The sequence below is a fragment of the Camelina sativa genome, chromosome 12 (assembly GCF_030686135.1).
Source record: "Camelina sativa cultivar CO46 ecotype springtype chromosome 12, ASM3068613v1".
Classification (NCBI taxonomy): domain Eukaryota; kingdom Viridiplantae; phylum Streptophyta; class Magnoliopsida; order Brassicales; family Brassicaceae; genus Camelina; species Camelina sativa.
In genome coordinates, this window is record NC_141891.1 from 20749942 (window position 1) to 21036680 (window position 286739).

General features: G+C 34.4%; 23 protein-coding genes, 8 long non-coding RNA genes and 7 pseudogenes across 42 annotated transcripts; 22 read left to right on the plus strand and 16 right to left on the minus strand.

The window, feature by feature from the left end:
* Window positions 1-955: 955 nt before the first annotated feature.
* On the plus strand, window positions 956-3077 carry LOC104732345 (uncharacterized). Its single transcript, XM_019233818.2, has one exon. It carries the CDS (start codon window positions 1122-1124, stop codon window positions 2184-2186), a length of 1065 nt encoding a protein of 354 aa, XP_019089363.1. The 5' UTR covers window positions 956-1121; the 3' UTR covers window positions 2187-3077.
* Window positions 3078-4040: 963 nt separating this feature from the next.
* LOC104733703 (pentatricopeptide repeat-containing protein At4g13650-like) lies at window positions 4041-7341 on the plus strand (annotated as a pseudogene). Its single transcript, XR_015573630.1, has 2 exons — window positions 4041-4153; window positions 4242-7341. The product of XR_015573630.1 is annotated as a pentatricopeptide repeat-containing protein At4g13650-like (transcript).
* Window positions 7342-9766: 2425 nt separating this feature from the next.
* LOC104733704 (uncharacterized) lies at window positions 9767-10957 on the plus strand. The gene has a single exon (XM_010453263.2). The coding sequence runs from the start codon at window positions 9816-9818 to the stop codon at window positions 10788-10790; it is 975 nt and encodes a 324-aa protein (XP_010451565.1). The 5' UTR covers window positions 9767-9815; the 3' UTR covers window positions 10791-10957.
* Window positions 10958-17912: 6955 nt separating this feature from the next.
* LOC147930825 (uncharacterized) lies at window positions 17913-20240 on the plus strand. Its single transcript, XR_015573928.1, has 2 exons — window positions 17913-18138; window positions 19575-20240. It is a non-coding gene; the product is annotated as an uncharacterized LOC147930825 (long non-coding RNA).
* Window positions 20241-31026: 10786 nt separating this feature from the next.
* On the plus strand, window positions 31027-32344 carry LOC147930826 (uncharacterized). Its single transcript, XM_087477047.1, has 6 exons — window positions 31027-31161; window positions 31248-31512; window positions 31717-31792; window positions 31881-32023; window positions 32103-32187; window positions 32275-32344. Exons 1-6 carry the CDS (start codon window positions 31027-31029, stop codon window positions 32342-32344), a joined length of 774 nt encoding a protein of 257 aa, XP_087333173.1.
* A 4236-nt stretch (window positions 32345-36580) lies between these two features.
* Window positions 36581-38868, plus strand: LOC104732348 (protein PHR1-LIKE 3). 2 transcript variants are annotated; one of them, XM_010451881.3, is made up of 6 exons: window positions 36581-36989; window positions 37273-37349; window positions 37466-37520; window positions 37684-37762; window positions 37858-37927; window positions 38298-38868. In XM_010451881.3, exons 1-6 carry the CDS (start codon window positions 36806-36808, stop codon window positions 38718-38720), a joined length of 888 nt encoding a protein of 295 aa, XP_010450183.1. In that variant the 5' UTR covers window positions 36581-36805; the 3' UTR covers window positions 38721-38868. The 2 variants fall into 2 exon arrangements, with proteins under 2 accessions (XP_010450183.1, XP_010450182.1); XM_010451880.3 differs by having other exon boundaries at window positions 36621-36989; window positions 38289-38868.
* A 4415-nt stretch (window positions 38869-43283) lies between these two features.
* On the plus strand, window positions 43284-46157 carry LOC104732349 (uncharacterized). Its single transcript, XM_010451882.3, has 4 exons — window positions 43284-43608; window positions 43737-44354; window positions 44469-45751; window positions 45922-46157. The coding sequence occupies exons 2-4, from the start codon at window positions 43748-43750 to the stop codon at window positions 45961-45963; spliced, it is 1932 nt and encodes a 643-aa protein (XP_010450184.1). The 5' UTR covers window positions 43284-43608; window positions 43737-43747; the 3' UTR covers window positions 45964-46157.
* Window positions 46158-46556: 399 nt separating this feature from the next.
* Window positions 46557-47859, minus strand: LOC104733709 (ethylene-responsive transcription factor ERF062 pseudogene; annotated as a pseudogene). Its single transcript, XR_015575370.1, has one exon. The product of XR_015575370.1 is annotated as an ethylene-responsive transcription factor ERF062 pseudogene (transcript).
* A 9269-nt stretch (window positions 47860-57128) lies between these two features.
* Window positions 57129-57986, minus strand: LOC104732350 (uncharacterized). The gene is made up of 3 exons (XR_758774.3): window positions 57895-57986; window positions 57527-57629; window positions 57129-57435 (listed from the first exon to the last, which is right to left on the minus strand). It is a non-coding gene; the product is annotated as an uncharacterized LOC104732350 (long non-coding RNA).
* Window positions 57987-62210: 4224 nt separating this feature from the next.
* Window positions 62211-63015, minus strand: LOC147930827 (uncharacterized; annotated as a pseudogene).
* Window positions 63016-64000: 985 nt separating this feature from the next.
* Window positions 64001-65123, minus strand: LOC104733710 (uncharacterized). The gene has a single exon (XM_019233623.2). The coding sequence runs from the start codon at window positions 64832-64834 to the stop codon at window positions 64001-64003; it is 834 nt and encodes a 277-aa protein (XP_019089168.2). The 5' UTR covers window positions 64835-65123.
* A 9728-nt stretch (window positions 65124-74851) lies between these two features.
* Window positions 74852-80266, minus strand: LOC147930828 (uncharacterized). The gene is made up of 3 exons (XM_087477048.1): window positions 78970-80266; window positions 75519-77741; window positions 74852-75435 (listed from the first exon to the last, which is right to left on the minus strand). Exons 1-3 carry the CDS (start codon window positions 80264-80266, stop codon window positions 74852-74854), a joined length of 4104 nt encoding a protein of 1367 aa, XP_087333174.1.
* A 3629-nt stretch (window positions 80267-83895) lies between these two features.
* On the minus strand, window positions 83896-86279 carry LOC109127976 (uncharacterized). Its single transcript, XM_087477049.1, has 10 exons — window positions 86100-86279; window positions 85688-85961; window positions 85520-85610; window positions 85304-85432; window positions 84938-85049; window positions 84699-84859; window positions 84500-84614; window positions 84258-84428; window positions 84069-84184; window positions 83896-83983 (listed from the first exon to the last, which is right to left on the minus strand). Exons 1-10 carry the CDS (start codon window positions 86277-86279, stop codon window positions 83896-83898), a joined length of 1437 nt encoding a protein of 478 aa, XP_087333175.1.
* A 133-nt stretch (window positions 86280-86412) lies between these two features.
* Window positions 86413-103104, plus strand: LOC147930829 (zinc finger BED domain-containing protein RICESLEEPER 2-like; annotated as a pseudogene).
* Window positions 103105-104306: 1202 nt separating this feature from the next.
* LOC104732351 (DNA (cytosine-5)-methyltransferase 4-like) lies at window positions 104307-110421 on the minus strand. The gene is made up of 12 exons (XM_010451884.2): window positions 110172-110421; window positions 108656-110022; window positions 107079-108519; window positions 106800-106964; window positions 106497-106695; window positions 106290-106401; window positions 106048-106189; window positions 105760-105957; window positions 105369-105647; window positions 105109-105276; window positions 104802-105020; window positions 104307-104664 (listed from the first exon to the last, which is right to left on the minus strand). The coding sequence occupies exons 2-12, from the start codon at window positions 110011-110013 to the stop codon at window positions 104515-104517; spliced, it is 4431 nt and encodes a 1476-aa protein (XP_010450186.1). The 5' UTR covers window positions 110014-110022; window positions 110172-110421; the 3' UTR covers window positions 104307-104514.
* Window positions 110422-122499: 12078 nt separating this feature from the next.
* LOC147930830 (small nucleolar RNA R71) lies at window positions 122500-122600 on the plus strand (annotated as a pseudogene).
* Window positions 122601-125114: 2514 nt separating this feature from the next.
* LOC104732352 (PLASMODESMATA CALLOSE-BINDING PROTEIN 2-like) lies at window positions 125115-126894 on the plus strand. The gene is made up of 3 exons (XM_087478107.1): window positions 125115-125481; window positions 125698-125731; window positions 126558-126894. The coding sequence occupies exons 1-3, from the start codon at window positions 125184-125186 to the stop codon at window positions 126805-126807; spliced, it is 582 nt and encodes a 193-aa protein (XP_087334233.1). The 5' UTR covers window positions 125115-125183; the 3' UTR covers window positions 126808-126894.
* A 5479-nt stretch (window positions 126895-132373) lies between these two features.
* Window positions 132374-135047, plus strand: LOC104732354 (protein PAM71-homolog, chloroplastic). Its single transcript, XM_010451886.2, has 9 exons — window positions 132374-132741; window positions 132908-133064; window positions 133462-133645; window positions 133817-133864; window positions 133969-134065; window positions 134171-134400; window positions 134491-134541; window positions 134629-134733; window positions 134820-135047. The coding sequence occupies exons 1-9, from the start codon at window positions 132603-132605 to the stop codon at window positions 134883-134885; spliced, it is 1077 nt and encodes a 358-aa protein (XP_010450188.1). The 5' UTR covers window positions 132374-132602; the 3' UTR covers window positions 134886-135047.
* Window positions 134968-135885, minus strand: LOC104732353 (dirigent protein 18 pseudogene; annotated as a pseudogene). The gene has a single exon (XR_015574541.1). The product of XR_015574541.1 is annotated as a dirigent protein 18 pseudogene (transcript).
* A 1189-nt stretch (window positions 135886-137074) lies between these two features.
* Window positions 137075-139188, minus strand: LOC104732355 (berberine bridge enzyme-like 8). The gene is made up of 2 exons (XM_010451887.3): window positions 138446-139188; window positions 137075-138130 (listed from the first exon to the last, which is right to left on the minus strand). Exons 1-2 carry the CDS (start codon window positions 139068-139070, stop codon window positions 137163-137165), a joined length of 1593 nt encoding a protein of 530 aa, XP_010450189.2. The 5' UTR covers window positions 139071-139188; the 3' UTR covers window positions 137075-137162.
* Window positions 139189-142933: 3745 nt separating this feature from the next.
* LOC104732356 (uncharacterized) lies at window positions 142934-144971 on the plus strand. 3 transcript variants are annotated; one of them, XR_015574480.1, is made up of 6 exons: window positions 142934-143280; window positions 143565-143640; window positions 144298-144355; window positions 144440-144528; window positions 144624-144657; window positions 144723-144971. It is a non-coding gene; the product is annotated as an uncharacterized LOC104732356 (long non-coding RNA). The 3 variants fall into 3 exon arrangements; XR_015574481.1 differs by having other exon boundaries at window positions 142936-143280; window positions 144466-144528; XR_015574482.1 differs by having other exon boundaries at window positions 142944-143088.
* A 1128-nt stretch (window positions 144972-146099) lies between these two features.
* LOC147930831 (uncharacterized) lies at window positions 146100-154323 on the plus strand. 3 transcript variants are annotated; one of them, XR_015575120.1, is made up of 8 exons: window positions 146100-146657; window positions 146937-147020; window positions 151980-152040; window positions 152140-152401; window positions 152486-152537; window positions 152641-152708; window positions 152899-152989; window positions 153107-154323. It is a non-coding gene; the product is annotated as an uncharacterized LOC147930831 (long non-coding RNA). The 3 variants fall into 3 exon arrangements; XR_015575119.1 differs by lacking the exons at window positions 146100-146657; window positions 146937-147020 and having other exon boundaries at window positions 151955-152040; XR_015575121.1 differs by lacking the exons at window positions 146100-146657; window positions 146937-147020; window positions 152899-152989 and having other exon boundaries at window positions 151955-152040; window positions 153107-153370.
* Window positions 154324-155262: 939 nt separating this feature from the next.
* Window positions 155263-156652, minus strand: LOC104732358 (putative transcription factor At1g44810). The gene has a single exon (XM_010451889.2). The coding sequence runs from the start codon at window positions 156559-156561 to the stop codon at window positions 155524-155526; it is 1038 nt and encodes a 345-aa protein (XP_010450191.1). The 5' UTR covers window positions 156562-156652; the 3' UTR covers window positions 155263-155523.
* Window positions 156653-159632: 2980 nt separating this feature from the next.
* LOC104732359 (uncharacterized) lies at window positions 159633-160502 on the plus strand. The gene is made up of 3 exons (XM_010451890.3): window positions 159633-159791; window positions 159922-160122; window positions 160197-160502. Exons 1-3 carry the CDS (start codon window positions 159744-159746, stop codon window positions 160275-160277), a joined length of 330 nt encoding a protein of 109 aa, XP_010450192.1. The 5' UTR covers window positions 159633-159743; the 3' UTR covers window positions 160278-160502.
* A 2386-nt stretch (window positions 160503-162888) lies between these two features.
* Window positions 162889-166774, plus strand: LOC147930832 (uncharacterized). The gene is made up of 3 exons (XM_087477050.1): window positions 162889-163077; window positions 165791-166364; window positions 166422-166774. Exons 1-3 carry the CDS (start codon window positions 162889-162891, stop codon window positions 166772-166774), a joined length of 1116 nt encoding a protein of 371 aa, XP_087333176.1.
* A 5467-nt stretch (window positions 166775-172241) lies between these two features.
* On the plus strand, window positions 172242-178305 carry LOC104732360 (uncharacterized). 4 transcript variants are annotated; one of them, XM_010451891.3, is made up of 18 exons: window positions 172242-172657; window positions 172742-172800; window positions 172893-172974; window positions 173051-173118; window positions 173516-173585; window positions 173699-173780; window positions 174216-174280; window positions 174512-175594; window positions 175723-175785; window positions 175862-175908; window positions 176031-176076; window positions 176152-176231; window positions 176506-176619; window positions 176715-176796; window positions 176878-176991; window positions 177158-177238; window positions 177640-177765; window positions 177982-178305. In XM_010451891.3, exons 1-18 carry the CDS (start codon window positions 172382-172384, stop codon window positions 178060-178062), a joined length of 2619 nt encoding a protein of 872 aa, XP_010450193.2. In that variant the 5' UTR covers window positions 172242-172381; the 3' UTR covers window positions 178063-178305. The 4 variants fall into 4 exon arrangements, with proteins under 4 accessions (XP_010450193.2, XP_010450194.2, XP_087333922.1 ...); XM_010451892.3 differs by having other exon boundaries at window positions 176878-176988; XM_087477796.1 differs by lacking the exon at window positions 172893-172974 and having other exon boundaries at window positions 172266-172657.
* Window positions 178306-178655: 350 nt separating this feature from the next.
* Window positions 178656-179707, minus strand: LOC104732362 (uncharacterized). Its single transcript, XM_010451895.3, has 2 exons — window positions 179184-179707; window positions 178656-179098 (listed from the first exon to the last, which is right to left on the minus strand). The coding sequence occupies exons 1-2, from the start codon at window positions 179545-179547 to the stop codon at window positions 178827-178829; spliced, it is 636 nt and encodes a 211-aa protein (XP_010450197.1). The 5' UTR covers window positions 179548-179707; the 3' UTR covers window positions 178656-178826.
* LOC104732363 (uncharacterized) lies at window positions 178862-179861 on the plus strand. The gene is made up of 2 exons (XR_758779.2): window positions 178862-178939; window positions 179648-179861. It is a non-coding gene; the product is annotated as an uncharacterized LOC104732363 (long non-coding RNA).
* Window positions 179862-180791: 930 nt separating this feature from the next.
* On the minus strand, window positions 180792-183009 carry LOC104732364 (uncharacterized). Its single transcript, XM_010451896.3, has 2 exons — window positions 181958-183009; window positions 180792-181096 (listed from the first exon to the last, which is right to left on the minus strand). Exons 1-2 carry the CDS (start codon window positions 182660-182662, stop codon window positions 180971-180973), a joined length of 831 nt encoding a protein of 276 aa, XP_010450198.1. The 5' UTR covers window positions 182663-183009; the 3' UTR covers window positions 180792-180970.
* A 23302-nt stretch (window positions 183010-206311) lies between these two features.
* Window positions 206312-207052, plus strand: LOC147930833 (uncharacterized). The gene is made up of 3 exons (XR_015574348.1): window positions 206312-206452; window positions 206551-206626; window positions 206829-207052. It is a non-coding gene; the product is annotated as an uncharacterized LOC147930833 (long non-coding RNA).
* Window positions 207053-214115: 7063 nt separating this feature from the next.
* Window positions 214116-214555, minus strand: LOC109128059 (small acidic protein 1). Its single transcript, XM_019233764.2, has one exon. The coding sequence runs from the start codon at window positions 214469-214471 to the stop codon at window positions 214283-214285; it is 189 nt and encodes a 62-aa protein (XP_019089309.1). The 5' UTR covers window positions 214472-214555; the 3' UTR covers window positions 214116-214282.
* Window positions 214556-225767: 11212 nt separating this feature from the next.
* Window positions 225768-227894, plus strand: LOC147930834 (uncharacterized). Its single transcript, XM_087477051.1, has 5 exons — window positions 225768-226301; window positions 226842-227016; window positions 227067-227128; window positions 227214-227339; window positions 227439-227894. The coding sequence occupies exons 1-5, from the start codon at window positions 225768-225770 to the stop codon at window positions 227892-227894; spliced, it is 1353 nt and encodes a 450-aa protein (XP_087333177.1).
* A 2-nt stretch (window positions 227895-227896) lies between these two features.
* Window positions 227897-271203, plus strand: LOC147930835 (uncharacterized; annotated as a pseudogene).
* Window positions 245199-247146, minus strand: LOC104732365 (ammonium transporter 1 member 1). Its single transcript, XM_010451897.3, has one exon. It carries the CDS (start codon window positions 246875-246877, stop codon window positions 245360-245362), a length of 1518 nt encoding a protein of 505 aa, XP_010450199.1. The 5' UTR covers window positions 246878-247146; the 3' UTR covers window positions 245199-245359.
* Window positions 247254-248636, plus strand: LOC104732366 (uncharacterized). The gene is made up of 2 exons (XR_758782.3): window positions 247254-247654; window positions 248335-248636. It is a non-coding gene; the product is annotated as an uncharacterized LOC104732366 (long non-coding RNA).
* Window positions 249079-250385, minus strand: LOC104732367 (uncharacterized). The gene is made up of 3 exons (XR_758783.3): window positions 249959-250385; window positions 249660-249865; window positions 249079-249472 (listed from the first exon to the last, which is right to left on the minus strand). It is a non-coding gene; the product is annotated as an uncharacterized LOC104732367 (long non-coding RNA).
* An 802-nt stretch (window positions 271204-272005) lies between the features above and the next one.
* On the plus strand, window positions 272006-273813 carry LOC147930836 (uncharacterized). The gene is made up of 3 exons (XM_087479493.1): window positions 272006-272283; window positions 272805-272968; window positions 273074-273813. The coding sequence occupies exons 1-3, from the start codon at window positions 272133-272135 to the stop codon at window positions 273539-273541; spliced, it is 783 nt and encodes a 260-aa protein (XP_087335619.1). The 5' UTR covers window positions 272006-272132; the 3' UTR covers window positions 273542-273813.
* A 2577-nt stretch (window positions 273814-276390) lies between these two features.
* Window positions 276391-277963, minus strand: LOC104732368 (uncharacterized). Its single transcript, XM_010451898.3, has 3 exons — window positions 277714-277963; window positions 277235-277364; window positions 276391-277157 (listed from the first exon to the last, which is right to left on the minus strand). The coding sequence occupies exons 1-3, from the start codon at window positions 277862-277864 to the stop codon at window positions 276614-276616; spliced, it is 825 nt and encodes a 274-aa protein (XP_010450200.1). The 5' UTR covers window positions 277865-277963; the 3' UTR covers window positions 276391-276613.
* Between the last annotated feature and the right edge of the window lie 8776 nt (window positions 277964-286739).

Sequence of the window (286739 nt, forward strand, 5' to 3'; positions counted from 1 at the left end):
CTATAATTGGTGAGATTAAATCAAGGGAGATTCTCAAAAATAGCAAAAAATAAGGGGGTGTATTGAAACAATGATTTTGGAGAATTTTATGGGATTTAGGAAATTTGGAATTTTGATAGATTTTTGGAAAGTTGATATGATTTATGGTAAAATTCTTTCAAATCCCACCTAAAACTACGAGATTTGGATTTCTGTATTTTTAACTAAACAAATCCTCTCAAATCCTCCATAATCCCTAAAACTTATTAAAATCCAAATCCATAGCCGGCCGATAGACCTAACCAATGAAGCATCAGCTTGCGATCTTATATATTATATTCAAAATTCGACCCTATATTCTTAGAAGTTTCTTTGGTTTAGTGACATTGGGAGTGTTAACGATGACTCATGCATCATGAGTTCGAGCCGCCTAAAGCTCATTTTCATTTATTATTATTTTTTTTAATAAACATAAAAATATATATTTATTATTGCATAAAAATTCAGCCCACAAAGTTTCAATAAAAAAATATTTTTAATAATAATAGGACAAGGTAATAGTTTTTGCCTAAAACTCTAATTTTCTTTGGGTCGTCGGGCTGATAGACGAGTCTGATTTTTAAACTATACTTTTAAACTTCATCAATAGTGTCTTCTTTATGTATGGTGTGTTTTGTTATAATATAATGATTTATAATTTAAGCAACAGTGTGATCATTTCCAAATATTCTAATATCAACTAGCTAGGTGCTCAACAACCACGTTTTGATAGTATTTTAGTTAATAAAAAAGGCTTATGGCCAAATTCTCAAATGCAACAAAACATTAAAAACTGATATTAATCTTCAAAGCATAATTAAAGTTTATTAGTTGAAATTAAAAAGTACAAATCAGTCCGACTACAGCTGGAACCAATTTGTCCTTCCTAGTATTCCAATGAACATAGATTATATAGAGCCAAGAAAAACGTTTAATATTCAAAACTTTTTACTTAGTCTCTCGTGAAACTTCATTTCTCCTACACAAATCCATGGAAACACCCGTATTATGATCGTCTAGAACCCTTATGTCGTCTGGCAAATCCGGCTCAACCTCACTCACTTGAAAGGCTGGAATATTCAGAGAGTCTCACTCCAAACTCTATGATCTGCCACACTTGCAAAGGAGAGATTTCGCAAAAGGTTGACTACTACTCTTGTTACTATTGTTGTATTTGCGATCTGAAATTTCATTTTGGTTGTGAGTTGTTGTTACCGGAGATTAGACACCCTTTTCATCCCTGTCACCCTCTTACCCTTATCTCACTAGATCTTGAAGTTCATAGTTCTAAGTTACCTCATTCACCGGGGACCGACGGATCCTCCGACTCAAGTATATTCAATGATGACGGTGACGATGATGAGAAGCATGAAAAATGCAAATGTTGTCGGAAACGTCTCGAAAACGTATACTATCATTGTTCTGTTTGCAAATTCAGCTTCAATGCTTCCTGTACAACATACCAACTACCTCTCACTATCATACCACCAAAGAGCCATGAGCATACCCTCACCCTCTTCCCTAAAAGGCTTCGTTTGCCCTGTGATGCTTGTGGTTTGTCTCTGGAAGATCACACCGATCACGTTTTTACATGTCATCCATGTAACTACATGGTTCATGGAACATGTATCTACTTACCCAGTGTCATTGAGATCACTCGTCACCCTCACCGCCTCTCTTTCACTCCCTCCCTTTCTCCTGGAGATTATCCTTGCGGGGTTTGTCGCAAATCTGTTGACATCAACTACGGGCAGTACTCTTGCACTAAAGGATGCCACTATGCTATCCATTCAAAATGTGCAACGAGGGAAGATGTATGGGATGGGAAAGATCTTGATGGAGTTCCCGAAGAAACTATTGAAGATGGAGATATTGAGCCATTCGTGAAGATTGATGAGAACACAATACAACATTTCAGTCATGACCATTATATGAGGTTCCACAAGAAAGGAAGTCTTGGAGATCAAGAAAGCAAGTTTTGTGATGCTTGCATTCTTCCAGTACTACCTTCAGATTGTTTCTACAGTTGTATGCAATGCAAATTCGTTCTCCATGAAACATGTGCATACCTTCCTCGCAAGAAAAGCCATCCGCTACACAAACACCCGCTTATCCTCCTCCCAACCCCTACTGAATTCTACTTATTCCCTCCAGATTTTTGTGTTTAAGACATGTTCACATGCAAAGGGTGCAAGCAATTAGGATGTGGTTTCGTGTATGAATGCCCTAAAAGTGATTGTGCATTTGTACTTGATGTAAGATGTGCTTCCCTTCCGGATCCTTTAATCCATGAATGCCATCCTCATCCCGTTTTCATGAACTTGACTAGAGGTGAATGTATGAGGTGTAAGTCAATCTCGAATTCCTCATTTTTCCTAGAATGTGTTAAATCCAATTCATTCTTGTGTCTCACGTGTGCTAATGTGCCTTCTGTGGTACATTACAAGTATGATAGCCATCCACTCACGCTTTGCTACGGACAAGAAGATAAAACAGATCTCAAATATTGGTGTGAGATATGTGAATCCAAATTGGATTCAAGGATATGGTTTTATACATGCGGCTATTGTAGGGTTACTCTCCATGTTACATGTTTATTGGGGCTAAACATGTACTTGAAGCCCCTAGTGACCATCAAAAATTACAATGATGTTGACGAGGAGATGGAAATTGCTCGCAACCTTAGTAGCTCTCGACCAGTTTGTGATCACTGTTCTCGTCGATGCCTAGATTCATTGGTATTTAAGTGCTCAAACTTAAAGTTTTGTACTTTAGATTGTATGCATGCTTCATGGATTGACGAGGCAGATGATTGATATGGAGATAAAATGAAAAGGCAGGAGAAGAGTAGATCATGATCTTGGTACTTTATTTTGATGTGTTTTTACTTTCCAGCTTCTTGTTTTGTTATGTATACACGTTTTACCAAAAATGTGTTTGTGCTTTCCTCTCCAAGATCTGTAATATTATTACGTGTGTCTTTGATCGGAAATTGTGTTTCATTTTTAATACTACTAATATAGTTGTTGCGTTTAACGCGATCAACATTGAAGTGTTAATTGTATGTCAGCCTATCCATAAATGATCGAACAAAGCCTTCTCATGAAGGTTCATATAGGTCACATAATGGCTTCTTCTCGAAATCTCCAACAAAATGTAATGATAGTTCCAAAGGCATCAACATAGTCTCCAGCTCAAATGGTACGAAAATTACCAATTTACCAATTGACCATGTCGATTAAATATGCACGTAAAGTAATACTGGTTGTGTAAAAAAAAACATTAATTAAAAAAAAAAGACAGGTTGCCATGTGATCATTAGTCATCATGTTGGCAAAAGAATCTGAGTCCTAGGTAACAACCTTGAAGTTGTATCTGTTCTTTCTCACATTGTCATAGGACCACTCTGACCAAAGGGCATTTTTATTAAGCAGGTGCGAAATCAATAGTAATTCTATTTATTTAGAAGAATCGGTTTTAAATATACTTTATCACAGATAAGAAAAAGAAAAAAAAATCATATATCTATGCGGCTATGCCTTATATGATCCTATTCAAAGGTTTTTTTCTCTCTATATGATTCTCATAAAAGAAATATTCTTTAATTTTTATGAATTTTATTTAACGATTAGTTTGGAGATATAAATATAGTTCCTTTTTTTCCTAGTCAGTTTTACTATTTATGTGTGCTCATATTGATTATTTGTTGAGTCCACTCAACATGCACGTAGTTGAGTTTGTATAAATATAGTTCCTTTCCTAGCATTCGAAGTATTCGACAACTTCAATTTGAGTAAAAATATGAATTTTCCTATTATTCTAAATTTTATTACTAAGAAAAAGAAAACAAAAAGATCCAAATATTAGAAACAAACAAAAATCTAAAAAAAACTTTAATTATTCCACAATTTTGCTCCAACTGGCTTTTACAACAAAAAAAAGAAAAAGAAAAATAGCATTTTTAATTTTAATTTCACAAATAATAGTTTCCACATGGATAATATAATATTTGGTTTGTTCGTCTTTATTGCATTTCTAATGAACTCAATTCATGTTTCTTCGTCCGGTGTCGTCTTCGTTTATCTTCCTTCATGGTGTTCCTCTAAAGCTCAAGACCAGAAGACATGTCCTTCGTGTAACGTTTTCTTCCTTTTTATCTCTAAACCTTCCCATTTGAAAACTCCATTGCTTTAATTTTTGTAATTCTGCTTTTCTTTTTGTAGAAGACTCTTTGTGAGGTCAGGAGAGCTAGTTATGCTGCTATATCTGTTTCTCTCTCATCTGAGGATGAGTCGTTCCAAGCAAAGGGAATTGATTTCGTGGAGAATCGTGGGATTAGACCTAATCATCAAACTTTGATATGGCTTCTTGAGGGATGTTTGAAGACGAATGGGTCTTTGGATGAAGGGAGGAAGCTACATTCGCAGATTCTGAAGCTGGGTTTTGATAACAATGCTTGCCTCTCTGAGAAGCTTCTTGATTTTTATCTTTTCAAAGGAGATTTAGATGGTGCTTTGAAAGTGTTTGATGAAATGCCTGAGAGAACGATTTTTAAAGGAGTTAGCTTTTCGAAATCTGAGTGGGAAAGTGTTTGGTCTTTTTGGGAGAATGGTTGATGAGAATGTTACTCCGAATGAAGGAACCTTCACTGGTATTCTGGAAGCATGCCGTGGTTGTGGTAGTGTTGCTTTTGATGTTGTTGAGCAGATTCATGTGAGGGTTATATATCAGGGTTTGGGTGGTAGTGCAATTGTGTGTAATCCTTTGATTGATTTGTACTCCAGAAACGGGTTTGTGGATTTAGCTAGAAGGGTTTTTGATGGGTTACATCTGAAGAATCAAAGTTCTTGGGTTGCAATGATATCTGGGCTGTCTAAAAATGAATGTGAAGCAGAAGCCATTAGATTGTTCTGCGGTATGTATGTTTTAGGTATCATGCCAACACCTTACGCCTTTTCAAGTGTTTTTAGCGCGTGTAAGAAGATAGAAAATCTTGAGACTGGCGAGCAACTTCATGGGCTCGTATTGAAGTTAGGGTTTTCCTCTGAAACTTATGTTTGCAATGCGCTTGTATCCTTGTACTTTCATTTGGGTAGTTTGATATCAGCAGAACACATCTTCAGCAACATGTCACAGAGAGATGCGGTTACTTATAACACTCTTATCAACGGGCTTTCTCAGTGTGGTTACGGTGAGAAAGCTATGGAATTGTTCAAAAGAATGCAGCTTGATTGGCTTGAACCAGACAGCAATACTCTTGCGAGCCTTGTGGTTGCAAGTTCAGCCGATGGAACTCTGTTTAGAGGACAACAGCTACATGCATACACAACTAAACTTGGTTTTGCTTCAAACAACAAGATTGAAGGTATGCAAAATGCTCTGATATTGAAACCGCCCTTGATTATTTTCTTGAGAGTGGGGTTGAAAATGTGGTTCTGTGGAATGTTATGCTAGTTGCTTATGGTCTATTAGACGATTCAAGAAATTCTTTTAGGATTTTCAGACAGATGCAGATAGAGGAAATTGTTCCAAATCAGTATACCTACCCGAGTATTTTGAAAACTTGCATAAGACTTGGGGATCTTGAGCTTGGAGAACAAATCCATAGTCAGATAATAAAAACTAGCTTTCAGCTCAATGCCTATGTTTGTAGTGTGCTCATTGATATGTATGCTAAATTAGGAAAGTTAGATACAGCCTGGGATATCCTTGTAAGGTTTGCTGGGAAAGATGTTGTGTCTTGGACAACAATGATTGCAGGTTACACGGAATACTGTTTCGACGACAAAGCTTTAGCAACTTTCAGGCAGATGTTGGATCGAGGGATCCGGTCTGATGAAGTTGGATTGACAAATGCAGTTTGTGCATGTGCTGGTCTTCAAGCCCTAAAGGAAGGACAGCAAATTCATGCTCAAGCTTGTGTATATGGTTTCTCATCCGACCTGCCATTTCAAAATGCATTGGTTACACTTTATTCTAGATGCGGAAAGATAGAGGAAGCATATCTAGCATTTGGACAAACTGAAGCTGGAGACAATATAGCATGGAATGCCTTGGTATCGGGATTTCAGCAGAGCGGAAACAATGAAGAAGCACTTCGTGTCTTTGCTCGAATGAATAGAGAAGAAATTGACAGTAATAATTTCACGTTTGGGTCTGCTGTAAAAGCTGCTTCGGAGACAGCAAACATGAAACAAGGGAAGCAGGTTCATGCTGTTATCACCAAAACCGGATATGATTCAGAAACAGAAGTTTGCAATGCTTTAATCTCTATGTATGCAAAATGTGGGAGCATTTCTGATGCAAAGAAGCAGTTCCTTGAAGTCTCCACAAAAAATGAAGTTTCTTGGAATGCGATAATTAATACTTACTCGAAACATGGATTTGGTTATGAAGCGCTAGATTCTTTTGACCAGATGATACAGTCTAATATAAGGCCTAATCATGTGACGTTTGTGGGAGTTCTATCAGCATGTAGCCACATAGGACTAGTGGGCAAGGGAGTTGAATACTTTGATTCCATGAACACAAAATATGGTTTATCTCCTAAACCGGAACACTATGTGTGTGTAGTGGATATGCTAACCCGAGCTGGTCTTTTGAGCCGGGCGAAAGATTTTATCCTGGAGATGCCTATAGAGCCAGATGCGTTGGTCTGGAGAACACTTTTGAGTGCTTGTGTGGTTCACAAGAACATAGAAATAGGAGAGTTTGCTGCACATCATCTCCTAGAGTTAGAACCTGAAGACTTGGCAACATATGTACTTCTGTCAAATCTGTATGCGGTGTGCAAGAAATGGGATTCTAGGGATCTTACAAGACAAAAGATGAAAGAGAAGGGTGTGAAGAAAGAACCAGGACAGAGTTGGATTGAAGTTAAAAACTCAATTCACTCTTTCTATGTCGGTGACCAGAATCACCCGTTGGCAGATGAAATACATGAATATTTCCAAGATCTTACCAAACGAGCATCTGAGATCGGGTATGTGCAAGACTGTTTCAGCCTATTGAGTGAACTGCAGCAAGAGCAAAAAGATCCAATGATTTTCATTCACAGCGAGAAACTAGCCATTTCATTTGGACTCCTTAGCTTGCCTACAACAATGCCTATAAATGTAATGAAAAACTTACGCGTTTGTAACGATTGCCATGCTTGGATAAAGTTTGTATCCAAGGTATCTAATCGAGAAATCATAGTGAGGGATGCGTATAGGTTTCATCATTTTGAAGGAGGTGCTTGTTCATGTAAAGATTACTGGTAAGAAGACCTAGAGCCTGGCAGCTCACTCGCCTCTTTTGGGAAGGTCAAGTCCCTGTTCCAAATTTTGAGCTTTAAAGTTATTCACATGCTCTGGTGTTCGCCCGAACAAGTAGGTCATGGACCAAAGCTTACGGGTAAGCTGAGTCCATAATGATGATGCGATACATACTTGAGCAATGTTCTCTTACTAAAACTTGCTTATTCAGTACTCATGTTCTCTTTCTGTGTATTATACAGGAGTCGATCCTATGCAATGGAGACCATAGATAACTGGAGAAGACGAATGACTCCTTTCTTTTTGGTAAAGTAATTCTCACTATTCTTCAAAGCCTATCTCTTTATCTTTTTGGTTTATATAAATGTATATATACGTGCATCTATGGCTATAGATTGATGAATTGTTGATTGAGCGAAAGTGTTTAAAATGATTGTAAAGCTCCTATGTTGTCAAGAAACAGAGTCTCTTCATTCAGATGATTGAATGATGTGCTTCTGAATTATAAATGAGTTATATGGGGTGATATTTGGTAATTCCAGGGGTTTTCAGCTGCTATTACACCAATAACTGGCTTATAAAAACAATGTTATGTTATGTGAAATGATATTATGACCATCTAAGCAAGATAGAGCTTTGAGCTAATTATTTGACGAACGAATTTGCTTTTTGGTTCAGTTTTTATTAACATGACTAGCCGATCATGTGTTCCTCTTTGTAAGATGATTTGTGTTCTCTATTAAGCCTGATCAGTTCCATAACAGTTTTCGTTATTGCAAGCTTACATACATAAAACACAAGAAGAATTGTACAAGTTAGACAAAATTGAACATGGAAGAATTTTATAATTTAAACATGGACGTGTCATTGACTGGTACGAAAGGAACAGTATAAATGGAGAACAAGTGAATGAATTGAATAAAAAAAGACGAACTGAAATGAATATGGAGGAACTCAATGAACAATTAAGAAGACAAAAATGCATAGAAAGAATATAATTAATCTGTGTTGCATGAAAACTAAAACGGATACGCGAAAACGGAAAACAAACGCTTTGGAAACGTATATACTAGAATACTAAACATCAACACCATTTTTGATATTTTAACTAAAAGATAAAGATTTCTATTTTATACAGTAATTGTATTAAGTTAATATTTTCATAACATTGTAAACTATTTTTACTAAACTTTGAAATGGTCATTTAACAATTAACCCGTGTGATACACGGGTTTTAGTCAAGTATAATATATATAATTGGTTAAAATAGCAAAAACAAATATCTAACAAATATTAATTTTCCTCAAAGCTCAAAAGTAAATGAGTTAATTAGACAAAAGTAAAATAACAAGAAAGGTATATTTGAGAACTATTGAAATATGAAAAAGCTTGAAAAGTTCAAATACAAACCAAAGCTAAGAAACATGATTGAGAAACAAAGAGAACACACACATTCTGACTCTAAAAGAACCACAACGACAATTAAAAAAAAAAGATAGATAAACAAAGAAAAAGAGAAGAGATTTCCACTATTTTAAAGTATATATCTTTATTTAAAATTAATGTTGTTTTACTCTGGATAAGAAAACAAATTTCATTACATAATCCTAATATAACATTTGATAAGAAAACATTGGGATTCTCTTTTAATTAATGTTTGGTTGACAAAAAAACAACATCTTAAAATTTTTAAACAAAAAAAAATAAGAGTCAAAATGTTTGTAAAAATATGGTAAAATAATTTAACTGAAAAATTATAATTAAAATGTTATAATGATGCTTATATAGAAGGAAATCTATAGTCAACATTTAATTTCTAGAATAATTTTCAAACACCACTAATTAGTATGATGTACAATACTGGAAATAATGTGGTCAATAAAATTATTAGTATTAAATAATAGTTAAATCATTAATTCAGTATATTGACCAAAACCACAAATTTTGAAAGAAATATAATTTTTGATGTGCAAATAGTTCAATTCCATGTAATAACACAACCACATAGAGATTTTAACATGTGGTGGTTTAATCTGGGTTTTAGTTTTGCTTTACTAATTTGGTTTTAAAAGAATAATCATTGTAAACCAAAACCAAATCTAGTATAGTTTGGTAGAATTTTAATTTTAGCTTTGAATTAATTCTTAATCAAATTAAGAAGTTATATTTACTATATAGATCTTTTTTTAATTATTCATTATCATTCAAAATCAGTTATGGTATTATTATATTTGAAAAGTAACTATTTATCCAAATCAAAGGAACATTTCAGCTTTTGGATTGATATTTTCAATTTAGTTTAGATTGAAAAGATTGGTTTATCTTAGTCAACCCAAGAAACATTCAACACTTTTTTTTAGTAAATAGTAATTAATTTTACATCTTACTAAAAATCTTATCATCCACCTTTGACTAGTATCAATTTCTAAAATCTTATCTCTTTCATTTCAAGTCTATTTAAATCAATTCGCGCATTTTTTCATCACATATCAAATAACAATTATACTTCAAAAAGAGAGAGATTGAAATCAAATAGTGACCATGTCAAAGCTAAAACTTGCATGGGTAGAGAATGACAAGGCAAGAGCAATAACTTTGAAGAGAAGGAGAGAAGGATTACTAAGAAAGGTGAAAGAGCTATCTATATTGTGTGATATATGGGTCTGTCTAATCATTTTCAGCCCTAACGAAGTCGAGCCAGTGGTGTGGCCATCTGCTGAGAGGGCTCGTGACCTCTTAAACGATTTCTTTGCCTTACCAAAGTTCGAGCAAAAGAAGAAAGAGACGAGTGTCGAATCATTTCTGAAGAAGAAGACAGAGGCCGTTCATAAACAATTGATGAAGAGTAATAAAAAGACGAAGGAGTATGTCACTGATGAGTTAATGTTACATTTACAACACGGTCGTGGAATTGAAGATCTTAACTTGACTGAGATCTATGCATTACTATCTTACTCAAAAGAGAAAATCATACTTTGTAGGAAGAAGTTCAATTTCATGCAGTTTTCTCCTCTTCGCGATCCACTGGTGCTTCCAATTGAGGTGCAAGTCAAGCAGTTGACGATCACAACAAATGATTCTTTTGTAGGAGGCGGTCAAGACGATGATAAAACTGAGTTCGATCCCAAACCACTTGAACATGTAAGTCATTGTCCATACCAAGGAAGTAGTAGCAATGGAAACGCTAGTTTGGAGATGGAGCCTATTTATCCCTTTGCGACGTGTTTTCATGGTTTGGTTGGGTCTGCCTCTCAACAATTACAACATCGTAACATGAACAATAATCCAATAATGGCTATGAATCAACCAAAACAATACCTTTTCGATTTCATGAATCGCGAGCAGGAAATAGAAGAGGAAAAAAACAACATTAACACACAAATTTACAGGGGCAACAACGGTATAGCGACCAATGATGATGTTCGCCAAGAGCCACCTCTTAGTGAAACAACCGTTAGAGAAGATAATGTTAATCTGATGTCGCTCGATATCGATAGGGATTGGCTGAGCTTATAATTATCATTTGTAGACTCATATAGTTGATATTATGTTTGATGAAAAAAAAAAACAAGTTGGTATTTGGTTCTAACTCTAAGTTTGGTATGAATTTATTTTTAAACTGTATTTTTTCTTTCCATTTATTTTAAGCAATTATGAACTTTTCTGATCTTTTTTCTTTGTTATTTTGAAATTGTGTTCGTTTATTTGTTTTTTTTCAGTTTAAATAGTTCTAATTATACAAATACTAGTATTGGGCTTGTACTACAAAAGTGTTATAAACTATAACTATAATACACCTATATTGTATATAATATTCTATAAAGTAAAACAAGAAATACTAAAGAGAGGGAGGAGAGGCTACGAGAGTGGAGGAGAGTAAAAAGCCTTGTATTATTATTGTCTCTCTTTCTCATGTTTGTACAACTCCTATTTATAAAGGAATAAAAAAGTTATGATTCATACCACTTATTAACTTGGTAATGACAGATGTAAAGGTGTGATGACATGTGTTAATGGATTAATCACACTTGTTTTACAACACTCCCCCTTGATTATCCATCATCATTTATGAATTACGTATTGCCTCATTAAAAACCTTATCATGGAAAACCCATTGGGATAAAAACCATGAAGATGAAAAAAGAATACAATGACGTAAACTCCCTCTCGAAAAGACTTTAACGATCTCGTAGATGACACATTCAAATATTGTGAATATCCTTTCTGAATGTTGAAGTAGAAAAGACCTTTGTTAACATGCTTTGTAGTTTCCAACGAATAGTGATGCAATCTCCCCCTTCATCATTGACATTCTCCATTGAGGTCGATATTTTGCGTGTTATTTGCTGTCTCGTTAAAAACCTTGTCATGGAAAAACTCAGCGGGATAAAAACCATGATAAGGAAAAAAGAGTGCAGCCACGTAAATCATCATATTATCTCCCTTTGTAAGTAACTCTGCAACATTGTTACTTGAGTTGATGGACTGTCTATCAACTTCTTTATCCTTCTCGAATTCTTGAGAGTAAGAGAGGAATATATCTTGTTTTGTCGTTCTTGGTGTAGCTTCCTTAGAATTGGGTGACATATGCAACAAAGTCGTCAAACAGAGTTGTTGCCTTTCGGTTGCTTCTTGTTAATGGGTCTCAACAAGCATTAACTAGTTGATGATGATCGAACCCTGAGTTCAAAGTTCTTCGCTAACATGTTACGAGGCTCCCGTCTTTGGCAGGTAACTATTGGTTGACGTTCGAGCATCATCTGATCCATTATAGATTCTTGATATGGCATATTTGGCATGACTTGAATAAGCGACAACCAAAGTATGTCACTAAAACGTCACAAAGTCGTTGTTTTGCAGTATATCTTTATATAGATCCAATATATATCTTCCATCTGCAAAAACAACTAAACCAAACTTGGGGTTTCTAAAATATATTAAACTCAAGTTAATCATACCTTTGCAATAGAAGATACGTTTTAACTCATCTCAAAATCTACTCATAGATAATGAATTATATGTTGTAAAGAGGTTAGTAGAAAATGCTATGCACAATTCATAAGATATATAGCATTTATGCATGATCTTATATGACTATATATATATATATATATTTGATTTCTATTAGAAGTGATTATTATAGCATCTATTTCGAAAGATGTTTACAAGATCTTTTATTCAAAATAACCCTTTAAGGGTTTTGATAATCATCAATAAGTTTTCGAGAACATAATTATGATATCATATATCTTTCGGGATAAGCTCTTCAAGCATCCTATGTGATGTATTTCAAGTCATCATATAACATCAATTTTCATTGATACAGGGTATTTTAACAAAACGTGGTGCGACATACCATTTTGTTATATATCATTATACCCTTTTGATGCTTGGACCACTAGTCAAAAAATTAACCGTCATTCATACAAGTTTAATATAGACTTGATTACCTCTTTATTGGCCAATAAATATATCTCTATATGCTCACAGAACGGAGATTTATGATCCTCATTAATCACATTATGCGATATAATATTTTTATTGTCGACATTATGTCTTTGGTTCCATATTTCCCATAATGACATGGTTAATCGAGATATCTTAAATCATTATATAAATGATTTTATTCAGGTACCTGATTTCGTTATTAACCATATCAATTGGTTTCTCTACTCCTCTTGAGGAGTATCTTGCTCCTCTTTAGGAGTCTATTTGCTCCTCTGTGGGAGTCTATTACCTCTTCTTAAAGAGTTCATTTTCTACTCTTTAGGAGTTCATTTGCTCCTCTTTTGAGAGTATAATCCTCTTTTTAATTTGCTCTTTTTTCTTTTCTAGGATTTTATTTATCGAATCAAAGTAGTCTATCAACTTTTATGTGTCATAGACTTAGTATGTCATCCGCCAGAGACATAATTTTATTGGAGCATTTTTAGCTAGGATGTGAGATTTCTTAGAACTTCAAGTTCATACTTATTTATGTGAGGATCAATAATTATATGAAATCTCATCCATCAGCTTTTTGCATTTGATTTGCAATATATGTTTTGAATAGTGATCGGTTGAACTTTTGAACTTTCAAGTTCATATTCATTATATTCTTTTGTTCAAGAATTCAAACTATTCAATGATTCTCCCATAATGACAGGGAACTTTTATCATCCAACTTGATGATATGCAAATCTTGCAATACGCACATCTCTCATAAGATGGCTCTATATTATTAGAGCGGAGACTCATCTCCCACATCTATATATTTCATCCTCTGTGGATGATATTTTTATGCGGTGTAGAAGAGCACTAATAATATATATCACACACACATAAGATTCAAAATGAGAAACATTTATTCTCCAACAATGAATATATAACATGGGAGAAATATTTCTTTATAAATTGTCGGTCTCATATACAATATTGACTACATGCAAAACTGCATGTTCCATGTTTTGACATGGAGATTAAATCACGAAGAACCGTTTTGCAATCTCTTGGGGTATGCTATGAACGATTCATTATAGCTCATTTCAAGAGTGAACATTATGGATGTTCCTCTTTATCACATGCGACATATATATGTGATAAACTAAAGGATATGACTTCACCAAAGTTATATCTCTCTGAAGTGTCAAATTCACCAAAGTTTATCGACTTATTGTCGATGTGGGATTCTTTGAATTCTCCTCCTCGAGATGATAACTCTGGGAGTTCATTCATCTTGTACTGATTCCCACATTAGGATCAACAACATACCGATTTCGGTTATGTCTATTATCTTAAATCCTTATAAGATGTGAGATTAGTATTACCCCATCTCAAGATGATGACTTTTACGTCCATTCACCTTTGACCGAATCTTATTTTTAGATTAGTTATATTTGGAGTTTAATTTGGGGATTTATTAAAGAAATCAAACCATCATATATATACAATGAGCTTGTTAATCCAAAAGGATGGTGAATGAGCCAACACTATATGATTCTGGAGGCATAGCCTGCTACAGAATTAAGGAGAAGTATATAACCATCGACTCCATAAACAATAAATAGAAATTTAAATGAATTTTAAATAAACTTAATAAATAAATTCAACGTTAATTAGATGTTACCTAAAATATGTATGAAGTGTAACGCTTATAACCTCATGGAGACATGCAATACTTTTAAAACAACTTTTGTTTCTCTAAACAAATTCACAATAATTTTTAATATCATTGATTGACCGGGATGGCTTGACCGGTAAAACTATGCTTGAAGCATTAGAGAATTTCATATTTCATATCATTTTGCCATATTTGTTTTTGCATGATATAACCATATACATACGTGTCTCCAATATGGTCGATCTTGCTATACCATATTTATTTATGGTCTTGTGACAACCCGTCCCACGGAACCCACTAGCCCCCCCCACTAGCTACCCTAACGGACCGTCTGTAGACCCTGCTAGCCCCCCGCTAGCCGTCTCAACTGACCCCAAGCTGGCCCTGCAGGGCATCGATCCTAACCCCTCACCATGGAATGAAACTATTCATCCAAATCCACCAGTAGGTTATTGGTGCGCCAGACGTTCCTCGAACCCTGGTCCCCACCCTTTAACGACCTTCCGACAGGACAAGTTGCCACCAATTGACCTGCAACTTGTCCACCAATTGGTGGCAACTTGTCCCGTGGACCCCACTAGTGGCAACGGGTTGTCACATAAACAGCTCAATTGGTGGCAACTTGTCCTGTGGGAAGGTTGTTAAAGGGTGGGGACCAGGGTTCGAGGAACGCCTGACGCACCAATAACCTACTGGTGGATTTGGATGAATAGTTCCTGTCCACGGTGAGGGGTTAGAATCGATGCCCTGCAGGACCAGCTTCGGGCATATGGGGGCAAGTTAGCGGTGGGCTATTGGGGTCAACTATAACTATAATACACCTATATGTGTATTGGGGTCAACTATAACTTTAATATGTTGTATTAGTTTATGTATATGAAGTAATTTCAACAATGTATATTCTACATTATGACTTGAATGTCATTATAAGATATAATTTTGTAAATTTAGTTTTTAAAAAGCAAGTTATTATATTATGAGTAATTTAATATATTGTTATACTTTTTGTTTTAATATACTTGGTTTCTTGAAATTCTTTCATATTATAGTGACATATTATTGACATTGCTATAACGAATCAAATTAGAGTGTTTATAGTTTCTAACTTTTATCTCAAGTGTCAATATTTTAAAAATATTTCAAAATAAATTATTTAAATTTTATTATATTATATAAAATTACACAATTCAACAAAAAAATATGAAATTGAATTTAAATATTAAAATTTTGACCCATTACTTAGTAAAACTTAATTAAATAGATATTATTTTTAAAGAATAATATTACTAAAGCTTGAATATCTTATTATATAAAGTTGGGTTTTGAAAGTTAGCCATTAACAAGATTTTGACATGTGTCAAATTATCAATCTGAGATTTTGACATATGTAAAAGTTAATATTTAATCGGAAGAATTTGATTACAAGAAAAAAAAATATTTGTTTTAAAAATATTAATAATATAAAAAGATAATTATCAAAAATTACAAAAATTAGAAAAAATTACAAATTTTTTAAATAATTGTAAGGAGATTATATATACATATATAAATATTTCATGAAATTCGAAATTATAATATTATTTACTTATTTTTAATTTTAAGTTATTAATTCTACAAAAAAATAGAAATAAGGATTAAGGAAAATATACTGTTAATTATTAATTCTAAATTTTGAAAATACTCACTTCTATATAAACATCAATCGTCTCATTTTTTTCATCTAACAAAATACTTTATTCAAAAAAAATGCTTTCAACTTTGTTTAATTGGAAATCTTTTTTAATGGGATGGTAAATTTTTCTTATTTTTTAAAACCAAAATTTTCTCCTACTTTCTCCTTTTTCAGTTGGGAATAGGTAAGATTAATATGTTGACCCAAAAAAAGATTAATATATGCGTCTTTTCCTAATACTATATTTTAAAATTTATTGTAGTATTTTTATATTGTTTTGTTTAATATATTTTTATCTTTGAATTATTTGGGATTCATATATTACCGTGCTTCTAATTTTCTATTATTTCTTTAATTATATCAAATTAATTTTCTTCTAATTTCTCAACATTGATTGGTTGGTCATAAACCCTTTTTTTTGCAAACATAATTGTTACCATTATTCATTTAATCCCAAAGAGAGATAACGAGTATAAGCTCACCAACCTAATAGATGGATAAAATAGGCAAATTAAACACAAGCTTACAACAAACATTGATCGTTAGATTAGAAAAAACATAAATTGTTGTTGATAGATCCATAGGAGTTCAAAGACTGTGAGACACTGGTTTGCAGAAAGATTTAAAAGAATTGATTTGGCCACCTATGTCAGCAAAATGCATTTATCTTTTCGTTCAAGGGTCCTTAGAGAACTTCAAGATGGGTGACCTTCCGGAAGTTGGACGCAAGGTTATCTCCCCAAGGGAGGAAGGCGGAGCCAAGGTTCTCTCCATGGTGGAGGAGGTTGGACGCAAGGTTCTCTCCATAAGGGAGGAGGGCGGAGCCGATGTTTTCTCTATGGTGATCATACATTATTGTGATGATACATCATTGATTAGTATACTATGTAATATATTTTTTATTCGAAATGTTTTTTGAGTTACATCATGGTGTGTCAAAGACACTTCCACGAATATATTGGAAAATTTAACATTAGTTACTATCAAAAGATTTTGTGACGTTAGAAAAGAATCTTTAGTTTCTTTGGTTGTCGGAGCAAACCATTTTGAGATAGCTAAAAGAAGTGAACATGTTCTCTCCACACATGAGGAGGGCATAGCCGAGGTTCTCTTTATGGTGGAGGAGGTTCGACGCAAGGTTATCACTCCAAGAGAGGAAGGTGGAGAAGGTTGGACGCAAGATTATCTCCCCAAGAGAGGAAGGTGGAGCCAAGGTTTTCTCCATGGTGGAGGAGGTTGGACGCAAGATTCTCTCCATAATGGAGGAAGGCAAAGCCGAGGTTCTTTCAATGGTTGGTCATACACTATTGTGATGATATATCATTGATTAGTATACTATGTAATCTATTTTTTTATTCGAAATGTTTTTTGAGCCGATAATTTTATTAATGAAAAAAACTATGCAAAAGTGAAAGTAAAAATACATAATAGTTGGCTTAATGTGTTTATACATACATTTTCTAGGTGGTGGTAAAGAATATATTTGTAACATATAGTATATTTAGGTGTAAAAAATACGCTTTTAATGGTAACATACATAAAAGATTTGTAAATGGATATAAATTAATATATTATAGCAAAAATAAAATTTATATATTATATACAACAAATTTTAATATATTTTTGTTAAATTTAATTTTATTTACAAAACTTTAAACCCGCACATCGGGCGGGTCCTTATCTAGTTTTATAGATTGAACAGTTTATATTTGTTTTAAAAAATTCAACTTATGGTATATCTGGAAATAAAACTATTTTTAATTGTAATAAATAATAGGGCAATTGACAAATATAGCACAAATATATGTTTTTTTTCCAAGTGTAGCACCACATATATAAAGTTCCACAAATAGCATCATTTAAATTTAATTAATTAATATAATTTAATTATCCTTTCTTCCCTAAAACAATAAAACACAATCCTTTTGCGTTCTTCCTTATTGTTCTCTTCGCCTTGCCAGATTTACGTCGTCGGTCTCTCGTCGCCGGTGTCTCGCCGAAGTAGAAAGAGAGATTTGTATGATTTAGTCGAAAACAAAGAAGAAAGAGAGATTTGAGAGCACACATCTTTGATCTTGATTCTAAAGCTCAAGGTAAGCTATTCTCTGATGCTCAGGATTCTGGTTTCTGGGGATTTTAATTTGTCTGATTGAAACTTAGGGTGTGATTGATATGTGGTAAAATTCTTACGGTGTGCCCTTTACTAAATTGGAGATTCAATATCTCCAAAATTGGGTGTTAATGTTGGGGGAAAAAGTTTTAATTGTTCATCATACGTTTTTTTTTGTAAGAACTAAGAACTCGACTTCAGTGATTTCTAGATTCATTTGATAGTTGTTGGATTGTGATTTTGGAGATCTCGGATCATAATTTTGGCTAATGTTATGCACTGTAATCGACATTTTACAATGTGATCTTCTGATTTTTTCTGACTTGAATTTTGTTTCTACTCTCGGTTTTAATAGCATGAGATCATTGTTGTGGTAATCAAATCATAGAAAATCACAATCGTGTACACCATCTTTAGTCATTCGAAATTAGGTTGCTTTAGTTTGGCCATTCTCTCTGATTATGGTTTCGTAGACTTGTCAATTTGTTTATTGTTTTTTTTTTTACATTTCTCTAGTTTTATTTGTATAAACTATTCAATTTTTTTCAGGTAATTGGTTAGAGAGGTTGTGAGAGCTTGAGTGTAAACATATAGAGAAGCTTGGTGTAAACATTCTTTGTGGTTTCTTTGTTTTTGCTGTTAGAAAAAAAAAAAAAAAAAAAAAGAGATTGCGGCAAAGAAGAGTTCCAAACGTATGTATTCATGTTGGTGGGATAGTATAAGAGTAATTTGGGATAGTATATTATAAGAGCAAAGAAGAGTTCCAAACATATATGAAACACATTTTTGGAGAAAACTAGTATAAGAGTAATTTGTGATAGAGATTGTAAAAACATTGATTTAAATTCAGGAAGTATTTCATTAAATTCATGAAGACTTTCATGAACATATTTACTAATTTCAATTTAAATTCAGGAAGTATTTCATGAAATTTATGAAGACTTTCATGAACATACATATTCAGGATGACATTCATATTCAGGATGACATTGATAATATTTAGGAAGGACACCTTATCATTCATGATAGCCTTCTTTAATATTTATGAAGATACAAAATCAAATAGTTAGTCTTATATATACATAAAATTTCAAGATGTGCACAAAAAAAAAATCAAATATCCACCACTAAATGATGTAATATGTGATACATTATGGTAAAACATAAATTCAAAGATTCAAAACCTCATTTTAAAAATTTAGGAAGGAATTCATAAATATTTAGGAAGATATAATCAAATTTTGGGAATGGTTTCCTAAATATTCAGAAACCAAAACCATAAGTTCAAGACCATTATATGTTCATGAACCTGAATTCAGCTTTGTTGTTTTTGTCTGAATTCAGTGTAGTGGCAAAATTTGGAAACAACTGTATAACTTTTTTTTTCCTTACTCTATGATTCTGTTGTGAAATATGCAGAGCCGACGTAAGCTTCACGCGCCATCGTGACGTAGAAAAAACCTGAAGAAGAAGAATAAGCGCAGCCATGGGATGTGCGGCATCCAAGCTCGATAACGAAGATTATGTACGGTAATGTAAGGATCACCGCCGTCTCATGAAAGAAGTTGTCTACGTTCGTCATCATCTCACCACCGCTCACACCGATTATTGTCGATCTCTTCGTTTCACTGGATCTGCTCTCTCTTCATTTGCCTGCCGGTGATTCTCTCCATTCCATCCTCCTTATCTTTGATTTGAAAAGAAACAAGGGAATGGATGCTTGCTTTCGTCTGTCCCACCAGATCTGAAGCACTTGAATTCATATTGGTCCAAATTCTGAGATTAATTGAACAATGGTGATGGTGAAATTGGGAATGCTCCGTTATGTAATCGATGATGTGGTTGTCCGAACAATCTCAATTTCATGATTCCGGTTCAGAAAGATTGTTCTTTGCCAGTGCTGATCTTTTTAATTCGCAGCATCCATGTCGTTTAGACGAAGAAGATGACAAATATGTTGAGAATAAAATTGCAAAAGGATGACTAATTTTTGCATTTTTTAATATAATTATGTCAAATAATAATAAATATGCTATTATTGGAATATATGAAAATGTGTGTTAATAAAGAAAATTATTATGGTAAGTTAGATAATATCAAATGGTTCTTTGAAATATTCTCTTTAAGATTTTTGGAAACAACATGTTCTAGTAATAAAATATTTCGAAAATAAATTAAAGTTGCACCTACTATTTAACTTGTAACCAATTAATCTATCAATTAATCTATAACCTATTTGTAACCAACTTATTAAAATTATATAGTATACAAAACAATGTTGTATATTTTTGTTTTATTATAAAGGGAATTACTTCAAATAACAACTAAAACCCTCGGACATTACTTGAGTTAAAGCAATTAAAATATTTAGGAATTGTTAGGATTTAGGAACTCTTGTGTACTAGTTTCAGTACTAACGGTTATATTTATAAATACAATATTACATAGAAAACTTCGATTTCTCACAAATCAGATATTTGTTTAGCTGTGCATTTTTTTGCCAACAAACCTAACAACAACATGAAGCAAGAAACACAATCCGAAGCAAACTGAATCATTGATAATGTGGAAAAAGATCCTCTACTAAAAAGATGATATTGGAATTGAGTAATATTTAAAGAGTTATTGATAACTCACTCATTGTCGATTGGTCCAAAATTAAACTTCCGTGATAAACCCAAATGTAACATGGTTACATAGCCAAACACATTCTAACACATTAATCTGGTTCAGAAAATGATTTGATTATCTCCACTAATTGATGGTACAAAGAAAAACTCAATTCCTTTCAGATAAGTAAAAAAAATTATTTCTATAAAGCATGGTAGATTATGTTGAGAAAGACAAAATTAAGATGTTTGACTAGGATTTATCACTATGTTATCATTCACTAAGATATATTTCATTATAAAATGTATCACTATGTTATCATTCATTATGAAGCTAATTTTATTTAGTTTTATTTAAGGGAAATTACCTAGAATATTGCATAAAAGTAGGTTTATTACTAGACTAACACGTTGAGATTTCTGCCTTACTAGAATAACACATAAAAGTTTGCAAATTACTTCTACATCTGAGTTGTGTGTTTTATTACGATTTATGCCATTCTCTTTTAAAACGAAGATCTTAAAAGGGGAAAATAAAAAGATCATAAACCTAAGTCGATCCCTTGAATCTTTGTGTTGTTTGTCTTACGATTGTTGGGTTGAGATCAGCTATTTTTAGATAGCTTGCGGCGTGAAAAGAATCTGTGTGGAGGACGTTTGGCTGGAGGACCACTGACGGCGAGTTGACGGCGAGGTGGTTTGAAGTAGAGGAGGAGGGAAATAAAGCGATTTGCTCAGAGGTAAATTTCTATATCGTGGTTTAGTCTCTATTGCTTACTGTTTTCTTATACCCGAGTATTACATAGTAGGCCTTGTATATTGTATGTTAGTTTTCTGTATGTTGTTGAGCTCTGTTTTTCGGAAGATATTTGTGTGACTTCATGTTGCTTCGTTGCTAATCTAAGCAACAAATGTTTTGTGATATTGAATTAATAACTAAACTAAAGCTTCTGTCGTAGATATGGGGTCAAGCAAGAGGTATCCAAGTAGGTTGTATGGGGTTGGTAATTTTCCACTGCCGATGAGAAGCATGCACCACGATTGTAGTTTGTCCAATCTTGGTGGTTTGAAAGGCTTTGTTGGTGATGAGGTGTATGACAAAATAAGAAAGAATTCGCAGCTGGGAGTTCTATTGGATCTAGCCGAATCTGACTACCTGTTTTGTGGGAAGATCATCCATTATCTATTGTCCAATCAATTGGCAATAAACATTCCTTCGGAGGTATGGTTTTTGGTTGGAGGAAAGCCGCTGAGGTTCTCTCTATATGAATATGAAGAAATTAGTGGTTTGAATTGTGAGAAGATTGATGAAACAGAGTTTGAAGTCGATCATACACCTTTATGGGCGGCTTTAAAGGTGAAAGCTTTTAATGGACCCAACTGGGAGGAGCTAGTTGAGGGTTTGAGAAGCTGCCATGGGTGGTCTGATGAAATGAAGACGCAGATAGCTCGGTTGTATCTTGTTCATGTTGGAGTGCTTGGTTTATCAAGGAACAGTCGGATTCCTCTGGAATACGCTAAAAGGGCGTTGAATGAAGAAGCATTTGAGAGTTTTCAATGGGGTAGGGTTGGATTCAAGAGTTTAGTTGATTCCATCAAAGTCTTTGGGTTACCTAACAATGCTTATACCCTCCATGGATGTGTCCATGTATTGCTGATATGGGCATTTGAGAGCGTGAAGGTGCTGGGGGCTAGCTACGGGAATGTAAGAGAAGGTGTAGATTTGCCTCTGTTAAGGTGGAGAGGAGGGAGGCCAAGGAAGGATATCGAAGCCTTCATATCCGGGAGCAAACTCCTTAATAATGGGGAGGTATGCCTTCAATTTACGTATACATTATTTGTCTGCATTTTTTCTTTGTGATAGATTATTAAAAGTTATGGTATCTGAAATGCAGCTTCAGGTGAAGCATTTAGTACCTAAACCTTTGGAGTTCATATATCCAGATTGGCCAGGACAGTATTGTGTGTATGGTGTAGGAGAAGGTTTGAAGAAGAAACTGGATAATCTGCTGTTAGACGTGATCAATGGCGAAGTGGATGAAAGAGAATGGGATTGTGTAAAAAAAGGAAGGGGGAACATACGAAGAAGAGGGAGAGGAGGCAACATGTTGCAGGGGTAAGTGACGATGATTTCCTTGAAACAGCCCCAACCAGCATCCGTAATGTCCCCAATAATGCGAAGGAGCAGAAAGAAAGTGTTGGGGACAAATGTTCAGCAGAGAAGGCGTCTGGAGATAAGCATTCAGGTGTGCAGGGTGAAGATGGTAGTGGAAGGTTATTTACTATGGTTGAAACACTAGGGGCGAAAATGGATAATATTCAGATATCGTTTTCTAGAGCAATAGCGGAAGTTGTGTTCAAACTTCAAGGTATGGAGAGTAGGATGGGTAACTTTGAGAGTGACGTTCAACTATTGAAGAAAGTTATTATCAACACAACGGATGGAGGAGCGTATATGCAAGGACCTCTTACATTAAGAAATGACGAACAAAAAATAGAGGAGGTATGATCTGCGTACCGTATTGATAAAATTGTTATTATATATCTATTGTTCAGTATGAAGTCTTTGTATTTATCTATTCGAGGAAACAATATCAATTTCAGTTTTGTGAAGTTGTATAATTTTGTAATTATTTTGATATATAATTTTTTTCGTACACACAATTTAGCAATTTGTATACTTTGTCTCTAGTTTAACAGCGTCATATTATATTTCAAATGTCTTGTATATAACGTCAAATACATGTCTTTTGTTTCAAGTCATGGCTATATCAGATAAAGCATTCGGACAAGGATGGTTATAAAGTTGCTAGTTGTGTTAGGAATTCGTTAGCCATTAAGGATAAGGTCATGTGGTCTGGGAGTATTAAAATCGAACCAGAGGACAGTGTAGAGCGAATTCCAAAGCAGATGGTAGACAGTGTACAGCGTGTCAAAAGAGTACAGAGTTGGGAGACAGAGGAAGGCGATAAAAGAGCAAAGTATAATGACAAAGTTGATGGAGCAGGTGCTCAACCCGTTCCTATTAATGTTATCCATCCGGTAAGTGGTGGTAACCCTGGCTCGTCGGATCGAAAGTGCGAATCAGTTGTGGATTTAACCAAGGGGACCAGCAGTCCTGCATCGTCTCATACAGTGAAAGATAAGGAGAAAGCCAGGTATTTTGCATATTTGTTACAAAAGGTGTTTCCTCCATCAAGAGAGCTTGATCTTCTATTAGTAGATCCAGTGGGCACCAACATAGGGTTAAACCCTAATGACGAATCAATGCGAGCTGCATTAATGACCCGACGTGAAAGCCACATTGTAGTCCTATCTCCCGCAGTGTACGATCCTTTTAGTGAGGCAAGTCCTGAGAAAATTGCAAAGCTGATGTCCTTCCTAACTAATGATTTGTAAGTCTTCATTTAGAGTTGTATATAATTAGTGTCTATATTCGGATTTGAGGACTACGATCTATAACTGATTTGTTAATTTTGGTATTCAGGGCTAAAGTACCTTGCACTGGAAATGCCGAATTTTATTTTCGCCTCCTGACCCCTAAACAATTGTGGCCAACTACAACATTCGGCTGGTTATGGGATGCGGTAAGCTTCGTAGCATAACATTTAACGCAGTTAACTATGGTATACTAATGCCTGATAGATGTCACTCGTGTTGCAGCACATGGTTACATGTATGCATATGTTCCGTATTAGGGGGACGCAAACGCCATCCCCATATAAAACAGATCGTATTGCTTTTCTCGATCCTTTGTTTGTTAGTATGTGGGCATTCGAATTCCCTAAAATGGAAGCCTCTAATCAATCGGTTTTTGGAGAAGGTTATTTTGAGACGTACGTGGGAAGGCTGCCAAAATACGGAATGACAAACAAGGTGTGGGTTGACGATGTAGACACCCTGCTCTTCCCATACAACCTCGATAACAACCATTGGGTAGCCATCGAAGCTGACTTAGTCCAGCGGAGGCTAAGAGTTTACGATAGCATAAACAGCGGTAGAACCGACGAGAGTCTACAAAAGAAGTGCAAACCGTTCGCAAAAATGATCCCACGCTTGATACAAGCATATAACCGGAGGTACAAAGATGAGCATATTGGGGCGGCGGCATTTAGTTACTACCGGGTGAAAATACTCCCACAGAACTATCAACAAGGTGACTGTGGTGTGTACACGTTGAAGTGCTTAGAGTGTATAGCTCTTGGAGTAAATTACACAGGCCTATGTGATGCGGCCATGCCTTCTATTAGGATGAAACTTGCTGCAGACGTGTTTGATGAGGTCCCAGACCGAGACTGCTTTCTCCAACTAGATGCTACGTCGGAGACAGTAGATTATCCAGAAGCTGAGTTCAACTCGGGATCAAAAAGTTGAAGAGGTTCCATGTACATTACCGGAGCAGTATGATTTTGCAAAATTGAAGATTGGTTTTACGCGTGTTGCTAATAGAAGATGCGTGTTTGGTCATTTTTTTGGTAACATGTGGGATTTGAGGATGTCGTTCTTAGATTTTCCGAGGTCTGGTCACTCACATAGCTCCTATCGGTTGTTTGTAAACCCTCTTCAGGTGTAGTGTTTTTTGTATATTGGAGGGTCTAGATATGTATCATTATGACGTCTTTCTAACCAGTATTAGTATATGTTAGGCCTTTATCAGATGTGTACGTACCATCAGCTAAGTAACGGCCTTATTATGGTCTGTGTACACACGTACGTATATTCATATGTGTACGTACCATCAACTAAGTAACGGCCTTATTATGGTCTATGTACACATGTACGTATATTCATATGTGTACGTACCATCAACTATGTAACGGCCTTATTATGGTCTGTGTACACACGTACGTATATTTATGGTCTGTGTACACACGTACGTATATTCATCATTGTACGTACAATCGATTTTCTAACATTATAGACTTGATTTTTAGGTCCATGGTTGGTGCTTAGTTTCTATCCATTTTGAGCACACTAACTTGTCCCTACTGGCAATCAATCCTATGATATGATGAGCGTGATGTGATTAAATTGTATTCAAATTCAGCGAACCATAATCATCCTAACAGACTGTTACGGATCATATGGACCACCTGCGTGAAAGTAATAAGTACAACCAGGAAGAATTTTTATTCGCTACTTAATTTATCGGACCAATAGCAGCTTCGTAGACATCCATCGCGAACTTCTTTCGGAAATTGTCAATATTGTTGTCGTTGATCTTCAAGCAATCAGTCATCGGTTTGCCTATGCTCAACAGTTCTAAAAACTTCATAGTAAAAGGTCCACAATCTCCCGTCCTCAAGTTTTGTCCTACTTGGCTAACCCTTTCAGTGGTAAATGGATCGAGAGGGTAATTGACATCGATAAAAGTAGAGGGATGTGACAACTGATACCCGCAAAAGTCGTATATGCGAAGACGTAGAAGAGTTGTTTAACAAGTAAGTAGAGGGATGTGATGTGTCTTGATGAGTACGTTTAATATGATGTATTTGTAATCATTACTAAGTTACGAAATCTGGTCACAGTGTGAACTAAATATGTTTCTGGTTAGCATTCTATATATATTCACACATGGTTTGTATGGAACAATGATTACTACGTATTTAGGCTATATTTGACCTCTCTCTATGTCGAATTATGTGCTGATTTGTAACTTGTATTAGTATTAAATAAAAAAGAAAAATCAAATTATTGCTTTGTTCAGTGCGGAATTTATTAAACCGCTGGGTAAATGGTAGTTGGGTAAAGTATATGCGGTTCATGGGTTAATTGATTGTTTTGGAAACCGCAACAGTAATTTTATTTTTTTTTAAAAATACAAAAACTACAGAATATTTCTTGATTGGTAACATAACGCGGATTAAAAAAAATAAAGCTTAAAAACCGCACTTATGCATGTCATCGTTCATTGCCATAAATTATTAAAAAACCTGCAACTCCCAACTACAACTCTCCCTTTATTTAGAGTACCTTCCACAAGTTGCAACACATACGAAACATTGTTTTAGAAAAAGCAAGTGAAAATGCCGCATGCAACTGGAAAAATGCCTGAGATACCCGATGAAATATTGATTAAAATCCTCGGCTTTCTCGCAGTTGATGGTTTGGAGTACCTTGCTCCAATACTGAAGGCAGGTCATCGAGGTGTAGAAACGGCGCTCTGTCCCCAAGTTTTAAAGGTTGCTAACATCTTCAGCTTATGCTGGCATCCGACGATGTTCCAAACACCACATCACCCAAATGGTAGAGTCCAAAATGAAGGGGTCCATAGGTATATTTTCGAAAAATGCCTAGATGCTGGCAACAAACAGGCAATTTTTTTCGAAGGTTTCCGGGTTGTTGCCGAGGTGGAAGACATTAAGCAAGGTATCGCACTTCTAACTCGTAACGTTCACGCGGAACCTATCTCGACACTAGCTTGTGGGTTTTTTTCAATGTTAGTTGGGAACTGCGAGATGGCTACTCATTTTCTTGAACTGTTTGATTCACATCACTACCCAATTAAATCGGAACGAGCAAGGTTTCTGGCTAAGGGGTTGTTTCGGTTGCTGTGTAGATATCAGACGGCGCGAGTAAACACATACGGGGACACATTCGTCTATCCTATTGCTCCCTTTATCCCTAAACCGGAATGTACTCGATTGTGTTTACGGGAACATGGTTTCTACTCTCTCCGGTATGAAGATTATGACATTGTCTGCACAAAATGCGGCCTCTGGTGGTTGGCGAGAGCTATATGCGAGATCCTGTAGGTATATTTTATCTTTCAGATGTTTCGCCCTTAACGTACTATCTGACGAATATCTTGTTATCAACACAGTTCTTAAATCTTCTACAATCCATGTAAGTACTATAAATCCGGCCTTTAGTTTAGAATGTCTCATGGTGTACTAAACTTGGTTCATGTAACACCTAATGTTGTATCCTTTATAAGAACGCGGTATCTATCGATACTTATTATGTTGTTTAATAATGGTAAGTGGTTGGGTGCGTAAAGGTGGCCAAGGCATCGGAGATGAACTATGAATATAGAACTATATAATTTGTTCTTCACTTTGCAAGACCACTTAAATATGATAGTAAGACGTACACAACCTGAAAGATGTTAGTGTAATAACAACGTTTAAAATTCCAGTGTACGTTCAAGAGTAAGTACGTATAGTGTACGTACAAAAGTTTATACTTTAAGACAAGATGGCGAGGTGACATCAAACCATTAATTATTAAGATTTTAAAACATCCACTAACAAAATAGGTGGAGTGTCGTTTTGAGAATATTAATGGGCCGTTAATATTTTAGGCCCATTTACATCATAACCATATATGATTCCCCACATCCCCTATTAGTATACACGTGTCATAACCATATTACGGATTTGAAGTCTACTAGTATAATCTACTATCTCAATCTCGATTATTCACTACCCGCTCAGCTTAACGTAGTGGCAGACATGACACCAGTTGGCAACTGCGATGTGACAACTGATACCCGCAAAAGTCGTATATGCGAAGACGTAGAAGAGTTGTTTAACAAGTAAGTAGAGGGATGTGATGTGTCTTGATGAGTACGTTTAATATGATGTATTTGTAATCATTACTAAGTTACGAAATCTGGTCACAGTGTGAACTAAATATGTTTCTGGTTAGCATTCTATATATATTCACACATGGTTTGTATGGAACAATGATTACTACGTATTTAGGCTATATTTGACCTCTCTCTATGTCGAATTATGTGCTGATTTTTAACTTGTATTAGTATTAAATAAAAAAGAAAAATCAATTTATTGCTTTGTTCAGTGCGGAATTTATTAAACCGCTGGGTAAATGGTAGTTGGGTAAATTATATGCGGTTCATGGGTTAATTGATTGTTCATGGACAACGTATGTATTCTATTTAGTCGTACCTTCCCATTGCAAAACCAATTAAATATAATACTAAGACGTACACAACCTGAAAGATGTTAGTGTAATAACAACGTTTAAAATTTCAGTGTACGTTCAAGAGTAAGTACGTTTAGTGTATGTACAAAGGTTTATACTTTAAGGCCTTGTACGTATTACAGTTTGCAAATTGCGTGTACGTAGAATGGGAAGGAATAGTTCGGGCATTATCTCCCTTCATGCAATTTTTATTATGCAAATTAAATATAAATAAAGGTTTCTGACGCAGATTCTTCTACTACGTATCTACGTGGCGCCACCATAATAACGGATGTCAAATGCGTTATACACTACTTTGACAATTATTTCTCTTAAATTCCGCTAGGCTCTACTTAGGGTACACATGACAGTAGTAGGTTGGACGAAGTGACAACTCCTACCCCCAAAGTCGTGTTACCATAAAAGTGATGTGATTTATTTCTCAGCGAGTTTTAATTAAACAGTAGTAAGTGACGTATGTCTCGGCACATTACAACAATGAACGGGTATGGTGTTAGCGAAATAAGTATCTCGTTAGCGTTCTATAAATTATAATTACCAGTCCCACTGAGTGCAACCTGAACTTTGAGTTCTTCAAACACCCTTCTGTACAAGTTGCAGTTCCTACTTAAAAACCACATCAAGCTGGCGTCTGCGTCTCAAAAAATGCCTCATCTACCAGATGAGATGTTGATTATCATCTTCGTGTTTCTCGCAGTAGATGGTTTGAACTACCTAGCTCCAATAGTCAAGGCAGGACCTCGGGGAGTCAAAACAGCACTTACGCCTCAAGTTCTCAAGGATGCTAACATCTCCAGCATTACTTGCCATCCTTCTTAGTTCCAAAAATTACATCATCGAAATCGTAGAATAAGAGAGGAAGGGATGCACCGGCGTATCTTCGAAAAATGCCTTGAAGCTGGGAACAAAAAGGCAATCTATTACGAAGGTCTCCGGGTTGTTGCCGAGGAAAGCGACATTGAGGGAGGTATTGCACTTCTAACTCGTAACGTACTCGCAGAAGATGATGCCACACTAGCATGTGGGTTTTTTTCTATGTTACATGGGAACCTCGACATGGCGGGTCATTATCTTTACCTGTTTTTTGCATACCACTACCAACTAAATACAACTCAAACAAGGATTTTGGGCAGGGAGTTGTTCATGTTGCTGGGTAGATATCAGACGGCGCGAGAAAACACGTACAGGGATACATTCGTCTATCCGATTGCCCCTTTGATCCCTTCTCCGGAATGTGCTAAATTGTGTTTATTGGAGCATGGTCTGTACTCTCTCAAGTATCGAGACTATGACATGGTGTGCAACAATTGCGGCCTTTGGTGGTTGGCGAAATCTATATCCGAGATCCTTTAGTGATATTATCTCTTTAGATGTTTCGCCCTAAACGTTTCATCTAAATGTCTTCTGTAATAAATGCCGTACTAATATCTACGTCATAGGGTTTACGCGCACTGAATCCGGCCTTTTGTTTCCATGGTTTTCGATTCTAGTTATTTTTAAGCATGTACCAATTGATGTTGGTTCCTTTCCTTTTTTAACTGTTCTATCTTGCAAAAGAACTATACACAATTGATATATCTGCCTATTGTGTATGTACAACAAAGTGTGTGTGGGTACATGGGTGCTTACGTTTGGTACGAGAAATGTATTGTTTTGTTACAACTGTGCATTCGGTTGGTGAAGTCGGATGTGTACACATCTCTATGATACATAGGTATCGGGCCTCAATTTTAGTAAGCCCATTCGGTATGGATTTGTTGTTTATTTTCTTAAAAATAAGGCCTCAATTTTAGAGTTTGAGTTGAGGCCCCATTTAAAAATTTAAAAATTACATTGGACTTACTGTGAAAAACAATTTAAAAGTAAACAATACTTGATCTTTTCGTATTGGGCCTCCAATGTTGCTGGCCCGGTAATTAAATTTTGGTTTGTTTAAACCAAATTGTGACTAGGATAACTCTACAATATCAACCATTGAATCAATTTTGTCGTAGTGGGTGGGCGCCATAACGTAATTAAGAAACCATTGGGGGGGGGGGAAAGCATACATCAACAATAAAAATAAAACAAAACCACGTACAAAACGTAAATTAGTTGTCTGTACGTACACTACGAATTAAAGTAAATTTGAAATATAAACCCGAAGAAAAACAAAGAAAGCGAAGAGTCGCGCTTATTAGAGTAGGAGAGAGGGGGAGTCGGTAGAAAGACGGAACTACTACTGGCGACGTTTTGTTTTATTTAAATAGCATCACCCTTTCTCCTTTCCAAACCCAGGGTAGAAACGAGTAACACGATATTATCAGAAAAAAACCATGGAGTTTAGAGTTGATGCCATCGCTGATCTTATACCAGGAAAAACGAATTGGATTATCCAAGCGAAGGTCTTGAATTCGTGGTATGTTACTGAGTTCTTTTGGAAGCGGGTTCTGCTCCTTGCTGATACACGGGTTAGTCTACTTTGCTTTGTAAAATATTTGCACGAAGTTGTTAACCAACGCAGTGGTCTTATACACAATTGATATGCAATTTGTAGGGTGACACAATCGAGGTGGCGTTTTTACCAGGGACCTATAAGAAAATGAGGAAGTATATCTATGATGGTGATTGGTATGAAATTAGGAATTTCAAGGTCATCCAGCCAACACTTAGGGAGAGGAATACACATCATCCTTTCCAAATCAAATTTAATGATGAGTCGACGATGGGCCTGCTCTCACCGGTGAATCAAAAACACTACTTCCGTTTCGAAGATTTGGGTGATATATCTCAAGGGAGAATTACCCATCCCATATCATTCGGTACGCTTATCTTCAATTTTCAATTACACAAATCGTTTGAAACAACGTTAACAAACGTTTGGTAATTGATATATTTGTGATTATCACTAGTTTTTAGGCCTGATACTAAATAAATAGGTTAGTAGACAATTTCATATCAAAATACATAGGTCGTAACATTTAAAGTATGTGTCTACCCCGAATCAGATGTCTGTGGGTGTGTAGTTGGGGTGGAAGACAGAAGATTGCTCGAGGGGGCAAATGCGGCCAATGAAGTTGTCCTCACCCTACTGAATGGGAGGTAAAGGAGATTTGTGCTACCTTTTCAATACATTTACATTTAAAGTTTTTTCGTATGCCCATTCAATATTAACATGAGAAAATCGTAGGAATGAAACCCTCAAGTGTCGTGCCCTAGATGATTATGCTGCTCACTTCATAAATGCTTGGGAAGCACTCGGGTGTCATCTTACTTTTACAACCGAACCCGTCTTTTGTATTTTGCGGTTCTGGAAGGTTGGAAGCTACGAAGGTATGTTCGATTTGATAGATCAGATAAGGAAACCAGCCTTGTGAAACCATATACAACTAATTTTGTAAATGTTCTGAAGGTGCTCCTTGCCTCGTCAACACAACCGCCTCTTCGCTGTTCTATATAAAACCAGATTTCGAGGGAATGGAACATCACAAGGAGATGTAAGCTCTTTGTTTTCCTACTAAAATATCTAATTGTATTTGTTGCTACTGTCAAATACGTTAATACACTTTCTATATTTACCGCAGATCTGAAATCGCTGGACGTTACTATATAGAACATATAATGGAGCACGTAGGGGAGAATGCAATACCTTGAGAATAAAGGAACTAGATGGGCGAAAGGGAGAACTCAGGGAGTTTAGCATATTTATTTAAAGAACCGGCACAGATCTATGCAATTTATTAACTTTTTTTTCCCCGGTGTTTTTGTACTTTTGAGTGAACCCAATGTTACGCTGATTATGGATAATATATGGTTATGTTTTGTCAACAAAATATAAAATTTAGTACTCCGCAATATATGTACGTACATAACAATAGTTATCTACGATAAGTGAACATGTCAACACTATCTAACCATCGCATTATGTCCTCTCTAATGGACCATATAAAGCCCACAAACAGATATATTTCGCTTTAAAAAGCTTCTTATTCAAACAGAAAACCGTTTGCTTGAGATTTCTAAAAAGCCCACACGAGTAATAGGCTCATCTAGGGCAGCCGGGAACAATTTCTCCAACAATTATAGTTAAACAAAAATGTAGGCTTAGAAATTAAAAAGGGCCATCATAAACATGTTACAAAAAGCTATGTTGGCACTTAGGAAAAAAGAGTATTACCCTCACGCCAAGAAAAGATAACACGTCTATTGTCGCCCATGCACTACGTATTAGCTGGATATGTTGTACGGTTGTCGCCAACCTGTTGACACTGAGAACAAGCATGCTGTTTGCGGGGCCGCTTCGTCTCCAACGCAACCTCGACAAAAGACTTCCTCCTCGTCATCTTTGGCTTTCCTGGAGGATTCCTAACAAAAGGCGGTTTACATCTAGACGGTGTAATATCAGTAGGAACGATGCAGGATGTATCTATAGGCATTATCGCCTCCGCATACCCACTGCAGAGGCTGTCTCTGCGAAAATATGGATGGTGCTGGTTTATAACTGATACGTTGGCCGTATATGCGGCTGCGATAGCATGTACGCATGGCATCCTCTCTAGATCAAAACGCATACATGAACACCTCTTATACCTAGATTGACAACATGCGTTGAGTTACCACCACTTAGTTCAAATCGATCTTCATCAATTTCTTGAACCTTTAGACGCCTTGACTGTTCAATACGTGCCTATGAGTAAATCAAAGCGTAAGTTCATATAACCAAAACAACACAACATATCCACTAACATTTTTCATGCCTTTCGTTAACATATATATCGATGGATATGTTAATGAATGTCACACCTGTAACAGGTTCTCCACTCCTTTGGTGAGTAAAGTTGGCATTGCGGCAGCTTGTTTTCTCCTTGTAGCAAACCAACGTGTCAACATATTCCGAACAGCTTCTAATAACTCTACAATGGGATAGGCTCTGGCAGGATTCAGTACTTTGTTTAGCGATTCTGCAATGTTGCTCGTGGTGAAGTTGTACCTATCACCAGGAAAGTGCGCCCTGCTCCACTTGGTTACATCTGCACGAACCAAGTAAGCATGCAGTTGCGGATTCGCTTCTTGAATTTGCTGGAAGATTTCTTCGAAATCAACTACACGGTACGCTGCAGCTGCTTTTTTTACCAACCGGAATGTTTCGCTCCCACTAAATCTCAGGATAATATTCTTATGAAGATGATAAGTGCAGATTCCTCTACTTGCCAGGGGGTACACTTTAGCGATAGCTTTACCAATAGATTTATGCCGGTCAGATATCAGTGCAAGCTCTTCATCATCAGGAATTACACTACTTAATTGAGTAAAGAACCATTCCCACGACACGTCGTTCTCTGTATCAACAACCGCATACGCCAGAGGGAAAATATTAAAATTCCCATCTTGTGTTGTCGCTATCAGAAGAGTCCCTTTGAATTCACCTTTCAAAAAGGTTCCATCTACAACTACAACTTTCCGCATATACCTGAAACCCTTAATGCATCCAGCAACCGCAATGAAAACATATTGAATCTGTCTTCTGCATCAACGACCAGTCTAGTAAGGGTCCCCGGATTAGAGGACCTCAGTCTGTATAAATATGCCGGTAATTCAGCGTATCCACTTTCAGGTGTACCCCTAACATACTCCCGCGCCTTTATAAGTGTACGATGTGCCTTCCAGTAGCCAAGCTATTATATGAAAATGGTCAGTAAAAGACATCAGCACTAAACAATATCAACTAGATCGAACTATATATATGTGCAGTGCAGGCCATAGAATCAACTAATTTCTGACAAACTCAACAAACTTAAGCTACGATCTGTTTGTACACCCTATAAACAAGTACACTCACAGAGCCAACCATAAAACAAACATATTAAAGTATTCCAGTAGCCAACCTGTACACCATATCGTAGGTTGAGCCCATCCCCAACAAGATTTGGCACAACAGAACTTCCCACACCACCAACATAATCCTTGTATAATTGACCTAGGATTGGTGGTTTAGCATTACGGCTACGGCCATATCGTTCCGTAACAGAGCAAGTATGTTCACGACAATATCTGCGAATATGAAACACCGGCGAATCACCCATGGTTGAAGCCTGTATTCTCCATTTACAACCTTTTACCCAACACTCAACGATTAACAAAATGGGCGTTGAATATCGAACATTGTAATCATATTTATCTAATACACTCAGCACCCTCAACCTTGCCACCAACGTTTCTTTGCTATCAAACTTATCCCCCACAGCAATATCACCACCTCCGTTTTCTATTTTGCGAACCTCCTTCTCAATTGCATCAGCTGCAGAGTTAGTCTTGCGGGTACGGTTATTTGATTCTGTGTTACACACATTTTCCTCTATACAAGACCCACCCCCAGGTCCGTCGTCCAATGATTCCTCTGCTTCATCCGGGGCAAAGTTGGAGTACAGCAGATAGTCTTCATCCCCTGAACTTGTACCATCGCTGTCGTCACAGTAATCAAATCTACTGTTGTCCTCGTCATCTACTTCATCTTCATCTAGATCATTTCCTACATTATCTTCACCGTCTTCCTTCCGACTCTCGTACTCATCATCTTTCTCTCCCATTTCCTCTGCCACGCCTACGAAATCATCTACAACAACTTCAGGGGTCTTGGGTGTTGGTTCTGGGGTTTTCGGTTTAACTTCCTCGAACAAGGTTTCACCAGATTTAGCTTCGATCTCAACGCATAGCCGGATGAGTTCACTCCTATGCTGTTTGAGAAAGTTTTGAAACTGCCGACCATTTGAAACAATCACCGGTGGTATATAACATCCGCTTTTTTATATCTATCTAACATATAGCTCAACTTTATCGCGGAAGTTCTTTCACCGAAACCAAAGTCATCGTACACCATAGCAGTAAAGTCTTCAAACTTTGTTTCTTTATCGGCAACTATAATCCTGCACCCTTTCTTAGTATCAACATCAAACAACCATCGCTTTTTGTCTACCCTCCACCTCCCACACGCCAATACGATATCTTGCTCTTCCATGGATGAACCGAGATCAAAGATTAAAGAAACTGAGTAGGAAAAAGACGTTTGCTCCGGCAGACAAACAGAACAGGATTGATGAATCTGCTACAAACTTTATTACATGAACACCATAGATCGGAAGAACAGTAAAGGTGTTTAGATCTTCTTCCAATAAGTCTATCGCAACGCTCGACTGTCTTTGCCAGCTCAAACAAATTCGTGTTATTCTGGTAAGACTTTACAGCTGTCAATCTTGCTAACTAAATCTACCACTGACAAGAAGCCTACCACAACACTACGAAAACTATTTCAAAAAACAAACAAAGTATACCAAAAATATCTGTAAGGAGAGAAGGCTGTCGCATAAATCTGTCGCAACAGGCCATTAGTCTACCATAAATATCTTCCCACCCTGTTACGTTTGCCGCTACACGCGCTTAAAACAAAAGTCTATCATCAAAGGGAAATTCCTCTACCAACTTAATCTAACGAATCGATTTCATGTACGTCGACCGATAAGTGTACCAACACTACAACTAAGTGTACCATCTACAGTGACCGATAAGTGTACCAAGACTACAACTAAGTGTACCAAAAATATCTGATGTACACCTTTAATCAGTCCACGTGTATAAATCTACCATCAAAGGATCGGTAGACTTAGTCCCAACTTCCAATGTTTTTTTTTTTTTTCTAATAGCATTAGCCGTAATTACGTTTTTTCTCAACACTAGTTTCAGGGGTAGTATAGGTACAATGTGTTAGTCTAGTAATTACAAACAATTGTATGTTACTTTTGTAATAAGGAAGCTTTTATGCAATATTCTAGTAATTCACCCTTTATTTAATTGTGTAGAAATATACGCAAAATAGTAAAATAATAAAATAATGTTAATAATGCACAAAAGAAAAAAGAAAAAAGAAAAAAAAGCACAGAAAATAGTATCGGAGTGTTGTCCCAATCAACTGATATCAACTCGTCTCTTCGCTGTCTTTGGATATCCAAAAATCTGCATATTCCTCCTCTGTGTCCCCTTACATTTCTCCTTCACTTTCCCGGGAAAATAGCCGAGAAAATTAAAATAAAATTTAGTGGTGGGGGTGGTAAAAGAAAGAGAATGTACTCGGCGATTCATTCTTCTCTTCCTCTAGATGGAAGCTTGGGAGACTACTCTGACGGAACTAATCTCCCCATCGATGCCTGTTTGGTCCTCACCACTGACCCCAAGCCCCGCCTTCGTTGGACCTCTGAGCTCCATGAAAGATTCGTTGACGCCGTCACTCAGCTCGGCGGACCCGACAGTGAGTGTCTCTTGCTTGAAATTTTATGGATCTTGGAAATTGAAATGTGGGTTTAGGTTTTGTTTTATGCGTTCTTCTTGGGTCTGTTTAGGTTTCGTTCCTTCCAGATTTGGAAAAATTGAGTCCCGAGATAGAAAAGGTTTCTTGGGTTAATAATATGTCACTCTGAACAATTTTAGGAATTACTCGAGAGTTATTGTGTGCTCTGCATAGGTCTCGTTATACCTTTTGATGTCTGTTGCCTTGTTTAGTTTATGAGTGCCTCTGTGTGTTTTGATTACAGAAGCAACGCCCAAAACTATAATGAGGACAATGGGAGTGAAGGGTCTCACTCTCTACCACCTCAAATCTCATCTTCAGGTCTGATGATACTACCAACAACAATATCAATGATGCCTAATTTATTACTCAGATTACTTTAAAAGAAACATTTTTCAGTGCTTTTGACTATATTTGTTTCCATGTTTTTGCGGTAGAAATTTCGTCTAGGGAGGCAATCCTGCAAAGAATCAATTGACAACTCCAAAGATGGTATTTTCATCGAATCCACCATTTTTTTGTTGTTTGCATCACCGGTATTATCAGTTGTTACAAAAGGGGGCATCTTATTGTGCATTGATATCTCTATGAAACACAAAAGGGGCATCTTGTTGTTGTTGTGCATTGATATCTCTTTCAACTTATATCTCTGCAGTTTCTTGTGTTGGGGAGAGTCAGGACACAGGCTCATCGTCAACATCATCGTTAAGAATGGCTGCTCAGGAACAGAACGAGTACGGTTTACAAGTGGTCTCTTTGTCCCCAAATTTCTGACTAGTGGTTGTGAATGTTTACTGTATGAACAGTCCTTGTGTTTTGTGTGAGCCAGGAGTTACCAGGTCACTGAAGCTTTGCGTGCCCAGATGGAAGTCCAAAGAAGACTACACGAGCAATTAGAGGTTTGTTTTCTTATTAGATCTACCAAAAAAACCAGAGAGATTTTGAATAATGAGAGACTCTCTACTCTACCAAATGTCCAACCAAACTAACGAGACATCCTTGTCCCTCACTAACTGCTCTTTAACACAACTAACAACAGATCTTATCTGTGACATTCAGTTCTAAGCTAGATACAGTAGACCTAGACCTAAGAGTTTGTGCCTTTGAACATACTTTTTCAAAGCTTATCGGAACAATACTACTTAGGACATCTGTTAATTAAACATTGAACCATATAGATACTGTCCATTTTAATGTTAGCTTGATATACAAATTCAACAACATTGAGCCATGGTTCCACATTTTAATGAGGTCCATCAGTATGCGCAGGTGCAAAGGCGACTCCAGCAAAGGATCGAGACGCAAGGAAAGTACTTGCAATCAATTCTAGAAAAAGCTTGCAAGGCTATAGAGGAGCAAGCTGTTGCGTTCGCTGGGCTAGAGGCGGCAAGAGAAGAGCTATCAGAGCTAGCCATAAAGGTCTCCATCTCCAATGGATGCCAAGGAGGAACAACAACAAACACCTTCGACACAACCAAAATAACAATCCCATCTTTATCCGAGCTTGCAGTAGCAATAGAGAACAAGAACAACTGTTCAGCAGAGAGCTCTCTGACTTCCAGCACCGTAGGAAGTCCAGTTTCAGCTGCGTTGATGAAGAAAAGACAACGAGGAGTGTTTGGAAACGGGGATTGTTTGGTTGTGGGTCATGATGAAGCTGGATGGGTTATACCGAGTAGTAGCGTTGGATAGAGAGAGAGCGAGAGAAAATTTTAGCTTAATTATTTGCTTTGTTGTTGTATTTAACTTTAAAACTTCGTAATCAAACCTCTCCGCAATGGGGAACACTTGGTGTGTTCTTAGCCCATTAAAATTATAAATATAATGAATAGTGGCATAAGAACATGTTGTCTAGTTCTTGATGTAGAACTGATCTAGGTTCAGTTCTAAGCTGACGTGGCAAGCTGTGATTAGATATAATTTTTTGCAAACAATTTTTCACAAATTAAAAGAGGATTTGATTTAAACTATGTATTAATTAAAGAAAATATTTGTTTGTTTTAATTAAGTAATATGTTTGTTTGTTTTTTTTTAATCTTTAATGTTTTTTTTGTTTCATAAAAATTTAGTATTGTATTTTGAATTTTAGTACAAGTTTTATAAGTTTGCAATTTAAATGTTATTTTTACAGTTTTTATAAATGTAATATGTTTAAGAATATTATATTATTAAATCTTATGATCTTAAACATGTTCTCCCAATAATTAACTTTTTAACAAAAGATCTTAACTACTGATCTTAGATTATTTCCCCCATTGCGGATGAGCTTCTTATGTATATAACGTACCTTGTCCTAAAAAATCTTGCGTAGCTTCGATCACTCTCTCATTAATCACCATGTCCCATCCCATTCTTGTCCGATTATTTTAAGATTGTAAGTAGAAAACAATTTTTTAAATCTTATTTACATATTTAGATTGAGATTTTTTGATGTTTTATGATAACTTATATTCAAAATTTTAATCAAAATCATAAAATTTTGTTTTAAAAATATGTTTTCATGGCTTCACTACAATTATAAAAACACCTATACAACAATTTTATATTTTATTTGGTACTTTTTTATTAACAGAAGTAAAATTATATATTAATTTTTCAAAAATACCCTTTTTCTATGTTACTTTTCAAAAATATACTTTTATGCTGTCCATTTTAAAAAATACCCCCTTTTAATATACAAAATAACTAAATCCTAAACACTAAACTCCAAATACTAAACCCTAACCCCTTAGAATTATATCCTAAATGTAAAATAGGGAACCCAAACCTAAAAAGAAAATTTTAATAATTAATTTAACATATTGTAATTGTGTCAAAGAGTGCAAAAATGAAAATGTTCCAAAAAGAGGTTTTTTGAAAAAGAGTATTTAAAAAATGACATTTCTAACAAATTCTCTATATTATTACTCAAATATTTTTCACTGAATATTAATACTATAATTTTATAATTTAACTCTAAATATCATATATCAGAAATTAATCTAAATTATAGCTTTTACATAAAAACACCAAAACTGTAACTTTATAATTTAACTCTAAATATCATATATAAGAGACTAATCTACATTATACCTTTTTTTACTAAATAAAATCAGATATTTTTATTAATGAAATAACTTTAATGTTAATCTGATAAGTGATTTGGGAAAAATCTACAAATCATATCTTATTCAATTATGGATTTTTAAAAGTTTAATTTAATCCAATGTTATTGAAGTAATGATTTAAAAATATACTTTTAAAACTAAAAATTAGACTTAAATATCCATTGTTATTGAAAAATGAAAACAGATTATAGATTTAATTTTTAATGATTTTGAAGGATTTAAGAAATTTTTTAAGGATTCTTAGTTAAACATAAAATCTAAATCTCATATTTTTAGCTGATTTGAAAAGATTTTACAATAAATTATATTAATTTTCTGTAATCATCAAAATCATATAGAACAACATAAAAACTAAAATAATTTAAAATTTTAGTTTGAATATATCCCAAGTGGTTTCATATTTTTCATATTTAACACATAAATGTATCAATTGTCAATTTACAAATACGTGTGTACAAAAAAAATCTATACTATTAAAAGGGAAGCATTATTTGTTTAGTAGAAAAAGAAAGGAAAAAATAGGACATGAAATACCCTTCATAATATATCAAACCATATAAAAAGAAAAGGATAGGCAGGTAATTTTATTGCCAAATGCATGTGGATCTTAATACAATCCAGTTTTAATCTGTTCGGATTGTGGTTTGTCTGCTTGGAATGAGGAAAGTTATCTCAGTTACCAAACTAATGTATCATTCGGCGTAAAAAAATTACAAGCCCATAAATTGGACGATCGGCCATTACATGGATATCTATATCTAATATATGTGTATTTATTGGTCTACTTACAAAATTCAAAAAACAAGCATTCTATAATTAACAAATATTAATTATAACGATCATTAGCTCTCTAAAATTATTAGGAATGTATCACTGAAAATCAATAATTTTAATGTCCCCCTAATCATGCAATTTACCTATTTTTGGAAAATTATCATATATTGCAAAACCAGTATAAAGGGATTTCGTGTAACGAAAACCATTTCCTAAAATTGACGAATTATATTAAATAAGGACACAAAATAAGGAATTATTCCAAATTTAACAAATTGCCAAAAAAACCGTTTATAATGTTTTACGGTTACCCTAAAGGTAACAATAGAAAATTACACGAAATTTCAAGAACTTACTATATTCCTATATGATCATTTACTCTGCAAAATATCTGCTAGGTCTATCCTTAATACGTACGTAGGTCTCAAACTATAAATAAATGGCTATGCGATTATCAGTATAGTTTACAACAATATATTGCATACACATTTGTAATCTAGAAAAAATGGCTGCAAATAATGGAATCACAAGCCTTGCCAACATTAAGCCTTTCAAGACGACTTAGAAGATTCAGGTGCGGATCATTCATTCGTGGAGGCAATATACAAATTTCACTGGAGAAACCTTAGAAATGATCTTAGCAGATGTCGAGGTGATATTATATTTGTCAACATTAATCCTTTATCTATATATTTATATTTTAAAAAAACATTGATGATTAGGATGATAGCATAGTAACTTGGATTTAGAGGGGGCATTGTATGGCATACTTATTTAGAGAGGGGGCATTCATATTTGTTATAATTTTCTATAATATTCTGTTTTCTGTTCTTTGATTAAATATTTTATTTTCAAATTATAAAGCAAATGAGAAGTTAAGACGATTAATATTACTCACCTATATGGCTATATTTGTATAAAATGGCATGAGCATGCATATGCTTATGTTTCTTTACTTCCTATTATGATTTACACCAATAAATCTTCACACTTATAAATTCTTTGTTAATATGTAAAAAAATAAAAAAAGATTTAGGGGATGTATAGGGATGCTATTGCAGGGAGGATTTGGGCAGATCACAACATATTGTGGTTTGATTGTGCAGGAAGATTTGGACAGAGAAGTATTGCAGAGATTGGATGTCAACCACAATAATAGTTGGTGATATGAATTTATACAAACAACTAAACATTCCTAAATTTTTATATTTTTTGCGAGTTTAGAATGTTAGAAAGTAATTTTTATGTCTTATTAATTTGTGTATTTTGTTTTTGTAGATGGAAAACTTTGGATCCATATATTTGACTTGGAAATCAAAGTCATGTTTTAGGCATAAATTAACATTAAGAACCTAATTATTTGGTCTTTGTTATGTTTTATTTAAATTTGCTAATAATTTATGCAGGTTAAAGGTCAACATAGTTGCGAAATCTACATAACTGTCTTCTAATTTCAGTTAATATATATTTAAAAAATATAATAGAAATTTTTCATTGGGTATTTAAATGGTTATCACAACCTTCTAAGTGCAAGTTATAAGTTTAAAGGTTATTGACACAACAATACAATAGATATCTTATGTTTTTGTGACAATTGGTTATTCATTTCCAATTTATTAGCCATTTAGTCATTTACATTTTTTATTTAAGTTATATTACTTTATTGTATAAATGGAGATTAAATAACTATTAAACCTGAAAATTATGTAGAAATCCAACTCAACATAAAATAAAGATTACAGAAGAAGCAAGTACAAACCATTTTAAAATAGCTTGGGTGCAGTCATCAAACTCACATAACCCCGAGTTTTAAAAGTATTTTATTTGCCAATCAGCCTTTTATCACTTTTTAAAATTTTTAAACAATCACATATTTTTAGGTTATTTGGAAATAAACAAAATATATAATTTTAAGATATATATTATATAATATTAATACAAGTTTAACTCATCACTAATCGGTTTAAATACATGCTATCGGGAGGGATTTGACCCGCTTGAGAAAATTTAGATCGGTCATTCGTTTTGGAAGTTTTAATCTTTTTAACAATTTTTTTAATCCAGTTTCATAGCTCACGAGTTTAATACAAATCTAACCAATCACTAATTCGTTTCACATTCTATTACGATCTATCGTCGTGTAAAATCTAATTTTATGTGAAACTGTTATTATTTCAAACATTAATAAATTAGATGAAACTAAACTAATATAAGTTTAAACTAAAAATACTATAACCAATAATTATATCAACAAATATAACATCACACATACATAATATATTATAAGGTTTTAAAAAAATTTAGTTTTGAAATCAAACCACGCACGTATCGTACGGGTCTGAATATAGTATATAGTAAAAGGAAAAAACAAAACACGAATCTCGAGATCGACTGATCGAGAGAGAGGGAGGATGGGGTCGGTGAGGAAACGGCGGCGTATCGATTCACTCGTTCGTGTGATTTGCAAATGAAGTTTTTAAAAACTAAAAAAACTTTAAAAAACAATTAGAAAGGTTTTGATTTTTGAACCAAAGAAAGAAAAAAAAAAAACGGCAGAGGAAGAGCCGTTTACGGATTTCTCAACTTCTCCTTCTTCTTCTTCTTCTTTGTATGAGTTATTATTGTTGTTAATTCTCTCTAATTTACGGAATTTAATCCAAATCCCAAGCAGTTTCTCTGGGCTCACGATTGATTCCTTGGTCAGTTACACTCTCCCCCAAATTTATGTATTTGTTAATTGATTTCAGATTGACGAACCAATTCATCAACTTGTTTGAATTTGCTTTGAATTTTGAATAAATTTGGTAGCGTTTGTCTCCTTTCGCAGGTGTTAAAAAAATGCGTTGCCGAGAGGTAAGATCATGGACATTTAAGGGTTTAGTGGCTGCGTTTGTTGATCTCTCTGTAGCCTTCTCTTTGCTTTGCGCTTCCTCTCTCGTTTATATATCCTCCAAGTTCCTCGGTTTGTTCGGTTTGGAACTCCCATGTCCTTGTGATGGCTTGTTCAGTAACCCAAATAAGAATAAGTGTTTTCAAGAGAGGTTAGTGAACTTTCCTGTGAAAAAGATCTCTTCTGTTCAGAGATCTGCTAAAAATAGAACACCTTTTGATTCAATTCTGTATAATAATGGTGGTGGTGGGCGTGTTGGAAAGAAGAGAAAAGGGGAGAGGAGACGTGTTGAGTTGGAAGAAGAGGTATCTAGTACTCCTTCTGTGAAGAGGGTTGATTCTTGGGTTGAGAATAATGCTTCAGGGTTGGATCTTTTAACCGCGCAGAGTTTGAAAAAGGCAAGTTTTAAAGTTAAGAGTAAGCGTCTTAGCTTCCATAGGTCTCCTTATGGTCTCAAGAACCATTTTCAAGGTAACTTTGGGTATAAGAACTTCCAGCAATCACCTTCAAGCGTCGATGTTGACGAAAACGATCCTCTTCTTGTGAACTCCCAAGGTCAGTAGCTTATTATGGCTGAGTGTTTCTTGTTTTCATATTTTGTTTCCTTTGTGTAAAGTTATTACTTTTGATAGTAAAGTTTGATTTTGGATACAAATTATGACTATGTAGATAGTGGAAAATGTTTAGAGGATGTGTCCATGAGGAAAAGTGTTTCACTAAGTTCAGTTGGGTGTGAAGCTGATGCTCAGAACAAACAGCCGGAAAGGACATTTTCATGGGCGGGTGAAGGTACATGCAGTTCCCCTGTGGATCTAACTTATAGTGGTATGACACAAAAGACTATTGAGATTCTAGAGCAAGTGCTTGCTGAAGAACGAGCTGCACGTTCTGCATTAGCTCTTGAACTCGAGAAAGAGAGAAATGCTGCTGCATCTGCTGCGGATGAGGCTTTGGGTATGATTTTGCGGTTACAAGAGGAGAAAGCGTCGATAGAGATGGAAGCTAGGCAGTATCAGCGGATGATAGAGGAAAAGTCTGTTTTTGATGCGGAAGAGATGAGCATTCTTAAAGAAATATTGCTGAGGAGGGAGAGGGAAAAACATTTTCTTGAGAAGGAAGTTGACACTTACAGGCAAATGTTTCTTGAGACTGAGCAACCTCTACCTAACGCGCCAGATTCGAAACCAGCTCAAGTCAGAAGGTCTCAAACGCCACAACAGATTACTGAACCATGGGAGGATGATATGGAGACTGCGGATGTCTCTTCTGGATTTGAGATCTTTACTAATCAGATGGACAGTCGTTTACTTGCTTTTGGAAACAAATCACTGCGTACAGGTGATTATGGTAATGGTGGAGGTTCTCCAAAGCCTGGGGAGGTTGACAATGGAGTAGACCAAAATCCTGAGTTTGATCAGTCAAGAAGTGAGCCATTTGATGTAGAACTGAAAGAAAGAGAAGAGTGTGGCACTTCATTTCCAGAACTAGTAACAAGAACTAGCGACATCGCTGATACTAAGCTTGGTGAGGACTCCCATTACACTGATTGCCGTGTACATGATATCCATGTAGTGACTGATGAAGATAACAAAGTGCAACTGAATGTTCCTTCTGACCATGCCACTAGAGATCTCAAACTCGACAGATCACGAAGTGTTTCAGATACAAGTTATGGACTTCCTCCGGCATTTCCACCAGGAAAAAGGAGCATGTCTCCAAACATGCGCAGAAATTCAATGTCGGCTGTGGACTATGAAAGACTGAAAATAGAGAGTGAAGTTGGTGTGCTGAGAGGAAGGTTAAGAGCTGTACAAAAGGGAAGAGAAAAGATTAGTTTCTCTACCAAAGAACAGAGCAAATCTCAAGTGCAGCGTGGTGGAGAGAAAACAAGCCGGTTTTGGGAGGCCAGAAGATCTGGACCTCTCGACTCTTCTAGCCCTTCATCCACAATGGTGAGTTTCATCGTTGTTTGATTTGATTCGTGGGGAAAAAAATTGCAAATAGTTCTCTCTTTGTATCACTTAGTAATGTATATAGTATGTATATACACAGTTCTTGCTAGTAATCTTTTTTTTATTAGCAAGTGGCTGATTCTATTTCGGTTTCAAATGTTCTTTTGCAGGTAAAGGCGAAGTCTATGACACTGGACCTTCATAGTGCTTGAACTGCAAGGTATGTACTTACTCGAATAAACCACGACACAAATATATATCTAGTGAATACATGAGCAACTGTAGTTTGTACAATCTCTCTGCCAAAACTCTAATGTTGAGGGTTTGAGATTTCTTTTCTTGTGCCTGTCACAAACACTGTACTCCAAACGGCGTCGTTTCGAAATAAAAGTGACGCTTTTGTGGATGGGTGTCTTTATTATACATTGGTCGGGTCAAAAAAGTTTTTGTTTCTCCTTTCTATTTCTCTGCTAACACCTAGATCTTTCTCTTTAATTGCCTATTCGGAAAATACCATTTAAAATAAAAATGACATTATTCTATATACAGTTTGATTTTTGTTGTTGTAAAAAATTCATATTCTATACAAAAAACAGAACTCCAAACTCATCATATTTGCCCTTTTAACACTTCTCTGCCCTACTATTCACAATCTCTATTGACCTTTGAGCTTAAGTCATTTATATAGAATAGGAAGCATTCTAAAATATTAGACTTTTGAAGTTGGAGTTGGTGCAACCGAATTATAATTTTTTCTCATTAAAAAAACAAACACTTTTTCTATTTTATGGTTACTAGTAACCGCAAAGTAAAAAACAATTAATTAGCAGACAAAAAAGAGAGAACCACTTGATTATGTGGTTGTAAAAAGGAATACAATGTGTTCAACTCCAAATGTGAATCAAAATATGAATTTCTTTCTTTTTATGGAAAATTAAAAATGACAAGAAGTAATAATTAAGCTTGTGACATTAACTTTGAAGTTAAGAAGAATGAGGAAGGGAGAGAGCATCCCAAATGAGATCCATATCCAAAGAAGGCATCCTACTCAATTGTACACCATCTCCTTCCATCACTTCCTTATGACTTTTTTGTTTCTTCATCATCACTACTTCTCCTGATGGCTCCATCTTTATGTGATTCTTCGGCTCCAATGATTCCACTGTTGTTGGAGGAGGAGGTGGAGAGTTACTTACTTGGGCGGCCGAAATCTGTTGAATCTTGGACTCCAAAAGCGAGGCGATCATGCATCGTAAGGAACCGGACTTGAGCTGGTGTTTAAGGTCAGGAAAGTTGAGGTTCGCGAATTCGCCTCGCAGGATATAAGCTGCTGTGTCGTAAGCCATCGCGGCTTGCTCAGCGGTTTCAAAAGTGCCTAACCAAACACGGGTTCTGTTCCTTGGTAGCCTAATCTCTGCGACCCATTTGCCCCAGTGTCTTTGTCTCACTCCTCTATACAGCTTTGTTGGTGTCGTCGTCTGAACAACCTTTCTTGTTTTTGACTTCATGGGCTGAGTCTTGGTGGTACTTAACCAATAGTTTCCAAACCCTTTTGAGGGATAGTTGGTTAGAGTTTTATTGATCTCTACCCACTCGTTTCTGGTTTGATCTGATTGATAAAGAGAGTTTGGGATGTATTTATGGTAAGGGATCATGTTGCTATCGGACTGAGAAAGTTCTAGAAGCTTTGGTTCTTTGAGGAACAAGGTAAGGTTTGGGGGTTTAGAAGGATGATCAGGACGTTGATCAAACTGAGGAAAAGATTCTAGAAAGTTCCAAGGAACAGAAGCTACCGGAGATTGATGACTAGAAGAAGTGAGCTCATCATGAGGCGATACAAAGTAACTCGGAGTCGAAGGAGGAGGAAGGAGAGGAGATTTCATACCTTCCAAGAATATTGGAACACCGAGAAGTTGCGGTGGCGTCGAAGAACTCAAGATCCCGTAGATTCCAGAGGACAAGAGCTTGTCGTGCATGAAGCTAGTTTCTATTTTGGGAAACTGATCTTCCATGTTCATTTTTGTTTTTATTTGTTTGTATGTTTTTTTTTTTTTTTGGTTTTGCACAGAGAACGAAGGTAGTTCTCTTAATTTTGAAGAAATGGGTGGAGAATAAATGTTTATATATATACGATAATTAAGGAGTGTTGTGTGTGTATTGGTGTGATGATCATGTGGAGATAATATTAGAAAATTTAGGGAACCTAACTTTATTGTCCGGAAGAAACATTATCGTCTGACTCAGATCTACGCTCTGCCAAGCTTAATTTGTTCATATGTAACAGAGTCTCACAAACACTTTTAATTAAACAATTATTATGTTAGTATTTTTTTGGTTACAAAATTATTTAATTGACCCTTTAATTTTTCTTATCTTGCGACTTGTTCGTGGCTCCCATTCTACGTTCGCTTTTTATTATCACTTATCAATCCAACGTGACAACTCAGCCCTAACACATTTAGGTGTCTTATAGCCATATATTGTTTTTTTTTTGGTAAAGGGTTCATAATTAAATTAGAACATACGAATGATGTTGTTGTTGTTGTTGGATACCAACGTTGTTTTCCTTTGGTTATCACTTAAAATATATAAATAAATAATATATATATATATATATATATATTTTGTTTTCCACATCACTTCAAATATATTCACGTATACGTAAATAATTTAGAATTAAATGATCGGTGCTAGTTTAGCTATATCTATATATATATGTATGTGCAAATATTTTAAATCATATATATATTGTTATGTATATACACAGAACACAGTATATATAGAGGGGGTATGTATTTACCATTTAACGTCTTGTTATAAAATCTGTAGTTTATTCAATGTGATACCAAAACAATTATTCAAAATATACTTTTAATTTAGTTGTCCTCGCTAAGATATATATATATATATATATATATATATATATATATAGTTCATGTAAGAACCTTTCATCTTCAAGCATCCCTTAATTAAGCCTCTTTACAATAAACAAATACTTCCCACTGTGTTTAATTTATTATCCTCGTCTATTTAGTTGTCCTTGGTGCTCTAAGGCGAAACCTAGGAATAAGACTTTGGACCACAACCACAAGGTATATATAAATGTGACTTTTCTTTTGCTAGGTTTCATCCCAATCTATAAAAAATACAGATGACACTTTCATGTTATATACAAATGTGTTTATTTAGTTGTGAATGCTAATCTTTCATATCCGATGTGTGATCTAACCACGTCAGAATGACTGGTCGGTCCATTAACCAAATTCTTACATTCGTAAGAAACGGGACTCGATCTCTGATGTGATGGTGCTATCTACAAATAGATTTATCTTTTGTCACTGCACTAAGGTCACTTCAGAGATTGTATATCTATTTCTTGCTTTAATTAAAATCATTTTATGAGGGTCATATTTGAAATCCAAATTACAACATATCGAGTTATCGACAAATATTGTATTATAATTATTAAACTTCTTAATTAGAGTTTTACAGTTGTATGGATCTAATAATTGGAACGATGTGATAACAAGAAAACATTATTGAACGATATTGATGATAACATATATATAATTGGAGAATAAAATTTTAGTTTAGTAACCACGTATAGTATAGAGCAGATAATCACCACAAATGCTTATAATTAGTGAGCCCATAATTATTAATATTATCATCAAAATACAATGATTAGCTTCAAGTTTTGGCCTCTAATTAAATCTTTAATTGAATCCAACTAATGCGGAAGTCATGGGTTGTCTTCTTTTCCTCTCTAAGAACATCATTTTATGTCGTCTGCCTCTTAATGATGATTTCACCCTCTTAGCCTTGTACATCAAATTATTCTCGTGCATGTAAAACATTAGTGACTATTACAATTGCTTGCAAGAACACTTTTTTTTCTTCTTACTACCGTCAATACTCAATATGTTTTGACTAAATTTAATTACTATTCAAGATATAAGTTTCTTAGTAATAAGATTTAATGACAGGAGTTCATTATGTTTAAAAACATGGGGTTGTGTTTTGAAACAAACTTGTGAGATATACTATAAGGGTCGATTCGGAAGTTTTGTTATTCTAATTTGAGAATTGAGATGATACGCATTTTGCCCTTTGAGATGACTATTGGGACGTTTATGAACAAAAATATTATTTTGATTTATGGAAACGAAATGTTTAAGACAATATAATATAAAATCGAAGAGGTAAGGCTTAATTAAGAAGGAAAAAGTAGTTGACCAAAAATACAAGACAAAAAGAGTATCTTAAAAAATCAAAATAAAATAATAAATCTTAAGAAAGGAAAAATAATTACCAATTTCTTTTACTTATTTGGTTTCATCTAAATTTATTTGATTTTACTTTACTTGATATTTGAAATCTATCATATTTTTATGATGCAAATAAACTAGACGTTACGTGCTAACTCCCAGGCGGAAAATATGGTTATAAATTTTGAACACTTAGTTTTTTATAAACAACTAAAAACTGTGTTTTGATAAATAATTCTAAATTTTGATTTTATAGACTATACTTTTTTTTTTCAGAAATTGGTAGCATCTAATTTTTTTCTTAGATCGTGACACCCAAACGAGACATAACAATTTATAGATAACATGTAACTCTCAAAGTATTTTTGTGTATGCATCTCGAAGTATAGGACCATCGGTAATCGGTTTCGCCAACTAACAAAAACATTGAATTACAATTTTGTAAAATACTAAAAGTGTTATTTGTCAAAGTATCGAATTTAATAAGTAAAGGTTACCGAGAAAAATTTTAACCATGTATAACTAAATTTGTTTTTAATTAAAAAGTTAGCTATTATATTAGAACTTCTCGAAAATAAAAACATTATTTGTCATTGTCTCATCATTTAAAAATTAATTGTCGATATCAAATAGCAAGTTGGCGCTAGCATACGCCATTCCTATACATCATGTCAAAAATTCATAATTTAAGAAGGGTTTAATCATCAAATAATATAGCTATTTTCTATCATTTGTATATGGATATAAAAGATCAAAAACATAATATAAGATGACGAGAACAGATACATTAACTTAACCTTCATATGACATTATCTAGTTATAATTAACTAATTTCATTTTACTATTTTTCATTATTGTTTTTGAAACATTCTCGATCTTAAAACATGTTATTTACAAAAAATCAGTTTCGTTAATAAAAATAAATAAACATGATGAATAAACAGAAATATGTTTGCAATTAATTTTCAATGAATTTGTTTTTAATAAAGAAATTACAAGATTTACTTTGCATAGTGTTGTTATATTCCAATAACTATATATATTTTTTATTTAACTCATAACATAATTTATATATATACTGCTACATGTTCTATTAGTTTTCATGATTTCTTCAGTTGTTTAAGCTTAGAACAGAAAATCAACTGATAGAGGAATTCACCTCCAAAAAATCCTTCGATAAAATAGCAACGAGGACCTAGTATATATACACATTGTAGTAATGAAATTAAATTCATATTAATTTATACAAAATGTGCTTGTTTAAAAATTATATTAGATTTATACTAAGTTTAAAAGTGTTGAAAATAAAAATAATTTGTTGATGGAAGAGGCATATATCCCTTTGAGCTCTATTTTAATTGCTGACTTTTCTTGGTTGTGTCTTTTTTTTCTTCTTAGTAGGTCATTATCGTATCTAATGCATTTTATTCACAAATTTGAGATATATTTCTTATAGGAATCTTGTAAGAAGAGTTTTCGTATATTTAGCTTTTTTGTTCTAATAGTTTTTAATCTAGCTAGCTAGCTTAACAAAGACTTTAAGGGCAAGTTGATTCACTAAAGATATATAATCTCTTTTGTACCTTAATTAGAATCTCTTTACCAACATATATCATGTGCCTTTCTATTTTTGAAAACGCTGATCGATTCCAATCATTTTACTATCTTAAAGTTGATAGCATATCAAAAATCTTAAGATTTTGAATGTTGCAAGTAAGATACTGAGTAAATAATTGCTTCTTACCAAATGAATTATCCCAAGATAGTCATCTCAAAAATCTTAAGAGTTCTATTGATTGTTTTATTTTGCAAGAAGAAAGTTTCGAACCTTAGGCATCGTCCGTTTATCGAGAAATTATGATCATTATTTAAGTTGATTTATTGAGATTATATATATATATATATATATTTGTAAAAATAATGTGTTTCACTATGTTTTTCATACTCAAATATTTCAAGTGCCTCAATTAGCGATAAAAAAAAAAAAATCATTTGTCGAAAAAGAAGATTATCATGTATACGTACTGAGACTCTTGTAGAATCTCGGCAAGCTTCGACACTACTCATGACTAAATGCATCTTTGTTATATTTTTAAATGATTTAGAAGAAATTAATTGATTATTAATTTTTTTTATATATATAATAAATTGACTTATTAGTTATTATTCATAAGAGAATTAATTTAAAAGATTATTGTTTTGGTTATAAATAAACTTATTTGAGGTTGCCATGTGAGTAAATGGATACTCTGAAATCTAATTTGGGATTCGAATATGAACTTTCTTGAACTCTTTAAATTAGGTGAACTATGCTCGATCGTAAGATTCTTCTCTATTAGTTTATTTAAATCTCCAAATATTCTTTTAACATTGCTTAAGACAACTACAGAACAAAACTTAAAATGCTTTTATTAGCTTTGTGAAATGACAAACACGTCATATTACCTATTTAGGGAATCATTCGTATTAGTTTGTTTTAGGATAAACATAAAGTTAAGAAAAAAGAAGTTGAATTAATAAGCAAAGGCAACTAAGTAAGTAACATGTGAGGCTGACTTCGAAAAGCAGTGCGAGTAGAGAGAGCCAGAAGGCAAATGTATTGTGGAATATCTCATCATGCACTGATGCACATGAGAATGAGCTAATTCATTATTTATTACTTTTGTTAACAATTAAATATAACCATGTTTATAAAGTTACATCTATACATGTTGTCTAACTCCTTGTCTAGATACAACGTATTTTGATTAATAATGTAAAAAAAAAACATCTTAATTATGTCTATCCTCATATTGTGTACTACAATATTATGGTGATTGTATATATATATATACAGTATTAAATTTTCTAGAGTCCGATACTGTATTATTCCGTAAATTTGTACGTATGTATCTATATATGTTTTCGTTGTTATATATGTCTATACGTTTTCGTTACTGTTAGAAGAACCGTTTTCGTTACTATATATGTTTTGTTAACGCTGTGTCTCCAGAATTTATGGTGAAACATGACATCTAGAGAGAGGTTTAAAACGAGAAGCTAACCACATGTACCATTTATAGTATTGAATTCATGAGGCATAAACATTTGCTTGTGAGCCCTTAGATTGTGTTCTTCTGATTTAGGTAAAATGCCTAGATTTGAGACAGCATTTCTGTAAAAGCAATTCGCTGAAACAAAGCACAAAGACGAAAGAGAATAGAACTATATCGATCGTCAAAAAAAAATAGAACTATATCATGTGCGCTATGCATCATGAACATCTGATTATTATATGTTAATTTTTATTTTTCCCCATAGAATAAAGAGTTTTCTTTTATTTAATTTCAGTGGCAGATAGAGAAGATGAGAGGATGTATAAGCCAAAATAACCAAAAAGCAAATTATTTTGGGAACAAAAAAGAAGACACACGTGTCTTTTGTCTTATGACCAACTTAATATTCTGGGGTTTTTTTTTTCTGCAATCATTTTAATTAAACATAAAACTTGCACTATACATATATAATATATAATATTCGTAATTGTATTTGATTTAGTGCTGTATAGTTCAGTTGGTTTATTTTCTTAATCTGTAAATGGAGTTCGTAATACGGTATTTTTCTAATCATACTAAAGTTAATTAAGTAGATAGCCAAATTGATTAGGTGAATTACTATTTTCTTTGGCTTAATCTCAAGAAAATTAAAATATGAACAATCAAAGGTTCTAGATAAGATTGCTGTGTTAGCGTCGCCCTAATTTTCTCTCTCTAAAAACAAACGCTCTCTCTTTTCTCTAAAAACAAGATCGCCGCTGCCGCCTAGGATTTCCGGTTCCGGTGGCTTTCTCAGCACCGGAACTGGATGTCTCTCTTTAGTTAGTTGGTTTTTTTTCCTTTTCGGCAAATCCATCTTAATTTTGTTTTCTACAGCTTCAGATCTCGATTTTCAGATCTAGATTTTTTTAACCTCAAACCTTTTCAACCATGGGTTCAAGCTACTTGTCTCTGTTTCTCACCGTCAAGATCAGCTTCAGATCTGGCCACCTTCAAGGTAGAGACAGTCTCCAACCGATTCTCCACTGCCTCAGATAAAGAAAATTCACCTCCGTAGATCTAGATTTCCTTCCTGATTCCAAAAGTCGCTCATCTTGAAAAGCCTCTAGGCTTTGTTTGTTGTCTCACCGTCTCTGGTAGCTCACCTATGGAGCAACATAAAGAAGCGCACGACACTTGCATTCGGTTTTAACTCTAGGTAAAGGAGAATCTTGTTTTGTAACCCGTTTGTGTGTTCTTTCTTGTCTCAGATATGTTTTTAATTTTCAAAGGTTAAGGTTTTATTTTTCTACTTTTGGATCTCTGTAATTTGTTCCGGAAAGTATTTGAATGGATGTTGTGTTCCTTAGTCTGGGTTGTTTCCCCTTAGTTTACCTTGTTTGGTATTAGTCTCCGGGAGTGTTCATGTACTCTCCGGCTTAAGTCTCTGGAAAGAATGTATTCCTTGCCGGCTGTTTGTATTTTACCTTGGACGTTTATCAATAAAATGAAATCCTTTAGACGGAAAAAAAAAAATTGCTGTGTTAGCACCTGAATTTGGTAGTATTTATCGACGAATGAATGGTTTAACAAAAAGAATAAGAGATTATTAGAATTCAGAATACAATTACAATCAATGCACTTTCCATATTCGTTTTAGAATAATTTCGATAGATAAAAACAAAATATTCTAAAGAAAAAAGTGTTAATAAAGAATTTAAAATAGAGTGGGACAGCATATTGTCAGACAGGAATCTAAAGACAACCAATAACGTAAACTGAAAGTGACACGTCTCTCCAGCAATACGGTACCACGTGTCATTCATATGCGGTTACTTCCTCTATGTTATTTAATGGTACCTCCTCTCTAGCATTCTAAAATTCTCACATAAATCTTTAATTAGCATATGATAGAAGACAAATTTAATAATAATTATTAAACAATATTTAATTTGTGAATTCTTAATTGTGATTAGATAGTACTAAACATTTTAAGTATCTATATTGGCTCTAATTGGTAACATTGTATGTTTAATGACATAAGTTGCAAAATAAAAGCTTACAGTATGAAAATTGCATAATAAAAAAACTTGCAGAATGAAAAGTCGCAGAATGAAAAATATGTCGATTGGATACATTTTGTGGAATAAAAAATATAGTATCATATGACCAATATATACTTATTTTTAATACACAAAATAATGTTTTAAATAATTTTTAGTATATATTTTAAGTAATATTTGATAATAAAATATAGAATTATTAAAAATATACTAAAATTGTTAAAAAGTTGTGAAAGTTTTAAAAAGGTATTCCAAAAATGGTAAAAATTTTATTGTAAACAATGATTTTCTTACTTTTACAATTGCTAATATTTTGTATGAGTAAAATAATAAACTCATTATCTCATTAACATCACAAATTATGTGTTATTATAGTGTTGATTGTTTAAAAAAAAATAATAATAAAAATCTTAAATCTTCCTTAGTGTTCATTATATTTTTTTTAGCTATTTCATCAACTAATTTTGGTATTTTGATTTCAAAATGCACCAAAAATCATGAAGAGCTCTAGAGATGATACTTCTTTCATATGTGTGACTAAAAGTATCCTAGAATCGGTTCACATTTCTTCATCACCATTCAAAATAATACTCACAATGTCTTATAAAGTTCAAAGTTATCAATATATGCATTAGCTTCTTTTCTACAAATTATTAAACAATGAACATTTGTATTATTGTAATACATGAGATCACTAATCATAAAGTTCATGACTAACGCTTCCACATGAATTTATCTAAATTTATGTAATCTTGCATTTATTCAATGAGTTTTGCACCTTTAGGACTCTAGATTGATCATATCTCTGAACTAACTTCACCTAAATCAATTTGTTCTCACTCATATTATTCAAATAACGTTAAGAAAGTGTTATCTTACTTCGTGGTAACTTCCTCTCTGGTGTTTGATGGTTTCATGGTACATTCTTCCCCAAAATTCTTAAGTACTTATAGAAAGAGTTGCATATAATACTCAATAACTTGGCAAATATTCAAACCTAGCTTTTTTTTTGGGGTTCCATATGAACCAATGTGAATATTCAATATTTAATTAAGATAGTACTAGAATACAACTGAACATGTGGTATAGCTGGAAATTCAGAATGATAGATCGGTCTATAAGCATTGGAAGTTGATGGTATTACGTGTTTATCGTGGAGTGATTGTAATTGCTTGGATGTTTTAGCTTCAAGTGATTGGTTGCGTGTTTGGGAACTTAGAATGCGGCGAGATTTATAATTGTGAGAACGTAAACTCATCAAGCAAGTAAACTTATGTAATACGAAAGCAAGGATTTGTAATTTAAAGGAGAGTTCCCTTCTTTTAAACCATTTCAGAAAAGACTCTGTATGAAACAACGTGTTTTAACACTTCTATTGTTGAAAGCTTAAAAACCAGTACCAAAATTGAGGTATGATACAAAGGTCAAGTAAAAGCAAACTCCTTGATTCATTAAGAAAACATGCATCAATCTTCGTCACTCAGACAACAGTTACCGGTAAACAAAACAGAGTTAAGCCGACAATGCTTCCTAGAACAGAATCTTGAATTTCGAGTTTTCTTGAGTAAAGTTTTCCTAAAACAATTAAGCGACCTACACTACTAAGCACACACACAATTGTTATGAAGATCAAAGACCACATAAGTAATGTACCACAAGCATCAAATTGCATTTTATATCAGAGACAGCATCACATCATTCAGACAGTCTAACTAAACGTCCGCGGAGTTAAACATCAGGTCAGAGTAACAAGAACTATAGTGTCCCCTAAAGATACCGTATAATTGCAAGCATACATCATATTAACAGATCAAAGACCAATTACGAGTAACACAAGAACTACAATATCTTCAAACGAGCAAAGTCCGTATACTTCATCCAAACATATCAAAGACCAAATAAGATTTCACCACAAACATGAAATTGCAATTTCGACATAGAAACAAGCATAACGTGATTCAGACACGAGTAAAGCTCAGTCTCCAACTAAATGGCCCGATTTCAAATATTCTAAGAAAAAGAGACGGTAGAGTTAGTGGCAAGTATACTTCATAATAACAGATCAAATAAAGATCAAATAAGATTTCACCATAAGCATCAAACTGCAATTTCAACACAGAGACAAAGCATAAATGGGAATTCAGACAAGAGTCAAAGATCAGATCTAAATGACCCAATTTTCAAACATAAAAAGGTCTACACTTCTTAGCTCAAAAGACAAACCAAAGGATTATAATCACTTCTTAGCAGCTCCTTTGCCTCCAGCAGCACCACCAGAACTCGCACCTGCAGCTTGAGCAGCTTTCTTAGCCGCCTTCTCTTGCAATGCTTTCCCATCTCTGAATCATTTTCATTACACAACACACAGATCAGAGCAACTCAACTAAACAAAAAAAACAACCCCATTCCTCACAGATTCATTATTATTACCTTTCACGACGTTGCTCCGGGGTCAGACCATCGTCAGCGTTCTTACCCTTACCTCCAGCACGAGCCGCGGCTCTTTCACGGTCACGCTCTCTCTGACTTCCACGTGACGATTCCGCATCAAAAGCTTGAATTAAAGAAAACAACAAAACTTTGCTCTAATCAAATTCAGAATCTTAATAAGACCCATAATCAAGATTTGAGGAAAGAGTCAACAAGATCTAGTCTTTATACAAAACAGAGAATCAAAAGGGGGCAATCTAGAAACCCTAAAATTGAGAACTTTTTTTTAACCCCTAACCCTACAAAAGATTGGTAGATCGAGCGAGAAACAGAGAAACTAAAAACAGATTGAGAAATCGAAAGGATATGAGTCATGCTTGAAACGGCGGCGATCCGGAGCGAGTTGTGAAATGGGTTCTCTGTAAAGTCAACAATGCCCGAAGAAACGCAAGGCAGAGGCAGAGAGGATTTGAGAAAAAAAGATTGGATTCTCTTTTATATATTGCGCGGACTTGTGTTAAAGTCGACTTTGTCGTGCGCCTCTCCTTTAACATATTCTCTAATTTCTCGATTATATAAATTCCTTTTTTTATATATATATTCTTCTCAAGTTATTTAATAAGTATAATAATTTTTTTACTAACTTGAGATTTTATAATTATAATTTTTTAATACAAATTTCTATTCTATTTTTAGTTTTTTTCTTTTAAATAGAATGTCAAATTACATTTCAAAGAAAAAAAATTATATTAGAGTTTTTTAGATTTTAAGGTGAAAGTAAAGTAAAAAGACAAAGCATACAAATTTAAAATGGAATTTAACTTTTAGATTTAATCGGGAATTTTATTAAAACTTTTATCTAATATCACTTTTGAAAAAAAAATTCTAAAATTTTATTAATAATATCACTAAAAATATGATATTACCCAATTATGTAAATAAAAATATTTTCTTGGAGTATTTTAATGTTTTGTTTAACAAAAAATATTACAATGTATTACGAGAACAAGAAACCAGCTTAACTAACCCTATTAGGAAGCGGCTATGTGAGGACAACTGTAACATCCGCGAACCGGAATCCTGGTTTAGGAAGTGTATCGATCGATACTAGTGATGTGTCGATTGATGCAAGGCCGGCTTGGTCGGGAAGCGAGTAAGTGAAACGTTGCGTTTTAGAAAACCCTTGAGTCGACTATAAAAGGGAGCTTTGTCGTTTGTGGCCGAGTTTAGCCACTTTTGGAGAGAAAAGAAAGAGAGAAAATAAGTTCTTGTTGTTCTTGAGGATTTTGGCAGATTTGAGGTTGTTCCTCTAGAGATCTATAGCTGGGATCGTTGTAGGAGCTTCCTAGGAGTGTAGATATTCTTTTTTGAGGTTCAGAATCTTCTTGGCAAAGGTGAGTGCATGACCATGGCTTATCTAAGCTTGAGATTTCTCTGATTTGCTTGTTTATGTGTTAATTGGCTTGTTAGTACGTTATTAGGACTTTGTGAAGCTTTCTTGTGGCTTGGGATCGAGTTTTTGATTGTTTAGGAACGAGGATCCGGCAAGAAGCTTTGGGAAAAACGATGCTCGGCATGTGCGTCGATCGATGCATCTTGTGTGTCGGTCGATGCAAATGCGAGGACAGCAGGATTTGACCTAAGAGCATCGGTTGATGCCATGTGGAGGCGTCGGTCGATGCAACTAGGGTTTTCGTGAAATGTTGAGCATGCATCGGTCGATGCAGCGTTAGTGTCGGTCGATACAGGCTAGTCTTGCATCGGTCGATGCAAGCTTGTGTTGGTCGATGCAACTCCTGTTGGTGTCGGTCGATGCATGGTTGGTGTCGTCGATGCAGTTCATGGTTTGTTTGTTGATTATTGTTTGATGGTTAGAGTATCTCAATTGCTTGTGTGTATAGCCCAGTAGATGGGAGGATTGCCTCACTGAGTGCTTATAAAATACTCATGCATCTCAGTTTATGTTTGTGGTGCAGGTAAAAGCAAAGTGTTATCGTGGAATCAAAGCCATGAAGAGGAGAATGTTCTAGTGGCTCGATTGGTTGTTGTCTGGCTTTTGTTAGGTTGCTAGAGTTGAGTCCTAGAATGTTGTTTAGGATTGCTGGTTCTTCGTTTTATGTTGATTGGATTATTAGTCTAGTTGTTATGAATTAATATTGGTTATTTATTGGTTTAATGGTATTAATTATTTTCTGCTGTTTGGTTTGATTGTGGTTAGATGGCTAGTGGATATGAGACAACTAGTTTAGATTATTTATTATTATTATTCTTTTTTTTTTAAACGGGTTTGGTCGTTTCAACAACTAGCCCTAGAAGAAGTGAATCGAGGTTGAAAGGCTTCCTCCTCCAAAACTGCAGCTATTTAAAATCCTACTAAGGTTTCTAAGGGCTTTACTCGTTTAAACGCAACGTTTGCGAGAGTTTACGAAAGCGGAAGGTTGCGGTTTTAAATATTATTAAGCGTTTTAAATGACTGGTTTAGCATTTTAAAATAAATATGTCTGCAAGAAGTTTTACGACTGATTGACCAACCGGTGCTATAGCGGTTAAAATATTAATGTTAAAAATAAATATAATATATAATTATACAAATATTTAAAAACACCAAAGACTTCATTAAACTTGATTAATATTAAAAATTCATAAACAAAGTACCAAAATAATTAGTTCTAAAACAAATAAATTTCATAGTGGAAAAGATGATGGAAAAGATGATGCTATGTATTTATTTTAAAGAGTTACACACGACGTTTAATGAATTAATAAAGAGATATGACATGTACGCTTCTTTCTTGATTTGTCTTAATTTTCATCAATTTGGATGGAAGCCATAATTTGGATGTTTGAGAGAACAGAACAACAAAAAGTTGATTAGGGTTTAAGAATGTGATACAAAAAAATAACTACTTTAATATATATAAAGATATAAGAATTTTTTTTATTTTCTTTGTTTATTTTTTTTTTAAATCATAATCACAATCACCGGCAACCACAAACAATTGCGGAAAACAGTTTTTAAAATCTTTTGAAAACTTTTCAATTTCGACCCCTGGCAAAATTTCTTTTTGGATCTGTAAAAACAAAAGATCAATTTTGCAAAATGTTGAACATCCAATAGACATATTCCACGTATCTTATGTGTATCTTTGTTCTAAAAAAAAAAGAATCATTTTTTTTATTTCCAATATAACATTGCCATGTCAAACATCAAAAGCTCACATTTGCTACTTTTACGGTGTTGATAAGTTACAACACCAAATTTACCAGATCAGATTTTCTTTTTTTCCAACAAACCACTACAACATTTACAATTGTTGTTATTCTTTTCCAACTATTGCAAAAATAACCGTTGTAATTAACCTAATAAGTCCATGTCTAAGACTACTTACAATGGTGTTATTTTCAACAGTTGAAACTCTATTATTGATAATGGCTGTAGATCTTTATTTGATATTAATCGTGACTAATAATATGTAATCACAAAATCATAAGCAAAAATAAAATGAAACTATGAAATAATAATGGTGGTAGAGTATAATGTTGAATGATGATGTGAAAGAAAGAGAAGATGATGTGGAGTGTGAAAAATAAAAAGGTGGATGTTTTAAGACTATCAACAATGGTTTTAAGATTCAACACCCTCCACATCATATCTCTCTCTTCCACATCCTCTTCTCTCTCTTTCATCTAATTATTCAACATCCACTAAAATTTTACACCCTACAATGATTTGTTTAATAAAATCCAACACCTTACCCCACCCCTTTTTATTTCATTATTTTTTAATTCTTTTATGTTTTAGGTTTTCCGATTACGTATTAATAACGACTATTGTTTAAATTTTAATTAACATAATTAAGAGTTATAAGTTTTTTCTTTTTAGTTTTATTTAAATTTTATGTTTTTAATTAAGAAAATGTAAATAGTAAAAACGAAAACAGAGAGAGTCATTATTAAAACAAATAAAATTACGAAAAACTTAAAATGCAATACAATACAATAAGAAGATCATAGTACAATACAACTAGGTAACTACCCGCACTATATGTGGAATAAATTTATGCAGATAAAATTAGTGTTATAAGTAAAGTTATTTTTGAGGATCTAAAATTTGTTTATGTAAAAACAAAATATATAACCCGTTAGAATATGTTTAGATCAAACTACTATGTATCAACTAAATATATATATCCGCTTTTTCTTTAATCTATGCAAGATTTTTTATTGTGTTTAATTTTTTTTGGTGTAAAAATATGTTTCACCCGTGAAATATTACCAATGACATTAAATAAGCTATATAATAATGATTATTGTGATAATTTTATTTTGGAAATTTTAAATATGTGAATAGTAATCAGTTTTTTTTAATAGGTGAATAAATTAGGGTTTTGAAAATGTTTTAGTTCTAGTAATGTTATAATAACTAAATATGTTATAAAAATGATTAAAATATATTTTAAAATTGAAATGTTTGATTTTTTAATTAATTGAAAAGAAATATTCCTTAATCATTCAATAGTAATTATGTGTAAATATCCATAAAAATGAGAGCAATAAATTCATTTGTGTCTCGAGCTCTGTAGCGACGACACATCAGCATTTTTTTTTGAAAATGCTTCTCTATTAATATATAGGGGATAAGAAGAACACAATACAACCAATAAAACTCACATAACTAGTACAATAGACTCAACTCAAAAATTTAAAATCATTTTAATCACGAGACATTCCGAACTTTGCCCATATGTGTTTGCCTAGATCTGCTTGCAATTCGCGATGCACACTTGAATCATGCAATTCGGATCTAGCACGTACATGATTTGCAAATGCAGGTAGCACCTCGGTCGAGAATGGCTGCGGTGTACTATACCCACTTGCCTCAGATTGATCATAATCGTTCCATCGTTGAATATATGTATCATGTTCATCCTCAACAATCATATTATGCAATATGATACATGATCTCATAATGATAGCCAGATCGTCTATGTCCCACATGCGAGCTGGTTAGCGAATGATTTTAAATCGAGCCTGCAATACTCCAAATGCATCCCTCTTGAATTTCTGCAACTAACTTGTCCAGCTCACTTTGAGGAAGCCTAATCGATTTGACAAAAGTAGGATAAGAAGGATAGACACCGTAAGCTAGATAGTATGCCATATACAGAAATTGATTCACCAAGAAGTTAACTGTTGGAGTATTTTCCTGTTCAACATCATCAAACACCGGTGAACAATCTAGAACGTTTATATCGTTCAATGTGCCTGGACATCCAAAAAAGGCATGCCAGATCCATAGATCATGTGATGCGACTGCTTCAAGAATAACAGTGGTTATTCCCTTATCACCCTGAGTAAATTGTCCTTTCCACGCTGTAGGACAATTTTTCCATTCCCAGTGCATGCAATCAATACTCCCAATCATCTCCGGGAACCCTCACATTTCACTAACATGCAAAATTCTCTAGAGGTCCTCTTGAGTTGGGACACTGAGATACTCTTGCTCGTACAATTGTATGATTCCCTTACAGAATCTATGCAAGCACTCCAGAGCTGTTGTACCTCCAATTTTAATGTACTCATCCACCGCATCGGCCGCCACACCATATGCTAGCATTCAGCATTCACATGGTCGTAGTACATTTTGCTAATGGAGATATACCTTCTTTATTGGCTGCGTCAAATTGTTGGGTGAAGTAGTCGTCACTAATTGATAGGTCCCCAACGATTCGAAGGAAAACATGTTTTCGCATTCGGAATCGCCGATGAAACATTGCATCGTCGTATGTCGGTTGATTGGAAAAGTAGTAGTCAACCAGTCTTTGATTTTCCGCTACATGATCTCTATTGAAGTATCTTCTCTTCATGCGAGGTGGAAAGTCTTCCTCTATTTTCTTACGACGCTCACTAAAATAGTTGAGGATATACATATCTTTAATTTCAGACTGCCTTTTGTAACCTTCGATATCAAAAGGAAATTTTGATGGATCTATTGAGATTTATTTAGTGAGATAAGATTTGTGATATTGGTACATAAATGGAAGAATGAGTCCCCATTTATAAGAAAAATGAGCCAACGGATTGAGTGGCTGGAGGATAAGATTTTGGCATTAAACGCCTAACTTCACGGATTACATTGACGAAAAAGTCTCGGGCACTCGATATCATTATTCAATCAAGTTGAGTGGATGGAGGATAAGATTCTTACATTAAAAACCGAAATTCACGGATTACATTGACGAAACAGTCATGGGCACTCGACAGCATTATTGAATCAAGTTTAGTGGATGGAGGATAAGATTCTGACATTAAAAGCCAAAATTCACGGATTACATTGACGAAATTATGAAAGCATAAACTTACAACAAACATTATTAAAGGAGAAAGCGACAAAAAAACATTATTAAAGCATGGAGTGACATGATAGAGACAAACATGGAGTGACATGATACAGATAGCCAGTTGTTACTACAGTTATTCTCCAAATAATTCGTAGCTCAACTTCTGCATCAGCTTTCTCTCCTTGTCACTGAGACAGTTCTTTTCACTTAGCTTCATCCACATCTTCATATTCATAGCCCTAGTCTTTTCTTTCATCACTATGTTTGACTCCTCTTGCTTTCGAATTGCCTCCTCTTTCATCATGGCTATATTGTCCAAGCGTTTCAACTCTTGCTCCTTGATCTTTTTGTATACATTAAACTCTTCGTTGACCACTTCCAAGACTGCGCCCTTACCTTTCTTTTTAGCTTTCTTAGCTGCATCCCTCCCCATTGGACGAGCATTGGATCCTACAGAGTTGGAGTCACTAGCATCACTGTCGTGAACTCTCTTAGATCCACTGCTTCCAAAGCTAGTATTTCCTCCTACCTGAACAGAGATCCATTCTTTCATTAAATTGAAATTACCGTTACCACCATATGAATATATTTCATGCGCTTTCGCCACTACATCTTGCTCCGACCACCCGCTTTGTTGCATACGCTTAGCGTTATCGTAAGCGCCAATCCAATTTCCCAGTTTTGTGTTCACGTAGTTGTAGCGATTTCTACATGTAGTTGCACATGTAGTTGCACTACGTGGAGGATCAAATGAGCAAAACTCATTAAAATACTCAACAATTTTACCCCAAAATGATTCGTTCTTTTGGTTTCTGCCAACAATGCTGTCGGTTCCATATTTGATCCACCCACTCAGTAGCACCAAGTTTTGCTCAGTGGTCCATTTGGGGCTTTTTCGGGGGCCAGATATCGAATGGTCGGCGCTCGGAGTGGGTTCATTAACACCACTTTTACCACCAAGAGCCATTTGCGTTGAAAATTTGGGAAATTCAGTTGCTCAGAGTCCGGATCAATTTCATTTCGTCGGAGTAGCAGAATAAGGGGGTGGTTGAGATGGATATGACATCCCTAACCATAGTATGTATGATAGTTTGGAACAGCCGACGGCATGAAGAAACTTGGTCGAAAACCATAATTTGGCATATTTGGGGGTTGGTTGGAATATTGATTATGATATGGATAATTGTTGGGATTTGGGTAGTTAAAAGGTAATTAGAAAAATTTTGAGTGTTAGAAGGGTTATTGTTTGGATCCATTTTTTCAGAGAAGACTGAAAAATATAAAATTAAGAATTTATGAAAGGTAAATAGAAAATTATTGTGAAGAAGATGGTTTTTTTTTTCTGTGCCAAATCTAATGAATCAAGTCTCTATTTATAGAATATGAAAATGATGATATTTGGTATAATTTTTTTTTTAAAGTAATATCATAACAACTATTATCTTCAATAATGTAGATGTAAAAAAAACCCAATAAATACACTCCATTATTTTCGGATGTATCTATACATATGTTGTTGCACAGATTTTTTGTTTGGTCCAGTAAACACATGGCACGTGTAAAGATTGCATCCTCTTTTTTTCAATCCGTTGAAATGATTCAACACTTGTGAATCCACATCATTTTTTTTCATTTCTCAACACCCTCATTGCATCAGTTAAGCAATTGAATTTTCTTTTCAACAACCCCATTGTAAACAATCGAAACGTCAAACCAATGTGGATAGTCTTAAGCTGTTGAATAATTTATTCAACAATTGAAGTAATGCAATGGTCTGTTGAAAAAAAAGAAAAGAGATGAGGTGGAGACAACTAAGTTGAAAACATTCAATGGAATTGAAGCGCAAAAGTGTTGGGTTATGCTCGTCACGTGTAAACTTTTGAATGGTTTATTTTTTTAATTGCATGATAATATTTAGATAAAAAAAAATGTGTTGTGTTTCTATTGGATGGTAAGATTTCAGATATTTTTTATCTAACCTAATTATTTGAGATCAATTATCTTATAGAATCCAAAAATTTTATTTTAATATTTTTATACCAAAATTCATCATTTTTTATTCTCTATTTTGGACATACAAAAAACCCATATTTTCTACTATATTTTTGCTATCAGCTTTAATAAGCTCTTGTTTATTGTTTTATCTATCTTTTTGTTTTTAAATGAATCCTATTAATAAACCTTTTAGCTCCCAAAATTCTTCTAATTACCCTTTTAACTACCCAAATCCCAACAATTATCAGTTTCAAAATAAATCTCCCAACCATCCCCATCATATACCAAACTATGGATATCCACCAAATTTCTTCATGCCATCAGCTGTTCCAAACTATCGTCCATATCATGGATCGATGATGTCATAATCATCTCAAACACCCTCTTAATCTTCTTCTCCAATGGGTAATGAAACTAATACGAATGTGGTAGGAGCTGAATTTCCTGAATTTTCTACACAAACGGCTCTTGGGATATGAGTGGTGTTTATGAAGCCATTCCAAATGAAGATGATTCAACTCCTGCTCATCAGAGAACCTCCAAATGGACTGTTGAGCAAAATTTGGCTACTAAGTGGGTGGATTAAATGTGGAAATATATAGCATCGTTGGCAGACACCAAAAAGGTGATTCATATTGGGGTAAAATTGCTTAGTACTGTAATGAGAATGGCTCATTTGATACTCTGTGTGATGGAGTTTCATGCAGAAATCAGTACTGTAATGAGCATGGCTCATTTACCCCATTATTTTTATTTCATATCTTTCTGAAACGACCGACCCATTTTTTATCAATAATAATAATCTAGTAATCTCATACTCACTAACGACCTAACCACATTCAAACCAAACAGCAGAATTAAACCAAACATTAAACCAATATCCAATAACCAATAACTAATAAATCAAAACAATAATAATTCAACCAACAGTCATAAAACATTAAACCAGCAACCTAGCAACATTCTAATGGCTCAACTATAGCAACCTAACAGAAGCAAGACAACACATCAACGAGCCACTAGAACATCCTCCTCTTCATCGCCTTGATTCCACGATCACACTTTGCCTTTACCTGCACCACAAACACAAATTGAGATGCATGAGTATTGTCGTAAACATTAAGTGCGGCAATCCTCCCATCTACTGGGCTATACACACAAGCAACTAAGATTCTAATGTTAAATAAGCAACAAAAAAACACAAACAAACCAGGAAAACAAGTATCAGCCGTTTTCTTAAAGGTTTGGTGTCGACCGACACCCTCTTGGTGTCGACCGACACCCTCATGGTATCGACTGACACCCTCCTGGTATCGATCGTTACCCTCCTGGTATCGACCGACACTGGCTCTTGGTGTAGACCGACACTGCCTCTCAGTGTCGAACGACACCACCTCTTGGTGTCGACCGACACCCCTCCTCGACTCGGATTGGTGTTAGAGTGGTTTAAGGGAATTTAATTGGTGGAATTATTTGTCTGTTGCTTGTTGCATGATGTTGTGAATGGTTGTTGTGTGATGGAAATTGATTATGAGTAGTTAGTCAATTTGAGTGAGTATGGAGTCCTAGTATCATCCTCTTCAAGCCTTCAATGAGATTCGACGGTAAGTTGTTTTATGTGTTGTTAGTTGTGTAGTGTTTTTAGCTTCTGTACGAGAGGTGCAGTTGGCTATTGACAAGTTGTTGGAAAATGGTGGATCACGCCGGTATCGGGAAATTCCGTTGGCGGCGATTTGTGAAAGTGGATGTGTTGGAAATAGATTTCCGAGAAGTTCTGATAGCGAATTATGATGGATTTTTCTTTTTGGGACTTGTGTGTCATGTGGAAAAAGGAAATAGCTCGGGAATTCTATAAATGGAAAGTTTCCATAAATAGAAGGTTTCTATATATGGAAAGTTTCCATAAATAGGAAGTTTTTAAAAATGGAAAGTTTTTTTTATGGGAGTTAGAGCTTTGCTATTTTTGGAAAGTGTATGGAAAATACCTTGAGTGTAGGGTATTCCAGTGTGACCGGGTGGTGGTATTTGGGAAGAAGTAGATGGTGGTTAGTATGACATTGCGTTGTCGTACGTGGACCACGGGAGTGTCGGGAAGTGCTTAGAAATGTCAAGAATTGTTTGCTCTAGGGACGGTGGGTTATGAACAACTCATAAGGAGATGGTGGTTCTCCTGAGGGGATGGTGGTTCCCCTGTATACCGATAGCTTGATGGGTGGTGGGCCCTGAAAGCGGCAGAGGAGATGGTGGTTCTCCTGGGAGATGGTGGTTCTCCTGAGGGGATGGTGGTTCCCCTGGTACCGAGATTTCGGGGGTGACGACCCAAAAGTGAGACAGTATGACTCGAGGACGGTGGTCTGAGAGTGAGATCGGTATGGCTCAAAGGTTTTGACCTGAGAGTGGATGAGTTGGGAGCAAATAATGTCTAGGACGTGTGAATAAGCATAGTGACCGAATGTAGATGTCGGGGCTGATGGTGGTTCAATCCCGGGTTTAGTGTTGACCAGTGGGGTCAGGACTTTGTTGATCGGTGGGGTCAGGATTGTGTGGACCGGTGGGGTCAGGATGGGTTGACCGGTGGGGTTAGGATGGGCTGACCAGTGGGGGTCAGGGAGTTCTAGACCGTTGGATCACATGGGTGTGCGGGTTGTGGCAGCAGTTGCACGGGAAGCATTGGTTGATGGTGTTCAGTCTAGTAGGAGGATGTGCGGCCCATGGAGACGGTTGCACAGAGGTCCTTGGCGGATGGATGGTGTTTTGAGATTCGAGAACGAATATTTTGTTAGAGGGGGAGAATTGTAACGCCCGTGTTCCAGAAAAATAATGAAATATTGGAGTTACTATGAGAAATTGGGTGGAATCGGTTTAGTATCGGTTTAGATAAATTCTGGTTTAATTTTATTAAACCAAGGAACCCTAGATTTCTCTATAATTCATGCTTCTCTACTCTCTTTTGGGGTTGTGGTCGTTCTTGTAGAGAGAAAAAAAGAGCTTGTTTGTGGAGAAGAGGTGTGAGGAAGGGGACGTTCGATTTTGGTGTGTTAGGCAAAAGAGCAGAATCGTTAAAGTTTGGGAGGAAACAGTTTCGACATATCAAATCGTACTCAAAGTTTTGTGAGACACGTTTTCTTAGAAGCGAGTTGGGACCATCGGGTATTGTCACTGAGATCGTGATCTCTTCTGGTTTCTGAGCGGTACAAGATTTTGTGGGAAGCTTCTTGACGTCTCAGGCTAGCTTTTCACCGGAGGGATTTGATAGTTAACGGGCGTTTCTTGGCTGTTGCAGACGTTAGGAGAGTCTCAACTAGTTGTATTCGTTGTTATAATCAGCTTGTTAAGGTGAGTGCGTGACCATGAGCTTATCTGAGCGATTGGGTTGTATGACTTGTTTTGTGTGATGATATGTAGGTGTGGTGAAAGTGTTATTGGGTGACCTGTTCAATGACTGGTTTGTTATGTTTTATTTGTGGTTGTACTCTTCATTTGCTTGTGTGTATAGCTCGTAGATGGGAGGATCGTCTCATTGGGTATTTCTGGTAATACTCACGCATCTCATTATGTTTGTGGTGCAGGTAATGAATTTGTAGCGTGGAATCATGGCGATGAGGAGGAGGATGATCTAGGGTCTCGTTTGTGTGTTGGTGGTCTTTGTTATATTGTTTATGTTGGAACCTTGGATAGAGTTATGCTAGGTTGCTGGATAAAATGGTTAGGAATGTTTATTGTATTGATGATATATTGGTTTTGTATTATTGGTATGTTTCCGCTGTGCATATTGGTTATTGCTGATTTATTGTATAGGTTATAATTAAATATTATGAGGTATTTAATTATATTATTATTATTAAAAAAAACGGGTCGGGTTGTTTCACCAACAAACTGAGTGGTTGGAGGATTGCATTGACGAAGCTGTCACGGACACTTGACAATATTATTGAAGTATGTTGAGTGGTTGAAGGATAAAATTCTCCATTATTAAAGCATAACATGCCAATCGAACATTATAAAAGGAGAAAGTGATAACATACATTATTAAAGGAGAAAGTGACGAATTAAAGCATGGAGTGACATGATACAAACAAGTGACAAACAAACATTATTAAAGCATGCAATGACATGATACAGACACGCACATAGTGACATGGAACAGATAGCCACTTGTTACTACAGTTAATTTCCAAATAATTTGTTGCTCAACTGTTGCAACAGCTCTCTGCCTTGGTCATTAAGACGGTCCCTTTCACTTAGTTTCCACCACATTTTCATCTTCTTAGCCCGAGTCTTTTCTTTTATCAATTAGTTTGTCTCATCTTGTCTTTATGTTGCCTATTTCTGCCTTTGGTTTGCCTCCACTTTGGTTCAAACTCTTGCGCTTTGATTTATTTTAATTCATTAAAATCTTCGTTGACCACTTCAAAGACTGCACCCTTACCTTTCTTTTTACACTTTTTTTAGCTGCATCCCTCCATACTGTACGAGCACTAGTTCAACCATAGTTGGAGTCATTTCCGTCACTCTCGTGGGTTCTCTTAGATAGATTACTTCCAGTGCTAGTATTTACATTTACATGACTAGCATAACGTGGTTGATCACAGATAACAAGCCATTCTGACATTAAATTAAATTCTCCATTCTTACCACTTGAATATAGCTCATGTGCTTCGCAATACATCATTTTCCGACCACTCGCTTTGTTCCAGACATTTAGCGGCATCGTATAAGCACAAATCTATTTTCCCAATTTTTGGCTCACGTAGTTGAAATGATTTTTGCATAAAATCAAATCACGGGAGTATCAATTGAGCAATGCCCATTACAGTAGTCAGCAGTTTTACTCCAATATGCGTCACTTTTTTGGTTTCTACCAAAAATGCTGTTTGTTCCATATTTTATTCACCCACTCAGTAGCACCAAAATTTGCTAAGTAGTCCACTTGAGACTTTTCTGTGAATAGGAGTTGAATTCTAAGTATTTGGAGTGGCTTCATTAAGACTGCTTACACCACCAAGAGTCATTTGTGTAGAAAATTCGGGAAAATCAGTTGCTCCTCCATATGGAACAACTTCAGTATCCGTTGGAGTAGAAGAATAAGAGGGTGCTTGAGATGGATAAGACATCATCTATCCATAATTTGAACGATTTTGGAATAGCTGATGGCATGAAGAAATTTGGTTGATAACCATAATTTGGTAAATGTTGAGGTTGGGTGGAATATTGATTTTGAAATTGATAGTTGTTGGGATTTGGGTAGTTAAATGGGTAATTAGTCGAATATTGGGTGTTAAATGGGTTGTTGTTCGGATCCATTTCACAAGAAAAAAAATGAGAAAAGATAAAAACACAAGTTTATAGGAGGCCAATGGGATCGATCCAACCGCGTAATTGGTGTTCGGGTTAGTTCTATTTTTTCTCTGGTTTGACGGAGTTTAGTTGATGGAAACCTAGGGCTCTAGTATATAAAGGGAGAACTCGACCCCACTTATTCTTTTAGCCACATTTGTCGTTTCTAGAAAAAGAGAAAGGGGAGAAAAGTTCTAAAAAGTTCTTGAGAGTTTTATGTGAGTTGTTGAGGCTTTCTAAGTCAGTTTATGGTGTTCTTGGAGCGTGGAGAAGGAGATCTGAGCATGGGTGTGGAGTAGGGGTCGTGGGAAATCTTGATTCTCGTTGTTCTTCGTCAGATCTGCTTGTTTTAGAGGTGAGTGCGAAACCATAGCTTATCTAAGGACTAAGCGATGTATGTTTTTGGGTGTTGATTGCTTATGTGGTCTTTGGAGGGTGTATTAGGCATCACAAAGCCAAGAGAATTCGGTGGAGATCATGTTCGGTGATGCTTTGCGTGACTGCATCAATCAATGCAAGGTGTACGTCGGTCGATGCAGTTAGGCATTTTGGAGGAGACACGAGGTTGCGTCTATAACATCCACGAACCAAAATGTGAGTTTTGGAGATGGGTGTCGATCATCACCAAGGGTGGTGTCTCTAACATCCAACGATTTCTGGTTCGGGAGTGGATGTACAAGAGGTTCGATTTCTGTCACTTCATCGAACCTCTTGTATATCCACTCCCGATAATTACCGCCACTACCACCATAATTGTAATATCCCGCCAAATAAATATATATACATTTTTTTCTTTCTTTTTTTTTGGAGAAAATATCAGACTATATATAATAAAATATAAAATATAAGATTATATAATAAAAGCCAAACTCTTTTTTCGAATTAGAATTTTTTTTTTTCATGCTTGATTTTTTTTTTGAAGAGAAACTGTGTTAATTCGGAATGAAGAGAAGAAATGGGTGAATCTTGTTTTTATAGATTAACCCAAGGTGACTAATATGTGACTACTATATAAAAGTTGGTACACCAACCCCCACATGAAAAACACATTTTTCAACTGTAAATTACGACTCTTTGGCGACTATGGTACGACTATGTAATGACTCGCCGAATGAGTCGCATAAGTTGCCAAATTTACCACGTCAAAATAGCGACTACGATAAGACTATATTTTTTCAACAACAAGATAGTCGTTGCAAAGTCGTTAAGATACGAACACTTTACCGACTACATCAATTGGTCGCTACTTAGTGACTCAATAGCAACTAATTCACACATGTCGCAAAGGTGTCGCGAAGTAGTCGCCATGGCCGTCAAGTTTGGCGACTATATATGTAGTCGCTAATGAGCTGTTTTCTTGTAGTGAGAGAAGGAAGAGAAAAAAAAAATAACAACAATTTTTTTCATTTTATATTAAACATTTTACCCAACCAATATTGACCACGTCGATGCCTCTTAGGGACTCTTAAACCTCTTAATTAAGAGGTACTTCTTAGCAATACTCACCAATTGCGCTAATAAGAGGTTCCTTTGCAAATGGTCTAAGGCTAGGTTTGTTTATTCTATTTCATATGTAAAATCATATTATAATCAATATGTAACATCCGCAAACCAAAATTGTGGATTTTGCTGAGATCTGTTCCTTTGGAGTGGAGATCTGGTGCTAGGAACGAAAGGGAAGCCTTCTAGGGTGCTGGATTCGTCGTTGTTGGGACATAACTTTCTGCAAAAGAGGTGAGTGCATGACCATGGCTGATCTAAGCCTGAGATCTCTTATGATTTGCTTGTTCTATGTTGTTTGTGGTGTTGTTGTTGCTTGTGGTGGTTGTGTTATGGTTCTCATAGGTTCCTAAAGCTTTTGGGTGTGTTTGGGACGAATTGGAAATGATTGGAAACGGAGATTCGATGATCGGCTTCGAGCAGAACGTGTCTGCGGGGTCGGTGTCGATCGACACCAGGTGGGTGTCGGTCGACACCAAGTAGAGGTCAGTGTCGATAGACACGGTCAACACCAACTTGTTTGTTGCTTGTTTTCCTGGTTTGTTGTGCTTTGTTTGTTGTTTATTAAACATTGGAATCTCAATTGCTTGTGTGTATAGCCCAGTAGATGGAAGGATTGCCTCACTAAGTATTTGTGATAATAATTACGCATCTCAATTGTTGTTTGTTATATGCAGGTATGTGACGTGGAATCATGGCGATGAAGAGGAGGATGATCTAGGGTCTCGTTTGTGTGATGTTGGTTATGTATGGTTATGTTATTGGAACCTTGATTAGAGTTATGTTAGGTTTTTGGATAGAATGGTTAGGAATGTTATTGTATTGATTATATGTTAGTTTGTTTTGTTGGTATGTTTCCGCTGTATATATTGGTTGTTGCTGGTTTAAAGAGGTATTTTGATTTGGTTGGTATAATTAAGTAGTATGTGATGCTTAATTATATATTATTACTAGGTAAAATCCCACGCGTTGCGTGGGTTAGATATATTGTTATTGTTTTTTGGGTATTTGATTGTGGCGATCTATTTTACTTTTTTCAAACAATTGTTGTTTGTCTTATATTCCAGTAGGTTCCTTTGTTCTCAGTTGATTTACACTTAATATGGATTTTGGTTTCTAATAATCGTTTTAATTATTTTTGGGATATATGTCGCTGTACTCTATGTCATATGGCTATTTTGTTACATATGCGGTGATTTTATTTGGTTAGCGAGTTTTGAAGACAACTAACTTTGTTTACCCAGTTCATGGTCGCAACCGCTACATCTGGGGAGAGACCGACCTCTCAACATCCACTATAACATGCCGGAAAATACCTCCGTCGTGGTTTACACATTAATGTATTACAGAATAGAGATACATCAGTTTGATAGTGTTGCTGTCTTTAAAGAAATCATATAATAAAACCTTGGGGAAACAGCTGGGGGGGCCTGGGCCAGATTTCTCTGCATTTTCATCTCTTTCTCCATTTTGAGATTAAGTGGTATTTGACAAGTATGTAGTACTGTGTATCCCCCGAAGGAAAACAATACGTTTGTATATGTACAGATTATATAAAGTGTAGTCTTAATAAATTGAGCATAAGGATACGTTGGGTCTGCCCCATGGGAAGGATAGTTTCCTATTGCATTTTATTCCCCGCATTTGATGGTCTTTATTTTCCAATCTTGAAGTTTTTGACCTCCGTTTAGGTGACTATCTGGTAGAGGGGTTGGTTTCGTTAGTACTGAATATATTTTCTATTTACGGAATTTCAGTCTAAGTACATTATATTGTTATATAGGATACCTTTGTCTCATTTGGGATGCCTGTTCTCTCTTGCTGGTGGGTGTTGTTGAAAGCGAATGTCCTTACTCTCGTCTTCCGCATTCAATGTCCGTCATAGCTTCCTAGACAAACTAATAGAGTCTCCATAAAAAGGAAAAGGGAAGAGAAGATACATACCAGGTGTCAAGGTCTTTGGTTATTAGGTGGGGGCTCTCGTTTGAGTTCGTATCTTCAGCCTTGGTGAGGTCCTCTTTGGTAATATCTTCTGGCCGGAGATGCGGAAGGGCTACGCATTTCAAGTTTCACTGGAGTGAAAAATAAGTAAAGAAGAAGCAGAGATCAATGACAACATAGCTTACTTCGAAATTGAGAGAATACCTTGCTGTCACCTATATGTGCTGGCGTCGTTGAATACTTCTTTGTATACAATGTTTTTAAGTGTATTTGTTGCCTCATCCTCCATGTTAAGGACCTTCAACCCTCCTTCTGATGTTACTCGTGATAGCGCCACATACAACTGTCCATGACTGAAAACGGGTTTTGGCAAATATAAGCCTACTTGTTCCAGACTTTGACCCTGACTTTTATTAATAGTCATTGCGTAGCTCAAACGTAGAGGGAATTGTCGTCTTTTCAATTTGAATGGCCACTTCTGATCAGGTGGAGATAGTATTATCCTTGGGATGACCACCTTGTTTCCAACTGCTGTACCAGTTAAAATCTCTGCTTCAATGACTCTGGTCCCCAATCGTGTCACTATTAACCTGGTTCCATTGCAGAGTCCTTCTTTTTGATTCAAATTTCGTATAAGCATGACTGGAGACCCGACTTTTAGTTTCAAACAATGATCTGGCAAACCTGAGATTTTGAGTGAGTTTAAAAATTCTGCAGGGTATAGCAGTTCATCTGACTCGTTAGAATCCCCATCCTTCTCAATACTGTCCGAGCTCAAATATTCCTTTGCGTCGTCTGGGATTTTGTTTTAGAGAAACATATTCAGTTCGTGAGCAGTGTCATTCTTTGGTGTTAGAATGGCCCTCCTTGTAATGTACTCTCGGACTCAAAATCCGAGTATACATCATCTGCTAATTGTGCAATATGTTTGTGCTCGTTTTGTAGAAGGAGTGTTTTATTTACTTTGATGTCGTCTACCTCCTCGTAGCTCTCTCTCTCTCTGTTTCTTTTTGGCGCTGTTCCATCCCCAACTTGAAGAATCCACTGAGCAAATTTGATCTCTTCCACTTTCAGACGCATATTCTTGGTCAGGGTATAGGACTTACATGAATCCCACAGATATGATATGTTTATTGTTGCTAAGACTGTGTCTTGACGACTGCCCCCTGGTATAACGGGTAATATTTGACGGAAATCACCACCTAGTAATACCGTCTTCCCTCCAAATATTTTATGCATTGCTTTGGGGTCATCTTCCGCTAGAAGATCCCGCATTGATCTGTCTACCGCTTCAAATGCAAAACGATGAGTCATTGGTGCCTCATCCCAAATGATCAAATCTGTTTTTCTTATCAGCTCAGCAAGCATCGATCCTTTTTTGATTTCACACATAGAATGTTCATGTAGGGTTATTGGTATCTTGAATCTTGAGTGGGCTGTGCGGCCTCCTTGGAGAAGCAAAGCTGCAATGCCTGAAGATGCAACGGGCAATACAATCTTTTTCATTGCTCTTAACTTTGTTATTAATGTTCTGTATACGTACGTCTTCCCAGTTCCCCCTGGTCCATTAAGAAAGAAGAATCTTCCCTCTCCATTCTCAACGGAGTCCATCACTCCATCGAAGACCAATCTCTGTTCGTCATTCAAAGTCCTAAATAGAAGATCATGATCTGTTTGTTGTTCGTCCTCGTCGTAACCTTGCTCTTCCATAAGATATGATTTACAGAGCTCTTTCATCATCTCATTGTCTGGCATTGGCATATCGGGAAAATCTGATAGTGTTCTGTCGTGTTGCTGCAAGATTTTCTCAATCTCTAGCAACGTGTAGTTCTTTAGCTGCTCCTCCCTGAGGTGTAGTTTCGTCAGTTTCAGTTTCTTCTGTTGCGTGTGCTCAATATCATCAGCCATATATCGCCAACAGTGGTTCCACAAATTCAGTGGACTACTAACAAAACTGTAGATCAAGAGTGTCACAAAGAGACTACGCAGCTGGCATGGGAAACCCCACTGATGAGTTTCTTCTAATGCTTCTACCCATTCTTTATCTCCATCAAGCATACCCCTGGCCAAGCACGCACCTTTGAAGTCTTCGTAAACTATTCCATCGACAGTTAATATGTCATCATAGCTTGTTGGTCCTATGACGACGCCTAGAAGAAGTCTCAAGTAGTACAGCTCACCTACTGTTGGATGGATGTTGACAATCCTCCCGATGGTGTGACCTTGCTTTCTTCTTGTCCACGTTTTTGCGGTTATATTCCACACATACCATTGAGGGAATTGAGTATATGTTAATGTACGTGCGAAAGGGTCTGTTTCGTTCATCTTCATCCACTCTGTGAACATTGTTCTGTCAATCCCAGGGCGTGCGATTACACTGTCAAGACTTTGTTCTGCACTATACGTCACCGGTTGTTGGTCCCGTAAATGCAAGGTTAGGCGTTGAACGGCTGGTTTGCTATAATGAATGTCGAAGGCAAAGATATGCCACATCGCCTCACATGCTGATAGATAACGGCATTCTTGATACTCTCTTATCTCGTCTACGTCTTCATTTTTTGGGTTGCTGCCACCATCTCCTCCGGAAGAACCTTTAGTCTTCTCTACAACAATGGTCGCCTTGTCAACTCCTTTGGTCACGTATTTGAATAAATACTTTATCGCCTCTGTTTTGCAACACCACTCCACATTGATATGACACTTGTACTTCTTAAGCAATTCGAGATTATGTGGGACAACAAAACGGTTATCTAACTGTGTTCCCCCTTTAGTAATGTAGTTCCTCAAATCATGCCGACGTCGGTAGGTGACAAAACCTTTATCATCGAACTCTGTTTGACGTGTGTATGGCTTTGGGAAACCTCTGGTGCATATCCCATTCTCAGTGCATGATAGATTTGGGTTATCTTTGCCACATGGTCCATGGGTCATAAACTGCTCAACCAATTTATATCCTTCAGGGTCGCTGCTCTCATCAGGGATCTCGGCGGTAATTATTTTGTCTATGTCTGTATTCGTGGGAGTCCTCAAATCATCTTGTAGCCAGACCAAGATATGCGCATGAGGCAAGCCCCGCTTCTGAAACTCGATGGTATATACAACTGCAATACAATAAAGAGGAGCTTTAGTAATTTTTGGAGATGAGATTTAACGAGTATATAGATTGTCAAACCTGCTGCTTGTCTAACATATTACTTGAGGGATAAGGAAGGGAGTATAGTATAACTTTGTTTAATCCAATACTGCAAAACCTCTATCAAACATCTCTTAGAGGAAATGCAGAGATATTTTATTTTATTTGTAATAGGAATGTAGTCTTTCATTTAAAATTAGTAGTCCTTTAAAATCATTGGATGTTATAAAATCACATTGCTTTGGTTTTAAAACTGCAGTTTAGTTTAAAATCATTGTATTTTTAAATCATGAACTGTAAATTATGGACCATTGTAACCTACATATATATTAGGATTCTTATTATTTGATTGTTGGCAATTTTGTTATTAGTCAAAATGTAATTTGTGACTCTTTTAGTGTCAAATAAATGGTATTTGTTCATTATTTTAAACCATTTAAGTATCTTAACATATCACGTTTGTTTAACTTTGTTTAGATATATATAAATTGTGACTTTTTTATTGTTACAGGAATGATATTTGTCCAGTTCTTTAAATATTCTTAGTATCTTAACATATTAATTTTGTGTTTCTATTTTTTTAATTGGGTTTGGGGTTTGTTCAACTTATAACTTTTTAAAATCCATTACTCTAATACCTCTATCAAACATCTTAGAGGGAATGCAGAGAGATTTTATTTAATTAGTAATAGGAATCTAGTCTTTCATATGTTAAAAAATGATATCGTTTTGGTTTTAAAACTGCAGCTTAGTTTAAAATCATTGTATTTTTAAGTCATGAACTGTAAATTATGGGCCATTGTAACCCACATATATATTAGGATTCTTATTATTTGATTGTTGGCAAATTTGTTATTAGTCAAAATGTAATTTGTGACTCTTTTAGTGTCAAATAAATGGTATTTGTTCATTATTTTAAACTATTTAAGCATCTTAACATATCAAGTTTGTTTAACTTTGTTTACATATATATAAATTGTGACTTTTTTATTGTTTCAGGAATGATATTTGTCCAGTTCTTTAAATATTTTTAGTATCTTAACATATTAATTTTGTGTTTTAATTTTTTTTTTTTGGGTTTGGGGTGGTAATTTTAACATAACCAAAAATGTAAACCACTTCATTGAGAGACATTGAAGGATATATAATTTTTTTTTTTGGGTGAATGACTATTTGTTTTAGATTTAGGTGCTTACTTGATTTTGCCTCGCCGAAGAATTCCCCTTCCCAAAGATCAGCCACGAGAGATTCTAACTTCATCTTAAAAACACGGGATTCAAGATCTGGCCGGTCGTTGGCCGTAAAGTTACCGGATCGTTGAAGATGTTCTTTGATTTCTTCCCAATTTGGGTTCGCCGTCATGGTGATGAATAAGTCTGGGTTTCCAAAGGTTCTACAAATTGCCATCGCGTCCTGGTAATTCTGAGCCATATATCTTGGGCCTCCAGTGAAAGATGAAGGGAGGATTATTCGGCGTCCCACTTTCATTGCGTCACTGTCCCCTCTGTCAATTGCATCACAAATGTTGTGGTAAACATCAGCCCTTAAGGTTTTTTGGTTTCGCCTGTACCAGCCCATCCTCTCTTGTTCTATTGCCATATATGCGTCTACGGCGTATTGATGGAGTAGACGTCCAGACCTGACGAGAGTGGTACCTTCTAATAGTCTTGTCTGTATTTGATAAGCGTAGAACTCGAGCATGGTCACACATTTCCTTTTGATAGCCTTCTTTGTTGTTGTTGCGTATGGTATATCTGGGTGGTAACCATCTTCGCCGTATGGGAACAATAGAGGGTATTGTAGAGCCATGTAAAGTGGGTGTAGCTCGGTTATTCTTTGAAGGTTATCCGATTTAAGATGGACGATGACATCCCTACAGCCTGTTGTGGAAGATAGATCACCAACAATAAGTCCAGCTATTTCATCGGAGGTAGGCAAATCATATTGTTTCCCTTGGTGCCTTTGGGCCACCAATCTTATAGACAACTCTGTTGGTTTTTGAAGCTCGTATCGATCTCTGGCAGCTCTATAAATTTTTGTGAGCACACTCGTGCTATCAAGCATCTCCATCAATCCAGTTACGGTTTTCTCATCAAGGGAAGTCGATGATTCAGTTCTGGTGACCGAATTTACTCTGTTCTTCACTTCATTGGCAGTGTCAAAAATATACATCTGAGAATACTTTGGTTCCTCGCCTGCTGCAGGTAGCATAGAACCAAGACGATGGCAGTTTTGGCCGTGAACTCTGTAGGTGTATGGTCCCGGATTCTTGTTAACAGACTCGTCTACTTTGGCTCCCGTAGAGGTATATGCAAATGCCGAGTTAGCCACTCTTATATTCTGGCGGAAATTGGCAGATGTTTTAAGCAGTCCGTCTAGAAAGTCAGGTGTGTCCTTCACTTTTGGTAACTTCACACGTCCACTATGGCAACAAAGGGAGAAGGTTAATTTGCTTTTGTCTTTGGTTCTCTTTGTGCTTTCAGCATGCCACATCAGTGCACGGCAGTGTGGACAATCAACCAAATCGAATGAGGGTGGTTGGCGACGGCGCCTTTTAGCTGGAGATGCATGTGTAAGAATATTGAGTGGTTTATTTGAAGAAATAGACATACTCTATACATTGAAATTAAGCTGACCTTTTTTCTGGCCATTTGTGATTGCAGGTTTGGCCGCCTGACGTTTCCTGCCTGTTAGCTTTGATGCCTCTTCTGATTTTTTTCGAGGTTTGAGGGGCTGTGGTTTTGAGCCGGATGACTGGCCTAATTCTGTTTAGAAGCTAAGTACGTCAGGAAAAAGCACAGGACAATATGGAGCAACTTATCTCAGGTAAATGTTAAGGATTACCATATGTTGTTCTCCCACCAATTGATCTCAAATTATCCACCTCTTTAATATCATTGGTGTCTGCATTTGTAACACAAGTGTGTTTGCGAGTTTTAATGGCGTGGAGATTAGTAGGGCATTGTTTTAGCTAATTGAGATTTTGTGTGATAGTCTTACTCGTAGAGCCTGCTGGAGTTTTGTCTTCTTTATGATTTCTCTTTGGTGGTTTACCTAATTCATAGATAGATCAGGTACAAAGCAAGTTACGTAAGTGGGAACTATGGAAACATATTTTGTAGTCATTATGAAGCCTACCTTTTTTATGGGTTCTGAAAGTAGCACTGCTTTTTGTTTGTAGTTTGCGTCTATTGGTTTTTTTCTGGGCAATGCTGATTTTCCTTCCTTCTCTTGCTCTCTTAGCATCCATGGGTGAGACCGGGGGAGTGTTTGATTTCATTTTCCTTCCTTTTCCGTATGTTGTTTTTTCCCTTTGTTTTTTTTAGTTTGGAAATTATAAACATGGGATTGTATGGGCTCTAGGACAATGAAGTTAAGAAGAAAGTATGCTGAAACTACTTTAAATTTTGTAATAGCCTCTGACCTAAACAGAGGAAAACATGGCTTATGAGTATTTATTAGATTTGATTACTGTTTCATATTTCAAATCTCCTTAATTATGGTCATAGGGTTAAATGTGGAGGCTACATTTTAGGAACTGTTTTGGTTAGACTTTAATTCATGCAAGTCATTCGTTTAAGAGTTTACCTGTGTATATTTGATATCAAGTATTAGGCGGGTGTCACTTGGTCTGCTGACTTTTATTTGCTTGGGACGGTTTTACAATTCGAATATTGCTCTTCTCTGTTTTGTTAATGTGTTTGGATTTAATCCTGCATTCAGTTTCTCTTACCATAGAAGAGGGTGATCGTTTGGTTGTCATTGGCTTTGTGATTGTATGTTTTCATTGTCATTGGTTTCTTAACTCAGTGAGTATTTGATTTGATTTCTCAACAGAGAGTTTGTCCTTTTTAAGGACAGGGGATTTTAGTAAGATAGTGACCAAATAATGACAAAATATTGACTTCTATAGTGTTCTGTTTTATTGGAAAATTAAGCGACATGATTTATTGCATTAGAAATTGTTAAGAAGCTTAAAGTATTTGTCTTCTACAATTTGGGCATGTTGGTATGCGACGTAACCAATCTGTAATACACTCATGATGATATTTGTGATTGCATTGTAGAGTGTTTATGGTTCTTTCCCCCTGTAGTTCTTCAAGACATATTGAACATACCCCATCTTCTTCTTCTGGCGCTTGTGTCTGTGTAATTTCCAGCTCCCCTATTAGCACTTCCACATCTAGCCTTCTCGATGCATTTGGGTTGTTATCTTCAATCTCCAGAAAGACTTCTATTTGTTGTGTAGTACCCTCTCCTAGTAATCCAATTGTTGAGTGTATAAAGTCTGTCAAAATATTGGTTAAAGTACCTGATGTTGCTTCGTCAATATCATGAAATGTGAGGTAGAAGTTGGTGATCTCTTTGAAATGATTGTTAGTGGGATGTAGGATTTGCTCATTGGTGAACGGGATGGTGTAGGTGATGTCGATTTCTCCTCGACGTGGTCTTGAGAGTTGAGATGGAGGTTGTTTCGAGGATTTGTTTCAGTTGGAATTAGAGCAGAGTACATTGCATATAGTATATATTCCATTGCTTCTCTTTTTATGTGAGTTGTAAGTGTTTTCCATGTTTGGGTTGTTCGTTTTTATACTGGTGCATAGTGCATTACTCTCTTTTTGGTTGCCTCATTTGTTATTTATTTTGGGCTTTAATATTGGTATTCAATTCCTTGTTGCCGTTGTGAGTATTTGTCCAACCTTTGGTCTGTTTGTAACATAATAGTACTTAAATGTCATTATTGAGATGGTTTAATTGTTCACATTAATCGTGTCATTATTGTCTTCTTTGTACTATAGTTTGGCAGCCACCAACGTCTACATTTGGTGTGTTCAAGGGTTCTATATAGGATTTGACTTTCAAGAGGAAAACGTTTTTTCACAATGTGAGATATCAGCCTTCATTATTGTTGACTAAAAGATACTCTCTTTATTTTATTAATTGAGTAGTAAATGTATGGATATTTGTTTTAATAGTACAGATTGTTTCAATAGTATAGATTGTGTAAGGCCTCTATATATTCCTCCAATATCGGTTTCATTTTAATTAGTCCTAAAAGGGGTGTCAACTAATATGGGTCATGTTTCTGAGCTTACACTGACTTTTCATGTACCAGAGATGAAACTGTGTTTCATTGATGGTGATAACGATAATGATGAATCTATGTTCACGGCTTGGTTGAAGTTGAATAGGGACAACCCACTTGCGAGAACGCTCACCTATGAGGAGATACCAGGCCGTTTTACTTGGAACAGGAAACAAAAGCGTTTTATGCCCAGGAAAAGAGGTTTTCAAAGAGGGAGGATTGGACATGTTCCGAGAAACAGAGGGGAGCTATTTTTTTTAAGAATCCTTCTAGGTGTAGTGAGAGGACCTACATGTGATGAAGATTTGAAGGAGTTTGAAGGTGTTGTTTACGGAACATATGAAGAAGCATGTTTGGCTCGTGGAATCATTGAATAATGTTGTTGTTTTGTCCTAAGTTGAGGTTTATGCTTGTATGAGAGACTACAATTGTTGTGTTTCCTTTTTTATCTAATAATAGTATAACGTTCTCCCAGTTTTTATACTCATGTTCTCAATTTTTATGTTCCCATGTCTTCTCGTTTCTCTCTGTTTTTGTATTTGTATTATGGTGTTATAATATTTAAAACCATACTTACAATTGTTATGTTTCCTTTCTAATCTAATAATAGTATAATGTTCTCCCAGCTTATATATCCTTTGCCAATTGTAGTGCTGCGGTGTGTTTTTGGAATCCCCATTTGTCTATTTGCATTGGTTTCAAGTAGAGGTTTTGACTGTGGTTCTTATGTCGTCTATTTGGTTACATTTACCTTGATTACTTGGTGTTCTTAATTAAAATTTTGTATTTGTATTATGGTGTTATAATATTTTAAACCATACTTGTTGTTTTCAATTTGGAGGTCAGCTATGTTTTTGGGAACCGTAAACATGAAGCCAAATTTTAGGAATTCGAAAAGTACTAATAAAGGTCTCAAAGAAGTGGATAAAAGAAAGGACAAAGTTTGAAACAAATGCTGAAATTGTTGAAAATAAACTGCTGTTGAAAGAGAATGGGACGTTGGTTCCATTTTTTATTATGCTTCAATGAAAGGGTGCTAGACATCATCTTCCAAGGTAGGATCAGATTGTCGGCTACTCACCGTATCGTCATCAGTGTCTCCAATAACCTTATTTTTGTTCTTCCTGGATGTTTGGGGGCAAAGTAAGTGAGGGAGGAGATTAAGCGCAAAATATAATTTGCAGTCATATATATTATGTAGAAAATCACCTAAGAGGACGACGCTTCTTCGACTGCTGGCTGACATCACTGGCCTTCTCGCCTTTTGGATTACATGGCACTAAATCAGATGCTTTTCCTTTGCTACTTCCTGGAGGTGCAGGCCTCTGTGACATATTGAGACTTTTGAATTGGGTCCACAGAAGGTAGTTAGCTATCAGAGAAGAAATAAAATCATACCTTCTTCACTGCTACTGTTGGAGGTATCTCGATTTGGGCAACAACGAAACTCTGGTACTTAGCTGTGAAATTGTATTCTCGCACTTTAATGCAGAATACAAAGTTCCTGCCAACTAAATTTTGGATTTCTTTGGGGACTATGAGGCCACAAGCATCATTCTGAGCTATATTCTGTAGTGAAAATATACGATTAAGGTCTCCTGTTCTGACTACGAAACCCTAATAAATTGAAGTTGCCTTACATTTTTCGCAGCCAAGGTAGATGCACTTGATTTGAATAATTTCTTAGCCGGTTCGTCAAAGAGTACAAAAGTAGAGGTTTGGCACTCATCGTCAACAACAACTTCAATGCGATATCTGAAAGAAGTAAAATGCGTAAAGAGTGTTATATCAGATACATATGAAGGTACTAAAACACGTGTGTAATAATCTACTGATTACCTAAGCCGACCAATAGCCGTATCAGAGTCACATGCCCCACCACAGATGAGTGTATCACCTGAAGTTTCCATTTTCTTAAAGCAAGTCATACATGATATGAAGAACCACCCACTGCTTAAAATCAAGTCCACAACCTTTGCCTTACGCCAGAAAAGTTTCTCCTGGCAGAAAAAATTAATTCAAATAATCAACTTTCTTGGCAAAGAAAAGGGAGGATACATGATGGGAAGTGGGATTACCTTCCCGCTTTGTTCATCAACATAAGCAAGGATTTCAGAGATGCTTTGGACGTCGCCAGGAGCAGACATGGGCGATGGGTTGGTGGGAATTAAATCTTTTTGGTAACAGGGGCTGCATATGAAAAGGTAAATGAAATAGTTAGTTTATATGACGAGGGTACCAAATAGGTTGAGAGATGAAACTATCTTTTACGGAATTCCTCTGTAATGTTGTTTTCAACATTCCAAAAGAATCTGGTCGAGGCAGTGGCGTTGAGATATAGGTCACCTTAGATTTTGTTGCAAAGGAAAGTGTGAGTAATAATTAAGGGTGAAAGAGTATATCACATTTAAGAGTTTGTATCAAATAAAGGCAAGGAAAGAGACATACCACGCAGGTTTTTGGGATTCACACCAGTGACGATTACTACAATAGGCTCTTCTTTTAGGAGAGCAACATCTTCACGGACCTTAGATGCTTGGTTATCCCAGACGGAGACATAAGCGGTGTCACCACTACAAATGAGAAAACAGTGGTTAGTCTCTAGGCAGGCAATGGTAGGTATATAGAGCAGCTTTGGAATCAACCTGTCAAATACACACGTAAGAATCAGGTTCGACGTAGTCTTCGGTGGAGTTGTGGTTTCGTCGACCTTATCGGCATTCTGAATACATGACACTTGGGCTACAATATCTACGGTGAAATGAGTGAACAACGTATTAGCAGGTTGTATACAAAGCATATATAAATCTAATATATTTTCATTGTACCTGGTAACATCTCTCCTTTACCCACCAAACTTTGGATGTCCTTGTAGTTCCGAGTGCAGAAATACTCCAGGGGAATAGAGTATTCGTCAGGGTCTAGAACATCCATTGAGGTGTGATCATTGAATAAAATCTTGTACGCATGGTCAGAGAGGCGGTATGAATTTGGTTGCTTCCTGACATCGAAATTAGTAATCATGAAGAGGCAACCCTGTTTGAGTGTAGATCGAAACTTGTGAAGACGCCGTGGGTGGATAGATGCTTGTATAACATTAGCCTAAAATAAGGAGTTTGGATTAGATTTACATTAACATGAAGGATATTAAGAGGGAAATCAAACTGAATCTAGAAATAAACACTAAGGAATTAAATAAAAGGGCAAAAATGATCCTAATTTGGAAAAAAAAAACAGAACCTCCTCATCCAGAAGAAGACACTCCACACTCAGAAGAAGATTGTTGCGTTTGAAATCACGGGCATCCCAGAAATGAAGTAGACGGATGACTATGGTAGGTGTGTCTAGGGATTCTGAAATTTCATCGAGCTTGAGATAGGTGAAAGTAGGGCTATCTGAAGGAGAATCTTTGGAATACATTCTTTTTAGAAAACGTTCGAGGTAGGGTTGTTTGTGTTTCTATTTTCATGAGGGTTGGAAGCAAATTTATATGTTAAAAGGAAGGGCTTCAAATTGGGGTAGTAATAAGTAACTTATGGTAGAAACGTAACGCATGAGGGAAAATAAAGAGAAGGCTGAAAATCAGGTAGGTAATTAGGAAGACCGAGCGGATAGGCGACCTAACATATCTAAAGGCATTAATGAAAGGCATATAATCAGGGTGGGATTACCTTTTATGGCATGTAAACAGATATGGGATGGAGTCTGTGGTTACAGGATGACGGCGTTAAGGAGGAGAGACACAAAATCAGTGAGGAATTAATCTTAATGGGAGGCTAAACTTAAGGGTATTTGAAATTTAAAAGTATACCAACCTGGCCTGCAGTGTTGAAATATTCGTAGCCAGCGCGACACATGAACCTGCAGTTAAATGGGACAATATTATAGAGATTTGCTTCTTAAAACCTCAGTTTGGTATTCGTCCATGGCATGGGATGAGAGCATACCTTCATCTGGTATTGACTTTGGTCAATCATTGAGGGTGGTTCCAACTGGGGAAACTATCATACCAAAGTGTGTTAAATTAGGCTGTTCTTAAAAAAAAATAAGACACATATAGCCCGGAGAGTAAAAGAGGAGGAGATCATTACAAACATCTAATCGAGACATGGGTGTAGGTCTCTCTCGGTCAACTCCATACGGATAACAATTCATTTCAAGAATACAAAAACAATCTAAAACAACCCTAAATCTAAGACGAATGGGGAATTATTCATAGCAGAGACGATAATTAGACACCAAGGAAATAAGAAAATTGTAAACGGTATAACTCCTAGGGGACCATAACTTGAAGAAGAGAATTAGAAAATAACAGAACAATATTATAGATTTGCTTCCTAAAATCTCTGTTTGCTTTTGCTCTATTTGACAAACACTGAGGGTGGTTCCAACTGGGAAAATAATCATACCAAAGTGTGCTAAATAAGACAGTTTCTGTAAAACAAATCACACATATAACAACAGGTGATACCGGAGAGTAAAAGAGGAGAAGATCACTATCGTGATGATACAGAAGCAGCGGAAAACGGGTGTAGGTCTTTCTCTGTCAACTACATACGGAACAATGGATAACAATTCATTTCGTATGTACTAAGCTAGGACAACCTATGACTCTATCTCAATGGTCCTTCTCGGACAATTAAAAACACCCATAAATCTAAGACGAATGGTTAATTATTCATACTTAAAAGGATCCCACATCCTACATCACATATACCAAACACAAGTTTATCTTTACAACCTAATTAAAGTAGTAAGGTCGGGAGAATTCTATGGTGAGTTGTGACTTCGAAACATAGCTTACCCGTACAAAACTTGGAATTACGAGGAGTTGATGTTTGAATCTGGGCTTCTTTGTTTAGAAATTGAGGAGATCGAAAACGGCGATACGCCGGAGGTGAAGAGAGACAGTCGGGGAAGTAAGACATTCGGGAAAGAGAGTAAGCCGGATACGGGTTTCGAAATATTTGAGTCCCATTAACCAACCTCCAGCCCATTACGAAATTCATGATATACGGCCCGTTATGTCGGATAAATTTTTATCGAACGAAAAATTGAGAAGGTGCCACGTGTCGGGTGGAGGGAGCTCCTCAAAGGGTGTAACCCTACTTTATTATATTAGATTATTAAAAAAACGGGTCGGGTTGTTTTACAATATAACTGTTTTCTATAATAATTTTTGATGAAAGTTTTGCTATAAAACAATACATTAAGTAATACATATAAAACTTTGGTGGATAGTTCTTTACCTTATTATCTATTAAAAAAAACTTTTAGATAGTGAAGTGACCTTAGTGCAGTGGCACGAGGTAAGTCCATTTGTAGAAGGCACCATCACACTCGGGATCGAGTCCCGGTTCCTACGAATGTAAGAATTTGGCTAATGGGCCGGCCAGTTGTGCCCTAATAGTTGACAAAAAAAAACTTTCAGACAATGTATCCATTATTTATTACCACCAGGTCTAATATTTTCTGGTTATGTTGATTGTTGAACAATTTAGAGTAATATAGAAAATCAACAAAAAACCTGAAAAATACTTTAAATTATATAACTAAAAAACCTAAAAACAATATTTACACAGAGTTCAAAATTGGAGTTTTCACGTATTTAATTTGTCTTTACTTAAATTTTAGCATTTTTCTATTTAATATATATATATATACATATATAAAAATACATACAATAATAAATAAATATTACATATTACTTTCCAAATAAATGTATCGTATAGTCAATACCATTGTATGTTTTTTTTTTAAAGGTAAGTGTAGCTTTTTAAAAAATTTAATTTGTTTATTTTGATTTTGATTTAAGTCCATGACCCCTAATCAAAATAAAAAGACACCCCAGAATAATGAACGGTAATAGCCACTTGTAACTGTTAACTGTAACATTTCTCATTCAAGTCCAATTTTACGTTTCTTAAAAGAACAATACTTGGGTTCATCCCTAGGGGTGAACCTCTCCATTCACCCCCTAATAAAATAAGGCAATAAAATCTGTATATATTATTATAAAATTAAAAAACTTAAACCGCACTTTAATAAATCCAAACCGACATATATAAAATCTAAACCCTAACCATCTCATTTGTGAATCCAAACCGTATATAATTTCGTTCTACTTATAAAATCTAAACCCTAACCATCTTATTTGTGAACCCAAACCGACATATAATTTCGTTCTAATTGTGAAATCTAAACCCTAACATCTCATTTGTGAACCCAAACCGACATATTATTTTGTTCTATTTGTAAAATCTAAACCCTAACTATCTCATTTGTGAACCCAAACCGACATATAATTTCGTTCTAATTGTAAAATCTAAACCCTAACCACCTCATTTGTAAACCCAAACCGACATATAATTTCGTTTTAATTGTAAAATCTAAACCCTAACCACTTTATTTGTAAACCCAAACCGACATAATTTTATTCTAAGTTTAAAAATCTAAACCAAGCAAATATTTAACTTTCCTTAATTAAAAGTATACAGAATTTGTTTCCTTAATTTGGTTTGCTTTTTAATTTAATTTTAATTTATTTTTGAAATAAAATATTAGATGGAAGATTCTGATTGGCTGAGAAAAGAGGAGGTGAATGGAGAAGTTCACCCCTAGGGGTTAACCTAAGTATTTTTCTTCTTAAAAAACTTTGTATCAAGAAAAATACTTAGGTTCACCCCTAAGGGTGAACCTCTCCATTCACCCCCTCTTCTCTCAGCCAATCGGAATCTTCCATCTAATATTTCATTTAAAAAAAAAAAAAATTAAATTAAAAAGCAACTCAAATTAAGGAAACAAATTATGTATACTTTTAATTAAGGAAAGTTAAATATTTGGCTTTGTTTAGATTTTTAAAACTAGAGTAAAATTATATGTCGGTTTGGGTTTACAAATGAAGTGGTTAGGATTTAGATTTTACAATTAAAACAATATTATATGTTGGTTTGGGTTTACAAATGAGGTGGTTAGGATTTAGATTTTACGATTAGAACGAAATTATATGTCGGTTTTGGTTCACAAATGAGATGTTTAGGGTTTAGATTTTACAAGTAGAACAAAATTATATGTCAGTTTGGGTTTACAAATGAGATATTAGGGTTTAGATTTCACAATTAGAACGAAATTATATGTCGGTTTGGGTTCACAAATGAGATGGTTAGGGTTTAGATTTTACAAGTAGAACGAAATTATATGTCGGTTTGGGTTCACAAATGAGATGGTTAGTGTTTAGATTTTATATATATCGATTTGGGTTTATTAAAAAGTGGTTTAAGTTTTTAATTTTATAATAATGTATACAGATTTTCTTTCCTTATTTTATAAGGGGGTGAATGGAGAGGTTCACCCCTAGGGGTGAACGCAAGTATTGTTCCAATAGAAAATACTCACGAAGCCTAGTTAAATATAACATTAATGTAGAGATTATTGTTTCTTTTGTGATCATATAATCACCATAGTGATTACATATTCTCTCCCTCTCACCATGGCCACTAAATAGTAATGAACAATACTTAGGTTCACCCCTAGGGGTGAACCTATTCATCCACCCCCTTATTAAATAAGGAAATAAAATCTGTATACATTATTATAAAATTAAAAACTTAAACCACTCTTTAATAAATCCAAACCGACATATAATTTTGTTTTACTTGTAAAATCTAAACCCTAACCATTTCATTTGTGAACCCAAACCGACATATAATTTCGTTCTACTTGTAAAATCTAAACCCTAACCATCTCATTTGTGAACCCAAACCAACATCTAATTTCGTTCTAATTGTAAAATCTAAACTCTAACATCTTATTTGTGAACCCAAACCGACATATAATTTCGTTATACTTGTAAAATCTAAACCCTAACCATCTCATTTGTGAACCCAAACCGATATATATAATTTCGTTCTAATTGTAAAATCTAAACTCTAACCACCTTATTTGTAAACCCAAACCGACATATAATTTCATTTTAATTGTAAAATCTAAACCCTAACCATTTCATTTGTAAACTCAAACCGACATATAATTTTGTTCTAATTTTAAAAATCTAAATCAAGCCAATATTTAACTTTCCTTAATTAAAAGTATACAGAATTTGTTTCTTTAATTTGTTTTGCTTTTTAATTTAATTTTGATTTATTTTTTTAATAAAATATTAGATGGAAGATTCTGATTGGCTTAGAGAAGAGGGGATGAACAAGCAGGTTCACCCCTAGAGGTGAACCTAAGTATTTTTCAATAGTAATTACCTTGCTTTAACTACCTATAGTTGACCGCCTACATCCCTAATAACTCCCAATAAATACATAATCATTTGCTGCCCAAAAATCATAGCATATATTTTCCTATCGTATATCCCCTCCATAATCACTCACTAACAAATGGCTCGCATCAATGTCTTTCAGCAAATTCTAAGTATATATGTTGCCTTTGATGATTTACGCTTAGGATATTGCCCTCAACATGTTGTTGGTACAATTTTAAGAATATGAGAAGTTCACTCCGAAATAGGCATTGTACATGACCGTGATGAGTCCTTCGGAATATCACTTCTCATGCTCGATAAAAAGGTAATGATATTTGTTGTCTAGCATATCAAATAAAATTTGATATTTCCATATCATTTTAATAAAATTTGACATTTCCAAATCATATCTAGAAATTACGAGAATATTTATTTTATGGAACGAAGTATGTTTATTTCTCTCTCATGTATATATGCACTTTGGTTGACTACTAATTGATTAAGTTCCCTCTCTTCGTTGAGCAGAAGTATCTATAGGTGATGTTTGGACTTAGTTTTGAGTTATGTCGACCCATAAGTCTGATCTGTTGAGGCTTCACGTCGTTGATGGTGTGTATTAGGAGTGGAACCACTCTTCTAACGCTGATCATTGGTGTAGTCGGTAATGTACTATGCTGCTACTACTACTTGTGTGTTTACGAAGTATTTGAATGCGTTAGGACAAATTGTCAAAGCGAGAGCAAAGAAAAACCTGCTTCTGGATGACTTGCGAATTTTGTGGAAAAGATGGCAAGAACTAGAAGATATATCAAGGAGGCATTAAAGGATATGAATTTTTATGGCACGTTGTATTTATTAGAGTCTTACAATGTCTACTACTTTTTACTAATACTAGGATTTAACACGTGATATACCACAGACAATTTTTTAATTATATATATTATAAATTTTAGATTTTTATGATTTTTAATTTAATATTAAATTTATTTAATTTTATATTGGTGGTATAAACAAAAAATGGTGATGTTCATAAATTAGTAAAATAAAGATTTAATTCGTATTGTACTTCCAATTAAAGATATTAATATATTATATACCTTTTTCATGAATATATATATATATATATATATATATTCATGTATATAAAAACCAAAGCTGATTTATGTATTGAATGAATAAATCTTTTTATCGTGCATTATTTGATTTATATTATTAACCACAAGATATAAAAACACCAAAACTCATTTTATAATGATAAGATATAAAAAGCTGAAAATGATAAATAATGTAAATTATATATAAAGTAATTCATAATCTTCTAAATTAATTTATACTGAAAAAAATAACTATTCATATTAAAAAAATTTGTATATATATATATATGGTGATCAATAACTTTTTTTATTTTGTGGTTTATATTTTTGTATGTTAAAACTTAAAATAGATAATTTTTATCAAGATCTGATTAGAAATATAATTTTAGAAATATTTGTTTACTTCAACTTTTAAATAAAAATAAATATTTGCATATCTATTATTGTTATTAGTTAATATATAATTAGATAATGTTTTTTTTTATCTCTGATAAAATTACCCGTTGCTACAAAAATAAGAAAATGTAGCCAACACTTTAGAAATTAAAAAAAGACAAAAATATTAATCATTTTATCGTCTGACCTCCATTTATTTTATAAAGCCTCATAGGAGTAATCGAACTAAAACTTGCTTTTGGAACTGCTGATTCTTAAACTAAAATAAATAAATAGAAGTTAAAGAAATTATTAACATTTCTACATAATCATTACATATATTTAGCAAGTAGAGAATAAACAAAAACAAGCATAGAAAAACCAAATCAAATACAAAAACAAAACCTATTATTTGCAAGGTAATCACTAATTATGACATGACCGAGAGACTTTGGATCATGGACATGTGCTACTGGCCAATAGTCCCCAAAGTCGTTCTACAGCGCCATTAGCGTTACCATTTGGATGCAAGCAAAATCCCTTAATTTTACGAAGAAATTATTTTGATTTTGTTATGGATGGAAGAAATATTGATGGATGGTTTATGATGATGAAAATGAACTTGACTGGTTTATATAGGAGTATTGTCTTTACTCTTTAGGTTTAGAAAATTTGGAAAATCTTTTTGTAAACAATTAATATATTCTATTATAAATAAAAACTATTATGTATAATATTCACTATAAATGTGGATTTTGTTAACGATTAAAAAATAGTTAGTTACCATAATTGTCATATTTTGATTTATCTCTATAAATGTCAAAATGTTATTGCGATTTTGGTTTGATTTAATTGAAAAATCGACATTTAGAAGGTAAAGTATTTTAGGAATATGATGTTAAATGTAAAAATTTTATAAAAATGAAAATTAATTTAGGAAATTAAAAATCAAATACGTAGAGATAATTTAGGAAATAATTGATTTTTTCGATATTTTAGGTATACGTTAGTGTAATCGAATCAAATTTTTCATATTTTACTTATTGGTTTTTTGCAAATATGTAGTGATCAATTTGTAAATAAAATTTTAAATAAGCAAAACTAAAAAGACAGAACCCAAAATGTACTTCAAAAATATATATATAGATTTCAGTACATACAACCACAGATGAAAATATTGATTTTTTTTTTTACAACAAAAAATTAGCTCATATAAGTCAATTGCGTAAAAATATCCCCCTTTTAATAAAAGAGAAGTACACAACTTAAGTAACTTTATAAAAAATATAAATGGTTACAAATGCATACTAATAGGTTATATATAAGATATACATTAACCATATACTCTTCATAAGATAACTCTTTATATATATATAATAAATAATAAATCCATAAATCATGGAGTATATAGATAATAAATAATAAATCCATAAATCGTGGAGCAAATATATCATGAAGATCACAACATAGTTATTTCAAATGATCTTCTTTTTAATAAAAGAAAAGTACATAACATAGTTTATATTATTTATATTATAATATAAAATAAAGAGAAGTACACAATATAGTTTATATTATAGTGATTAAATTATATTATTTAATTTAAAATTATAATCGCGGAGTTATTTCAAATGATCTCCTTTTTAATAAAAAGAAGTACACAATATAGTTTTTGTAGACTTTATATTTTTAATTAATTATAAATGATTACAAATAGGTTATAGATAGGTTATAGATTAATTCATATATTAATAGTTACACCTAAATATTGGGTGCAACCTTAATTGGAGATATTCCAAATTGATAATTGATATATTAATGGTAATAAATAAAATCATGGATCTTTCAAACTGTATTTTCAAAAGATTTTAGTCATATATCAAGTTGTTTCCAAAGATCTTTAAACACAATATTAAAAATTTACTTTCCACAGATTTTATTGATAAACCATAACGTTCAATAAAAATTAGGACCATGCTAGAGCACAGATTGAATTTTGTTTTTATATTATAATTTTAAGACTTACAAACTCAAGCACGAGTTAAATTTTTATATACTCTAGCACGGAAGCTGTTGGACACACTCTAGCACGGATTAATAATTTTATATACTCTAACACGGGTTAAAATTAACAATATAAGACTTACATAATACATTTACATTTCATGAATAATATTTACAATAAAAATTATTTGCATAAGTTGCATCCAAATAATATTATATACAATTACATACATAATATTTTAAAAATAATAAAATGTATTTCAACCCGTGCTGTAGCACGGGTCCAAATCTAGTTGATTATGATTTGATTTTTTTTTGGTTATGTATATTAATAACAACCTGCATATTGATGAGAACATGATGAGATAAATTATCAAATACAACTAAAGTCAATTATCTTAATATCACTTAGTTTCGAGGTGGAAACTGGCTTGGTAATTTATTTTGATTCAAGTCTATGACCCCTACTCATTTTACCAATGTAAATCTTATATAATATGAGAAAGTTTTTTTCTAACATTGCCTGCCAATGCGACACTTGGCACTCTATATTTATGACACATGTCTTTCTCACTAATAATAAATTAAACATTTTTTACATACTTTATTTTATTTATATCTTATATGGTGTATAGTTGGTTTTTTTTCAAAAAATCACATTGTCACAAAAATATAATTCTTCCAACTTTTTAGTTTTAACATATAATATATTTCCTAATAAAAGCATATACCATATAACTTAAAAATAAAACTACTGATCAAACCAATTAAAACAAAAAAAAGTTTTCATACTTTTAAAGTAAAAATTGAAACCAAGTTCATTTATGATAGACTAATTTTAAAATATAGAATATGTACTAATATATTTTAAAAAATCACATTGTATTCAATAATCATATATATTGTATTAAAGACAAAACTCAGATAAAATGAAACTACTGATCGAACCAATTAAAACAAAAAAAGTTTTCATATTTTTAAAATAAAAATTGAAGCCAAATTAATTTATGACAGACTAATTTAAAAATATAAAATATGTTCTAATATATTAAAAAATCACATTGTATTCAATAATCATATATATTGTATTAAAGACAAAACTCAGATTAAATTAAATTATATTTAATATTCTATAAGTTACAGTTTGACTGTCTCTAAAACGTATGTACTAAAAAAAAAGAAAAATAACGTAATTGCTTAATCACCCCATCAAATAGTAGGAAACAATAGTTTCACAAAAAAAATTAATGGTAATTACAGTATTTATTTTAAAATGATTAGAAAATAGATATAATATATCGAATCTAAAAATATTATATTTGACACAAATATGTTCTAATATATTAAAAAATCACATTGTATTCAATAATCATATATATTGTATTAAAGACAAAACTCAGATTAAATTAAATTATATTTAATATTCTATAAGTTTACAGTTTGACTGTCTCTAAAACGTATGTACTAAAAGAAAAGAAAAATAACGTAATTGCTTAATCACCCCATAAAATAGTAGGAAACAATAGTTTCACAAAAAAAAAATTAATGGTAATTACAGTATTTATTTTAAAATGATTAGAAAATAGATATAATATATCGAATCTAAAAATATTATATTTGACACATTTTTTTTTCATGAATTTTATTCAAAATTTAATGTGAGATATAGTATAAGATATTTCATAAATTTTTATGACATGAGCCATATTTTAATATGCATTATTCCAATTTTTTATATTAAGGGTGATTACAAGATTAGCAAGTAAACATTGGAGCATATGATAAATCATGATTACACTTATTAAATATTCAAAATAATCATTGGTGATTCTTCTGTTACCTTGTAAAACATATTGTCTAGATTCATACTCTCATTAGTATAGTACAAAATTCAGGTTCTAGAAGTTTAGTTTATTGATTGGATGAATTTGAGTCGGTCAGATTTTTTTCCTCACATATCTTATTTTAAAATCACCAAAATCTGATGAAAAAGTCAACATATAGATATTATAAGTTTTTATATAGTTAATTAAAAAAGCATTTAGATCTAAATTAAAATAAATTAGAAATGTAGTTATGTCAGAAAAATAATTGGAATGTATCTATTGTTGATATCAATTTTTCTAATTTTGTCTTCCCTTCCACCTATACCAATTGAAATATTGGAGAATTCATTTTTTTGACAATTAAAAGAACTTAATGAATAAGAATAGAGACAAGGACCGAGAAATAATCCATCATCATAGAAGTATAACACATTCTAAGCATTCATATAGAGTTTCTAATTCATAAGATATTTGTTAGGAGGCTAACTGAAGAAAATCAAACCGTAGCAACATATTGTGGAGTCAAAAAGAAAATCAAATATCAAGATTGAGTTAAAGAATATATAAAGTTGTAAAACCACTCGCAAAAAGATAAATATTTATCAATTATTTTTCTTTACGATCATATAAGTCTTGATCGCATCCATATATTACAGCTTTGGAAAAAATGTAGGGAAAGATGAGATTTATTTGGTAATATTTGTAAACAATTTTCAATACTCAATTTTCGTTTCGAATGTCTGATATATGGTCTCTACACAAATCTCATGTGTGCTAAGACTATCTCTAATATATATTATATTTTTTACTCTAAAATAGAGCATAGTTTTTCCAATATGTCAATCTATTTTATACAAAAAATGGAGTTAGTGTAAAAAATTAAAGTTGCATATAGAGTAATCGTACCATTTACTCTATTTTAGAGTAAGATATAGAGTAGGGTTAGAGTAAATGTTATTGTAACATCCGCGAACCGAAATCCCGGTTTAGGGGATTGCATCGGTCGATGCAGGTTCAGTTTTCTGCGTTTTGACTTAAGTTAAACGCGGCGTTTTGGGTTAAGAAACCCTTAAGTCGTGTTTTTGTTTCATTCGACGGATTTGGCCGTTTTTGAGAGAAAACAAAAGAGAGAAAAGTTTCCTAAGTGTTCTGGAGATCTGAGGCTGTTCCTGTAGAGATATGTAGCTGGGATCGTTGTAGGAGCTTCCTAGGAACGTTGTTTTGCTTGTTTAAGGTTCATAATCTTATTGGCAAAGGTAAGTGCATGACCATGGCTTATCTAAGCTAGAGATCTCTCTGATTTGCTTGTTATGTGTTGTTAGGCTTGTTAGATTATTATTTGAGACGTTAGGAAGCTTTCTTGTAGCTTGGGATCGAGTTTTGTGGTTGTAGGAACGAAGATCCGGCGATAAGCTTTGGGGAAAACATGATGCTCGGCATTGCATCGGTCGATGCACTTTGTGTGTCGGTTGATGCAAGTGCGAGGACGGCGCGTAAAACCTAGGGTTTTCGTGTTGTGTCGAGCATGCATCAGTCGATGCAGTCGATCGATGCAAGTGTATCTAGCATCGGTCGATGCAATCTTGTGTCGGTCGATGCATCCGCATCTGGTGTCGGTCGATGCATGTTGGTGTCGGTCGATGCAGAGTCCTGGTTTGTTATTGTTGATTGTTGATTGTTGTTTGATGGTTAGAGATGTCTCTATTGCTTCTGTGTATAGCCCAGTAGATGGGAGGATTGCCTTACTGAGAGTTTATAAAATACTCATGCATTGCAATTTGTGTTTGTGGTGCAGGTAAAGGCAAAGTGTGATCGTGGAATCAAGGCAATGAAGAGGAGGATGTTCTACGGACTCGTTTGGATGTTGTCTGGCATTGCTAGGTTGCTAGAGTTGAGTCATTAGAAACATTGCTAAGTTGCTGGTTCTATGATTCTTGCTGTTTGGTATTTGGATATTGATCATGTTATAATATTGGTTATTATTGGTTATTTATTGATATTGGTATTGGTTATTTCCGCTGTTGAATGTGATTGTGGTTAGGTGGCTAGTGGTTATGAGACCACTAATTTTAGTTTATTTATTATATTATATTTATTATTTATTAATTAAAAAAAATGTTGGGTCCTTTCAGTTACTCTATAACGGAGTTTTGACTTTAAAATAGAGTGGAGTTGAAGATGCTCGAAGAACCTAACAATTTATCACAAAACAGTAAAATTCAAAATAACAAAACTTTGAGAGATTTAATTACTACACTAAAAAAAATTCCGATATATTTTGTTTATTTTATTTTGCATCCAAACATTACGAACCATATATAAAAAAGAACAAATATTTTAAAAATTTATATTAAAAAAATACATTTCTAAATTTAAAATATATCATAATTAATAAAAGTAAAATTAAATATATCTCGCGCATCGCGCGAGCCTATTTCTAGTATGTAATGAAGTAAGCTTTTAGGAAAAAACTCTTTGATTGGATTTGCATTACATATAGATTCAATGAGGCTAACGTAATGTTTAATCAAATAAAAAATTACTACGTGAAAATATTCCTAATGTGATTTAGATATTTATGGTCTATGACCATAAATATCTTTTAAAAAAAGAATTAAAAGCTCTTGAAATATAATATTATATAATATAAAGAAAAATTAAAAATTTGTAAATGAAACAACCCGATCCGTTTTTTAAATAATAATATAATTAAATACCCCATAATATTTAATTACAATTCAAACAATAAACCAACAACAAATCAACATGCACAACGGAAGACAAACCAAACCAACTCCAATTTATTATAAATACAATATCAATTATAACCAATATAAACCAGCAACCTAGCATACTTCTAACAAGGTTCCAACAACAAAATAACATAAACACAACACAACAACCGAGATCCTAGATCATCCTCTTCCTCATCGCCATGATTCCACGCTACATATTACCTGCACCACAAACACAATGAGATGCGTGAGTATTACTAGAAATATCCAGTGAGGCGATCTTCCCATCTACGAGCTATACACACAAGCAAATCAAGAGTACAACCACAAATAAAACATAACAAACCAGTCATTAAGTAGAACACCCAATAACACATTCACCACACCTACACATCATCACACAAAACAAGTTATACAACCCAATCGCTTAGATAAGCTCATGGTCACGCACTCACCTTATCAAAGTGATTCACAAAAACAACTAAAGCCAGAAAAGAGGCTCTCCTTGCATCTGCAATAGCCTATCAACGTCCTACAACAAGTCACACAACCAAAAGCAACCTTGAAGCAAACTGGACAGAAACATCGAAAAGAACAGTCTCAAAGACGAAACTCTAAGATGAACGGTCTTAAAAGTAGTCTTGGGCAAATGGGTCGAACCGAACAAACCAAACCAAGAAACCCGAAGAATTCGGTTCTCGGCACCGAGTACAGAAGCTGCAACCGATCGGCGATACTGATTTGTAAATCCGGATGTCGGGTCGGATTGGTAATCGGATACTGATCGGTATTACCTAAACTGAGATTATGTTTGGTTCCCTATATAAAACTAATGAGTTACTAATAATAATCGAGCTTCTTTGTTTCTCCGCCTCTATCTCTTGTTAAAAGGAGCAAAGTTCTCATTTTCCCGACATAATCAAATAATCAATAAGCAAAACATCATCTTTCTTCTCCTTCATCAATTCTTCATCTTCTACAATCTCTTTTATTTTCTGAACCTTTGTTGTTGTGAAAGACTTGGTTTCAATCCATAGCAGAGAATCTGTTCGAGATAAAGCTCTTCTTCTTTCTCCTTAATCGTTTCTTCCTTTGTTTCTTTTCTGTATAATTTCTTCCTTAGTCTCTATCAGCTCGGATTTTGAAGTTTTGATTTGGAGAATTTTAGGGTTAGGGTTTAAACTTCAAAATCTGAAATTAAGATGAGTTAATCTGGGTTTTGTGCTTTGTTGACTGTTCTTATTTGTTTATGTGTAACTATTAGTACTAGTATCTATTGTAGCATTTTAGGTTTAAGGATTGTTTTCAAACTTCTAAATGAGAGTTGATCGATTCTTCTTATGGTTTTGTACTTTGTTTATGCTCCTTGTATTGTGTAGTTGTATCAAGTGTAGCAATTTAGTGTTTGGGTTTATTTTAGAGTTTCTAAACTTCAAAATCAGAGATTGTCAAATGTTTTGTACTTTGATTATTGTCGTGTTTAGTGTTTGTACTTAGCAATTTAGTGTCGTGTTTAGTGTTTGTACTTTGTACACAAACAATTTACTATTTAGAGTTGCAGGTTTATTTTAGTGTTTGTACTTTGATTATTGTCGTGACTTGTATGTGTATTATAGCTGTGTTATTTTTGTATTAGTCTTGCGTTGCCTGCTATGTCTTGTCTGTGTATTATTCTTGTGTTGCCTGTTTTGTCTTTGTCTATTATATTTGTGGTAACCCAGTTTTGTGTAACTTTTGTAGATGTCTGAAGAACACCATGAGAAGGACCCGCTGCTTGAACCTGAGATTACTGAAGCGGTTAAAACTGGAAAGACGTGTAAAGCACCATCATCTGCTATGCTAAGCCACCAAGACCACATTAGAATTATTCTAAAATATCAGTTGTATGGCAGCATTTTCTGCAAACTGACGACGAACCCACAAAGAGCTACTGTAAGTACTGTGCTCAAGAGATGAATTATGATTCAAAAATCATTGGCACTAGTCCGATGTTAGGCCACTTAAAAATCTGCAAGCAGTACAAGGATTATGATGACAAGGAAAAACAGAAGGTTCTAAGTGGTGATAGTGCTGGAAATTTGAAGGTTATCAAGTTTGATCCGCATGTATTTAGAAGATCAGTTAATGAGATGGTTGTGGTAAATGAGTTGCCATTCTCCTTTGTCAAATCTGAGGGCTGGAAACGCTTTCGTTTTAATGTCTTGCCTCTCTACAAGACATTTTCTAGGAGGACTTGTACAAGATATATAGTTGGAATCTATCTTCAAGAGAAAGCTGCTTTGAAGAAAATATTTGGTGTTGAGAAACAACGGTTTTCTCTGATTATAGACATATGGACAAGTCCTGTAACCTCTTACAACTACATGGTGATCACAGCTCATTGGATCAATGCTCAGTGGGAGATGCAGAAGAGGATTCTCAGCTTCAAGGTTATCACATACCACAAAGGTGACACCATTGCAGGACAGCTGTTGGATTGCTTAGAAGAATGGGGTATTGAGACAGTTTTTACAGTGACAGTTGATAATGCAAAGAGTAATGACAGGCGCTGGATACTTTGAAAGATGAGTTAAGGCTGAGAGGAGGAGAAGCAATAGTTACTAATGGGGATTTCTTACATATGCGTTGTTGTGCTCACATTATCAATTTGATTGTTGGAGATGGTTTGAAAGAGTCAAATCCTTGTATTGTTGCCATCAGGAATGCAATCAAGTATGTGAGGTCATCTTTCAGTAGGCTTAGGTCTTTTGCAATGAGGTGTGAAACACGAAAAGTTAGTAGAGGTAGCTTGCCATTAGATGTTATCATACGTTGGAACTCTACTTATCTAATGTTAAATTCTGCTTTGAAGTTAGGGTTGCTTTTGAGAAGATGGTAGCTGAAGATAAACTCTATTGTGATTATTTTGAGGAAATAGAGGAGAAGAGTAAGAAAAAGAGAGTTGGACCACCAACCGATTCTGACTGGGAGGAAGTTTCAAGGTTGGTGAAGTTCCTAAAAATCTTCTACAAGTGTACTTTGACCTTCTCAGCTTCTAAGTCAGTCACTTCTACACTATGTTATAGTGAAATTGTGGACATCGAGAGGAGTCTCATTGCTAAGTGTGGCAGCTCTGATTTACTGATCCGAAAGCAAGCTCATACAATAAGAGATAAGTTTGAGAAATACTGGGATGGATTGCATAACATGAATCCTTTAGTCATTATGGCAAGTGTCTTTGATCCTCACAATAAGATGAAGTTTGCATCCCTCTGCTTCGATCAGCTTTATGGTTAGGACACCATCGAGAGTAAGCAACTTGAATCTAAAATTTCAAATGCAATGAAGAAGTTGTATGAGGATTACAGTTCCAGGCTGAGTCAGGTAGTATACGATGAAGCTCCTTCACAATCTGACCCGATTGTCATGTGTGAGTTATCAGATGATGAAGATTGTGAGTGGATGGATACACTTTACAGTCAAATGGTTGACTTAAGGAGAACTGAAGATGGCTGCAGTGAGTTGCAGGTCTATTTGTCTGAAAATACTGAGGTAAGAGTAGAAAATAGTTTGGGGTTGCCTTATGATGTTCTCAGCTGGTGGAGGTGCAAAAGCTTAAAGTTTTTGATCTTGTCAGAACCTTCTAGAGATGTTTTAGCAGTTCAAAACTCATCAGTGGCATCTGAATCTGCTTTTAGTACAAGTGACCGAGTGTTGGATCATTATAGGAGTTCTTTAACTCCTTTCATGGTTGAGGTTTTGATATGCACCCAACAATGGTTAAGGAGTTCATATAAACCAGAAGCACAAGTAGCAAACTTGGTGCAAATGTTGGAAGAAGTTGAGTTTCTTGAATCTCTTGGTAAGTACTAAATAGAATTAAGTCATTTATTCTGTTTTTTTTTAGTTTTATTAATCTCTTATGTACTTATGATTCTATTTTCTTCTATAGATGAAAGGAACTCAATGGTAGCTCCAACATGATTCATCATAATTGGAGATTGGTATGTTTTCTTTACTTTTGCCTTGCATTGTTAATAACTTTAGATTATTAAAGTGTAAACGGTTAACAATCTAAACTAAACCTTACCAAGCTTAATTACCTAAGTCTCTGTTATTGTTTCTGATTCTGTATTTATTTGAACTGTTAAGTTTTTGTTTGATTTGTGTCTTTATCAGATTTATTAACTCTTTGTTATGATTTTCAAATTTTTATGATGCACAGGTAGGTAGAGGCTGCTTCTTTTGACTTTTTTTATGCAGATAAGCAAAGTCTTATTAACAACGGACTGGTATAGTACTGACTTCATCTAAGCTGCTCTTTTGACTACTTTTGGATGTGGAATTGCATGCTGAGTTGTAACGACTAATGAGAAACAACTTTGCTAAACTACTTAAGTGTTTCATGGTTCTATAATAATTTTTTGGTACTTTGCTAGCTTAAACTTGATGCAATGCTAGCTCAGCAGCTTATGTAATGGTCTGTAATGGTCCCCAGATGTAAGAAAAGGAATTGTCTAGTATTTGTGCTTGTTTTGGTTTTTATTAGGTAATTTCGAGTGAAATTAACCGAACTATGAAAATTTTTGGTTAATTTCATAAGACATATAAAAATCAGTATCTGATCCGTTTAACCCGAGTACCGACCGATCCGAACCGAAATCTGTTTCGGTTTAATTCGTCAGAATTTTTTAAACCAGAATTTTCCCAAACCGAAAAACCTGATCCGAAAAACCCGAGTTCACCATATGTCTAGGACTAGTAAAAAGCTATACTTACTTTTTTTATATAAAAATATGAATATAACAATATTGACTATATGATACATTTATATGGAAAGTAATATGTAACATGTATTTATTAATGTATACATATATATATACATATAAAATATAAAAACTGCTAAAATTTAAGCAAAGGCAAATTAAATACATAAAAACTTCATTTTTGAGCTCTGTGTAAATTGTTTTCAGGTTTTTTAATATATAGTTTAAAGTTATTTTTCAGGTTTTTGTTGTTGAATTTCCAATAAATCTAAATTGTTTGACCGTCAACATAACCAGAAATATTAGACCTCGAGGTCATAATTTTCTTAACGTTTTTTTTTAAATAGATAATAAGGTAAAAATCATCCACCAAAGTTTTATATGTATTATTTTTTGTATTATTTATAGCAAAGAAAAATATCAAAGAAAACAATTATATTGATTATAATATGATTTTACATACAAAATGGAATAAACAAACCTAGCCTTAGTATTATTATCAACGACTATCATCGTAATTAAACCAATGACTTTGTGTTTCAAGAAAGGATTATACTTAAAAGAGAAATAAATTAACGACAAATCTATCTCTTATTCATCTGACATATTGTGCAAATTTGGCTGATTTTTAGGATTCGTGTTGACGAGAGGACTTGAGATGTAGTGCTTCTTTAAGCTTCCGACCGAGAGCATATGCCAATGGTGGAGGGACTGCATTCCCAATCTGCCTATGTTTGTCTTTTATCCTCCCTGAAAATGTAAAGCTATCCGGAAATCCCTGCAATTTTTTATAAAACCACACATTCGCTAGTTATACCCATACACTAACATTACTTAATTCCCATAACCAAAAATATCTACATTTATATTAATGCTAGAAGACCAAGTAGAAGGAATATAAGAGTTTTTTATTACCTGAGATCGAGCGCATTCACGGACAGTGATGATTCTGTCCTGGTCAGGATGGAAGCACATTCCCACAAAACACATGGGCTGAGGATCGGTGATGGAAGTGGGTAAGTTGCCTTGCCAGGTCAATCTACCATAGAGTCCCTTAAAACCGTTGTGTTCATCAGCTTTGTTTGATATACCAAAAGGAATCAATTTTTTCACGACCCCATTTGATAACCTCACCTGTAATATTATATAAGACAATGCATTTATAGTGATGTGAAGATTTAATAAGAATTCTTGTAGCCGGATGTATAAGAGTACGACTTACGTTTTCGTCGGGCAGGTCATGCCAATCAGCACCTGGCCTCTTTGGGATTTTCTTACATCGAATGAGGTTTAGTTCATTCATCCCTTTACATATATGATCAGTAAGATCATCCATGTTTCCTCTCATCTTCTTTTGGAACCATGAGACTGATGAATCAACACCTTTATACTACAAGGCACAAAACCATAACTTCATGTTATTGTATTTAAGGTAATTGTATTTAATATACTTTCTTGTGGCGTGGTGATATTAAATCATACCTTTCTATAAATCTTGGATTCTCCGTCTTCTACTTTGGGAAGATCTCCAATCGCGTCCCTCACCGTGATTGAGCGGAAAGGTGCACCAAATTTAGTAGTCTCCACAGCAGCATAATGTAAACCTCGAGACAATGGGATCTTAAAACCGGGATTGTTAAAGACGTGCATTGGCTCTGGCCATTCTGGAAGAACTTCGTTAGGTGCACCTGCCCAAATGAAAGCTCTTTTACGAGGTTGGGATATTCCATATGCACCAGCCTCCAAGATCCCAAATCTTACCTACATGTTTCAACAGGCTTGTAATATAAAAACCTAAACAGCAATCACATACATGTGGAACACAAAGACCAAGACACCAAAATAATTGCACTAGGAGATAAATATTAATTACCTGGTAACCCATCTCAAGAAGAGAAGCCAGGGTAAGCTTAAATGTAGTTCCTTTGTTGAATGTCACAAAGTTCTTCACATTTTCTAGAAGAAAGTATTTTGGCCGGAAATAATCAGCGTATGACAAGAATGCTAAGATCATTTCACACTGGACTTTACTCCAAGTGCTGCTACTAAACCTGTTCATAAGAGAAAATCCCTGCCAAATTTTCCAGATTAAGTAGCTTTTCACTAATTATTAAAAGAATGATTATATTGAAAAACTACAATAACAGTTTAAAAGATATACTTGGCATGGAGGGCCTCCATTGATGAAATCAACTTGACCAGGAATTGGAAGAGTACTTTTCTGGTTTTCATTAAGTTTAATCTCCATTGCCTCCTCAGCAGAGATACAATCATCTAGATCTCCACATTTCTCCATTATAGCCCTGTAATTAATAATCTCAAACAATTGATCCTCTCAACACAATAAAAAGCCTATATGGAAGTGTATATAAAGTGTATTTTCTTTTTTAGTTCGCTATATACCTAAGTATGACATTGCAGTTTTCAACAAAAACCTTTGCTTTGGGATGATTTTGTTTAAAAGCTTTTCCAGCTGGCTCTTCATACTCGATCGCCCACTTTGTCTCAGATACACCTTGAGTACATAAACCATACATATAAATATACAAGTTAAGTTGTTCAAGCATTTTGAATGATAAAATGTATGTAAGGAGAATATAAATTACATACCAGCCTTTTCTAGTCCATGAGACATGCCACCACATCCTGCAAAAATATCTAGTGTAGCTAGACGCATCTCTTCAGGTACCACATCAGGCTTTACAAACATCTCAGAGTCAGTTTCACTCTCCACTCCTTTTTGTTTCTTTTCTTGTAGGATATTTTTGTTTTTAATAGTAGAGAAATTCAGCTTCATACTGGAAGGCAACTATTACATGACGATTAAAAGAAACAACACTTCAGCTTTATTGTCGGAACCAACAATAATCATGATCTTTAAAAACTATGTATAGAATTAGTTTAACTATTTACCTGCTTGAAACTACCATTAGAGGAGTCATAGAAAAGTTCACAGAAGAAAATATGGTCTGATATATACAATTCATGGCATAAGGGCATATCATATTTCTTCCTTACTTCACATTTTCCATTTATAGCCTCTCGGGGGAGAACATATATGTCTTGGCTATAATAAAGCTAAAAAATTGCCAAAAATAGAAAATATTATAAAATAATTAAATGTAAACATTACCAAATATGTTACGTAAGAAATAGTTTTATTTTTATTAATACGTAAGAAATAGTTGTTACCTCTTGGATGTCTGATTTATATGCATTCTCTACAGAAATGTCCTCAGGCATATAAAACCCCCTCACTTTAACTTGAAAGGAAGCTGTATTACCTTTTTGGGGCTCTTTTAGGACATGAATGTCGAGTAACTGGCCGACTATAAAAGCCTTTAACCCAATATTTCGTCCACACTTGAAATTTTTCCTTCTTTTCCCCTTCATTGATCCATCTTTCGTTATGTATTCGGGGATAACATAAACAAAATCGTCTAGAGAGTACTCGATCCCATTGGAGAGAAATCTGAACATTGAAACATTGAGTTTAACTTTTGACCTTTCCTCCTCATCCTCCCTTATCTTACATGAACTGCAGAATCCAGAACCAAGACCCATATCGTTTCTTGGAAGACTAAAGAATCCTCCTCTCTCAGGTGAGTACAAGCTTTTACAGTAGTATTCAATTGGCAAATCTTTAGCTTTTCTTTCTTCTTCTCTTACCCTGTCAAGCTTATCTGCAGCCATGTCCTCTTTCCTATACTGATGCCCCCATGGTCTTGACCGAATCTCGAAACTGATTGTTCTTTTTATATCCTTGAGCTGAACAGTAAGGCATTCATTAGTCAAGAACAGTTCCCTCTCGTTAGCAGCTGACTCTAGAACAGTCTCGGATCCTCTTTGTAAGAGTTTCCCATGGAGAAATTTGCAGTGATCTTTCCTCTCGAACATGTACTCCACTAAATAGATTGCTGAATTTTCATCTTGATCATCAACTTCCAAGATGACAGCACCACCAATAGCCACCTGTACACCTCCAACAAAGGCTTGTCCATAGAGAGGCTCACCAGCACAAGTTTCTCCAAGGATCTCACCTTCCCATCTTATCTCCATTTCCCCAACACTACCTCTAATTTGCTTAGGAGGATGATACATTCGAACCTCAACAGCTTTTGGTACAGAGTCCTCGTCTCCAACCTCTGGAGAGTAAATGGAGTAAAACTCGCCCCAAATTCTACTGATAAGCCGAGTTGTTGTTGCTGGCATGGCTTTCATCTTGGAGACCACATGTGCCATTTTTGCCCTTGGATTCATATTCTCTCTTTTTTGCAAAATTTTCTTCTTCTTGATGTGCCATCTTGTGTGGTGGCTATCCTGCATTTTACTTGTAAGACCAAGAACAAACGGACACCTTTGGATATCCTTGTCAAGATATTGTGTAAAAAACTGCAACAGAATTTGTCCATGGACAACCACATATTTCTCAACATCCAAGAGATGAGAAGAAATATAAGCTTTATCGTTCTTCTCTAACCCACAAAGTTGTTTTAAGATATCTGCATATGAAAGCTTAGCAGCTCTTGTCTCATTCCTGACCAAACTCAAAATTCTTTGTCCAACCCTTGCTTTTTTCAGTACAGGTTCAAAGCAAGGAGCATACTGATTTGACGGTTTCCCAAATTTATAACTGCATATAAATATGATACATCAGCGGTTGTTCAAAAAAAAAAAAATAATAATAAATAAATAAATATGATACATCAGCAAGTAATATAAGTAACATGGAAAGCGAAAACATGTAATGAACTATATAGTAGTCTTACCAGGCATTATCTGTTCGTAATGACATGGAGACCATATGTGCCCCAAACTCAATATGCCATTCCTTTACATGGCTAAGGAAAATTTGCAGCCGATTAGGATCATGTGACTGCGTAGAGCTCTCCGAATCATCGAAACCAAACCCTATAACATTATCTTCTTCATCCACCACACCCAACCCAAACGTGTTGACGTCAATATCACCACAAGGCTGCATGGGAAGTAGCTCTAGTTGTATAAACTGTGAATTAGAGTTATAAAGAGCCCAATTGTGAAGTATTTTGCAAGGTAGGTCATGTGTGTCAACCTCATAGCCAAGGTCGTAACGTTGAACCTCATCTACTTCTTCTTTGGTGCTCTCTTCTTCATTGATCTTAATGTAAAAACTATTTGAAACAAAATTTGACCTGGGCTTACGTCTCCGCTGCTGCATTAATTTCCTATACTTTTCATCTTGTAGTAGTTTAGCATACTTAACGTCAACGTCGTCCTTTCCATTATCACTATCCACCAATTGATCAGATGTCATGCCCTTTCTCTCATCAATCCTCAAAGCCACATCAGACAAACCCTTTTGATGTATACTACTTTCACATCTCAGAGAAACAAGAACATGATTCTCAGCAAAGCTTGTTTCATGTTTCTGGGCTGTCTCATCCAAACCAATAAGTTGGTTATATATGAATTCTCCTTGGTATCTTACAAAATCTTGGATGGCTGCACTGCTGGAAAAGATCTCGCGTCCGTTCATTGACCCAACAACCGCTGCAAGTAGCTCATCAAGGCTTGTATCCGGATTCTTGGAAAAGTTCTTATACACAGCCACACAAGCAAAAGCTTTCTCGAAGAAATAATTATACATCTTCTTGTAGCTGGTAGCAGGTTTAAGGCAATCGTAATCTGCTAAATCGGTTGAGATCCATATCACCGGGGAACCATCGTCATAACCAGATATAGTCCAGTTCTCTACTCGGCCAAAAGATTGACACTTCACACCCCTCTCTTTATCGTTGTCCTCGTCTAAAGGTAAGATAACACCTTCAATAAAAATGTCATCAAGCTCCAACATCTCCACGGGCTGAGGAACTCCATTTGAATCATGTAAAATGAATTCAGTTAACCTCCGGTTTGGACGAGGTTGATCACCATTGCTCTCTAAAGAAGTAGTTAACTTTATCGCCGTGATCTCTTCCTCCACAATCTGATGTTTCTTTGTTTTAGCAGTTGCAGATTTCTGAGAGATACGGATCCGTTTCTCCTTGAAGTCTATACATGCTGCTGCTCGCTTTGACCTCTTTGTCGTAGAGACGTCATTCCATTCAACACTTCTCTTCTTTTGTTTCCCAGCTTTTTTCTCCATTTCCAAAATCTAAGTTTGAAACAAGATTAACCACATAAGTCATATCGTTAGCATGCAATTTAAATAAAAATTTTGCATGAATCTATGTAATCAAATCCCTCTAAATGAATGTTTGCTACATGTTGACAAAAAACAAAAAAAAAAGTTTGCTACATCACCTTGATTATATTGACATAAACAATAAAAACTTTCAAATTTTTTTAGTCGAAATCCTTCGAATCTAGCTTGATATGGACAAGAAATTTAGAAGAATGACACAAGAAAAATTTATGTTTAATGAGAGTAGTAAAACAAGATGGAGGAGCCAACAACTATAGAGAGGTAAGTCTATTTAAAAAAATAGGACAAAAATACTCCTGAGATTTCTTTACATTTAGGGATGACAAAAAAAAAATCTTGTTATACACTGATGAGCTGTGATTTAGATTTTTTTTTTTATATATTAATTGAAAATTTAGCTTTTGGGGAATACCCATAAAATCCTATATTTGAATTAATTAATTAAAAAATATACATTTAGAGAATATCAAATATAAATTCAATGTTTCAACTAACTACATTTCTTCACATTTTAATTTTTCTGTTGTTAGTGTTCTGTTTTTATTGGTCAAATGATACATATAATCTGTGAATTAAATCAATAAATTATGTGTATTAATAACAATAAATTTTGTTTTGTTCACTTCAAGATATTTGACTGAAATATATTTTAAAAACCAGACAAGTCATATATTATGTTTTAAAAATTAGCCATTTGGTTTATACATTTGACTATAAAATAGAAATAGGAAAAGAAAGATTTTGTTTGAACATTGGAGGAAAATATTTGACCGATTTATATAGAAGATTTTATTACCCTTTTTAAATATGAGATAACACCCACCATAAACATACAATGGACCAAAAAAAAAAAAACATACAATGGACCATTATAAAAAGAAAAAAGAACTATTTTATTCACTTAAAATATTTTTTTACCCTAAAAATAATATTTTCTCTATTTAAAAAAAAAACTGATATTTTAGGGCTGGCATGACTGGTGTGATACATAGTACAATGAGATTTCAAAAATCTTATGAGTTTGTACTTTAGCTTTTGGGCAATTTCCCACAGAAGTTTCATAATTTCATTAATAAATGGAAAATCGCATTATATAGCACTTTTGATTTGAAAATTAGTTTTCTCATTTCATCATTATTTGGTTCCTATTGTATTAAACATTGTGACAAATATATTATACCCCTATCTATAAAATTAATGGCATGCAAAAGAAAATTACAGCATATGTTATAAGTAGTATATGTCAGAATGCACTCTCCTTGCTAAGTTTGTTTGTATCAAGATAGTAATATAATTGGGAATTGTCACTAGATGACCACAAACGACTCGAAAATTAAGTCAATAACAAGGAAACTATTTGATGAGTACTGTATATGTGCAAAATACTCAAATGAGGTGGAAGAAAAGAAGTAGCAAAAGTGAGAAAATGTGAGAAGATGAAAGGAGAAGACAATGACAGAGGTGATTGTGATAATGATATTCCTGACAGTGGTAATGATTGGAAGGAATTGAGGTGCACTGATAGTGCTGATTTTACAGGTGGTGGTGATGATACTGAAGGTGACGATTTTACAGGCGGTGGTCATAAATGAGATCGCGTCATGTAAGAATTTACGATGGTTAAATAGTTTCATAGTGATGACATTAAAATTTGTTTGGATTGATGGATCGAACAGATTGAGCCGCAAAGTTTAGAATGACAGCGGAAATGTGCAATGAGACATTTGCCATGGGTTTTGATGAGGTTAATCGATCATGAGAGGGAAATGGGTATTATCAACGATAACAACGGTTGTCGCATTTTTCTAGGTTTGATTCCGATATGTATGGGTAACAATTTAATTAGCAATGTATACAAATATGTTAACATGTGTTAAACGTAACAATTATATTATCATGATAAATGAATATGCTAATATATAAATTAACGGTAAAGGATATTTCTAATGGGGAGGGAGGGGATTACAACTTACACTTAATTTGACATTGGTGCTCTACATGGTTTGTGACGTCGAGGTGCTACGTATTAGGGTTGCAGTGAGGAGCTCATAGAGAAGCAAAAGAGGATTGAAATTGTCGGACCTAGAATAATGAACTCAGTGAGGGATTTTAAGAGCGTTTTCATTCTGATAGATGGAGTTAAGCTGTTGGGAGACTTTTTAGAGATGAAACGGAAGTGTTATATGTAGTAATTCTTGATGTTCCAATCAGAAGAGTTGGTACACATAGGGTGTCAAGCATGTCATGCTACAATCTTTTTGGAAGGAGAAGCCACATGGTTGGCTTTGAAAACCCTTTATGTCGCCGTACAGTATGCCTCTATCTTCAAACTGCTTGCAGGATCATCACCATTTACTACCAAGTTGGAGCCTAGCATTGCTTAAATACAAAAGTTTTGTATCTCTAAGCAGCAACATAGATTATTGATGAGCTAAAGAAGTAGGTAGATAGCTGACAAAGAAGTTTTGTAGTCGAGCAGCTCACCATTGGGAATATACCAATGTTATTCATCAAAGAGGAAGTTGAGCATCAAGCTATGTATCAAAATATTGCGGGCTAAACAAAGTGACCATCAAAACAAACACTCATTACTATAAATTGATGACCAGCTGCAAGAAGTTTTGTGATTATCAAAGATAATTATGACGTCGTTGAGGTGCCACAAGATTACCATAGTGGAAAAAGACATGCAGAAGACAAACTCCAGAACACGTTATAGGCACTTCTAGCCTTTGGAATGAAAGCCTCAGCTCTATTCATGAAGTTCATGAATGATGTCTTCGAAGAGTATTTACATAATTAATTTTGTGATAGTATTCTTAGATGATAACTTGACCTATTCTCGAAGCGAAGAAATATCATGAAGAGAAAGTGCATCTTTGGCAGATCCATATCGGTTTCTGGTCTTGTAGTATCGAAGAAAATAGTAGAGGCATTCATCATACCCATGGAAGAACAATGATCACTGATTTCTTGTTCCATCTAGCCAGTTATTACCATAAAATCTTATATAATATGAGAAGGTTTTTCTCAACTTTTGCTAAGGAGATGACATTTGGCTTACCATATTGCTGACACCTGTATTTTTTTTATTTGGACCTAAATAACTATAGTTTGAACCTAATTAACTACATGCCCATAAAACAAAAAAAAATGTCATCAACATTTCCTTCATCCCTTCTTTAATCAGAAACATATGCAGCCCCAAGAATCTAGAGTCCTTATATCACTCTGTGGTTGGTTTCATTTCAGAACAATACCAACATTAAATTAAATTTATAGGTTTGAATTCTTGGGTTTAATTTCTGTGTTTTAATCTTCTATAATTTTCACGGGGACAAGCGGAATCAAATTTAGGTAAGATGGTGGGATGGTATTATTTAAGTAAATTAGTTTAATTTTTTAAAAATTGTTTATACAAAAATTAAATTTTTGTATTTACTTTCTGCAAAATTACGTAAGATTGTGAGATGGTTTTGATCTAATTATATAATTATTTTGTTGGATTCACACTTATTATTTCAAACGTTATGGTATTTTTGAATTATTTAAAATTTATAAGTTTTCATATTAGGAATTTCATAATAAATTATACGAGAAGGTTTTTCTCAACTTTTGCTAAGGAGATGACACTTGGCTTACCATATTGCTGACACCTGTATTTTTTTGTTTGGACCTAATTAACTATAGTTTGAACCTAATTAACTACATGCCCATAGAACCAAAAAAATGCCATCAACATATCCTTCATCCCTTCTTTAATCAGAAACATATGCTGCCCCAAGAATCTAGAGCCACCTTATATCACTCTGTGGTTGGTTTCATTTCAAAACTATACCAACATTAAATTAAATTTATAGGTTTGAATTCTTGGGTTTAATTTCTATGTTTTAATCTTCTATAATTTTCACGGGGACAAGCGGAATCAAATTTAAGTAAGATGGTGGGATGGTATTATTTAAGTAAATTAGTTTAATTTATTAAAAATTATTTATACAAAAATTAAAATTTTGAGCTTACTTTCTGGAAAATTACATAAGATTGTGAGATGGTTTTGATCTAATTCTATAATTATTTTGTTCGATTCACACATTATTTCAAACGTCATGGTATTTTTGAATTACTTAAAATTTATAAGTTTTCATATTAGGAATCTATATTATGAAAGATGGCCAACTCTCTCCATCTGAGTGACACATCAGCAGTGGAGAGAGTGCCACTTGTCTATCCTCATTAAAAGCAAAAAGACCTATTCATGTATTTTGTTCTTTTTTATATTACAAAAACAGTTTTAATATTTACATAAAAAAATTAGAGAGGCTTATAACATTTCTCAAAAGAGTAGATGCATCACCAAAAGACAAAAAAAGTATCGGGATTGAATCAAGAGCCACTTCTTCCTCTCAGCGTAAACCATGAATCTATGGATATATGGTTTAGGAGTCATAATTTTGTCAATAGTTTGAAGAGTTGCAGCAGTGATAGAGATATTTGTTAATATTGTAGAGAAATTCATGAAAGTTTGTCCCTAAAATTTTTTTTTTTGAAGAAGATTGAAGTTTTGTTCACTATCAAATGGAAGATAATTGAATAAAATTGTAGAATGTTGGTTTAGCAGAATACAGAGACAAAGAGGAAGGAGTTTTCATATTCTAATATTTAGAAGTTGTCAAAAATAAAATTAAATGAAATTCTTATAAATAAATAAAAAATTCTAGAGTTATATTCAAGAAATTGAAGAGCTAACATGAAAGGAAGATGTCTATCTTAATCAATCTTGATAAATTAAAATGTTAGTAGTTCATAGTATATAACTGAGAAGCTAAAAAACTCTTTGTTACAAAATATGCATCTTTAGATCAAGCTTTCATTTGGAATATTTTTTTTAGAAGTTTTCGACAAGAATTGTAAAATGGTTAAGCTTTCAAAATAAAGTTGTCTATGCATGTATCTAATAATTCAATTGCAAAATGAAAAAAGCTATTTGAAGTAAAAAAAAATATCAAAATCAAATTATATTTTTCAAGATTTCCACAATTAAAAAATAGATAAACTCTACATAACAAAATCAAATTAGTAGCAAAATTGTTTAAAAAGCGGTAAGCTATAAGCCCGCGCATAGCGTGGGTATTCATCTAGTTTCATAATAAATTATGAACATAATCAGTTATGTTTTGATTTAAAATAATATCATCATTTTATGCATTGCCTCTATCCACTATTTCCTCAATTCTCATTTTTGTTTATATTACTTCTCATTTTTAACTTATTATTTAGAAACATTTACGAATTTATGATCATTAATGTTTGATTTCAATCCCTTCTCTCTCTTAAAGGCTCAAACATTCTATAAAGTTTAGTTTTCTAAAAACAACATATTACCATACAAACACATCCTCATTCAGACTATTGTGAAAACTAAAACATTTATTTTCTATTCTATCCTTGATTCAATCTCCAACGAACAACAATACACCAGTAACAATAGTATCGTTGTTCGGATCATCCATTTTTGGGAAGTTCCTAACTTTAGAAGAAATATTATCTTACTAAGTCTTGAATTTTTTCTCCAGAAATTTAAATTATTTTTACTATTGTTCATCTTTTGATGATTTATGCAATCATTTTAAAATATTTATAAAAGAAAATAAATAATTTCATGTGTTTGATTTTAAAAGTATTTTTATATATAATGATGTTGGACGTCATATTCTTAGAGTAAGAGTTGAAAAAAATCTTACTATATTATATCATATAATAATAAAGTAAAATTTTCTTTTCGAAAGATCCAAAAGATTTTCATTTGATTATCTCTTCTTTCACAAGTGTCACTTTGTTTCTTTTAATTTTTAGTGTAACAAATTTATTCAATTGAATTTACATAATAAAAATTTTGCTTAACAAATAATTTGATGATTAAATAGTTTAAGAATATATGATTATAATATTTGGGTTGTATAGGATAATGTCGAGTAATAATTGGCTGTTTTATTTCCACACTTTAATATAAATAATTCACATGATCTTGATATTACATTATTTTATTTCATTTTCAATCCATTTAAAATAAACTAAAGTATATTTTAATAATATAATTTATTAATAACTAAATGAGAATTGGATATATATTTTTTTTGATAAAGAGATAACTATATATATTTATGTTTAAAGAGAGAAGTGAATGTATATTTAAATTTAATAATTTAATTAGCTAAGATGCCCGTTCAGATATCTATATATATAATATATAACTCTTGAATATATATTTAAAACAGTAGAAAATTTTAGTTATTAATTCACAATAATGTATTTTTATAAACCTCACACATTTTTTTATTAATTTTTCTATTCCATCTCATCAATCCCATATTTTGTACTAACTCTCATTTTTGTAACTTTCATAATATTTATAGTAATGTAATGAATGATTAATAATAGTATTTAGAAATATTGCATATATAAGAAAATATATTAATATGTAATGATTGCATATCTATAACGCTCACATAGTTTATTATGTGACTCATATAACAATGAAATACAACCTCCGTTTTAATTTAGTTGTCATTTTAGGTTTTCAATGAAAATGTTTGGTGAATATTCCAGTTTTATCTCTTTCCTGCTATTTTAAAGTTTTGACCAATGAAATATTTATAAAATATATTAATAAAGAGTACAACAGACAATTTAGTAGTTTTTAAAATTTGTGTGAGAAAACCTCAAACGACAAGTAAAAAACCGGAGAAAATATAAATTACATTTGCCTAATTGATATAAAGATTAGTGCATTTATTATCTAATTAAATAAAAAATTATCCATATGCTCTTAACTACAATTTCTCTTATAAATATAAAGATATACATTTTACTAACCTTCATATCTCAAATCTTACATAATATTTTATTTAATTAATACTGTTTTAACTAACAATCTCCAAAATTACAAAAAAATATCCAAAAACAATGTAAACTAAATCCGTGCGTAGCACGGAGTGACTACTAGTAATATATACACTAGCATTATGGCCCCTGCTATATATGTATTTATAAACTTTTGACAGAAACTGAAATATCTTTTAGCATCAAACATCTTTTGCTATAATATAAACATATTAATAACTTGCGTTTATGTTAGATCTGGTTTTGTGTAGCATTTTGATTGAGCTTGTCTCGGAGAACAAATCATATCACATTGTTAAAATCTTTTGATCTTATACTTTTGATGTCTCTCAAGTGGTGCGGTGTTTAATATGTTCACAGGAAGCCACAGACCCGTTTGAGTACTGTGACATAGTGACAACCTCAACGCACAAGAGCTTAAGAGGTCCAAGGGCCGGTATGATCTTCTACAGGAAGGGCCCAAAACCAGCCAAGAAGGGGGAACCCGAGGGTGCTGTTTTTGACCTTGAGGAAAAAATCAACTTTGCTGTTTTCCCAGCGCTTCAAAGTGGTCCTCACAATAACAAGATTGGTGCTCTAGCTGTTGCATTGAAGCAGGCTATGGCTCCTAGCTTCAAGGTTTATGCAAAACAGGTGAAAGCCAATGCTGCATGCCTAGCAAACTACTTGATGGGCAAGGGATACTGTATTGTAACCGGTGGAACTGACAACCACCTCATTCTCTGGGATCTTCGCCCTCTTGGATTAACCGGTCAGTGAGATAAAAAAAATCCACCATTTATTTGTTTTTATATACCGAACTGTCTCTGGTGTTTAGATATGCATCTGCTTCTGCCAGGTGACAAGCTTGAGAAGCTCTGCGATTTGTGCTACATAACATTGAACAGGAATGCAGTATTTGGAGACACTAGTATATAATATAAATTTGTAACAGGATTTACAAATTTGGCTAAAACCTCTTAACACAATTAATAGCAAAAATGATAGTTCGTTTAACTTTGTACGTAGACAAGTGTGAAAAAGGTTTCACGAAACTGAAGGGATATGATCGGTTAAGACGGACTGTTTTTTATATAAGCTGAGTTTTCTAATCTTTCCAAAATTCATGATAACTGATATGCTCAAATTTACTCTAGAGTTACTCTCTCAAATTAAGAGATCAATGCAGTACTTAGGGGTCGAATTCCACAAGGACTCAAGACTACACAATAAATTATAGAGTTTTATAATTAAGCTAAACAGATTAAATTGAATTAAAATAAAAGCAATGCAAAATATTAAATAAAAGCTGTTGTAAATTCAGAAGATCAAAAAGCTAGGCCTAGGGAATTCCTCAGGAAATTATAAATTATTAAATCAATCAATAAATTAGGATTCAAACAATTAAGAACAGATCTAGAACTCTAAACACTTTTGTAAATTAAATCAGTTCTCACTGCAAATAATATCTAAATTTAAAACCAGAAAATCCAAATCTCTTTGTAAAATTCTAGGTTAAAAATCAGCAATAAAATCAGGTTTAGATTGTTCACAAAATTATTAAATCAAATCTCTTTGCAAGAAATAATTTTGCTCATCAAAAGGTTTTATTAGGAAAATCAATTATATTCTCATATCAATTTATTTTCCTAAAGTATTAATTCTAGATGGCCAATCAAGGATTAATATGAAGAACAACCTAAGATGAAGATCTAGATAGATAATGAATCCTAAATAATCAAATCTAATAATTCATAAAATCCCTGTGAAAAACCCTAAACCTAACAAGCAAACTACTCAGACATAATCAATGAAGAACAAAACATGATTCTGAATAATAAGCAATTGAGATTAAAAAGAGTAAGAAGGAGTTCAAGAAATTCTTCTCTCAAAGCAGTTCAGATCTCTCTCCCAAAACCTCTCAAAATCTCTCAGGGTTGCAGGAAAAAGAAAACTTGATAGAATAAAACTTAAGGGTTTGGAAAACCTAAAAACTATATATATATGTCCTAAAACACGTCAGGGACTAGTCTTGCAAATATGGAAAACTTTGGGGCAGATTTGTAAAACTTCCAAATTTGTGATTCTTCATCGCCTAAAGAGGGTGTCGATCGATGCTAAGGCAGTGTCGATCGACACCATCTCCTCTGATCGATTTCAAGTTGATTTCTTGCGGATTATTGCTCCAAACTGATCCAAATTGCTCCACTTTGCTCCTTCCATGCTAAAAACTTGTAAAGACTCAAAAACAATCTAGAAACAAATGAAAAGACACTATAAGACTCCTTATATCATGGTTAAAAACCACAAAAACCATGATATATCAACTCCCCCAGACGTAGCCTTTGCTTGCCCTCAAGCAAAACAGAAACTTAGACCTGTGAAAGAGGTTTGAAAACAGGGAACTCACTCAACTGCATGATGATTCTTTATTTGCACTCTTCATTTACCTGACTCAAGAACTTACTTCTTATACTCAACCATGATAAGCATCAACATTCCTTATTCAAATCCCACAATCCCTTGGAATCTCTGAAATCTCCATTGTCATCTCATTAGTCAATATTAAAGCATAAATAAGGTGAATTCTTACCTTGGATGTATTGATCAGTGGCATGTGGACTCTCTTCAGGCCAAGACATTCTTCTTACATCTCCTTTCCTCTCCCTTTTCTCACTTCCATTTTTTTTTTTTTTTTGGATATTTTTTTTTAAGCAAAGGTGTAAGCGAATACCGGGGTCATCGGTAATTTACCTACCCCTCGCTTCCAAGCTTTGTGTGATCATTTGACTCAAGAGTAGAATAATGAGGTCACAGGTAATTTACCTACCTCTCTAAACTGATCAAAATCATCTCATCTTTTATTCTTTTTTTTTTCTTAAAGCACTGAAGGGAAGAGAGAGGGGAGACATACTTTGAAAAATTGCACTGTCTTGTATGGCCCGAAGAAGAAGTCTAGTCCACTGATTTCCAACCCCAAAGTAAGAGATTAAGTCCGGTTAAAATCCTGATAAAAGGTTGAGACAACGTTAGATCAATCAAATATCCATTGAATAAGGGCTTTCAGGATTGTTGATAAGGCTCATAGTCTTTCTAAGCTTTAGTTCTGAGATCAAGCATAAACAAGTAATCATTAGAGTGTTAGCCAAATAAGAGAAATCATTAGTCAAGATCATAATTCCAAAGACAAAAAGAAAAATTTTGAAAATTTTGACTCAAACTTTATGGTTTTGACTGACACAACTGAAACTCAAAAACCGAAAACATAGTTAGTAACTAACCTCCCCCAGACTTAAACAACACTGTCCCCAGTGTTATCAAGTAAGAGGAAAGCAAAAATAAAAATAAACAAAAATCAAAATCAAAAGAAAAATAAAAACCTACCAGTGGGTTGCCTCCCACTAAGCGCTTGTTTTCAGTCATTAGCTTGACTGTGGTGGAGTTCAGGCATCCGTAGGAGCAAAACATGGCATTGAAGTCCTCTTCATCCAAGGTGGTGTATAAGCTTTAGGTGCATGAGGTCTTCCAAGAATGTGAGGAACAGGACCATGGCGGAACTTAGGTATGGGAGGGTATCTCTTATGTCCTGCAAAATCATCAACAGAAGAAACAAGCACTCTACAATAATCTCGTGGCTTGGTTAACTGCAAAACAGTTTTTCTCTCTTTGAAATTCTTGTTGATGATAGGAGGAGGATTAGGTGCAGAAGAGGTGTACCTTTGCCTTACCTGAGGACTCTGGAGGGTGGAATGGGAGACTTTCTGTTTGGGAACAGGTTTCTGTCTTGGAGCTTCAACTTTGGATAAGCTTTGTCTCGGATGTGGAGGGGAGTCGATCGATGCCTCCTTGTTGGTGTCGATCGACACTGAGCCTGATGCTCGTGTTGCAGAAACTTTTTCAACAGAAAAAGTCTGTCCATCAATAGTAGGAGCTCTCCTCAGTTTATCCATCTCAAAATGCATACTCAATCCATCCACATTCAGTGTTATGTGTCCCTTCTGCACATCTATGATGACACCAGCTGTAGCCAAGAAAGATCTTCCTAAGATGAGAGGATCTTTAGGCTCTTGATCATACTTCAGCACCACAAAGTCAGTAGGAATCATGAAGTTGCCAACCTTAACTGGAATATCCTCTAAAACACCTTCAGGAATTCTTCGGGAGCGATCAGCTAGGATTAGAGAAATCTGAGTTTGCTTGAATTCTGTCATCCCAAGTCTCACAGCAACAGAATGTGGCATCAAGTTGATGGTAGAGCCAAGGTCACAAAGTGAGTGAGAGAACCTTCCTGCTAAGATTGAGCAATCAAGTACAAAGCTTCTAGGATCTGGTAACTTCTTAGCAGTCCTACATTGAATGATTTCACTCACTTCCTTAGAGACAACCACTTCCTGCTTTCTCTCCTTCTTCCTCTGAACAGGCTGGTTCAACAAAATTGCACTGACATCTTTTGTAAGAAGTGCTCCTTCTTCAGGGCTCAAACCATTGGATACCATTCTCTTCACATACCGCTTAAGAGGTGGTCAAAGCTTTACTGCATCTATTAAAGGCATCTCAATCATCACCTTGTCCATCATTGCTTTGCATCTAGCTTCCTCCATCTCTTGCTTAGACTTTCTAGGCTTGGGAAAAGGAACCTTAGGCTTGTAGACCCTTTCAGCAGCTGGAACCTGAGATTTTGCAGTTTCTGGGTTCGTCTGAGAGGAGTGTCGACCGACACCCAGGTGGTGTCGATCAACACCATCATCTGAAACCGAGAGATTGGTCGATTTCTCTTCTTTTTCTGCAGAAGCAATTTCACCATCATCGTCATCTCTCACTGATATGGCATTGCAAGCATGTCTGGGGTTTGACTCAGTTCTTGCTGGAAGAACACTCTCTTGTCGTTTAACAGACCCAGCAGTCTGTGCAACTTGAATCTCCAGCTTCTTAACATGAACATTCAATGCTTCTATCTTCCCATTCAGCTCAGTGTAGACATTGTCAATCTTTCCATTGAATGTCACTGTCAATTGCTCCTGTCCTTGCAAAAGCTGCTCAAGCATGGCTTCCATTCTACTCTCTGAAGAATTCTTAGGAGGTGGAGACTGATAAGATGAATTCCCATAGGTTCTTGTATAGCCATTGTTATGTTGCTGCTTCTGGTCACCATTGTAAGGTCTGTTTCCTTGCTGATTACCGAATCTCTGTCCCTGATACCCAGCTCCATACACATAGTTGACATTCTCCTCTGAATTCTCTGGCTCTGGCTCAAATGTCTCAACTTCAGCAGCAAATTGGACTGACTTCTTTCCCACAAGAAGATTGTGCACTGAATCAAGCTTAGCATTAACAGAAGCTAGCTGATTTGAATCATATCCTCCATGTAATCTCTTCCTTTCAGCATCTGCTCCCTTAGTGCTATTGCTAGAAGCCAAATTCTCAATCAAAACTTCAGCATCTTCTGGAAATCTTGTTTTGAAATTCCCATGACTTGCAGCATCCAAAGCTAACTGATACTTCCAGTCACACCCTCTGAAGAAGATACTTAGCAATTGTAGCCTTGAAAAACCATGGTGTGGACAGTCCCTTTGGTAAGCCTTGAATCTCACCCAAGCTGCCTTGAAAGCTTCATCTGGTCTTTGCTTGAAAGTGGATAGCTTGACTCTCAACTCATCTGACATTGCATCATCATATAAATGGTTGAGGAAAGCCACTTTGACTTGTTGCCAAGATGTCAAAGATCCAGCTCGCAACTGCTTCAACCACTGAGATGCCTCTCCTGCAAGTGAGTATGGGAAGAGCTTGCAGAATATGAAGTCCTCAGTCACCCCATTAGCCTTGATACTGGTCACAAGATCCTCAAAATGCTCAATATGGTCCAGAGGCTTCTCATTGGGCAAAGCAGAGAAAGGTCTCTGCCCAAGTAGTTGAAAGTACGCAGGTTTCAACTCAAACTCGTTCCTCTGGAATGGAGGAGGAACAATAGCAGACCGGTTCTCATACACCAGATCAGCCCGGTTGTAGTCAGCAATGGTCCTGATCAAGTCCTGGTTTTGCTCCTGTCGTCGAACTGGGTTTTGTACGTGGTTGGCAGCTCCACGCACGTCTGCAGGTGGGTGTTGATCGATGCCACCTGGTTGGTGTCGATCGACACCAAGATCCGGAACATCAACGACACCAGCTTGCTGGTTCACAACAGCCTGCTTGTTGACAACAGGTTCAGGAATCATGTTTCCTTCTGCATCAAGCTTTTGGCCCTGCTCATTGCGCAAGTGGCCCTCTTGATCCCTCAAAACACCAGCCTCATCACGCATCAGAATGATCGTATTAACCATCTTCAGAGATTTGGCTGCTTTTCTGTTCTCATGCTCAAGTTTTCCCAACTCTTGGTTTGAAAGCTTCAGAATTGGACTAGTCTTGTTGCTCCTTGTGTTAGGCTTATTAGGCATACACCTGAAACACACAAGAGAAAAGAAAACAAAAGCGTGTTAGTTTGAAAATAAAAAGAAAAATTTAGACAAAATCTAAAACTCAAATCTAATGGTAGATCAAAGAGTCCCCGGCAATGGCGCCAAAATTTGATATGCTCAAATTTACCCTAGAGCTACTCTCTCAAATTAAGAGATCAATGCAGTACTTTGGGGTCGAATTCCACAAGGACTCAAGACTACACAATAAATTATAGAGTTTTATAATTAAGCTAAACAGATTAAATTGAATTAAAATAAAAGCAATGCAAAATATTAAATAAAAGCTGTTGTAAATTAAGAATATCAAAAAGCTAGGCCTAGGGAATTCCTCAGGAAATTATAAATTATTAAATCAATCAATAAATTAGGATTCAAACAATTAAGAACAGATCTAGAACTCTAAACACTTTTGTAAATTAAATCAGTTCTCACTGCAAATAATATCTAAATTTAAAACCAGAAAATCCAAATCTCTTTGTAAAATTCTAGGTTAAAAATCAGCAATAAAATCAGGTTTAGATTGTTCACAAAATTATTAAATCAAATCTCTTTGCAAGAAATAATTTTGCTCATCAAAAGGTTTTATCAGGAAAATCAATTATATTCTCATATCAATTTATTTTCCTAAAGTATTAATTCTAGATGGCCAATCAAGGATTAATATGAGGAACAACCTAAGATGAAGATCTAGATAGATAATGAATCCTAAATAATCAGATCTAATAATTCATAAAATCCCCGTGAAAAACCCTAAACCTAACAAGCAAATTACTCAGACATAATCAATGAAGAACAAAACATGATTCTGAATAATAAGCAATTGAGATTAAAAAGAGTAAGAAGGAGTTCAAGAAATTCTTCTCTCAAAGCAGTTCAGATCTCTCTCCCAAAAGCTCTCAAAATCTCTCAGGGTTGCAGGAAAAAGAAAACTTGATAGAATAAAACTTAAGGGTTTGGAAAACATAAAAACTATATATATATATATATATATATATATATATATATATATATGTCCTAAAACACGTCAGGGACTAGTCTTGCAAATATGGAAAACTTTGGGGCAGATTTGTAAAACTTCCAAATTTGTGATTCTTCATCGCCTAAAGAGGGTGTCGATCGATGCTAAGGCAGTGTCGATCGACACCATCTCCTTTGATCGATTCCAAGTTGATTTCTTGCGGATTATTGCTCCAAACGGATCCAAATTGCTCCACTTTGCTCCTTCCATGCTAAAAACCTGTAAAGACTCAAAAACAATCTAGAAACAAATGAAAAAACACTAAAAGACTCCTTATATCATGGTTAAAAACCACAAAAACCATGATATATCAATAACCATGGATATTCGATAGGAGTCTGGCTCTATAAAAAACTAGCCAAAACTTAATATATATATATATATATATATATATTATAAATTACAGAATATACCTAAATGTTATTATTACATTTTATATCAACGGCTGAATTTGGAAACTCTTCTTTCAATTCCACATATGGCATGCTTTTATTCTAATATTTCAATTGATAGGTTTCATATATAATTTCGATTAACAGTTATCCTAATAAATTTTATTTAAGCTTTTTTAAAAATCAACACGGAAAGCTCAATTTCAACATAAGCAAAAAAAGAAAGAAAAAAAAGACAGAAACACAAAAAGAATGTAAATGAAAAAGAAAAAAAAAACAAAGCAAAAGCAAAAGAGAGTGAGTGGTAAGGCTCCACACTCAAACTCTTCACTCTCACTCCTTTCTTTCATTCTCTCTTACCACTTCCCAATGGCTCTCTATCTCCAAACTCTCTCCTTCCTCCTCCTTCTTCTCTTACGTTCATCCGCTGCCATGTGGTGCGTTGCTCGGTTTGATGTTACAAGCCAGGCGCTTCAGGCGGCTTTAGACTATGCATGCGCTGCTGGAGCTGACTGCGCTCCAATCCAACCCAGTGGTCTATGTTTCCTCCCTAACACTGTCCAGGCTCACGCATCTTACGCTTTCAACAGCTACTTTCAACGTGCAGCCATGGCTCCTGGTTCATGCAACTTCGCTGGCACATCCACAATCGCCAAAACCGATCCTAGTATGTATTTCACAAAGGCTTAACTCAGTTTAAGGTGTTATAGTAGTTTATGGTATTTCTCGTTCGACAGTTTTTTTTTTTTTTTTGAATTTTTGCATTATTTATGTTTCATACATGCATTTTCAGGTTTGGTTTAGTAACAATAAAAAATTTGTGTATATGATTTTCTTTTGTGGGTTTTAACTCGCTCTAACTTGGTTTACTATTGTGGTGTAGGTTATGGATCATGCGTGTATCCAAATTCTGTGCGGTACGTAATTTTAATGCGATGTGTTTATTTTTGCATATTAAATACTCGTAGGCAATAATAGTTTTAATTTTTTTCTTCTAATACACATGATTTTCAACCGATTTGGATATATTTCACTATAATTTTGGCTGATAATTTAATCGTCTTCTGTTTTTTTTTTTTATAAAGTAACTCCACCTCACGATTTTTTCATTCATTTGACTGAGATCGTGATGCTATTCATGCGTCGTACGTACTAATTTGCATGACTTTTTTATGCAAATCCCATTCGATGTTTCTGGACCGTTGAACTTTATGAGTAGATCAATCAACGGTAGAGATCCCTGTTTGCTTTATCTTTAGTTATATATTCTGTTTATGTTCGTTTGGTCAGAATGGTTTAAGTTTCTAATAACTTAGGGAAAAGAAAAAAAAGGGGGAAAGAAAAAGGAAAAAAGCGTGTTGCAGTGTTTTTACTTTAGAGATTTCGTGAAGAACAAGTTTATACAAGTTGAAGTTGTTGCATTTACTCATTTTTAAAAGATTCTCTTAATTCTCAGGAAAAGAAATATGTTTTAATCCTTTTTCCAAAAACATTACTTTATAGATTTATTTCAAATGTTGTATATTGTTTTTGTTAAAAAAAAAAACAAAAGAGTTTTCTATCGTAAGAAAAAGATTAATTATTACCTTCGTTATTATAATTAAGCTAGAAATTAATGCATTACTATTCACTCATATAATCATTTTAAAATTTGGAAAGTGAATAGTAATGCATTAGTTTCTTAATTAACTGAACAAGACAATTATATTCTTCGGTGAATTATTTTCGGTTCGGTCATGGCAGTAACGCTGGAGGGTCAGCTTCGACTACCACGGTGGGAGGAACACCTAAAACAACCACCGGAAACAGTCCAATGACGACACTGAGGCCACCGTCTAGCACCACGACATCACCGTTTGGAATAGGTGGCGGTGGACTTAATCCAGAGGGAACCACTACGACTAACACCGATGAATCTGGAGCTTATGTAATAATAAACAAGAATACTGTCTCTATAGCTTTATTGGTTGCCTTACTTTTGTGTTTTATATAGGTGTTAGATTCTTGTTATAGATTACATTGTACGGCTACAACATTTTTGTTAAATGGGTTAATTAATCGGGAAGGTTTTGTTAGTGAATTGTGTGTCATCAGAGTCTCCATCTCTGTAATACTAGATATAAAAGAAATAGTAAAAAAAGAAAGCAGATTGCAAATTTTTGTTTTCTTTGTTTTAAACACATATTATATTGGCACATTTGGGTTTCATTTGCAAGAAAAAAAATTGTCATTTATGAGGAGAAATGAGCTATGCCACTTTTTAAATAACTCAAATTAGTGATGAGGGATTTGCTAAAGTATATTTAGCATGAATTATAGTTATTAGCCAATATAATTCACCAAAACACACACACACACACACATATATATATATATATATATATATATATATCTTATTATATAAAGTTTGATGTCAAAATTACTCATTAACAAGATCGTGACATGTGCAAATTGTATCATTCAGATGTTGACATATGTCAATTTTAAATTTATTAAAATTATAAAAAATAAAAATGTAAAAATTCAAAACCTACCATAAAAAAGTTTTATATAAAAGTAAAATAGAGAAAAGAAAACCTAATTTTGTTTAAAATATTTAAACAGTTTTAAAATTTAGAAAAAATCATTATATGGAAATTATATATATATATTTATCATAAAATTCAAAATTATAATATTGTTTACTAATTTTAATTTTAAGTTGCTAATTTTACAAGAAAAAATATTACTTTTTATATAAGAAAAAAATGATTGTGAAAATTATACAACTAATTATTGTTTCTAAAAAAAATGTAAATACTCACCTTTACACAAAAAAAAGTATTGTTGAAAAAAAACATAAAAAAAAAATAGATTGTCTCATATTTTTTTCATTAATCAAAAAATTTATTCAAAAAGACTGCTATTGTAATATATAAGAGAGGAGTATGTAAGATTAACATATGCGTTTTTGTAACTACACAAATGTTAAAGTAAATAGACATATAATATTAATGTGTTCATAAAGACAATTTGTTGGTAGTAGTAAAGACTAAAGAATATATTTTAACAGTAAAGTATATTTGTGTGTACAAATACACTTTTAGTGGTGATGTAGATAGTAGATTTATAAATGGATATACATTAGTGTATTATAGCAAAAAAAAAACAACTATTTTCTATAATTAAAAGTTTATCTCTTTGCTTTTATATATTGTTTTTACTTACGAAAAAAATTAAATATATATTATTTGTTAAATTTAATTTTATTTAAATAACTTTGAACTCATCTACATCTATTTTCTAGAACTAAAAGAGTATCTATTTACTGGTTTTTTCAATCAAACAATTAAAAGGAATTTTCTCGGTTAGTTGCCCAAACCGGAGGGAAAGGATTTACAAAAGAAACTTCAGAGATAAGAGAACACGAAGCACGGGCAAGACAATTCGCCTTCCTATTTGATGCACGCGGGATCCAAGAGATGGAGAATAGTGAGAAAAACTCCAGAGAGTTAAACTCATCGAGCAAGTTAGAGAATGACAGCCAATATTCAGAAGACTGCACTATAGTGAGTAACTCAACACAATCAGTCTCAAAACGTTGACAAGCGATCCCTTCAACACGTATCTGCTCAATGGCCCACAACAACGTTTTTAACTCCGAATGCAGGGGGAGAGGCTCTGATTTAGACACTTGGCCCCCAACAACAAGGTTCGCTCCTCACCAACGCAACACCACCACCCCAATCATGAATGCACATTGGTTGCTTTCCAAGAACCATCAATCTGACAATGAGGTGAAGAAAACTGGACATTTGAATACGAAGATGGAGCTGACATGACTGCCATAAAAGAGAGCGCCTACTCCCAGGCTAAATTATCGCCCAAAGTCTGAGTAATTATATCATTCGCCTCTATCTCTTAACCTTGATTCTTTTTTTATACCCTTCCAGATTGCCCATAAAATCCATGGTAATTGAAGAAGTTGATCAATATCACCCTGTTGAGAGGCGTTCCTCCAGAAAACAAAATCCAAATTCGAGTACACTGACTCATATGATAAACCCTCTGACAAGACCGGAGTCAGAAATAAATCCCAAACTTCACACGAACGAGGAAATTCAAAATAAAAACGTGATTAATAGTTTCAACCGTAGAGTCGCATCTTTTACATCAAATATCACAATTGGACACTTCTGTGTATCTATTTACTTACTAAAAATATTTACTTTATATTCTTTGATAAATTTAATTTTATTTTAAAAATTATAAACCCGCACATCGGGCGGATCCTAATCTAGTATATATATATTAAAACTTGTCAAAATTGTTCTTAAATATAGGGAACCTAGTTGATACGCTATATCACAGGGGGATTGCTGGTTCAAAAGTATGGAAAACTTTATGTTATGAGGTTTGTTCTTCCTTAAATTTTGGTTACGTTACCAATAAACAAATATATAATTTTTCAATGAAATTCATACTTTCACCTAAGATGTAAATTTCTCATAAAAAGTAGATAATGATTTTCACTTTTCATATAAAATTAATTTTCATCAATCTGCACAATGTTGTACTTATCGACAAATTTTAGTTTATGAACGAAAAAATCAGTGTCCAACTTGGAAATATTAGCCTTATATCTTATTTTCATGAGTAGAAGTAATTAAAAAGTGTATATTGATCTAAAAAAAGTTGATCTAAAAAATGTTGATCTCTAAGCATAATTTACATAATTGATGTTTAATTTAATCAAACCACAATGGTTTTTATAAAAATGTATAGCTTTTTTTTAAGTGAAAATATACCAGTTTGACACAAATTTGACAATTAATTGCTAGATTAACACTCCATCATATCCAATAACTAGAATGACACAAATTTTAGGTAAAAAGACTAAAATCCAAAAAAAAAAATTAAAAATTGCTTTTTTTGTAGAAAAACGAAAAACAAAAAACAATAATAGTATTTGATATTTTGATTTAAAAATATGATTAATGAAAAATAAAAAATGTTTTAAAATATGATGTTTATATTTTTAATATAATTTGTAAAAATAAAATATGATTTAAAATATAATTTATAAAAATAATATTCAAAAATTTATTTATAAAAATATTATGTATAAAGATATGATTTTAAAAATATGAAGTTTAAGATGATATAGTTTAAATAAGTTTTATAAAAAATATAATGTATAAAATTATAACTAAAAATAATGTATACAAAAATATTAAAAGAAGATTATGAAAATATAATATAAAATATATAAAAATAGGATTTTAAAATATGATGTCAATTTTTTAATATGATTTAGGAAAATAAAAATGTATAAAATATGCTTTAAATATATGAGTTTAAAAATATCATTCATAATATGATTTATAAAAAATATAATTAATAAAAAGATGACTGAAAAAAATATAACTTAAAAAAAATATGTTGTCACTATATTTACATTTTACATCTAATAAATATGTTATCAAACACCAAATTTTTAGAAGCAAACAAAAAAACTGTCATAACTTAAATAAATCTGTCATAACATATGGTATTCACATAGGTCATTTTAGCAATTTTTTAAAAATGTTATAAATCTGTTATCAAACGACATATTTTGGTTTAATTTAAAAATCTATCGTAACTTAAAACAAATTTGTTATCACTAGAGGTCAACCTAGTAATTATTTATCTGTGACAAAATCTGTCATGTTACGACAGATTTTTAATCAAGAAAATAAATCTGAAATAACTGTCGAAAATAAATCTGCCAGACATTATATCAAATCTGTCATATATTGTGAAAGTTTGTGGTGTTTTTATAAATAAGTCTGTCGTAAAAAATAAATCTGTCATCAATTATAAACCTGTCATAACTGTAATTAAAAAATATGTCGTCCAAAATAAGTCTGTCATAAAAAATCTGTCATACAAAAATAAACCGGTTGTTCAAAAACCAATCTGTCATACACAAATTAATCTGTCACAACTAGTCCGGTAGATTTTTGAAAATATTTTGATTTTTTTTTAAAAATTCTGGGAGGATAAATTTGACTTTATTTTTTTTCCTAACAAAATAAAAAAAGGTATTTTAGGCAAAAAAATAACTTATCTAACCCTTACATTTTATGAATTACTTTAGTGATTAACCTCCTAATTTGGGTCAATCTAGTTTTTCTCCTTTTTTTTAATCAACAAATATGTTTTTGGATCTCATCTTTTTGCATTCTAATATCAAATTCTGAATTCAAAGTTTCACCACTAAACCATGGCTAGTCTCTACCAATCGGAACATTAATATAATATGACTATACACTAAATTAGAGAGAAAATTCATAATAAACACTTAATATCTTTACAAGATAACAATATAAACTTATTATCTTTAAAAATTTAATTTTTGTGGCTGCATCTAAAATGTATGTCTTAAGAGTTTCCATCATCCATGAAATGATATTTATGAAATAGTCAAATGTCACACAAAACTAAAAAAAAAATATTATAACTATTCAGGTAGGTAATCTATGCTCTGAAAGTTTTTCTCCAAATCCTTAATTTAACGCTTATCACATATCTAATTAATATTATAAATAAAAATTAAAGAGCAACCGTCATTACTAAACATACAAAATATGTACACAAGTTTTATCATGATCATCCATATAAGAAAAATTAATTACTTACGACAGAATAAATATTTTACAAAGTCTTGTAAATATAATATAAAATTGATGTTTAATGTTTTTTTTTGATACGAGTGTGTAATATCAATATGGGACGTAAAAATCGTCATGAACATCATTAGTCTAATAAGACGTATAATAAACATAATAATATAAGTTAGTTTGTAACTATATGCAATAGATTTGTAACGGAAACAAACTCTTTTGAGAAAATTTTAAATGTTTTATCGTTCACAAAAAGAAAAATTTCTTTCTTTCATTGAAATTCTTGCATAAATACAAATAAAATCTAATATTTTTTCAATCTAGGGCCTTGGGTAATAAAAATAGTAATAGTTCATATATAAATTTCAACTTATTTAACGAATATCTTTATTTAATTTTTTCTTATTATCGTTAAATTTTATCAAAGGTTAATCATCTTTGGTTTAGCTAATTCTTTATTGTCATAAGTAATATTTTTCAAAAGTGATTTTTTATTTTATGATTTTAGTCTATTTTAATGATTGGGAATGTAATTCTCTATGCATCCTAATTATATTGTAGACTCCAAATCCTCTCAGGCTTTGTTCTAAAGTGGTATCAGAGGTCGAACAAAACAATACCAAAACTACAAAAATTAGCCTTTTCAATTATCTTCATGAAAAAATATCATTATTATTAGCCACAAACAATTAAGAATACTCCCTGAAAAAATTAAAAGAAAAAAGGATTTGTAAAAAGAATGTTCAAAGTGGCCAATCGCTTGTAAACGTATTTGGAAGAGGAGTCAAATACACCGATAAAATTACACCAATGTAAACCTTTAATCTAAATTATCTAATAGTGTAGAATGTCTGATGGAAAAAAAAAATATATATATATATAAAAAACGGTGTCGTATAACTATCCGCTAACAATACACGTGGCACATCTAGAGTCAAACCCCAACCGCACAGACAAAACTCAAATTCCAATCCTATCTATCTCCATCACCAAAAACCAGTCTTCTTTGCTTCGATTTCCGAGTAAAAATTCGGACAAAAGTCTCAATATTTTTTTCTGGGTTTCTTGTTTTTCAACAGATTTAGCTTAAGAAATGATTCACTAAACTCCTCTGCTTCCGTGGATTCAGACTAAAAAGATCATGAAGGTCACAAGCTTGAGCAAGAATGCTAACTCCGCAGCAGCTATAGCTGTATCTTCAATAAGAAAACTCCCATTCCTCTCTGTGTCTGAATCTTTGCCTTGTCCGAAGAGTTCGACTAAACCCACGTTTCTTCCTTGTAAGTTACTCCTCCTCCTATGAATTTTTAAAAGCCCACGACTTTGCTAGCCAAGTTTCGATATTTTTGATTTCATGGATTCACCAGAGAAACTTATGTTTCTTAGTACTCACATGTAAAAAATTAGCTTAAGATTCCTTATTACTTGTACTAACTAGTTTTGTAGTGAGATGTAGACGGAGACCAAAGTTGGATTTACTCTGGGGGAAATTTAGAGTTGGTGCATCAAACGCTGGAGTTGGATCCGGGAGCTATAGTGGTGGTGAGGAGGATGGATCTCAAAGTAGTTCTCTTGATCAATCTCCTGCCAGTTCATCAGAAAGGTAACTAGCTCATATTTTTTTCAGTTATGAAGTCTAGCAGTATAGTTGAAATTGTGTTCAAGTGTGAAAAGTATCGAGATGGATCCGTATTGGTGTGGTCTTGGATATATAAGTTTGTCAACATTTGTTGGTATTTTATAGTTTATCATCTCTTTAACTCTTGTTTGCTGCATCAGCAAGAAACGTTGACATAAAAGAGTAGGAACTTAATATAGATCAGGTGATTATATGTGTCTGTAAGAAAGCAACCTCAGTCTTGGTAAAAGAATTGCCTCTAGTCTCTGTGAATATTGCAATACTAAGTTTATTTGTGTAATAAGGGTAGTTGAAGCTTATGTGATTCTACTTCTCTATTGGAATGCATATGTGATCCTTGTATCTTCATTGAATCGTGCAGCTTAAAACCTCAGGGGCCATTCCCTTATTCTTTGTCAATAGCACTTGTACTACTAAGTTGCGGTTTGGTATTTTCTCTTATCACTTTTGTGAAAGGAGGGCCATCCTCAGTTCTTGCAGCAGTAGCAAAGTCAGGCTTCACAGCAGCCTTCTCACTGATATTTGTTTCCGAGATTGGAGACAAGGTATCTATCTCTCTGTGTCTGCTTTTTTGAGTCACTTCGCCTTGAGATTACTTTTATTTAAAGTGAATGTTTGTAGTTGTACTGTTTATTTCTTCTACGGATGCTCATAAGTATCGTACCCTCACTTAACTTAGCCTGTGATCTCACATATGTCGTTTTTTGGTTGGCCAGACATTTTTTATTGCGGCGTTGTTGGCCATGCAGTATGAGAAAACACTGGTACGTTTTCTGCTAATATATCAATCTCTCACTCTCTTTGATTTTTTTGTTCTAATCTATTCGGTGTGAATGCTGATGTTATTGACCTTAAATTTCTTGACAAGGTCCTTTTAGGTTCAATGGGAGCTTTATCTTTGATGACTATCTTATCGGTTGTTATTGGGAAGATATTTAAATCCGTGCCTGCTCAGTTTCAGACAAGTAGGTTACCTTAAGCTTCTGTATCTTGAAGCTGTCACTTCGCTCATACAAACAAACCATTTGTGTGATAAATAGATGATGAGATGCTTCTCTCTCCTTGAACAGCACTACCGATAGGAGAATATGCTGCAATTGCGCTTCTCATGTTCTTTGGATTGAAATCTATTAAGGACGCATGGGATCTTCCACCTGCGGAAGTCAAGAATGGTGAGGAAACCGGTATCGAACTTGGTGAATATTCTGAAGCTGAGGAACTCGTTAAAGAAAAGGCGTCCAAGAAGCTCACAAACCCACTTGAGATCCTGTGGAAATCATTCAGCCTCGTGTTCTTTGCAGTAAGAAAGAAGAACTCGTTTGCATTTTGTCAAGAAGCTTTGATTGAACCATCTACATTATGATAATTGGTGCTTGTTTGAACTAATCAGGAATGGGGAGATCGGTCAATGCTTGCAACTGTTGCGCTTGGTGCTGCACAGGTTTGATTTGTACCATCCCACAAACACCAAATGGGTTAGTTCACTAATCCCTAAACCTAACTTCTCTGTTTTATTTATGTGTAACAGTCTCCATGGGGAGTTGCAAGCGGAGCTATTGCTGGACACTTAGTGGCAACATTGCTTGCAATCATAGGCGGCGCGTTCCTTGCCAACTATATCTCTGAGAAACTGGTACGAGCAAATTCTTACACAAGTCCATTCACAGAAACAGAATTGCTCACAAACTGATGAAATATTGGTGGCTTCTTTTGTTGCAGGTGGGCTATGTGGGTGGAGCTCTCTTCTTAGTCTTTGCTGCTGCCACATTCTTTGGAGTGTTCTGAGCTACGTTTGTTCCGACAATATTCATATTCTTACTTCTTTTGTCGGAATCGAAGCTGGAGAGTAATAAACGAAACCAGACCCTTGTAACAATAGTTGTTTGGAATAATAACAAGAAGGAAACATTTCAAACACATTCATTCATTCACAAGTTTTAAAAACAATTCTCAGTATTTTAGATGGACGATGATCCTCAACAGCATCTCTGCTCCATCAACAAAGTGTTGCCCTGCAGGAATCAACGGCCTAACCTCTGCGAACCCGCAAGCGTTTTTAAACCTACCGGTTCCTCCAGTCACAGACAGATGTGACATGGTGCTTCCAATCCTATAAATTCCATAGAAATTGAGATTATCATTGTACTCTCCACCTTCAAGCATAACTGTGAAAGCCATCATCTGTGTGCTTCCATCGGCTGAGCTGGCAACATAAACCCCTTGAGCCTTACCAAGTGGCTGTGACCCCAAGTCAGGACCGGATGTGATTATGTCGTCAATCACCGTGATCGTTCCGAATCCAAGACTAAGACCATCAGGACCCAACTGTGTCTGAATCCCATTTAGATTCTGACCAGAAAACGCTGTTCCAGACAAACCGGTACCTAAAGGTATGCCGTTTATACCGTTAACCGTTGGCAAAGCGCCGTTTGCATTTGGTATGGCTACACTGTTTTCGGGTGGAACGAAACCGATAGGCTTAGCGAATGGTACTTGGCCGTTGTAGATATTTCCAAGCAAACCAGTAATGGGTCTTGCTGTAGGACTGCTTCCGCCAAGTATGTCGTGCATGTACAACTCGAAAATCGGGTCTTCTGGTGCAGGATTGAGTGCAGTTGTTGCAGTAAAAAGAGCAACTATGAGAAAGATTGATTTTGAAAGTGAGACTGGTGATTGTTTCGTCATTTTGGAGGATGTTTGTTTTCAATGATTCTTGGTTTTGTTTTTCAGGAAATATTTGAATGGTTTTGAGATTTGATCAATTGGTCTATAAATACGGAGGAAAGTGATTAGTGAAGTTGTTGCATTTTTTAGGATTGTGAAGTTGTTAAATGGGGAGGTTATTATAGCCGTGTGTTGACTTTGTGTTTTTTTTTTTTTTGGGGGACTTCGGATTTGGGTGGTTTAGGTTGTGAGTTGTGTGACATATACCAAGAAAAGTCAACTCTCTTGTTTCGTAGAGTACATTACTAATTAAAACCAAGAATGTAGCATCGCCAAAAAAAAACACAAAAAAAAAAAAACAAGAAGGTAAAATTGATGAAAGTATAAAATGATACATTTGTATATTTTAATAATTCAAAATGGTGTTATTTTTATTTGGTCAAATTCAAAATTGTGTTCTTAAATTTTTTTTTATATACTCAAATGTATTTGGAAATTTAAATATTTAAACCACTACAATATCAAACTGAATTATATTTTAACTTTTTTCAATTATCACCACTTGGAAAGTGTCATAGAATCATGAGAAAAAATGTGATTTCGCTCATGTTCCATGTATCATTGTTACGGTGACAAGCGTACGCAGCAGCGAAGAGATTTTTAGTCCTACATATTGAAGGACAATAACTTTATAAATGACTAATGATCACAAAGAAGATCGATCAAGAAGCATTTTCAACAGTAAATGCAAATAAAAGAACATGTTGAAAAGATGAGTTACAACATTTAATACATATAAATGCATATCACATACAGTATTAATCTTCAATTACAATTTTTTTTTTTCTTACTTTTGATTCTAGACCGGTCCAAATCACTAAGTTCTTCTTCGTTCTACTTCACGGTCTCCTGCTGATTCACTAATCACTAGTATCAATAGGACCTATGTGGTGTACCACACGCGTTAAATCATAGTATATATTGAAGAAAAAATTGTCTTATGGGTTAAATCTTACTATCTTAGTATATATAATGAAAAACAAAGACATCTTTTTATCTAAAATCTATATTCAATGTATAAATATTAAATGTTTGATACAAATAATCAATGTTATTGCTGTAAAAAGTGTATAACATCGCATACTATACAATAACTAATAGCCTAACCACAGTTTCCATTTTAACAACAAAATTGTACATAAATGTAAAGATCGGTTTCTACATTATAACCATCTTTTTCATATATAAAACTTAGCAATACAAAAAAAAATCTCGTTATGTAACACGAATATCATCTTGTACGACTTGTAAATTGTAATATCAAACTTTATTTACCAAAGACAAATAGACTTACAACATATAATCATTATACAACAACAACTTTTCACTAACCAATAATCAAATAAAATATGGTAACACAGGAATACTCTGTTCATTCCTAAAGAAATTACCACTATCAACTCGAGTCTTAATCTTCACCAGCCTCTCAAAATTACCACCGAAATAGCTCTCACCGTAACGTTTACCTTCAAAATAGCTACTTATTTTTTCATAGTGTGAATTAATCCCCAAATCAAGATCACGGTAATTAGGAAATGTCTGTCTCGGATTCTTGGATACAAACGGTGTCATGAATTGGTACAACTCCCTCGTCAAATCCATGTACCGGGTGGTTAGTGTACCTTCACTCCAATCCGAACCGTACTGAATTTTCCAGAGGTTCCCGGCTCTATGTGGAAACGGAGTCGCCGTCGAAGGAATCTTTTCCATCACGCCACCGTATGGAGTGAAAGTCATAGTTGGGATTTCGAGCTCCATCATTTTCTTCCAAATTGATTCTAAACCGGTTCTTGAAATCGGTTCACGGACGTAATCTGATTTCCTCTTGAGGTAGGTCACAGTTTGGTTCCTTTGGAGTAGAAGTTTCTCAGAAGAACCCACTTGGATATCTGCCCAGAATAGCACAGATTGGATCCAGCTCGTTTCTGTACAGTCAGATCGGATTAGACCCAATTCTGGGAATCTCCGGTTTAATATCGACAGAAGCGTTGTTGTGTCTCCAAGAAACATAGCTTTGAATGTTGCCCTGACGGTCTTTTGTGTGGAAACAGTGCCGTTTACGAATACGACTTCGATAATTGTTCTTAGAAAAAGCTCGTCCGGTAGCTCCGGTGCGACATGCTGCCACCGGTGAACGATCTCGGTTGCGTTTTGCTCTAACGTCCGGGAGATACTAAAAACCGTGACATTTTCAGGGACTTCGACTAGGCTTATTTTGTACGCTAAAACTACGCCGTAGCTACCTCCTCCTCCGTTTATTGCCCAGAAGTGATCTTCTCCCATTAATTTTCTATTCAATTTTTTTCCTGAAATTTTCAAATATACAGCGGAATGAGAGATAAATTATTAATTATCTAAATATTCAGGTATATAAAAGTAATAACAATATAGCTAGAGTAATCTGATATATCAAAAACTCATTACATGAAGTCATGCATGAAGAAAATAATTTGTTTTTCAAATGTTCTGTATGAATGTATTTGTATACTGACTTTAAATTTCCGATCTGATATCAATTAATGAAATTATTTGCCGTAAAAAAAAAAAAACTAAACTGATACTAATATCTAAATTTAATCAGCATATAAAATAATGAAGCTAGAGATATTAATTGATTATACCATTGACATCGACCATTCTTGCATCGATGGTATTATCTACTGTGAGACCGTGTTTTCTCATCATATTACTATAACCTCCACCGCTAACATGGCCACCGACACCAACCGTGGGGCAAATCCCAGCGGGATAAGCTAGAGTGCAGCTCTTTTCCCATATATGGTAATAAACCTCTCCGAGGACGGCACCAGTTTGGACCCACGCAGTTTTACTCGCCACGTCGACCTCAACCGACCGGAGATTGAACATGTCGAGGACGAAGAATGGTTCGCCAGAGTACGTAACATATGACAAGCCGTCGTAGTCGTGACCGCCGCTTCTGATTTTCATCTGAAGGTTGTGGCGTTGACCGCAAGTAACCGCGGCTTGGACGTGTGATTCATGTGTTGCGGCGATTATGAGAAAGGGTTTTGGAGTGTCGGAGGTGTTGAAGCGGAGGTTACGTATGTTGGCTTCTAATACGGAGGAGTATGAGGGTTTTCCGACGAAAAACACGGCGGGGGAGATGGGATGTTTGGGGTCGGAGTTTGAGGTTATGCATTGTGTGAAAGTCTCGGATGAGTTTGATTCCCGTGTGAAGACGACGAAAAATGAAAAAAGAATCAATAAAATACTTGGATATTTCATTTTTAGGGATTGAACGTTAAAGTAAAGAAATTAAATGATTGCGTTCATGAATGTCGTCGAGGACTTTAGGTTATTTATATACTTACGGGATTTTTTTTCTTCTAATAGTAGTTAAAATGTTATTATTGTTTATGAAACACCTAAAAACATATTTAATACGTTACGTACTCTCGCAAACCGTTCTTCGTTGATAAATTTAAAATATCTTTGTGGAATTTTCAAAATATATGGGGGTAGAAGTGAAAGTGGATCGAAACACGTAAACTTAAAATCATGATTTGTTAAATTGAGAGTGATCGTAGGACTCTTTCATTAAAATCATGAAAGCTGTGTTAGAACAATGAGAGATTTATAGCATCAAGACTATTTAATATACTTTGAAAACTATGTATACGGCAAATAGTAAAACTTTTTTTTCTTCTATGCATGAAATTAATCATACGAAAGGATGGCATAATTTTGAAGTCGAAGACGGCCAGTTAATGAGATTTTTTTTCCCACAAGATAAAGACTTTATTTCTTTTAAGAATTGTCAATAAATAGAAAATCTCTAGACATTTATGGGCTGCAAACCTATATAGAACAAATGTTACCTAATTTTTTATAAAAAAAAATTGCTGAATATCAAGAAAAGTGAGTCTCGACTTTCTAGGAGTCGAACCCTTGTGCAGGTGTTTAATAACAAACTACTTTTACCATCAGACTAAAGGAACTTCTCAAAAAAAAGGCCGATTATTGATTACATATTATCAATGGCCGCAAGCACCTGCTTACTCCGCTTGTAGTCCTGACCGGTTCTGTCTCGAAGCTATGCCGGCTGAGTTACAGAATCAGAGTAAAAATTTTTATTAGGATAAACAAATTGTGCTAAGCTATGCGTAACACTATTACATTCTCTCCTTGTAAAAAGAAAAGAAGTTAAATTAAATTTTGAAGTTCAGTAATGCATATATGTTTTGAATCAGGTTTGTTAGAGCTCTATTCTTCTGAATACCATTGACAATATTGATGAGACACACAGTCCCCTTCAAAGATGGTAATTGTGTAACCTCTAATCCATGATTGTTGCAAACCGATTAGCAAAGCTTTTGTCTCTGATTCAAGTGGAGTTTCAGCATATCCTAAATTCAGCCCCGGCTCAATATTATTTAGAGTCCTAGGGCAAAAAAATTTTTTGAACCCGTTAAGGTATATATATACTGAATTTTTAGTATATTTTGAACCTATCTATGTTTTTAAAAAACTTGTTTGAACCCTCCTAAAAATTATTCTACAAAATAGACCCTAATATACATTTAAATGTTAAGAATTTGGACTTATTTTTTTTTTAAACCAGACCCTTAAACACATTTTTTTTTTGAAATTGTGGATTGTCCCATGGGCCACTGCCCCTCTTCCCTCCCCACTTGAGCCAGGGCTGCCTAAATTTGTTGAACCCCAAGCAAGGGGTGAACCAATATGGTTTCAACTTATCCAACCACCTGTTGCCTGAAAATTAATCATATCAAAAGCTGCATCAAAGTTGCATTTCACCAAAGATTAGGAGGAGCTGCCGATCGTTGTGTTTGTTGAGTTGGTTCTCGAGGAGTCATTCTATTTAGCTTAATATTGATCCATTCATGTGTTTCAGCTTGAGCCTATAAAACAGTTTTAGAAGCACTTTCTCTGTAATTGTTAAAAATTGTTGTTTCTGGTCTTCCAAATTCGCCAAAAAAGCCAAAATGGCTGTAGAGCATCATGATAGGAAATTTCCTGTCGAGTTGAATAATTTATGAGTGTAGAAATATTTCCTCCGCATCATCATATATAGTTGGCTCCAATTTAAAGAGGAAGTATTGGATAGGCGCCAAACTGACAAGGCAAAGGACAATTAATGAGAGAATAAGAAGATATGTTTGAACCCTAAACCAAATTTGATGATTTAATAAAAGGATAACACATATAATATATTTTTTATCTAAAATAAAGTTCTAACTAACTGTACCAAGACATTATATTATGTAATTTTTAATATATGTCCTAAAAAAATTACAAATATTCATATTAAAATATATTTTTATTTTGTATAAAAGATAGAATAAAGCTTTTTAATATTTCTGTAATATAGCTGTTAAGCCGCCTCCATGGCTAGCTCATCAATTGTATTGCGATCACACTATTAAGGGCCTGACTGGTTCAACCGCAGAGTTTGCGGTTGCGGTTGCAAGAGATTGCGGAAGCGGGTGGTTGCGGTTTCAAGCATTATTAAGTGTTTTAAATTAGTGGTTTAGCGTTTTAAAATGGATGCGTTTGCGGGAGTTTACGACTGGTTGACCAGCGGGTGCAATAACGGTTAAAACATAATAAATATAATATATAATTATATAAAGGTTTAAAAATACCAAAAAATTTATTTAACTTGATTTATAATTAAAATTCATTAAAAATAATAAATAATTAGTTAAAAAACAAATAAATTTCATATTGAAATAGTTATTACTTTATGCATCTGGCTTTTTACCAAAACTTTAATCAAGTAATTTGATAAATGAAAAACATATGTTTTAGAACATAGATCTTCTTTCTTAAATCTCACACACTCAATAAGTTCTGTGGGGCAGTATTTGGATCGGTAGTAATGATCAAACGAAAGTTGAGAAGAGTCACTCATGATTTGTTTTTATATTTTTCACAAATAATCTTATTTTTTAAAATTTTTTTGATGAAATTTTGTATTTATTTATATTTTTTTGAACTTACGTGTGATGTGCCATTTAATTTACATCAAGTTTTCCGGGTTATTGTTAATTGAAATCTTATTTTCTTCCAATTTTTATTTTTTAATATTCTCAATCGTATTCGTACTTCATTTTCTACCATCTTTAATGAATAAAATAGCTACGTAAAAGATATAGAAAAAAATATATTTCATTATCATTGATTTGTTTCAAGTTTTTTTTTAAAAAAAAATTTAAAACGCAATCACCCGCAAACGCAAACGGTTGCGGGAAGCAGCTTTTGGAATTCATTCGTTTGAAGCTGTTGGAAGCGATTTGAAGCGATTAGGAGCGGTTTGTATGATTAGTACCAATCGCTAGCAACCGCTACCACCCACAAACACAGCGTTTGCGGAAGCTGGCAGGAGAACCAACCAACACCTTAATATAATCTCTTTTTCAACGAAAAAAACAAAATTCTTTAACCTTTTTTATCACTGCAGTCTGCAGCAATTTTATCATTGTAAATAAGATTTATCGTATGTGTATCGCTGCATGAAATCAATCATACGACACTAAGAAATGGCAAATAGTTTTGAATTATAAAAATGCGCCAATTAATAAGAGGGTAAAACGATACATTTGAACCCTAAAGCAAAGTAATATTAATAATATTTTAAATTAATGTAATTTTATATTTATTTATTTTAATCTTTTAAAATTGTGTGCTTAGATATTTTTACATACACTTACTGTATGTAAATAATTTAATATTTAAAACATTATTATATCAAATACTAATAATATTTTAAAACATTCATCACATACATTATCACCACCTACATCACGCCTAACATTTTAGTAAAAGAGTATTATAAAAATAAAATAATTTAAGAAAAATATTAAAATTCAATTTAATGTTTTTGTTCTAAAAGACAAAAATAAAAAATCCCCAGTAAAATAAAAACTTAAAATTTTGAAAAAAAATAGAAAATAATAATTTGATTAATTAATAAATCTAGCACTAGTTAGCTTGTTGCAATCAGGAGAGAGTAATTAAGATAAGATAAGAGTAAAAAATATGGTTGTCCACAGACGTTGTGACATCTGTAACTAGGGTTTAGACAACATTTCTTCTCTATACACATATATAAACGAAACATATCTATGGAGACATATCACAACGCCGTTGGAGGAGCGTCAAGCAGCCGCCCAAAGAGAGAAACGACTTCTCTCCATTGATGAAGATGAAGCAGAATCCGGAGGCGGGAATGGTGAAGGAGATGTGGTGGCACGTCACGCTCACTGATCCGATCTTTCAGGTACATTATTCTTCATACTTTACTACTTCTCTTTACGATGGTTTGGTTGGTTCGAAATTATTGTGGTATGGAAGACAACAAAGGGGTTGGAGGAGCGTCACGCAGCCGCTCAAACAACAGACAACGGCTTCTCTCCGAAGGCATGGAGGAGATGGTGGTGGGACGACACGCTCACGAAACCTTATCTTTCATGTATATTATTCTCTCTTCTTTACCACTTTTCTTTATGATGGGATGATTGATTCAAAATTCTCAAAACTGTTGTAATATGTGGTTGATTTTATGGGGTAAACTGTTGTGATATATAATTTACTAGCATGTGTACGAGAGAAAGGTACTCAATATGGTTAGACAAACGATCGATGCAATTTTCGTATACAATCGATTGATTTTATACTTCTTACACATATTATATATATATATATATATATATATATGTATTTTTCTTAATAGAAGTGTTGTTCATTTCTTTGTAGACATATATGTGATCAAAGTAAACAGAACTGAGATTTGTCGGCCAAGCGTGTCCAGAAGTGATGCGTTGTGTCAACGGTACGTCTTTTTTTTTCTTTTTTTTTTTCTTGTTGATATTAAACTTTTAGGATAACTTTGATGAGATACAAATTCATGTCTTTCAAATGTTAATTTTATTACTAACATGATTCATAAAATCTCAATTTTATAACGATTTCTCTACGCATCTCTAATGGAAGACAAGTGAGAGGACCAGAAAAAAATCAGTTTCTAAAATTTTATGAGCTTTCATGACGTTTTTAGATAGTGTTATATATATACTTCCTTTTAATTACTTTTAGAACCTCTGAGTTAATAAGAGGACACTATGACCACTAGTAGAATTTTCTCGTATAGACACGAAAGAGTCACGACAGTACGTGGCACTTTTCTAATTAAACACGAAAAAGTCACAAAATGCCACGAAATTAAAAATAATGAATTATGTGACATTTTCGTTATCTAATCGTGGCTTAATTAGCCACGAAATGGTCTCGTTTTTTAGGCGACTTTTTTTGCTACGTTATGGTCACAATATATACGTGACTATTTGTATAAACTGTGTCTTTTGTAAGTTACTAGTTTAAAGTTAAATTACCAATTATAAAACAGTTAATAAACCAAGAAAACCTTTGAGTCCTTCAACTTTAACACTTATAAAAAAAACGCCGTCACTCATATCTCTTTCTCTTCAAGAATTGTCATCCCTTCGTCTGATCTTCGTCGCTCACAAATCTCCGACTTGAATCCGCCGGTACGTCTTCTTCATCTCCTTCTTCTCCTTCTCTAGTGTTCATCTCCTTCAATGTATTTGCTAATTCTATTTCAACAATCCCAGACCCTTTAAACCATCAACTCTTTTAGGTTTGGATATGTTAATTTGACAGCAAATCCCTTATCTTCGGCTTGGCATCAACCCGCTTAAAGGTAAGTCTCTCTTTTCCTCTCATTCTTTTCATCTTTATCTCAGATCTAACTATTTCGTTTCAGATCTAACCTTAGATCTAACTTTTTTTTTTCAGATCCCGTCGCTTCAGCACTCTTCGATATTTAAAGGTAAATCTCTCAATTTTTACTCAAGTCAACAAAAAAAAACAATTGGATTGTGTTTTATTTATTAGGATTCAAAGAAGGAAATGCATATAGAAGCTATCCAGCGACAGAAAGAGAGTGCCGGAGACGGTGGAGAAAGAGAGAGGCCAAGAGCAAAAGCCTTCTCCGTTGAAGTATTTTTATTTTCTATTTCAATTTGTTTTGTATAATTAAAATTATTTTCGTTTTTTAGTAAACAAATCATTTTGATTAATCTGTAATGGCCAATTTTTTTTATTAAAACTAAATGAGAAAGTCACGGACATTTACCTGACAAATCCGTGGCTAACATAGTTACGAAGTATGCGTGCCAAAATCGTGGCTATAATGTCACGAAAGGACACGAAATTTTTTAAGTCACGATCGTATAGACATGATTTTTTTCCGTGTCTTATCGTGACTGTATGGTCATATAGCCACGAAAATATAGTCTAAGTCACAGAATTGTCCATGGCTGTACGCTCTATTTTTACTAGTGGACCATCTTCATTAGTAATTGTTGACGGATGTTTTAAGACTTTTTAACAATTAATTTTAATACTAATGTGCAAAAGTGTTTATAAAGTGTTTATAAGAAGACACTATGACCATCTTCATTTAGTGTTTCTATATGGGTGTAAGTGTGTAAAAGTGTTTCTAAATGTCTTTTTAGACAATCTCAAATGTATTCTCCTATTTTTATCTCTATTTTAGAAGAATTCTATAATAGAAATGATTTTATTCCTTGTATTTCTCTTTAATAGATAACTTAATTTCTTATTCTATATATAGCGGAATTCTATTTTTTTCTTTATATATAAAGGAATTCAATTTTTTCCCTCTATATATAGAATAAAAAATTGCATTTTCTATTTTAGAGGAATACATTAGAGTAAACTCACTTCTATTATAAAGTTACTCTAAAAATAGAGATAAAAAATAGGAGAATACATTGAAAATACTTTTGCACACTTTAGTATTAAAATTATTATGAAAACAAAAAAAACTTAAGACAGTGGTCAACAGTTATCAATGGAAATGGTCTAACAAAGTATGGTTAGGCTTCAGTTTTCCTTTGCGATAATCAATTAATTGCTTTATCCAACATTTGAGAAGAAAAAAAGAACTAACATTCCATCCAATATTGCATTAAAATTAAGTATAGAACTTAAACTGAAGAAGATTGAATGCTTGATTTATTCAAGCAAGCTGTTTGTTTTGCCATAAGAGACGCATGGGTGCACCCATCAACATCAACTTAATTGATCCTACAAGTCATGTTATGGTGTCGATGGTTGTTTCATTGTGTGTCGTGTGGGAAAACGAACAACTTGCTTGAATAAAATAATCATATAATTTTCTTTCAAATTCTACATTTTAATACGATCTTAGAGATGGGTATTTAGTTTCCCTTTCTTTTTTTCTTCAAGATATTGGAGGAATCAATTGATGATCATAATGGAAGACAAAAGAGTACATATATTGCATTGTCCGTCTTATCTTTGTTCATAAGCTTATACACAGCTAGAGTTCAAGTCCTTGGTGAAGGTGCCAAAACATAGGCTTCTGAAGCAGTTTTGTAAAAAAAATTTAGATCTCTGTTTCCATTACATGCATCTCAAGTGATTTTTTTTTTTCTGTTTTGTTGTATATGACTTTTTCCTGAAACATATATTAGGTAATTTACTAACTTATGTGAAGATTATGTAGCGTATGTTACTATATAAACTGGAGACTGTAAATGTGCATTAATGGAGGCTTAGTTTTTCGATGCAGTGGTAATAAATTAATATAAGAGTAACATTGTTGTTGTTCATAGACGTTGCGACAATTAGGGTTTTTTTTTTTTTTTTTGTCGTCTGACAATTAGAATTTAGACACCATTTTTTCACTATACACATATATAACGCCGTTGGAGGAGAGTCAAGCAGCCGCCCAAAGGCGAGAATGGTGAAGGAGCGTCAAACCACAATCCGATGTTTCAGGTTATTCTTTCTACTTTACTGTCTCTCTATACGATGAAATGGTTGATTCAATATTTATATAGTCTTCGCTCATTACAACCAAGCTAAAGTGCAAAGCTTACAGTCTTTGCTCATTGACCAAAAAGCTCTTTAGACAACTAACTTGTCTTCTTCTTCTCAATTAATCAACACATAAGAATCCTACAACCAGAAACGTAGATAACAAAAGAGGCTTTGCATTTCCATTAAACCTGTTATTAAAAGTGATAATCATATACATCTAATTGGTTGTTCCTTTAGGTGGATCGGACAAAAATAGAAGACGATCATTGATATATATAGTGATGACTATCAACCGCTTTTGACCTACTTTTTGAATTTAAGGTAATTAAATATTCAAATCAACTATGTTTGATTATTATTATTTAGTGCTATTACGAATAACATATCATTTTTTATCTCACAAATAAAATAATTTATTATATAAAATTTGATGTCAAAGTAACAAGATCATGACACATATCAATTATATCATATAGATGTTGACATGTGTTAATTATAAATTTATTAAAATTTTAAAAAATAAAAATGTAAAAATTCAAAACCTACCATAAAAAGATTTTATATGAAATTAAAATAAAGAAAATAAAACATAATTTTATTTAAAATCTTTTAAAGAAAAAAAATCTTTGTAAATTTTCAAATGTAAAACAAAACTATTAACAGTTTTAAAAATATTAAAATACAATTATAAGAAAATTATAAAATTTATACAGTTTAAAATTTTAAAAAGATCATTCTAACAAAATTGTATATATAAATACATATACATCATAAAAATTGAAATTATAATATAGTTAAATTATTTTAATTTTAAGTTACTAATTTTACAAGAAAAATTATTACTTTTTATATAAGACTAGATAAGGACCCGCCCGATGTGCGGGTTTAAAATTTTGTAAATAAAATTAAATTTAACAAAAATATATCAAAATTTGTTGTATGTTATTTATAATTTTTTTTGCTATAATACACTGATCTATACCTATTTACAAATTTTTATGTATGTTACCATTAAAAATGTATTTTTTTACACCTAAATATATTGTATGTTACAAATATATTCGTTACCACCATCTAAAAAATCTCTATAGAAACACATTAAGCCAACTATTATATATCTCTTTACTTTCACTTATGCATTTTTTTAATTACAAAAATTGTTGGCTCAAAAAATATTTCAAAAAAAATATATTACATAGTATACTAATCATTTATTGTTAAAAAAGTATACTAATCAATGATGTATCATCACAAAAGTGTATTACCAACCATGGAGAGAATTTCGGCTCCACCGTCCTTCCTCCTCCCTCCCTTATGGAGAGAACTTTGTGTCCAACCTCATCTACCATTGAGAACATTGGCTCCGCCTCCCTCCCTTGGAGAGATAACTGTGCGTCCAACCTTCTCTACCTTCTTTCCTTGGAGAGATAACCTGCGATCAACTTCCTCCACCATACAGAGAACCTCGGCTCTGCACTCCTCCTATGTGGAGAGAACATGTTCACATTTTTTAGCTATCTCAAAATGGTTTGCTCCGACAACCAGAGAAATTAAAGACCATTTTTTAATGTTATAAAATCTTTTGATAGTAACTAATATTAGATTTCTTAATGTATTTGTAACAACCCGTCCCGTGGACCCCACTAGCCTCACTGCTAGCCCACTAGCCTCACTGCTAGCTGCCCCAACAGACCCCAAACTGGCCCTGCAGCTCAATTGGTGGCAACTTGTCATGTGGGAAAGTTGTTAAAGGGTGAAGACCAGGGTTCGAGGAACGCTTGTCGCACCAATAACCTACTGGTGGATGTGGATTTCCATAGTGAGGGGTTAGGATCGATGCCCTGTAGGGCCAGCTTGGAGTTCGTTGGGACGGCTAGCAGTGGGCTAGCAGGGTCCACGGATGGTCCGTTGGGGCAGCTAGCGGTGGGCTAGTGGGGTCCATGGGATGGGTTGTCATAGTATTCGTGGAAGCTTCTTTGACATACCATGATGTAGCCTCTGTCTTTGTAATGTCCTGACAGTCACCTTCCTTAGTGGGGCCCACGTCTACTCCCGACCTGTGGGCCCATCCATATCCGACGGCCGGTTTGTTACATCTGAGAGGCTATAAATACTTTACCGACCCTACAAATCACCACATGATATTTCTCTGTGTTTTGTCCTCACTCGCGCAGTTCTTACAATCACTTCCCAGAAGCTCACCCATCCTGAAACTACTCCAACTCAAGTACGTTTAACTCTAGAGTTCTCTCAGGATCCTTGACCAAAAAGATAAGTGCACATTGGTGACATAGGTGGCCAAATCAATTTTTTTAAAACATTTCTACAAACCAGGATGTCACAGTCTCCAAGCTCCTATGGATCTTTCAACAATGATTTATGTATTTCCAATCTATCTATCTATTTTTGTTTTAAGCTTGTATTTATTAGCCTATTTTATCCAACCATTAGATTGATAAGCTTATACTCGTTATCTCCTTTTGGGATTTGAATGAATGTTAATAATTATGTTTGCACAAAAAAAAAAGTGTCTATGACCAACCAATGAAGGTTGAGAAACTAGAAAAAATTGATTTGACATAATTAAAGAAATAATAGAAAATTATAAGCACGATAATATATAAATCTCAAGTAGTTCAAAGTGAAAATATAAATTAAAAAAAATAATCTAAAAATACTATAATAAAATTTAAAATACAGTATTAGAAAAAAGATGCATATATTAATCTTTTTTTGGGTCAATATATAAATCTTATCTATTCCGAACTGAAAAAGGAGAAAGTAGACGAAAATTTTGGTATAAAAAAAGGAAAATTTTACTTTCCCATTAATTATTTTTTTTACAAATAGAACAAAGTTGAAAGCAGTGTTTTTGAATAAATTATTTTGTTAGATGAAAAATATGAGAGGATCTATGTTTATATAGAAGTGAGCATTTACAAAATTTAGAATAAATAGTTAACTGTATATTTCCCGTAATCCCTTTTCTATCGTTTTTGTAGAATTAATAACTTAAAATTAAAAATAAGTAAATAATGTTATAATTTCAAAATTTGTGAAATATATATATAATCTCCTTATAATTATTTGTTTTAAAAAAGCCTTTTAGATTTTTGTGATTTTTGATAATTATCTTTTTACATTATTAATATTGTTTAAAACAAAATATTTTGTTTTCTGTTGAAATTTCAAATCTCTCCTATTATATTAACTTATACACATGTCAAAATTTTGTTAATGACTAACTTTAAAAACCTAACTTTATATAATAAGATATTTTTAAAACTTTTTTTTGGTTTCTAGAAAACATGGCTAATATCACGTAGAATAGTAAAATCAAATAATTAACATAATAATTTGACAGTTGTCAACATCTTATCAATATATTTGACACGTGTCAACATCTTATCAATATATTTGACATGTGTCATGATCTTGTTAATGAGTAGTATTGTCATCAAGGTTTATATAATAAGATAAAAAAATATTTGTGAAAATATACAATTAATTACGGTTTCTAAAAAATTGTAAATACTCACCTTTACATAAAGAAAAAGATGGTTGAAGTAAAAAAAAAAAAAGATCGTCTCATATTTTTTTTCCACCAATCAAATAATTTATTCAAAAAGACTGTTATTGTAATATATAAGATAGGAGTATGTAATATTAACATATGCGTTTTTAACTATAAAAATGTTAAAGTGAAGAGAAATATAATAGATTATTTAATGTGTTCATAACGATAATTTGTTGGTAGTAGTAAAGACTAAAGAGTATATTTTAACAGTAAAATATATTTGTGTGTACAAATACATTTTAGTTGGTAATGTATATAGTAGATTTGTAAATGGATATACATAGTGTATGATAGAAAAAAAAACTATTTTCTATAACTAAAAGTTTATCTCTTTACTTTTATACATTGTTTTTACTTATGAAAATAATTAAATATATATTCTTTGTTAAATTTAATTTAATTTTAATAATTTTGAACTCATCTACAACTATTTTCTTTTACTAAAAGTGTATCTATTTACTTTTTTTTTTTTCAACCAAACAATAAATCAAAAAGAAATTATTCTGTTAGTTGTCCAAGCTGGAGGGAAAGGGTTTACAAAAAAAACTTCAGAGATCAGATAACGCAAAGCACGGGCAAGACAATCTGCCTTCGTATTTGACGCACGCCGGATCCAAGAGATATAGAATAGTGGGAAGGACTCCAGTGAGTTTAACTCATCGAGCAGGTTGGAGAAAGATGACCAATCTTCAGGGACTGCACAATAGTGAGTAACTCACCACAATCAGTCTCGAAATGTTGACAAGCGATCCCTCCAGCACGTATCCGCTCCATGACCGACAACAACGCTTCTAACTCCGAATGTAGGGGGAGGGGCTCCGGCTTAGATACTTGGCCCCCAACAACAAGGTTCACTCCTCACCAACGCAACACCACCAGCCCAATCCTGAATGCACATTGGTTGCTTTCCAAGAACCATTAATATGACAACCAGGTGAAGAAACTTGGACATCCGAAGACGGAGATGGAGCTGGCATGATCGCCGTAAAAGAGAGCGCCTCTTCCCAGGCTAACTTATCGCCCAAAGCCTAAGCAATTATATCATTCGTCTTGATCTCTAAACCTTGAAAAACGTTTTTATTTATGGCCTTCCAGATTGGCCATAAATTCTACGGTAATTGAAGAAGTTGATCAGGATCACCCTGTTGAGAGGTATCTCTCCAGAAAACAAAATCTAAATTCGAGTATACTGACTCATATGGAAAACCCTCTGACGAGACTATAGTCAGAGATAAATCCCAAACTTCACACGAGCGAGGACGTTCAAAGAAAACATAATTAATAGTCTCAACCACATAGTCGCACCATTTACACCAAATATCACATTGGACAACTTCGTTTATCAATTTATTTTTATAAATAGTTTTTACTTACTAAAAATATATATTTTATATTCTTTGTTAAATTTTATTTTATTTTAAAAACTCTAAACCCGCATATCGTGCGGGTCCTAATCTAGTTAACATAAAATGTTAGAAATTAAAATAAACTTAGAAAATCATTTTGTTTATTTGTTTTGAAGAAACAAAAATAATAATTAGATACAACTTGTTGAAATTATCAGGAGAGATTAAAGATAAGATACGAGTAAATGATAAGATTAAGATCTAGCAACAGAATTGTAGTCCATACACGTTGTCACATCTGTCCACTGAAATCAAACAAATGTAATGACACTGTTTCTTCTCTTTACTTATACATAGGAAAGCATATCTAGCAGCAGTTGGAGGAGCGTCAAGCAGCCGATGCAACGTACGACTTCAGGTACATTCTCTTTACCATGAAATGGTTGATTCAATATTTACAAAACTGTTGTGGTATGTGGATGATTGTAATTTGGGTTTCTTCTCTATACATATATAGCCAAGTATGGAGAGACATATTCGAAATCCATAGTGAAAGACAAAAAAACGCCGTTGGAGGAGCGTTATGCACATCCGAAGGCGTGGAGGGGATGTGGTGGCACGACACGCTCACGAAACCTTATCTTTCAGCTACTTTGCGATGGCATGGTTGGTTCAAACTTCTCAAAAACTGTTGTAGTATGTGTGGTTGATTCTGTGGGGTAAACAATGAAGAAATCATTTAATAGCACATGTACGAGAAGAAGGAACATATATTTCAGGCAAGACTATATTAATCTTCGATCAAATATTATATACACTTGTCTTGAACCATTTAACTTATATGTTTGCATGGGCTGAACCAGATCAGAAGGTTGCACCGTCTTCTTCGGTTGGATCTTTTCTGTATATTGAAAGGTAAGAGTGTAACAGGTGTAGTGTTTGTGATTTGTACCGGTGAAATGTGTATTGCAGCCTTATTTATATCTTGTAATCTCTCTCTATCTCTGAATTTGATCAGATGAGGAAGCTAGGTTGCAAAAGCAGCAAAGAAGACGGAGAGTCTTGCCGGGAACACATGGCAGCACCGTAAGTTTTTCATCTTCATATCAATTTCTTGAGAACTCGAAATGAATTTGATTCAAATGCATATATATACATCTTAGAGTTCAGTGGAATCTAGAATTTTTCATAGGGTATTGTTTGGGTTACATTGTTTGTAATGTCGTTTTTACAACTTAGAATGAGTCCAAGGCTTCATTTTTATTTGAATAAACAGAGAAGCAAAAAAGTCACTTCTGGATTTATGGCTTTATGGTTAGACCAAGCAAGCAAAAAAACAATAACAAAAATAATTCACTATCGATATGGTTAGTCAAACGTTGCACATTTCGTTACACTCGATTAGTTTTTATTCATGTTTTATATGGAGTTTTCCTATTAGAAGCGTCGTCATTTTTTTAGAGTTATGTGATGAACGTAAACAGAAAATGTGAGCTTTGTCGGCGAAAAGTGACAGACGAAGTGATGCTTCATTGTGTCAACGGTACGTCTTTTTTTTGTTCCAACCTAAAATTTTTAAGCTTTCACCATGGTTTAAATAATGTTATATTTTTTAAAATTCTTTTTAGAAGCAAAAAGCTTATGAGCTAAGAGAAAGTATGTTTACTCTTCTTTCCTCCTTTGCTTTCACCAATTGCTTTATCAAAGATTTGAGAAGAAAGAAAAGAAAAAGAAAAATCCTTCCAAAATTGCATTAAAAGTAAATATATAACTTGAATTGAAGAATAATGACTGTTTGATTTACTCAAGCATGCTGTTTGGTTTGCCAAGAGACTCAGTGTAAGTATCCATCAACAAAACAACTTGGTTTATCCTCCTTCAGACCTAGTTTATCACTTTTGATCATATTCAAGATGGAACGATAAGTCACAAAATTTACCATCCATTTTTTACTCATGAGCCAAGGGTAACTCTTGTGACTTGTCGTTTCATCTAGATTGTGTTTTGAATATTTGATAAATAACTAAATAAAATCATAAAGTAGGTAAGCTGGTTTTATTATATTGTGTCATGTGGGCAAACGAATAGCTTGTTTGAATTAAAAAAAAAATCATACCATTTTCAAATTATGCATTTTAACGCATTTTGTTCCTTTTAAAAGCTTCTCAACAAAGATAAGACAACAACACAATATGAAAATCCATATAGAATTGTTTGATCTTCATTTGGTGAACCAGACACAATATCTGGATAATACTCAAGATACAATATCTGGACGCAGCATCTATAAAGGAAGAAAAAAAAGTTAAAATAAAAGTTTTATCACTAATTCACTATAACAAACCATAACAATCACAAAAGCATGCAGGGAAGCATGTAACGAAACTTTTTTTTTTGGGTTTGGTAAGTGTGCTCGATCACTCGAGCTCGTGGTCACAAGCACTGACCCATGCTTGATTGCTACCAACGAGCCACTAGCGACAAGCACAGCATATAACGAAACTTTGAGAAACAAAGCAAAATCCCTTAGTTTACTCTAATTATGCTTGTTTTTATCTTTTGCTAAATTAATTAACATATTAGATATCTATATCTGGACTGTACATGCCCATATTTTGCTTCTCTTTATTAGCATATAGTTTTCATCAGTATAACTTGTAAACCTACAATTTGATATTTAAATATATTTGTTAACAATAAACTTATTTTCATCAGCCCTTTAATATGTTTTCCAAATTGGATGTCATAGGCCAATGCTTCTTTTTTTTTTTTCTCACTGTGGCACGGGCAACAGAGCACTACAGAACTTTAGCTCAGTATCATACTATCACTAGAATGAGTGAACAGAACTTAAGTCAACCAAGATTATACACAACACAGCTAGACTGCAACGTCCCTGATGAGCGTGCCAAAACGTAGGCTTCTGAAGTAATGAGCATACAAAAGAAGGTATTAGTAAGTTTTTGCTAAATTGTAGATATTTCATTGATAATGAAAAAGCTTAGGTTACAATCAAAGATTAGATAATTAAACCAAGTTTTCGGCCCATCTATTCAACCAAGCAATGAAGCTTTGGGAACAAGATGAAGCGATGACGTTTTTGTTGTCCTTCCCGGATGAGTTGCAGAAGGAGAAGGTAATCTGCAGATTGTAAAACACTTACTTGCGACAAGTAGCTCTAGAAGCCTTTCGCATGAGGTCCGAGACTGAGCCCTCAACGGTGAAAACTCCAAATCATCGATCACATACTCTCCCTGCGTCATGTGAGATCGATTCTTCATTTCAATCTATGAGCTATCCCTGTAACAGAACCTCACAAGCCAAATTAAGTAAATGGTGCAAGCTCCCTCTACCAATTAAGCAAAACGGAAGGTATTAGTAAGTTGATTTTGTAATTTATTAAAATCTCTGTTTCTTTTTACATCTCAAGTGCTTTTGTTTCTGTTTGGTAAAATAGTGTGAACGTTATGTAAATTATACTATTATATAAACTGGAAGCTTGTAAATGAGAATTACTGGATGCTAATTAAGTTTTGGATCCGGTAGTCATTAAAATTGCCTGTTAATGTAATATAATTGTTTAATTAGAGAGATTGAGATTTTGTAGAAGCATTTATATAGCAGTAAAAAAAAAAAAAAAAAGGCAAAGCAAAGCATATATATAGTCTTCGCTCATTACAAACGAGTTAATATACAAAGCTTACATATAGTCTTTGCTCGTCGACCAAAAGACTAATTAGACAACTAATTTGTCTTCTTCTTCTTAATTAAACCATCACATAAGGATCCAAACGACTTATAAAACAGAAACGTAGATAGATAACAAAAAGAGGCATTGCATCATCTCCATTAAACCTGCGATTAAAACCGCTAAACCTATACATATCCAACTTGCTTCTTCTTATATGCCTTGAGTCATCACATAGGCCACCTCCTTCAAAATGTCACTCTTCAACCTCAACAACTCATATTCCTTGGCCTCCACCAACTTCAACTTCTCTTCAATTCTATTCTTAGTCTCCACCGACACCTTACTCCACTTCTCTTTCACAGAAAACTCATCCACACCAAGACCCGCAATAGTCCGAACCAGAAAAGACTTCTCAAACAAATTCGAAGACTCAGAATCTCCTCTAGGAATCACCACTTCCTTCTCTTCTCCAACATTATCATCACCACCAGATTTCAAAGACTCGACTTTCTTCAATTTTCCATTAGCCAACTTAACAGCAGATTCAAGAGCCATACCATCAGAAACCCAAATATACTTAGCTAACCCCAAACACTTCTTATCATGAGACGATTCTAAACTACCTTTCTTCTTCTGTTTAGCAAAATACTTCTTTTTCAAAGATCTAATCTTGTCACCGAATTGGATTTTGCTAACATCAAAGCTAATGTTGTTCTTGGCCATATCAAAAAAACCATTCATATCATCATAAGGACTTGTACCTTTCTCAGCTTTAAAATCAATCATCCCTTGTAACAGGGAGATCTCATCATCTTCACTCCATAGTCTCTGGAAAGGCTTTTTCTCATCATCTCCTGAAACCTTCTTGGCTTTTTTGGCCTTTTTGACATGCATGTCCTTCGAAGTCGTTCCTGCTTCACTCGCTCGCTTCTTCCCTGGTTTCGGCGCAGTAGATTCGTTACCTTCCTTCTTCTTGGGCTTGGTTGTGAGTCTTGTGACAACGGCGACAGGCTTCTCTGGTGATGGTTCAGATTCGGACTCAGAACCCTCAGACTCGGTACTTGGAGCATTGGCTGGGGTAGTTTTAAGGGTTTTAGAGGTGGCGGGATCTTTGGGATCGTCTTCTTCAAAGGAGGAATCAGAGGTCTGTTTTACATCTTCTTCGCCAGATGAGGTCTCGACTTCTTCGTCGCCGCTTGAAGAAGCGGTTGGTGGATCTTCCAAAGGGTTGAGAACCTTCTTCGCCATCGGAGTTTTCCAAATTCTCGGAGAGACTGCTGAAGCGTTACTGAGAGGCTGAGAGCTTTAGGGTTTTTTTTTTTTTTTTGTGGGTGGACAAGTCGATAAACGAAATGGTTAAATATACTAATTATAAAACCAAGTTTTTTATTTTTTTGGACCTACATGGGCCGGTTCTAGCCCATAACTCACTAAACAGAACAGAACTAGAAGTTGAACTCCTCCATGTGATGTGAGAACACTGACAAGTGGACAACGTATGGGACTTTTCCATTAAACTATAAACATATTTTTTTTTGCTAAAATGCAAATATCATTATAAATGAAAGGGTTTGGTTTACAAAAGCGTCAACCAAAAGATTGGTTTCTTGGCAAAAAAAAGTGGAAAACAAGAGAACCATAGGCAAGAAAAACGGGAAGTTACATCCATTTTAAGGAAACAAAGTCAAAGCAGCCAGATTTGCATAAGCTTTTTAAAGCATTTGTGAAGCTGTCGTGCAGTGATTGAGTTTTTGATCTCGCGGTCTATGTCTTTGAAGATTACTGCAGGCGGCACAATCGTCTGGTTATGGTAGAGATTATTTCGCTGTCTCCAGATGGCATAAATGACTGACTGGCCAACGAGTTTGCGAAGTGTCGATGGTGCTCGCTCTGTTCCGCTACTCATCCAAGCTATCAGGTGCATACAAGAGCTGAAACTTGACATCGGTTGTTCCAATTTCCTGCAAACTGCATTCCAAATAGAAGCGGCAAAACCACAGGATAAAAACAAATGATCTCTCGATTCTGGGAAGTGGGAGCAGAGGTCACATGTGGTGTTGACGTTCATTCCCCACCTGGCCAACCTTGTTCTTGTAGGGAGGCGGTCTTGATTTGCTAACCATACAATGAAATCATGCTTAGGGGTCGCACCCTTAAACCAAATTGTGTTGTGCCAAGAGACCACGTCCGCTCTTGGTCAAAGGACTGCCCATGTTTTTGAAGAGGAGAAACCATAGCACTTCTTATTCTCCACTACCCAATCGTAAGAGTCAGGACTTTGTGATGTGTGAGGGTTACTGATGGTGGTGAGGTGGACATGAAGTTGGACTGACTGCTCTGATCGGGGGTCAGCAAGTTTCCAGCCTTGGGAGTCACAGGTATCCGCTACTTTTGCAGGTAAGGGAACTCGTAGCTCTCTCGGCCCTTGGTTCCCGATGAACTTAATGAGTGGTCCGAAAGGGGTCCAATTGTCAAACCAGAAGCTTGCCTTTCTTCCATTGCCAATGGTGCAGTTGATGAATCTTTTCGCCAAGGGTCTCAGTCTAAGCAGGCATCTCCAGTTCCAAGAGTCAGAGGCTCGTTCCGGTTGATCCCAGAAACTCGTGACTTTGCTGCAGTTGTGATATTTATGCCAGGCAACCCACAGTGAGCCACTCTCCGAAAAGAGAAGCCAAATCATGCGCAACCACAGAGCTCTATTCCAAGTGGCAAATCTTCTTAATCCGAGGCCTCCTTCAGCCCGAGGGAGACACACTTGAGACCAAGATAACTTTGCTATTCCAATCTTGTCAATCTGCCCTGACCATAAGAAACGAGAACACAGTGATTCAATTTTCCTGATGCAACCCAGTGATAGGATGAAAGTGGAGATCCAGAAGTTGACAATTCCTGAGATTTCAGAGGCAATTAATTGCACCCTTCTAGCAAAGAAGAGAGATTTTGTAGCCCAAGAGTTGAAGCGAGATGTGATTTTCTCTATAAGCGGCGCGTACTCTGAGACTTTTAGCTTCCTACTCATCAGAGGCAACCCTAGGTAGCGTATAGGCAAAGATCCCGGCGTGAAACCATAACTTGTTAAAGCATCTGATTCAGCTTGGGTTAGCCCCGCGTGAAAAAGCTGAGTTTTTGCTCTGTTCATGTGCAGACCAGACCATCTTGCGAAGTCCTCTAGGGTCATTAAACTATAAACATTTGTCGAAAGGGTTCTTGTATTTCGAACAAATCAGTCCTCACAAACAAAGCACTCGACGTTTCGAACAATATTAGAAGTAGTGAAACCAAGTTTAGTAAAATAAAGACCAAAGTGGAATTGTTATAAAAAAAATGAGGTTTAAAACTTAGTAACCTAGAGCAAACACTAGCCGTTAATGTCCTCGAACCAAAGCTGGAGAATATCTTGAAACCGGCCGGAGTCGATTCTGGAATGAACCAGGCCAAAAATCATGCTTGTAACCCCTGTATATAATAATGTATTTGGGGAGCCATATACTTGAGAAAAAAACCTCAACGCCGGGTTGGCTCATAAATGTGGAATCAAATTATCAAAAGATGGTTTGGTCACTACCAGCTCTTACAAAGTATCTATTTTAAAATTTATTTATTAGTAGGTTCAAAAAAAGTTCTTAGCTTGTTGTACATTATCATGTAATTAGGACGGGTCTTGTTTGCAGTTTAAGTTTAAACTAATCTTGGATTTTCTTGATGATAAACTCATACCTAATAAGTTGATGGACCGCGCAATGAGCATTGTGGTAGATGCGGTCCCTAGTCTTTCTTATGGTGATTTGGAAAGCTATGTACGTAAATGAAAATGTATCACATCCATCAGTTTAGGACTGGTCAAGTCGAATCGATTCAGTCATCATCTATTAAATAATTAAGTTTTGGCCAAGATGTAATGCCAGAAACAAATTCTATTATTAAACTATAAACAAAGTAATTAAACTTGTGACAAAAAAAAAAACAAAGTAATTAAACTTTTAATTTATAAGCAATACAAATGAGCTTCGTACTTTCTTAGTATAAGTGTAGTGATGAACCATCAAGTTCAATGAGATAACCAGAAATCCTTGGGTTTGCTTTTTTCATTTTTCATTTTATCCAATTTTGATTTCTATTTTGTGGATAGAAGAAGTTTCATTTTGTAGTATTTTTCTTTGTCTAAAAGAAAAAGTAAAAAGAAGAGAAAGAGTCAAAAGGGATGTTACAAAACACAAATGGCAACCCATAATTTTCTCAACATCAACACAAATCAATCCACAAATATTAAATGTCTTATTCACTAATCACTCAAATTTCAAGAAATCCAACACCAAATAAACACTATAAATACACTTCCGTATCATACCAATTCAATCAATCAAAGCTAAAAGAACTTAATCACTCTCACAAACTTCAAATCCTCATCATCCCTTTTTGAATCATCAATCATGTCTCAACAACAATTCAACGCTGGCCAGACCAGAGGCCAAGCTCAAGTCCGTTTCCTGAATCCAATCTTTCCTGCATTATAGTTATCATATTCAACCCGTATTATCTAATATATATGTTACCAAATGTTAATTAAGTATGTTAGTTGTTTATATATGGTTTTGATGGATATTTTAGGAGAAAGCTGAGCAATGGACCGAGTCTGCGAAGCAAACCGCGGAGTCCGCACGTGACAAGACTGCTGATTTGACACATCAAGCACGTGACAAGGCTGCAGATGTGACACAATCAGCTCGTGACAAGTCAGCTGATGGATCTCATTCCGCTAAACAGTCCGCCCAACATAACCAGGAACAAGCTGCTGGTTTATTTGGACAGGTATATTTCTATACAATTGTTGAAACTAAAATATAAAATTTTCTAAAACTGAACCCTTGAATGTATATATGTAGACCGGTGAATCAGTGAAGAACATGGCTCAAGGTGCTCTTGACGGTGTGAAGAACAGCCTTGGCATGAACGAGAAGAAATGAGACTATGAATACTCATGCTTCTCAACGATTTAATAAAAAAATATTTATGAATAATTTCTTGTTTTTGGAAATTTTGGGTTTCTCCAAATTATGTTTGTAATAAGATTCTTTATTTTGAAAGATTTTGTGATCATGTGTGACCTGAAATCTGAGATGTAATAAGATGTTGTAACATCATAGCCTTCAATTTTCTATTTTATAAAGGAATAAACCTAATTAGCAACACTCTTATCATATTACACATAAATATAATCCTACGTGCGAGTCTGAGCCATTATTCACAAATTAATGAATTAGTAAGCAATTGTGGATCTTGCTGGTATTTATACTAGTACTTTTGTAGCAGTTTTTGCTCAAAAATATTTTTTGGAAAGTTTTTGCATTTATTGTCATTAAATTCTGTAGACCTCTATTCGTTTTATTATTTTATGGGCCTCTGTTTGATATAAAGAACCCAGATCGATTTCTTTTTGAAATCGGTTAATGAAATTGGCCACATTGAATCGATCGCAGATGAGTTTGGTTTTTTTTTTCTATGTATAGTAAGTGGAATATGAAATGAACAACAAAACCAGAATGAACGTCAAATTCTGTTTCTTTTTCTCAATTTCATTTATTTTTTGTTTTTTCTTCAAATTTTGCAAGCCCAGTAAAGTCCAGTAAGTAAAATATGATCCAGTAAAAAAAAAACAATGGCCCAAACAAAGCCATACGAACAATAACTTAAAAGGATATTATTCTAATATAATAATATTTTTAATCTTTTTTTTCAACATTTTTTATCCTTTTTCTGGGTTAAAAAAATACTCATAATTTTAAACTTACAAATTTACTTATGTTTTAAGTAAAAAATGATTACTAGATTGACAGAAATTACAAAAAAATTGTGTATATTATTAGATTAGTATATACATCATATCACATAATATATCATGATGAGAGATATATAAATTTTTGAAAATAATTAGACAACAAACTTAAACACTAATTATATTTTAATAGTATATAGACTATATTTATGAAAAATAAAATAAATTTTTGTCTAGCAGTGTACCATGGATTCTGATCTAGTGATTACTTATAATACTAATGAAATTAGTAAATAATTGGTGAACCTAGTAAATATGATAGTGTGATACTACTGGAAATTAATTATATGAACAAAAGTAAAAAAAAAAAAAAAGAGTTTAACAGCTAGCGAACTTGTATGCCGCCGTTGAAGTAGTGATGATATCATGTAGATGTAGTACATAAAGTTTGTGTTTCAATGCAGTACACAAATGCACCAATCTTTTAGTACATACCTAAATGGAAAAAATGTCATTTAAACCGTGAACTTTTAAATTTTGGCCATTTAAACTATGAACTTTATTGTAGGCTATTTAAAACATCAACTTTTGTTGATTACTTTTTTAAACATGAAGTTTCGTTGACCAAGCCAAAAAAGACATGACATTAAATATGATAATTGACCTACTAACAGACGTTACTATACTGTTAATCACTCCGTTACTATGCCGTTAATTACTCTGTTACTAACAAAACGACATCGTTTTAATGGAAGTTTTAGTTCGAAAAAATGTCATTTAAACCATAAACTTTTAAATATAGGCCATTTAAACCATGAACTTGTAAATGTATGTCATTTAAACCATGAACTCATAAATTCCTGTCATATAAACCATGAACTTATCTTGAGAGTTAGGTGAAAACTAGACAAACTGAAAATTTTGGTTATCGAAGCAAACCGAAAAGAGAAAGCCTAACTGTTCGACACAATTGATTTGGATAATCGGATTTCGGTTCGATTCGGTAATCGGACCGATTGGTTTATTAGAAACCGCATAAGTATATAAGCCTAACCGGCTAAACCGTTTAACCCTAGTTTAGTTTCTCTCTTCTTTCTTCAACTCTGCCTCATGATGCGATTCTGAAAAAGAGAAAGAAGAACATCAATTCATCATTCTTTTTTCGATCTTTGTCATGTATTTTGTGTCTTTTTGTATTTGTCTTGAGTCTTTTTCATTTATTAGGACACTACACTAGAGTTTGAAGGATTGATCATCTTGTTTTAGGACACTACACACAAGTTTGAAAGATTGATCACCTTTTTCATGTATTATGGTTTAAATAACATAAATTTGAAAGTTTATGGTTTAAATGACATACATTTTATAAGTTCATGGTATAAATGGTCTACATTTAAAAGTTTATGGTTTAAATAACATTTTTTCGAATTAAAACTTCCATTAAAACGATGTCGTTTTGTTAGTAATAGAGTGATTAACGGCATAATAACGTCTGTTAGTAGGTCAATTATCGAATTTAACATTATGTTTTTTTGGCATGGTCAACGAAACTTCATGTTTAAAAAAGCTACTCAACAAAAGTTGATGTTTTAAATGGCCTATAACAAAGTTCATGGTTTAAATGGCCAAAATTTGAAAGTTCATGGTTTTTTTTTTTTGGACAAACATATGTTTCATTCCATTAATACAGAACACAACATACAACATAAGCATCGTTGTTTAAGATACAACCAAGAGAAACAGCCGGTACAACAAAGAGATAAAGATAGATAAGGGTCATCGAGATTGTAGACTTGTGAGCTATGAACCAATTCCTTGTAAGGGATTTGGAGCTTGTAAGGTCAAGAAATAACGATGCTTCTTCCACGAAGACTTCCATAGATGAAAAGATGGCCACTGTCTTGGAACGAAGACCAAGCGGCGTTGAGGAAGCTAAAGCTGAGAACATCATCAGACTGAGGATGTCTAACCGGAGGAGAGCTTTGCTAAGGGTTTGAACAGGGTTAAAAGTGTTCTGATTGAGGACAGATATAGGGTTGATAGCGGTTTTTGGTGCAGAAGTGAAACGCATGAAGGTGTTGTGGTAATCCCCATTACATTGAGTTGGGATCATAATGCCACTAGTCTTCAGTGTCTTATAAATGATGTTTTGTGTTTTTTTCTCGGTGGAGCAAGATTATTAGTTTACTTTTCCCTTGGTTTGAATGAACATCATTGAGTGCAGCATTGATATAATTTACTTCTATTATTCCATTTCTTGAATGGATTATGGAAACCTATATCAACGTTGCGTTCAATTATGTGTTTCTTCTAATTTCAGGAGCAATTACAAAAAGAAGAAAAGAAAAAGAAAAAAATCACATAGCTTTTTTTGAAATTTTCTGAAAGTTGTTTTGACTCCAAACTTAAATTTCTAATATTTTCGACTCTTACAACAAACTTTCACCATACAAAATAATAAATAAAAAACACCCAAGAAAAAGTTTGAATGTACAAAGGTTAGTCTTATTAACGTAATTGTGATCATTTTTGTTAAAAATAGTGACGTCGTTTTTTTATTTTTTTTTAAAAATAGGAAATGTCACTATTTTAAATGGAAATCGAACATGTCTATTGACGAAATTAACGTTGAGCATTTGAACTTTTAATTGAGTATGTTATTTTGTATGTTGAAGGTGTATTGTAGAAATCGAAAACATCACAGGCTTAGATTGATGAGATTTTTTTCAATCCTAAGATTAGTATTAGAGAAACAGAAAATGCAAAATCGTGTGTGCTTGTTTGCTCGAGCTCCTAAACGAAGTCTTAGCTGGGGATTATGCCACTATATGCAATAAAGTTACTCAAGGTCCATAGTTTACACATGCATGGGAATGCATTTACATTAAACTTAAAATTTGATTCTTTTAGTTTTAGATTTCGTGTATCTGGATGTTCTATGCATGGATAGTATCTGCGTATGTGGACTAGTAGGACAAACAAACAAAGTAGATGCTTATAGACAACCGTTTTGATTTCTTTAATGTATGCTATATACCAAACAGAGTAGGCCAAACCCGGCCGGGATCTTACATATGAAACTTTTGTATTAGATTAGTAGTCAATGTTACATTTTGTAAATTTTCTTTAGTAATGTCTTTATTTAGAGATGGTGATCAATTATCGTCGGAGAAGTTGTATGATCTCTTTTTCTTCCGTGGGTTGAGGGTTGGCATCATATAGGGTTTGCTCTTTGGAATTGAATCAATCACGCAAATGTATAACTTTACAGTTTGAAATCAGTATTTAGTTTTTCGAACCACTATTTTGGTTATTGTCCCTTGTGTTGTGAAACACTTAGTGGACTCTATAGACCGGCCCGTATATTATCCTTAGAGATTCAGCCTCTCGGCCATACTCAGTCCGCACACCTTCGGCCCATCAGCCGAAGCCTTTCTCGGCCATTAGTCCTTATGTCGGTTTAAGCTTAGACCTTGTACTCAACTATATATATGCATGTAACCTCGGGATTAATCAATAAGAATACACAAGAGCTTTATCCCTAAACTCTATATTCATAACACGTTATCAGCACGATAGCCTCAAACCCTTAAACCCTAAAGGCAGCCGCCGATTCTCTCTTCTTCCCTAAAACCCTAAACCGCCTCTTGTTCTTCATCTCCTTCGAGATCTTCTCTTGGTCTCGAAGTTCTTTCTGTTGATACACGAGCATCCTTAGCTCGTGATCGAGATCTTCTCAAAACCTTATCGAGGTTTGTGGTTACTTGGTTCGGGGGTGAGTTCGCGCACAAGGAGTTGTTCGCGGGAAGCAGTTCGTTGTTCGCGGGAAGCAGTTCGTAGTTCGTGGAAGCTGTTCGAGGTTCGAGGTTTGTGAGATATCTGAGGTCTTTAGCTCCCAGATCATATCCGGTCAGAATCCTTGTGGTGTTAAGGCAAACAATATCGAACCCTCTCAAAACCCTATGACCGAATTTGAACCTTAAAACTATCGGACCCTAAAACATCCAAGTACACAATCTAACAAAGTTTAAATTTCTTTAAATCCTAAAACTTAAAATCGGTTGATTAGGTTGTTAGATTGTTTGAGAAAATTGCACCATATTACATCAAGCTTAAAATCCGATTTGGTTGATTAAATTGTTTATGCTTGCTTGATTGTTTGTGTTGCATAAGAACCTAGAACTATATTGTTAGGATCATAAGATAGAATTTGATCTAACTGTTCTAGGAGATTTGAAACTTGGATTATTCATGCATATAGAAATCGAATTCGCATAAGAATGTTTAATCGCATGCATGAACTAGTTTTGTGATCTAGGATTGAATCCGATCAAGAACAAAATTTGTTAAAATTACATAATCATGAAAACATAGATTTTCGGAATCAAAAATATCAGGATAAGTTCCTAAAAATAATTTAGCAATTATCCAAAGTCTTAAAATATTAAATCCTAGACTAAATTGGAAACTTAAGAAAAAAAGGAAATCCTATCTAAAATTGTTGCATGCTTAGACTATTTGCTTTTGTTGCATGCATGAATTTAAACCATAAACCAAATGTGACAAGGCATGGTTCGGTCTCAAATACCGCATGGCCTAAGGCATGGTTCGGTCTCAAATACCGCATGTCCTATTGATTGAGTGCATGGTTCGATCTTAAATATTGCATGCTAATATTCGGATGTCTATTTCTGTTGTGTGCAGATAGCAAGTCTTAAGCACTTAGACTATCCAGTCTTGAATGCTTCTGGTGACAACTATTTGCTATGGGAAATGAACACCAAGATCAACCTGAAATCAAAAGACTTGTTCGAATGCATAGAAGAGGGTAAAGTGAACTCGGACAAGCAAAAGAATAAGTGTATCCAGCATATGCATCATCACATTGCTGAGAGTCTCAAAAACCAGTACCTATTCATAGAGGATTCTCTCGACCTTTGGACAACGCTTAAACGCAGATACGGGCACCAAAAGACGGTGCTCCTTCCAAAGGCCGAGTACGATTGGAAACACCTAAGGATCCAGGATTTCAAAACCTTGGATGATTATAATTCTGAGCTTTTTAGGATTGTCTCAGTCCTTAGGCTGTGTGGTACTGTGGTAACAGAAAAGGAGCTAATAGATAAGACTTTGTCTACTTTTAGTCCTAACAACATGGTTCTTCAGCAACAATATAGGCAAACAAAGTATGCCGAGTATGGGGAACTCAATGAGGTTTTACTGCTAGCTGAGCAGAACAATGAACTGTTGCTGATGAATAGTGCTATGAGACCTCCTGGTACAGCCCCATTACCAGAAGCACACAAAGTTGATTTGGGAAAGAAAAGTGCTGCAGAGCCTAAGAAGCCTAAAGAGACCAACTACGTCCACAGAGAGAGAGACAACAGCCGTGGCCGTAGTGGCAGAGGTCGTGATGGTCGAGGAGGCCAAGCCAGCCGCGGACGTGGTGGTAGAGGCCGTGGTATTTTCAAGCCACAAACTAAGGCAAAATCGGTTTGTCACCGATGTGGTATGTCAAACCACTGGATGAAAAACTGCAGAACTCCCAAACATCTCATTGATGCATATCAAGAAAGCTTGAAGAAAAACCCAGAAGCCAACTTGGTGCATCTCGATGATGAAGGCGACTTCGATCATGAGAATGATGACTCCCTAGAGACTTCCGATCTCCTTAAAGAGGATGAATGAATTTTCGGTTTTTATTTTGGTTTAAAACTATGCTTTTATGCTTTGATTTATTTCTATGTATTGGATAATTGATTTGGTTTAAATTCAAGGATTTATTTTATAAATTATTTGCCTTATTAAATTAAAACACAAATGTTGTTTTATATAGAAAATGGCTAAGGATATGAGTGAACTAGTGGTGGACAGTGGATCCAGCCACACTATACTAAGAGATAAAAGATATTTTAAAAACCTCACCATGAAAAATGCCAATGTTAGTACAATTGCGGGTATAGCTAACTTGATAGAGGGCTACGGCCAGGCTCACATTTTGTTGCCTAATGGCACACACATTGAATTAAGTGATGCCTTATATTCACCCAGCTCTAAGAGAAACTTATTGAGCTTTAAAGATATAAGATTAAATGGTTATCATGTGGAAACCAAGGGTGAAGGAACTAGAGAGTTCCTATACATTACAGAAATTGGAAAAGGATAAAAGAAGGTCCTAGAGACTATACCTGCACTAGCCAATGGTTTATACCATGCTAAGATTAACATGATAGAGGCTAACTTGGCTAAGCACAGAATGTTCAATGAACAATTCACTCAATGGCATGACCGGCTAGGCCACCCGGGTTCGAACATGATGCGTAAACTGATTAAGAGTTCAAATGGGCACAACCTTAATGAGAGGAAAGTTATCCCTAAACATCTCACGTGTGTAGCATGTGCACAAGGGAAACTTATTATAAGGCCTTCACCAGTAAAAGTCACAAGAGAGACTTTAAACTTTCTGGAAAGGATACAAGGTGATATATGTGGACCAATACACCCATCTTGTGGGACATTTAGATATTTTATGGTGATGATAGATGCATCAACCAGATGGTCACATGTTTGCTTGTTATCTACAAGAAATCTAGCATTTGCTAAGATGTTGGCTCAAATTATAAGGCTAAGAGCACACTTTCCAGACTTTCCACTTAAGACTATACGTCTAGATAATGCTGGTGAATTCACATCCCAAGCGTTTAATGATTACTGTATGTCCATGGGGGTGAGTGTGGAACATCCTGGGGTGAGTGTGGAACATCCTGTGGCACATGTCCATACACAAAACGGACTAGCTGAGTCCTTCATTAAACGAATACAAATGATAGCTCGACCATTGTTAATGAGATCGAAGCTCCTTGTGTTGGCTTGGGGACACGCAGTATTACATGCGGCAGAACTCATACGCATCAGGCCATCTAGTGAACACAAATATTCACCATCCCAACTATTAACGGGTCAAGAGCCAGACATTTCCCATCTCAAAACATTCGGTTGTGCCGTTTATGTATCTATTGCTCCACCACAGAGAACTAAGATGGGACCTCAGAGGAGGATGGGAATATATGTTGGATATGAGTCTCCCACCATTATAAAGTATCTTGAGCCATTAACAGGAGATTTATTCAAGGCCAGATACGCGGACTGTCAATTCATTGAGTCCGAATTCCCTATGTTAGGTGGTGAGACTAGCAAGCTGGTCAAGGAATTAACATGGAATCAAACATCCTTAAATTGGCAAGATCCTCGAACTCTGGCATGTGATGCAGAGGTTCAAAAGATTATACATTTACAGCATCTAGCTAATCAATTGCCAGATTCCTTTGCTGATCCAAAGAGAGTAACAAAATCGTACATACCAGCTTGCAATGCACCAGTACGAATTGATGTTCAGAAGGAACACAATATTCAAGTTGCTACAGAGTCTAAAACCCGTTTGAAACAGGTAGACCATTAGGTTCCAAAGACAAAAATCCTCGAAAGTCCAAAGGTGCAAAATAGACCAAGGTTCAGGGAATTACCGAAAGTACAGACATGGCTGCGGCAAATGATAAGGAGCCGGATGGGGTTCAGGACGCTGAACCTCTAGGTCCTGAGAATATTGATAATAATGAGATTTCAATAAACTATATCATGTCTGGAATTAAATGGAACAGAAAAAGATGTCGACATTGATGATATATTCGCACACAAGGTAGCACTTGAGATAAATGAGGATCTAGAACCCACATCTATATTAGAGTGCACTCAAAGCAAAGATTGGCTTAGATGGAAAGAAGCTATCGATGTGGAGTTAAACTCTTTGAAGAAGAGAAGTGTGTTTGGTCCGATCTTAAGGATAACACCTGAAATTAAACCAGTTGGACATAAGTGGGTCTTTGTAAGAAAGAGAAATGAGAAGAATGAAATCGTGAGATATAAAGCACGGCTTGTAGCACAAGGATTCTCTCAAAGACCAGGAATAGACTATGAGGAGACATACTCCCCTGTGATGGATGCAACGACTTTTAGATATCTAATAAGTCTGGCTGTAAGAGAAAAACTGGATTTGCGGTTAATGGATGTTGTAACTGCTTACTTATATGGTCCACTGGATAATGAAATCTCTATGAGATTACCAGAGGGAATAGAACTCAAAGATAAGAGTGGTTCTCGAGAACAGTACTGCATAAGGCTAGACAAATCGCTTTATGGACTGCAACAGAGTGGTCGAATGTGATATAATAGACTTAGCAAATTTTTGGCAAAGAAAGGCTATAGAAATGACCCCATCAGTCCATGTATATTTATAAAGAAGTTTGCAAACAAAGGATTTGTGATAATAGCAGTCTATGTGGATGATTTAAACATCCTTGGAACCTCTGGGGAAATTGCCCAAACTGTAGAATACCTCAAGAAAGAATTTGAGATGAAAGACCTAGGCAAGACAAAATTCTGTTTGGGATTGCAGCTTGAGTATAGAAACAATGGTATCCTTGTGCATCAAAAGGCATATATAGAAAAGGTACTCAAGAGGTTTAATATGGAGCAAGCTCACCCATTGACTAGCCCTATGGTTGTGAGAAGCACAGATGTAGATAAAGATCCATTTGCTCCTAAGAAGGCCGATGAAGAAGTTCTCGGACCTGAAGTGCCTTACCTCAGTGCTATAGGAGCGTTAATGTTCTTGGCTAGCCACACTAGACCAGACATATGTTTTGCCATGAACCTCCTAGCAAGATATAGTTCTTGTCCGACCATAAGGCACTGGAATGGTATAAAACATGTTCTGCGATACCTACAGGGTACGACAGACTTTGGTCTATATTACACTAACTATAACAAAGATGGTTTAGTTGGTTTTGCTGATGCAGGTTATCTATCCGATCCACACAATGGTAAATCACAAACAGGCTATATGTTTACACACGGTGGTACAGCAATCTCTTGGCGTTCTATGAAGCAAAACCTTGTAGCCACGTCATCAAATCACGCAGAGATACTAGCAATACATGAAGCCAGCCGTGAGTGTGTCTGGTTGCGGTCCGTGACTCAGCATATTCGGACAGACAGTGGATTGGAAGACAGCAAAGAAGCAACCATAATTTATGAGGACAATACAGCCTGCATCGCACAGCTCAAGGAAGGTTATATCAAGGGAGATCGGACGAAGCACATATTACCAAAATTCTTCTTTACACATGAACTACAAAAGGCCGGAGAAGTTCAAGTGGTGCAAGTTCAGTCATGCGACAACTCAGCCGATCTCTTCACTAAATCTCTACCGACAACAACTTTCAAGAAGCTCGCGCACCAGATTGGGATGCGGAGACTTAGGGACTTGGAGTGATGTTTGTAACAGGGGGAGCAATGTGTGCTGTACTCTTTTTCCTTCACCAAGGTTTTGTCCCAATGGGTTTTCCTGGTAAGGTTTTAATGAGGCAGCACCCCCAAGCACATTGCGTCGATCTCATTCCAATATAGGCACGGTCATCTCGTCCAAGGGGGAGTGTTGTGAAACACTTAGTGGACTCTATAGACCGGCCCGTATATTATCCTTAGAGATTCGGCCTCTCGGCCATACTCAGTCTGCACACCTTCGGCCCATCAGCCGAAGCCTTTCTCGGCCATTAGTCCTTATGTCGGTTTAAGCTTAGACCTTGTACTCAACTATATATATGAATGTAACCTCGGGATTAATCAATAAGAATACACAAGAGCTTTATCCCTAAACTCTATATTCATAACCGCTTGTAATTTCTTTATTGTGTTTTCTGTTATAATCGTAGAATTTTTTAGCGGTCTGTTTTTTTGTCTTCCTGGTTTCCTCTGTAATTGTCGTCGCAAATATGAAAATAGTATAAATAATTAACATTTAGGGAAAATTCCCAAAAAAACACCAACTATTTAATATTTGCCAGAAAAAAACATGAACTTTTTTCGTTGCCAGAAAAAAACGCAGACTATTTTTTAGTTGATAAAAAATACACGAACTATTATTTTTTCCAGTTTCTCCTTGTCTCCGTTACGACCGTTAACGGTATTGTAACGGCGTTATTGTTTTTGAAAAAAATTCCAGAAAAAAACACAAACTATTTATTTGTTGCCAGAAAAATACATGAACTTTTTTTTTTTTGCCTAAAAAATACATAATTTTTCATTTCTTATTTTTCCATTGACAATGTTAGAGATCATAACTTATAATTTTCTCTGCTTTCTTGAACTTCATTCAAGTTTTCACTACTATTTAGGATAACTAAAATAAGAACAAAAATACACAATTAGATTAATCGATTTCCAAATTTCTCAATTAGTGTTGTTTTTGGATTTATACTGACTTTACAAATTTTGAAACTTCATCAACATTTCTCTAAAATTTTATGAGATCTCCACCTTTGTAGACCTTTGTATACATTTCAAAAAATATGCATCTCTTTAGTTTAGTACCTTTTATGATGCTGATAGCCAGTGTAAATCATCAAATGGGCTGGTGTATGCAAACTTGATCGAGATCGTAGATTATAGCCATTTTGTTGGATATCAACTCTTGTAACCTAACTAGATTCACCATTTATTTATGCAAAAACAATACTATTGAGAAATTTAGAAATCAATTAATCTAATTGTGTATTTTTGTTCTTGAATTTAGTTATCATAAATAGTAGTGAAAACTAGTATGAAGTTCAAGAGAGCAGAGAAAGTTATGAGATATGATCTCTAACATTGTTAATAAGAAAAAAAAAATTATGTATTTTTCAGGCAAAGAAAAAAAAGTTCATGTATTTTTCTGGCAACAAATAAATAGTTTGTGTTTTTTTTTGGAATTTTTTTCAAAAATAGTAACGCTGTTACAATACCGTTAACGGTCGTAACGGAGACGAGGAGAAACTGGAAAAAAATAATAATTTATGTATTTTTTATCAACTAAAAAATAGTTTGCATATTTTCTGGCAAGGAAAAAAATTCATGTTTTTTTCTGGCAAATATTAAATAGTTGGTGTTTTTTTTTGGAATTTTCCCTAAACGTTTATACCAAAAAATTATCTTTTGAAGTTACTTGAAAACTATTATAAAAAGAAAAATGTCTACCAGCGTAACAATAATGTTTTTTTAAAATGATGGCATCATTATACTTTTTTAATTAAATTTTAAATTATTAAAATTTCACTAATTTAATCAAGTGTAAATAGAAACCGTTAATGGAATCAATCAATATCGTACAACAAGACAAATCCGCTCCAAAGAAATCTCCAGAAGAAAGCAAATCCTCAAGCAACTTCTTCTCCAAATTTCTCGAATCCCTCTTCTGTACCGATGACTTCTCTCCAATTACACTGCTCCGTTCACTCTCTCCGTCCTAAACACCGTCTTCGCTACTCTCCTCCTATCTTCACTCCCCGCGCCTGCCACTTACCCGGAAAATTCAGTTTCAGAGTCAGAGGAGCTAAAGCTAATTCGTTCCGTTGCTTCGCTCAATCGGAGACGAAGAAGGAAGTGAGTTTCGCTGAGAAAGAGGAACGGCCTTCGTTCGATATCAATCTCGCCGTTATCCTCGCCGGCTTTGCTTTCGAAGCCTACGCTTCACCTCCGGTAAAACTACAATTCCCGGCGAAAATTTGTTCCTCCTACTCTGAGAATGATTTAATCTGATTATGTTTTGTTTGATTCTCTCAGGAAAAAATCGGGAAACGAGAGGTTAATGCAGCTGGTTGTAATACTCTTTACCTCTCTGAGTATGTGAAGCTCTCTTTTGGTTGTTATGAGATTTTGTTTCTTTTAAGAGTTTTCTTAGATATTGTAAGAGCTGGAATTATACTTGTTTCAGGTCATTTGTAAGGGAGGTATATGATGGACAATTGTTTATTAAACTTAAAAGAGGATTTGATTTTCCTGCCTTGGATCCATGGGTGTGTGTTTTTACTACCATGTTTTAATGTACTTGTTACCTTTACCAAAGTTGTTCTTATTGGTTTTTGCTTTCAGGGAACGAGTGATCCTTATGTGGTTATGGACTTGGATGGTCAGGTTGCTAAAAGCAAAACCAAATGGGGGCAAGTCCAATTTCTTTTGCTTTACTGAATTTTCACTTTGGAGGATCGCATTTTTTAGCTAGATTTATGAACTTACTTAACTAGATACATTACACAATCTTGGCCTGATCATAGTGGAAGTGTTCAGATGCAGTTTATTCAATTAGATATGTTATACAAATTTAGCTTGCTTCTTAAACCCATCATTTCATTATTTCCTGCAAAACTTCTATTTACTTTTGAACTTGAATAAAAACTTGTACCAGTGTCATAGCCCTCAGCTTTGTTTAATTTTTTTTTGTCTAAAAGTTGGGAGCCTTTGAAATTCATACAGTATGTCTTATTGACTGTTAAATATCAGATCCTCAAGTTACTGGTATAAACTAACTTGGTTATTAATGTATTACTTTATTGGCAGGACAAATGAGCCAAAATGGAACGAAGATTTTGTTTTTAATATTAAGCTGCCTCCTGCGAAAAAGATACAGGTTGAATAATGTTTAACATATTGTTTCCTGGTCAACCCTGAAAGTAACTGTACAAATACCTTATATTATTTAGACCCTTGTTTGACTTCCAAATATTGTTTAATGAGCTTCAGATTGCAGCTTGGGATGCAAACCTTGTTACCCCACATAAACGGATGGGTAATTCTGAAATCAACCTGGAAGACATTTGTGATGGTGAGAATTAGTTCACCCATTCACTCTCAATTTGCTTAATTATTAGTTTAAGTTAAACACAGGAAAAAAAAGTCTGTGTTGTTGTTGGGTATAGTTTTCTAAATCAGCAAGTTCTTCGTGACCCTGTTGGAGAATTCAGAAACAAAAACTAAGATTATGTCAGGTGGCGGAGTTGTGGTGTGTTAAACACTGCCACAATGGAGTACTTGAGACTTGCTCGAACTAAAAACTTATACACTAACAATGATTAAGGTTTTCCTGGAAATGATTCTTGTTTCCTAGGGAATGAGAACCTGCAAATATTTGCTGACTAGAGCAATCAATTGTAGATTAGTGATCGCAAGTAGTGATACATCTGAGGAATCTACTGAACGTCTAACTTATGGATTTTTGTCTCTAACTTGTACTTTGGTTTTGTTTTTTTTGCTTCCCAAGGGAACTTGCACAAGGTCCTGGTAGAACTAGATGGAATTGGAGGTGGTGGGAAAGTTCAACTGGAGGTCAGTTTATGCTGTCAGTGCTTATTTGTGTAGCTGATAAATTTATCCTGTTGACAAAAACAATCAACTTAATTTCCAAAAAAAAAAAAACAATATACTCCTTTTACATCCAAATAAGCACAAAATATCATGCACCCTGATGCTCTATAGGTTCACATTTTTGTATGGTAAACCCAAAAACTAGTCTCTCCACTAGTTTGGTCTTTGTCTTAACCGAATTTAAACTTTCAGATTAAGTACAAGGGATTTGAGGAAGTTGAAGAAGAAAAGAAGTGGTGGAGGTTCCCGTTTGTTTCAGAGATCCTTCAGAGAAATGAAATTAAGTCAGTTCTGAAAAACTTTGTTTACTCTGAAGCAGTCGAATCAGTTTTGAAAAATCTTGTTGACTCTGAAGCTGTGCCAGCACGTCAGTTTGTAGAGTATGCTTTTGGACAATTAAAGTCACTCAGTGATGCTCCCCTTGAGAATATTGAACGTCCAAGCAATACTACAGAGGACTCTAAAGGTGAAGAAAACTCTAATGATCATTCTCCGTCGGTAGATATGCTCTCTGGTGGGGCTAGTTCAGAGGATTCATCCGATCAATATCGCAGTACTGATCTGAGTAATTCAGGTAGCAAAGAGAAAGATGGTAATGGTGATGGCCATAACAATGAACTGGAGGGTGACAATGAAAATGGCAGCTTTCCGTCAGAAGGTAATTTCTGGGATACCATTCCTGACATAGTTGGTCAAAATATCGTCCAGAAACTTGGCCTTCCTTCACCTGAGAAATTGAAGTGGAACGGAACGGAAATACTGGAAAAATTTGGTCTACAATCACGGAAAACTGCAGAAGCAGGTTACATCGAATCAGGGCTTGCCACTGCTAATACTCGAGAAGGCGATGATGAAAAGGAAGATGGTCAGCTTGCTATTTACGCGTCCAAGTCTTCTCTTGCAGACATGAAGAATGCGACACAAGAATTGCTTAAGCAGGCAGATAATGTCTTTGGTGCATTAATGGTTTTCAAAGCAGTAGTGCCTCAGTTAAGTAAGGATAATCTTGGTACAGAGAAGGTCGTAGAAAAAGATGATGCTTCCAATGTAACAGACGATGTCTCTGGTTCCTCCAAGACGGAAAAACTCTCTGGTCTAGTGAATGTTGATGGAGCGGATGAAAAGAACGCTGAGGAAATGAAAACACTTTTTTCTAGCGCAGAAAGTGCCATGGAGGCATGGGCAATGCTTGCAACTGCCATGGGGCATCCAAGCTTTATCAAATCTGAGTTTGAAAAGCTATGTTTTCTAGAAAACGACAACACTGACACGCAGGTGAAAACTCTTTTTTCTTCGACTCACTGATTCTAGTTGTTTGGAAACAAGTGATTTCAGGGATGAAGTCTATCCTTTCCTGAAAATACAAGTTCATGTTAATAGACATACTAATTTGCAAGCTGCAGGTGGCAATTTGGCGTGATGCAAGGAGGAAAAGAGTAGTTATCGCTTTTAGAGGAACTGAACAGGTAGGCTTTTATCTATATCTTCTTAATATTTGAGTTTTCTCTTTCAGCTCTTACAGTCAATATTTCATGTTGTCAGACAAAGTGGAAAGATTTGCAGACTGATCTGATGCTAGCTCCTGCTGGGTTAGTATTGCCTGTTTATTCAGCTTCTCTACATTGATTCAGAAACTACTTAAAGTCTACATTTTTGAAGTTTTACTTAGTTATAATTCATCTCTCCTGGACATCTTTTGAATATGTTGCAGTCTGAACCCTGAAAGAATTGGTGGAGACTTCAAGCAAGAAGTACAAGTATGTTTTAAACTCATGGCATTGATCAAGTATAGTTTATTGAGTTATTTTCTAATGCTCCTTTGGATTTTTTAGGTTCATAGTGGATTTCTGAGTGCATACGATTCAGTACAGATAAGGATTATATCATTGCTCAAATTGGCTATTGGCTACATGTAGGTGCTTCTTATGTTTCACTTTACTTTCCTGCTTTTGGAGAGTTTTTCCTTACTTACCTGTTATTTCAATTGTTGCATCTTCTTTTTGCTGTGAAAAAAAATATTTGTCATTGTTGAAAATGCCACGGTCTGTCTTCTTGGAATATTGGTTCTAGATAAAGTTTAATTAATTTTCTCAGGACAATAAATATTGTGTTTGACTTTTATGTTTACAAGGTCTGCTAAACTCTGGACATAATTTCTAATGCATATGCACTCTCCCCTTTGGCAGAGACGATGTTGCTGAGCATGAAGATAAATGGCATGTTTATGTGACTGGACATAGCTTGGGTGGTGCATTAGCTACACTCTTGGCTCTTGAACTTGCGTCAAGCCAATTAGCTAAGTAAGTGGTTTGGGAACTCCTGTACTTTCTACATATCACCATGGCGACATCAGGGTGATGGGCATTAATCAACTTTATCTGTGTATGCTTGTTAGACGTGGAGCAATCACTATTACCATGTACAATTTTGGATCTCCAAGAGTAGGAAACAAAAAATTTGCTGAAATTTATAACCAGGTTAGGCTTCTTCTAACTTGAGATGGCACATCGTCGTAATATCTTGTTGATTAATATGTTTTCCATACTGCACTTTCACAGAAAGTAAAAGACAGCTGGAGAGTTGTAAACCATAGAGACATAATTCCCACAGTCCCTCGCTTAATGGGCTATTGTCATGTTGCTCATCCTATTTATCTCACCGCTGGAGAGGTGGTATGTTTACCCTTTGATCAAACATGTTTAATCTATGCAGAGCATTATTTTTTAATTTGTCCTGGTGATGCTATAATATGTGTTACTCTGTATTACGAGCTCTTTCAGTTATGTGATCTGCTTTTTTCAGTATAAGTTGATTAGACTGAGTGATATAATGTTGCAGGAGAATACTGAGTTCCAGAAAGATGGTTATCATGCTGAGGTTATTGGGGAAGCGACACCTGATATTCTCGTTAGTAGATTTGTAAGTCCTTTAATACCTAACTTTCTCTGGTTCTTCACTTATTTCTTTTGATCATCATTTAAGTTTGAGTTTTCCTGCTTGTCTTTCACATATATTCTGCATATGTTTGTTATTGGCTTCTACTTCCTAGGAGCATATAATTCTAGGTTCATATTTACTAGCAGCTATTTTATTTCATGGCTTCATATACATGTGTGGCACAGACATTTATCCATAGTCGAACGCAAAACTTGTTTACCATTTGTATGGTCTGTTTCATTCTTTTAATTCCTTATGGAATTTTGAAGTTTCTACCAATGGGTGTTATTCAGAAGATGTAGAGAGGCTTGCTAGAATTCTAGTGAGATATATTACTTATGAGTGGCATCCTGACGTGAGGTTAAATGGATGTTATCTTTCAGATGAAAGGTGAGAAGGAACTTGTTGAGAAGATACTTCAAACTGAAATCAAAATATTCAACGCACTTCGTGATGGGAGTGCCCTTATGCAGCACATGGAAGATTTCTATTACATCACACTGTTAGAGGTATGCTATTAGTGCCCACTTAAGAAAATGCTGATAAGTGAAGTACTCAGAAAATAACGCATAGCTCCATACGGACTTAGAATTGTGGAATATTAATCTCTCACAGGATAGTAACGTTGAAAAAGCGCCAACCCTTTTTGGGTGGAGCCATATGTCGGTTTTAAATCAGTTCCATATTAGCTTATTGGAATCAATTTTTGTTGGCAATTTTTTCAGAGTGTGAAATTATATTACAAGAATGTTGAAGATCCGGACGTTATCGAAAATGCTGCTACTCAATCAGTGAGAGAGGCCTGAGACCATGAGAGCATGTAATGGCTCACTTCAGCTATATAGTATTCACTCTGTATACCATTTACACGAGACAAGAATCAACTGGGTCGCATTATTATATTCTCACTGGACCACGAAGGAAAGGAATATTGTGTACCAAAATGTAATTATGTTTTAGTGACCTGTGGTTCAGTCCTGTAAAGTTAAACATAGACATGAAAGGGGACAAGAAAGCTTGGAAGATATCAAAAAATTTGAAATTGTATAGATGTCAATGATCTCTTTTGGTATTTACTTTTTTCTCAGGGTTCAGAACTGCTCCTTGAACTAAGTTATGGATCTGGAATTTGAATATGGTACTTTTCAGTGCATGCTCAGGGAAACAATGCAGAGAATGTTCTTTGTGGCTTACAGGGATCGCAACCACCTCGGCTCTCGACCGGCTTAGTTTCAGCATGACCTGCATCTGTGGACTTTACTAAAGAGCAGTTGCGGGAGAAGTAAGTTATCTCAATCCTTAAGCTTTCTCGATTGTTTTGGAACTTTTACAACTATTATTCAATTCTTAGTTGCATGTACTAAGTTTATACATCATCTAGAGTAACCTAGAACTGAGATTGGTAAAAACCAATTCATCAATCATTTAATTTTATGGATGCAGTGAAGTATATACAACTTCCTTTAGTGTCATGAGACACAAAAAAGTAATGGCTTACTATATCATGAAGCTTCTTGAGTCTACTTAGATAGCAATCCCTGTGGGAAAGTAATTTGATATGACAAAGCTGTTATTTACACCCAATGAATTTTGTTTTGAATACAGGCAGGTTTCTGGTAGCAGATGACGGTGCCTTCTTGTTCTTCCCGCTGCTACTGCCAAGGATACGCAGACTCTGTCTCAGTAAGTCAACCTCTCTTTCCTTCCCAATTCGTTGTTTCTCCATCAAAGCTATTCTCCCCTTGAGTGTCTCAATGGTTTCTCCCCTGACTTTAACTTCCTTCCTGAGTTCTTGAACTGTCTTTGCAACTTCTTCTTGGGGTTTCTGTCTCAGTGCCTCTCCTACAAAAAGAAACAAAACTCATTTACTTTTCTCAAAAACCAAAACCAAAGTCAAAAGATTGAGATTAGTTGTTGAAAGTTTTACCATATGTTGTGTGGATGAGATCATCAAGCTCATTCTTGATAGCGAAATAGAGCTGTTTCCACCTCTCCACGGCTTCTTCCCTCACGGCTCTCTCTAGACACATCTGTTCCACGACCCATTCCCACTCGTATGGTTTCGCTTTTGCTTCTTCTTTCTCTTCCATCTTCTGCCTCAGCCTCTTCACTTCCTCTCTCAGTCTCTTCCTCTCTTTCCTCCATTCTTTCTCTGCCGTCTTCAGAGCCACAATCACTCTCTCTTTCTCATCAAGCTCTGTTCTTGCTGGTGTCCATATCTGTTCATTCGATTTCACCTTGATGCGTCTCCTAGAACTGTGTCTCTCCTGCTTGCTTGTAGCACCACCCATGTATTCTGAAATCTAAAATATTTCAAAGCTCTTCCTCTCTCTATCTCTCAGGAATTGTTGTTGTTTTCTAATGTCTTTTGGTATGTCTATTTATCTGCAGAGAGGACTCATTTTTTCATTCAATGAAGCGAAATGATTATTTAGTTGGTGAAGAAAGCTCAACATTGCGGCATTGCAGACAGGTTATTTATATAATGGTGGCCAAAAGCATCTTCACTTATCCTAACACACTACAGTAAAAATTTCGAATGTCTTATAACAAAAACTAATAACACTTAAGAAGACTTCATGGTAATTATTCTTCTTTGTCCTCAGTTGATTCTTTTTTTCATGTGGAAACTGAGATAAAAAGACAAAACAAGTTATGGGCAGTCCTCAGGACACAGTACTGAATAGGAAACAAGAGAAAAAAGGAAATGAAGTGGTGTTACAGAATATGAAAAGCATTGTTTCTTCAATCTCCAATTAATGGTGTGGGCTTTGATTGTTTGTCACATGCCATCATAAACATGGACCCATACCTATTTACTTCATTTTTTGTTCTTTCCAATATTTATTACCCTCTACACTTAGTTTCTAGGGATAGGTTGCTCTTAATTTCTGGTTTAATTACTTTATTTTTGGTTTAATTTCTCTCAATATTTGATCTACTTATACAAGTTTTTTTAGTGGATGAGTGGGTGAATATGTTCTGTAAGACAATGGGTAGGTATATTTTGAAGCTCGAATTTGGTTTGCTTTCTTTCCTCTTGGAATCCGTTAGAATTAGAATTCATGAGTAGGGGTTAGCTTTGGATCCTTACAGTATACATTTGTGATTAAGTATGAAATAAATGAGTATATATCATCTCTGGAGGTAAAATGGTCAACGAACAATAGAGTGATAGAAGACAAAGAAACAAGAAGAAGAGACATATGTCTAATCAGTAATCACAATTGACAGCGTAGAGTTTGGATAGCTATAATAAAGTGAAGAAGGATAGACTCCTATATCTATGAGTTCATTGCCCTCTTCACGTGAACTTCCCTGTTAATTTGGGTTTATTGTCTCAATCCTTTTCATAACTTAAGTGTCGTACTTTCTCAATGAATCATCAAGTTTCCGTTATTGGCTTTTGTCTTTGTACAATCTCTTTACAACACTGCCAACTAAGATCAGCCCAGAAGGCTAATCAAGGTCGGATTCTGACCGCAACCTTCCAAACCTGCACTATGATTCTGACCTAATTTGTATTCCACCAAGCAATCAAAGCAACAATATATACATACACACATAGTGCAAACTTACACGCATATTTTGTATGTTTTGGTAACATTTTGAGACTGTCGACTGGTATTTTAATACAATCAAAAGGACACATGCACCCAACCCAACCACATAAATCATTCATATACATTATTATGCCCTCAATTCACTTATCTTTCACCTTAAACTCATCATGGACCACTGGTTCATACCCACCGAAGACGGGAGTGCTGGCCGGATTATTGGCACACGTTTCACTACTGAGATTGCTTCGTTCCACCGAGCAGCATGATTTGCCACCTTCTGAAGAAGTAATTCATTCAAAAGACAGACAAAACATGAATCAGATGGTGTAAACGTTTTCCTAATTGTGTTCTTAAATACTCAAAAAGTCAAGCAAGAACATGAATTTTCAGTAGCAAATGACATATATGATCCACCAGTTATTTTCAACCATAAGCAGGACTCAGACCGATTAAATTACGAATTCAGGTTTCACCACTACTTTTATCCTTCTCAGTGTTCTCACAGAAGCATAATATTTAATACCAAACAAGAAAATGTTACAAAGACGAATCATAAAGCAGATAACCGCTGAAAGCCTGAAAGGCAAAGTCAGAACTAGTCGAAAGACCTTTCAACTATCATTTGCCTATCACAAAAGAACATTTAAACTAAAATGTAAATATATATGATGTTCAATCATAAAAGCGGATAAAACCACAGAGAAGAAGCACAAAAAGATGGAGATCACTCAGGTGTCTTTCTATCGCCTATCTCTCACCGACACCATCTACAGTTTTGCTTCTCCATACTAATAATAATAGACAACTTACAAAAACACTTTATTCATCAACATTGAGTAAATGTGAGTATGGCTATTCGTGAATACTATGACCCTGGGTCGCTAGGTGCATCTAAGCAACTTAGCAAAGAGAAAACTGGCAATAACCTACAACACACAACTAGTCCCAGGACAAACAGTTTAACTCAACCAATAACCACACAAAAAGGAGATTCTGATCTTCTAATTTTCCACAACAAATCAACAATAAGACTAACAAAACAGTAAAAATTGAACTATGCAATCTCATCTCACTCCAAAAGACTAAACGATGACCACATGAGCCCAACAATTGACATCAAATAGACTGAACTAGTTACCTTATCATCCAATAGAACCTTAAGCTGCAGGGTACGGCTCTTCTTCTTCATATTATACAACCTACGCCCTAACATAACAAAACCCACAAATGCTGCGGCCATGGAGAAAGACCAAATAGGATTAACTTTAAAAACACAGTACTTCAACACTTCTATTGGAATTTTCCACCACACAAACCCCTTCTCTTCTCCTCCTCCACCACCAGATTTAACAGATGGATCATCAATAGAAACAGAGTTCCCTTCTCCTTCCACCGGATCATTTCCACTAACTAGATCACCTGACAGTAAAGATTCATCCTTTCCCTCACCAGAGCTCATCAAATCCATGTCTTGAACTATACTTTGACTATATTCAACAATACCCACTTCGCTTCTCTCCAAACCAAACTCATCATCAACTAACCTCTGATCCTCAAGCCGATCACTACTCGAGTCAGACCATAACTCACTAAAATGCTTCGGACCATAAGGAGCATCGTAGGATGGTTCAATCCAGCCAGGACTACCCGATTGAACAGACCCTTCTTCATCTTCCCCTTCCACACGAGGAGACACACCACTCTTGTTCTCAAGAGAGAAGTAATCAAACCTAATCATACCTTGAGTGGCAACTTCAATCTCCTCCAAGCTCTTCGAATTATCATCCTCAGTGGTAGATCTCAAACTCTGTAGCACCTCCCAGTCTTGAATCTCTCCTTCCATGTCAAAGTTAGGGTTTTTTCTTTTCTTTTTGGGATCCAATTGAAGAAACCAAAAAGGAGAAAGCTTCGTGTGGGGAGCAAAAACAGAACCGCTACGTTACTGTACAGAAACATCTTGGTCGTGGTGATGACGTGGCGTGGTATAATTGGATAAAGGATGAAGTCAAAAGAGTGGTTTCGTTGACGTGTGGGTTTATGATAACTTTGGATATAGAGCGTATGTTGTTGTTACGGTGGGGTGCGGTGTGGAGGATATGTAACCGCTTTTTTTGGCTTATGAGATATGCTCAACTTGAAAATGGAGGGAGAGGAAGCAAACACGTCAAACTGTTGCATATTGTGAACTGTGAGGAGACATCATTGATTGATTTTTACATACTAAACCAAATCCAAAAAGATGATTAGATGAATATGTTTTTACCATTTCACTTTTTTAATTTTCTCTTTTAAACCAATTAACCAAAGTGATGGATTCATTTTTGAAATAAGAGTACACTTCACAATTTTACAATAAGTTTGGATTTTCTATTTTATATTTAAGATATAGTTTTGAGAGGTAAAATTTAGTATTTTTAAAGTTTTGAGTTTAATTTTGAAGTATGATGAGGTGAATGAAGAGTATTTATAATGTATTTTTTAATAAGTTAGAGGATTTTGTGAGAGTTACAGTAGAAACAAATCTCCGGGAGAAAGTTAAGTATATCATCTAAATCTTAGAATTTCTGAACTATTAAGAAGAATTTTGATTATTTGGTAACAAATCACGACGAGAATTGATTATTTCTGTTTGTTTGCAGAGAAATCATACCAGACAAAAAGATAGAGGTACCCATAATCGAATTTCTTTTGGAGGAGATATGGGAAGATCCGATCAAGAATTATGGGTTATTTTACACATAAATTTTGACCCGATCCAAAAATAGCTTAGATAATTTGACATGTAATTAACTTTAATGAACTTTTATTTTTGCTTATAAAATGTACTTCAAAAATATTAATATAAAAACCCTACAAAAAAATTCCAATGTTAATATAGATATTAGTAAAATCTTTTCTCAATTTTTTTTTTCCTCTCTACCGTAAGTCTTTATTAGATTTTATTTTTGATTAAAAGCAATTCTAAAATTTAAGTGTACTATTTTTTAGGGATTCAAGAGAAGATGAATTCTATTATTATAAAGTAGGTTAATTTAACCTTGTATGATTTTATAAGAAAAAGAAAGTGATAGTATGCCACAATATAATTCTTTCCTACGTCCTTGTCATCTTCAGAGCCGTGCGGACATAAAATGTGGCCGGAGGCGGTAAAGAAGAAAAAGCTCCGATTCATTAAAATGTAATATGTCAAAAATAATATACACACTACTAATATAACAATGTTTTCAAAAAAAAGAAAAGAAAAATCAAACAACAAAGTATAATAATAATAAAAATAAAAATAAAAAAACCTACCAAACATTCACAATAAACTATTCTAACCAAATTCTCTTTTGATATATTAATCTTTCTTATGACATGAAATTTAAATAATGATCGATGAATGATGAATTATGAAGAAACGACTATTCTGCTTCATATGAGCAATTTATTTAACCAAGTTGTGAAGAGGGAATGTTTACCTTATAATGTTTAAATTAAAATATAGCCTTTAATTTTTTTCCAAAATTGTGAGGCCGTAGGCCAAAGTTTCTTTTATTGCCATTGAGGCACGACTTTGGTTATCTTCAAGGTATATTTTTTGGTAATGTGTATTATTGTCAATTTCTTTTTTAATTTATGATTTTATAACTCTAACATTATTAAATACTGTTGCTATTGTACTACCATATTACTAAATAGCCATACCATAATCAAGAAGAACAATACTTGGGTTCACCCCTAGGGGTGAACCTCTCCATTCACCTCCTTGAAAAATAAGGAAATAAAATCTATATATATTATTATAAAATTAAAAACTTAAACCGCTCTTTAATAAACCCAAACCGACATATATAAAATCTAAACCCTAACCATCTTATTTATGAACCTAAACCGATATATAATTTCGTTCTACTTATAAAATCTAAACCCTAACCATCTCATTTGTGAAGCCAAACCGACATATAATTTCGTTCTAATTGTGAAATCTAAACCCTAACATCTCATTTGTGAACCCAAACCGACATATAATTTTGTTCTACTTGTAAAATGTAAATCCTAAATATCTTATTTGTGAACCCAAACCGACATATAATTTCGTTCTAATTGTAAAATCTAAACCCTAACCACCTCATTTGTAAACCCAAACCGACATATAATTTCGTTTTAATTGTAAAATGTAAACTCTAACCACTTCATTTGTAAACCCAAACCGACATATAATTTTATTCTAATTTTAAAAATCTAAACCAAGCCAATATTTAACTTTCCTTAATTAAAAGTATACAGAATTTGTTTCCTTAATTTGGTTTGCTTTTTAATTTAATTTTGATTTATTTTTTAAATGAAATATTAGATGGAAGATTCTGATTGGTTGAAAGAAGAGAGGGTGAATAGAGAGGGTGAACCTAAGTATTTTTCAATCAAGAAACAGTACCGATAAAGATCATAGAGCAGTAGTTTAGTTGACATAGCAAAGTTTTGTAGACAATATAAAACTAAGTTTCACTTAAAACATTTTGTCTTGTAATTGGCTAGGCTATGTATTTTGAACTTGAAGATTCGTCATCATGTTCCACCTCTTAGCTTATATGATACCTCCCAACAAATTCAGAGCTGCATATTTTTTATACTGTTAACTACATGAGTATACAGTATAACTTTTTAATGATTTTTGAATTAAGCTAATAGTACCTATTTAACTTACATATCTTTATGATTTTTGAGTCCTTCAATCTTCCGATTGATATAGATCCTTGATGAGCCTTCAATATTTACAATACATAGTGTACCTAGCAGTGTTATAAATGTGTAACCTTATGGTTTGTATTAGATTTAACTATTAAAAATGTAATAAAGAATAAAGAATCATGTATTGATAATACTTTAAATTCAGAAATTTTCTAGAAACGGAAAACACTAAACACTGGCATTGTTTTAGTTTCAGAAACGTTTATTATGCATCCAAACACACCTATCATTGACATCCGCCATGTTCGCCATGTTTTACTCTGACATTGCTTATATCCACTAAATCTTCAAAACGAAAGAAACTTTTGCTAGTAATAGACTGGATTAGTTTCATTTTTGTCTTCTTCCAAACCTATATTTGGTAAGGAAGAGTAGTGTTTCTTTCTTTTAGGCTTGTACGGATGACTTTGAAATCACTCAAGGAATATCATTCACCATTTTTAATAATCTTGGTATTTCATATTCAAACTGAGTACAAACACCATTGTGGCTTCTATTGATTGAATAAATCTTGGTATTTCATATTCGTTTTTAATGAAATATTCAGCATCATTAATTTGTAGATGTACTTGATAGACCAAAAATTTCAACAATTCCATCATAGATAATGATGTTTAATGGATTAAAGTTACAGAATAATTGCATTCAAAGTTGGTAATAAAAATCAGGAAATATGTCAAATTAAATTGGTGAAAAAAAATTCATGAACTTGTTTGTGGTGAATTAAATGTCTAATTTTTATTGACTTTCCAAATAATTCACGAACTTTCGTAAAATAAGGTGTGACGTTAACGCAGTTTGCGAATAAAAAATATTAAATTGACTTTATAAATAAATCACAAATTTTTGTTTTACTATTTAAAAAAATTTGTTAGTTGATAATCAAACCGCTTAAATGTTGTGTCTGATAATTCAAATTCATATTTTATTTGAAAAAACTATTTAAAATAAATAAAATATGTGTAAACGTTTGCTTTTTGTTGAATGGAGAAAGTTGACATCTTTGTGTTAATCTTAATCTTAGTTTTAGTTGCAGAACATTATGTCACGGAAAAAACAGTTCATCTACATAAATTACTATTTCAAATTAATATTTGAGAATTTGTTAAAAATGCCCCTTTTGATATACTCCTTTTCAAAAATACCCTCTTTTCTGGCCATTTTTATTTATGCCCTCTTTTAATTTTTAATGACCATTTTACCCTTAGATGAAAATTATTTTATTCAATAAAAAGAAAAACAAAATTTTCCCGCCAAAAAATTTCCGACATATTTTCCCGCCAAAAAATTTTCAAAAAAATTTTCCCGCCAAAAATTTTTTTGTCAAAAAACTTTTGATAAAAAATTTCGAAAAAAAAATTTTCCCGCCAAAATTTTTCTCGCCAAAAAAAATTTACAAGGTTTTTAAAAGGTTTTATAAGGTTTCTACCTTATAAACACCTTGTAAAGGCTTTTACAAGATTTTTTAAAAAGTTTTAAAAGGTTTTTTAAACAACTTGTAAACGCTTTTACAAGATTTTTAAAAAGTTTTTTAAAGTTTTTAAAAGGTTTTTAAAAGGTTTTTAAAAGGTTTTTAAAAGGTTTTTAAAAGGTTTTCAAATGGTTTTTAAAAGGATTTTTAAAAGGTTTTTAAACACCTTCTAAACCCTTTTACAATGTTTTTAAAAACCTTGTAAAAGTTTTTATAAAATTTTTAAAAGGTTTTTAAACACCTTATAAATACTTTTAAAAAGTTTTTAAAAGCGTTTACAAGGTGTTTAAAAACCTTTTAAAGCATTTACAAGCTTTTTAAAAGCATTTACAAGGTTTTTAAAAGCGTTTACAATGTGTTTAAAAACCTTTTAAAAACCTTGTAAATGCTTTTAAAAAACTTTTAAAAGCGTTTACAAGGTGTTTAAAAACCTTTTAAAGCATTTACAAGCTTTTTAAAAGCATTTACAAGGTTTTTAAAAGCGTTTACAATGTGTTTAAAAACCTTTTAAAAACCTTGTAAACGCTTTTAAAAGTTTTTTAAAAGCATTTACAAGGTTTTTAAAAGGTATAAATTTCAATATTTTTGGCGGGAAAATTTTTCGATTTTGGCGGGAAAATTTTTTTTTTGGCGGGAAAAAATAATTTTTTAGGGAAAAATTTTCGATTTTGGCTGGAAAAAAAATTTTGGCGGGAAATTTTTTTGGCGGGAAAATATTTTCGATTTTGATGATTGTACATTCTTGCTGTCACTCAAAAAGGGTAATTTGGTCATTTTGTATATAAAGAAAGGTAGTTTTAAAAATGGTCAACATGAAGGGGTATTTTTAAAAAGAGATATGGAAAAATGGGCATTTTTGAGAATGCCCCTTTATATTTTTATTATTATTGAAAAGTAAAATTTAAATAAGCAAAACAGTATTTACCAACAAGGATTTCTAGCTATAATCGACATAATTGCTATTTATTGTTGATTGAACCATAACTTTTTCTATAAAAATGTTTAGTACTATTAAATACATAATTTAACGAATATGTTTTAGATTTTATAATTTTTCATTTGTGATCAACTCAAAATTTTAGACTTGTTCGTAAACTAAAATGTTTACCCTTACAAAACATTAATGAAATGTAATCATACAGATAGTTAGCGAATGTATAATAAATATTTATAAATATCAATAAAAAGCCATTATTTTCGTTGCATCTAAATATTTGTGATAAAAATTATTATAGCATAATGTCTATAAAGTGGATAAATATGTCTTGTATGGCAAGCGATTTTAATTTGAATATTTTGGTAAGTACTATATACTTTGAATTTTCTTTATAACAATAATTTATGCAAAAAATAATTAGTTTTACATTTACTCCCCACATCCATGAATATAAATAATTTTTGAAGAACACAATACATTAGCAAATTTTTACATTTTTTGTACAATCTTATTTCATGATCAGTCAAGTAAGAATAAAATAGTTTTGGATTTGCCATTTGCCATTCTATAATTTTATCATTTTGTCACCCAAATCATTTTGATTTTTAATTTGCTCAATGGCTTTCCAGATTTGCCAGTTCTGGCCACTTAAAAAAACTATACATTTGTGATTGTTTTATAAAAAATAAATACTTAATTAGAAACACTAAACCCTTTAAAAAATTAGAACCAAAAAAACCTAAACATAATGTGTAAAATTTTCTTTTAAGGTATTTAAAATTGGCAAAATATTTAAACAAAAATGACAAAATTAACAAGTAGAAGAAAGAGACAAGAAGAATATTGTCTAGCACATTTACGAAGCTTGGTGTGTTTTTATTGTCGTAGAGAGTTTGGTCGGAGAATTTGAAGTATTTATTGTTTAGCAAAAGTAATAAGACAGAGGGTTTAGTTAGTTATATTGGAGGTTTAGTGTATTTGTTTAGGCTGTAGCTTTAGAATATCGGTTAACCTGTTTGGTTAATTATAGTGAATCAAATCGAACCGAATCACTAATAAATGTAGTTATAACTTTTGCTGATTGGTTATTTCTTAATAACCGAGACCGATTGTTGCTTACTTGCTGATTTGGCAAACTTTTGTTTCGGAAAATCGGTTTGGTTTTTTCTCACAAGACTAATAGGGGGTTATTGGTTTAGGATTTAGAAAGAATTTGAATGATTTTAAAAGTTATGTAAAATATGTTGTTATTCAATCAAGACTTTTTAAAACTCTTTAAAAATTTGGTGTTATTGGTTGTGGATTTGTAAAAAGTTATCTAAAATCTTGATAAATCTAGTGTTATTGGATTAAGAGTCTTATAAAGTCATTAAAAGTTTTATGTTATTCAATTAAAACAAAAGAATCATGGATTGTTAATGAATTCAAATTTTGTGTTATTGGTTTAGGATTTTATAACATTTCCTTCATAACAAAAGTCATGAAAACTCTTTCATCAAATAGAAAGATTTTGAAAGATTTTATGAAATATTTTACAAGATTAGGAAACACAAATCAGCAAGATTTAAAATAACTTCCTAAACAATCTCTTATAGAATCCTTCATTTTTACTTTCTAATTTTCTATGATTTTAAAAATCAGCAAGATTTTTAAAAACACAAAGTCATTAAAACTCTTTCTAAATCCTAAACCAATACCTCCCCCTAATATATACTATTCTTCTGTGTACAACAAATGTTGTTTGGACAAAAGTAATCAATTCGTTTAGAGACTACAGAAAGAAACAAGAAATAGATGTTTAATAGTCGTTTTTATTGATCCAAATATCGAGCTCAAATACAAGAGTTTAAGGTCCAACGAGTCAATTTAGGAACCCTAGCAATACTTTGGAATTGAGTCGTGTAGCTATGTTTTAGGTCTCTTGTTCTGCTCTCGATTTCGTCCCATATCATGTCGATATCGCTCCCTATTTACAGGGAAGTCTCTTTACCCTAATCCTCATGGGATTTGAGTTTGAGTAATCGCCTCTTCATGAGATAAGGTCGTTCTGAATATTCTCTCCACGAGATTGAGTCAAATATTTTCTTGATAATGTCGTAGCAAATCAGAGTCGGTCACAAAGTCCAATTACAGCCCGTATTGACTCGTTGTTTGTCGTTACAGCCCGTATTGGCTCGTTAATTATTGTGTCGGCCCGTATTGGCTTGATGATTGTCGTTACGGCCGTATTGGCTTGATGCTTACCGTTACGGCCGGTATTGACTCAATGTTTACCGTTACGGTCGGTATTAACTCAATGTTTACCGTTATGGCCGGTATTGACTCAATGTTCTAGAGAATGCATAATTCTCTATTCTTTATAGAATATATCATAAATATAATAGAATTTATCCATTATAATTTATATGATTAAAATTATGCCCAACAGTTTTCCCCCCACTCTCTATTTTCTTAGTAAGAATTTAGAGAGTAGTATAGACAAATGGTATCATTTTAATAAACCATAAATAGAAAAGCTAAATATTTGTATAAGTCATGACATACCTTTAGATGTAGCCATTTTCTCTTAATTGATTAATTCGCTGTCTTCCATTAACGATGTTGTGATCCATATCGTGATCTTGTAGTTTTGTAGTTTTGGGACGATGTTTATCCCATGGCAAGACCTGAACTGGCCACAACTTGACTTCGCATTGGCTCCAATTCTTTGAATTGGATACACAGTTGACTCAGTGTTGGTCCAAGTCAATATTTGGCCATATCCACTTTATTGAATTGTTCGCACTTTGGCCCCGAATTGGCTCTAAAACGCCAATGTAGTCTTAGCCAATTTCTTGAATTGGCTGCACATTCGCTCTGCATTTGTTCTAAAACGACAAATCAGCCATAGTCAATTTCTCGAATTGACTGTACACTGACTCCACGTTAGTTCGGAAACGACTGTGCAACCATAACCAAATTTGTGAATTGGTTGTACGCGCGTTGGCTTTAAATAGACAATATGGCTCCTACTCAATTTCGTGAATTGGCTTCACGTTGAGTCTGCATTGGCTTTTAAATGACAATGTGGTTCCTAACCAATTTCTTGAATTGGCTACACATTGACTCTACATTGGCTTTTAAATGACAATGTGGTTGCTAACCAATTTCTTGAATTGGCTACACACATTGCCTTTAAAATGACAATTGGCCATAGCAATTTCATGAGATGAATTATAATGGCTATACATTGACGATTTTTTCATAGCCAAATCATTAATGCCATGCTCGTGACATGATCCGGGTTCGTGACCCAATTAAAGTGTTTCATAGCTCATTTATTGTTAGCAAGTGTTTTGCTATCAAGTTTGCTAAGTTTGGACCCGACCATCAGGTGGACTCCTATAGCGACATCTCGCTAGTGGGCAAGTGCAGCGAGTGTTTCACCTTTAGGTGATTACCCATTTTTCGTAGCGAGCCTATCGTTCATGTATTCGTGTATCAATGGCCTCACTACTATATGAACAACTTCAGGACCATGTCATGCGTTGTAATTCATGTTTATCTTGTATCGTGACAAGCTTCACATCGAATGACATAAGTTTATTGTCTTGCAACAAGATTTTTAGCCCATGTTCATGACATGAGTTCTAAGTTTTAGTAGAGAACGTCTTGAAGATTTGTGCATCAATCGTCTCACCATAAGATTATTGTTAACGAGTGTTTCGTTGTCAAGTTTTTGCATCCAGTGATTCGTCACATAAATTTTGCTAGCGTCTGCTTCCTCAATTGGTTAGCAGCGACTATCATATTGAAAAATGCTTCTTCAATGGGTAAGCATCCATAAACTTTTCAAGTCTGTCGTTTCATTAGCATTGGTTCTCCAAGGGTAAACATTTTTCTACTGACTTTGTTATCAGCACATGGCTACCAAGTTGACGAAGTATACTCTCATAATGGGTAATGAATTACTGATATCACCATGCCGTAAAAATCGAGACGTCGTTGACGTCTTTGTCATTTTGAAGATTTGCGCTCCACACTTTCAGTTTTGTTTAAAGTTTGATAAGGTTCTTCACCATTACTTATGACGCTAGTGTATTCGCTTCGATGTCTTTGGTAAGGTTTATCATCTCGTGTTGATCTTTCGTTTCTCACTACGCGAGAGTCAAAATGTGACGAATGTCGATGTCGATACGATGTATTTTCTTCCCATTTTATTTGTGCCCATGCCCGCGAGAGCACATCTTCCATGGTTCTGCACTGATACTTGGTAAGTTCTTTGTACAAGTCACCATCATGAAGTAAACCTCTCTTGAATGCTGATATGGCAGTAGACATGTTGCAACTTGGTATCCACACTTTTTCCTTGTTGAATCGTCCCACGTAGGCACATAACGACTCATCTATCTTCTGTCGTACCTCATAAAGGTCATCCGTTGTCTTTTCGAGGTTCTTGCTGCTTGCGAATTGTTCAACAAAACGATCTGTCAATGATGCAAACGAATTTATTGAGCCGATTGGCAAGTTGATAAACCACTGAAGCGCAGCCCCGTAAGACTTGAGCCAAATCCTTTGCACATGGTAGCTTCTTGATATTCTCTTTGAATGGCCGTCGTGAACATTTGTTGCTTGTATTGCGCTATGTGGTTATCCGGGTTGGATGTTCCATCATAAATCTTCATTGTTGGTAGCACAAATTTTCTCGGCATCTCAGTGAGTGCGATTTCATCAAAGAACGGTGTGTCAGCATACGAGTGTAAGTTGCTCTTTCGGATTGGCTGAGCTACACCTCGTAGTAGTTCAATCATCATGTCCATCTCTCCAAAACGTTTGTTGAACATTGCTTCCAAGTGGGAAAATTGTCCGTGCTCGATTCCTCTCATGCGCGGTGTGTTGACAACTCCTTGTTGATCCAAATTTTATTCTTGGATAAGGCTTTCAAGTGCCTGACTTGTTTCAGGGTTTCCTCCGCCGTTCACTTCCTGATGAGGAGTTTCCAACCGTCTGTCTCCCATTGTGGGTGTTCGATTATTGGTTCTAGGCGTTGAGTTAAGGTCTTGCATCCGATTCACTTGCACGCCGTGAAATCTAGAGCTTGCTTCGGTAAAAATTATCCCTGCTGTCACGAGCAAAGCGTTCTCCTCCCGTAGCCTAGCGTTATCTGCCTCGATCTGTGATAGCTTCTGCACTGCCTCGTTCAGCTTAGTAGTCAGGGGTTCAAGCTGAGCAGCGACATTCGCATCGGTGTTAGTCGTATCTTCTCTGTTTCCCGTCATCTCACGTAGTTTACTCTAGCCCCTCTCTCTAGCGCCAATTGTTTGGGCAAAAGTAATTGATTCGTTTAGAGACTACGGAAACAAGAAATAGATGTTGAATAGTCGTTTTTATTGATCCAAATATCAAGCTCAAATACAAGAGTTTAAGGTACAACGAGTCAATTTAGGAATCCTAGCAATGATTTGGAATTGAGTCGTGTGGCTGTGTTTTAGGTCTCTTGTTCTGCTCTCGATTTCGTCCCATATCATGTCGATATCGCTCCCTATTTATAGGAAAGTCTCTTTACCCTAATCCTCATGGGATTTGGGTTTGAGTAACCGCCTCTTCATGAGATAAGGTCGTTCCGAATATTCTCTCCACGAGATTGAGTCAAATATTTTCTTGATAATGTCGTAGCAAATCAGAGTCGGTCACAAAGTCCAATTACAGCCCGTATTGACTCGTTGTTTGTCGTTACAGCCCGTATTGGCTCGTTATTTATTGTGTCGGCCGGTATTGGCTTGATGATTGTCGTTACGGCCCGTATTGGCTTGATGCTTACCGTTACGGCCAGTATTGACTCAATGTTTACCGTTACGGTCGGTATTAACTCAATGTTTACCGTTACGGCCGGTATTGACTCAATGTTCTAGAGAATGCATAATTATCTATTCTTTATAGAATATACATAAATATAATAGAATTTATCCATTATAATTTATATGATTAAAATTATGCGTAACAGTTTCTAAATAGTGAATTTTTAAAAAAGAAGACAATTATATGTTTAAAAAAAAATATATATCGCACATATAATTCAAGTGATATGTATCTGTATATACATTTTCAGAAACATTTATGAAAAAATCCTGGAATTCCAACTTATTTACAACCTTGTCATTGCCATTTATTATTAAATATTAACTTGGTAATTAATTTAAATAATACTAAGTTTCCGATTTATGAAAACAAATTTCCAAAAAATCTGCGTAATAAATAATCTATTAATTGCAAAAAAATCAGCCGAGATTATCGATCTCCAAACATTAATTAAAGAATAGATATCAAATTCCTACCATATTCCTTAGAAAACAGATTATAGTGATTTACTCCCTAATCCCCTATATATTAATAGAGAAGCACACTCTTGAGAAAGCTGATGTGTCGCCGCCAGAGAGCTCGGTGCACCTTTTAACAAAATATCCTTAAACTTTCTACTTAATTACATTAACATGCCATTACATTAAAAAAAACAATTAACTGAATAATAATTAGATATGTCATCATTTCTCACACAAATTTAAATATCACATATTAAAACTAATTAAAATTACATACTATTTTATGGCAAAATTTCACTAAAATTTACTTATAAATATACAAGTCAAAGTTATATTGAATTTCTTAAAATCAGTATAAGTAAAATATTATAAAAAGGCTACAAAACATATCAATTAATATTAAGTTAATAAAAATAAAGAATATATAACTTATTAAACATATAACTTAGTAACAAAATCATATAAAAAGAAAATGTTATTTTTTATGTTACTATTATTACCATAATAATTTAAATAACAAGCTTTCAATAGTTATTATAATTGATTATAAAAAGAAGTATATTACCCCTGAATTATCTCCAACTCATTAAAAGAAACTTAATTCCTAATAAATATATATATATATATATATTCATAAATAAAAACAAAAATGACAACAAATTAGGGGATATCATGATGTGTGATTATTTATATATATATATATCTAAGTATGTAAACTAATTAGTCTCAACATTTAGTGTGGTTTTCATTAAAAATGGAAATATTGATAACCGAATATGAATATACGTTTTAATTGTACATTAATCTATGTGCTATTAAAAAAGAATGAGACAATAACCCTTATTATTATAAAAAAATTAGTACCCAAAAAAATCATAATATATTTAAAATGAAGGATTATTAGATTATGCAAAATTGTTATAGTTACTCAATTAACTATAAATAAAAATTTGATTTTTAAAGCACACAAAAATATATATTGCCATAAATTGTAACATTTTATAAATATTTTCTTTACAATGTTCACATATTTCACGGGTGAAATGTATTCTTACACAAATAAGTTTATTTTGGAATTTTATTAATTTTTTCATAATGGTTTTTTGGTAATAATCTGTCATTTATAAAAAATATTAACAAACCGACTAACTCAAAAGATTTAAATAGCCTAATCAAAAATATTAAATCAATAAATTAGATTATCTTCACAAAATTTAGTTTAGAATCTGATTGTTACTAACATATAATAAAATTAAATAATTAAACTACCGAGTAATTTAGTATATGTTGTTATGGTTACATAAGAAACATGCAAAATTGTTATGATTACAAAATAAAACATAAGAGATATGAATTTGATTTTTAAACCACACAAAAGAAATGTTGCAATAAATAGTAACATTTTATCAATATTTTCTCTACCATAAACCCTCTTACACATTTAAAGATTTCACGAGTGAAACATACTTTTTACACGAACAAACGCAGCTTTGAATAAATAAATAAAAACTTTTGTTACATATTATGTTCGACACAAACAGATAGTGGTTCTATGATAATAATTTTATTTATAATAATTTTCTTTAAATTGATTTATCCCGCGCTATGTGCAGGCTGTTACCTAGTTAGTTTTTAAATCATTTGTTTTTTTGTCTAGAAAGGTTTGTTTCCACAACCTAATGTTCACCCTATAAATATTATATACCTTATATATCAACAATCAGAATTACATAACTGTTAAACAGTCTTTCTTTCATGATTTTAGATTTGCATCAACATATGTTGACTCGTGAATCTGTCTCTAAATCTTAGAAATCTTTATAAGAAAAAAAGATAATGATGGAGAAACAATAGTGTAGTTATTATACTTTTTCTTATTCTTTTTGGGTTAAAGAGCAGTATCAATATTTTGTAATATCATATACTTTGGAATTTTTAGAATATAGTTTTTTTTTTGTCATGCTGTTTATTTCAGTTCTCAAATATAAGGTTTTCTTATAAAGTTAAAGTCATTATTGTTTATTTTACTTTATTAAAAAAAAATTATTGTTTATTTTCTGTTTAATGCTTTTAGTTTCACAAATAGTTTGGTTTGTATAATATATATGTTCATAAACATGAACAAGATGAATCAAAACAAAAATAGAGAAGAATTATTTTCGTTTTTTTTTTTCTTAATTCATGCAAATTATTTTCAATTTTTTAAATAATAACTATAATTATTATCTATATTAAAAATACATTTTAATTTGTTGATAATAAGAAACATCTCTAATTAAAAAATTCAGTATTTACGCTTAAAATCTTTTATAGTTATAATTTCTTAGTTTCCAAATTATACAATTTATAACAAAAGATAGTTAATGTGATAGCTAAAATTCTGAAATTAAAGCAAAATGAAAACGTGATTATGAATAATATTTTATAAAATCTAATTATTTTAAGAGAACTTAACAAAAATCTAAATTATTTAATATAATTTCATTTAATGACATATCTTCCTATAAATACTCACTTCCAATTTTTTGACTTTTATTATGGTAGCCTCACGATAACCAAGTCGTTTTTTTGTCAACTATTGGGCCACAAATGGCTGGCCCATTAGCCAAATTCCTACATTCGTAGGAGCCGGGACTCGATCCCGGGTGTGATAGTGCCTTCTACAAATGGACTTACCTCCTGCCACTGCACTAAGTTCACTTCACTTCACATTCGTAGGAGCCGGGACTCGATTCCAGGTGTGATAGTGATAACCAAGTCGTTTTTTTACGCCTGATTTGCCATTTTTAGCCAGATAGTCCTACTTAACAAAAGAAAATTTATTTTTCACTAATATTTTCAAGATAGTTAAGTTATTTTCTGAAACTGATATTTGGCAAAATCTTTTATCCTACAAAATCAATCACGATAAACAATATTATCTATTTGTACATGCATAATCAAATATTCTTCCTTTAGTTATATAAAATAATTGTCCACGGGTCATTCTCTAGGTTTTGAAAATGATACATTGTATAATATTTCTCTATGTATTCTTTTGGTATATTTATCTATTTATTTATTTCACATATTATTATCTAACTAAAATTATGCAATCTAAATAATTATAAACATACTCAAAACCAACAGAAAAGAAAATCTAACTAAAATGATGGAATCTAAATATTAATCAAAACAAACAATATATATATATATATATATATATCTGTATTTTTATTTATTATAAAAATATTACCTGCGGTATACCGCGGGTTAAAATCTAGAATAACATTTAGTAAAGTCTACACACATATTTTTAATCCACATTAATAATTAAAGTTTATAAAAGTAAACAATTAGTATTGTTCAGATAAAAGCAACTGAGTTTTATTTTCATTGCACACAAAACTATTTATACTAAAAGTATTTAAATATTTAAGGAATTGTATGATATCGTTTCTATTCTATAAAACAATACACGATATACACCTAAAACATAGAAATTGCTCACTACATAATATATAGATGCAAAATACTGTACATTTACAAAATAAAAAACATTAGTTACTGCGAAACAAAATATATTTTGCATTTTTTAAAACAAATCTAACCCTGCGGTGTACCGCGGGTGAATATCTAGTATTATACAAGATTGAACAAATACATGTACACAGAAATTTAATTGAACAAATGTAGACATCAAATAGAAAAATTCTAAGGTCTCTTAATTAACCAATCAAAATACAACAATATAGCATGTTATATCATATTTAAAAAATAATTCAAAATTAAAATAAAAAGATAAAATAAATTAAGAAAACAAATTCTATAGATTTTTATTAAGGAATTAATGTCGGTTTGTGTAACATCCGTGTTTCGGGAATAGAGTTTGGGTTATGTTGAGTAAACCAAAAGAATGGATTTTAATTAATTTTGGTTTAATTAAATCCTGGTTTAATCTAATTAAACAAAAAACCCCTAATCTCTTTCTCAAGTCACGCCTCCTCTCATGCTTTTGTGCTTTGGTCGACATTTTCATCTGAGATAGGGAGAGAAATACAGTTAAGTGTTGGTTATTTGGTGCAAAGGAGAAAGAGAAGGAGATCAAGCTGTTTCCTTAGTGTTAAGAGAGAAACAGAACTGTCAGGTTTGGGAGAAGGAGGATTCGACTGGTCAAATCGTTTTGAAAGGTACTGATTTTTGGTATGGTTGTAGCTAAGAGATTTTCGTACACTCACCAATTTACAGAAGTGAATTTGAGTTAATATTCTAGGAGATATTGGCAGTTTCGTGGGGCGTTTCTTCTCATTCGCGGATTGAGACCAGCGGGTGTTACGGGAACGATTGCGGTTTCATCTATAATCTGATCGTGCTGATATTTTTTGAGAAGCTTCTAGACGTATATACCTTGTTTTTCGCCGGAGGGATTAGAAAGTTAACGGTTAGTTTTGATTTCGTGGTTTCACTTGTGAGGTTGTTCTTTTCTGTTTTTCCGGCAGTTTGTTTTCAATATTTGTTTGTTGTTGTGATTGGTTGTAGGAACAAGTTTGGTTGTTCTTGGATATTGGAAAGCCTCTCATTTGGTTGTATTTAGTTTTGTGAATCACTTGTTAAGGTAAGTGCAGAACCATGGCTTATCTAACCTGGAGATTTCTCTAATCTGCTTGTTTATGTATTGTTTGGCTTGTTGATTGTTGATTGTTGATTGTTGATTGATGATTGTTGGTTGATGGTTAGAGATGTCTCTATTGCTTGTGTGTATAGACCACTAGATGGGAGGATTGTCTTACTGAGTGTTTATTAAATACTCATGCATTGCAATATGTGTTTGTTGTGCAGGTAAAGGCAAAGTGTGACCGTGGAATCAGAGCGATGAAGAGGAGGATGTTCTAGTGGTTCGCTTGGTTGTCTGGCTTCTGTTAGGTTGCTAGAGTGGAGTCCTAGAATGTTGTTTAGGATTGCTGGTTCTTTGGTTTATGTTGTTTGGATCATTAGTTTATGATTTAGAATTAATATTGGCTATTTATATTTATTGGATATTGGTAATGTTTTCCGCTGATGATTGTGATTGTGGTTAGGTGGCTAGTGGGTATGGGACCACTAGTTGTAGTTTATTATTATCTTATAGTTATATATTTATTATTTATTATTAAAAAAAACGGGACGGGTCGTTTCATTTTGGTATCAGAGCCCTTACGGTTCTAGGTTTGGGTTCACTAGGCTTTGTGTTGTAGATGTTTGGGATTTGCATGTTTTGATTGATTATGTGAGTTAGTCAATTTTGTGTGGCATGGAGTCCTAGAACATCCTCTTCGAGCCGACAGTATGATTCCATGGTGAGTTTGTGTTTTTGTGTTTTTGTGTTATGTTAAGATTGCTTGTTAGTCTCTGTTCTTGGAAGTCCAGTGGTTGAAGGTGTTTGAGTTGTTGGTCGTGGATGGGGACGTGGTCGTGGTCATGTTCGGGCAGGTCCCGAGGCCAGCGAGTGTGGGGTCCAGAATTCCACGAGGAGGTACGTCAGAGGGTCGCAAGCGTATCAGGAGGGACCAGAGGGGGTTAGCCGGTGAGCGTGCCGAGGGTGCTGGAAACCCAGAGGTGGGGTTGCAGCAGGTGTAGCCCGGGGTCGAGATGATCGTTTGGCAGATCTGTTGGCGTGCTGGTGGAGCGGTTACCGAGACGGGTACCAGTGCAGGCTCCAGTTGTACCGCATGTGGCGGGGTGCAGCCGAGGGCTGCGGATGTTGAGAAGTTTCCATCTTATGTTAGGAGGATGGAGCAGCTCTAGACGTCGATGTGAGATTCTTCTCGAGAGGTATCGAGCCTAGAGAGGCGGATGGGCAGATATTTTTTGCAGCTTGTTGGGTAATCCAGTTAGATATTAGAAGTTGAGTGGGCAGGTGTAACATTGCAATGTTATACTTGGACCATAAGAGGTACTTTTGGTCGGGAGATATTTATAGTGGTTAAGGATTGTTGCTCCTGAGGGGATGGTGATTCTCCTGAATACCGATAGCTCGAGGGGCTCGGGGCTCCGAGAGTGGCAGAGGGGATTATGTTCCCCTGAGGGTATGAGTAGTTCCCCTGATACCAAGATCTTGAGGATTGTGTTCCAAGAGTGAAACGGTATAACTCGAAGACGCTGGTCTGAGAGTGAGATCGGTATGGCTCGAAGGTTGCGACCTAAGGGTGGTGGATTTGGGAGCAAGCAATACCTAGGACGTGAGTATAAACAACCCGATTGAATGTAGACCTCGAGAGATTGACGGTGGTTTAATCTCGGGTTTTAGATGTGTTGACCAATGGGTCAGGGTTTTATGAACCAGAGCGGTTATGAATGTGTGGCTGTTTCGCCAGGATTGTGAGGCCGGTAGTGCTGGAGTCCCGGGAAGGGGAGTTACAGCAGGTCTGAGCCGGGAAAGGCATGTTTGCCAGATACATAAGTTCATGAGAAGCCTTCATGGCATGATAATCTAATCGTTGCAGCGATGTTGGATTACGTTCATTGGAGATGGACAGGGTTGCAAGATCCAAGGTTTTGGTAAGCTTGCTGAGGGAGACTGTGACAACCCGTCCCGTTGACCCTACTAGCCCACCACTAGCTTGCCCCCATAGACCCGAAGCTGGCCCTGCAGGGCATCGATCCTAACCCCTCACTGGGCAAATGGAACTATTCATCCAAATCCACAGTAGGTTATTGGTGCGCCAGGCGTTCCTCGAACCCTGGTCCCCACCCTTTAACAACCTTCCCACAGGACAAGCTGTCACCAATTGACCTGTTAGGATCGATGCCCTGCAGGGCCAGCTTCGGGCCTATGGGGGCAAGCTAGCGGTGGGCTAGTGGGATCAACGGGACGGGTTGTCACAGAGACAAGGCAAGAGGTTTGAGTTGGCGGCTTGCAAAGCATTTGACGCGGTGAATCAGAATGTGCGAACGTATGGTACTTGTTTGTTTTATTACATTCGTATTGATGATTTGCTGTGGAGAATTGCTAAGCGAAAAGCTAACTTTGTAATAAGCTATCTTGTGGAAGTTTTCCTAAGAAACAAGTTACTTGAGGTTCTTTGATGGACAAGAAGGTTGATATTCAGGTGGCAGTGAGCTGATGTCGGCATACTTGATTTTTTGTTTAGTAGAGTTGAAGACGCAGCTAGAGGATTTGTTGAGCAGGGGACTCTTTTGTCTTATCACTTCACTGTGGGGAGCGTCGGTGTTCGTTAAGAAGAAGGATGAGGTATGGGTTTATGAGTTTGTGGCGATGTCGCTCGGGTTGACTAACGCACCAGCAGCGTTTATGAGGTTGATGAACAGCGTGTTTCAGGAGTTTCTGGACGTGTCTGTCATCATTTTCATCGACGCTATCCTGGTATTTTCTAAGAGTCCTGAAGAGCATGCAATACATTTGAGAGCAGTTCTGGAGAAGCTGCGGGAGCAGAAGTTGTTTGCTAAGTTGAACAAGTGCAGTTTTTTTGGCAGCGTGAGATGAGTTTCTGGGTCACATTATTTCTGCAGAGGGAATTTCTGTAGATCCGGAGAAGATTCAGGCCATCAGAGATTGGCCTAGACCGCAGAATGCCACAGAGATCAGGAGCTTCCTTGGGTTGGCAGGCTCTACAGGAGAGTTGTGTAGGGTTTTGTAAGCAAGGCACGTCTGATGACTAAGTTGATAGGGAAGGATGTTCATTTTGTTGGTCACATGAGTGAGTAGAGGGTTTTGCAAGCCTGAAGGAGATGTTGACTACTATGCTAGTGTTGGCTTTGCCTGAGCAGGAGTTGGAGTCTATGGTAGGAGAGTTCAGTGCGTTGAGGTTGTGTGCTGTTTCACAGGAACCATTGGGTTTGGAAGCAGTTGATAGAGCAGATCTTCTGGGTAGGGTGCGGTTGGATCAGGAGAAGGATTTGGGGCTGGTGAATGTCTCTAAGGATGTGGATTCAGAGTATCAAGTCTCAGATAATGGAACTATCTTGGTGCACGGTCGGGTTTGTGTGCCCAAGGATGAGGAGTTGAGACAGGAGATCCTGAGAGAGGCTCATGCGAGCAGGTTTTCTATTCATCCAGGAGCGACTAAGTTGTACCGTGATCTCAAGAGGTACTATCACTGGGTCGGGATGAAGAAGGATGTAGCTAGTTGGGTCGTGAGGTGCGATGTGTGTCAGCTAGTGAAGGCTGAGCATCATGTTCCTGGCGGGTTGCTGAAGAGTCTACCCATTCCTGAGTGGAAGTGGGATATGATTACTATGGATTTTGGGGTAGGATTGCCAGTGTCACGGACCTTTGATGCTATTTGGGTCATTGTGGACCGGTTGACTAAGTCAGCACATTTTCTGGCCATTAAGAAAACTGATGGAGCAGCGGTCTTGGCAAAGAAGTATGTGAGAGAAATAGTCAGATTGCACAGGATGCCAGCGAGCATTGTGTCTGACAGGGATTCTAAGTTCACTTCGGTGTTCTGGAAGGCATTTCAGGCAGAGGTGGGCACTAAGGTGCATATGAGTACAGCTTATCATCCCTAGACAGATGGACAGTCTGAGAGGCCGATCCAGACGCTGGAGGATTTGCTGAGGATGTGTGTGTTGGATTGGGGTGGCCATTGGACAGATCACCTGAACCTGGTAGAGTTTGCTTACAACAACAGTTATCAGGCGAGTATTAAGATGGCTCCTTATGAGGCTTTGTATGGGAGACCATGTCGTACACCGTTATGCTGGACTCAGGTGGGGGAGAGGAGCATGTTTGGTGCTAGTTTTGTTCAGGAGACCTCAGAGAAGATTCGGGTTCTCAAGCTGAACATGAAGGAGGCTCAGGATAGGCAGATGAGTTATGCTGATAAGAGGAGAAAAGATCTTTGAGTTTCAAGTAGGAGACAGAGTGAACCTCAAGATGGCCATGTTGCGGGGTCCGAACAGGTCATTATCAGAGACTAAGTTGAGTCCGAGGTATATGGCTCCATTAAAGTGATTGAGCGGGTTGGACCAGTGGCATATAGACTGGAGTTACCCGAGGTTATGCGTGCATTCCATAAGGTTTTCCATGTGTCTATGTTGCGGAAGTGTCTCCGTGAGGGTGAGCGAGTGTTGGCTAAAATTCCTGAGGATCTTCAGCCTAACATGACTTTGGAGGCGAGACCAGTGAGGGTTCTCGAGAGGAGGATCAAGGAACTTCGGAAGAAGAAGATTCCTTTGATGAGAGTCCTGTGGGACTGTGATGGTGTTGAGGAGCAGACTTGGGAGCCTGAGGCGAAGATGAAAGCAAGGTTCAAGAAGTGGTATGAGAAGCAAGCCGCGACTTGAGCTTGTTTAGCCTGGTTCCATCTGTAATCCGTGGCTGGAGCGGGAATGGAGTATTCCAGCCCATCTCTCTTGTTTACTCGGTCGCTTGGGGTGGTTGGTTGTGCGACTCAGTAACAAGATGAGGTGGTGTTCGGGGTACAAAGTTTCCGTGAGGCGGGGTTTTGGAGGAAAGTTTTCCTGAAATAGAAGTTTCCAAAAGTGGAAAGTTTCCAAAAATGGAAAGTGGTAAATATGGAAAGTTTTACGGGAGTTAGAATTTGTCCATTTTTGCGGTGGAGATCCTTGGAGGGGCTTGTGTGTGGCCTTAGTTGCGGACTTTTGAGTCAGTGTGCCGTGTGTGGCGGTCTTTTTAGACATTGTGTGGCCTTTGTGGCGGGCTGTTTAGCCGTGTGTGGCCTTTGTGGCGGGCTGTTTAGCCGTGTGTGGCATTTGTGGCAGGCTGTTTAGCCAATTGCGTGGCTTTTGTGGCGGGCTGTTTAGCCAGAGTGTCTTTGTGACGGTCCTTCGGGACAGATGGTCATTGTGACGGTCCTTCAGGACGAGTGGCCTTGGTGGCGGTCCTCTTTAGGACATTTGTTTGGCCTTGGTGGCGGTCCTCTTTAGGACATTTGTCTGGCCTTGGTGGCGGGCCTCTTTAGGACATTTTGTTTGGCCTTGGTGGCGGTCATCTTTAGGACATTTTGTTTGGCCTTGGTGGCGGCCCTTGTGGCATGAATATGATCCTTGCGTGGTCATGAGATATTCCAGTGAGGGGATATGTGGTTGGTAGGACATTGAGATGTTTTACGCGAGCCACGGGAAGGAAACCTGGATAGGGATAGGACTCAGACGTGTTCAGAATTGTTTGTTCGCGGCTCTTGGGGGAATTAGGTTCTCCTAGTACTGTCATACTCCGAGACTTTGTGGCTTGGGAATATGGTTGGTATATCGACTTCGGATGACGATCCGGTGGCGCGCTGTAGGGTGGCAACCTGAGAGACGAGTTTTGGATTTTTCCTTATATATATTATGGCATGCGGATTTAGGCCCGATGAGGAGCCAACATTTGGCATGCAGACTTAGGTCTGATGAGGAGCCAATAAAAACTCAAGGTTTAGGCCTATGAGTAAAGGAAAGTCCAAAAAGTCGAGCGCAAATGACTCCTGGAGCGTGAGTCTATCGCCTAGAGGTGACCTTCTGTAGATCGTCTATCGCCACCCTTATGAATAATATTTTATAGAATCTAATTATTTTAAGAGAACTTAACAAAAATCTAAATTATTTAATATAATTTCATTTAATGACATATCTTCCAATAAATACTCACTTCCGATTTTTTGACTTTTATTATGGTAGCCTCACGATAACCAAGTCGTTTTTTTTTGTCAAATATTGGGTCACAACTGGGTGGTAAATTCTTACATTCGTAGGAGCCGGAACTCAATCCCGGGTGTGATGGTGCCTTCTACAAATGGACTTACCTCCTGCCACTGCACTAAGGTCACTTCACTACACATTCGTAGGAGCCGGGACTCGATTCCGGGTGTGATAGTGATAACCAAGTCGTTTTTTACGCCTGATTTGCCATTTTTAGCCAGATAGTCCTACTGGTCCTACTTAACAAAAGAAAATTTATTTTTCACTAATATTTTCAAGATAGTTAAGTTATTTTCTGAAACTGATATTTGGCAAAATATTTTATCCTACAAAATCAATCACGATAAACAATATTATCTATATGTACATGCACAATCAAATATTCTTCCTTTAGTTATATAAAATAATTGTCCACGGGTCATTCTCTAGGTTTTGAAAATGATACATTGTATAATATTTCTCTATGTATTCTTTTGGTATATTTATCTATTTATTTATTTCACATATTATTATCTAACTAAAATTATACAATCTAAATAATTATAAACATACTCAAAACTATTTATACTAAAAGTATTTAAATATTTAAGGAATTGTATGATATCGTTTCTATACTATAAAACAATACACGATATACACCTAAAACATAGAAATTGCTCACTACATAATATATAGATGCAAAATACTGTACATTTACAAAATAAAAAACATTAGTTACTGCTAAACAAAATATATTTTGCATTTTTTAAAACAAATCTAACCCCGCGGTGTACCGCGGGTGAATATCTAGTATTATACAAGATTGAACAAATACATGTACACAGAAATTTAATTGAACAAATGTAGACATCAAATAGAAAAATTCTAAGGTCTCTTAATTAACCAATCAAAATACAACAATATAGCATGTTATATCATATTTAAAAAATAATTCAAAATTAAAATAAAAAGATAAAATAAATTAAGAAAACAAATTCTGTAGATTTTTATTAAGGAAATTATGTCGGTTTGTTTAACATCCGTGTTCCGGGAATAGAGTTTAAGTTATGTTGAGTAAACCAAAAGAGTCGATTTTAATTAATTTTAGTTTAATTAAATCCTGGTTTAATCTAATTAAACCAAAAACCCCTAATCTTTTTCTCAACGCCTCCTCTCATTCTTTTGTGCTTTGGTCGACATTTTCATCTGAGAAAGGGAGAGAAATACAGTTAAGTGTTGGTTATTTGGTGCAAAGGAGAAAGAGAAGGAGATCAAGTTTTTTCCGTAGTGATAAGAGAGAAACAGAACTGTCAGGATTTGGGAGAAGGAGGATTCGACTGGTAAAATCGTTTTGAAAGGTATGGTTGTAGCTAAGAGATTTTCGTACACTCTTTTTACAGAAGTGAATTTGGGTTAATATTCAAGGAGATATTGGCAGTTTCGTGGGGCGTTTCTTCTCATTCGTGGATTGAGACCAGCGGGTGTTACGGGAATGATTGCGGTTTCGTCTATAATCTGATCGTGCTGAAATTTTGTGAGAAGCTTCTGGACGTATATACCTTGCTTTTCACCGGAGGGATTAGAAAGTTAACGGTTAGTTTTGATTTCGTGGTTTCACTTGTGAGGTTGTTCTTTTCTGTTTTTCTGGCAGTTTGTTTTCAATATTTGTTTGTTGTTGTGATTGGTTGTAGGAACAAGTTTGGTTGTTCTTGGATATTGGAAAGCCTCTCATTTGGTTGTATTTAGTTTTGTGAATCACTTGTTAAGGTAAGTGAAGGACTATGGCTTATCTAAGCTGAAGATTTCTCTAATCTGCTTGTTTATGTGTTGTTTGGCTTGTTGATTGTAGATTGTTGGTTGATGGTTAGAGATGTCTCTATTGCTTGTGTGTATAGCCCAGTAGATGAAAGGATTGCCTTATTGAGTGTTTATTAAATACTCATGCATTGAAAATGTGTTTGTGGTGCAGGTAAAGGCAAAGTGTGACCGTGGAATCAGGACGATGAAGAGGAAGATGTTCTAGTAGTTTGCTTGGTTGTCTGGCTTCTGTTAGGTTGCTAGAGTGGAGTCCTAGAATGTTGTTTAGGATTGCTGGTTATTTGGTTTATGTTGTTTGGATCATTAGTTTATGATTTAAAATTAATATTGGCTATTTATATTTATTGGATATTGGTAATGTTTTCCGCTGATGATTGTGATTGTGGTTATGTGGCTAGTGGGTATGGGACCACTAGTTGTAGTTTATTATTATATTATAGTTATACATTTATTATTTATTATTAAAAAAACGGGACGGGTCGTTTCAGTTTGGGTTTATAAAGGAAATTAATGTTTAAATTTTATATTAAAAAAATATATATCGGTTTGGGTTTATAAAAGAATGGTTAGAGTTTAGATTTTACAATTAAACAAAATTATATGCTGATTTACGAAAGAGTGGTTTTGGTTTAGATTTTACAATTAGATGAAATTATATATCAATTTGGATTTATAAAAAAGTGGTTAGGGTTTAAGGTTTAGATTTTACAATTCAAAAAATATATATATCGGTTTAGATTTATAAAAAATGGTTAGGATCTTATGTTTAGATTTTATAATGTTAGAATTAATAATTTTAAAATTAATTGATTTATTAAATTTGTTTTTTTAATTAAGAAGGAGGTTCACTCTGGTGAACTCAAGAATTGTCCTTTTTTTTTTTCTCCACGTAGAAAAAGAAAAAAATCAAGTTGACAAAGAAGAGAAGGCTAATGTCTGTTTATAATGTTTACCAAATATGAAAAATGATTTCTTTTCTTTTTTTTGTTGAATATCGTATATAGTTTGTTTGTTAGTTTTTGGTCCAAATATGGTTAGTAGGTAAATTAATCATTTATTTATCATATTAACTACAGAATTTTTTTTCCAATCCTTGAAAAACAAATACTAAAATAGTAATTATTTCCTTAATATCAAATATCCTACTATATTAATTGAGAAATACAAATATGAAACTAATCTTAAAATATGTAAAAAAATTACATTCAATTGCCATTAGAAAAATTTAATTAAGATTAATTAAATAAATATAATTAATTAAAAATAAAAACGCTGACATATTAAAAATTAAAAAATCTAAAAAACTAAAACAATCTTTCAAATCAAAACTAATCTAAATTTGAAAAATATATAAAAAAATATATTAACAGCTAAGTTTTTTTAAAAAATACAGATAATTATTAGTTAAAAAAAAATTATTTTCTCCCTCTAATAAAATTATGGACGAAAATTACTAAATATTTTTTTAGAAAATTTAAATCAATCAGAATTTCAAAAAATACAATTTTATATCCAAGTAGACAATCAAATTATTTTTAATAACTTGATTCCTAAGATTTTATTAAGATTTCAAATTATGATTCTCCTATCATTTTTTTATATTTTATTTACAAATTGGTTGGAATTTTCATATAATACTTATGATTAATAAATATGCAAAAAAAATTCTGCATATGTTGTGATTTGAATTTTTTTTAAAAAGATATATTACTCTTTTTAATGTAAAATATATATTATTCAATCTATGGAAAAAGAATGTTTGTTTTAATTTTCATATTGGCGGGTTGGTAAAACTAAATTTATATAGTTGATAAATTAATAAATTTTATTTGCTCACAATTATAAAATTAAAATTACTATTTCATATTTTATAAAATATTGATGCATATTCAACAAACAAACAATATAAAACTATAATATACATCAAAAAATAAAATACTATAATATTCTAAAATAATTAGTATTTAAAAAGACATAAATAGATTTATAGAACAATTATAAGAAAATATTATCTCAAACAAAATAATATTTCTAAAAATATATAACAATAATTTTTTTTAAAATGTTGATATGTGCTTAAAACACGGGATATCTTCTAGTATTAGATGAAAACAACAGTATTATGAGTCAACTAAAATTTCTCTATTAAATCTCTACCATAAATTTTGTTTGTTCGCATAAAAATAAAGTAAAATCCAAATATACGAAAACATAAAAATAAGACTCATGGAATGGAGAAATATATGTGACCATATTTGTACTAGATTTGGAAGGGAATTGAAAAGGAAAACCCCTCTAAATAATAATAACCTCTTACGTGTGTTCTGGTTTTGAAGATATTGGACCATGTAATGAAAAAACAAGCAAGCTACTTGGGATCGGTGGATGGTTTCCAAGTTGAAGGATATGAAGATCTGAAAAACAAAAACACATTTTTAAATCCGGTTACTCATCTTCTCTTCTCTCTCAGTTTTAGATTTATCATTTTGGAGTAAATAAGAAATTTGGTGATAAATTCATTGTAACAAATATATAAGAAAACAAAAATAAAGAGTCAATTAAATGAAATTGACGAAAATATAAGTCTAATATTAGGAAATGAAATTGTCAACCAAGTGATTAAAGGACAACTCATTACTAGAATGTCTTAAACCATCGCAATAAAATTTGTATTATGTGGCCCTTAGATTATGTGGTTGATATTGTGGTCAAAAGTAGGTATGGGCATAAAAACTGTACCCGAATATCTAATTCGGAATCCGACCAAAAAATCGGGTTCGGATTGGGTATGGGTTTGCTTATACATATTTATAATATCCGTGGGTTCGGGTTAGGATCGGATAATATCCGGTACCCGTTTGGGTATCCATTAAACCCGAACATGTAAACATATTTATAATATTTAGCATTAATATAATGCAATTACCCAAAGTTATGATTATAATTTTGAATATTTCTTTTAGTTTTATACCTAAATATAAAACATAATCAAAATGTATAAAATATTTTATCATATAAGTCAAAATTTAGCTAAATTTATTTAAATTTAATTAATTTTAAAGATTTTTTCGGGTACCCGGTAGTTCGGAGTGCTAATCGGGTTCTAAAATTTGTAATCCGAACCCGATAGTACCCAAACCAAACCGAACCCATATATCTAAAAAAATATCCAATGGATTCTATTTTTCTAAACCTGTTTACCTGAACCCGAATAGATAATACTCGAACCCGAACGGGTTACCCGAATGTCCAGCCCTAGTCAAAAGCACATGCTTGGTGTCCTTTATTTATAGCAAGATTGGGTCCATAAATTTTGCATGAACAACGTTATAATATTAACTTAAGATCCAATTTGAAAACAAAATCTTATATAAAATTCAATACAAATGATTTAGGGATGTATTAAAACTATGATTTTGGAAGATTTTATGAGATTTAGGAAATTTGGAATTATGATAGATTTTAGGGAAGTTGATATGATTTATTGTAAAAATTTTTCAAATCCCACCTAAAACTAGGGCTGGGCAAAATAACCGATAACCAAATAACCGACCGAAACCGAACCGAAAAAAACCAAACCGAACCGAACCGAAATTCTTCAAATACCCGAATGGTTAGTAAAAATCTATATCCAAACTAACCGAAACCAAACCGAACCGAACCGACAATTAAATGGTTAACCGAAATATCCGAAAACCTAGAAGATATCAAATATTATATACTTAATATTATGCAAACTATAAAATAAACTTAAAATATAAATTATTTCTAGATTCAAAACAATTAAATATTTTAAATAATCAATATATGTAAATGTTATTATTTTGAATTTACAAAGTTAAATACTATTTTGTAAAATTGAATCAATATTTTTCCCTTTTTTGTATTTTTGTTATTATATATTTGGTTAATTTTGGTTATATTCGGTTAGTTTTGGTTATATTTGGTTTATTTGGTTAATGTTAATATAATTTATGTTAGTTATGGTTATTTATTTAAATAACCAAACCGAAACCGAACCGAAAGAAACCGAACCGAACCGAACCGAAATTTTAAAAATATCCAAATGGTTATTATATTACTATATCCAAAATAACCGAAACCGAATACAACCGAACCGAAACCGAATGGTTAACCGAATGCCCAGACCTACCTAAAACCATAGGATTTAGATTTCTCTTTTTTTTTTTTAACTAAACAAATCCTCTCAAATCCTCCAGAATCTTTATAATAATTAAAATCCAAATCCATAATTTGTTTTGAATAATAGTGAATTTTAAAGTAGATTTTTAAATCATCAGTTCAATAACCGTGGATTTTAATAGATTTTTTAAAAGTGAAAATGGACCAAATTGACTCAAATTTAGAGGAAAATTGCCTGATTGACTCTCTCTCCTAGGTCATTACTAGTTTGACACAATATTTTGATTAAATTACCAAAAGCCCAGTCTTGTTACTTAACAAACAAAAAAATAAAATAGAAAATAAAATTTCTGTCGTAGGCCCTAATCACCATTGTTCTTTACTATATATTTCTAAAACCCACAATTTTATTTATTTATTATTATTTTTTTTGACAAACGAAAAACAAAAAAATCATAGTGTTTAAAAAATTGATTTAAAAATATTATTGATAAAAAATATAAAATGAATTATTTTTAATATAATTTATAAAATAAAATATTATTTCAAAATATAATGTACAAAACTAAAATTCAGAAAATTGTTCATAAAAATATTATGTATAAAAATATGATTTAAAAATATGAAGTTTAAGAGTATATAGTTTAAATAAGTTTTATAAAAAATATAATGTATGAATTTATAACTAAAAAATAATGTATATAAATAATATTAAAATAAGATTTTTGAAAACATTCCCTCCATTTCAAAATATATGATGTTTAAGGTAAAAGCATATATATTAAAATAGATTTTTTTTTAAAAAAAAAGGTATCACAGATATTTAAATTAAAAAAGATTCAACCAATCATACACAAGACTACATAAATAATGATTACAAATTATTAAATATATATTAAAATTTGCATGGAAACTTACAAAACATTTTATATTGTGAAATAAAAAAAGAGAGGCTAAGACATCTTATATATTGAAACAAATCTGTTGTCACTATATTTACATTTTACATCTAATAAATCTGTTATCAAACACTAAAACAAAAAAACTGTCATAATGTAAACAAATCTGCAATAGCATATGGTATTCACATAGGTCATTTTAGCAATTTTAAAAAAACATTAATAAATCTGTTATCAAACGACAGATTTTTGGTTAAATTAAAAAATCTGTTTCAACCTAAAACAAATCTGTTATCACTAGATGTCAACCTAGTAATTATTTTTCTGTTAAAAAATTGGTCATGTTACGACAGATTTTTAATTAAAAAATAAATCTGAAATAACTGTGAAAAATAAATCTGCCAGATATTATATCAAATATGTCATATATTATGAAAGTCTGTTGTATCTTTATAAGTAAATCTGTCACGAAAAATAAATATGTCATCAATTATAAATCTGTTGTAACTGTAATTAAAAAATCTGTCGTCCAAAATAAGTCTGTCATAAAAAAATTATAATGCAAAAATAAATCGGTTGTGCAAAAATAAATCTGTCGTACTCAAATAAATCTGTCACAACTAGTCCGGCAGATTTTTGAAAATATTTTGATTTTCTAAAAAAAATTTCTGGGAGGATAAATTTGACTTTATTTTTTTCCTAACAAAGTAAAGAAGGGTATTTTAGACAAAAAAATAACTCATCTAACCCTCAAATTTTATGAGTTAATTTAGCAATTAAACTCTTAATTTGGGTCAATTTAGTTTTTCTTCCCTTTTTAAAATACATGATTAAATAACATAGAATTGGTAAGTTTTACACAAATCACTTAAAATATCAAGTTGAGTACACCCCCTAATAACATTGGATTTTATCCACTATTTAGTTTTCATTACATGAACAGCAAAAGAGAAAATAAATTATTCAATAACATGTAAAGTATAAGGAACATTTAAAGTGGATTGAACTTATAAAAGCAAATCTACTCACAAGAATGTTGCTGATCTGAATCATAAGCTTAAGATATTACCAAGAACTGGATTCTTGGAGTTGTAGTGATGATATCAAGCTGACAGAGGCTTTCTGACAAATGTTAACTCTTTCCAAAATTGAGGCTACAATTTTTAGTCAATCATCCTATAATTGGAAAGACTACTCATGAAAGTAGTCCCTGACAAAGGGAAATAAAGTTGGTAAGCCTACTCATGAAAGTACGTCTAGGAATGCATTTGTTGATCACCAAAGTAATTATGGGGGTGCATTATCGTGTGGGGCATTTGTTTGTCTCTACTCTCTAGAGTAGTCCTTCGGTGAGTTTATATAAGTTAAACGCAATACATTTGGATTCCCAAGAAGTAATTGAGGAGTCACTGTAAATAATTTTTGTTTAGCAAGTTATATAACTATTTTTGTAGTATTTTTTTTTTTTTTGGATCCTTGTAAGAAAATCTTGTTTATAATATGATGCACTAGCTAAGAAGATATACAAAATTGAGTGTTCCGATATCTATCAACATCTTACTAACACATGTACTGCCAAAAAAAAAAAAAAAAAAAAATTATGCCAACACATGTTGAAATCTCATGAAGCTTGTCTACACTAACATACATAAGACCAGCAACAAAGACTGCTCAAGAATGAAGTTTGTGTCATCTACATTGCTCAAGAATGCTAACGACTGCTAGAATCTCTTGAAGTTTGGCTACGTAACAGAGATATGACCACAAAAGTTAGTAAGAGAGACTTGGCACTTGGATCATCATGATTGGCTACCATAGCTCAACATCAATCACACGATTCCCATCAACACAAAAACCGTAACCGGTATGTACAAATACAATAACAACACGATGCCCCAACAGAGCCAAAAGACAAGATCTTTACTTGGCCAGAGGAATTATATACTCCCATCTTGCATTGTACACATGATTCAGTGACAGCAGGATGGTGAAACTACAAAATCAAGATGTAACTAGGATACTTGAATGGTCCTCTAGTACCACTAGTTGTTGTAGTAACAGCTTACTTGAGGATATTCATCAATCAATCAACTCAAAGAAGTGAAGAACTACTCGGGAACAAGTCATAACTTAATGAGATCTGGACTCAGAAGGTTCTCTAGACCCGACTAATTAGTAAAAATCACATGATCAAACACATCAACACATGTCTCAGAAACCCGAAGATAGGTGACATCACAAGCAATCACCATGTGAATCGATTAGTTTCGCTATCTTAAGCCAATATCAACAAAATCACATCCACTGGAAAAAAATTCAACAAAAACATCTTCTTCAACTCCAGAAAAAAAGCTTCTAAATTTGTGCAAAATAAAAATAAAAATAACAATCAGAAAAAGCATAATAACATCCAAATCACACTACTAAATCATGAGCTTAGGTTATTCAAATTGCTACATTATCACAAACTTAAAATCCCAGCTCTTACTACATCGATTTCCACCAGCAATTACATAAAGATAAAAAAAAGAAACTGAAATCGTAGAGAAGAAATAAACCGGATTCAGTTGATATCGGTGTCATCGAAATCATCGTCGAATTTGTTGAAGAAATCGGCGTCGGCGAGCTTGCTCTCTGAGATAAGTCCTCCTTCGTTAAGGATCTCCATAGCTTCGAGGTCATCAACGTCCATGGCCATCGAGGAGCCTGCATCATCCATCTCCGACAACATATCCAGCTGCATCGGCCTCATTTCTCTTCTTCCTTCGTCTTTCTTCTTCTTCTTCGGGAAAGATCTGAATAGCTTACAGTGTGACTCTGTCGAAGTTTTTTTTTTTACTTATTGAGGTTTTATTCTTTAGGCCCAATTTATTTGGCCCATTTACTTCAAGGTCTGTGTTTGTCTGGGCTCTTGAGGTGGGCGATGGAACATGTTCATAATTTTAATCGTTTATTTAGTGGCACTGAATTTGGTAAACTAGCTGACTTGTTTGTTGAGTAGAAGTGGCTGAATATGTGTATAAGTTTTTTCCTTAAGTTAAAAGTCCATATTCGATTGTGTATAAGTTTTTTCCTGAATATGTGTATAAGTTTTTGAATGATACTCCCATTGTTTCACAAAGAGTATCATTTTAACACATTTCACACAAATTAAGAAAAATTTAAAGTATACATGTATGCTCTTTAATAAGTGGTTAATGGTTTAATTTAATGAAAATAGCTTTAAGTTTAGGAGTAAAAAAGAAAATGTAGCATTAAAAAGTACATTAGAAATATAAAATGACACTCTTTTTGTAACAAACATGCCTTATATATTAAAAGAGAAGCATTCTCACACAAAATGCTGATGTGTCGCACTCACAGAGCTCCAGACACTATTTTCTTTATTTGTCATTAGTTTTTAATAATATTTACATCAGTTTTCCAAAAATATAATTAACACCCAAAATTAAATTTTTATATTCTCTTTTAACTTAATTATATCCTTTAATTACATTTTCATAAAATCTTTAAAATGAATTTTAAGAACTCTTTGTTCATATGATATGATAATATAAGATTGATATTACAATAATTCTCACAGGTTAAATTTTAATTATTATACAAAAATTTTATATACTTAAAAAAAATATATATATATATATTACACAATCGAACTTTAAATTCCAATTACTGATAAATATTATAGATTTTGTTAATAAAAACTACAGTAAAAATTATTTTGTACCGCACATAGTGCGGGTTGTTATCTAGTTTTTCTTTAAAATGACACTATTTGTGAAACAGAGAGAGTATTTAACAATCTACCCTTGTAGTTATACTTAATTATATAGAAGGTTCTTGTAAACAAATATTTATAAATTTTATTTTATTTACATAAATCTCTCTACCAAATTCAAATATTATATATGATTCTCTTTTCACTTTTATTTGATCTTATATTTAAATTATTATATAATACACTTAGAGAATAAAATTTGTGATATTTTTCTGTTGTTCAATTTTTTTTTAAATGGACATATATTACTCGATCAATGAACAAAAAATTGTGTATACAATATCCCACATTGCTAAAAAATAGAGCAATGGTTCAGATTTATACTATATAATAAACCAACATGATTTCGAATAAGAGTTAGTCGAGAGCTTGATTTATCATACATTCAAATTTATAAATTTTATTTAGTTTACTCTGGTTATTTGTTTTAAATAATTTAAATTTTTAAAAAGTTAAAATATCAGTAACTCGGTGTTACACGGGTAAAAGATCATTTTATTATTTTGTTAACGCTCTCACATTTAGAGTAATAGATATAACTAATTAAGTTAATCAAATTATTATTATGTAAAAAATCAAATTGTCTACGTCATACCGCGGGTTAATTCATAATTTAACAATCAAAATATAATTATATAATCTTAAACATTAAAAAAACAAACAAAAACTAACTTAAAATTTAAATTTTTTTGTTACAAATAACTTCAAACGTCCAAGCAGACTGTCTTGCTCGCTCCTCTAGATCTTTAGCTACTGAAGTCTCATTTGTAAACTCCTTTGCTCCAGTTTGGTCAACCAATCTTGGAGTCACTTTTTAATTTATTTTAATGTTAGGTTGGAAAAAAAAAAAAAAAAAAAAAAACTTGTCCCGCGGTACACTGCGGTTAACATGTAGTTTTTTTTTTGAACAAAAAAACACTAGTTTAAAGTCATATTATTAACTACCAAAATCTCACTAAATTAGGTTAAAGTTAAATTTAGGATTGAATGATTCTCGGAGTTCTTTTATAAATAATGTTTGGTTGATAAAAAAAAAACATCCAATTTTAAGTATTTTTATCTTGTATCAAACATGTTTCAGCACATATTGAAATAATTAAATTAATTAAACTTTCTAAATAAAGACTGATGGATCTGTAATTGTATCTTTATTTCTCGTTAATCACGAGATAAATCTATCTGTTTAAGTTTTAAGACAAGGGAATGAGTTAATTTGTGTATGGTACTGTTAGCAGTGGTGGATCTAGAAATAGCTTTTACCGGGGTGATTAGATAATTAAATATTATTTAATAAGTTTTTTAAACCTATAAATCTGTAGTCTTGACATTATGACAAAAAAAACAAATGGGTGCAGTTTGGAGCTTTAGCTTTTGTTAAAGCTTTTGTTAATGGGGTCAAACGAGTGAGTTCAATCACAAAAATCTAACAAATGCATAGTAAAAATAAGCTAAATTATTTTTTTTTTTCATTGGCGTTATTTTCCGTCTAATACCTGAAGTTTTAAAATTGGATTAAAAAAATACTTTGCTTATTTAGTTTTGTTTTAAAAAGTGTTTGTTTATTTAAACTTTGATTGACCCTTACCCGAGACTTAACTGTCGCTTACGGCTTTGTTGGAAACGCCAACTATAGTTAACTCTTAACCCCACATGGTTAATTAGAGTAATCAAATGATATTGTTTTTCTTCTCACATTTCCCCAAAATCGATTTGGGATCAATTTTTTGCATTCTAGAACCCTAAATCTAATTTTACTCTGTCCTTCTCTTCTTCTAAATCGAGAGGATGCTTAGCCAAAGTTCAGAGTCTGATACAAATTCAAGATGGAGCTGGGGTCCTCTTTGCAATTGTGCGAGAGCGACAACTATTGTGAAGTCATGGACAAATGAGAATCCGGGTAGAATGAAACGCCGTCAACTATAGTTAACGTTTTCGTTAACGCCGTAAATGTACAACAGTTAAGTTTTGGTTAAGATTCAACCAAAGTTTAAATAAACAAACACTTTTTAAAGCAAATTTAAATAATCAGAGTATTTTTAATCCAACTTTAAAAGTTCAAGTATTAAACGGCCAAAAAAATAAATGGCGAATTTGTAGGTTTTTTCCCGTCATTTTACTTTTTTTTTTGTTGGTTTTACATCAGTGCATGCTTGCATCTCAAAAGAGAAAAAGACGGGTTGGTCAACATGACGTTCAGAAGCTCTTAGTCGATTTACCCGTATACCGAGCCGATAAAACCCAAAGTCAAGCAAGCAATGAACTATGATTAAGTGAATTCTTCATGTGCCGTTTGTGGATAATCTTCAAATCCGCAAAGCCATTTGCTCCTCCACTGCTCTTTAGCAAAACAAGTGTGGAAGAAGACTCCATTATGGCCACAGTTTGATCCAAATCTCCTTGCATGTTTGTACCTCTCACGCCAATTGGTATGCTTACCACCAATTGGGACGTGGAGGTCGTTCCCAGTTTCAGTGGATCATTTGAATACTATAGAGATATCTCAAAACAATAGAATCACCTGATACTCATGCAAAACAAGGCCTTATTTATGGTTCATATACTAAACCCAGTTTATATGAATTAAGTGACGTTGAGGAGAAAAAAAAATACATAACAAATAAGAGGAGCACACAATATCTAATTAATCTTGATTAAGAAATGGGTATATAATGCTTACAAAGAAAAGAATCATGTTTTCACCGTGTCTCCCTAACCATGTAGTCTTCTCATAATTAATTTTATAAATTACTAGGGAAACATCCGAGCTACGCCCGATTTATGTGATTATTAAGTGTTAAGAAAATCAACTTTTGTTATTAAATTATCATTGTAGTTGATGTGAGTATAAGTATAACTATATTAAAATACAATTTCAAATATTTTATGTATCATTTATATTTAAATTATGTATAAATCAATTATTAATATGCGAAATTTTTTACATTTTTTAAAACTTAAAACTTTTAACACCATTTTTTATATATTACAATCCTTAAGTTTACTATAAGAATCTTATTAAAATTATGCTAAATAAAATTATTCAAATTTTCTAAAAATTAAAACTTGTAACACCATTTTTTATATATTACAATACTTAATTTAACTTTCAGAATCTTATTAAAATTATGTTAAATAAAATTTATTCAATTTTTCTAAAAATTAAAACTTGTAACACCATTTTTTATATATTACAATACTTAATTTAACTTTCAGAATCTTATTAAAATTATGTTAAATAAAATTTATTGACAGTTATAAATACTAACATTAATAGTAATAAATTTTATCTAACGGTAAAAGAAGAAAAAGCTAAGAAAGTATTTTAAGACAAATTATAATATTTTTATTTTTGAAAGGTTATGATGAAGGTACTGGCGATTAATATCGTTCGATGTAAATTGATGGGAGGGTGAAGATAACGAAATGGAGAGGCGGTGAAATTTGATAACGGTAGCATTTTTTTCCTCTTTTTGGAGGAAGATGAATCGTTCGAGTTTCAAAAATGGAGATGATAGTCGATAGTCAAGACAATAACGACGAAGGATAACTATTGGTTTTGACGTTTTGTTAATATTTTAGATAGATTTTAGGCTGAGTAAAATATTAGATTTTTGGGCTTAAAATATGATTACTTCTTATTCTAGATAATTAAAAAAGAAAAAAATTTGATTTAAGTAGCTGCTGATGTAGCATAAAAAGAGAGTTTTAGAACTACTGATGTGGACACTCTAAGAATGTTCAAATTGTCTCTTTTATTAGTAGTAATTAAGTTCATGGGTAGGTAAGGTTGCTTCAAAGTAAATGAATGTCTTGGTTATTTTTTGGAATCATTAATGTGGGTGGGATCTCATCCTGTTGTATATCATATGAGGACAAATCTTGGTTATTTTTCCAGCGTCAAAAACTTGGAAAAATCTCTTCTCTCTAACTGGTATGAAACACCTAAATTAACCCTAACTGTATCGTGTCTGTACGGGGTTGCCATTTATGAAATGGACAATGAGATCACGGGCTCCAAGTAAATTGTGATCTCTTTATACGAATCTTTATCTTTGTTTATTGATATAGTACGTAATAAGTGAATCATGGGGTGTGGCAGCAAGGTACGTATCTCCAAAGTTGTTTGTTCGGTTACCTAAATAATGTTGAAATGAAAAAAAAAAAAAAACATTGCATGAGTAGTGAGTAGTGACAATAATAAGATTCCTGATCGGTTGTTCAAAAGTATATAAAACGCTCAAGTTCTATTGCAACTTGCCAGGATAAAAAAAAAAAGTCCAATAGAATGTGATGTAAGACATGATTAATAATGTGTGTTGGACTTGGACATGTAAGGGGAAAGAGAAGAAAGAGGGTCGTTGAGACTCACACATGCATCCTTAATTCCTTTGTCTTTTTTTTTTTCACAACTGTTTATTTATGTTATAAGTCCAAATTAACAAGCCAATGATACAGAGACCAAAGCCCTACAATCACAAAAGTCTAATAAAACAAAACAAACCAAACATTAAAGCCCATGTTGTGACCCATAAACGAAAACTAATTAAAATCTAAGAAACAAATCCTGTATTTGCATCCTCCGCTGAAGGAAGAAGAAGTGATAAGGTTTATTCAAACAATAACACGCGTCAACAGCTAGGAACCGTGAGCTGCCAAAATTTTTCATCGTCAGCCTCCATCGTCATCATCGAACTTCATTGACATATGTCCAGCTCGTCATCACCGCCAGTTACCGCCGGTTTGCATCAATCGCCGGCAAAAAGGAACAAGACGGAATGATATGGAAATCAAATGAAAAAGTTAATGATTCTCAAAACAGCAACTGATGTCCTCTGATTCCTACTGAGGATAAACCATTCAGTTCTTAATTTGAAGAATCTTCTTCATGATACCATAAAATCAGATTTTTTATTGAATACAGATCTTCTTATGCTGTTCTGAACTTCCAAGTCTTGACTGATTCTCTAGCTCTTGAGATTTCTTCTGGCTTAGAAGTGGAATTTAAAGCTCGATGTCCACTGACATAACACAACCCTTACGACTTGCGAAGACTAGTGTTGTTGGTAAGCATACGCCCAGGCCTGGTTACTACACCCCACACCCTTCTCCCAAAGATACAGGAAAGTTCTATCAACCCAATCATCCTGGAAACTTCAGTTGCTAAAAACTCAAACCAAAAGTTCGAATTGAAACTCCCAATCACAACAAAATCCAAACTTTAAATTTAGAAGCTTGGTAAGCATGAAACTCAGAGAGAGATTAAGCAACATAATTTTTGAACCCAGATCAAACTGAATCGAAAGAGAGAAAAGAAAACCAAAAAAGAACTTCTAAAAAAACCGGCTATTGTCACTGAAGAAGCTGAACGGTACCCGAAACAGAGCCGACCATAGGTGCTAATCGAAGCCACCTATGCCGGAATCAGAGATGGCCAAAGGCGCTAAACAGAGCCACCTATGCCGTAAGAAAGCTAGCCATCACCACAAAAGACCAGATGATGCTAGACCTAAGCCGGATTCCTACCGGACGACTAAGCAAATCGGTTTCTCTCTCTAAAAGATGCGAGAGAGAGAAGAGAGAGATACCGATAAAATAAATCGGAGCAAAGCCGGCTGATACCGCCATAGAGAAAGCAGCGAAATCACCAGAAAGCGAAATCACCAGAAACAAAGCCGGACATCATCCCATAGAAAGCAGATGCATGCCGGAGCCAAAGGCCGCGCCAAACGGTGCTAAGGAGCCACCGATGCCGGAATTAAGTCAGCCAACGGTGCTATAAAAGCCACCGATGCTGGAGAAAAGCTAGCCGACGTTGCTATGGGAGCCAACAGCGCTAGAAGAAAGCCGACCAACACCACTGAAAAAGCTGGTCGTTGCCGGAGCCAAGATGGATTATCGGAGAAGACTTCCTCTCTCTGAAAAATTTAGAGAGAGAAGAGAGAGAAAGCTCTACACATTCGTCCCTTAATTCCTTTGTTATCTTTGATTATTCTTCAAATATAATAATTATAAATTCTGAAATAAAAATAATCCTATCAAAAATTGCCAGCTATTTAGAGGAAGTTGATCTTATTTTTGTAGTGCAAAATAAGTAGTTTATTAGTATTATTTTGTTTTACTTTTATCTATTATTAAACAAATAAGACATATTAAACAGTCTGTTTAATACGAATCGAACCAACTTTTACGACAAAGTAAGATGAAGAGATTCAAAATTTAGAAACTAATTATCCAAATGAAAAAATCAAAAATAAAATTCCACTGAAAAATATCCAAATTCAACACAGTCAAAGATATTCTTCAAAATGTTGAAATGTATGTACCTACTACCTACTAATAATGTGAAATCACCATGAAATTTGTCATTTGGTTAACTTTTTCCATTTTAGTGTGTGTGTCCATCAAAGTGCTGGGCCATCTATCAGTTCCTTAAAACTTGTAAAAAGAGTTTATAATATCAAAAAATATATATATATACAAAAGAAAAAAAAATATTTGAGTGGCTTCTCTTCACCTTTTCATAATTTTAGAGCAAAAGACAAAATATCTTCGTTTCCAACTTGTAGGAGATCCGGCCTCATCTCATGCTTACATCTAGTGTTGGGCACGGGACGGGTATCCTTGAATTTTCTCCGACCCTTTACTCGTCCCGACCCTAACGGGTAACAGAAAAAATTTACTCATACTCGACCCTTAAATAACGGGTACCCGGAGAAACGGGTACCCGGTAAAAAATAGTTGACCCTTTACTCGTCCTGACCCTTTATTATTACCCAGAAAACGAGTACCCGATAAAAAAATGTTAATAATCGCAATAATAATTTTATCTTTTGAAATCCAAAAAATGAAAAATTCATAAATTTATGCAATATATAGTTCCAAAATTATAAAATTACGAATTTTGAAAATAAAAATAATATATTAATTCAGTTAGGCTAAGTTGAACTTAGGTTTTAACTCTAACTCTATAAATTAATAATAAATAATAATAATAATAATACAAAATATTAACGGGTATTTACGGGTCGGGTAGCAAAACGGGTAAAGGGCCAAGTAACGGGACGGGTATTGAAAACTAAACTAATACACTATACTCGTCCCTTACTCACGGGTAATTAAATATAATACCCTTTACTCGACCCTAAAGCTGCGGGTACCCTTTTTTTTGGGACGGGTACGAGCCGAGTAACGGGTCGAGTACGGGTAACGGGTATTAGTGCCCAGGCCTACTTACATCTTTATTACATGACCTAATTACCCTTATCATTTCCACTTATGTACTGGTCCTGGGCAAATAAACCGAACCGAATGGACCAAACCGAAACCAAACCGAAATTTCGGTTCCGGTTCGGGTATGGATAGTGGTCAATAACCGATTGGATAATGTTTTAATTATCCATGGATATCGGTTATAACCCGAACCGAACCGATATCCATTCGGTTATCCAAATCAAACCGAACTAATATCAAAAACATGTTTTACCCGAGAGTCGAACCCGAGTCCCATGCAAATTTGAGCGTGCGACCTAGCCACTACACCAAGACGAACTTCTGACAATTCAATACGTATTAATATACATACGGTAATAAAAATTAAACTAAAAAACTAAACCACCATCATATATATTAAGACCAAATAGCAAAATATTTTAAATAAACCAAGTATCTAGAAGTTTTTAGATATATTTGTTAAATTATAATCAAATTTTATTTAAATAATATTTTTAAAAATATATATTACACTGTTTCGGATATCCGAAACCGAACCAAAAATAACCAAAACCGAACCGAACCCGAACCGAAATAGTAAATTAACCGAATGGATCCTAAACCTCTATATCCAAACTACCCGGAACCGAATAGATATATCCGGAACCGAACTGAATACCCGAACGCCCAGGACTATACTGGGTTTACCATTTAACTGTATCGACAACATGATCACCAGTTCCGACTTCCGAGTAATTTGTGTGGATCTCAACTCCGAATCTTTTAGTTGCTGTAACAAGAAGTACTACTAAACTCTGAATCTTTTAGTTCTTTATTTTCTTGTAAAAGTTACTATCAAAATAAGAATTTTTACTATTAAACTCTCACCAAATATTTCATTAACTATGTATATATTTGATCGAAGTGACAGTGGTGAGAGTAACGTTGTGAAAAAAAAATATGGCTTACACAACAACAAAAAAAAGTCATGTTTTCACAATGTCTCTCTAGATTTGTAGTCTTACCGTGATTAATTTTCTAGGAGTAAATTATTAAGTTCATGGGTAGGTTTGCTTCGAAGTAAATGATGTCTGTTGGTTATTTTTTGTTTGGAGATAATTAATTTTATGTGGGATCATCATGTTGTACCATTAGCTAGTATCATATGAGGACATTTATGATTCACCGAAGAAGTTTAAATACATAGTCCCATTTTTTTTTTCACTACTACATGAAACAATATTTAGAAAAAGGGCCAGATATTTTTGCTAATCTAAATACTGGTACTTTGATTCAGTCTTTGTCTATAAAATAAGCCTGAATAGTTAGAATGAATATTTACAATATCTGACGAAGTCGGATTCTATAGGTACGCCAAGTTTTATTTTAGTGTGAAGGTCACAGTTGAATTGTTTTCAAATTAATCATTGGAATATTGCAAGCTACAGAGAGCAAGAATCAATGAATTTACATTGATTGGAAAAAGAGGATATTAAAAAAGTCAAATGAACAAAGAAATATCGATTTTGTGAAAGTCTTACGGTTTTGTTTTTAGTTGTACGGTAACGTATATAGCTATTAATTATTACCGACTAATATTGACTATTTTATTTTATTATAAGTATTGCTTTTCCAAATATATTTTTAATCCAAAACTGAAGTAACAATAAATGAATGATGAATTTAGTTATACAGTTGGAGTGATGAATTTAGTTATAAATAAATTTTGCAGTGGAGAATGAGGCAAAAGCATGGGCTCTGGTTCAGACAGGTTCAGACAGAAGAATTAGCTTTGGATATTAACACTGCGGTTGTTCCTTGTGGAAGTGGGGGATTAGAGATTTCTAGGTCTTTGTCGAGTTATACTTGTTTTGTAGATGGTTCTTGGATAGCAATAGATCATTATGCGGGTAGAGGATGGTTTTGTACGTCGTTCTAGGGTGAGGCCTCTACTATGGGAGCTGCCAACCTTCACCGTAGTCTCTCCCCTCTTCATGCCGATATTGAACCTCTTATATGGGCTATGCACTGTATGATTAGGGCGGATAACCAATCTGTCGTCTTTCTCACCGACTGCTCCGACTTAGTGAAGATGATGTCTTCCCCTTCCGAGTGGCCAGCTTTTACGTCTTATTTGGAGGACATACATGCGGATGAAGAGGAGTTTGCTTCTTTTTCCTTAGTCTACGTTCCTCGATCTCAGAATGGTAAATCGGATAATTTAGCGCGACAAGTTTGCACAGTTCCGCACAGTTCTGCACTTAGTTACCTATGTAAACAATATTCCTTCGTATTGGCTTGTTTGAGCCAATCTTGTACTCTGTTGTCGAAAAAAAAAAGTTGGAGTGAGTACAAATCCGGTTTTATGAAAATCTTATAGTTTTTAGTTTTATACTAAAGATTTAAATCAAAATAAAAAAGTTTTATAATAAAGATCTAAGAATGTGTTTTGCTCTAAGAGTGAAAAAAGCGATTTAAGGTTTTTGCTTCTCTTGCACGTTTTGATGCCGTTGGAGGCTATTCCGCCAAGGATAGAAACCTTGCGATTTTTTGAGTGGAGGTTGAGGAGGGTGAGATATGGGGCATCAGTGATGGCTCAAATGAGTTGCAAAGTGGAGGAGTTATGCCGAGTCAAGAGGGTAGTCGAGGAGTCGGTTTAACTCTGGAGATGAAGGGTGCTCCTACGGTTGATCCAAAGAACAAGAGCGTGAATGTCAAGTTGGGTGGGAGTCGCATAAATCCTAAAAAATTGTGGGTTTCGTTGGTCAAGGATTCAAAGGAGATGGAAAATTTGGATCTAGTCATTGAGGAGGTTGATGGTGTGCCGACTTTTAGGATTTTGGATAGTGTGCTTGTGGAGGCTCATCCGTTATGGAAATATTTTCTTGTTGAAGAGTTCCTAGCAAAGGCTCCCTATGTGGGAGGTATTAATGCTCTCGTGAACAAGATTTGAATTTTAGGGGACAAAACAATTAAGATTGATGTTCATGTGGTGGACAACACTACGGTACGGTTTTGTATCAAGGATGAGCGTACACGGTTGCGCGTCCTTCGAAGAGGTATGTGGAATCTTTGTGGAGTTCCCGTGGTTCTCATAAAGTGGAGTCCCATTATAGATGTAAAGGAAATCAAATCAGTGCCACTTTGGGTTATCGTTAAGAATATACCGCCAAAGTATTTCTCATGGAAGGTGTTAAGTGCTATTACTAGTCCTCTAAGGACACCAAAGAGGCTTCATCCGGAAACGGAGGCGTGTAGGTCCTTTGATGAAGCAAAGATATTTGTTGAAGTGGACTTGACAAAGAGCTTGCCAAAGCATTTGTCTTTTAAATCCGCGAAAGGTGGTGATACAACGGTGGAGTTTGTGTATCCTTGGTTGCCTCCAAGGTGCTCAGACTGTTCCAAATGGGGCCATCTCTCCTCTGATTGTTTATCCAAAAAGATACATATGGTGGTTGAGGGAGCAGAGGTAGAACCTGCAAGTAAGGTTTCTGATAGTCAGGGTGTACTGGTAAAACCAGTAGAGGTAGTGGAGACAATTACTGTTGCAACTGTACCAGTACCTGTCAACAATACGCTGTCTATTGCAGGGGAGGCATGAAGGATCGAGGCTGACCCCAATGTGAAAGTTTCAGGGGAGAACAAAGATTCGGGATGGTGTACACCAACCAAGGGGATTCGTAGTCCTCAGAAACTGGTGGAGCCTAGCCACGGAGAGGTTTCCATTATCTCTATCATGTCTTAGTGACAAGGGCGAGATAGAGAAAGACATACAAGGTGAGACTAAACAGTGTGTTGGTGATGTGTCGGTTTCTGATGAAGTTCTGGTCCAGACGGATCAAATAACTCACCTCGTCTCTGAGGGCAACATATCGAACGTCATAGGAGTGGAAGTGACGCTGAGGCAATCCCTTCCACGCGCTTCAAAGGAAGGACACAAATTTCTATCCACAAATGGTTCATAGAGCTCTAGGTTTTACCACCTAGCACTCTGAAGACACGTCACACTCCAAAAAACCTCTGATGTTGGGGTTCTTTGGAATATTGGAGGTTTTAACAAAAAATAGAAGCATCGCGTTGTGCGAGAGTGGTTGAATCATGGTTGTTTTGACTTTGGCTGTTTAATTGAAAAAAGGTAAAGGAGAGAAGAGTTGATCAAGTTTTTAGTTTTGTGTTTGCTAATTGTTCGCTCCTCACAAATTATGAAGAGCATCCGTTGGGGAGGCTGTGGCTGGAATGGAGAGATAATGTGAGAGTTACACCAATTTACAAAACCTCTCAGCTCATTACAGTTTCAGTTTGCATTGAGGGTAAATATGATTTTTTGTGTCATTTATCTATGCTTCCAACTTTGTGGCAGAACAGAAAATTCTCTGGACGGACCTTCAGCACCATAATGACTCTCCTCTATTCCTGAATAAAGTATGGCTTATTGGGGGCGATTTTTATGAAATTTGGAGAATGATGACCACTCTCTTTATGATTTTATCACCAATGGTTCCACCAGGTATGCAAGATTTTCAGGATCTTGTTCGACACTGAAGTAACTGACATGAGCTATCAAGGTCAAAGGTACACATGGTGCAATAAGAGGGAGGATGGGGTCATTTGCAAAAAACTAGACAGAGTCTTAGTAAATTAGCAGTGGATGCAGCAATACAGACAATCATATTCTGTTTTTGAAACGAGAGGTTGTTCGGATCATTTGAAATTTTGCTTTTACATTTCAAAGGAGGAAACAAGTGTTCACCGACCTTTTCAGTTTGTAAATGTAGTAGTGACGCATCCGGAGTACCATAAAGAGCTTGCAGACAAATGGCGAGAGTCTCCACCACTCTTTCATTCTACATCTGTGATGCATAGATTCTCTAAATCTTTAAAAGGACTTAAACCATTGCTGAGAAATATGGGAAAGCAAGTTGTGGGCACCATCACAAAAAGAACCAAAGCGGCTTATAATATTCTCTGTGAACTGCAGCAGGCGTCAATGACCAATCTCTCTTCACAAGTTGTGGGTAAGGAGGCGGAAGCTTTTGCAAAATGGAGGAAGTTATCAGATATTGATGAACGCTATTTGCAAAAAAAGGCCAAACTTCACTGGCTGAAAGTTGGTGATCAAAATAATAAAGCTTTCTATGCTTCTGCAAGACTAACAGAGATGCAAAATAGTATTAAGGAGATCCAATAACGATGGGAGTGCTACCAGCTCGCAAGATCAAATCAACCTTGAAGCAGAAAAATATTCTGGATTTCCTTTCTTTCTCAACAACATACTATGTGGAATGGTCTCGTGAGAAGCTGGAAGACATTCTAGAGTTTAAATGTGATGAGAATGACAAGACTCTACTTACCAGTGATGTGACTAAGGAGGACATTAAGAAGGTGTTATTTGCGATGCCGGTTAATAAATCTCCTAGGCCTGATGGTTTTAATGTGGATTTTTTCAAAGAATCATGGTCAGTGGTGGGAGGCGATTGTGTGATTGCTATCGAACTTTTTTCCAGACAGGCTTTTTCCCTAAATGGGTCAACTCAACCATCTAAGCTCTAATTCCAAAGAAGAAGAAAGCACAAGTGATGAAAGATTATACACCGATTTTGTGTTGTAACGTTCTCTACAAAATTATCTCCAAGATCCTTGCAAACAGACTTAAGATACTTCTATCAAAGTTTATTTTCCCCAAGCAGTCTGCCTTTGTTAAGGATATACTGCTTATGGAAAATCTCCTCTTGGCTACAGAAATCGTCGAAGATTATCACAAGGATACCATTTCTCCATGGTGTGTTATGAAAATAGACATTTCCAAAGCCTTTGACTCTATGCAGAGGAGATTACTCCTCAACACATTGCAAGCTCTGGATTTTCCAGAGAAGTTTGTGCGCTGGATACAAATCTGTGTAACCTGCCTCCTTCTCTGTACAGGTAATGGAGAGCTTGTCGACTATTTTGGTAGCAAGAGAGGACTTTGCCAAGGCTGTTTGCTTAGTCCTTATCTCTTTCTCATCTGTATGAACGTCCTCCCCTGCAAGTTAGACAAGGCTGCAAAGGAAAGAAATTTGGTTTCCACCCGAGCTGTAAGTCAATGCAACTCACTCACCTATATTTTGCAGATGACATGATGCTCTTTGTGGATGGACAACTGTGACAACCCGTCCCGTTGACCCCACTAGCCCACCGCTAGCTTGCCCCCATAGGCCCGAAGCTGGCCCTGCAGGGCATCGATCCTAACCCCTCACTGGGCAAATGGAACTATTCATCCAAATGCACAGTAGGTTATTGGTGCGCCAGGCGTTCCTCGAACCCTGGTCCCCACCCTTTAACAACTTTCCCACAGGACAAGCTGTCACCAATTGACCTGCAGATCAATTGGTGACAGCTTGTCCTGTGGGAAGGTTGTTAAAAGGTGGGGACCAGGGTTCGAGGAACGCCTGGCGCACCAATAACCTACTGTGGATTTGTATGAATAGTTCCATTTGCCCATTTTTATGTGACAACCCGTCCCGTTGACCCCACTAGCCCACCGCTAGCTTGCCCCCATAGGCCCGAAGCTGGCCCTGCAGGGCATCGATCCTAACCTCTCACTGGGCAAATGGAACTATTAATCCAATATCAATTGGTGACAGCTTGTCCTGTGGGAAGGTTGTTAAAGGGTGGAGACCAGGGTTCGAGGAACGTTTGGCGCACCAATAACCTACTGTGGATTTGGATGAATAGTTCTATTTGCCCAGTGAGGGGTTAGGATCGATGCCCTGCAGGGCCAGCTTGGGGTCCGTTTGGGCGGCTAGCGGTGGGCTAGTGCGGTCAACGGGACGGGATGTCACTTAAAAATCGATCCTAACCCGTCACTGGGCAAATGGAACTATTCATCCAAATCCACATTGGGTTATTGGTGCGCCAGGCGTTCCTCGAACCCTGGTCCTCACCCTTTAACAACCTTCCCACAGGACAAGCTGTCACCAATTGACCTGCCCAGTGAGAGGTTAGGATCGATGCCCTGCAGGGCCAGCTTCGGGCCTATGGGGGCAAGCTAGCGGTTGGCTAGTGGGGTCAACGGGACGGGTTGTCACAACAACATCGGTACATTGAGGGTGCATTGGAGGTTTTTGATGATTTCACAATACACTCTGGGTTAAGAATTAGCATTGAGAAGTCTATTACATGGCGGGTCCCTTCATATAAACAAGCAGAGATACTCTAGCTGTTCCCATTTGCTCCTGGTCTCTTACTAGTCTGATACCTTGGGTTTTCTCTTTTAACCAAAAGAATATCATCTGAGGATTATCTTCTCCTTCTGGAAAAAATATGCTCGCAGATAAGCTCATGGACTGCAAGGACACTCTCCTTTGCAGGTAGACTGCAACTCATCAGCTCTGTAATCTTTAGTACCACAAATTTTTGGATATGTGCTTTTAGACTTCCTAAAGCATGGATCACCGCGATTGACAAGTTATGCTCTGCTTTCTTGTGGTCTGGGCTCTCCTTGAGTTCTAAAAAGGCTATGGTCACTTGGTCTGAGGTTTGTTTGCCCAAAAATGAGGGTGGACTTGGCCTCTGATCGATAGAGGAGGCAAACAAAGTCAGTGTTTTAAAGTTGATTTGGCGAATCCTCTCAGCTAAAGACTCCTTTCGGGTGAACTGGGTGAAGCGATATCTCATCCGCATTGGCTCCTTGTGGTCTGAGAAAGGTGGCTCCTCTTCTGGTTCTTGGATTTGGAGGAAGCTCCTCAAATACAGAGATAGATCAAAACATTTTTATCGGGTCGAGGTGAGAAATGGAAGTTCCACCTCTTTTTGGTTTGATGATTGGAGTCCTTTGGGTTGCATTTATGACAAACTTGGCGATAGAGGTCCTATAGATCTCGGAATCCCGCAATCAAGCTTTGTGGCTGATGCGATGTATATGACCAAGCGGAGGACGCATAGACAACATTTTCTTTATCTAGTTGAAGAGGAGATACATAATTGTCAACTTTCACATGTTCTGAGGAACAAGATGTGGCACTTTGGAAAGAAAAGAATGATTGTTACCGTAGTAAGTTCATGACAAAAGATACCTGGTCTCTAATTCGCGAAGCCAAACCAGTCATGGAGAGTCACAAAGCCATCTGGTTTCCCTTTGTGACGCTGCAGTTTGCTTTCATCACCTAGTTAGTGGTGAAAAACAGAGTATCCACAGAGGAGAGAATGCAGGCCTGGAACCAAAATGTAAACACGAGTTGTGTCATATGTATTCATCCGCTGGAAACAACAGAGCACTTGTTCTTCCAATGCCCATATTCTCAAAAGGTGTAGGAAGAGCTAGTTAAGGGGATTCTCATGGACATATATACAACAAATTGGCTAGAGGTAGTGACTTTACTCGTTGGCAACGAGTTGGATAAATCTACAAAGTTCTCCTCGATTACACATTTCAGAATACGATCCATTCTTTGTGGAGGGAGAGAAATAATCGGCGACATGGGAAGAACTCGTCTACGGTGGAGAAGCTTGTTAAACTAATTGATAAAAACGTCTGCAACCAACTAAGTACAATCGGAAGGGGGTCGTAGTATTCAAGCCTACTTTGCTGCAAAGTTTTACTGAGAATGATGTCTGTGTTTTAATTTTAAGAAAAGCTTTATTTTAGCCATGTACAATGTTTATCTCTTTTTGAATATAATTTAATATTTATTTTTCAAAAAATCCAAATGATTGTAATGGTTAAGATAGTCATATTTGTTTGTGAATAGAATCATTATTTTTTTTATCACATATAAATGATGTTTGTAGTGTTGGTTTGTTGTCCATTTTAAAAATAAAACTAGGTAAACAACCCGCACATAGTGCGGATAAGTCGATTTAAATAAAATTATTATGAGTAAAATTATTATTTAATATCTAAGATTCGTAAATATGTAACTAATTTTTTATTATTATTCAAATTTGTGACTATTTTGTGTAAAAATACATTTCATCCGTGAAATATTTGAATGTAGAAAATAATTTTAACATGGTGGAGAAATATGTATGGACTTTATTTTAATAAAATATGAATAATTATCAATTAAAAAAAATAATTTGTTATTTTTTTAAAGAAAGGTAATATAGTTTCAAATTAAATGGCTACAAATAGTTTTGATTTATGTAATGAATTTTGATTTAAATCTATAGTGGTATAGATGTAATTAGTATAATTAATGAAGATTATTTGCTAAAATATGTTTTTAGCTCTCTGGCAAAGACACATCATTATTTTTTAAAGAATGTTTTTCTATTAATATATAGGGGATAGACTATACTACTAACATATTTGTCTGGTTTCTCTCCCAGACACGAGACTCGAGAAATCCTAAAGAAGCCATTTTTTCAAAAGAAGTAGATCTCACCAACCTTCCCTTACTAAAAAGAGAAAGTTTCCTACCCTTTCTACCTTGTTCCCTAATGTCCAACCGAGTGAGTATGGTTTGAAACCAAGTTCTGGCCCCCTTGTCTCTCATTTCCACTCAATTCCTTCACCAGCTTCTCTCGCCGTACGATTGTTGTGATGTCTCTCTGCTACCTTTTTTTTTAGACTGCATTCCTGATGTATCTATCAGAGTCTTTTCATTTCTATCATCTTTTCTGTTTAGATTCCATTTACGATTGTCAAAAAGTCAAAGCGAATTAAAAAACAGAAGGGAATCTTTTTTCAAATTAAGTTGTCTTCTCCTTGAAGACTTTCCTGCGTAGGCAGTGTTGAGTACTTTCTACTTTGAGCAGTGGTAGTGCCCACCTTTCTAACTTAAAGCTAAGTTTTGTTCTGAGATGTCTTCTCACCAACAACAAGCTGTCTTCCGTCATGGGCGAGATATTGAAGAAGAAGATGATGTTGTTGTTTTACCTGAAGTGGACAACTCAGCCATTATTGCAAGGTATTAGAGTAGCCTTGTTGGGCGAATGTTCCATCAAGGAGGTAGAAGTATTCCTGCAATGGTCGCACTCCTACCAAAACAAAATATTTGGAATATAGCAGGAAATGTCAGAGGCATCTCGCTGGGAAAGTCAAGGTTCCAATTTGACTTCGAGACAGAAAGAGACCTGCATAAGGTTTTGAACAAGAGACCTTGCCACTTTAATGGGTGGTCTTTCTCCCTGGAGAGATGGGAACCCCATATTGGTGAATCCTTTCCAAATTCCATCACATTCTGGATCCAAACTGAAGGTATTCCCAACCTCTATTGGTTGGAGCCAACTCTGCGCAATTTTGGAGACTCATTTGGTATATGTCGCACAGTGGATGCTCCAATGGGGAGAATCCAAGTAAGCGTTTGAGGAGATGAACCTCTCAGATTTAGAAAGAAAATATAATTACCTTCTGGGGATGTGATTTGGGTCTCAATGGTATATGAGAAGCTGCACATATGGTGCAAGCTTTGTCACCGCATCTGTCATGAGCAAGAGTCTTGCCCTCTAAACCCTGCCCCCATTCAAACGAGCGATACCGGAGGAAAACATATAGAAATGACAGAAGAGAGCTCACATATAGAGAGTGGAGGACTCAAAAAACCCTGGGGCACTTCCTCATACTAAGGCTGGAAGCAGCAGATCCCACCCCTCATGGTGGAGGCCAGATTTAGCCAACCTTGATTCCCAAGAAAAACTCTCTAAAGGCTATGAACGTGCCAAGTCTGAAGGGAAGAAAGTTATCTCCCATGATAGGATGACGGTGTGGAACAGGTTGGAGAAGCCTTATTCTACTTGATAACATCATTATTTTACCCATTTTAGCTATAGTTTTAGTATGTATTTAGGATGAGTTTGACATGATTTCAAGGCTTTAATGTCTATTATCAAGTAATTTAGGTTTTAAGAAGGTTTTACAGGTTTTATAGCAAAAAGGACCAAAAGACAAAGAAAATACGTTTCAGGACAGATTCAGAGCTTTACAGTATGGGATACTTTTGAAGAACTTCCAGAACTCATATTTTGACGAGCTTGGTGTGTATGGAAATCTAAGAGAGTCATCTTTCTCTTCGAAGGGGAATCAAGTCAATCCGTTCACTCACCATGAAGTTATGCCCGATTTACCAAGATGTATTATAAACCGACGAGAAGATAAGTTTGAAGCCAAGTGGACTTTAATGACGGCCAGATTAGCAACCATCACGGCGGCCCGACCTGGAGAAGTCACGACGTTCCAGAACCTTCCTACGCCGCCCTTCGTCCTGCACTCAACAGGAAAATACGTTTTGACAAGGGGCGGCGTAGGAAGGAAAAGGAGAAGGAACACATGTATGATGGAGGAAGGAGAATCACATTAAAAGGAGAAGGTAATGGGAGAATCTGTGGCGGTGAACACAGGTATGATGGAGGACGTTGATCCACCGGTTACCATACCATGATTGGAATGCCTCGACCATCATAAGGGACGGTTCTTCTCTGCTCCTACCGTCGACTGGAAGTGAATTTCTTTCCAGGTCTCATCCTTTCTCTTTGGATATGGATTGATTGCTCTGATCTCTGGTATAATCTCATTATTACAATTCCGGCCTTACCATGGAATACGCCTATTAACTCTTTCCAGCGGATTAGATGCGTAAGCTGAGACCCTCTAATCAGTTTCAGCGACACTCCGGTGACAACAATGACACATAACCAAAACCATACTTTGGAGAATCCATTATCACCAATACCCTTCACTAGCGTGGGCCATCTTTGGGCGCTTGTGATGCCTAACTCCTACCTTGGGGAGAGCACTTTCCTCTTCTATATCTCAGATAGAAGAGCGTATGGTCATTTTTTTAGGCAAAACGTCAAGAAAGCCACTATAAAGGTACGCATTTGGCTTTGACAACTAATTAAGGATCTTGTCTCTTCTCCTCTCCAAGTGTGTCTTTTGGAAGGCTTAGTAATGGCAACTGAAGCTTTGTGCAATACAACACCTTCTCCAACTTTTTAAGTTCTTGGTTTTTAAGACTCTCGTTTTGTCCAACGTGTGACCACCCTTTCCAGGAACCTCTGGCGTTCGTTTTTTTGCAACGTCTGAGGCAACGACTATCAAGGTGGTAGACTATGTGGCAGTGGTCGATTATCCTTCACGAGGAGTGGTCTCACTTTGTGTGGTAACTCCTTATCTGCAGAACTTGTTATCCCTTTTGTTTATCTTGTTACTTTTACGTTTTCAAGTCAAGCCTTAAAACTTGTTTGATGTACGTTTTAAGATTATTGTTTGTAGTTTATTTTGTCCTCGTGCATAAGTTTATTGGTGTATTTGACTACTTTTCAAAAGAAATTTGAAAATTTTTAATCTAATATAATGGAGTGTTTGATAAAAAAAAAAAAAACATATTTGTCCATTTCGGTCTGCACTTTACAGACGTCAAAGACTTGGAAATATTTTTTCTCTTCGAAGTTTTTCTTGGTGGAATAACCTAAATTAACCCTAACTGTATCGTATATGTACGGAGTTGCCATTTATGATACAGACAACGAGATCACGGGCTCCAAGTAAATTGTGATCTCTGTGTATGAATCTTATCTTGATTATTATAAGTGAATCATGTGGAATGGCAACAACGTACGTATCTCCAAATTTGTTTGTTCGGTTAACCAAATAATGTTGGAATAAAATAAAAACATTGAAAATGAAAAATAATAATAAAAAATAAATTAAAAAAAAACAAAAAAAAAAACATTGCATGAGTAATGACACAATAAGATTCCTGATCGGTTGTTCACATTTTGTAAGATACCAAGTTGACAACTTCTATTGCAACTTTCCAGGATTAAAAATGTTCTATAATATGTGACGTAAGACATATAATTATTTCTTGAAATGATTAATTATTTGTGTTGGACATGTTAAGGGAAAAAAGGAGAAAGAGGGTCGTTGAGGCTCACTGTGAGCCGCTCACACATGCATCAGACTTTTGTCATCTTTGATTATTCTTCGAGTATAATGAATTTTAAATTCTGAAATGAAAATGATCCTTTCAAAATATTACAGCTGATTCGAAGTAGTTTGTTATTATTTTCCTGATTCATTGCAAATATTCTTTTATCTTTTGCCATCACTAAGTAGTTTGTTATTATTTTCCTGATTCATTGCAAAGATTCTTTTATCTTTGCCATCACTCCATTTCACAAAAATATATTTTTTATTTATAAAAAGTGGTAGTTATTTTTTACTTTTAAAAATTAAAATTTTCAAATAAAATTTTATAATTATTTTAACATATTAACTAGAAAAATATTAATTAAGAGTGTAACAAATTTATCTTTGCCATCACTCCATTTCACAAAATATATATTTTATAATTAAAAAATTTCAAATAATATTTTATAATTATTTTAACTTATTAATTAGAAAAACTGATTTAATATATTAATTAAGAGTGTAACAAATTATTTACAAACTTTTTAATACTTATTTAAAATGGTAGAAGAATACTCTTTATGAAAGAGATATATAACAAGCTGATCCAAATTACCCGGTAAATCATTTATGAATCATCTACCAATAAGTTTTCACCCAAACCAGAGAGAGAAACACTTACTAAAACAAATAAGAAATGTATATGTATTTGTATCTTATTATATAAATATAAACTATGGTTTCAAAAGTTACACATGTCAATTTAAAAAATTACTAAGTCATAAGATCGTGACACATGTCAATTTTATACAAATTCCTAATTCTGAAAGAAAAGGAATCTTTAAGAAAATCAAGAAATTAAAAAATTATTAATCATAAAATAAATTATAAAGATAATCTTACGATAAAATAATATGTAGTTCCTAAAGGAAATCCTTCTACAATAATTATACTTAATTATACAAAAACAATCATATGTTATATTGAATAACTGGCCTAATCCTAAAAGAGAAAATAATCTCTTATTATATAAATTTGGGTTTTCAAAATTAGCCATTAACAAGATCAAGACACGTGTCAAGTATACTGATAAGATGTTGACACATGTCAAAAAATTATTATTTTACAAAACAGCTAATGAAGAAAATAACGTTAAATTTACATAAATTTTACAAATTTATATTTTAAAAATATTCCTAAATCAAAAATGAAAATTAAAAAAACTAATCTATTTTCCATTGTACGCTAATTATATTATACATTTTTTCTCAATTAGATTTTGACATGCATAAAAAAAAATAATTCATAAATCTAATCTATTTTCTATTGTACGCTAATTATATTATATATTTTTCTTAATTAGATTTTGATATGTATAAACAAAAAAAATAATTCATTAAGCATGTATATTATTATTAATCAATAAATAGTGAATAACAAATTTAAAAAGAATAACGTAAGTTATGTCAAAAGAAATATTATTTTTGAAACATAATAGGACAGCTAATTAAGAAAATAATATTATATCTACACTTTGTGAAGTGATTTTAGTGCAGTGCCTATTGGTAAGTCAAATTGTAGAAAGCACCATCACTCTAGGGATTGAGTCCTGCTCTTTACGAATGTAGAGATTTTGCTAATGGACCGGCTTGTTGTAGCCCAGATGTTGACCAAAAAAAGATATTATATGCTTATATTGAAAGCTTTAATCTTTGATTTTTTTCCCAACATAATTTTGACAATCTATTGCGTGGGTCTTTGATTCGTGCGGGTTCTTCAATGGAAGCTATCAGATGCTATGAAATGGGATCGAAGTATATAAAGCCCGCTAATTCAATTGAGGATGGAGACACTGATGGAGGTTCCTAAAATGATTCTATAGTTAGTAGCATTATAAGTTTGGATGATTAGTCGGTGACTAATGTTTCTGGTCAAAATATAGAGTTTTCTCTTCTGAATAATGTTGATGATTCCAGTACTGAAACAAGAGCTGCTTGATCGAGTAATTGAGATGCGATTTTCAAATTTGGGAAGTTGGAATGGTAAGCCGTTTCAAAATTGGTTTCAAACCGGATTTATATGGTTTTCTATCGGGTTTGGTTCGTAAATTGTTTAAACCCATATATATGGAGAAATATATGAGAACTTTTGATTTGGGTAGAGATAAGTTCAGAATTTACGATTCGAGAATATCTGTGACGAGATCATAGTTTTAAGTAGTTTTGGTACAGTGTGATACTCCTGATGAGTAAATAGACCGTTGATCCTTAACGTGATTATGACAGATGTCATGTTTTGGATTGTTTATAAAATTTCTATTTTGTATATTTGAATTACCTAAGATTTATATATACCATCGTGATTATAATATTTATATTTTAATTTTAATTATGTTATATTACCTTTTTTCACTTTCTCAACTTTTATTAGGTTGGTCATAAAATCATTGTGATCAAGTAGATAATTTTTCACAATTTGTTCATTTAAAATATCTTTGGAGTAAAAAAGATTCATGGTTATAGGAATTATGTCACAAAATGATTTTAGTAATTATAAGAACTATAATTATGTCAAAATGAAAGTAAAGCAACATAAAATTTGTTTAATTTGTTTAGAAGATATTTTATAGGTGGTAAATACTAATTACTGGTAATAAAGAGCATACACTTTAACAATAAAATAATTTTGGATGTAAGAACATATTTTTAGTGGTAAAACATAAAATTGTACATGCTTACTAATTAGATGTTGTTTTGATAAATTATTTGCATGTAAAATATTTTGTGAATAATTCTTATTCTTTGGCCAAACCTAGTTGAAAAGTTAAAGAGTAAAGACAGCTGTGGAAAAAAATTCTCTCCCAGGCACACTCCCCGAGGAGCCATGAGGAAGACTATTACCCAGATCTCACCCACTCCTTTCCACCAGTAACAACAAAGTAATTCCTTTACCCGCCGGTCCTAACGGTTAACCTGTGCGTTCAACTTTTCAACTTTTCAAATCTCTCCATCGAAAGTTCACAGATCTGGATCTCCACCAAAGCAAATCCTAACTTTCGAGGTTGGTTTAGAGTTTAATCGGAGCTTACTGTGTTTCTCCACTGCATGTACTCCCCCACAACAGTCCCACCAACTCTGGACCAGAGGACCCTCTCCCTCCCGAGATCAAATTCTAAATGACCTACAGGAGGTCACAATCCAATACATTTCTCACCCGGATCCTGCTGAGAGTGCAGCACGACGAGTAAGAGTCTTACAAAGCGAGGCATATAATATGGTGGAGACAACTGCAACTTCCATCCTAGCAGAAAACCTAGTTGCTTCTCAGGTCCAAAGAGCACAAACTAACCAAGTCTCCAAGCAAGTGATTCCGGAGAGTACTTTGTCTACTAGAAAACCCAGTGCTGGGTCACCAAAACGAGGAAGGGGGCGCCCTCCAACACAAAAACAAACAGCAAAAGTAAGTAAAAAACTTCTGGGAGCTAAAACTCAGAAGAGGAATTTTACACAGGGGTCCCCAAGGAAAGTAAGTACCTCAAACGCTCCAACTCGGTCAGGCCCCTCAAGACCCTCTCACAGAAAGAACTCAAAGACCTCTTCTGAACCCGCTAACTCTAACCAAAGTACCCCTCCTCTCCCTCAAGCCCTGGAACAGAATGAGGGACAAAGTCATACGAGCTCCCCCACACGAGGGCAAACGACCACCCCTGTCCCTAAGATCTCAGTTTTCCCTGCAAGTAAAAGACAGAAGGCGGATTTTCAGAAACCGCCAACCCCTTTTTCTTAAGAGTGGTGAGTTGGAACTGTTGTGGATTGGGGAACCCCATAACAGTTCAAAGACTAAGGGAGATTAGGAAAAAAATCTTCCCTGATGTCCTATTTCTGATGGAGGCTAAAAACCCTAATGATGCGGTCCTTAACACGCTCCAATGGCTTGATTATCCCAGTTATCTCCTGGTTCCCCCACCCTTCCCAGCCGCGGGAGGTCTTGCTCTTTTCTGGAAGTCAAATTTGAATGTAGAAATCTTAAGCTCTAACCAGCACTCCATCGACACAAGAATAGAAACAAAAGGTAGGAGTTTTTATGCTACCTTCTTGTATGGTGAACCTGAGAGAACAGGTCGCATACATGTATGAAATGAACTTCAAAACCTCACCGAATCTCGCACAGGACCCTGGTTCGTCACAGGTGACTTTAATGATATTATCTGCAGCGATGAGAAGGTAGGAGGACCTGCACGATCCGAGGGCTCCTTCACGGACCTTAGATCCTTCATGTCTACCTGTGATCTCTATGATCTGAAGCATACTGGAAATTTCCTATCCTGGCGAGGAAGAAGACATTCACATGTGGTTAGATGCAGGTTGGATAGATCCATGGCAAACAGTGATTGGGTTATGGCTTACCCTTCCGGAAGGAGTGAATATTTAAGATTTGAAGGCTCTGACCATCGCCCTCTTGTCACCTGCTTTGATCCTGTCAGAAAACACCGCAAGAGCCTTTTTAGATACGACCGAATATTCAAGGACAACCCTGAAGTTGGCAATCTCATCCTCCATGTCTGGAATTCAAAACCTACTGCCCCCATTGATCATCGCCTGCATTTGTGTAGAATTGCAATTATCAGATGGAGTAAAGAACAAATTCTCAATAGCAAAGAACAGATTTCATCACTCAGCGACCAACTAGAAAAAGCTATGTGTGATGATGATGTTTGTCAGACTACCATCGATACCCTCAATCAGCAACTCACTCAGGCATACAAACAGGAGGAAGAATTTTGGAAGCAACACAGTAGACAACTATGGCTCACCTTGGGGGATAAGAACTCGGGCTATTTCCATGCTGCAACCAAAGCACGAAGAGCCATAAATAATATTTCTGCCTTAGAAACGACCACAGGAACCAAAGTATATGAGGAATGTGAGATTGTTAAAACCATATCTGACTATTTCCAGGAAATCTTTACCTCGCAAGAAGGAAAAAGAAGAAGTTTTGTCATTGAAGCTCTCAACCCGTGCATTACCCCTGAAATAAATAAGTTGCTCATAGCCATGCCATCGTCGACTGAGATTAAGAATGCCTGCTTTGACATCCATGCTGACAAGGCCCCAGGACCCGACGGCTTCTCTGCGAGCTTCTTCCAATCCAACTGGAGCACAGTAGGTGATGCCGTTGTGGCAGAGATCCAAACTTTCTTCATCTCTGGTGTCCTACCACAGAAAATAAACCATACATATGTTAGACTCATCCCAAAGACGACAACAGCTCAAAAAGTTTCGGATTACAGACCAATCGCTCTCTGTACAGTGTACTACAAAATTATTGCTAAACTTCTTGCTAAAAGACTTCAACCTGTTCTACACGAATGTATTTCTGAAAACCAGTAAGCTTTTGTACCCAACAAGCCATCTCGGACAATGTGTTGATTACACATGAAGCCCTACATTACCTAAAAACATCAGGGGCAGAGAAAAGTTGTTTTATGGATGTTAAAACATACATGAGTAAGGCGTATGACAGACTTGAATGGGATTTCATCAAAGCAGCTCTAGAAAGACTGGGTTTTCATCAAACCTGGATAGGTTGGCTGATGCACTGTGTCACTACTGTCTCTTACTCCTTTCTGATTAATGATCAAGCAAAAGGACTAGTAGTCCCCCAACGTGGCATTAGACAAGGCGACCCCCTCTCTCCGTACCTCTTCATCATCTGCAGCGAGGTTCTGTCGGGTCTGTGCATGAAAGCTCAAAAGGATGGGAACATTACTGGCATCCAAGTTGCAAAGGGAAGCCCCAGAGTCAGCCACTTGCTCTTCGCAGACGACACCATGTTCTTCATCCGGCCTGACCAACAAAGTTGTTGTAAGTTAAGAAGCATCCTTCACAAGTATGAGCTTGCCTCAGGTCAAAAGATAAATCAAACCAAATCTTCCATTACCTTTTCGTCAAAAACCCCACCCCTCATTCGCACAAAAGCAAAACAGATTCTAGACATCCAGAAGGAGGGTGGACAAGGCAAATACTTGGGACTACCTGAACTCTTTGGCAGAAAGAAAAAGGATATATTTACCTCGATTGTTGATCGTATCAAGCAGAAAGCCCTAAGTTGGTCATCGAGATTTCTCTCAACAGCTGGAAAGCTCACTATGATCAAGTCTGTCCTATCAGCGATGCCTTCATACACCATGTCCTGCTTCCAACTTCCCGGTTCCCTGTGCAAACGCATTCAATCAGCTCTCACCAGGTTTTGGTGGGACACAAAGACGACAAAGAAAAAGATGTCCTGGATCGCTTGGAAAAAGATCACAAAAACAACAAAAGCAGGAGGTTTAGGAGTCAGGGACATAAAACACTTTAACAAGGCACTCCTGGCCAAACTGTGTTGGAGATTAGTAACAAAGCCCCATACCTTGTTTGCGCGAGTACTCCTAGGGAAGTATTGCGGTTCCTCATCCATATTAGATTGCAAGGTCCCCTCCTCAGCTTCCCATGGCTGGAGAAGCATTTGCATGGGCAGAGATCTTCTAAAACCCAATTTGGACATTCTGTTAGGTTCCGGAGCCTCTACCCCTATCTGGAGAACCCCGTGGCTCTCTATCTCTACACCCCTCGCTCCAATGGGCCCACCTACAGAGGCTTCTCAAAATCTCATGGTAGCTGACCTCCTCCTACCAAATACCAAGGAATGGAATATTGATCTCATTAGACAGATCCTACCCTTGTATGAGAAAGCAATCTGTTTCCTAAAGCCTAGTGTAAGAGGAGCACAGGATACCTGGGCCTGGTTGCCTACAAAAGATGGATCATACTCGATCAAATCAGGTTATTTTGAATCCACATAGAGGGAGGACAAACAAAAAGACACGATCCAAGGTAATCCCATCAACACAGATAGTTTCAACTGGCACCAAAACATCTGGTCCCTCAAAACCTCCCCAAAAACAAAGTTGTTTCTCTGGAAAGCTGTTCACAACGCACTACCAGTCGGAGAAAACCTTCTCCACCGTGCTATTAGTGACTATGTTAAGTGCCCCCACTGCAACAATGAATAAACCGTGTTGCATCTCCTCTTTCAATGCCCATTTGTGATACGTTGTGGTCCCAACTACCAGTGAAATCTGCTTTACAGACGAGTAGTATAAGAACAATCCAGGATGGTATTGAAAAAGCAAATAAGTTAATTTGCTTACCTCCTACTGGTGTTGGATCCAGTCCCATTGCCCCCTGGCTTCTCTGGTCGATATGGACTACCCGTAACCAGCTCATTTTCAACAAGAAACAGATCTCTGCTGAAGAAACTCTGTCTATAGCTATGGAAAGAGCTAAAGAATGGCAGAAGGCACAGAGTCTTCCCTCCACCCTGATTCGCAACCCTATCTCCACCACTTATCCCCCGACTCCCTCTACAGTATACCGGTGCTATACCGACGCCTCATGGAAAGAAAATGGATCAGCTGGTTTCGGCTGGCTAATCAAAACCCCATCAGCCCAAATCAAGCTAAGGGGCTCCGCCTCTTCCAAGTACATCTCTTCACCTATGTTGGCCGAAGCAGTAGCAACTCTAACTGCAGTTAGAGTTGCGATTGAATCGAACATCAAGTCCATCTCGTTCGCTTCCGACTCGCTATCGCTAGTCCAAGCTTTGAATCAGAAGATCCAGATCAAGGAACTTCACGGGACTCTTCACGATGTCCTCTCCCTCACTGTTTTCTTCGATTTCGTTTCTTTTGTGTTTATTCCAAGAAACCAAAACGTCCAAGCAGATAGGCTTGCTAAGAAGGCCTTGGGCCTGATTTGTAATGAACCTTAATTTAATGGACCCAATTAGTTTGTTGATAAAAAAAAAAGTAAAATATTTTGTGAATAAGTTGTGTAATATTTTAAAATTTGATAATAATAATATTTGTTATAATGAGTATTTGGCCAAATTTTTGGTGGGATATAATTTAGCTTCAAATTATTGTAATAATTTATATAATATATTAAAATATATAAATATGAATAAGTGTATGAAGGTAAATACAAATATGATTTTTTCTCTAACTAAAATTATTTACGTGTTTAGTTCAGGAAATAATATTTTTATATATTTTTTAAAAAATTTGTTTAAGATTTAGGATTTATTTTCTTCAACATTTTAAACCCGCACATCATGCAGGCCCTTATCTAGTATTTTATAATAACAAAACAAAAAAAAATCAATGTCAAATTTGCCATGTTCGTCAATCTAGTATTCGTAACTATTACTCCAAAACGTATTAAAACACTCTGAAGATTGTTTCTTAATTAACCTTTTCAATTGGATTATTTAATCAGGGTTCATCTATTTTTAGTCTATTTATTAAAGAATCTAACCAACTATTAGAACATAAAATACTCAAAGAAAAAGTAAGATAAAAATAGATTCAGAATTTAGTCACTAAATCACAAATAACCTCTCCATTGGAATAATATCCAAATTCAAAACAGTCAAAGATATATTCTTCAAAATGTTGAAATGTATGTACCTACTAATAATGTGAAATGGCCATGCAAAATTTGTCATCTGGTCAACTTTTTCTTTATTTAGTGTCTGGTGTGTGTCCATCAAAGTGCTGGGCCATCTATTAGTTCCTTAAAACTTGTAAAAAGGGTTTATAATTTAAAGAAATACCAAAGAAAAATATAATTGAGTGGTATCTCTTCATCTTTTCATAAATATTTAGAATTTATTTGATTTTGAGCAAAAGACAAAATATCTTCTTTCCAACTTGCAGGAGATCTGGCCTCATCTCATGCTTCCATCTTTTTGAAAATAATCTAAATTACCCTTACCTTTTCCACTTATGTACGGAGTTTACCATTTGATGCCTGACGGTATCGACAACACAATCACGAGTTCCGACTTCCGAGTAATTTGTGCGAATCATGTTTGTTAATATAATAATAGAATCCTCCGAATTTAGTTGCGGTAACAAGAAGTACGTACGAACACCTCCAAATTCGTTGAGTTGAAGTTATAAAACATTATTTCATGTGGTGGACAAATGATAGTTGAGATTCGTGAACAAGTTGTTCAAAGTTTGTAAAACACAAACAAAAAAAAAAAGTTTGTAACATCCGCTGCAACTTGCAAGCATTTTAAAATTTTAAGTCTAAAATAAGTGATGTAAGACATAATTTATTTACATAAATAATTAATTATTTGCGTCAGAGATTAGTTGAGGCTATCAGAGAAGTGTTTCTAGAAAAGTGATACTTGTATTACCCTATCGCGTTGGTTTTAGACTTTTAGCTACTCAAAGCGTAAGCTAATATCAAACAAAAGTCCAAACTAAAAAATGGTCAGTTTTTTTACTTAGACCATGATTAATGGCGTTGCTTTCTCCCCAATTCTTTTAATAAAAACAAATAAAAAAATATAAATAGGGGAGAGAAAGTAAAAAATCGTTGCTGCAGTTACTGGCGGAAGAAACGATTCTCAGTGTTTTTTAACACATGTCAATCACTTATTAATCATATATTAAAATATTAAGTTTTTTTTTCTTTGAGTAACGGTGACACCTTCTCACCACTAAAGATGCTCTTAGTCCATTCTTCACATTCCTAATTTCTAGACTTAATAATGCAGCAAAGTAATGATCATACATTTTGAAAAAAGCGTTATCAAAACTCCAAAGAGAACACAAATGACCTTATAGATATTAAATTGTCACAACCCACGAAACTGTACATCTAACAACATTACTGCAATGCAAAAATAAAATATCCAAAACAATATTTAAGTTTTTTTAAAACACCGTTAATAATACTCTAGAAAATGATAATAAAAATCCAAAATCAAACCGGAGTAGGAGTAGTATTAGCACCAGAAGGAGAAGGAGATCGTGGCTCAACTCTCCTAAGTTGAATAGCTTTGTGAGACTCATCATCATCAAAGTACATATAAGCAAAACCACCATGCCGGGTCATATCCATACCGGCCATCTCATCCTCCGACGATATCCGCAACAGTTTCATTTTCTTGAGGATGAAGAAGAGTGTCCCCATGGTCACACTCACCCAACCCGTGATCACAAGTATTTGAATCAGCTGAGCTGCAAGTAGCTTTCCTCCACCGCCCATGAACAAACCGTGTGGCCTTCCAGGTTTGTTGCCATAAATCTGGTTCAAGTACTTTTCTTGAGCGAAAAGAGCCGTGAATATTAGCCCCCACGCGCCACAACCTCCGTGTAGCTGAGCTGCCTCTAGTGGGTCATCGTACTTGAGCTTCTCCGCAAGTTTGTTGCATCCGAGAAGGACAAGGGCCGCCACGAACCCACAGATGATCGCTGCCCACGGCTCTACGACGGAACAGCCACCGGTTATTGCTGCAAACCCTCCGAGGAGGCCGTTGCATACGTCAGTGACGTTCCAATGACCCGAGAGTAGACGTTTTCCAAAGAGGGTTGTAAGAGCTGCTGTGCAGCCGGCTAAGGTGGTCGTGACGGCCGTCCTTCCGACAGCGCTCCACTGGCCGTTATACGTCCCTGTTTCGTAAGTGACGAGGATCTTGTTGAAGGACCCAGGGTTGAATCCGTACCATCCGAACCAGAGGAGGAATGTTCCAAGGACAACAAGTGACGCCGAGTGGCCACGAAGGGCTATGGCACGTCCACCGTTGTCGAACCGGCCGAGTCGTGGACCTTCTAAAAAAGCACCCCAGAGTCCAGCGATACCTCCGACCATATGAACAACGCCAGAGCCAGCGAAATCGATTGCTCCGGTGCCGAAAAGCAAATCTCCATCGGTACGGAACGGGCTAGCCCATCCGTCAACTGACCAGAACCAGTGAGAGACGACTGGGTAAACAAACCCGGTTAAGAAAGATGAATAGATTAGGTAAGCCACGAACTGAGTCCGTTCAGCGATCGAGCCACTTGTGATACCAGCAGCGGCTATAGCAAAGGCCCATTGGTAGAGGAAATTGGAGTAATCAGCAGAGGCCGTGGGGATGTCTTTAAGACCAAAGAAGTGTTTACCGATGAAACCATTGGAAGGAGATCCAAAGGCAAAGGCGTAACCAAAGAGATAGTAAAAGAGACCACCGGCTGCAGCATCAAGAACGTTGGTAAGCATGATGTTCATAGTATTCTTGGCTCTCACGGAACCAGCACAGAGCATAGCGAAACCAAGCTGCATAGAGAAGACAAGGTAGGCTGAGAAGAGGAGGTATGTGTTGTCTATGGCGAAAGCTGCGTCGATGAATTTGTTGTTGACGTCACCTAGCTGGCTACAGATGTAAGTGGCCGCCTCCGTGGCATTAGGACCTAACAGGACGGCGAGATCGGTCGCCGAGCAAGTTATAGCTCCCGACATGTTGAGAGATCAAAGAGAAGAAGATGAAACAGAGAGGCTGTGAATGGAAGTGGTTTTAATTCTCTGTTTATATAAAAGGAGGAAGCTAAAGGGGTCTAGGGTTGACTTTTCAATTTACAGCCTGACGAAATTTTTTATTTGTAACGCAAATTGCCAAAGTCTATAAGTTTTGTTTGCTAGTACATGTGAATCGAAAATAATGAAGGAAAAAAAAAAATACATATAGGGGTGTAAAATACTAAAACGTATCATCTAATAAATCGGTGTAGATAAGATCTGTGTGTTCGGAAAAATTATTCTATCACATCCAAATAATTAAATAAAAAGAAATTACGTAGATATTGTATATATATAGGTGTTATTCTTTGGATTTTATTATACATGGAGAGTGAAATTTTTTGTTTTTTTTTTGGGCAATTGACAAAAATAGCACAAAAATATGTTTTTCTTTCAAATCTATCACCACATTTATAAAGTTCCACTAATAGCACTTTTATATATAAATCTAAATTAATTAAAATAGAGAAATAATTCTTCCTTCCTCAAAACACAACCGTTTGGCACTTCTTCATCTTTTCTCAAAACAAAAATCGATTTCGTTTTTCTGAAACTTTCGTCGCCTCGTCGTTTCTCTCATCATCTCATCGGATTCACGTTACTGTTGTCTCGTCACTGGTATATCATTGTTTCGCCAGAGAAAATAGAGATTTGTAAGATTCAATTAAAAATAAAGAAAAAAAGACAAAGAAGAAAGAGAGATTTGAAAGCTAGATGAAGGTAAGCTAATCTCTGATGCTCACGGTTGTGGTTGTTGGGGATTTTGCTTTTTGTGATTGAAGGGTGTGATTAATTTGTGAAAAATTCTCTTTGTGTGTCCTTTGTAAAATTGGGGATATATTAATCTCTCCAAAATTGAGTGTTGGTAAGAATCGGGCTTTGAGTATGTTGGGAATAAGGTTTTAATTGTTTATTGTACATTTTTGTTACTCATTTCATGAATATTTTAGAAAGATTGAAACAAAATTCTATTTGGTAAGAATCGGTGCTTTGAGTTTGTTTGTTGTGTCGTCTGTCTCCATTTTAATCTGTAGCAAAACACTTATTAGCACCCTTTGCATATTACTTTTTTATGTGTCTCTACTTTTGTATTTCTATAGTCATAATTGAAGCTGTTTTTATGTTCATTCTGTGATAATTTAGAGAAACTTGAGATGAAAGTTTTTGTAATTCTTATTGGCTTAACTGGTAGGAATAACTCAAATTGATTTGGATCTAGTTTGAAATTCTGATTTTGCTTAAGTTAGCTTCTAATTACAAGGTAGTAGAATAGTAGTAGTATTGCACTAGTTGTGGTTTACACCTTTATTGTGCTCAAGATCAATGCATCTAATGCAAACATTATGTGCTTGGATCTTATTATTGTGGTAACATTGGTAGTTCATGTGGTAACTTTGTAGAGATGCAGATTTGGTCAGAAGAACTGGAGTTGCAACAACACTCAAACATTCAGGAAGGATGTCTTGAATTTCAGGAAGGCTTTCATGAGAAAGGGAAAAAAACAAAGAAAACATACCATACATGCCCCCACAAAGATTTGAAACCAAGACTTTGAGTATTGTACTAGTGCGTAAGGCAAACTTTTCATTCAAAGATTTTATCAAAATAGATTTGATAAATCATAACCCTTAGTAGTATTAAAGCAAGTGTATGTATATTTCCTTGTTTTCGGCTCAATTCAAAGTTTTGTCGATAGCTCGCATAATCTCTTCTCATGTTCTTGTAACTTTAAAAATCATCATCCAACATCAATCATTCATTGAAAATTCAGGAAGGATTCTATGAAATTTAGGAAGTATTTCTTAAATTCCAGGATGACCTTCATAAAAAGTCTGATATTGGTAAACACCTAGATATACACAAAAATGAATTTATTATCTCTCACTAATGGAGTAATCTTTCACATATTAAGGCAAAACACCAAAAAGAGTTTCAAAAACACATTCATATAAATTTAGGAAAGATTTTGTAATATTTAGGAATGACACCTTAAATTTCAGGATGACCTTCATAAAATATTTAGAAGACACAAACTTATTACTCTTATATATATATGTATTACTCTTCTTCAGCATGTTCACAAAAATAAAATCAGATATTTACTCAATAAATAGAGTAATCTGTGATATATTAAGACAAAAAAAAATCCAAAAATTCATTTCATTAGATGTAGGAAGGATTTCATAATGTTTAGGAAAGCATCCTTGAAATTTAGGAAGGTTTTACTAAAAATTCAGAAATCTCAAAAATGGTGATGATGAGAACCAGAATATCCTTCTTCACGGTACCTGTGTATTAAAATGCAATGATGGAGGATGTACTTGTGTCAAATCATGAATGAGCTCTTGATGTCAAGTTAAAGTATGTGAGACCATTTCTGATCCAGCTGAAGACACCCATGCTTGCATCTAACTTCATGATCACTCTCTGTACCATCTAACTTTCTTAAAGCTTTTGTGGAAACAAGTCTACGATAAGAATGCATATGCTCATCGAGCTGAACTTCAATCTTTCTATCATGTGGGATTCACATGAAAACTACACAAAGACAGATTCGTTTTAAGTATAAGAAGGCGATCATATCTCAATTATATCCAATCTAAAAGATAAATTCCCTAATTTGAATCAAATCCAAAAGGCAAAACCTGAAAACCCAAGTTTTATGATAGATTTCAGACACTACCAGCTCCATAAACGTGTTATTTAAATTGAAAGATTGATGAACCTGTTTCCATAAAGCATCCCAAGAGCTAGGCACATCCATGGCTCTAAAAAAAGTTTCTCCTGTTTTTTTCTATGTTGGTTCATATGGTTTCCGGCAAGAGACGTGTTTCCCTGATATAAATCAGATGCGACAACTATCCTGGAGCAAATGAATCTTCTTCTTCTTCCCCTCTTCCTCGTGACGAGAGGTCCGATGAAAGATGCGATCTAATTGGTTTGAAATTGAGACAAGTGGTAATCAAATTGGATTAGATCGAGAGGTTGTTCAAAGACGCAGACAGAGTTCATGCGTGCAATTACCAATTGAACCACCATCATTTTTGTCGTGGAAAGGAGCATCGTCGGGTCTAGATACATTGATGTCCTTGGAACGGCCATTGTTGGTTATCTCAATCTCTAACTCAGATTCATCAGCATCGAGGCTTCGGAAATTGTCAGATTTGATGGAGGATTGGTGCATGAAGTGATCATCTTCCTCGTCTGAAAACTGTTAGAACTCACCGGAGACGATCGTCGTCGTAACGACGACGTAAAATATAGAGAAATTGTGAATGCTAATTTGATATTTCTTTTATATAGACAATAATAATATCAATATTCTTAAGTGCTCAAATGCTAATGTTGGAAATTTAAGGAGTTTGTGCTAAGTTTGGAAGAAAAACTTAGATTTGTGCTATTATAGGGTATTTCTCTTTTTTTTTTTCAACATAATTTTTTTTTCTTGGTCAAACAAAATTTCTTACTATCTCTTATGAACATAAAAAAAAAAAGTGTCAATTTGACCAGGTATTATTTGGTTTTTAAAAGTCTTTGCTTTAAGTAATAACAGTATATGTCATTAAAATGGGTATTTCTATTGTGAGTAACGAACTGATTTTTTTATTTTTTATTTTATTTTTGCATTTAAAGTATTTAGAATTCATTAATACGATATTAATTGCTAATTCTGGGATATACCAATCTGGTTGTTGCTGTTAGTACAATATACTTAGGAGGGGTTATTGGTTTAGGATTTAGAAAGAATTTTAATGACTTTAAAAGTTATGTAAAATATGTTGTTATTCAATCAAGACTTTTTAAAACTCTTTAAAAATTTGGTGTTATTGGTTGTGGATTTGTAAAAAGTTATCTAAAATCTTGATAAATTTAGTGTTATTGGATTAAGAGTCTTATAAAGTCATGGAAAGTTTTATGTTATTCAATTAAAACAAAAGAATCTTGGATTGTTAATGAATTCAAATTTTGTGTTATTGGTTTAGGATTTTATATCATTTCCTTCATAACAAAAGTCATGAAAACTCTTTCATGAAATAGAAAGATTTTGAAAGATTTTATGAAAGATTTTACAAGATTAGGAAACAGCAAGATTTAAAATAACTTCCTAACAATCTCTTATAGGAAAATTTAGGAAAATTCTTTCTAAATCCTAAACCAATACCTCCCCCTTACTTTTACCATTTTTTGTCATTTTTGATATACCAATCCGTTGATAACAAACAAACAAAAAACTAAATTGTCCAAATAAAATATATTTTTTGTTTATTAAATATAAAGTTTTCATTCAGGTAAGGTATTTATCCTAAAACATGTTTGGAATCTTTAAAGTATCAACAATTGATTCAGTTGATCAACGTGTATTTGGATTCAGAGGTCGGGAGTATAAATTACGGTTGGGAAGAAATCATATATATGTTCTAGTTTTCGATTTGAAAGATTTACGACTCAATGATCCTTAATACAAAAAAAAAAAAAAGAACATAGCAAAGAAAGAAGCAATCAATGGTTTCAACATACAAAAACTAATCCCAGTAGATTCATATATAGTTATATACTATATGTTTTTCAATAGAGTAAGTTTGTATATGCTATAATCCCATCTTTTTTATATATGTCATTTGGATCTGATTCTAAGTTGTTAACATACAAAAAAATTGGAAAAAATCCATAAATTAATAAAATTTAAACCATTTGACCCCATATAAACTATAATTTGTACACATCTTATTATATAAAGTTTGATGTTAAAGTTACTCATTAACAAGATCGTGACACGTATCAATTATATATCTAAGATTTTTACACGTGTATAGATTACTGTTTAACATGATCGCGACATGTGTCAAATTAACAATCTTAGATTTTGATTAATGTTTAATTTAATCGCTAGAAAAAAAATAAAAAAATATTTACCAAACAAAAAGAAACTAATCTAAAAGCAAAAAAGAAAAATTTACCTATAACCTATCACAATAAAGAAATTGAACATATATCTTATTATATAAAGATGTATATTAAATGGTATCCCATATCAAATCAAAACCTCAAGTACGCTAGCAAATCATGAACACCAAGGGGACAATTTCAAATCATGAGAGATCGGAAAACCTTGCTAGCAAAAGAAAACAGGATATCATGAGTGATGATCAGATTGCTATGATCGAAAAGACATTTGGAGATGAACCTCATATAAGGCTAAAAAAGAAAGTTAAACAAATATTTACCAAACAAAAAAAACTAATCCAAAAACAAAAAAGAAAAATTTACCTATCACAGTAAGGAAATTGAGCATATATCTTATTATATAAAGATGTATATTAAGTGGTATCCCATATCAAATCAAAACCTTAAGTACGCTAGCAAATAATGAACATCAAAGAGACAATTCCAAATTATGAGAGATCGGAAAACCTTGCTAACAAAAGAAAACGGGGTATCATGAGTGATGGTCAGATTACTATGATCGAAAAAACACTTGGAAATGAACCTCATATAAGGCTGGATTTAACTACGCTTCATATATGGATAGCCAACTAAACAATACTTATATAATGCTAAACATATATTTTCGACTATTTCCACCTCTCTAACTATTTTCATATCTAAGAATAATAGACATTATATTATTTTAATTATTTTTAATTTTTATTGTCTAACATTGTTTACCAATATATACAGATCATAAATTACAACTTCGCAACTTAAACGATGGTAAGAACTTTTATTATTATATAAAGTTTGCTTTCAAAATTACTAATAAACAAAATTGTGACATATGTCAATTATATATTAAAATATTAAATATAAAAGTTTTAAATCTTTCATAAAAAGGAAATATATAATCTAGTATACAATCTTTAAATGGCGAGTAGATTATATTATAGAAATATATAACTTACAAATTTTTGGATCTATGCAATACACTTGAATATTTTTCTTTCAAATCTGATTAGACTAAAATTTAGAAGAAGCTGATTCATACACGTTATTTTGCTCTTTTACTAATAATCTCTCTCTATATATACTATTATAAAGTTACTTTGAACCGATTATAAAACATACGCAATAAGATCAAAATGTTTAAATAGTGGTGAAATAAAGTTGATTCTAACATGTCTAGAGTTAGTAAGCAAATATTGACCAGGGAATCTGCATCTTCGGGTTTGGACTTTTCCACCTGTGAAAAAGATACCCACTGCCCACTGGTATATTCTTTTCAATAAAACTTTTGAGTTTTATAGTTCACACGTAAACTTATTATCAATTGTTGATGGGCATTCTTTAGCTAAAAAAGCTTGAAAAGCATCTACTCACTTTATATTTTTCCTTTGTATCAATATTATCTTTTCAATTTCCAAATACATTTCTAGAATAAATAAATTAATATTGGGAAGAAACGAAAACCATGTGTGATTTATATAAGTTGGTGGTTAAGAAATAGTTTGGGTCGGGTTAACCTCTGTTCAATTCACTCGAGTAGAGTTGGACATAAACATATATATTTCGTATTTGTCCCGTATCCGTTATTTACCCCTTACTTGTTTTGAAAAATCATTTTTGTTGTGAAGAGGTTTATTTTATTTTTTTGGGTATTAAATGTTGTAATAAATATATTTGTATTTTTTTCACAACAAAAAAACTTCACTCGTATCTATATATACTTTTTTGAGACATTTAGTAAATAAATCCTAGAGTTGCTATTTATTTACAAGGAATGCCATTATCATTAAATTTTAAGGGAGAATTACTAGTTTGACCCAAATTGAACAGTTAATTGCTAGATTAGCTCCTAAAATTTGAGAGTCAGTTGGGTTAGTTTCATACAAAAAATACCCTTTTTTGCTTTGTTAGGAAAAAAACAAAAGTCAATATTACCTTTTGTAAAAAATTCCTGCAATTTCGTTTTTTTTTTTTTTTTTTTTTTATAAAAGTCTGCCATACATGTAATGGCAGACTAATTTGTAAGTGGCAGATTTATTGTTGATGACAGTTTTTTTTGGCAGACTTATTTTAGATGGCAGATTAATTTGCAGAATTTGACGGCAGATTTGTTTTATATGGCAGATTTATTTGAAGTGTATAACGACAGATTTTTCATGGACAGCAGATTTTCTTAACACGACAGACTTATTTATAAAGTCATGACAGATTTTCATTGTTTTTAGTCAAATTTCTAGGAATTTTGTGGCAGATTTTTTATGATTGTTGCAACAGCTTTATTTTTCACTTAAAAAATCTGTCACATTGCAACAGATTTATAAACGTAAAAATAATTGCTAGTTTGACATCTAGTGGTGACAGATTTTTTTTAGTTATGACTGACTTTTGGATTGAAGGGAAAATCTGTTGTTTGATAACAGATTTTCGAAAGTCTTTTTAAAATTGCTATATTGACCCACATGCACAATATACGTTGTGGCAGATTTTCTTATATTATGACAGTTTTTTTTTTTCTTACTAAAAAATCTGCTGCTTAATAACAGATTTATTATATATGAATACAATGATAACAGTTTTGTTTTTTGTTGATATAGTGACAGCAGATTTGTTATCTGTAATGACAAATCTATTATTTCGCGTTTGATAACAGATTTTTTATAACAGATTTTTTACAGAGTAATGACAGATTTATTAGTGCCTTTGGTGACAGATTTTTTTTTAAAGTTAAGCGACAGACTTTTGTAGCAGTTGCCATATATGGCGAGAATCTAGGGTTTACCCTTTTTCTCTTTTGTATCGTGCCTCCCCTCCCCTATATCGACTGAAATTTTTTTCTTTTTTTGGTTCATCTTATTTTTCCATAAATTCCTTCTTCTTCCTCTCCAATGTGGATTTAATCATGCTTTCTTCCTTTTTGGGGTTCATAATCATACCAAACAGGTTCGCTGGTTTGAAATTGTTAGAAAGTATCAAACATATATGAATAAAACAATTTCAAAGGTTCTCTTTTGTTCTTGGTTGTAGCGAAGGAGAAATAAGAAACTGAATGTCCTTTTTTTTTTTGGTTATGTTTCAGTATTATTAGTTTTATTTAGTATTTAATTCTATATTTTTTATTTCCAATTTCAATTTTTGTTGGCTTTTTGGTAATTTAAACATAACATTGTGTCAATCTAGTTTTTCTCTAAAGGAGGATGTCAATCTAGCAATATTTTTCCAATTTTATGTTAATCTGGTCTATTTTCACAAATTTTAAATTGAAATTTAAAACTAATATTTTTGACTAAACAAAAATTCATAAAATATCTCCTTAATCAATCAATGACTAATTACAATATCTCATTAAATTAACTACAATATATTCAATTAATTCTTTACTATCCTTAAAACCAAACACAATTAAAAGATTTTGTTTGAAATATAAAATAATATTTTAAATTAAAATTACGATTTTCTTATCATCTTTGTTTGATTTATTCAGTTTACTTACTTTAAATCATCATAAAATACATAAAATTCGTGTAACTATATTTTTTTGCATTTTTCATTATTTGGATTTTGGAAAACGTGCATATCTTACTTAAACAAGGAAGAAAAATTGTGTTTGGGTATGTAGCAAGATGAGTTTGTATATTAATAAAAATTGAAAATTATATCATTAATTGTTAGTAAATCATCACCTATATATTAAAAGAGAAACATTTTGGAGAAAAGCTGACGTGTCGTCGTCAGAGAGCTCCGTAGCCAATTTATTGTTTGGTGTAGCAGTAGCTACGATAACACAAAGTTCTTGTTTAGTCAAAGAATTCCCAAGAACAATGTCCTCTTGATGCGTTGAGAACTCGTAAGTTCTGCCGTAACAAGGAAGTTTTAGAGTTTAAAAGCTCTTGATTATAATTCAATAATAAGGTACCTTACATCGTAATAGGTCGTTCTCTTATATAGAGAATACAAAGCCTATCTAACTTAGAAAAGAAGAAACTTAACTAAAAAGAAAAGGAAGTAATACATAATTATAAATGTCAAAACAGAGGAAAAAAGGAAGCAGAGTAAAGAGGAAAGCTTCTAGATGCTCCCTGCATCAATCACCCGAGGTAGAAGAAGATTCGCCCTCGAATCTTCAGGTTCATCTTGTGAAAAATCAGGAACAAGGTGTTTCACGTTAAACACGTCGGAGCAACACACACCTTGGGGAAGACGTACACGATAAGCATTTGCATTTATCTTTTCAAGTACTTCCAATGGTCCTATCTTGCGAGCCTTAAGCTTATTGTAATCACGAGGAGCAAAACGATCTCGAGTCAGCACTTCCCAAACAAGATCACCAACACGAAATTGGACATCACGTCGATGACGATCAGCATCAGCTTTGTATTTGGCGGACGAAACCTGCAAATTTTCATGGACCTGAGAATGTATGTAAGATAAATCAATAACAAACTCCACAGCTTGACCATGATCACGAGTAATATCTGGTGTGACACCAAGATCCACGGGTCCACGGGGAACAATACCATACACCACACGAAATGGACTGAAGCGTGTACTCCTATTAACTGCGTGGTTATGAGCGAACTCAGCCTTACATAATACCACATCCCATGTCTTGATGTTGTCTCCAACAAGACAACGAAGCATATCTCCCAATGAACAGTTGGTGACCTCGGTTTGCCCGTCAGATTGAGGGTGATAAGCCAAGCTCATATCAAGGTCCGTGCGAAGCAAATGCCAAAGTGACCGCCAAAAATGACTAAGAAACCGAGAATCTCTGTCTGAAACAATGGAGCAAGGGAGACCATGAAGGCGATAAATCTCTCGAAAAAACAACATAGCTACTTGAATTGCATCTGTTGTCTTCTTACACGGAATGAAATGCGCCATCTTGGAAAATCGATCAACAATAACAAAAATAGAATCATTGCCGCGTTGTGTTTGTGGTAAGCCTAAGACAAAATCCATGCTTATATCTGTCCAAGGTTGAGTAGGAACTGGAAGAGGCAAGTACAACCCACTGTTAGAAGCATGACCGTTAGATTTTTGACAAACCACACAATGTTCGATGAATCGAGCAACATCACGACACAAGGACGGCCAGAAATAAGAGTCAGCCACCAATTGGAGTGTTCGATCTCTCCCAACATGACCTTCTCCATGGAGCTCTTTGATTAAGCTAAGGCGTAAGCTGCACTCGGGAATACAGAGTCGTCGATCTCGAAACAAAAATCCTTCTTGCACCGTATAATCAGTATGCACTCCAACTTGTAACTCTTCCCATATACGCCCAAAGAAAGGATCTTGTGGATACAAATCCGCAAAGGCAGCAAACCCAGGGACTGAAACTTGCAATGTTGCAAGAAGAGCATGACGTCTACTCAAAGCATCGGCAACCTTGTTCGTCCGTCCCGACTGGTGTTTGATAACAAACGTGAATTGTTGTAAGAAGGCTATCCAAGAAGCATGTCGAGCCGAAATCTTGTCTTGGCTACCTAAGTGTTTCAAAGCGTCATGATCGGTGTAGAGAATAAACTCTTGATGAAAAAGATAATGCCTCCAATGTTTAATAGCTTGCACAATAGCGTAAAACTCAACGTCATAGGTGCTATATCGAGCTCTGGAGCCTGCAATTTTTTCGCTAAAGAATGCAATTGGACGGCCTTGCTGGCTTAGGACTGCACCAATTCCCATCTTGCAAGCGTCACAATGTAACTCAAATACCACAGAGAAATTTGGAAGAGCTAAAATATGAGCCGATATAAGCTTTTCCTTGATGTTCTTAAACGCCACATTAGCTTCCATTGTCCAAACAAAAGACGACCCCTTCATACAATCTGTGAGAGGTGCGGTAATATTACTGAAGTGAGGAACAAAACGCCGGTAAAATGAGGCAAGGCCATGGAAACTTCGCACATCACTAATCGTTTTTGGTGTCGGCCAAGTCTTTATTGCTTCAACCTTACTAGGATCAACCTCCAACCCTCTTGAGGAGACAATGTAGCCGAGAAACAACACTTGGGCAGCGCCAAAAACACACTTTTGTCGTGCTGCAATAAGTTTTTCACTTCGTAACACAAGAAGCACAAATTCCAAATGTTGTAGATGGCTTTGTAAATCAGCACTAAAAATCAATATGTCATCAAAATAGACGATAACGAACTTTCCAATAAAGGGTCGAAGAGCTTGATTCATCACCCGCATAAAAGTACTTGGTGCGTTTGAGAGACCAAATGGCATGACCATGCACTCAAATAGACCTTCTCTCGTTTTGAATGCAGTTTTCCATTCATCACCAGGACGAATTCGAATTTGATGATAACCACTCTTGAGATCCAATTTAGTGAATATGGAAGCATGACCAATTTGATCCAACAGATCATCTAAACGAGGGATAGGAAAACGATAACGTACTGTAATTTTGTTGATTGTGCGACTATCAACGCACATTCTCCAAGACCTGTCTTTCTTTGGAATAAGTAATGCAGGAACAGCGGTGGGACTTAGGCTTTCTCGAACATGACCTTTGACTAATAATTCCTCGACTTGGCGGCGAAGCTCATCATGCTCTTGTGGACTCATTCGATAATGAGGTCAGTTTGGCAAAATAGCGTTAGGGACAAGATCAATGCGATGTTGAATATCGCGTAACGGTGGCAGCTCCGCAGGTAAAGTCTCGGGAAAAACATCTTGAAAGTGTTGTAAAAGTTCTTGAAAAGCTGTTGGAACGAAAGTAGAAGAACTATCTCCAGCCAGTGTTGTCACTAATGCTAAAATCATATCTGATTGCCTTACTTGGTCCTCAAAATCTGATTTAGGAAGAATCAATAACGACTGCAACGGTTTAGACGCGACAGGAGAAACGGACGGTATAGATGTCTCAGCGACTTCTTTGGAAGGGAGTAGTGTAATCGTACGTCCTTCAAACGAAAAACTATAAGTGTTGTCTTTGCCATGATGATTGGCGTCACGGTCATATTGCCATGGTCGCCCTAACAATAAATGACACGCATCCATTGGCACCACATCATAATGAACAGAGTCCTTGTAAGAACCAATGGAGAAAGAGACCAATGCTTGCTTGGAAACACGGATATCTGTTTTGTTATTGAGCCACGCAAGTTGGTAAGGGGAAGGATGAGCAGATGAGTGTATCCCCAGTTTGCGAATAGCTTCGTCAGAGATAGCGTTTGTGCAGCTCCCAGAGTCAATGATAAGCTTACAAATTTTATCGTTGATTGTGCAGGTTGAGCGGAACAGAGAAGTACGAAGCCAAGATTCTTTTGCAGACCGTGGCATCAGACAACTTCGACGGAGAACTAATATTTGAGAACCATGTCCTGTGTCACCGCCAATAACATCAGCATCATTATCTTGGTGAGAATCAGAAAAGTAATCATCATAGTGAGGCTCGTCGGTGATTTCTGTCTCCTGTGTAAGCAACCCGCGACGAGTCTGGTTGGGGCAAGCAGCTTGACGATGACCATTCTCCCCACAAGTATAACAACGCAAAGCACTGGTTCGGGGTTGTCTTGAAGCGGCAATAGAATCAGCAGGAGCTCCTATTTTAGGAACACTAGCACGTGTGGAAACAGATTCTGTATGTGGGCTGGAACCAGTTTTCCCTGTAGGCGGAGCTTGAAAACGAGTGCGTGAGCTATTGGATCCCCAACTTTGACGAAATTGAATCTCCATACCCAAAGCACGTTGATGAGCCTCAGAGATACTGTAGTCGGATTAAACTGTTGCAACGGTATTTGAAGTTGTGTGCGTAAACCCCCAATAAACCTAGAAACGAGTTGGTCCTCTGTTTCAAGTAACGTAGTGCGTGCAACCATCTCAAAAAAATCTGTAGCATACTCATCCACAGTGCGTGACCCTTGACGCAAATTCTGCAGCTTTGTATACAAGGTGCGCTCATAGTTGTAAGGAAGAAAACTTCTACGCATATGTTTTTTAAATTTTTCCCACGAATCAATTTTTGATTTTCCTGAACGACGTCGAGATTCTTTGAGCTGAGTCCACCATGCCATGGCCCTACTCTTGAACCGTGTTGCAACTAGAGAGACACGAACATCATCCGAGACTTTTTAAAAGTCCAAAACTTCTTCCACCATGTTAAGCCAATCAAGAAACTCCTCTGCTTTAAGTCTCCCTGAAAATTCTGGAATATCGAGCTTGAATATGGATTCCCAACGAGCAGCTAACGAGGTATTGTTGTTTGGGTTATTGTTGCGGTGAAGACGAATTTGTTGATTATGGTCTCGGCCCAGTGGGGCTGCAAACACATTGTCGACGATCTCGTCATCGGAGTCATAAACATTCTCCTCCCGTGGATTACGGTTCTGGTTCTGTTGTTGCTGCTGTTGTAACACCGTCGTCAACGCGTTTGTGACTGCTTGTTGCAGAGCCTCTTGTAAACCCGCCGTAAAAGTCTCCAAGGTCTGTCGGAACTCTTCTTGTTGATCTTCCATGGTGATGTTTTTGCGTGGTGCCATTGAGAAGGTGATAGGTAACGTCGGATCGAACTTTAATTGAGAAATTAAAGCACTGGAATCTGATACCAACTGGTGTAGCAGTAGCTACGATAACACAAAGTTCTTGTTTAGTCAAAGAATTCCCAAGAATAATGTCCTCTTGATGCGTTGAGAACTCGTAAGTTCTACCGTAACAAGGAAGTTTTAGAGTTTAAAAGCTCTTGATTATAATTCAATAATAAGGTACCTTACATCGTAATAGGTCGTTCTCTTATATAGAGAATACAAAGCCTATCTAACTTAGAAAAGAAGAAACTTAACTAAAAAGAAAAGGAAGTAATACATAATTATAAATGTCAAAACAGAGGAAAAAAGGAAGCAGAGTAAAGAGGAAAGCTTCTAGATGCTCCCTGCATCATTGTTCACCCTTAGTATTCTATAAAATTACATAAAACTACCACTGTTATATATATTTCTTTTGTTAACTGCCGCTCATATAAATAAATATTTAATTTATTTATATACACATTATTTTGCTCCTATAAATTAGTAAATATTATTCAAAATTAATAAATATTATCCCTTATGTATTTTCGAAATTAAATTAATTTTATTATGTATTACAATATAATAATATAACTATATTATGAGATATAAAAAATATATATATTTAAAATCATATCTTCAAAAATATAAATAATGTTACCTTTTTAATAACTTTATGAAGCTCTAATGGTGAAATAATCGAAGATCAATAAATATATAGAGGATTTACATTAAATTGTCATTAGTATAACTAAGGAATATTTCATTTAATAATTGAAGGAAATCTATACTATTAATTGGGGAATATACTTAAGGGTTAAAAAAAAAATCATATCAAATATCCATGCTGCCAAAAGAACCCAATTTACATATTAAGAAGAAGATTAAACAACAGATTTATTATACTTTAGAAAATCGTTCAAATTAGTTACATAATAATCATGTTATGAGAATTTTGTGTGGATATATTCATGTATGGAAAAATACGGGACGAGAATTTGGGAACAAGAATTCAAGCAGAACATATGCGGACATACTATTTACTCATGTGAATTACAAGGAATGAGTTTTTTCAGGTAAAAAAAAAAAATAAATGTTGAAATCAGACATATTAGACGGGTTTGATCGCTTGACAATTATATTTAGGTCATCTGGAAAGTCTATGATATGCAACGGGATGGGTATAGACAAGTAGACATGAACACGAGTACGATTACGGTTTATTAACTATTGGTTATGGTTAAATTCAAAACAAGACGAGTATCTCAGTAGTAACAACATTTAGTGGTCCCATATATTTAACAAGACGGTTTCAGTTAAATTCAATTTCAATATATTTAGCATGACATATACAGAACAAGACGAGTATCTCATTCTAAAATATATACATCTAGGTTAAATACGTGAAATAAATGAAACTGAAACCGAATCCAAATTTGATTTAACATCTTTAAACAAAAAGTTGGAAATGTTTGGATTACATTTAGAATAATATACACGTAATATCACGTATCTAAATTATATCTTAATTTTTTTTATATAGATCATTTATGCAGGTCTGAGTAGAGGTTTATATGAAATTTTTTTAACTTTTTAAGAAATTATGCAAAAATAACCCCCCGCACGTATGTGCGGGTCCGAACCTAGTCAGTTTATTATTTTGTTAACATCATCGACATTAGAATATTAGACATATTTAATTGAGTTTATTAAATTACGATTATGTAAAATAAACAAGCAGTATTACGTTATACCACGAGTTATATTCTGAATTTAACAATTTAAACTGGTAAACCTAAATTTTTAAACCGGTAAACCTAAATAATATATAAATATAAGGGATATACATTTAAAATTTACAAAACATTAGTCATATATATATATATATATATAGAATCTACTAAAAATTTCTATTTTTATTTTACTTTTAAAAATATAATCCCGCAGTGTACCGCGGGTTAAAATCTAGTTAAACATCTAAACAAAACATTACATATTTTTTGAGGTTTTTTCATTTTTTTCAATTAACTTATAATAACTTATTTGTATTTATTGTATGTTTTGATTTTTAGACTTGTGGTGATATGAGATTATACTATTTTATCAATAAGAGTCATAAATTTTTTTCCACGATGACTCTTATAGATAAAATAGTATAATCTCTACGTGACTAACTGGACTCTCTTCTGTTAGTTTAAAATATCCCACATCGAAAAGATGTGAAGGGATTTAAGTAATCATATATATAAAAGTAAGGTTTTGGTCTTTCCTTATTGGTTGATTTTCATTTAATATTTTCTAATTCTTTATTTTCTTTATTTGATTTCTAATTGCTTTAAACAATATTTAAGACATAATTACACAATACATTTAACTCACACATTAAAATAAAATTATAACTGAAAATAAAATAAATTATGCATCAATCATATTCAACCATTCAATTTTATTCAAACACAATAAATTATTATTGTAACTCCATAATTCTAAATGTAACTTCCATCAATTCTTATCATATAAATTAGCATTCTCTCATTCTCTCGTATTGGCATTCTTTTACTTTCTCATTTTCACATTTTCTCATTCTCTTCCACTTCTCTCATTTTCTTCCACTTCTCTCATTCTCTTCCATAATATCTCAAATCATTTTTTTTTTCAATTTCTTATTTTTATTGTATTGGTTACAAAAAAAAAATATATATCATTGTAATTTTTAATACTAGATTTTAATTTTAGAGACTACATGATATGTATTTTATATTGTTCTTATTTTTAAAGATTCATCTCCGTTATCTATTTGGATTATCATCTTATATGTAATCATTCTCTCCTCCTCTCCCACCAATATCAAATGTTTTTATATCTCATATGTGTTGTAAGAGTTTGATTCTATATTTTAATTTAGAAAGTATTATACATATTTAACATTGTTTTCAATTTTTATTTATTTATATAAAAATAAAATATTTGTTTTATATTTTTTGCCTTTCTAATCTATTCATAGTTATTTTTTAAATTTCCATAGTTAAATTTAAATTCAAATTTAACAAAAAATCAAGTTTATTTGAGAATTAGATGTTCCTATTCCTTTTAAATGATCAATGTATAATATATTATACTTTTTGCTGAAAAAAAAACATATTATACTTTTGAATCAAATTATAGACCCACCAACACTTACTTTAAATTAAATGGGTTTTAATTTTAGGAGTTGGAAAAGTATAAAAGTTTTTTTGTAACTCCCATAATCATATATATAAAAGTAAGGTTTTGGTCTCTCCTTATTGGTTGATTTTCATTTAATATTTTCTAATTTTTTATTTTCTTTATTTGATTTCTAATTGTTTAATTGCTTTAAACAATATTTAAGACATAATTACACAATACATTTAACTCACACATTAAAATAAAATTATAACTGAAAATAAAATAAATTATGCATTAATCATATTCAACCATTCAATTTTATTCAAACACAATAAATTATTATTGTAACTCCATAATTCTAAATGTAACTTCCATCAATTCTTATCATATAAATTAGCATTCTCTCATTCTCTCATATTGGCATTCTTTTACTTTCTCATTTTCACATTCTCTCATTCTCTTCCACTTTTCTCATTCTCTTCCACTTTTCTCATTCTCTTCCATAATACCTCAAATCATATTTTTTTTTTCAATTTCTTATTTTTATTGTATGGGTTACAAAAAAACAAATAAAATATCATTATAATTTTTAATGCTAGATTTTAATTTTAGAGACTATATGATATGTATTTTATATTGTTCTTATTTTTAAAGATTCAACTCCATTATCTATTTGGATTATCATCTTATATGTAATCATTCTCTCCTCCTCTCCCACTAATATCAAATGTTGTTATATCTCATATGTGTTGTAAGAGTTTGATTCTATATTTGGACAACTACCGTAAACGCAGCTTGAGGAAGTCATGATAGCTACCTGAGTGTGCATACATTTGAAGAATTTTCCTGTTTCAGCGAAGAATTGGAACAACAGTCCTTTGTTATCATTTTGGTCTGTTTCTTGACATATATGATAAGCTAAGTTAAATTTGTCGTTATCATTGTTTAAATAGCATAGTTACACACGCATCCAATATCATTGAGATATATCAGCTTCATGTTACGAATACTATTCGAGTCTGCCTGTTTTGTTGAATTGATATATTTGGTACAAGAATTAATGAAATATTACTTCAAACTGAATATATATCTGCGATTTTATCAAGGAATTAGTTTCAGTATAAAGCACATCACAGAATCACAAACAGCTAAACCAGTGAAAGAAAGGTCTTTACATTGTCCATGATACCAAAAAGTAAAAATCACAATGGTGAGGTCTTGAGGAACATGGCTCTGAAAGTCGCTTATGCAAAGTCATTTTTTCACCTACAAACAAAATCAAAGAAATTTTACACAAGAATGATTTCACGTCTTATTTTATAAAAGAAAGATTTCATAACAACAATGGTATACACGTACCTGAACATCTATCTTAACATCACGAATAACGATTATGTAAGAACTCACGCGTAGCGTGAGCTACCGTCTAGTATATAAAGAGTTAGGGTCTCTCCACTCATTGCTAATTGGTTTTGAATTGGAAGCCCACAGTAAAGTCCAAATTTAATATAGTATCAGAGCAGGTTGATTGTTGGGCCACCCTGTGGATGTTGTTCCCACATATGCTCACGCTTCAGATGGTCATGCGTGAGGGGGGTGTTAGTATAAAATATCCCATATCGAAAAAATGTAAAAGGGTTTAAATATTATATAAAGGGTTAGGGACTCTCCACTCATTACCAATTGGTTTTGAGTTGAAAGCCTATAGTAAACCCCGAATTTAATAATTTAATATCTTCCATCCCCCGAGTTGCCTTTTGGCTTCCATTTCCACCTAATTCACCAATTAATCGAGTCGTTGATTCGTCTTCTCATGGTTTGTCATTATCTAACTCATCATCCGTTGCAAATCAACGTTAAATCTTTTAAGTTCACAAGAAATCTGATTCTTGTTATCTAACCTTGCTTCGGACACATAAATTTTCTTTGGTATCTTTACGGCTGATGAAGCTGAGGAGGAAAACTATGGATCAAGTGGGGTGGGGGTGGGGAGGAGATTGTGCATGTTCATTATCATACTACGATCATTCACATATATGTTACTTGCATTTTAAAACATAAAAAATATGGAAAGAAAGTATTACCTACAATATACCATTATAATGAAAGCATATACATATAAGGATAGAGAAAAATTATGGTTCAAGCAAACCCTATAAAATCTTAGTAAAATATGCACATCTGATGCATACTGGTAGAAAAGGTATTGTTTGCAACCATTCACGAACGCGAACCAACTAACACATGGTGGAGTATGTACAAAATTTCGAACTCGTTCCCAAAAAAGAAAACTAGTGATGCGAAGCAGGCAAATATATAACATAACTAGATCAAATACAATGAGAACAAGGTTATCTTTCATAATCATCTCACAGAATATCTTACCAGTGGCGAGATAGTCAAAGAAATTACTTACAAGTACAAATTAAGAATAAAATATAAGAAAAGCCGGTGAGTACGTAGTTTATGAAAAGAAACTGAACTTAGCATTTGGATACATCTTTCAATAGTGAGATATTTTCTAGCTATCTATTAGGAACCTCGTCACTACGTGGCCTCCCTGAAGAAGATTTTCAAAATATGACCTAAAAGCAGATTTGAGGATAAAACAAGTGAGTAGTTTATGAAAAGAAACTGATCTTAGCATTTGGATACATCTTTCAATAGTGAGATATTTTCTACCTATCTATTAGGAACCTCGTCACTACGTGGCCTCCCTGAAGAAGATTTTCAAAATATGACCTAAAAGCAGATTTGAGGTGTAACAAGAGGCCAGTTTAGAAGTTCTAAGCGAGACATATTAGATGTCGACGGTGTTCACCATTGCCCTTAAATTGGGAAGGGGAGTTGGACTAACGATTATGTACTTAAGTAAAGTGTTGTTAGTATTAGATAATTATATTGCGATATAAAGTTTAGAAGGAGGGTTAGGAGAAGAGTCATGGTTTTTAAAGTAGTCTATACTGAGTAATTTTAGGTTTGCTGATGGAAATGATAGAGGAAAAAGAGATAAAAGTTCTTTCTTTATATAGATAGTAAGATAGGTGTTTAATGCAATAGAAAAGGAGTTGAATGAAAATATTCATCCCTTAAATAGATTTATGCAAGGATCTGATTTACTACGTAAGTATTTTTTAACCTAAAAATCCAGTCATCTGGTTTCTGACCATCATACATACATTACATACATACGTAGATTCATCTTCTTTCAGAGGACTCCATCTTCTGTCTTGAAGAATCATTCTTACCTTCATGTTTCACAAGCTGGTGGGAATACGACATCAATTTAATGGGTATGGCAAGGATCAATGGTTATAATGAACCTTCTCCATGATTTTTCTCAACTAGCGTCATGAAGCTTTTCTCTGACTAACTTTTACTCCCGTGAATGGACTCTCTTCCATCGCCAAAGTTGCCTCTCATCTTCTGTTTCCACCATAACCTGATTTTACCAATTAAGCAAGTCGTTGATTCGTCTTCTTATAGCTGACTCATTATTCGTTGCAAAGATGCATTTGATCTCTAAGCTCAGAAGAGATTTGATTCTCTTTATCTAACCTTGCTTCGAACGCATAAAGTTCGTTCGGTGTATTTGCGGCTGGGTTTGAGTAGATATAGATCCTTGAACTAACGTAGGAGAGACTGAAAATAAAGAATGAGACTATGAGAGATAGAAGATATCAAGAGTAGAGAGGAGATATAAAGAGGATATATTGTGTCTTGATTAATTTCATTAAGAAAACATTAAAATGGGATATTTGTTTAAATACTCGATCAGGTTCACACAAGATACTCATATAATGACAATTTGGTACATAAGTGAGTCGGAACTTCTAGTTTAACTAATGTCTTCATAAGTGAGTCGGAACTTCTCCTCATATATCTTTGCAATCATAATGGATGATTTTTCGAAAAATAATTGTCAGAACCGTGCAAGTGAAAATAAAACACGTAAAAAAAATTACATGATGATTTATAGGAACCGTAAAGAAATATTTCAAACGTATAAGAAGTAGCAAACCGGCCATTCATAAATCCACGAAATTAGAAAAGATGCGGGGCCTACTAAAAGATTGCAATCGGGCGTTACACGGCCAATGGTATCGCGTGATTATTGAACTCGTTAGGGAGGAGTAATTAGTTTAATCCCAAAATTGCATTTTAGTTAGTAAGTGTCAATTTGAAGAATGTAGTGTTAATACGTGTATTGAAATTGTTTTTAGTATATTTTATAGTTTTGTTGTAGAAATCAAAACCCTTTCAAACCATTTTTTTGTTGTTTTTAGTATATTTTATAGTTTTGCTCTAGTCTTATATTAGAGTGACAAAATATAATAAAAATATCATAAAAATTATCAAAAATCTGATTTCATATACAGTATATATATATATATATATAATTGCTAAAAATCTGATTTCATCTTTACTGTGATGTAACTAATCCATCAATTTGACTGGAACAACAATTGTATTTGGATTCTTAAGTTCTATATAATTCTACTTAGTCGAAAAAGTAATACCACATAATTATAAATCTTTATGTTTTTAAATTATTTGTTTATTAAACTAATGATGGAGGATTCTTTGGTGTAATTGAATAGGTTCAAGAATATATACGATCGACCGTCCTCAGTCCTTGCTAATCTGTCAAACTCCAACACACGTCAATCAAGGTCAGTCCAGTGACGATGAAGTATTGTGTACGTTTGATTCGTATATATGTTACGTGATTAATTTTTTATTGATTCGTATAGTGTGTAATCAAAATTGATTTATTGATCGATTTGCAAATTACTTGCTTTTGCATCAATAAGCATGCATATTAGAATGGTATAAATTTTCTATTACATTCCATTGTTAAGATCGTATGCAAATTGATAAGCATGTTAAGAGTGTTAAAATTGTGTATGGTTGTAAATTAAAGGGATTTATATAAAGTCCATGAAAAATGAAAATGATTTGTACACATATGGAGTTCATTCGTATGAAGTATGAGGGAAGTTAAAATGCAATTCATATAGAGGTTTAATCTTCGGCAGTGTGGCGGTTTTATGAGATTCTGAATCTCAGAATACAACCGTGTTAAAACTACACTCGATTATAGAATTTACGAACGATTCTACGATCTACTCTCAAAACTTACTTTTTGCTAAGAGACAAGGCATATCTGCTGGAAGCTTTTGTGTTTAGCAAATTGGATCGGACTCGATCTGATTGGATGCTTTCAGAGAGAATGATCCGCAAGTCATAGAGGGATTCTGCTAAAGATTCGAAAATATTCGGCCTTGTTCCAGAAAGAGAAAGATTCAAATTTTTTGAATATGCACTCTATGTAGTTGACTCTATAAGTCTATATTATATAAAAGTTATTCTATCTTATATAAAATTTACATTAGACTTCTGTTACTTGCTTAGTTTTCTAAGTCCAAGTTTAAAGTTTTAACTAATATGGGTTAACAATAATTCCAAAATTTAGTGGTTCATATAGCTTCTACCTAGGTTTCGTATTTGATTTAAAAAAAATTAATTGAGTTTATACTTGGAGAAAATAATTGATTAATGTAAATACATATTCAAAACGTTTGACTTTATGTTCTGATTATTGACTTGGTTACACGACCAAGTGTTGAACATTAATTCTAGCGTTCGTGGCTTCTTCAACATAATTCTGGTTTATTGTAGAATTTTAGTTAAAAGTCAATTTCTAAAGTTCTTTTTTTTTAACAGCTTGATCTTTATTAATTTGCAGAGTGGTCCTCATGGAGGATGTTTACAATACAAGTAGGAACATAGAAATGAGATATGAAGATTACATGATTTTCAAGTTGTTCTTTTGCTAATCTATATGCTGCCTTATTATTGTTCCTTCTTGTCCATTGAAATTGCACTTCATGAAACTTCTTCTGCCAATATAAGATTTCTCTGATGTAATTATGAACTCTGTAATTCCTTGAAGTACCACTTGCCAGATCCTTGACTTTCTGATTGTCTCCTTCAAATATGACACGACGATAGCCTTTTATCCACATCTGTTGCATGGCTGCTATTAAACTCTGAAGTTCTGCTTCTAAAGCACTACCTACAGGAGGTCTTCTGTTCTGTCCTGCCGATAAGAAGAAACCTGTCTCATCTCTAGCTATCCATCCTGATTGTCCTTCTGTATCCGGTTGGATAAAGGTACCATCATAATTACATTTAATCATCCCTCGAGGTGGTTTCCTCCACTGTGATCGATTAAGTCTTCTATTTCGGTTTGCTTGATTTGTCCGTTGTCTCTCTATTTCTTCTGACCAACACTCTGTCCATTCCTTCGCATCTGCAACCGCTAAACTCAAATCTTCTTGCCATGTACCTTGTTTATCTTGGAAAACGAGTGTGTTTCTGCTCTACCACAATCTCCATAGAATCCATAACGGTATATGTCTTTCCAATGGGCTCAGGGCATTATCATTATACCAATCCAGTATTGCTTGGAATTTTGAATCAAATGATGACATTGTGGTAAACAAAAGTCGGCCGAGAGTATGGTGTCTTCTCCAAATTTCTTGCGCGTACTGACAGTTGAAAAATAAGTGCTCTGGAGTTTCTTCTTCTTGGTGACATCGTTTGCAGAAAGCTGTTATTGTTATTCTTCGCCTGACTAATTCTGATCCTGTTGGTAATGATCGTGAAACCATTCTCCAGAAGAAATGTTGTAGTTTAGGAGCTGTATGTAGTTTCCATATAGCAGTCTTGTGTTGCTGTAAACCTGGAATTGGCCGTATTTCATGATTTCTGTGTATCTGACTTGATAACCAATACCCTGATTTCACTGTGTACAAACCCGAATCATTATAGTGCCACCCCAAAAGATCTGGATGTTCTGAAGGGCTTAATTTAATCTGAATTATCTGTTGTACATCTTCATCAATGAATAATTCTTGTAGCAGATTCACGTTCCATCGATGTGGGAGACCTTCTAGAAACAACTCGTTAACAGTCGTTAAATCTGTGTTGATGTTATCTCGTCTTCGTGGTGGTCTTGGTGGAGTTGTTATCAGCCAAGGATCATACCAGATATTAGTGGTTTGGCCATTGCCTAATAAAACCCTCATGCCTTTCTTTATCAGTTCTCGACCCTCCAAGAGCGATTTCCATATGAAAGATGGTTTATTACCACTACCCGCATTGAAAATATTCGAGTCAGAGTAGTACCTTGCTTTTAAGAATCTGCTCAGTAAACTTTGTGGGGCTTGAATTATTCGCCATACTTGTTTTCCCAGCATTGCTATATTAAAGTTCTCCAAATTCCTGAACCCAAGTCCTCATTCTGTTTTTGACATGCTCATTCTATCCCATGAAAACCAATGTGTTGATCGTTGACCTCCTTTCTTGCTCCACCAGAATTTAGCAATAGCACTATTAATTTCTTCACAAATTCCTTTTGGCAGTTTGAAGTTATTATATAAATTTCTAAAGTTCTATATTTCTAGATTTCTGCTAGGATACACTTTCGAAAACACAATACACTCTGTTTGGAGGGAGAGAAATGATAGACGTGATGGGGAACAACCTTCAATGGCAGAGAAGCTGGTGAAAGTTATAGACAAGAATGTTCGTAATAGATTGAGTACTATGGAAGGAGGAGGATCAAGCCTTCAAGCTTGGTTTGCAGCAAGATTTTACTAAATTTGGCTCTGTTTTAATGTTTAAGAAAGAGTAAACACAAGCAATGTAAAACGATTATTTTTTTTTTGAATATAATTTAACATTCGATTCAAAAAAAAAAAGTTCTATATTTCTTTAATTATTATTTGTTAATTTTTTTTTTATTATAAAATCTATTTCATCAAAATTATCTACAGAAAGTATACATGGACAAATGAAGAAAAAAATATCCTATATTTCCAACTTCCTCTTTTATATATTTCTATCTTTCTTTTGTTTTCAATTAATTTAAATAGAAACAAATCTCAGAAATAATAGTCATCTATAAAGGGGTCAAGGGGATGTAATATGCACTCCCATTAGAGGAAACTATATTTCTAAGATATAGTTCCATTTTTCCTAGAATATTATATAACATCATAAATATAATTTTGTATATTATTTGTTAGGTATAATATTTTTATTATTCTTTTCTTTCATTTTATTTTTCTAAATAACTTAGATATTTATTATAAATAATTGGCGCAAAAATACATAAATTATTCTTTATTTATTGATATTTTTTACATATTAATTAGAAATAATTAACGAACAATAGTCGTTAGATAGTACATATAACTGGCGCATATTATTTTAAATATCTGTTATACTTGTTTGGTATTTAAGATTGGAAACAATATAGTACAAAGTTACAAAAAGTGCCATAATGTTTGGTAGTTTATGTAAAAACTTAAAAATATTGGGAAAAATAAGGAGATTGTGAATTTTATTGGAGAGTCAAAGCATAAATCTTTAATTACTATCTTCCTAGAAATAAAATTAATATTTTAAAAGATAACTTAGACTATGAGAAGAAAAAGTTATTTGTCCTTCTATATAAATTAGGCTCTTCCTCTTTGTTCCCTTCAGTCATTTTGAGATTGGGTTTTACATAAGATTAGACAATAGCTATGAGTTTAAGTGGTGTTAAGGAAACCAAACGAGTCGTTGAACCAGTTGACGATGACGTTGACGAGTGTGGGGTTTGTCTCGAGTCATTGCCAAACAATGATGATGAACGAACTCTTGTTAAGCTTCGATGTCGCCACCAGTTTCATCTCGGTAAGTATTTTGTTATCTTTTGTTTGTGAAAGAGCACACCAATTTTTTTTTTAATAGGATTAATCTCGTTTCAAAAAAAAAAAAAATTCTCAAATCCATTTTCATTTGATTTGTTTCTATTGATTTAGATACATATTTGACTTTGATGTGAATATATTATTGAAGGAATTATTGTTTGCAGACTCTTAGTTTCACGGCTTGTATATTAATTTGTTTTTTCTGTCTCTCGCCACCTTGTTTGATATAATCATTAATTCATACCTAGCATTACAATACTGGTTATTCTAATTATACAACGCTGGATCTCTGAGACATCCTTAATTGTCTATATATTTATGTCGACCAAAATTGTCCCAACATATATATGAGACTATTTAGCAAATTAGTATGATATATTGTTGCCTGAGAAAATTCATTAGGAACTTTTAAAATTATAACCCATCACCGCTAATAGTTTTGGTTTTTCGTATAAGCTATGTTGTAACATGAATCAATTTATTTCTTGACATGTTTCCCTACAGATTGCATCGGCTCAGCGTTCAATTTTAAGAAGAGCATGGAATGTCCAAACTGTAGACAGATAGAGAAAGGTCAATGGATGTTGCCAAAACCTGAAGAGCCTTCATTTCCCCAATTCACTTTGGATATTGTGCATGATGAAACTGGAGTTGATATACCTGACTCGGTAGCAGATCTATACCTTAATTTTACCAAAAATGTCTCGTATTATATTAGGTTTGGAATTTCATATTATTCAGTGAGTACTTAACATATTCATTTGTTCGTTCAGCCAACCATGATGAGGAGTGACAGTGTGTCGTCTTCTGTTGAAAGTTATATCGACAGAATCTTCGCCTACACTCCACCTATGAGCGTTGCATATGATCCGAACCCTGAGCACCCTCCATTTGCTCCAAACCCTGTGCACCCTCCATTTGCTCCGAGCCATGTGTACCCTCCATATACTCCGACCCATATGCACCCTCCAATTACATATACTCCGGTCCAATTAGTCCATGACAGTGGCAATACGAGGTCTGACATATGGAGGCATGACCCTTCCTCGGACACGAGGATGCAGCGTCAGATAGAAGAACACTTATTACTTATTGCTAATAGCGAACATCGCTTACAATCAATGATGTATGAGAATTATGGCACCGGAGGAACTAGGGGAGCCGGTGAAAGCAGCGGTGGGGGAGGCGATGAAAGCAGCGGTGGTGATGCGGCAGGAGGGACAGAAATGACGGAAGAGTAGCAACTGAAAATGATACTGACAAAAGCAAGAAGTTGTGGCTCGAACATAATATGGTTTATGTGATCTATCATTTAGACTTTGCTTCATTTAGTTTTTTTTTTTTTTGTTTTGTTGCTTTTTCTTTATCAAACTATCAAATTTCATGGTTTTTGTTTGTTTTGTTCTTGTTACATTTGGTTTTTGCCATGGAGAACTTGGCATTGAATTTCATGGTGCATCATAACAATATTTATGGCTTCTTTTATTTTATTTTATCTATAATATTAGACTAACCCAAGTGTTTGTAAAGTTAAAAGAAAAAAAATTATTGTTTTAATAAAACGTTGGCAAACAAAGACAAAACATAGTAAACGATTTTCAATATGACTTTACCTAGCAACAGAGACCATATCTTATATCATTCAAATTAACAAAAAAAAAATGAATAAAAAAATAGATTTTGTTTCCCTTCCTTCATTTCTCCTCTCTTGTAGAATAAAAAAAAAAACTTCTTTCTCTCTCGACGAGGTCGCCCTAGCCGCCACACACCAAACTTTCAGATCTTCGCTTGCCCTCTCCAGTGAGCGGTGCTCTTCGCCGTAGCCGTGAGAGGGTCCTTGTAGCTTCTCTTTAAGTTGCTTTTGTCCTAGTTTCGGCCTTAGCTAACTCCGATGTTTCGATTTTGAAATCGGTTTGTTATGGATATCGACGGTGCTTCATGTCAAGGTTTGATAGTCCAACTTTCTTCTCAGAGAGTGTGGATCTCCCTTCCCAGCGGTGACAGAGGATGGTAGATTTGTCTTCGTCAGATCCAGCGTGAGCTAGGGTCTCGTCGTTTGATTTTCTCCAATTTGTTGCTTGGTTTTTGTCCTCAATCGGGTAAACTTATGTTCTGATCGCTTTAGTTCTCCGAGTTGCTTGAGGATTAGTAGTTTAGTTTTGTGTGCAGAGTTTTCTGACCTTCGATTGGAGAACCTATCCCTTGTTAAGCAGAGGTTTCGTTTTGTTTTGATTTTGATGGTAGTTTCCAAAGTTTGTCGAGTTATCCTCTTCTTGCTGTGCTTCAGTGTGGTGATAGCTGTTTTGAGTATTGCGTCGTTCTCGTTGAGATTGGTGCTGTTTGAGAAGTTAAGCCTCACTCCTTGTACTAGCTTTCGAGATCTGATGAGATCTGTCTGCGTTTGAAAGTCTTTAGTTTGACGGTCATTGGCGTACCAACGTCGTCGTCATCGCACCTGGAAGCGAGTTGCTTGCCGGTTTAAGAAGTCTTGAGAGATCGGCAATCACCATGATAGGAGGTGGTTGATGTTACTTTGGTTTGGCCTTGGGCATCCTCGGTAAGTCTCACTAGCTGGTGCTTCAGAAGAAGAGATACTTTGTTTTCTTTGTTCTACCATCTCACTTTAGGTTTTATTGCCGGTTGCTTCTGTTTTTAGTTTAAGGTATTGTTTCCTCTCGTTTTTGGTTGTAGATTCTCTGTTTAGTAGTTCAATCTTTAGACTCTGGGGACATAAATTTGGTCCGCCGGCTTAGTGACTCTGGGGACATCAATGTCGTCCGCCGGCTTTAGTGTTGTAATTCACCTTGGTTCCACAACAAAAAGTTTCCCTTCCTTCAAGTTCAAACATAAGGCAAAGAATTTTATCATAGAATATTTTAAAATACATTGATGTTTAAAATACGTTAATCGTAAAGTATCAATTATGAAGGGGGAAAAAGTTTTCTTTTAAATAGATAGAAAGATTTCAATTAATCTTAAATAGAAATAAAATAAAATATGTGGATTCCAAAATATTGATAAATAAAACAGAAACAAACTTTAAAAGGAACTAAATCTCTTTTGATTATTTAATTTGTAGTTTGAATATTGACTCAAAATTAAAGTCTTAAAAAAAACTAAGTAATCAAATTTTATGACTAAGACTTATTAATTTTACTAATCCGCATAATGTTAATTTTATTAACCGATGTGAAAATTTAAACATATATTTTTTTTTTTGGCAACCACACATTAATTAGAAGAAAACTCCAAGATAGCTAGTCCAAACTGGAGGAAAAAAGTTCACAAAGATAGTTTCTACGATTAAAATTCTAGACGACTGAGCGAGGCAATCTGAACACATATTCTTTTATTTAAAGGTTGAGTAATATATCACTGTTTTTTTTATCACAATATATGCAGAAAATATGATAATCATATATTAATTAATATGTATTATGTGATAATTTTAAAATTAGATCAAACAAAGATGAGAATCATCAAATTTAACAAATATTCCTAATATAATAATTTAAAACAAATCATATGGTATAAATTGATATCTTAGTTTTTCAAATTTTGATAGGTTAATAATTATTATAAAAAAATTAATATAGCATAAATTAGAGATAGAAACTGACTTTTTTTTGGAAACTAATTATTATTAAAATATTTTATTAGTGTAATATTTAATTTAAAAGTTTACCCTTTACCAATGACATTTGATGTAATTTTTTAATCAAAAATAAAAACAATTTCAAGGACCGATGTTCAAACAAAATTGGGTAGCTAAACTTATATATACATAGGACCGGTCCTTATATATACGAACCACTAATCAAACTAAATCGGAGAATATCAATTCTATTATAAATAAGAGGAGAATCGTTCTTCTTTAAGTTTAGGAACCATCTCTTTCACTCTTCACATTCCCTTCCTTGTAGGAGTTATGATTCCCCTTCGCTCCCTCTTTTGTCTATTTAAAGAAATGAAAAAAGACAAAATAAAAAATTAATTGCGTATTTAAGTGTTATTATTGTGTTCTTGTTTTTAAGATTTTGTTAAGATCAAAGCTAATACTAGATACAAAATTTATTATGGAGCTGAGAAGAAAAATAAAAAAACATCAACATGAAAGAAGAAGAGACACCGCAAAACAAATAAAGGCGGAGTTCGAGAGCCGGATGAATACTTACAGTAGTCCTTTTTACATCACACACACACACAAAGTTCATCACAAGATACTTAATAGGCTCATAGCGTTATAAACTAGTTATCAACCAAAATCTTAAGACAGAAAAAAAGAAAAAAGAAATCCCACAAGTCGACCATAGTTAACAAAATGGAATCACCAAGTTATGGAAATAGGGCTTCCTTGGCCCACAAGCAGCAGTTGCAGCTACAGCACTCAAGTTTCCACCATGTCCATCCACACCATCCATGTTCCAAAACCCGTCCCATATCGCATTGTCTTCGTTCATAGTATTAGCGTCAGGTATGTTTACTGGAGCAAACCTACCTTGTAACTGCTCTTCTAACGAATTAGGGTTATTATAGCCTAAGGGTTTTGATGAATGTGTTATTTGATGAGGAGCATAGAACACATTGCTGCCGCCATCGCTGCTGCTACTACTATTGTTGTCTTCGAGTAAAGCGATAATCTTTTTCATATCGAGTTGGTCGAACTGAAACAACTGTTGTTCTTGTTGCAACTCTAATTCTCTCTGTTGCTTGAATTGTTGTCTTTTAAGGAGACGATTCTTAGTTTTCTCCTCATTGTTAGTCGCTGGCTTTGCCTTTTTCTTGAAATGGGTTCTCCAATAGTTCTTGATCTCATTGTCTGTTCTTCCCGGTAAACTACGTGCAATTGTTGACCACCTATACAAAACCCTAGTACTTAAGATAAAATAAAAGAAGACTGAATTTGTTTGTGTTGGCTTTAGGTATAATATTACCTGTTTCCCCACTTAGCGTGGAGATTAAGTATTATACTTTCTTCATGAGGAGTGATCTGTCCTCTCTTGAGGTCAGGTCTAAGGTAATTCACCCACCTTAGTCTGCAGCTTTTACCATTCCTCTTCAATCCTAATGATCAAAACATCAATCAATCATTGCCTTAATGATGTTCAATTTGGCTGCGTATACTTAATCTTTGCGTTTTACCTTTATATGTAAAGACAATATAATAAAAAATAAACATTTTAAGCATTAAAATACTTTTTCCTTAAAAAGATTTACTCAAAGTGTAAATATAAACATCAAACAGAAGCAATTACTCAAAAGTGTAAAAAATATAATATTATTTTGTTTTGGCGCTTATTTAAAAATTATCAAAAAAAACATTTGTTTAAGAATATTGAAAATTATCAAAAATATTGAAAACCCATAGACTAATAAAACATGCAAATAAAATAAAATAAAAAAGTGGTGGTACCTGCGAGTCTGGCAACAGAGTTCCAACGACCTTCACCGTGAACACGAACGTATTCGATCAAGAGACGGTCTTCTTCGGCGGTCCATGGACCTTTTCTCCAAACTTCTTCCACCATTCCCCATCCTCCTCCCTTCACTCCCCACCAACTCATTCTTATCCTGACTTTGATTTGAGAAAAATAGATTTGTTTTCTCTATTATAGATCTACTAATCTGTTCTGCACTTTGGCTTGTTATGGAAGCTCTGTGCTGCTCTGCTTCGATGTCTTATGTTCTTATATATGCACTTACTGAAGCCTTCTTGGGTCCACCACTCTTTTCCCTCACTATCTTTTGTTGTTTTTAATTATGTTAAGAAATGTTGATCAGGGAGATCAAAAGAAAATGGATTCGTTTTTTTTATTAAAGTATTATTCTTATATTATTAAAACCAATGTTAATATGATTTTTAGCATATCAAATCAAAAGAAACCAACTTCAAGGATAAAAAACCTATAACATAAAAATTCAAGGGCATACAGTCTATGTAGGTAAAAGAGACCACCAGATCATCTACATCAGCTTATAAAAATTCACTATTTAATCAATATATACGACAAAAGACAAAATGGATAAACTCTAAGTCATAAATCAAAAGAAAAAGGTAAGACCCGTATAGAATTGTAAATTATGTCGACTTAATTCCTTATACAAAAATGTTTGATTATCTTGTAAAATTTATAACAAATAATTAGACAAGATTTGCTGCCATAATCTTAGATAAAGACGACAAATGATACTGTACAAAACAAATGTGTTGTGCCATATGAATATAAATTTAAAAGGAAAAAAGGAAAAAGGGTCTCATTGGTTTCTAAAATGGGTATTATAGGGGTTGAAGAAATAATGTTAAGGCACTGGGTAACAATTTCTAAAGCATCAAATCCTATACTCTTTTTATGCAAAAGTGATATTCGCACAAAGTTGAACTTCAATATGTGACACGTACACTATCTATGGGTTTATAGAGGCCTATCTCATATGCAAGCCCCCTTACTTATAAAGGTTAAAAACATTATTAAAAACTAATAACAATGGATGGTGGTGGAGTAATACATAACTAGACCACTCATATATGTCCAAGTGTTAAAGAAATTTAGACATGCGATCTCACACTGAAGTCTTTTTTATATAGTTTATGTTGATTGGATTCCACGTCAGGACTTGTGGCAATAAATTATGTAATTACTTGAAACAGTCTAAAGCCTTTTAACGTCACCACAAGACAGGTGGCTTGTATTGTGCCCACTGCCAGTAGATATTTGTTTGATTGTAGCACTATTATTATCACTAACTAGACGAGTATAGCACGGGTTTTTTTTTTTTCACTGAAAATATATTGATAAGAAGTAGGATACAAACCCCCAAAAGAGGGAAACTAAAGCCGACGGATGACATAATGTTCCCAGAAACAACAGCCGAAGGAAGAAGGGATTTCCCCGGAAACTAAATCCCATACAAGGGAAACGATAAAAACTAGAAATACAACTCAAAACTTTTAAACTCAAATCGAAAGAGCACATAACCTTGCAACAAGAACAAAAGCAAAATGACTTTTAACTGAAACGAGATAGATACCAAGAAAGCAAAGCTTCAACCTCTTCTTTACAAGAAACCAGTGAATGAGATTTATCAAAGATGCCCCAGACCAAACAAATGATAATATCTACCTCTTCCTATCAAAATGAGAGCCAATCTCTCCAAACCAAGACCTCAAAACCCGACAAGCAAGACCCATAATTGGAGAACAACTACGCTTGACTTTCGGATACGACGACAACGTCATCAACATCAATGAACGCCTAGATAAGAAGCCTTCCAAAAAGCTGACAGACCTAAACAAGACTCGAAAGCAGAGACAAGGAAAAAAGTCTAACCCCACGATTCACACCATTCTCAAAGACGAGAACGACAACACGAGCCGGCTAACACCCACGAAGACCCACCGCAACCAACACTAAGAAGAGAGACCACCTGCAACTAAGGAGACTATACCCAAAATCAGAACAAATTGCCTTTCTCTTGGAAAGGGAACGAGCCTAAAAGGAACCGATAGCTAATTCAAGGGGAAAAGGAGAGCGGAAAGACAAAGGCTGGACTGGCTAGAGCCCGAATCCAACCTCTATCGGCGCGGCATAGAAACGATTGCAAACACCAGGGAACCAGATCTAGGTCGGGGAGCTAAATGGCAATATGACTTGACTTACACCGAGGATCCAACAGATCCAACCTCCATCCTCTACACGAGAACCACCCAAACAAAATCTGGCCCCTCGACCGCTCAACACAAACTCAAAACCACAACTTGAAAGAGACCTACGGAACCTCCATCGAAAGCCAAAAGAACTGGTAAACAAAGGCGAAGCTAAAGAGAGACTAAGGAACCCTCTCACGGCAGTGGCGAGGAGCACCGGCCACCGGAGAGGGCGAACGCAGCTTTGGAGACTGTTGACGGCTAGGGCGAACTCGTTTGACGGGAGAGAAAAAGCGTCTTTTTATTTCTCTGGCACTGAGTGTATAGCACGGGTCAAGTTAAGATTATTCAATAAACTTTTCCTACGTGTCTTAAATACTGTTACCAAAAGTTTGATGATGCCATAAACATTGTTACTACTCAAAGATATGTGGGATCTTCCACTTTAAACAAAAAAAAAAAAACATTTAAAATTTGGAGTACGTACGTGTATTTGATGACAAGAAAATCAGAGAAATAAGACATAATTAACATTGTTGGAGAGAGTTTTTTGTGATTTGTGAAAACAAATAAATAACAATGGTCGTGATTAGGTAAGATTAGGCATAACAAGTGATGCTCCCTTACTTTATTTGTAGTGCGTAACCCAAACATCTTGAACTGCAAAACTTTGACCCGAGGATCGGGTCCTTAGAGCTGAACTGTAACTTTCATGCCCGGTTTGAAACCAATATAAATTTTCACTTTTATTATGATCACTTCTTTACTCTTTTTATAAACTCTATTATTGTATTGATTAGCTAATAAGCGTGTTTATTACACACCAAAAGATTGCATTGTTTTGCATAAACCATACGTGTGGTTGGCTGGAACATATCCATAGCCTTTTCTTGTAGGTTGACTTTGACCCCTTTGCTAGTTTCTCTGTTTAGAATTGCCGAAACAGGATTTAGTTCGATAACCTAATAGCGACAAGAAACTTTTCTGCCAACATGGTATCAAAGCTTCAAGTTTGGACAAATCTTATACATAATTTACTAAGCGTTACTGTTTGGCCATATTTAAATTTCATAGGGTGGATTTTTTACATTAGTAAATATAATATAAACAATAGACTATAATCACGTTATTTACAATTTTATCCTCTTATATATCTTTTGTTTTTGTTTTTATCCTCCATATATCTTTGGTCAACTTAACTTTATAAATTAAATATTGGGGACTATGCAGCCAATCTGGTGGATTTGATACTTCATATGAAAAAGTTTACTGGACCGTATAGTATGTGAGATTGTGAGTTATACAAAAACCTAAGAAATCTCTCTCCTAAAAAAGAAAAAAATCATATTAAAAGCATGAAAACATTGGATGCTAAAAGACTGGTCTGTGTAAAATGTGATGTGGCTTGATTATATTGGACGATAGGAGGTCTCTTGATTGGAGAACATGAGAAGATCATATTTATAAGGAAGATTTGGAATTATCCTGATTTAGAAAAGTAGGTTACAATCCATGTAATAGGAGGGTCACCTATATATTGAGGTTCTAGGGCAAACATATTGTTGGATCGTTCAAGAAGAATTTTCATAACTAAGTGAATAAGCTTTTAGGGTTCTTAGGGATTTTGGTTAGATTAAGAAATGGTTAGTGAAAAGTTGTGTTGACTGTGTGTAAATCTGATTAAACATATCTTGTAAGATTGTTTAAGTGATTCTTAATAAGAAAAGAAGTTCTTTTCAATATTGGCTGCATCTTCGTTTTTACAATTTGGTATCAGAGCAGTCAACCGACGAGAGCTTTATACTCGCCACAGGTTGGGATCTTGAGATAATAATGCAGTCAGGTAATGAGTTGATGATGCTTCAAAGGGCTGTGATCTTGGATGAAAAAGGTTATGGGCGTTGGAAGGTACGTATGATTCTGTTGATTCGTAACCTAGGAGAAGATGCATAGACGACTGTTGAAGAAGGTTGGGAACCTCCTTATGAAAAAACTGAAGCAGGAAATAAGATCACTAAGCCAAATGCACGTTGGACAACCGATGAGAAAAATCTGTCTAAGTATAATGTAAGGGCTCTTAACACCATTTTTGGTGCTATTGATGATGAAGAGTTTAAGCTTGTTTAAGGTTGTGAATCAGCCAAAGATGCTTGGGACATTCTACAGAAGACTCATGAAGGAAACTCAAGTGTCAAAAGAACGAGATTAGACCAACTTTGCATCTCAATTTGAAGTCTTAAGAATGGATCTAGAAGAGACAATTTCTCAGTTTAGTGCAAAATTGAGTGCTATTGCGAATGAGGCAAAAGTCTTGGTAAGACCTATAAGGATACCAAGCTAGTTAAGAAGTTGCTTAGGTGTCTACCAGCTAAATATGCAGCTCATAAAGCAGTTATGAGGGTATATGGCAATACAGACACCTTGAAATTTGAGGATCTTGTTGGTATGCTAAAATCGGAGGAGATGAAAATTGCTTAAGAACTGAGAATTCATGGCAAAGGAATTGCATTCAAGCCATATGACAGGAGTGATCAGTTGCAAAAGATAAAAGATAACATGTTATTGATGGCAAGAAACTTTGGAAAAGCTCTCAAGCGTGTTGAAAAAGGATAGGGATGAGAGTTAGCTCGCTGGAATCGAAGTGATACAGAGAGGTCTTGTTCAAGGCCAAATAAAAAGAAACTGAAGGCACTTCAATAAAAGTATGGTTTGGAAAAAGAAAAAGCAACAAGTTTGGAAAGGGAGCTGAATGAGAATCACAAGAAGCTTAGGAAGTTGAATAATGGTGGCAAGCTTGATGAGATACTATCTATGGAAATTGTAGGATCTCAGCATCGAGGTCTGGGTTATCACAAAGAGGAGACTGTGGAGCTGTTGTCTCGTGATACATCTGTAAGCTTCGTTAAGAGCAATGTAAATTATGAAGCTGAGTCAAGTATTCTGGAAAAGTGGTACAACAGAAGGTCTCTGTTGCTCCAACCATGAACACACAACATCAACCTATATCTGCTCCTGAGTGAAAAGGTTGGACTAAATCTAAGCAAGGACGAAAGATTCATGAATGCTTTCATTGTGGTAAAACTGGTCATGTCAGATCTTTTTGTTACAAGTTTAAGAACAAGATTAAGGAGCTTTGGATGGCAAGAAAGTGTTTTATTGATCCCTATCGTCTTTGTAGAGTGTGGGTGGCAAAAAAAGATTTATACAATAAAAATTTCGAGAATGATGAAGGTAGCAGAAAGTTTGAGAAAATCAACCAATGCTGCAATCTCTCGAAGATAATCACTAAAGACGATGTTGGGGTTGAACCTCAGGTTCTACAGAAGCATGTTGCAGAACCACCTGTACAAGAAAAAGTCACAACTGAATCAACTAGATCCAATAGTAATGATTGGAATGATGAATCATCAGGAGTCTTAGCTATATCTAAACAGTTGCAAAGTCATAAGAATCACTCTGCTGCAGTTGTATTTGTTGAGCAAACCACTCGTCATGTTCAGATGAATTCTCAAGAAGTGCTGCAACATTGTTTTGTTTCAAAGTTTGAACCTAAGAATATTATTACAGCTCTTGAGGATTATTTTTGGTACAAGGCATGATAGGAAGCTTGTTGTGTCTCTGTGCTTATATGTCTTCATCCTTGTTTTTATATGAATGTGCACTCACGCTGGGGGAGAGTATGCATATTGGTGATGATGGTGATGTTGTAGCTGAATGTGGCTAAGGGGATGTTTTTGGAAGATGGTGATGTTGTAGCTGCATGTGGCTGAGGGGATGTTTTTGGAAGATTTTGGTAGTATCCACATCTGGAGCTTGAGTTGTCACATTCAAATAAAAAGGGGGAGATTGAAAGCATGAAGACATTGGATGCTACAAGGCTGGTCTGTATGACTCAGTAAGATGTGATGTGGCTTTATTATATTGGACGATATGAGGTCTTTTGACTGGAGCAAATGATAAGATCGTATTTGGAAGGAAGATTTGGAATTATCCTGGTTTAGGAAAGTAGGTTACAATCCATGTAATAGGAGGGTCACCTATATATTGAGGTTCTAGAACAAACATATTGTTGGGCCGTTCAAGAAGAATTTTTAGAACTAAACGAATAAGCTTTTAGGGTTTTTAGAGATTTTGGTTAAATTAAGAATTGGTCAGCGACAAATCGTATTGACTGTGTGTAAATCTGATTAAACATATCTTGTAAGATTGTTTAAGTAATTCTTAATAAAAAAAGAAGTTCTTTTCAATATTGGCTGCATCTTTGTTTTTACAATAACAACATGGAATAAGCGGGTCAGCTCTCTAGATGCTTAGTTCTAAGCAATCAGTCTCAAAATGGAACAGTCCAAGTGGTTGCTGTAACGCAAACCATTTTCCAAACAAGACTAAGACTCTCGCATTTACTTTAGTACTTTTCCATTAGAAAAAGAAATTATAAAAATAAAGAAAAAAAAATACTTTAACATATACATAGTCGTTTTAACACAAAGATACATGAATGACAAAAGAAAGTAGTCTCTTCCAAAAAAAAAAAAATCCTTATAAACAATCAAATACATAGTTGATCAAATTAGAATATTCTTTTAAGATACTTTTAGCTATAATAATATATATAAAATGTAGGAAACCAAGAATATTATGTGATGATGAGTCAAAATAAATCAGGAATTAGACGCCATTGTGGAGCAAATATTCCAGTTAATTATTCAATACTAGATGAGGACCCGCCCGATGTGCCGCCCGTTGTGCGGGTTTAAAGTTTTATAAGTTAAATTAAATTTCACAAAAATATATTAAAATTTGTTGTATGTTATTTCTAAATTTTATTTTATTATAATACACTGATTTATATCTATTTACAAATCTTTTATTTATATAGCTTTTAAAAGTGTGTTTTTACACCTAAATATACTCTGTGTTACAAATATATTCTTTCTCACCACCTAGAAAATGTCTATATGAACACATTAAGCCAACTATTTTACTTTCACTTCTGCATAGTTTTTCAATTACTAAAATTATTGGCTCAAACAACATTTTGAATAAAAATTATATTACATAATATACTAATCAATGATGTATCATAACCACCATCAAGAAAACATCGGCTTCGGTTTCATCCTTTATGGAGAGAACCTTGCATCCAACCTCCTCCATCTTTCTCCTTTGGAGAGATAACCTTGAGTCCAACCTTCTCCACCATAGAGAGAACCTCAGATCTGCCCTCCTCTTGTGTGGAGAGAACATGTTCACATTGTTTTGCTATCTCAAAATGGCTTGCTCTGAGAACCAATGAAATTAAAAACCTTTTTTCTAACGACACAAAATCTTTTGATAGTAACCAATGTTAAATTTCCCATTGTATTTGTAGAAGTGTTTTTGACACACAATGATGTAGCCTCTGTCTCTGTAACGCCTCAACCGCCACACTGCTTAGTGAGCCCATGTCCACTCTCAGTCCATGGTCCCACCTTCCTAAGTGGGCCTTACATCTATTCTCGGCCCGTGGACCTACCCATATTCGATGGCCGGTTTATTACGTCTGAGAGGCTTTAAAAACTTGTTTACCGATCCTACAAATCAAAAAATGATATTTGTTTGTGTTTTGTCCTCACTCTCACAGTTCCGACAGTCAATTCCAGGAAGGTCACCCATCATGAAGTTCTCTCAGGACTCTTGACCAAAAAAATAAGTGCATTTTGGTAACATATGTGGCCAAATCAATTATTTTAAACCTTTCCGCAAATGTAGGTGTTACAGTCTTTGAGCTCCTATGGATCTATCAATAACGATTTATGTTTTTCCAATCTATTTATCTATATGTGTTGTAAGTTTGTGTTTGATTAGCCTATTTTATCCATCCATTAATTTGATGAGCTTCTACTCGTTATCTCCCTATGGGATTGAATGAATAATTGTAACAATTATGTTTGCAAAAAAAAAAAGGTTTATGACCAACCAATCAATGTTGAGAAATTAGAAAAAATTAATGTGGCATAATTAAAGAAACAATAGAAAATTATAAGCACGATAATATATGAATCTCAAATAATTCAAAGATGAAAATATAAATTAAATAAAACAATCTAAAAATACTACAATAAATTTTAAAATACAGTATTAGGAAAAGAAGACGCACATATTAACCTCTTTTTGGGTCAACATATTAATCTTATCTATTTCCAACTTAAAAAAAAAAAGAAAGTAGGAGAAAATTTTAGTTTAAAAAAATAAGAAAAATTTACCTTCCCATTTAAAAAAAAATTCCAATTAAACAAAGTTGGAAGCAGTATTTTTAAATAAATAATTTAAATATGAGAGGATCTATGTTTATATAGAAGTGAGTATTTACAAAATTTTGACTTAATAATTAACTGTATATTTTCCTTAATCCTTTTTTCTATATTTTTTTTTTAGAATTAATAACTTAAATTAAAAATAAATAAATAATATTAGAATTTCGAATTTTATGAAATATATATATATATATATAATCTCTTTATAATTATTTATAAAACTTTGTATTATTTTATAAATTCTGTAATTTTTTATAATAAAATATTTTTGTTGTAGGCAAATTCCTCCTATTAAATATTAACTTTTATACATGTCAAAATCTGAGATTGATAACTTGACACGTGTCATGATCCTGTTAATGACTAACTTTGAAAACCCAAATTTATATAATAAAATTACCTTTATGGTAGTTCAAAAGAAAAACTAGTTATAAATATTTGATTATTTTTCATCATTGTAATTTTTTTGTGGTTACAAGTTGTTTGGAGAAACTTTGA

What these genes read in the sequence shown, in the direction of transcription:
- LOC104732355 (XM_010451887.3), bottom strand. Translation starts at nt 139,070, where the DNA reads ATGAAATATCCAAGTATTTTATTGATTCTTTTTTCATTTTTCGTCGTC. An exon ending in AAGAATGGTCGATGTCAATG is followed by an intron (nt 138,131 to 138,445) that starts GTATAATCAATT and finishes TGAAAATTTCAG; the next exon opens with GAAAAAAATTGAATAGAAAA.
- LOC109128059 (XM_019233764.2), bottom strand. Translation starts at nt 214,471, where the DNA reads ATGAGGCCGATGCAGCTGGATATGTTGTCGGAGATGGATGATGCAGGC.
- LOC104732365 (XM_010451897.3), bottom strand. Translation starts at nt 246,877, where the DNA reads ATGTCGGGAGCTATAACTTGCTCGGCGACCGATCTCGCCGTCCTGTTA.
- LOC147930826 (XM_087477047.1), top strand. Translation starts at nt 31,027, where the DNA reads ATGGAGTTTAGAGTTGATGCCATCGCTGATCTTATACCAGGAAAAACG. An exon ending in TGCTCCTTGCTGATACACGG is followed by an intron (nt 31,162 to 31,247) that starts GTTAGTCTACTT and finishes TGCAATTTGTAG; the next exon opens with GGTGACACAATCGAGGTGGC. An exon ending in GAAGGTTGGAAGCTACGAAG is followed by an intron (nt 32,024 to 32,102) that starts GTATGTTCGATT and finishes AATGTTCTGAAG; the next exon opens with GTGCTCCTTGCCTCGTCAAC.
- LOC147930828 (XM_087477048.1), bottom strand. Translation starts at nt 80,266, where the DNA reads ATGTGGCATGCTGAAAGCACAAAGAGAACCAAAGACAAAAGCAAATTA. An exon ending in CTTCGGCGAGGCAAAATCAA is followed by an intron (nt 77,742 to 78,969) that starts GTAAGCACCTAA and finishes ATTGTATTGCAG; the next exon opens with TTGTATATACCATCGAGTTT. An exon ending in CTCGGATTTTGAGTCCGAGA is followed by an intron (nt 75,436 to 75,518) that starts GTACATTACAAG and finishes ACAAAATCCCAG; the next exon opens with ACGACGCAAAGGAATATTTG.
- LOC104733704 (XM_010453263.2), top strand. Translation starts at nt 9,816, where the DNA reads ATGTCAAAGCTAAAACTTGCATGGGTAGAGAATGACAAGGCAAGAGCA.
- LOC147930836 (XM_087479493.1), top strand. Translation starts at nt 272,133, where the DNA reads ATGAGTTTAAGTGGTGTTAAGGAAACCAAACGAGTCGTTGAACCAGTT. An exon ending in TCGCCACCAGTTTCATCTCG is followed by an intron (nt 272,284 to 272,804) that starts GTAAGTATTTTG and finishes GTTTCCCTACAG; the next exon opens with ATTGCATCGGCTCAGCGTTC. An exon ending in GAGTTGATATACCTGACTCG is followed by an intron (nt 272,969 to 273,073) that starts GTAGCAGATCTA and finishes TTGTTCGTTCAG; the next exon opens with CCAACCATGATGAGGAGTGA.
- LOC104732354 (XM_010451886.2), top strand. Translation starts at nt 132,603, where the DNA reads ATGAAGGTCACAAGCTTGAGCAAGAATGCTAACTCCGCAGCAGCTATA. An exon ending in TGCAGTATGAGAAAACACTG is followed by an intron (nt 133,865 to 133,968) that starts GTACGTTTTCTG and finishes TTTCTTGACAAG; the next exon opens with GTCCTTTTAGGTTCAATGGG. An exon ending in TCAGCCTCGTGTTCTTTGCA is followed by an intron (nt 134,401 to 134,490) that starts GTAAGAAAGAAG and finishes TGAACTAATCAG; the next exon opens with GAATGGGGAGATCGGTCAAT.
- LOC104732351 (XM_010451884.2), bottom strand. Translation starts at nt 110,013, where the DNA reads ATGGAGAAAAAAGCTGGGAAACAAAAGAAGAGAAGTGTTGAATGGAAT. An exon ending in ATAAATCAGACATCCAAGAG is followed by an intron (nt 106,965 to 107,078) that starts GTAACAACTATT and finishes GCAATTTTTTAG; the next exon opens with CTTTATTATAGCCAAGACAT. An exon ending in AACTGCAATGTCATACTTAG is followed by an intron (nt 106,190 to 106,289) that starts GTATATAGCGAA and finishes TATTAATTACAG; the next exon opens with GGCTATAATGGAGAAATGTG.
- LOC104732348 (XM_010451880.3), top strand. Translation starts at nt 36,806, where the DNA reads ATGTACTCGGCGATTCATTCTTCTCTTCCTCTAGATGGAAGCTTGGGA. An exon ending in ACCTCAAATCTCATCTTCAG is followed by an intron (nt 37,350 to 37,465) that starts GTCTGATGATAC and finishes TTTTTGCGGTAG; the next exon opens with AAATTTCGTCTAGGGAGGCA. An exon ending in GACTACACGAGCAATTAGAG is followed by an intron (nt 37,928 to 38,288) that starts GTTTGTTTTCTT and finishes GAGGTCCATCAG; the next exon opens with TATGCGCAGGTGCAAAGGCG.
- LOC104732359 (XM_010451890.3), top strand. Translation starts at nt 159,744, where the DNA reads ATGTCTCAACAACAATTCAACGCTGGCCAGACCAGAGGCCAAGCTCAA. An exon ending in AGACCAGAGGCCAAGCTCAA is followed by an intron (nt 159,792 to 159,921) that starts GTCCGTTTCCTG and finishes TGGATATTTTAG; the next exon opens with GAGAAAGCTGAGCAATGGAC. An exon ending in CTGCTGGTTTATTTGGACAG is followed by an intron (nt 160,123 to 160,196) that starts GTATATTTCTAT and finishes GTATATATGTAG; the next exon opens with ACCGGTGAATCAGTGAAGAA.
- LOC147930834 (XM_087477051.1), top strand. Translation starts at nt 225,768, where the DNA reads ATGTGGAATCTTTGTGGAGTTCCCGTGGTTCTCATAAAGTGGAGTCCC. An exon ending in CGCTGTCTATTGCAGGGGAG is followed by an intron (nt 226,302 to 226,841) that starts GCATGAAGGATC and finishes AATTGAAAAAAG; the next exon opens with GTAAAGGAGAGAAGAGTTGA. An exon ending in CTCCTCTATTCCTGAATAAA is followed by an intron (nt 227,129 to 227,213) that starts GTATGGCTTATT and finishes TGGTTCCACCAG; the next exon opens with GTATGCAAGATTTTCAGGAT.
- LOC104732345 (XM_019233818.2), top strand. Translation starts at nt 1,122, where the DNA reads ATGATCTGCCACACTTGCAAAGGAGAGATTTCGCAAAAGGTTGACTAC.
- LOC104732364 (XM_010451896.3), bottom strand. Translation starts at nt 182,662, where the DNA reads ATGGAAGGAGAGATTCAAGACTGGGAGGTGCTACAGAGTTTGAGATCT. An exon ending in AGGTTCTATTGGATGATAAG is followed by an intron (nt 181,097 to 181,957) that starts GTAACTAGTTCA and finishes TTACTTCTTCAG; the next exon opens with AAGGTGGCAAATCATGCTGC.
- LOC104732360 (XM_010451891.3), top strand. Translation starts at nt 172,382, where the DNA reads ATGACTTCTCTCCAATTACACTGCTCCGTTCACTCTCTCCGTCCTAAA. An exon ending in AAGCCTACGCTTCACCTCCG is followed by an intron (nt 172,658 to 172,741) that starts GTAAAACTACAA and finishes TGATTCTCTCAG; the next exon opens with GAAAAAATCGGGAAACGAGA. An exon ending in CCTGGAAGACATTTGTGATG is followed by an intron (nt 173,781 to 174,215) that starts GTGAGAATTAGT and finishes TTGCTTCCCAAG; the next exon opens with GGAACTTGCACAAGGTCCTG.
- LOC104732358 (XM_010451889.2), bottom strand. Translation starts at nt 156,561, where the DNA reads ATGGCGAAGAAGGTTCTCAACCCTTTGGAAGATCCACCAACCGCTTCT.
- LOC104732349 (XM_010451882.3), top strand. Translation starts at nt 43,748, where the DNA reads ATGCGTTGCCGAGAGGTAAGATCATGGACATTTAAGGGTTTAGTGGCT. An exon ending in TCTTCTTGTGAACTCCCAAG is followed by an intron (nt 44,355 to 44,468) that starts GTCAGTAGCTTA and finishes ATGACTATGTAG; the next exon opens with ATAGTGGAAAATGTTTAGAG. An exon ending in CTAGCCCTTCATCCACAATG is followed by an intron (nt 45,752 to 45,921) that starts GTGAGTTTCATC and finishes GTTCTTTTGCAG; the next exon opens with GTAAAGGCGAAGTCTATGAC.
- LOC147930832 (XM_087477050.1), top strand. Translation starts at nt 162,889, where the DNA reads ATGAACCAATTCCTTGTAAGGGATTTGGAGCTTGTAAGGTCAAGAAAT. An exon ending in GGAGGAGAGCTTTGCTAAGG is followed by an intron (nt 163,078 to 165,790) that starts GTTTGAACAGGG and finishes TGTTGTGTGCAG; the next exon opens with ATAGCAAGTCTTAAGCACTT. An exon ending in TAGTGCTATGAGACCTCCTG is followed by an intron (nt 166,365 to 166,421) that starts GTACAGCCCCAT and finishes AAAGTGCTGCAG; the next exon opens with AGCCTAAGAAGCCTAAAGAG.
- LOC104733710 (XM_019233623.2), bottom strand. Translation starts at nt 64,834, where the DNA reads ATGGCTCTTGGTGGTAAAAGTGGTGTTAATGAACCCACTCCGAGCGCC.
- LOC104732368 (XM_010451898.3), bottom strand. Translation starts at nt 277,864, where the DNA reads ATGAGTTGGTGGGGAGTGAAGGGAGGAGGATGGGGAATGGTGGAAGAA. An exon ending in CTCTGTTGCCAGACTCGCAG is followed by an intron (nt 277,365 to 277,713) that starts GTACCACCACTT and finishes TTTGATCATTAG; the next exon opens with GATTGAAGAGGAATGGTAAA. An exon ending in CACGCTAAGTGGGGAAACAG is followed by an intron (nt 277,158 to 277,234) that starts GTAATATTATAC and finishes GGTTTTGTATAG; the next exon opens with GTGGTCAACAATTGCACGTA.
- LOC104732362 (XM_010451895.3), bottom strand. Translation starts at nt 179,547, where the DNA reads ATGGGTGGTGCTACAAGCAAGCAGGAGAGACACAGTTCTAGGAGACGC. An exon ending in TCTCATCCACACAACATATG is followed by an intron (nt 179,099 to 179,183) that starts GTAAAACTTTCA and finishes TTCTTTTTGTAG; the next exon opens with GAGAGGCACTGAGACAGAAA.
- LOC104732352 (XM_087478107.1), top strand. Translation starts at nt 125,184, where the DNA reads ATGGCTCTCTATCTCCAAACTCTCTCCTTCCTCCTCCTTCTTCTCTTA. An exon ending in AATCGCCAAAACCGATCCTA is followed by an intron (nt 125,482 to 125,697) that starts GTATGTATTTCA and finishes ATTGTGGTGTAG; the next exon opens with GTTATGGATCATGCGTGTAT. An exon ending in GTGTATCCAAATTCTGTGCG is followed by an intron (nt 125,732 to 126,557) that starts GTACGTAATTTT and finishes CGGTCATGGCAG; the next exon opens with TAACGCTGGAGGGTCAGCTT.
- LOC109127976 (XM_087477049.1), bottom strand. Translation starts at nt 86,279, where the DNA reads ATGTATTCCAAAGATTCTCCTTCAGATAGCCCTACTTTCACCTATCTC. An exon ending in CTACCTTGGCTGCGAAAAAT is followed by an intron (nt 84,429 to 84,499) that starts GTAAGGCAACTT and finishes TTTTCACTACAG; the next exon opens with AATATAGCTCAGAATGATGC. An exon ending in AAGAAGCGTCGTCCTCTTAG is followed by an intron (nt 83,984 to 84,068) that starts GTGATTTTCTAC and finishes CCAAACATCCAG; the next exon opens with GAAGAACAAAAATAAGGTTA.